Source organism: Mesoplodon bidens, assembly GCF_964165515.1.
Source record: "Mesoplodon bidens genome assembly, chromosome: 10".
In the NCBI taxonomy this organism is placed as follows: Eukaryota; Metazoa; Chordata; class Mammalia; order Artiodactyla; family Ziphiidae; genus Mesoplodon; species Mesoplodon bidens.
In genome coordinates, this window is record NC_138172.1 from 60,843,466 (window position 1) to 61,131,823 (window position 288,358).

The 288,358-nt window shown below is 40.1% G+C and overlaps 6 protein-coding genes across 12 annotated transcripts in view; 1 reads left to right on the forward strand and 5 right to left on the reverse strand.

Moving 5' to 3' along the window:
* Window positions 1-33,398: 33,398 nt before the first annotated feature.
* LOC308624277 (uncharacterized protein) lies at window positions 33,399-76,316 on the reverse strand (the record flags this gene model as incomplete). Its single annotated transcript, XM_081247365.1, has 5 exons — window positions 33,399-34,304; window positions 71,139-71,238; window positions 71,671-72,072; window positions 72,150-72,545; window positions 76,296-76,316. 5 exons carry the CDS (start codon window positions 76,314-76,316, stop codon window positions 34,099-34,101), a joined length of 1,125 nt encoding a protein of 374 aa, XP_081103491.1. The 3' UTR covers window positions 33,399-34,098.
* On the forward strand, window positions 71,992-93,449 carry RAB23 (RAB23, member RAS oncogene family). Of its 3 annotated transcripts, XM_081245457.1 has the most exons (8): window positions 71,992-72,242; window positions 72,794-72,821; window positions 78,118-78,337; window positions 80,854-80,939; window positions 87,111-87,267; window positions 89,042-89,124; window positions 89,954-90,046; window positions 91,972-93,449. In XM_081245457.1, exons 3-8 carry the CDS (start codon window positions 78,183-78,185, stop codon window positions 92,109-92,111), a joined length of 714 nt encoding a protein of 237 aa, XP_081101583.1. In that variant the 5' UTR covers window positions 71,992-72,242; window positions 72,794-72,821; window positions 78,118-78,182; the 3' UTR covers window positions 92,112-93,449. The 3 variants fall into 3 exon arrangements, with proteins under 3 accessions (XP_081101583.1, XP_081101582.1, XP_081101584.1); XM_081245456.1 differs by lacking the exon at window positions 72,794-72,821; XM_081245458.1 differs by lacking the exons at window positions 71,992-72,242; window positions 72,794-72,821 and adding an exon at window positions 73,885-73,903.
* A 2,411-nt stretch (window positions 93,450-95,860) lies between these two features.
* On the reverse strand, window positions 95,861-107,992 carry BAG2 (BAG cochaperone 2). Its single transcript, XM_081245462.1, has 3 exons — window positions 107,726-107,992; window positions 98,740-98,849; window positions 95,861-97,294 (listed from the first exon to the last, which is right to left on the reverse strand). The coding sequence occupies exons 1-3, from the start codon at window positions 107,836-107,838 to the stop codon at window positions 96,882-96,884; spliced, it is 636 nt and encodes a 211-aa protein (XP_081101588.1). The 5' UTR covers window positions 107,839-107,992; the 3' UTR covers window positions 95,861-96,881.
* Window positions 107,993-108,551: 559 nt separating this feature from the next.
* On the reverse strand, window positions 108,552-199,501 carry ZNF451 (zinc finger protein 451). Of its 4 annotated transcripts, XM_081245460.1 has the most exons (16): window positions 199,132-199,501; window positions 198,687-198,770; window positions 191,917-191,997; window positions 171,485-171,610; window positions 160,953-161,064; window positions 157,025-157,175; window positions 155,735-155,861; window positions 148,958-149,111; window positions 148,319-148,466; window positions 143,592-145,198; window positions 141,625-141,768; window positions 137,043-137,173; window positions 135,960-136,146; window positions 126,897-126,965; window positions 112,227-112,294; window positions 108,552-108,991 (listed from the first exon to the last, which is right to left on the reverse strand). In XM_081245460.1, the coding sequence occupies exons 1-15, from the start codon at window positions 199,150-199,152 to the stop codon at window positions 112,248-112,250; spliced, it is 3,189 nt and encodes a 1,062-aa protein (XP_081101586.1). In that variant the 5' UTR covers window positions 199,153-199,501; the 3' UTR covers window positions 108,552-108,991; window positions 112,227-112,247. The 4 variants fall into 4 exon arrangements, 3 of the variants coding, with proteins under 3 accessions (XP_081101586.1, XP_081101585.1, XP_081101587.1); XM_081245459.1 differs by lacking the exon at window positions 108,552-108,991 and having other exon boundaries at window positions 110,183-112,294; XR_014016797.1 differs by lacking the exons at window positions 108,552-108,991; window positions 112,227-112,294; window positions 126,897-126,965; ... (7 more) ...; window positions 157,025-157,175; window positions 160,953-161,064 and adding an exon at window positions 188,887-190,461 and having other exon boundaries at window positions 171,484-171,610.
* A 28,187-nt stretch (window positions 199,502-227,688) lies between these two features.
* Window positions 227,689-236,722, reverse strand: LOC308623367 (E3 SUMO-protein ligase KIAA1586-like). The gene is made up of 4 exons (XM_081245647.1): window positions 236,618-236,722; window positions 236,006-236,089; window positions 232,085-232,165; window positions 227,689-230,755 (listed from the first exon to the last, which is right to left on the reverse strand). The coding sequence occupies exons 1-4, from the start codon at window positions 236,636-236,638 to the stop codon at window positions 228,686-228,688; spliced, it is 2,256 nt and encodes a 751-aa protein (XP_081101773.1). The 5' UTR covers window positions 236,639-236,722; the 3' UTR covers window positions 227,689-228,685.
* A 6,828-nt stretch (window positions 236,723-243,550) lies between these two features.
* Window positions 243,551-288,358, reverse strand: part of LOC308623370 (BEN domain-containing protein 6-like) — a 146,876-nt gene continuing 102,068 nt past the window's right edge. For both annotated transcript variants that reach the window (XM_081245651.1, XM_081245652.1), the window contains 6 exons: window positions 275,816-275,961; window positions 269,686-269,863; window positions 256,337-256,557; window positions 254,625-254,817; window positions 253,077-253,213; window positions 243,551-244,245 (listed from right to left, as the gene is read on the reverse strand). In XM_081245651.1, coding sequence (XP_081101777.1) covers window positions 253,086-253,213; window positions 254,625-254,817; window positions 256,337-256,557; window positions 269,686-269,863; window positions 275,816-275,935 — 840 coding nt within the window. In that variant the 5' untranslated portion in view covers window positions 275,936-275,961 and the 3' untranslated portion in view covers window positions 243,551-244,245; window positions 253,077-253,085. The remainder of the gene's footprint in view (window positions 244,246-253,076; window positions 253,214-254,624; window positions 254,818-256,336; window positions 256,558-269,685; window positions 269,864-275,815; window positions 275,962-288,358) is intronic.

A 288,358-nucleotide genomic window follows, 5' to 3' on the forward strand; every position in this document is an offset into this window, starting at 1 on the left:
GAAAGGACTCCCTTCCTCCACCTTTCAGGTCTCCACACCATAACATGTTGACTTTGGTGAGGCCCTACCTGATTGCACTATCGACCCTCATGGTTCCCTACCCCCACACCTTCACAAATGGTCTCTGCAAAAAATCATCTTTGAATCAGCCTATTTTGAGTGTGCTATCTGTCTCTTCTTGGAACCTGATGGATACATATCAGCATTCATGTGAAAGCTTAAAAAAGTGAAATAATATATTGTTCAGGGATCCATACTGCAGGTGGAAATTGTCAAAAACGCAAGAGAGAAATTAACACCAAATTCAAGATAGTAGTTGACTCTGCGGGGAGGAAGAGGATGCACCGTTGGGGGCACATGGGCCTTCAAAGGTTCTGGTATGGTTCTGGAGCTTATGCTCAATACTGGGCACACGAACATTCCTTTTAATATTCTTCTTCAAGCAGTATATATATGTAGAGTGGACATCTAAAAAGGAAAAGGGACAGCCCAGGAAATAGGAGAGCACAGTCAGTCATCCTCCTCATGGGATCCCATTGGGAACACAGTAGTTTTCACTCTTATTTCCTGCTCCCTCCACCCCACACCTCATCCCCACTTCCTATCCCTCCAAACCGGTATGTTCTCTCCCTTCTCTCTTATTAGCCCCAAGACAGGGCTGACGTGGCAGGAGGGACTGAGGTTTCAGAGCAGCGACCATTGAAGGCCTGGTGTGGGCTTCCTGCAGACAACCATTCACACCTGATGTCCCTTGTCTTCTGTCCAGGGTCCTGGCACCAGGTGCTCACCCTGGCAACACAGGTCCTCCTCCTGCCTATCTGTCTCTGAACCGCTCAGGTGCATACATCCAGAGTCCTTTTCACTGAGAGTCACCAGCCTTGCCTAAATTCTCACCCCCACTTGCTAGGGTAATTCACCCCTTCCTGTAATGACCTGGGAGGAGGATTGCCTGAGCCCCCCAAACAGCTCGTCCTGCCAGGAGCTTCTCAGCATCTGGACACAACTGCAGGGGGCAGGAGAGGTAGATTACTAGTCTGACCCTCTCACTTGGGGTAGCATCATGTGGACCAGAGCACAGAATCCTGAATCTGGGCCTGGGATGGAAGGAAGAGAGATGGGATGGGAACTATATGGGGTCTAATCCAAAACCTCTGCTTCGAGTTTATCTGTCTGGTAAGTGTGGCGGCTAGCGGGACATGGGCATGAAATGAACTCACAATGAACATAGTATCCAGTAAAGCTGTTCAATCTTGGTGCTGTTTATACAACCAGGAGACTAATAAAGAGCACAGAAAAAGATGTGACCTCGGTTTAGCCACATGGAAGTGTTTTCAATACTGGTATTTATAAGCTCCACTTACCAGTTATGGATAATTACTTATGGACCATAACTGTAGGCATTCGATTACTCTGTGTCAGATTAATTTTTTGGCAGAATTTCTTTTATCACAGTACTTATTATTCATGCCAGCTCAGAGCATCCAAAGACAAGAAATACTTATTTGAGGTTAGCACACAACCCAATTTGGAGCCTAACAATTTAGTATTATTTTTCTTCCCCTATTTAAATTTAAGCTGATTGGAATCCCTGTGCTAGACTCATCTACTTAGAATCATCTTTTGGTATTAAAAGGAATGTAGTTGAAGGAAGGGGGGATAAGAAAAGAATCTAAATAATCAAGCAACTCACCTCAGACACAATTTTGTCTTATGCTTTATAACTGATGTCATTTTCAATGTACTGTCTATTCAACCTGCTAAATGTGAACTTCTGAAGTGAATTGGTTATTTTACATGAATTCAACTAGGTCTGGGCAACATCCATTGTTCTTTGGGCCCAAGCTCTTCTGAATATATGAATTTTTAATAAGAGACTGATGATTAGACCATGAGCTCCTCGAGGCCAAGCTGACCAGCTCCCAGCACACAGCAGAGATTCCAGAGTGTCTGCTGAACTGAATTGAACTCTTCTGTATTTATTCCTGATTCCAGATGGGCTCTCATATGCCTTATGATGTAATCGTTCACAGGAGATGTGTTTTCACTCTAGACTTTGGCTATCCCATTGAAATTCCTGAACAAAATATTTTCTCTCCATTGGCTGGTTTTTGGAAACTGAAGTAGTTGTAAATATGATCCTGCTGTGATGCCAAGATTTAATTCCAGCTTGACAGGCTCACTGATAATCATGTCCAAAAGTTAGCCTCCTCAGCTAGAAAATGATTCTAACATTTCAGAAAATGGAAATGTAAAAATAAAAATAAATCTGCCTTTACTCTGACTAATCTAGACACTTGAGGAGAAATGCTCAGGGTTATCCTCAGTGAGGAAAGAGAAGGGGCCTACCTGACACACGTGTGGTCACCTCATCTGCATTTTCTTCTCTTTGAGCAACAAAACAATCTGTTAGCCAAGGGCCCATGGGGTAAAAACTTCATCCATCTACAGGGAAAATGGTTATTTCTTATGAGGTTAATATTTCAGCGTCAGTGCCCCAGAAGCAGTGTGGTGTGTACTTGGGACCCAGAATTGTCTTCTCACCTACTGCTCTCTTTCCAGCCTCTCTACCCCACAAGGTGCCAGACAACGGCCCCAAATCAAAGGCTTCAGCCTCTTCCTCAGGGACACTCACCACCACTTCCTCCTCACCCGACCCCCACACACACTCAGGCCACACAGGCTATGCTCAGAACCAAGGTCAGTGTTTCCCAGAGTACATTTATGAAGGAATTAGGTTATTTTTTCCTTTTTCCAGGGGAGTGATAGGAGCAGCTGTTTTCCTGGAAACTCAGTTTAATGACCTTCACCGTGGGAATTTTCTGTCTGCTATGTAGACTTAATCCTATCTTTTTTATGTTATATTAACTCCAGACTTTTCCAATATGTTTGTTTCCTAACAATCACAGTATGGGCATTTGTGGAACACATTATCGTTTTCACAGCAATTTCATTTACATGATCTAACCCAGGATTTCTCAAACCAATTGAATTTCTGGAGTCCTTTCATTCAAATATAATTTCAATTTTTTTCTTTCCATTTTCTCCTTACAATTTTTATGATAGGTGTTAGGTGAGCTGACGCAGGTTGTGAAAGAATTCATAGAAATATTAGCAAGGGAAGAAAAGAAAGTTTTTATTCACTTTCCAAGGGAGGAAAGGGGCCAGACACAAAGAATGGCGTTGGCACTTGAAGGGTGGGGGTTTGAGTCTTTTATTGGGCTTCAAAGAGCAAGGTGCAGGAAAAGGGGTGGGTTTATGTCTATTCTGGTCCACAGCAGTACTCGGGGCTGGCTGTGTCTCTATAGGATGTGCTTTTTGGAGAATAGACCTGCAGTCTTCAGTAGTTTTCCAGTTCTTGGGTGTCTGAAAGAGACTTAATAGGGGTCCTTGGCAGGTGTTACTCCATTTTGAATCATGTTAGATAGGTTTACAATAAGCTTTAAAGAACTTTTTTTAAAGCATATTCGGAGTCATCTGGAAGCCTGTGTTATTTCCAAATATGCCCTCAGTCCAGCCATTGCTTGTGACATCAATCCCGTTAGTGCCGTGTGATCATCTGAAATGACACAGTTTGACTTGCCATGTACAGTCAGCCCTCCATATCCATGGTTCTGCATCCTTGGATTCAACCAACTGAGGATGGAAAATATTTTGGGGGAATGTTTTCCAGAAAGTTCCAAAATGCAAAACTTGAATTTGTCACATGCTGGCAATTATTTACATAGCATTTCCATTGTATTAGGTATTATAAGTAATCTAGAGATGATTTAAAGTATATGGGAGGATGTGCACAGGTTATATGCAAATATCACACCATTTTATACAAGGAACTTGAGCATGCTCAGACTTTGGTATCCACTGGGGGTCCTGGAACAAGCCCTCCACGGATACAGAGGGATGACTATATTGGTAAGCGTGTCCAGCTGTTCTTAGATTATTAGCAGTTTCTAAAGTCAAAATACCAGTCATCACCCTGCATTATCATTGTTCTTAATTTAGATTTTTACCAACAGTTATACAGACAAAACTAGCTTCTGTCTTGCAGTCATTATTTGCAATTGCAAGACATTCTCATGAAAAAGCCTTTAGTTTCTTAAGATATTCAACAAGTCAAGGTTTGTTTGATATTGTGAAAACAAACCAGTGTAGAAAAGTCAAGTACTATTAAAAGCATAATAGAGGTGAACTTAAACATGAAGAGGATTCATTGGTGCCAAATAAGGTAAATGATACTTTATTTCACTGAACAAAGGAAGATTTCACAGCATTTGGAATAGTGATTTGTGGTGAGACACTTGGGTTTTCACAGGGTTTATAATTCAAAAGACATTTAGTGATTTCAAAGAACACACCCTGCTCCTCCAGCCAGTGCTCCATCAGTATTGCAAGTAGAAGTATTGCTCTGATTCGGCCTATGTACAGATCAGCTACAGAAAAGTCAATCTACAATGACATAGCAAACTTATGCTTACCAAAGGGGAAAGGGGGGCGGGGGAGGGATAAATTAGAAGCTTGGGATTAACATAATTACAAAATAGATAACCAACAAGGACCTACTGCATAGCGCAGGGAACTCTACTCAATATTTTGTAATAACCTATAAGGGAAAAGAATCTGAAAAAATATGTACTCATATGTGTAACTGAATTACTTTGCTGTATACCTGAAAGTAACACAACATTGTAAATCAACTATACTTCAATAAAAAAAAAAGAAAGAAAGAAAAAGAAAAGTCAATCTACAATGAAGGATGTTCAGTTTGTTGTACTTCTAAATTTTTCCCTCCTGCATTTTGTGGTGAACAATTAACTTGATCAGTCCTCCAATCAATTGTAGTGACTAAAAGCAAACTCATTTTTTAAAAATAAATAAATAACCAACTATGGTAATGACAATGATTCAGATGATGATCCACTGTGCTCAAAATAAAAATCATCTAGTAAAAAAGTGACAAACTCTTTCTATCATTAACCTTATCATATGCTCTTTAATTTTCACAAAACCTCATCCAGCAAATTAAATTAATATTGTTCATTGGAATTCTATCAGCTTTACAATTTTGTTTGTGTCTAACATGTAAATGTATTTAGGTTTTTTTGGGGTATCTTAGCTATGCACATATAAAAACTATCATAACAAGAACAAGGACATCAAAATGGTATAACATCAACTCTGGGTAACCTCAAAAATTTTCTTCCTCTTAAGGGCTTCTTTACATTACTTAAGTTTGAGAAATCTAGCCTAATCATAAATTAGATTAACAGTAAAGCTTTTGATTTATGCTACTTAGGATAACTTTCCCACAGTGATTTAAAACAATTTTCAACAAATTTAGAAATGTAAAATCAATTTAAATTTAAAATTTTTTAAATTTTAAAAGTCAGTTATTCCTTTCTGCTCCAAAGATTATTTTATTTGAATGAGGGATAATAGAATTTTATGACTGAGTTATTTCCAGAATGTATTGGCTTAGGGATAGACGTACTAGACCTTTGGAGTGTTTATTTTGTGGGAGATAAACAACGTTGTTTAAAAACACTCTTCCAAAAGGCTCAAGGTTGTTTAGAACATCCATTAACCTTAATGGATTTACAAAATATTAAGGAAGAGAAATGTGTTTTAGTAGCTGTGTCTTTGAGAGATAAAGATAATACTTTCATTGCTAAGAGATTTTATATCTTTATCTCTTAGCCATATATGAATAACCAAGCAACAATTTTCATATCTCTTATGGACACATAATTTTTAACCTACTGCTTAAAATTCAACAGCTACCTTGAAATCAATGAAACTCTGAGAAAACACTCAAAAACCAAAAATGTTTGCTAATGATTCAAGGATGTACTTAAATGGAATACTTAAAAATTCAGGAGTTAAATGGCTTGGAAAGAATATATATATATATAAATAAATTCTACTTTTATATATATAAAAATGTAATCTGCTAAAAAAAGAACTAAATACTAACTAAATTATTTAACAGATATTCATATTTAAAGGTTTTTTTCCCTAAAAAATTTTTATATTGTCATCAAAAAGGCCCAGGTGAGGCAATGTTTCATATTTGGTGTCTCAAATTTGGAAGTGAAGTCATTTCAAATTTGGAAGCAAGAATCTTGTGTCCCTCTGAGGGTGGAGGCTGAAGGTACTATTGTAGTGCTAGAAGGTTCTATCCCAGCCAGTAACTGGGAGTGTCTTCTGAAGTGTCTGTCTTGAGTGGTTGCCACGGAGATTGTAAAGGAAAATAGAACCAGAATTGCATCAGGATGCAGTCTTAACTCAGCCTGATTCAACACTCGTAAAACAAATAATCCGCAGGAGTCTTTTTAGGTAAACTCCTCCCTGATAGCACCCACCTGTAGGAGATCAGACTCTGGCTGGCAGCTTTCTACACTTCATTCTTTTTTTTTTTAAGGTTTATTTATTATTTTATTATTTTATTTATTTATTTTTTGGCTGCGTCAGGTCTTAGTTGCGGCACACGGGATCTTCATTGAGGCATGTGGGATCTTTCTTTGTGGCCACGCAGGCTTTTCCTTGCGGTGTGCGGGCTTCTCTCTACTGGTGGCATGTAGGTTTTCTCTTCTCTGGTTGTGGCGGGCAGGCTCCAGGCATGTGGGCTCTGTAGTTGTGGTGTCCGGGTTGCAGAGAGCATGGGCTCTGTAGCTTGTCGCACGCAGGCTCTCTCGTTGAGGTGAGTGAGCTCAGTAGTTGTGGCACACAGGCTTAGTTGCCCCGTGGCACGTGGGATCTTAGTTCCCTGACCAGGGCTTGAACCCCCATCCCCTGCATTGTAAGGCGCATTTCTTACCACTGGACCACCAGGGAAGTCCCTCTACACATCTTTTTTTTTTAATTTACTTTTGGCTGCATTGGGTCTTCGCTGCTGCGTGTGGGCTTTCTCTAGTTGTGGCGAGCGGCGTCTACTCTTTGTTGCGGTGTGCGGGCTTCTCATTGTGGTGGATTCTCTTGTTCGGAGCACAGGCTCTAGGCACACGGGTTTCACTAGTTGTGGTACGCAGGCTCAGTAGTTGTGGTTCACGGGCTCTAGAGCACAGGCTCAGTAGTTGTGGCACACAGGATTAGTTGCTCCGCGGCATGTGGGATCTTCCCAGACCACGGCTCGAACCCGTGTCCCCTGCATTGGCAGGTGGATTCTTAACCACTGTGCCACCAGGGAAGCCCCTACACTTCATTCTTAATACTGATTTTTCAAATCATCAGGTATGATGTTTCCAGGACTGTTTCTCCCATTCTTAGGACTACCATACCAGTCGATGATTTGAGCTCAGGACCAACATGAGTTTCAGCACTGGCAGCAGTCTTTAAAAGGAGAGGGTGGGCTTCCCTGGTGGCGCAGTGGTTGAGAGTCCGCCTGCCGATGCAGGGGACACGGGTTCGTGCCCCGGTCCGGGAAGATCTCACATGCCGCGGAGCGGCTAGGCCCGTGAGCCATGGCCGCTGAGCCTGCGCGTCCGGAGCCTGTGCTCCGCAACGGGGGAGGCCACAACAGTGAGAGGCCCGCGTACCGCAAAAAAAAAAAAAAAAAAAAAAGGAGAGGGTAATGAAACCCAGAAGAAAAGGGGTCTTACCCAGACCAGGTACCAAAAGAATGGCTATCCTGTGCTTGGTGTAGACAGACATCGCTTCCGTCTCTTGCAACGAATACCTTTATGCACAAAAATAACAAACTAAAACAAACAAAAAAAAACCACCTAAAACATCACGTGTTTGAAACCACCTACCTACTTCTCCAAAATCAGCTAGTCTCACCAACATTAATAGTAGGATGGCAAAGATAACTGGCAACCCTCCCTATCCCCTTTTGATAAGAGGGAAATCCTTTTAATTGAGGTACTTTAATACAGATCAGTACCTTGTACAAGTTGAGGCAGAGAGCAACCATTAAGGGTCCCTGTTTCTGCTGCTGCCTTACCTGGGGTGAAGTTGGAAGATGTCCAACTTTGCATCTAAGCTTGAAGATGAGGACTGTTGTTTCTAAAGGTAGGACCAGAACTCTGCCAGGAGGGAAAATAGCAAGACAAGTTTAAACCAAGATTTATCCAGAAAAACTAACGTCTCTGTTTGAAAAATGTGCTCACTTATTGTCAACTCATCAAAAAACCAACAGCCTCCTTACTCTTACTGGAAGGAAGGTTGAACTCAAACAAGTAGATACATGTTACCCCACACACAGGGACTGGACCCCATCTATGGCCCAGTCCCCAAACCCAGCACATGGGGACACTCAGCCATGGAATTGTCAGGACGAGAACCCAAGCTTTCTGATTCCAATCCCAGTGCAAGAACTAGTGTGAAGGCAGACTTGGCAGCTCCTAGTGACAGATGGGATGAGGGAGACCAGGACAGGGAGGCAGGGAAGAGAGTGCAGAGTCCAGATGATTCAGATTTATTTATTTGGTTTTGTCTTTCACTATTCCTATGCTTTATTATAAAATGCACTTTCTGAACATTATTTTTACATTTTCTGTATGTTATCTTTAACTTCCATAGCAATGTGTGAGTTTGGGCTTGACAATCATCTTACACAAATGAAAGTAACTTAATAAAATGACAATTTTTACTGTTTAAAAGAAGAAAATGGAAGACTTCTCTGGTGGTGCAGAGGTTAAGAATCCGTCTGCCAATGCAGGGGACACAGTTTCGAGCCCTGGTCCGGGAGGATCCCACATGCCATGGAGCAACTAAGCCCGTGCGCCACAAGTACTGAGCCCATGTGCCACAACTACTGAAGCCTGTGTGCCTACAGCCCCTGCTCTACAACAAGAGAAGACACCACAATGAGAAGCCTGTGGACCCCAACAAAGAGTAGCCCCCACTCACCACGACTAGAGAAAGTCCACAAGCAGCAACAAAGACCCAACGTAGCCAAAAATAAAATAAATTTATTTTAAATAAAAAATAAAAGAAAATGCTTCTCATAATTTGGAGGGAAAGGAGAATGAAGAGAAGTCCACTGCTTCACAGGAAGGCCCAGTTCTGTTGCTGTTAAAACTCTGCCCCACAGTGTGATATTTCACCCCTCTCGCATCTGGTCCAGGCCTGCTTCCAGGGCCACCTCCTTCAGGCACCCAGCATACCCACAGCCACTCCACACTTCCACTCAGCTCTTCGGTCTTGTCATTCTGTCAGCACTGAGTGCCAGTCTGCAAAATGATATATAGTTTAACTGATACTTCAATTTAAACTTTTCAGTTTGAAATAATTCAGACTTATTAAAAAGTACAAAAAAAGCACCGAAAATTACCTATCGACCTTCATCAGCTGACCCCAAAGATACTTTCCCGCTGCTGTCTGCCTTTCCCATCCAGGATCCCACATTGCATTCAGTTGTCCTGCTTCCTCAGTCTTCTTTACACGGGACAGCTCCAGAGCCATTTCTTGTCCTTCATGTCCTTGGTACTTCTGAAGAGGACTAGCCAGTGATTCTGTTCCTCGCCCATGTTTCCTCATGATTGAATTCAAGTTGTACAATTTGGGCAGGATTATGTCCTTCCACAAAAGATGTTGTGCCCACTCCTGTATTCTATCCATCCAGATTTAGAGGTTACTTATCTGGGTGTTGGAGAGGATGGTTTTCTCTTAGATATGTTGAGGAATCAAATAATAGATGGCAGATTTGTGGGAAGAAAGTGATGCATTTGATTTTTAAATGAGGAGTCAAGGTGCCTGTGGACCCGTTCATGTGAGGATGAGCACCAGGATTTTGGCAAATAAGAGTTGCCAACCAAGTGGAAAGCCAGGAGAGAAACAGTCCTTCTGCTAGTGTCTGGAAATTTTGTATCTTCTTTTATCCCCTCCATGCACTTTCTTTTTATTTCCCTAAAATCAGTCAGTTCATTAAGAACAAAGCTAAGGATCGTAATTCTAACCACAGTATGCCATGAACTAAATATATAACTGGCCTTTCCTCATGCCAGTTATTTCCTTTGGCACAAGAGAGATTTAGGGCTCACACTGCGATATTGAATAAAGGTGACAAGAGTGGGCACCCTTGTCTTGATCTTAGCTGAAATGCTTTCAGCTTTTCACCATTGAGTGTAATACTGGCTGTAAGTTTGTAATATACGGCCTCTATTATGTTGAAGTATGTTCCCTCTCTACCCTCTTTTTTGAGAGTTTTTATCATGAGTGGATGTTGAATTTTGTAAACAGCTTTTATTCCATGTATTGAGATGATCATATGATTTTTTTATTTTTTATTTTTTAGAAATTTATTTATTTATTATTTATTTATTTTTGGCTGTGTTGGGTCTTCGTTGCTGCATGCGGGCTTTCTCTAGTTGCGGCGAGTGGGGGCTACTCTTCGTTGTGGTATGCAGGCTTCTCATTGCAGTGGCTTCTCTTGTTGTGGAGCACGGGCTCTAGGCACGCGGGCTTCAGTAGTTGTGGCACGTGGGCTCAGTAGTTGTGGCTCGTGGGCTCAAGAGCGCAGGCTCAGTAGTTGTGGTGCACGGGCTTAGCTGGTCCACGGCATGTGGGATCTTCCTGGACCAGGGATCGAACCTGTGTCCCCTGCATTGGCAGGCAGATTCTTAACCAATGCACCACCAGGGAAGTCCGATCATATGATTTTTATTATTCAGTGTGGTGTATCATGTTGGTTGAATTACACATGTTGAACCATCCTTGCATCCCTAGACTAAATCTCACTTGATCATGGTGTATGATCCTTTTAATGTATTGTTGAATTCATTTGCTAATATTTTGTTGAGGATTTTTTGCATCTATGTTCATCAGTGATATTGGCCTGTAATTTTGTTTTTCTGTGGTGGCTGTATCCAGTTAGGGTTCAAGGTAATGTCCTCCTAGAATGAGTTTGGAAGCATTCCCTCCTCTTCAATTTTTGGAATGGTCTGAGAAATATATGTGTTAACTCTTTAAATGTTTCTATAATTCACTCATGAAGCCATCTAGTCCTGGGCTTTTGTTTGCTGGGTGTTTTTTTTTATTACTGATTCAATTTCATTACTGGTAATCAGTCTGTCGTATTTTCTATTTCTTCCTGATTCAGTCTTAGGAGATGGTACTTTTCTAGGAATTTGTCTGTTTCTTCCAGGTTGTCCATTTTATTGGCATATTATTGTTTGTAGTAGTCCCTTATGATCCTTTGTGTTTCTGTGGTGTCAGTTGTAACTTTCTCTTCATTTCTGATTTTATTTGGGCCCTCTCTCTTTTTTTCTTGTTAAGTCTGGCTAAAGGTTTGTCAATTTTTTTTTTTTTTTTTTTTGCCGTACGCGGGCCTCTCACTGTTGTGGCCTCTCCCGTTGTGGTGCACAGTCTCCGGACACGCAGGCTCAGCGGCCATGGCTCACGGGCCCAGCCGCTCCATGGCACATGGGATCTTCCGGACCGGGGCACGAACCCGTGTCCCCCGCATTGGCAGGTGGACTCTCAACCACTGCGCCACCTGGGAAGCCCTTGTTTATCTTTTTAAAGAACCAGCTCATAGTTCATTGATCTATTCTGCTATTTTTTTAGTCTGTATTTTATTTGTTTCTACTCTGATCTTTATTATTTCTTTCCTTCTACTAACCTTGGGTTTTGTTTGTTCTTCTTTTTTTTTTTTTTTCAGGCTTTGGCTTTAAGTTTTTAATTGAATTTTTAAGGTAATTGTAGAAACACATGCAATTATAGAAATAATACATAGAGATACTTTGTATACTTTTCCCAGTTTCCCCCATGAGTAAAAAAACATTTTGTTGGGTTTCCCTGGTGACGCAGTGGTTGAGAGTCCACCTGCCGATGCAGGGGACGCGGGCTCGTGCCCCGGTTCGGGAGGATCCCACACGCCGCGGAGCGCCCGGGCCCGCGAGCCATGGCCGCTGAGCCTGCGCGTCCGGGTCCAGAGCCTGTGCTCCACAACGGGAGAGGCCACAACGGTGAGAGGCCCGCGTACGGCAAAAAAAAAAAACATTTTGTTTAGTTTTGCAAAATTATAGCATAATATCGCAACTAGCATATGATATTGATACAATTTACCCATCTTATTCCAATTTCCTCAGTTTTACTTGTACTCATTTGTGTGTATACGTAAGTTCCATACAATCTTGTCACCTGTGTAGGACCATGCATCCGCCACCTCAGTCAAGTCATTGAGCAGTTCCAACAACACAAGGATCCTTCATTTGCCCTTTTATAATCACACCCACCTCCCTCCCATGTCTCTTCCCTTCCCCCAGTCCTAACCTCTACAAACCAGAAATCTGTCCCCTCATTTCTAATTTTTTTTCATTTCGGGAATATTATACAAATGCAATCATACAATATGTAATATTTTGGGATTGGCTTTTTTTGCTCAGGAGAATTCCTTTGCAGATTTATCCAAGTTGTTGCATATATCAATGGTCTGTTCCTTTTACTGCTGAGCAGTATTCCATGATATGTATGAACCACAGTTTGCTTAACCATTCACCTGCTGAAAGACACTTGGGCTGATTCTAGTTTTTGGCTTTTACAAATAAAGCTCCTATAAATATTTGTGCACTATTGTGTGAACATAAGTCTTCATTTCTCTGGGATAAATCCCAAAAGTGCAATTGCTGGTGTGTATACTAGGTTTTATTCAAAAAAAAAAAACTGTCAAACTGTTTTCCAGAGTGGTTGTACCATTATTTTGGCATTATATATATTGTAGCCATTTTCTAATTGGACTGTTTGGTTTTCTACTGTTGAGTTTTTTTTTTTTTTGCTTTATAACAAATTTAATAAGTTATACATATACATATGTTCCCATATCCCCTCCCTTTAGCGTCTCCCTCCCACCCTCCCTATCCCACCCCTCCAGGCGGTCACAAAGCACCGAGCTGATCTCCCTGTGCTATGCGGCTGCTTCCCACTAGCTATCTACCTTACGTTTGGTAGTGTATATATGTCCATGCTGCTCTTTCACTTTGTCACAGCTTACCCTTCCCCCTCCCCATATCCTCAAGTCCATTCTCTAGTAGGTCTGTGTCTTTATTCCTGTCTTACCCCTCTGTTCTTCATGACATTTTTTTTTCTTAAATTCCATAATATGTGTCAGCACACAGTATTTGTCTTTCTCTTTCTGACTTACTTCACTCTGTATGACAGACTCTAGGTCCATCCACCTCATTACAAATAGCTCAATTTCATTTCTTTTTATGGCTGAGTAATATTCCATTGTATATATGTGCCACATCTTCTTTACCCATTCATCTGATGATGGACACTTAGGTTATTTCCATCTCTGGGCTATTGTAAATAGGGCTGCTATGAACATTTTGGTACATGTCTCTTTTTGAATTATGGTTTTCTCAGGGTATATGCCCAGTAGTGGGATTGCTGGGTCATATGGTAGTTCTATTTTTAGTTTTTTAAGGAACCTCCATACCGTTCTCCATAGTGGCTGTACCAATTCACATTCCCACCAGCAGTGCAAGAGTGTTCCTTTTTTTCCACACCCTCTCCAGCATTTATTGTTGCTAGATTTTTTGATGATGGCCATTCTGACTAGTGTGAGATGATATCTCATTGTAGTTTTGATTTGCATTTCTCTAATGAGCAAAGATGTTGAGCATCCTTTCATGTGTTTGTTGGCAGTCTGTATATCTTCTGTGGAGAAATGTCTATTTAGGTCTTCTGCCCATTTTTGGATTGGGTTGTTTGTTTTTTTGTTATTGAGCTGCATGAACTGCTTATAAATTTTGGAGATTAATCCTTTGTCAGTTGCTTCAATTACAAATATTTTCTCCCATTCTGAGGGTTGTCTTTTGGTCTTGTTTATGGTTTCCTTTGCTGTGCAAAAGCTTTTAAGTTTCATTAGGTCCCATGTGTTTATTTTTGTCTTTATTTCCATTTCTCTAGGAGGTGGGTCCAAAAGGATCTTGCTGTGATTTATGTCATAGACTGTTCTGCCTATGTTTTCCTCTAAGAGTTTGATAGTGTCTGGCCTTACATTTAGGTCTTTAATCCATTTTGAGCTTATTTTTGTGTATGGTGTTAGGGAGTGATCTAATCTCATACTTTTACATGTCCCTATCCAGTTTTCCCAGCACCACTTATTGAAGAGACTGTCCTTTCTCCACTGTACATTCCTGCCTCCTTTATCAAAGATAAGGTGACCATATGTCCGTGGGTTTATCTCTGGGCTTTCTATCCTGTTCCATTGATCTATCTATCTGTTTTTGTGCCAGTACCATACTGTCTTGATTACTGTAGCTTTGTAGTATAGTCTGAAGTCAGGGAGCCTGATTCCTCCAGCTCCATTTTTCGTTCTCAAGATTGCTTTGGCTATTCGGGGTCTTTTGTGTTTCCATACAAATTGTGAAATTTTTTGCTCTAGTTCTGTGAAAAATGCCAGTGGTAGTTTGATAGGGATTGCATTGAATCTGTAGATTGCTTTGGGTAGTAGAGTCATTTTCACAATGTTGATTCTTCCAATCCAAGAACATGGTACACCTCTCCATCTATTTGTATCATCTTTAATTTCTTTCATCAGTGTCTTATAATTTTCTGCATACAGGTCTTTTGTCTCCTTAGGTAGGTTTATTCCTAGATATTTTATTCTTTTTGTTGCAATGGTAAATGGGAGTGTTTTCTTGATTTCACTTTCAGATTTTTCATCATTAGTATATAGGAATGCCAGAGATTTCTGTGCATTAATTTTGTATCCGGCAACTTTACCAAATTCATTGATTAGCTCTAGTAGTTTTCTGGTAGCATCTTTAGGATTCTCTATGTATAGTATCATGTCATCTGCAAACAGTGACAGCTTTACTTCTTCTTTTCCAATTTGGATTACTTTTATTTCCTTTTCTTCTCTCATTGCTGTGGCTAAAACTTCCAAAACTGTTGAATAAGAGTGGTGAGAGTGGGCAACCTTGTCTTGTTCCTGATCTTAGTGGAAATGGTTTCAGTTTTTCACCATTGAGGACGATGTTGGCTGTGGGTTTGTCATATATGGCCTTTATTATGTTGAGGAAAGTTCCCTCTATGCCTACTTTCTGCAGGGTTTTTATCATAAATGGGTGTTGAATTTTGTCGAAAGCTTTCTCTGCATCTATTGAGATGATCATATGGTTTTTCTCCTTCAATTTGTTAATATGGTGTATCACGTTGATTGATTTGCGTATATTGAAGAATCCTTGCATTCCTGGAATAAACCCCACTTGATCATGGTGTATGATCCTTTTAATGTGCTGTTGGATTCTGTTTGCTAGTATTTTGTTAAGGATTTTTGCATCTATGTTCATCAGTGATATTGGCCTGTAGTTTTCTTTCTTTGTGACATCCTTCTCTGGTTTTGGTATCAAGGTGATGGTGGCCTCGTAGAATGAGTTTGGGAGTGTTCCTCCCTCTGCTATATTTTGGAAGAGTTTCAGAAGGATAGGTGTTAGCTCTTCTCTAAATGCTTGATAGAATTCACCTGTGAAGCCATCTGGTCCTGGACTTTTGTTTGTTGGAAGATTTTTAATCACAGTTTCAATTTCAGTGCTTTTGATTGGTCTGTTCATATTTTCTATTTCTTCCTGAGTCAGTCTTGGCAGGTTGTGCATTTCTAAGAATTTGTCCATTTCTTCCAGGTTGTCCATTTTATTGGCATAGAGTTGCTTGTAGTAATCTCTCATGATCTTTTGTATTTCTGCAGTGTCAGTTGTTACTTCTCCTTTTTCATTTCTAATTCTATTGATTTGAGTCTTCTCCCTTCTTTTCTTGATGAGTCTGGCTAATGGTTTATCAATTTTGTTTATCTTCTCAAAGAACCAGCTTTTAGTTTTATTGATCTTTGCTATCGTTTCCTTCATTTCTTTTTCATTTATTTCTGATCTGATTTTTATGATTTCTTTCCTTCTGCTAACTTTGGGATGTTTTTGTTCTTCTTTCTCTAATTGCTTTAGGTGCAAGGTTAGGTTGTTTATTCGAGATGTTTCCTGTTTCTTAAGGTGGGATTGTATTGCTATAAACTTCCCTCTTAGAACTGCTTTTGCTGCATCCCATAGGTTTTGGGTCGTCGTGTCTCCATTGTCATTTGTTTCTAGGTATTTTTAAATTTCCCCTTTGATTTCTTCAGTGATCACTTTGTTATTAAGTAGTGTATTGTTTAGCCTCCATGTGTTTGTATTTTTTACAGCTCTTTTCCTGTAATTGATATCTAGTCTCATAGCATTGTGGTCGGAAAAGATACTTGATACAATTTCAATTTTCTTAAATTTACCAAGGCTTGATTTGTGACCCAAGATATGATCTATCCTGGAGAATGTTCCATGAGCACTTGAGAAAAATGTGTATTCTGTTGTTTTTGGATGGAATGTCCTATAAATATCAATTAAGTCCATCTTGTTTAATGTATCATTTAAAGCTTGTGTTTCCTTATTTATTTTCATTTTGGATGATCTGTCCATTGGTGAAAGTGGGGTGTTAAAGTCCCCTACTATGATTGTGTTACTGTCGATTTCTCCTTTTATGGCTGTTAGTATTTGCCTTATGTATTGAGGTGCTCCTATGTTTGGTGCATAAATATTTATAATTGTTATATCTTCTTCTTGGATCGATCCCTTGATCATTAGGTAGTGTCCTTCTTTGTCTCTTCTAGTAGTCTTTATTTTAAAGTCTATTTTGTCTGATATGAGAATTGCTACTCCAGCTTTCTTTTGGTTTCCATTTGCATGGAATATCTTTTTCCATCCCCTTACTTTCAGTCTGTATGTGTCTCTAGGTCTGAAGTGGGTCTCTTGTAGACAGCATATATATGGGTCTTGTTTTTGTATCCATTCAGCCAATCTGTATCTTTTGGTGGGAGCATTTAGTCCATTTACATTTAAGGTAATTATCGATATGTATGTTCCTGTTCCCATTTTCTTAATTGTTTTGGGTTCGTTATTGTAGGTCTTTTACTTCTGTTGTGTTTCTTGCCTAGAGAAGTTCCTTTAGCATTTGTTGTAAAGCTGGTTTGGTGGTGCTGAACTCTCTCAGCTTTTGCTTGTCTGTAAACGTTTTAATTTCTCCATCAAATCTGACTGAGATCCTTGCTGGGTAGAGTAATCTTGGTTGCAGGTTTTTCTCCTTCATCACTTTAATTATGTCCTGCCACTCCCTTCTGGCTTGTAGAGTTTCTGCTGAGAGATCAGCTGTTATCCTGATGGGGATTCCCTTGTGTGTTATTTGTTGTTTTTGCCTTGCTGCTTTTAATATGATTTCTTTGTGTTTAATTTTTGACAGTTTGATTAATATGTGTCTTGGCGTATTTCTCCTTGGATTTATTCTGTATGGGACTCTCTGTGGCTCCTGGACTTGATTAACTATTTCCTTTCCCATATTAGGGAAGTTTTCAACTAGAATCTCTTCAAATATTTTCTCAGTCCCTTTCTTTTTCTCTTCTTCTTCTGGAACCCCTATAATTCGAATGTTGGTGCGTTTAATGTTGTCCCAGAGGTCTCTGAGACTGTCCTCTGTTCTTTTCATTCTTTTTTCTTTATTTTGCTCTGCAGCAGTTATTTCCACTATTTTATCTTCCACCTCACTTATCCGTTCTTCTGCCTCAGTTATTCTGCTATTGATCCCATCTAGAGTATTTTTTATTTCATGTATTGTGTTTTTAATCAATGCTTGATTCATCTTTAGTTCTTCTAGGTCCTTGTTAACTGTTTCTTGCATTTTGTCTATTCTATTTCCAAGATTTTGGATCTGGGAAATAGAATCTTGGATCATCTTTACCATCATTATTCTGAATTCTTTTTCAGGTAGACTGCCTATTACCTCTTCATTTGTTAGATCTGGTGGGTTTTTATCTTGCTCCTTCTCCTGCTGTGTGTTTTTCTGTCTTCTCATTTTGCTTATGTTACTGTGTTTGGGGTCTCCTTTTTGCAGGCTGCAGGTTCGTAGTTCCCGTTGTTTTTGGTGTCTGTCCCCAGTGGCTAAGGTTGGTTTAGTGGGTTGTGTAAGCTTCCTGGTGGAGGGGACTAGTGCCTGTGTTCTGGTGGATGAGGCTGGATCTTGTCTTTCTGGTGGGCAGGTCCACGTCTGGTGGTGTGTTTTGGGGTGTCTGCAGACTTTTTATGATTTTAGGCCACCTCTCTGCTAATGGGTGGCGTTGTGTTCCTGTCTTGCTAGTTGTTTGGCTTAGGGTGTCCAGCACTGTAGCTTGCTGGTCGTTGAGTGAAGCTGGGTGCTGGTGTTGAGATGGAAATCTCTGGAAGATTTTTGCCGTTTGATATTATGTGGAGCTGGGAGGTCTCTTGTGGACCAGTGTCCTGAAGTTGGCTCTCCCACCTCAGAGGCACAGCACTGACTCGGGGCTCCTCAATTTGGGATGATGTGTTGTCTATTCATGTATTCCACAGATGCAGGGTACATCAAGTTGATTGTGGAGCTTTAATCCGCTGCTTCTGAGGCTGCTGGGAGAGGTTTCCCTTTCTCTTCTTTGTTCTCACAGCTCCTGGGTCTCAGCTTTGGATTTGGCCCCGCCTCTGCGTGTATGTCGCCGGAGGGCGTCTTTTCTTCGCTCAGACAGGACAGGGTTAAAGGAGCAGCCTCTTCGGGGACTCTGGCTCACTCAGTCCGGGCGGGAGGAAGGGGCACGGAGTGCGGGGCGAGCCTGCAGCGGCAGAGGTCGGCGTGACGTTGCACCAGCCTGAGGCGCGCCGTGCGTTCTCCCACGGAAGCCGCCCCTGGATCCCGGGACCCCGGCAGTGGCGGGCTGCACAGGCTCCCGGAAGGGCGGTGTGGGCAGTGACCTGCGCTCGCACACAGGCTTCTTGGCGGCGGCAGCAGCGGCCCCAGCGTCCCACGCCCGTCACTGGGCTCCGCGCTTTCAGTCGCGACTCGCGCCCGTCTGTGAAGCCCCTTTAAGCAGCGCTCTTAATCCCCTCTCCTCGCGCACCAGGAAACCAAGAGGGAAGAAAAAGTCTCTTGCCTCTTCGGCAGCTCCAGAGTTTTCCCGGACTCCCTCCCGGCTAGCTGTGGCACATTAGCCCCCTTCAGGCTGAGTTCTCGCCACCAGCCCCAGTCCTCTCCCTGCACTCTGACCGAAGCCCGAGCCTCAGCTTCCAGCGCTGCGCGCCCCGGCAGGCGAGCAGACAAGCCTCTCGGGCTGGTGAGTGCCGCTCGGCACCGATCCTCTGTGTGGGGATCTCTCCGCTTTGCCCTACCCAGGTATGTGGGGGGTTTCTTGCCTTTTGGGAGGTCTGGGGTCTTCTGCCAGCGTTCAGTAGGTGTTCTGTAGGAGTTGTTCCACGTGTAGCTGTATTTCTGGTGTATCCGTGGGGAGGAAGGTGATCTCCGCGTCTTACTCTTGCGCCATCTTACCCGGAAGTCCTCTATTTCTTAAGTGTTATATCTATATAAGATGATGGATGTTCACTAACCCTATTGTAATCATTTCATGATGTATGTAAGTCAAATCATTATCTGTACACCTTAAACTTATACAGTCCTGTATGTCAATTATATCTCAATAAAACTGGAAGAGAGAGAGAGAAATATCTTGAGGCAATGGAGTGAAGTTCTGGTGTTAGGAGAGCAGACATGAGGGTAAGGGAACAGGTTTTGGGTAACAGATTCTCCCAGTGCCCTGGTGCGTACAGCTAACCTTACCTATATACTCCACAGGCAGAATCTTTAATCCACGCTAATGAACTGACTCAACTCCCATCATGATTCCACAAGATCATCAACTCTATTTCGAAGCAGAACCTGACTCCCAACACCCACCCCCCAATCTTTGAGTTCCCAGGGTACTTCGTGTATTCCTCCAGCACCCAGAACTTCAACGTGTAAGTACATACCTGGCTCTCCCCAGTGCACTGTGAGCTCCTTGAAGACAAGGACTCATCCCATCTCCCCAGTACCCAGCAATGTTTGCCATCTCTGAAGTGTTCAGTACATATTTGTAGAATTAATAAATCTCCTTCTTTTCCTGGGTGCCTAGCTGGAAAGTTCACAACAGGTTGGACACAGAATGAATTTGTCTGCAACATCTCAGCCCCATCAGGGTACATTCTTGGCTGTTTTGTCCACTGCTGTATCCTGAAACAGGGCGGACCACACAGAGTTAACAAATACATGTTGAATGAATGAATCTGCTCCATTTGAAAGACTGACTTCTTACCCACACTCTGACTGCAGACTCATCCTCTCAGTAGTCCCTCTTTCTGTGCTGAGTCTCTGTGATGGTGACTTCTTGACTAAACCAAAAACTTCCTGGAACTCACTGGCCTGCTAGTTCCTATTCCTGGTCCTTCTGAGTTGGTTTTCTTCCTCTTCCTTTCCTCTCCTCTTCTCCCCTCTTAATGTCCTCCTCATCTTCCCTCATCCTCCTCTCCTCTTTCTTCTTCTCCCCTTTCTCCTTTTAATTATTTGAGACATGCAAAAAATCATAAACTGTGTCTTAATGGTCCTGTCTCCACCCACCACTCAGCTCACAAATCGAGGTTTACAGTTATAATTGAAGCCCCTGTATGTATCTCCCCCAAAATGCTTTTCCCTTCCTAAAAGTAGCTGCTATCCTTTATTTTTTACTACATATATATGTATATAGTATTATTTCACAGTTATTAACTTATTGCATAAGTAATACTTGCTTGTTTTCATGGGAAACATGGAAGTCTAGTTCCTTCTTTGTCACTGCTGTATAATATAACATTCCATTGTACAAATATATCACAGCTGATCAATTCACTTTGTTCCTAACTGACGTGTAGGTGGTTTTCAATTTTGCTGTTAGGAACACTATTGCTATGCACATTTTTGTTACCCTTAGGTGGGAGCAAAGAGGGGGTTCCAGTTGGCCCCTGGGGTGAAAGTCCAGTTGGCTTTTTCATGAGGACTCAGAAAGAGCTGGCACCCTCCAGCCACCTCAGACTCAGGAACTCAGTGGCTCAGAGGGAGCTGTGCTGGAGTGGCAGTGACAGTAAGGAAGAATGCATTCAAGTTGTCATGTTTCCAACCCTCTATACAAAACTTTGACTTTGTCATGGCACCAAGCTACCCTGCTATGAGATGCTTTTCTAGCAGCCTGGCAGTTCAAGTGTAGGACTGGAGAAAGCAAATATTTGGATTGGCCCAGGATTGGGTTTCGGAGAAAAAATTTATTTTAAGGTTGTGCCTCAAGTAGTCTGAAACCATCCAGTAGTAATATAACAGAGAAGAACAAACCTGACTCCACATTGGATCTATTCCCTTAGCTCTAACCCTTGTGCTCTGTTACCTGTGCTTAGTCATGCTGGCTCTGCAGGTTTTGTAAAAGAATGTTGCCTATAGCCTGAAATATACAGGATAGCCTATTCTCAGTGCTCTAACCTTTAAAGGTCTAACACTTTTCATTCATATATAGATAAAAATTTGCAGAACAGATAATAACTGTTGTCTTGTTGGAGGTTTACAGGAACATGGTGACCAGACCTACACGGACAGCTGCAAGAACAAAGAATTATCACATATCCTCTGGGGTCTGGTTGGCACCAAGAAGTCTGCAACAACCAGCCACACCTCCTCCCCTTTTAGTATAAAAGAAGCCTGAATTCTAACTCAGGTAAAATGCTTCTCTGGGACACTAGTCCACCATCTTGGTCTGCAGGCTTTCCAAATAGAGTCACTATTCCTTGCCCCAACAGCTCATCTCTCCATTTACTGGCCTGTCAAGCAGCAAGCAGTACAAGCTTGGACTCAGTAACACTGTCTACTTTTAACTCTAGGCTTGTCTTCTTAGTTCTGCAACTGGAATTTCATTCTGCTTGCCTTTTTCTCTTTTTCCTCCAAATCATTGCATTTGACAGAATTACTGATCCACGACTTACCCATTTTGGAGATGACATTGAAAGACTATGTATAAACATGGAAAAATGACTCCGTAGCAGTGTTGGTAGCCAAAAGATATACTAATGTAAGTTAAAATCCTCTTAAATGCTCCAGAACCTGGTGTATTAGAATTCTTCTTAAAGCTCAGTAGAAAAAAATATTGAATGAAATCCACTTTTCTACCCACAATGTTAACCTTGACTCTGAGGTAGCATTTTTTTTCACCTTTTATGCATAGACATTTTAATGTCACATGGTATTTTAAAAGCCTTGATAGTCCTCTCAATAGATGAAATCCTCACATGAGCTCAAAAGAATACATCCTGCCTTTGGTTCTAACATGTAACATCCTTAGATCCCACTAGATGGCACAGAATTCTCTGCAGTAATTGGAGCACCACCCAGCGGGCACTGAGGGAACAGTAATAAAATATCTTTGGACCAAGGAGGAAGATGCCCCCCCTCCCAGCCGCTGGAGACAGAGTAACAGCTTACTTGATTCACAGAACTTTCCACCCACTCCAACACTTTTATAACCTTTGTTGGGCTCTTCTAAACCCATCTCGTTTAAACTGCAAAGCCAGAAACAAGAGCTGTCATTCTTTTCAAGCCTAAACAGCGCAGAGTCCACTAACAGGATGGTGTTTCTGCCCCCACACGCCCACCTCCTACAGCTCAGCTGTCTCTGTTCACATCGGGCTTGTTTTGTGTGACTCTCACATCTTTCCTGAGACACAGTTCAATGTAATTCGTCCTTCTGCGTTTTCTGTCTGGACTTCTCTTGTGTTTCCATTTCTAGCCTTTATTAATTTACAACCTTTTCTTGCTTGATTATTTGTAATCACCTCTGATTCCCTAAACTGATTCAAACAGCATATTTCAGTCTAATTAAAAAGAGATGTTATTTTGCACAGCAAAGGAAACCATAAAGAAGACCAAAAGACAACCGTCAGAATGGGAGAAAATATTTGCAAATGAAGCAACTGACAAAGGATTAATCTCCAAAATTTATAAACAGCTCATGCAGCTCAATAGCAAAAAAACAGACAACCCAATCCAAAAATGGGCAGAAGACTTAAATAGGCATTTCTCCAAAGAAGATATACAGACTGCCAACAAACACATGAAAGAATGCTCCACATCATTAATCATTAGAGAAATGCAAATCAAAACTACAATGAGATATCATCTCACACCAGTCAGAATGGCCATCATCAAGAAATCTAGAAACAATAAATGCTGGAGAGGGTGTGGAGAAAAGGGAACACTCTTGCACTGCTGGTGGGAATGTGAATTGGTACAGCCACTATGGAGAACGGTATGGAGGTTCCTTAAAAAACTACAAATAGAACTACCATATGACCCAGCAATCCCACTACTGGGCATATACCCTGAGAAAACCATAATTCAAAAAGAGACATGTACCAAAATGTTCATTGCAGCTCTATTCACAATAGCCCGGAGCTGGAAACAACCTAAGTGTCCATCATCGGATGAATGGATAAAGAAGATGTGGCACATATATACAATGGAATGTTACTCAGCCATAAAAAGAAATGAAACTGAGCTATTTGTAATGAGGTGGATAGACCTAGAGTCTGTCATACAGAGTGAAGTTAGTCAGAAAGAGAAAGACAAATACCGTATGCTAACACATATATACGGAATTTAAAAAAAAAAATGTCATGAAGAACCTAGGGGCAAAACGGGAATGAAGACGCAGACCTACTTGAGAATGGACTTGAGGATATGGGGAGGGGGAAGGGTGGGCTGTGACAAGGCGAAAGAGAGGCATGGACGTGTATACACTACCAAACGTAAGGTAGATAGATAGTGGGAAGCAGCCGCAGAGCACAGGGAGATCAGCTCGGTGCTTTGTGACCGCCTGGAGGGGTGGGATGGGGAGGGTGGGAGGGAGGGAGATGCATGAGGGAAGGGATGTGGGAACAGATGTATATGTATGACTGATTCACTTTGTTATAAAGCAGAAACTAATTAAAAAAATAAATAAATAAACTTTAAAAAAAAAAAAAAAAAGAGATGTTAATAATGGATGCTGTAAACAATTAACAAAACAGGTGTCATTAGTATCAAATCAAAGATAATTCAAGGGGCTTCCCTGGTGGCGCAGTGGTTGAGAGTCCGCCTGCCGATGCAGGGGACATGGGTTCGTGCCCCGGTCCGGGAAGATCCCACATGCCGTGGAGCAGCTGGGCCCGTGAGCCATGACCGCTGGGCCTGCGCGTCCGGAGCCTGTGCTCTGCAACGGGAGAGGCCACAACAGTGAGAGGCCCGCGTACCGCAAAAAAATAAAAAAGATAATTCAAAAATCCTTAATATCCACTAAAATAAACAAGCACTTAAATTCTTAACTTAAGAAATAATTCTTAAAGGAAGGAATTTTGAGGGCTTAACATAGGACAGCTATTTCACCAATTTACGGAATCGTTAATGGAAGAAAGCTTGGAAGTCATCTGGTTCTCTACCATGGTAGCAACCCCTCCTAATTTCCAGGTAGTCAACCAGTCTCTGCCTGAACACTTCCTGGGAGAGAGAACAAGTTTAGTCTCAAATAAAGAAAAGGGAATGGGCTCCAACACAGACAAACTCAAGTCCTAATCTGTGCACTTGCTGTTTCTAGCTTTGTGACCTTGGGTGAACAACAAAACCTCTGAAACGTCCTTTTTCTCATCTACAGTATAGTTTGGTTGGGGGTTGCGGGAAAAAGTAAAGATCCCAATCGCCATGATTGTTATAGAATCAAATGAGCTAACACACTGCCCTTCCCAAGCAGTCCGTTTCACTTTGAGATGGCTCTGATAGGAACTTGTATTTGCCTCCCTGTGTTTTCCACCAGTTGACACTGTTTTTACCCTAATTCCTCTTTCCCAGACAGTTTTCCAAGTAGACAAAGACCATAAGCCTCCACCTCTGACCTCACACCTTCTGACCCCCCACTTAACACAGATTTTCCCCTCTTCCAGTTAGGGCTCTACATCTCTCTCAGCCATTCTTTATATCAACGCTTCCCAAACTTCTTCATGTGGTAGCACTCGCGGGAAGGGATGAGATTTGCACAGCGCTGGGCTAGATGGACGAGACTGCTCAAAGCCCACAGGTTCACGTATTGCACTGTCTCAGAGGGACCCCAGTGGGGTTGGGCCCACCTGCCCACTGCAGTGACTGCTCACCAAGGTGCCCTTGATGGCCTTCCTCTCCTGCCAGTCTCACTTCCCACTCCGTGATCACGTTAGCTGGGATTACCTCCCAAATGAGCTATTTGCAGCCAAATTCTTATCACATCCTAGTAAATAATGAATACCAAAATAACTGGCAAAATGGTAATAAAAATAATATCAAAGTAAACCTTTGTGCATTAAGCTCTTCTCCAAAGCATGTAACAACCACTAAGGTAAACAGTGTCTTGATTAATTAATGAAGGCAATTGCTTAAATTCTACACTTCACTTTGCATGTGGAGGTACTATATTCATTTTAAGGGCATTTCCTGACATATCAAGACATTATCTTTCATAGCTAAAGAACAAGTTTGCAAAAGATTTAATGACTTCCAAGTTCCCATCTTTAACAGTAAAGGTACAAATAGTTAAGATTTATTGACCATTTACTATATGTCAGGCCCTGTGTTAAGTGCTTTGCATCATCCCGCTACCACTGCAACAACCTTATATTATTTTAGAGGTGTTATTATACCCACTTCAAAGTTCTGAACTGGCAAATGGAGAGAAGCTTTGGCAGGATAAACTATTTTTACCCTACAAAATATTATTCTAATAAAGGCTACAATACACACTTGAAGTGAAGAGGAAGATGGGGGCAGGTAACCTGATAATTCAACAGCAACAAATTATCCCTTTCCTCCACAACTTAAGAACATTTTAAGGGCATTTCCTGACATATAGGAAATGTATGAATTATACATACATTTTGGGGGTGAATTATCCACATGGTTGAATCAAATCTTCACTATATATTTTATATTTAGCTAACTTTGAACTTCATCTTAAACAAATGGTAACTGTGATCAGTCCCATAAGCAACTGTGGCTGCAAAAACTGTCAAGGTGATTATTTGATTAGGTAGAACAGAAAATTCAGGTATTTTTAGAGCTGACATTATTGGAATTTTAATAAAATGAGTTGTTTATTCTTGACTTTGTACGACTTCTGGGTTTGTTTTCTAGATACAGAGATGGAATTTGCACCAAAATTCTAAATATAGAGAAATAGTCCTGAGTGTACGGCCAAGTTTTCATGTCAAGATGCTTAAACACTTGTCTGCCCTCATGAAATTGCTGTTGTCTTCCATGAAGCCTTGGCTCCTTGGTTTATTTATATCGACTCACATTACAGCTACTTGATATTTAAAATAAAATGGAAAGTTTGCTGCATTCTACTCAAAACCATGCAAATGGCAGATTTTCCTTTTGCTTCTGGGTGTCTCATTTGTTCAATCTTCTTAGAATAGTAGTCCCGAGCCTGGAAATTACTCAGGTTTCTGGCTGTTCTTTTTCTTTTTTTTTTTTCTTATAATTTAAAAATCAAATGATCTGACTTCATCCTACTTTTGTAAAAGTAGGCAGAAAGCCTGTTCCCTGTTAATGATGAGTTGACCATATTCTGACAGTACTTTAAAAAGAGTTGGATGACATACTGGCAGGAGAAAGTCAATTGGAAAAAAAAAAAGTGTACTCATATTTGGAAAATGAGTCAGTGTCTAGGAACCAACTGCATTCAACACACAAGATTTGCTCCAAAGGAGAAAATTGAAAATGCGTCAAGAGAAGCTGCATAATAAATATGTCTAGAGTTGTCAGGCAGGAAATTCTTTATAAAGAATTTATAAAGAGATGCTCAATTTCTGGAGCATCTCTAGACTAAATTGATAGATTTTTTTAAAACTAAAATATATCACTAAATGCATTCAGAACTTTTCCCTAGAAATGTCAGAGTCTGCATGCCTAAATGTGTTCTGGTAAGTTGATGAGTGTCTCTGCTAAAACAAAATACATGAAAAAAAAAAACCTACCTTTTTAGAGGAGCAAAATTATAATGGCCTATGCCAACATGCCAAATAAGCAGCAGATGCATCACAGAGACTGTATATTAAACAACTAACTTGAAAAAAGATATCCAAAATATCACAATTTTTTCTCCTTTTCCACCTAATAATTAAAGTCACATTATCCCTTCCCTCCCCAAAATAAAAAATGAGGAAAGAATAGACAAGGTTAACACACAAAATGACCTTGAAATGCTGCAAAATGGCCTGTTTGCCTGGATGGTTTAGGAAAGAGGCAAACTCAGGTCTTCACGGGAGATTAAGTTGCTTCCCATGGTCACCCAGTTCAAAGACAGAGCCAAGACTGTTAAGATTCTACTTGTTGTGACACACAATGACATTTGTGAGCATTTATAGCACTGTATAGCTTACAAATCGCTTTCACAGACATTAATCATGTGACCCTTATAACAATCCTGTCAAGCAGGTGGACATGTATCACTATTACTGTTCGCATTTTACAGAAGAGACTAGAGTCCAAGTCTCCAGATAGCTCAGTTTTCTCTCCTCTAACCATTCTTCAAGTTCAACTCTTAAACTGTACGTCCCTAAAAGATTTCAAGTGCTTTCACTTAGATTGCCTCTCATCACACTGATATCAGAGGGATTGTATCTGTTTACAGATTTATTCTATGTCAAGAACATGAGGCTGTTCCCGTCATTACATTCTATGAAATGATGGGTTGATTATTCAAGAAGATGATGAGCGCTCTAGAGCCAATGAAGAAGAAAAAAATCAATGTGATAAATTAGGGGACCAAAATAAACATGCATCACTTCCCTCATGACAACCAGTTACTAGGCCAGAAAACTAGCAAATGAAGCCCCCGGCTTGGGCGTCGTCAGGAACCCTCACTAAAGAGGCACCAGGCACTGCCCCACCCAGCACTGCAGGAAACATCAAAATACTTCTATAGCAACTGTAACTAAGGACATCATTAGGAAATTGAAAATGCAAAAGAAGAAAAAAGAGTCATAAACTGGGGACAAACAAGATTGTTTCCTGGTAGCATGAAGTCCACTGTTCACTCCCAGAAAACATAAATATTTAACCACCCGAGGCAGGCTGTAACCAGCTATTTCAGCTGGCCAAAGCCATCCTCCTGATTTATATTCCTTTTTCTTTTTTTTTTTTTTGGCTGAACTGTGCAGCTTGCGGGATCTCAATTCCCCAACCAGGGATTAAACCCAGGCCACAGCAGTGAAAGTGCCATATCCTAATCACTAGTCGACCAGAGAACTCCCTGACCTATGTGCTTTTAAGAAAAGAAATCAACCAAAGAGTTGAAAACACAAGGAACTCAGAAATGCATGTCCCAAGCATGTGGTAACAGGCTCTAGTCTGATGGATTGGTCATGAGTCAGGAGAGCAGCCCAGTCACTTATTAACTATCAAAACTATTATAGTCAGGCAGGTATTGTCAGGGACAGAGAAGTGAATCAGAAATAGATTCTGTCTTCAGAGTGTTCAGTGTTGTAAGGAGAAATAAAAGATAAATACTATAAAATAAGCTAGAATGTGACAGATATCAAAAGAGAAATAAGATTATTGCTATTAGATTTTAGATTATTGGAAGGTCTTACGGGCTAAATTTTGTCACCCAAAAAGATATGTTAAAATATCCTAACCCTTAGTACCTCAGAATGCGACCTTATTTACAAATAGGGTCTTTGCAAATACAGTGAAGTTAAAATGAGGTCATCAGTGTGGCCCTAATCCACTATGACTGGTGTCCTTATAGGAGAGGAGAATTCCATGGGAGATGGAGACTCAGGGAGAGGACGGCCGCGAGGCGGCAGAGACTGGAGGGGTGCGGCTACAAGCCAAGGAGTGCCGAGGATTGAGAGAAGTAGCAGAAGCCAGGGAGAGGCAAGGATGCATCTGTCCCTGGAGCAGACCAGGAAGAAGACACGTTGATTTCAGACTTCTAGACTCCAGAACTGTGAGAATAAATTTCTGTTGTTTTAAGCCCCCCAGTTATTAATACTTTGTAACTGCAGCCCTAGAAAACTAATACGGAGGGACAGAACACTTTCTACTAAACAGATTCTTGTAAGAAGTACATCTAAATTGAACCTTGAAGAACTTGTAGCATCTGGATGGTAGGAAATGGGATTTCCTATTTATACAATCATAGCATCTACCATTTCTTGAGGACCCACCATGTGCCAAGTATTGTACCAGGAATCATTCATATGTAACTGGCGTGGACATGTAGACCTCACCTCCCTAACTGACCCTCCGCTCCACCCCACAATGGTTGATACACATAGAAGCTTCAGTTTGGTAAATGGAAGAGGAAGGAGGGGTGGGGGTTGGGGAGGGCTGTGGAGGGAGGGGGTCGGAAATGGAGCAGATGGCAAAGTATCTGTTCCCATCCTAGCCCTGGCCGTGAGCCCCCTGTAGAAGAGAGGATGGAAACAAGTTCCAGAACCTCTGTGAGATGTTTTGTTTTGATGTGAAACCCGGTGAGGAAGCAGTCAGAGGCTCCGGAGGCTCTGCATTTGGGGCTGAGACAGCTTCGAGCCAGGGAAGCCACTGTGCTTTCCTCCCAAAGCACCGGGCCACGAGGAGGCACCCAAGGACCAAGCTCTCTGGGAGCAGCAGGGGTCAGCATTCTGGGTGTGGGCTGTGTTCTCACGGTGGACAGTGACCCTGGAGACACTCCAGCCTTGGCAAAGCCACAGCTGGTGGCCTTGCAAGCAGATGGTGGACGTATGGAAGCCGGGGCAGGAGGACAGAGGAGGGCAGAGGCCCGTGGCAACTGCGACAGAGGCAGGTTGGCAAGTGAGCGTCTTTGGGAACTTCTAGAGCTAGCCGGAAATACTTTGAAGGGAGTTAACTGCCTGCAGCCAAGTATGATAGGAATTCATGCCATAAAAATTAGAATATGAAGAGAATGTGAGACCTTGTTTGGAGATAGCAAGCTGATGAGGCTCGGAACACACTGCTTAGGACAGATTTTCCCACTTAATTCAACCGAAACCCATCATTATCCCCACTTTACAGGCCAGAAAACTGAGGCTAAGGAAGTTAAATAACCTTCCCATCCTGTGACCCAATCACTAAGTGACTGAATCAGAAATAAAACCGGGACTTCCCTGGTGGCGGGGTGGATAAGACTCTGTGCTCCCAATGCAGGGGGCCCAGGTTCGATCCCTGGTCAGGGAACTAGATCCCACATGCATGCCTCAACTAAGGAGCCCACGTGTGGCAACTAAGACCAGGTGCCACTAAATAAATAGTATTAATAAATAAATAAATAAAACGTTAAAACAAAAACAAAAAAACATATCTGTCTGCCACTAAGGTCTGTGCTATTGCTGCTATTCCACAGTTGCTGATCTAGGCAGGGGGAAAGCATGACACTTGCAAGGAGTCTGGAAAAGGCTGCAGTAGGTCAGGACACCAGCCAGGGTCCTGGCAAGAAACAGAATGCAACCCAAGTTGTTTGAATGAAGAGACGAATAAAGATACTACTGACACAGCTGTGGGCAGGATTAAGAGAACCGACAGGGGATGGTCAGTCAGCCAGAGGCCTGCAGTAGATGGAAGCCATTACAGTCCTAGTGGGTCCTAGCAGGACGTGGAGCCACGGAGGAAAGGCCACCAGCCACATCCATAATCCTGGAAGGACGTGGCCCTGCCAGAGACGCAGCAGCAAAGCAGGGAGAGTGGGGAAGGATAATCTGATCTCTCCTCTCACTCCCCATCTGCCCCTGCCACGTACCAGCTATGCCCCCTGGAAACCTGCTGTCGGGGAGCCTGGGAGAGGCAGGCAGCGGCGGGGATGGGAGACTCACAGAGACGGAGGAGAAGGAAGACATTTCCATGGAGAGAAGGGACATTGAGGCCACATGCTGGGCTGGGCCATTTCCTGCCCTACTCTGGCCTGTCCTATGTCACAGAGGATCACTGCTCCCAGCCTCCTTTGCCCTCTGTTTTCTGCATCAGTTCAGCCAGAGGGAGGCCCTGACGGAGACTCTGGGGCAGGAGAGGAGAAGCCAGGGCATTTTCTCCTCTCTTGGTGCCTTGGGTGTTGTCTATAGCAGTAGCTGCCTCTCCCATGGACCCAACTCTTGCTGCAAGACCTGTTGTGGTTCCAGCTTCTTCCTGGCCACCCAGGAAGAAGGTCCTTTTGTCCCTTAAGCTCTAGGCAGTGGCAGCAGCGTCTTGCTCTGAATGACCTCAGGGATGCCTCTCTGTCCCACTTCAGGCCTCTCTGCTCTGTCAACTCCCGTGTAACGAATCCCTTATGCTAAATTCTGTCTATTTAAAATATCAAGACTATTTGCTGGACCCTGACTGACATAGGAAACTCACATCAGAAACCTCAACCTTCCCAGAAAGTGGGGGGGAAATGAATGTAAGCATGACCTGCATATCATGAAAGCACTGAGTAAATCACTATTGTGAGCCGGTCCTTTCCTCTCACTGGAGGTCACGCCAGTGAGACTTTCTTACCCCTGGGGGTCGCACACAGCCTTGTAAGAACTATCCTATCAGAATTCTTGGTCTTCTTGCTGACTTGTCCTCCTGCTGCAGCTATCTTATCAACACCATCCCTGAAGCGAGCAAATTCTCTACTTTCTCTGTTCCTGCTTGTTTACCAGAGAAATAACTACTTGGCCAAAAATCTCTTCTCCTGGAATGTTTATCTGCTCTGTTCACTATATCCATAGCCCGCATTTCCAACAATCCTACACCCATGTCTTTCCGCAGAGTCCCTTGAATCCATTAAGGTCCCTCTCAGTTGATACAAAGGAAATCTACTAAGAATCAAAGCCCCCAAATTTATTGACAACATGCTATAATTTCATACATGGAATTATAAAAAAACTGGAATGGGTTTTTAAAAATGAAATAAATGCTGATCTAGAAAACCTGACATAGAAAAATCAATACGTTATTAAAGTGATTATCCACAAAACAGTTTAGTACCTTTTTCACTTTAGAATACCACACTCCCACCATGCACTTGGAATTTGATTCAATTTACAAAGTTTCCATTTGCCCACAACTCTTCAGGACCACCTGCCTTTGCAAACTGAGTTCCAGCTCCAATCAAGGGTCCAAACACTTATCAGGACATTTCAGACAGAGGTTCAGTGTTTCTCGAACACATACTTTTTGTTCTAAGCTGGGATGCACTTTAGTTGTTGAATGCTGAGGTGTGGTTTGCAGGAAACCACATTCTTGGTGTGATTCTTTCCTACGCTCCACCCACGCCCTCTGCCACTGTCTTCGGAATTCCTCCCATGCCTAAGCCTAGACGTGCATGTGGTCATTATTATTTTTTTAAATTTATTTTTGGGCTGCGTTGGGTCTTTGTTGCTGTGCGTGGGCTTGCTCTAGTTGCAGCAAGTGGGGGCTACTCTTTGTTGTGGTGCGCGGGCTTCTCATTGCAGTGACTTCTCTTGTCTTGGAGCACAGGCTCTAGGCTTGTGGGCTTCAGTAATTGCAGCATATGGCCTCAGTAGTTATGGCACTCCGGCTCTAGGGCACGCGGGCTTCAGTAGTTGTGGCTCGCGGGTTCTAGAGTGCGGGCTCAGTAGTTGTGCACGGGCTTAGCTGCTCCACGGCATGTGGGATCTTCCTGGACCAGCGTTCAAACCCATGTCCCCTGCATTGGCAGGCAGATTCTTAACCACTGTGGCACCAGGGAAGTCCCACATGTGGTCATTACTGAGGAGTGCTCTTAGGAACAGCCCTTACAGAGTGAGGAAGCAAGATCGGGCAGAAAGAAATGCGGAGCTAACTTAGATGCAACTGAGGTTTGGCCAATCCCATGGGAAGCTCTGGAGCCAGGGTGGCCCTTCAGATATGTTCTGAATTGAGGCAAGGGTCGGGTCTTTATCTTCCCACATCTGACCACTCAGCCCAGAGTGTGGGCTGCCATGGGGGGCACCCTTGGGCCAGGCCATGTGCTTCAGCCAAGGGCCATGCCTGGTAGGCAGTGGGGATGGGGTGCCAAGGGTGAGGATGGAAGTAAGAGGGTGGGAGTCAGGGTGGGGCTGTCTGGGGGCCATCATCAGCAAGCACTGTTCCCAGCTGCCGAGGGAATCAAAGCCTTGGTTCTGACCAGGGATCAGCAGGAACAGCACAGTGTCCACTCCACCCTAGAGAGGCAGAGGATGTGTCTTTGCTTCTTGACATCGGGCTCTGCCTGTGTGACTTGCCTTGCCCAGTGGAATGAGACAGAAGTGAGTGTGCAGTTCCAAGAGACCTTGCATATTTCCAACCTCTTTCTTATACATGTGCAGGCTGACCTGCTAGGCACAGGCAGAAGGTGAGAGGCACTTAGAGCACAACCACCGGAGCAGACCAGCCACCAGGCCAAGCCCAGTGTAGACCCACAAACCCCCAGGGTGGCCCATAGTCACCATAGAAATAAGTGCTTGTTTGTATGATGTGGTTTGTTATGCGTTGATAGCAAGTCCCTAGGACAGGCTCTGGCTCAGCAGATCTGGTCCAGTGTCCAGTACCTGTGACAGTTAAATCTATGTGTAACCGTGACTGGCTGTGGGTGCCCAGATTCAACATGATCCCTTGGTGTGTCTGTGAGGGTGTTTCCAGGTGAGATTAACATTTGAATCAGGGGACTAACTTGTTCCCCTCAGTGTGAGTGGACAGCATCTACTTTTGAGGCCCTTAAATAGCACAAAAGGCAGAGGAAGGAGGAGTTCATCATTTTTCCCCCCACCTCGCTACTTGAGCTGGACATCTCACCTTATCTTCTCCTGCCCTTGGACTGGGATTTACACCATCAGCTCCCCTGGCTTGTAGGCCTTTGGACTTGGACTGAATCACACCACTGGCTTTCCTGGGCTCCAGCGTGCAGACAGCAGATACCACCTTCTTAGGGGACTTCTCAGTCTCCACAATTCCTCATAATAAATTTCCACAAGGCGAGTCAGAAGCACTTGATCACTATGAGTTATGGTCCATATACACACTTTTATTTCTAGGTGCACAAATAATGCCCCTGGAAGATACTGTGGATGAAGCGGTGTAGCAGAGAATGGGCCAGTTCCCACTGCCCTCCAGCCCCCTAGGCTGCCTCTGTCCTGCCCTCCGCCCTCCGCATGTGTAGGTTCTGGCCATGTAGGAGGAGCTGGAGTTGGGTTCAGCAGAGCCAATGGTAAACTGGAATGTCTCCCTGTGGGTTCCTGGACCCTTGAGCCAAAGACAATATCAGATGGAAGAGGCAAGAAAGAACAGGGGCAGGTGTCTCTGGTCCTATGCTGGTCTTGCCCCATGGCTTCCGGGCTCTGGGGTTTTCTTCACTTTGCAGCACGTCATGTTCTGAGGCATCAAGAATGGTCTGTGGGGCCCTCCTTGTGCAGCCACTTCAAATGCTGCTATAGCCGGAGAGATTTTGTTCCCTGAAATTCTACTGCCAGGTTTTGGCAGTGTGCTTTGCTTTTTTCCTCTTCCTTTTAAAGCTGACAAGGAGAAACAAAGTGCAGAAATAATGTTGACCAAATAAAGAGACACTATGCTTTTTTTTAAAACCTCATTTGCGTCAGAAAAGCCATTCCCAAATGAGCCATAACCAGATGAGACTATACATACCCCAAGTCTTACAAGAGAAAGTTCTAATTGCAGACTTCATATTTTATGAGCAGGGCGTCCAAAGGGAGTTGAGACTTTGAAATTGTTCACGTCTCTCGCTCTGAAATCTTCACTATGGCACACTGTTCCTAATTATTAGGTTATTTAATTTTAAACATGAGAGAAACTGAGAGTCCTCCCCCTTCACTTCCCAAATTCCTAAAACAGCTACTTGTTGTTTTTAATGGTGCTGAAAAAAAAAAAAAAAGAAAGAAAAGAAAAGAGAAAAGAAAACAGTGCATTCCTGAAACATTACAAAAGACCAACAGAAGACAAGCAAGGGCAGCACACTGAAGAGAATCCTGGGGAAGGGCTTCTCAGACATTTACACCAACACCCTAGCGAAAGAGGAGAGGAGAATGGCCCCTGGGACATGCGGAGTATAAATAAAAGTGAAAATTCCTCACATCAGTAAGAGCTCACTATGCCAGCCGCTCTCCCCACATTTAACATGTGCTTGTCCTTTATTCTCATGATAACCTCATGAGGCAGGTGACACTATTACTCCCATTTTATAGATGAGAAGATTGAGAAACTGATACACAAACAGGTTAAGCAAGTTCCCAAGGCCCACAGCTAGAAAGTGGTAGAGCTGAGATTCAAAGTCCTGCTCCAAAGCCTGTGGTTTCAACCCTGAGTCGCCATGAATAGTCTGTCACCAGCTTAAAAAAGCGCATGGAGGATAGGAGACAAAGATGCAGGGTAGGAGGACTTGAGCTCACCTCCTCTCATGAGCACACCAAAATCACAACTAATGGCTGAACAACCATCAATAAAAAAGACTGGAACCTACCAACAAAGGTATTCTACATCCAAAGACAGAGAAGAAACCACAATGAGACAGTAAGAGGGGTACACTTGTGATATAATCAAAAATGCATATGGATATTTCATTCTAGTCCATGATATTTACATGTTTGCTTTAAGCTAAAAATATTTCTTTCAAAGATTTTTATCTACATTTTCTGATGCCCTACTTCCCTTCTAAGTAAAATATGCCCCAAGAAGGTACACCAAGCATTTGAGGTGGTGTGCTCAGTTTGAGGAACACTGGCCCAGGGTAGGTAACTTGCCCCCCCAAAATAAAAATACCTTTATTGTATCAGTCATGATTAATGTGTTCAATTAACCAAATATATAAGAAAGATTAGTTTCTTCCCCAAAGTCAAAGCAACTAATTCTAAAGGGTTGTGGGTAAAATGGAATTGAACAAAATAGATTAACAGTAATTTAGCAGGAGAAAGGAGGCTGACACATGAGTTAGATGAGGCTCACCATGGCTAAACTCAAAATAAACATAAGACTTGACATAAGGCAGAGCATCTTATGAGCAGGATATTTTTAGTTTGGACTGAGATATAAGGACATGTGAAAGAGAGAGAGAGGAAGAATGTGTGTGTGCATGCATGTGTGTGTGTGTGTGTGTGTGTGTAAGAGGGAGAGAGAAAATTTGGAGAAGGAGCTCAAAGTCTGCTTTTGTTATAAAAGATATTGCAATTTTTTTTTTTTTTTTTGCGGTACACGGGCCTCTCACTGTTGTGGCCTCTCCCATTGCGGAGCACAGGCTCCGGATGCGCAGGCTCAGCGGCCATGGCTCACGGGCCCAGCCACTCTACGGCATGTGGGATTTTCCCGGACTGGGGCACAAACCCGTGTCCCCTGCATCGGCAGGCGGACTCTCAACCACTGTGCCACCAGTGAAGCCCAAGATATTGCAATTTAATGGGGGAAAAAGTAGAAGATTTAGAGCAAATTCAGCCATGAATGAGAACTTTGTATGTAATACTTAATGAGTGCAACTTATTTTATCAAATCTAAAACATCATCAGTTACAAAATTCATTCAAATTTCAAAGATCAAAAACGTTTTTTAAAAATTTCATCCTGGAATTAATGAAATACAATCATTTATCTGAACCCCATTTGCAAAATGAAGATAATATATATTACAGCCTTGCAGGGTGATGGTGGAGGATAAATGAGGTAACATATGCCTAACAAACACATAGTGGGTCCTCAGGAAACATAAGGTGATTATTATTTCTACCCCTTTTTGCCAAAAGCAAGTTGATTTCCTTCTTCAGAATAATATTTTAATTTTTACTACAAAAGCTTAAGTTACAAAAGGGGGCATTCACCTTATCACAAATGAAAACAATATGCTGATGGATAAAGCAAGACAGTATTTATCTTCCTCCCCAGTTTGTTCAATGTTTATAGAACAAATATATGTATGTGAGTATCTACACACACAAAGACAGGGATAAATCACTTTTTAAAATTTATTCACTTGAGCACTGCACTGCATAACAGATAAAGAATGACATTAGAGGAGACACAATTCATTAATTCTCTTTTTATTCTTTTTTAATTTTTTTTTTTTTTTTTTGTGGTACGCGGGCCTCTCACTGTTGTGGCCTCTCCCGTTGCGGAGCACAGGCTCCAGACGCGCAGGCTCAGTGGCCATGGCTCACAGGCCTAGCCGCTCCGCGACATGTGGGATCTTCCCGGACCGGGGCACGAACCCGTGTCCCCTGCATTGGCAGGCAGACTCTCAACCACTGCACCACCAGGGAAGCCCATTAATTCTCTTTTTAAAAGTGTTAGGTACTATCGGTGAAATGAATATAAATTACACCATGCTTATACTTAAGGAGCTTTAGAGACTAGTAATGTCTTTCTTATATTTGTGTCTTGAAGCTTTTTCCAATCATCCTAATTAGATAGTCTTTCCCACCTTCACAAGTCTGTGGATTTCTGTATTATGCTTATCATTTTTATGCAACACGGCATACGGTGGTTATTTATGTTTATATCTTATCACCTCTCCCAGCACATTGAAAAAATAGACATGACAGGCTGTGGCCATGACCCAGCACTGGTCGCTGGAAAGAGCAGTGGAAAGATAAGATTGCAAATAAATGGAGAGTAATTCTAACGACCAGCCATGGGTTCTAGGCCATATAGAGAAGGGCTAGAAGCCAAGGCACTGAAAGATGAATTAAATAAAGGGATCGAGGTGATCAAGCTTTCCTTGTGCTCAACAGTAGGTGCAGCTTCAGTGAGATGTGAGAATTGGAAGGAATGGGGTTGAGAACTACAGAGAAGGAAAGGGACATTTATATTGTCACATGGGAGAGAAGTTCAGAGTGATGAAAACGTTCCTGTTATGACTCTCCCAGTGGGTAATGGAAATAAGATTCAAGAGTTGAGGTGAAAATCTATTGAACTGAGGTGGTAAATACATTCTACAAGCAAGGATGCTAGAAGGTCCATGGTTGTTGAAACACCCAGGACAAATTCAGAAGTTAAAGTAGCAGGGACAACAGTGAGCTTGATGCCATTAGATCTTCTGAGAGTGTGTGTATGTCCGTGAACCACAGCCACAGGTTGGAGAGTGCGTGGCATAGCTCAATGTAGCAAAGGAAGAGGAGCATTTTCACCAGGATGAAAGTGTAATGATGTCTTACAGTGGTTCTCAAAGGGTGGTTCCTGAGCCTCAGTATCAGCATCACCTAGAAACTTGTTAAAAACGCACATTCTAGTCTCCACTCCAGATTGACAGAATCAGAAACTGAGGGTAGGGCTCAGAAATTGGTGTTTGGACAAGCCCTTGTGATAGCCGCTTGTCTTGAAGTGGCTGTGGGGAGGACTGAAGGATGAGTCAGCACCACCCACTGACCATCACAGCCATCTCTTGAGTCACCTGTGAAGTTCAGATTCCAATGAAAGCCAAGAAATGGAGGAGGGAGCATCGTGGAGAAAGTGTGGGGGGAGAGAAGAGACAGTTACAGTGGAACAGGTTTCCAGAGACAGCCTGAATGTGGACCCTACTCCTTGCTATCCTCAGCCCTTGCATGAGCTCAGCCGTCCACGACGGAAACTAGGGACAAGCTGGACGAATAACTATAATGTCAATGCTTTATAGTGACCATAGTTATACTGCTAATAACTATATATAATTAGTAACTATTAACCCAGGTGCAATCATAAAACCAGCAGGGGGTTAGGCTCCTGATCCCCCAGTGCTGAAGGGTGGGACATTGCTTTGTCAGATGGAACAGGTACAGCCACATGGACTAATGATTTCTCAGCTTAGCCTCACAGCCTGTGGTACCTAAGAAGCACTCAAGTTCATGGAGTGATTTATATGCCAAGTCTTGTACTCACAGCCTCCCGCTTTGCTGTGATACAAACCCCTCCTGAACCACCACCGGGATCATTCCCCAAACGGAACTAAGTACACTTCGGGTTGCTTCAGCCCTAATTACACAGGTTCCTTCACTGTTGTTTATGTCATTTGAATGTTGTTTTCTTAGGAAGTTGAGGAGGGGTCCTGAAACCCAGATCACGAGGCAGCACCTGCAGAGTTCATTATAGTTGGACCCTCCCCCGTCCTGGTGCACCACAGCTTTGCTCTTGGCTCTCTGCACTTCTGAATCCCAGGAGTGTAAACACTGGGAAACCTCACCCTCTATCTTGTCTGAAACTTCCAATGGCCCCCTGAATTTACTGATCTATTTCAAATAACTACTAACCCAACACATTTCTTTCCTTCAATAAAATAGATCTCCTTTCTAATCAATACAACCCCCAATGGACAAGGCAGGAAGGTAGGATTAAGCATCCATAGTGAGGAGTGTGGGGTCTGAGGAAGTACAGAACCGCAGTGGGAACGTGCTTAAGGCGAGAGCTTGGAAACTTAGACAGACTCAGGTTCCAGAATGAGATAAGCCAGTTATTAGCTGTGTGATCCTGGAAATCACGATAGTGTTAAAGGTTAAGTGATAATGCATATAAAAGTGCAGAATTCCCAGTAGATGGGGAAACTCAATAAATGGTAACTTGATTTTGCATTTCTTATAAATAAACAACACCATCCTGCAGGCCAATTTTAAAAAATGCATAATGCAGAATCAAGTGATAATCGTGTATTTACTGCTTTCTATAAACGTAAAAATATTCCTAAGGAGGGAGATACTATTAAGTCTTTTAAATAAGATTCAGGAAGAAATATAGTCAGCACTATGCTGTGATGTATCCAAAGTGAGAAGAAGACATGTCTTCATCCTCAGTGGGGAAGACATGGAATTTTTTAAAACAATTTTTTTAGAGGAGTTTTGGGTTTACAACAAAATTGAGAGGTATGGAAATTTCCCATATACTCTCTGCCCCCACACATGCATAGCCTCTCCCATTATCAATAAAACTCACCAGAGGGATGTTTTTTTACTAAGGATGAACCTACATTGATAAAACGTAATTACCCACAGTTCATCATTTACAGTTAACTCTTGGTGCTGTATATTCTACAAATTTGGACACAAGTATAATGGCATATATCCATCATTAACATATCATACAGAGAATTTTCACTGTCCTAAAAATTCTCTATGCTCTGCCTATTACTCCCTCCCCACTTGTACCCTGGCAACTGCTGATCTTTTAATCTTCTTCATAGTTTTGCCCTTTCCAAAATTCCTTTTAGTTGGAATCATACAGTATACAACATTTGCTGATTGCTTCTTTCACTTAGTAATGTGCATTTAAAGTTCCTCCATGTTTTTTCATGGCTTGATAGCTCATTTCTTTTTAGTGCTGAACAATATTTCCACTGTCTGGATGTATCACAGTTTATTTATCCATTCACCTACTGAAGGATATCTTGGTTGCCTCCAAGTTAGCCAGTTATAAATAAAGCTTCTATAAACAACTATGTGCAGGTTTTTGTGTGGACAAAAGTTTTCAACTCCTTTGGGCAAATATAAAGTGTAAATACCAAGCAATAGCTGAACTGTATGGTAAGAGTAGGTTTAGTTTTGTAAGAAACTGCCGAATTGTCTTCCAAAGTGGCTGGACCAATTTGCATTCCCATCACCAATACATCAGAGTTATTTCTTTGCATCCTCACCAGCATTTGGTGTTGTCATGGTCAGCATTTTGGCCCTTCTAATAGGTATGTAGTGGTATCTCATTGTTGCTTTAATTTGCATTTCAGTGGTGACATACAATGTGGAGGTTTTCATATGCCTATTTGCCATCTGTATATCTTCCTTGGTGAGATGTCTGTTTAGGTCACTGGCCCATATTTTAATTGGGTGGTTTGTTTTCTTATTGTTGAGTTTTGAGTCCTTTTACATTTTGGATAACAATCTTTTATCAGATATGTCTTTTGCAAATATTTTCTCCCAGTCTGTGGCTTACCTTCTAATTGTCTTGACATTCTTTTTCACAGAGCAGACATTTTTTTATTTTAATGAAGTCCAATTTCACAATTTTTTCTTTCATGGATTGTGCCTTTGCTGTCGTATCTAAAAAAGCATCACCTCACCTAAGGTCATGTAGGTTTTCTCCTATGTTTTCTTCTAGGAGTTTGACAGTTTTGCATTTTACATTTATTTCTATGACTCATTTTGGGCTAATTTTTGTGAAGTTTGTAAGGCAACATATGGAATTTTAAAAGCTAAAGATTAATGCTAAGTAACTGTACCAGCAAGGTTACGGGTTGCTTGATTGGGTGGATTGAGTCATGTAGGAATTGAGAACCACAGACTAATTAGTAAGGAAAGGATTTAATTAAGGACCTCTTCTTAGAGGAGGTGAAGGTTGAAGGAAATATTTAACTGGAATTTGGGGAAGGATGTTGATGAGCTGGTCTAAATAACCTAGATTGTGCAGGCTCTAGAAAGCAGACAATGTTTCCTCTGATGAGAAAATAATGAAGCTGGTGGGAAAGCAGAAGCTTAGATGATTTTCTTCAACTATATGAAGATCTATTATATGAAGTAAAAGTGGCTGCCTGAGGAACACCTAGTTTGATGGTATCTTCCCAGATCCTTCCCCCTTCTGTGTAAATAGTCCCAATCCACAAAAATGACCACTACACCCATGTGTGAAGGACTTAACCACCCCCCTCCACAGCCTCAGTTGACTGGACCAAAGAAAGCCTCTAATCCAAGCAAGGCATTCAGATTGTCTCTTCTGGAAATTTGAGATTGGTCCAGCAGAGGAGTCAAAGACCTAGGGGTGACTGACCCACCGAGAGGAAGTGACCTGAGCCACAGAATGACTCTGCCTGGAGAAGAGCAGCCCCTGCCAACCTACGCTGGACGTGACCGAGCAGAAAACAACCTGTATTGTGTTAGGCCACCAAGACTCGGGGGCTGTTTGTAGCAGTGTTTCACTTATCTTGACTAATACAGTGAGTTAGACTGTCTCACTCCTGAATAATTCCTTTGAATGCTTGGGCTTGTTAATGAAAGTAAGGTTTTTTTAAAAATCTAATCTATAGATTACCTGAAAGATGGATCAAAGGGAAAGAGAAGTTGGAAACAGAGAGATCAATTACAAACCCAACACAGAAATTTAGAATCCACATAATAGGGCCTGAATTGGGGAATAGGGAAGAAAATAAGATGTGGCTGAGAGGAAGATTACAAGAGATAAATCAAAATAACTAATTGTATTAATCATGCCTGGGCATAGCCTGTATTTCTGCTGCTTTGGCATCCAGGGTCATTCTGACCCTGGGGATGTTGGCCCTCCAAAGGCTAACCAATCCCTAGAGCTGGTGAAGGCTGGCCTGTCAGCGTACCTTTCCTATGGAAACCAAGTTGTCCAGACCCCGCACTCTAACTACCTGCTACCCACCCACCCTAATCACCCAAGGGCCAGGTACAGACAACTATAGATGACTCCGATGCCCCAGAGCCCACTGAAATCACCCAAACGAGCCAGCCCTAAGCCTGCTCCCTCTGCCTCACTCCTTCCTCTCCATGAGCCATGACGAAGGCTCCGGCCCAATCCTCCCCTCGCTCCCTCTGCCTCCGACCACCCTGTTGCTTCCCCACATGGCCCTGGGTGGCCTCATGTGCCCCTCCTCTTGTAACTGTGAGTAACAACCTACTTTTTCAATGGCAGTGGTCTCCCAAACTGTTGGCCTCACCATGTCTAAATAATAATAAAATTTACATCCAAAAACACTAATTGGGCGTGATGGGTGAGAAAGAGTCAAGTGCTACCTGATCTTGCAGCCCTCTCCACCTGCCCACTGATGTTAGTGGCCTTTCAGCATCTTGATCACATGAGCTGTTTCCAGCCTCAGCCCTTCCTTCTGCTCCGAATTTTCTTTTTTTTAATTTTTATCTTATATTGGAGCATAGTTCATTGACAATGTTGTGTTAGTTTCAGGTGTACAGCAAAGTGATTCAGTTATACATGTATCTATTCTTCTTCAAGTTCTTTTCCCATATAGGTTATTACAGAATATTGAATAGAGTTCCCTGTGCTATACAGTGGGTCCTTGTTGATTATCTGCTTGGAATTTTCTTATCCTCTCTCTTCATGTGGCTAACTCTCTCCTGACTGTCCTCAGGTCTCTGTTCAAATGTCACTTTCATGTGAGGCTTTCCGAGTCTCCTCAATCCACTTTATCGTCTTTCATTGTTCCCTGAATTTTTTTCTTTCACAGTATTTACCACAAATCACTGTTTAATTTGTGATTACAAATATCTGTAGGCGTTTATTTACTTACAGTCAGTCTGTCCCCCTGGATGGTTAACGTCATGAAGACAGCAGCTGTGTCTCTTTCATTTCACTCCTTTATACCCAATGCCCAACATCATACCTGACACTAGTAAATACCCAACAAATATTTGCTGAGTGAATGAACAAATTCTCAGATTTCTAACCTGAAATACTGGAGAAATGATACAGACTGTCTGAGTCAGTATTCACATATTGAAAAAATAGCAATATTTGTAGAATCAAATAATTAAAAACTTAGGGAATAAAAATGAGTGAGTCAGGAAAGGTCAACAGTCTGACGCAGTGTACAGTGCACCAGAGTGGTCAGTCAACAAATATCAGTTCCTTCCTTCATCTCTTAGGGCTTATGTCCCAAACCACCAGATGAACCACCTGCCTCAGTGGGACTTGCATGGAACAAGAAAGATGGGCTTTTCGATACTGGTTTTCCTAAATCCAGGAAGGCCAAAATCTAGTCCAGGTGGATGTAGGAGCTTTAGGAGCTTCAGGCCCATAACAGAGCAACACTCCACCTTGGCACTGACCAAGACTCCACTTAAAGCCTCCCCAGGTCCAGGCTGTCAAGGTCAGTGTGCCAGCTCGCCTGTCTGCACAACCTTTTGGCTCCGAGGCTTCAGCCAGCACTTTAACCTGGGTATCCCTTATCCCTCAATAGAGAACCTATGTCCCGTCTTAGGAAGGCTCACCTCACTCTGACCAGGCAGACTGGCGCTAGTCTTACTCCCAGTATCCAATTAGAAAAAGACTTCTTTCTTCCACAGCTGGCCTATTTTTCATAATAGGGAAAAATTGCTCAGCAAATTCATGGGGAAAATATGCTCTTTGCAGAAGCAAAGGAGGGGATAAAAAGCTAGTTTAGATTTTCCTAGAATATTTCTCTCCTTATGAAACATTCACTGAAACAGGCATGTCACATTCAAGAAGAAAATGTTTTTGGAGGACAATTTTTTAAATTTGTGGCATCATATTCTAGCCTTTCAGATTCACATGTTTCATAATTGTCCTCTGACCATTGTTCAAAGGGAACATGGCTTCAAAAAAGTGGGGGAGGGGAGAGGTGGCCATCAGTTCTCCAGAAATAACATGCTGAGAAAATTGACACAGTGCCAGCCAATGAATATTGGTGTTTTGAAGTAATAACTTAAGGGTACTGAGGAGTATCACTAACCCCACTGTAAGGCACTTTTTGAAATATTGTATTCCCTCTCAAATGGCTGTGAAATGAAAGTTAAAGGGTTACAAGGCTGAATCTAATATTGCTAGCTAAGGACAATTAGGTAAGTTAATAGGTGTAATTTACCTCTCTCCATGGATAGCAAGATGAATTTGAAAATCGCTTTGTAACCCAAAGAGCTTGCCTCAAGTTCAGACTGCTCCCACCATCTGTTCCCCGTGTTAATTTGCCAAGTGCCTGGGTGCTGTGCTTTCCTGACCAGCTCTGCAGTCACACTTCAAAACCAGGTGCAGATACATATGGTTATGCCCTGTGACATACACGATATATGATCTGGATATGCCACTCGATGTGATCTATATATGCCAAGATTTTATGTACATTCCTTAATTTCACACTTTGTCTCATTCTAGTCATTGACACCTGTAATAGATCCAACTCTTTTTTGGTTAAATTCAAAATTCCCGAGCACAGATTGAATGACATGCTGACTAGTGTTATTGTACCCAGTGTCTTAATTTTTCCTTAATCTCACTATTCTCTAAGGATTTCAGAAATAATCTCATTCTCACTCACTAGCTAGGGCTACAAATACATCCAAAGTGAGAGTTTATTTTTTAAAAGCTCAAATAGCAGCTTCCCCTGCTAGGGGATATCCTTTGAGTCATACAGAAATTACTCGCCAGAGGTTTCTAGGCTATGTCAAAAGAAAACCCCAAGATTCTTCAAATCACTACTTGAAAATGTTAGGATCCTAAACTATATATCCTTTTTAATTGAAGTATAGTTGATTTACTATGTTGTGTTAATTCCTGCTGTACAGCAAAATGATCCAGTTATACATGTGTAGACATTCTTTTTCACATTGTTTTCCATTATGGTTCATCACAGAGTATTGAATATAGTTCCCTGTGCTATAAGGTAGGACCTTGTTGTTTATCTATTCTATATATAATAACATCTGCTAACCCCAACCTCCCACTCTATCCCTCCCTCACCCCTTAGCAACCGCAAGTCCGTTCTCTATGTCTGTGAGTCTGTTTCTGTTTGGTAGATAAGTTCATTTGTGTCATGTTTTAGATTCCACATCTAAACTACATTTTAAGACATAATTTTGATAGCCCCATGAAACACTTTCTCACACAGATCATGTAGAGAGCATTGCTGTTTCATCTGCAGCAGCTACAAATGTGAACTTATGCTATTTCAGCAGGTTTTGCTATTTCTCATTGGTTTCCTTGACATTTGTCTGGTGCTCAAAATATACCAGAAATAATTTTGCCCTGAATAAGCCTCAATTATAACTTTGCTCTTTATTTCACAACACTTTTTATCTTCCTTCAAAGCTTACTCATTGATGGGTAATTATTAAGCACTTTTCAAATTCCTAACACTATGTGTGGTATGAAACAGAGCCTTGAAATTTGACAGATCCTAAACTCATTACAATGTATTCAGGCCAAAGAATTGATGAATAATCTTCCACCCTCAACCAAAGTCAACCCTGGATGTGATGGCAGTGAAGGAAGGCTGGCCTGAAAGCCTAGGGCTAACTTTTCCAGCACAGTGGGAGAGATGTTGGATACCCTGGCCCCAGGTGATCAAGAAATCGTGTCCAGAGATGTCAGCTGGAGAGGAAGGAGCACATGAAGACAATAAGGGCAGAAGCAGAAACTAGCAGGTGAGGGAATCCGCAGGAATGTTACCTTGTCATGCGTCTCCCTAGTGTCACCGAGCAGGACCACCGAGCAGGAGCCTTCCCAGAACAGACCCCCCTCCCCCCAACCATGTCCTCTGCCTGCCTCTTATCTGCAGAAAAATGTTAGCCTCCTAGGCCTTCCCTGAATTCCAAAGAGGAACTTTAGTCAGAGAAGTGAGAAAACGCAGAAAGAAAGGAAAACAGTCAAACGAGACAAAATAATAATAGTTTAGCCATTAAACAAACCCAAGGACCTTTAGTTCCTCCTCAAGGGTTGTAGAGAATATTCTGAGCCATGTCCTTTCAGCTGTTTTGCAGAGACTGAAACCCCCACCAGGTGGGAGAAGTTACTGAGTGCTGACCACAAGCACATAGACCCCAGACCATCTGGAACCAGAAGGTTGATGTTGTTGACTCCCGATTACCTCACCACCAACCAGTCAGAAGAATGTCCAGGAGCTGATCACACACCCCACAACGCCCCTCCTCACCCCATCTTTAAAAACCTTTCCCTGAAAGCCTTCAGGGAGTTCAGGCATTTGAGCACTAGATGCCTGGACTCCTTGCTTGGCTCCTGCAATAAACACTGCACTTTTCTTCACCACAACCTGGGTTCAGTGGATTGGCTTTACTGCATGCAGATGAGCAGACCCGAGTTTGGTTCGGTGACCCTAGCACTCCCTGCAGTGGTGAGCGACCCCTCCCCGCTCCAGCCTGGTGGTTGGGCAGGGGCTGTCTCTCTCCCCCTCTACTTACCATCCTCCTGGGCACACGCATGATCTATGGAACAGGCTGAGTAAATGAGCACCACTGCATCAGGGTTAATTGTGCTTCTGGTTTCTGAGCTGGTGTAACACTGCCCTGCCTTCAGCTCTTGCTCCTGCCCTTTTGCCAAAACAAGTATCACATAGGTGGGCAGAGACTGGCGGGGGTAAGTTGTTGGTAGCAGCTGGGTAAGAAGAGGAATGTGCGGTTCCTTTTTCTTCACTGGTGAAGCATCTCTTCAGCTGTATCCCATGAACATCCGAGGCCACCCAGGCACTAACGAAGGTAGAATGGCATTATCTCTAGTTTCACAGCCACTTTCTATAGGCCTCTGGGAGAAAGAAAATCAAATAATTTCCTACTGTTTGTCACTTGAAGAGGGAAGAAGTTATACAGGAATAAAAAGAATTGATGCCTTTGAAATACAGACCAAGAAAACTTGGGTTGAAATACATTTCTAGGCCCAAGACAGAGCCACTCCTGCCAAAGGCAAGGTCAGCAAATCAAACTTCAATAATTTTCCCGCATCCCTGCAAATGCACCATGTGAGCAGAAACGCAGTGCATCCGGTCAGCCAATCCCCAAAGGCCAAGCCAACCTGGACCTTCCCACCCCGGACAACCAGATATTTTCTAGTCATCTCTTCCTTGTTCTCTATTCTTTATCCCGTAAAAGCTTCCAGCCTTCACCCCCACCCACCCATTTTGCAGTTCTTTGAATGGAGACTGTTCTCTTCATGGAGTATTAAAGTTTGTATCACCTAAATTGTCTACTTTGATCATTTTTTAACACTTGTCGTACCTTTTCGTGCATAAGTGGCCTATCGAACAAACAACGCAGGTTTCTGCAACACAGTTTAACATTTAAATGAGTTACTGGAAAAACATCTTAGAATAAAAGAAAAGGAGAAAATAAAAATTTATGAGCAATTTTTCAATTTTAGAGTTCAGTGATATCATATAAGGATGAATAGCCATAGATGTGATACAGTAAGTGAGCAACCGCTGACATAATAGGACTCCTTTGATACAAAACCAGAACTAGATTTGTATGTTTTCTGTGGTTACCTTAACACTCTAAATAATCACCTAGTCTTTCTCAATAATTTGAAAGTTGTAATTAAGGATTAAAGATTGAGTGCTCTGTTCCATCTCATTCTGTAAACAGGAATATTCATGTCCTACCGTTTATCATCAAGCACTGCAGGTGCCTCCTCTTTCCCCCACCCCCACCCCCTCCATACACATGCAAGGGCACGGGACCTGATCATTATGTTCTTGCTGAGTAATTGTTTGAGCCCTCGGAGCTCTGAGATCCCAGCACTTGTGCTAAACCAGGAACCTAGACTGGCCAATCTCTCGGAGCTAGAGAAGGAAAATCTAGGAAAAAACTGAAACCAGGGAGAGCAGGACTAAGAGGGTGGAAAATGGAGCTTTATTGCAGCTTCTTGAGATTACTTAGTTAATTGGTTACCACATCCCAGGCAAAGTCAACCCCATGAGTTATCGGGCGCACTTCCAGAGAGGACAGCTAGAATAGTCTATAGAGCATAACAGGAGGTCGGCCGGCTGGGCTTCATGGCTGTGGGACCTGGCCTACCCTCTCAGAAGGACTCACACTGTCTTGAAATTATTAATAATTTATTTTTGAACTCGTGCTTTGTAAACGAGGTGTGATGTATGGAATCTAAAATATGACACAAATGAATTTATCTACAAAACAGAAATAGACTCAGACATAGAGAACAGACTGGTGGTTGCCAAGGGGGAGGGGTGTGGGACAGGGAAGGACTGGGAGTTTGGGGTTAGTAGATGCAAACTATTATATATAGGATGGATAAACAACAAGGTCCTACTGTATAGCACAGGGAACTATATTCAATGTCCTGTGATAAGCCATAATAGAAGAGAATATGAAAAAGAATATATATGTATAACTGAATCACTTGCTGTGCAGCAGAAACTAGCACCTTTTATTTTTTTATTATTTTTTTAATAAATTTTATTTTATTTTATTTTATTTATTATTTTTGGTTGCATTGTGTCTGCGTTGCTGCACATGGGCTTTCTCTATTTGAGGTGAGCAGGGGCTACTCTTTGTTGCGGTGTGTGGGCTTCTCATTGCAGTGGCTTCTCTTGTTGCAGAGCATGGGCTCTAGGAGCATGGGCTTCAGTAGTTGTGGCATGCAGGCTCAGTAGTTGTGGCTCACAGGCTCTAGAGTGCAGGCTCAGTAGTTGTGGCACACGGGCTTAATTGCTCCACAGCATGGTGGATCTTCCCAGACCAGGGATTGAACCTGTGTCCCCTACATTGGCAGGCAGATTCTTAACCACTGCACCACCAGGGAAGTCCCTAACACAACATTTTAAAACAACTATACTTCAATAAAAAAAAATTTTTTTAATGCCATTGTATAAATTCTCATTGAAAACTAAATTCCCACTCAGGCTTACACAAAATGTATTTGTATGAATACAAATACATGTTTCTTTCTAGAAAAAATTTTCCATGAGAAGGATGAGATCTATATGTGTTGAAATTTGTATTTCAAAATAATTCATCAGAAATGTATCCCAACATTGTCACAGCTTATAAAATTCTCTTAAGAGCTCCAGTAACTGTTGCATCAGCAGATCTCAAAAATTTTAATTATAACAAAATCATGTGTGATCTTGCATTTGCCAAGTGTGACTGACATTACTTTCAGTTATACCAGTTGAAAATGAAGTTGCTAAAAGTGTACTTTTTTTTTTTTTTTTTTTTTTTGCCGTACGCGGGCCTCTCACTGTTGTGGCCTCTCCCTTTGCGGAGCACAGGCTCCGGATGTGCAGGCTCAGTGGCCATGGCTCACGGACCCAGCCACTCTGCGGCATGTGGGATCTTCCCGGACCAGGGCACGAACCCATGTCCCCTGCATCGGCAGGCGGACTCTCAACCACTGCGCCACCAGAGAAGCCCTAAAAGTGTAAATTTTGATGACCTAATAAATTAATTTGCAGAAAACCAAGCCAGAAGTCTTATAATCATTCAAGATATTATTCTATCAAGTGTTATTATTTATTGTATTAAAAAATTGACATCAAAAACATTATTTTTCAGTTTGTAAGTTATGTTGTTACTCAGGTATCACAATTTCCCTGCTCATCTTTAGTAATAAAAGCATTTTTAAAGGAAAAAGCATTATATTTTAGTTCCTTTAGTGGCACTTTTCCCCTGCTTTTTGAACAAGGGGCTCCACAGTCTTATTTTGCACTCGGCCCTGCTGATTGTGTAGCCAGCCTGGAGGTAGCATTAAACCAAAGAACTGGATGTCTAACAGTTTAATTTTCTACATCATCCCAGAACTGTGGGAGTAATTTTTTATTCTTTTGAAAAGAGGTGGAACAGGAAAGCTTTCACAGTGTCTGTAAAGTTACATAATAAAATAACTAAACACCTGCTCTGCTTATTCATGATTCGATCCTGGTGGCCTTATTCATATGTATGGTTAAAAAGAGAACAAAAATTAATATTCAAAATATGGAAGAATAATTCATCGACAATTATGCTTAGGTTTTAGCAGATGTTGTCACATTTAATTATTTAATTCAACAAAGTATTTACTCAATGTTACCATGTCAAAAGTGTGTGGAATATAAAGTACGTTTTAAAAAATATTTAAAAGGATGTAGAGGTCAGGCTTCAGGATGTGGCCTGAGGTGGATATGAGGACCCACAGGAGCTTCTGCTTAAGCTTTCCTCACTTTCAGGTACCAGGAAGCAGCCCAGGTGATAGGATGCCCTAAGGGACAATTATTCAGTGTCAATTCTTTCCTTGCTACTACAAAGTTGAAGCTAATTATCTACCATACATCCTTTCTTATGTTGGATCCTAGAAATCCCAGTGCTTAACTTAAAGCTCCTTCCCAGTAACCGTATTAGTTTCTTACATTTACTGCTCTCTTTCTGATATTAATATTTCCATTTTCATTTTAATTGTATTGATCTGTATGTGACATGAAACTTTGATGTATGTAGAGGAACTAACTTCCTCTTCATCTCCTGATCACAGTGATGGGACAAGGTGAGCCAAACTAGGTCCATCAGATGCTCTCTACCATGAATATGAGTCTTGAGAGGTTTTAAAGACAAATCAGAACTAGAACAAGGTATTGTTCCATGTGGTTGTTCAAAAAACAAGGATGGGGGCTTCCCTGGTGGCACAGTGGCTGAGAGTCTGCCTGCCAATGTTGGGGACACGGGTTCGTGCCCCGGTCCAGGAAGATCCCACATGCTGCAGAGCGGATAGGCCCGTGAGCCATGGCCACTGAGCCTGCGCTGGAGCCTGTGCGTCTGGAGCCTGTGCTCCGCAACGGGAGAGGCCACAACAGTGAGAGGCCCGCGTACCGCAAAAAAAAAAAAAAAAAAAAAAAACAAAAAAAAAACCAAGGAGGGAGATGCCATGTTAAACAAGGATCGATTTTCTTTGCAAAAGAACCTTTTTTTTTTAAAGTCACAAAAAGCTAGCAATAAGATGCAATAATCTATGATATTATCTGTCTTTCCCTTTAGGGAAGATCATAGTGTTGTCTAATCACCGGATGGGCAGCTGTAAACTGATTGCTCAGATTTGGCAGTCCCAACAATGAACTGTAAAAAATATCCTAAAAATATTCAATAACTTGTTGTTAACAGTAGACAACCAGCCCCCAAATGCTGTTATTACAGCCACAACAATATGGGAGTCTCAGGGGAGATCTCTTTCAGATGCCTGAGCACACTTCCATTTGGAAAAGAACAGTTTATTGCTTGTTGCTCACATTTTCTCCCTAAAATCAAAAGGAGATTCATAGCAGTAAGAGACACTGTATTTACCCAAATGCAACGCAAAAGAGAATTAATTTCCTGAAAAATTCCTTGCATCAACCATGTATTGCTTTGAAATCAGTGCCGACACTGGAGGAGCTGCCCCCCTGGGCTGGCCTGTTCCTAGAGATGATAATCAACTTGCCCATCCACACTCAGGGCTACTGTCCACCTGCCCCAATCACCCCAGAGACAGCTACCCATGGTTTTCCCCTACTCCCTCTGCCTCCTAATGGACCCTGATACTTTACCATGTGGCCTCTGTGGTGGGACGTGCCCCTTCCTCTTGGGATCTGTGAGTATAACAAACTATCTCTTCACTGGCAGTCACCTCCTGATCTAATGGCCTTGCCATATCTAAGTAATAATAAACCTATATTTTAAAACATTCCTGAAAATGTCCACTATTATTTTTCTTTACCTAATAAGACATTAGAGTTGAAAGATACTATGTAAATAATCTAATTCATCCCATTCGTTATACTCCGAGGTAAATGAAGCCACTGATAAGGTTAATAACATGCTCCTGGCGGCCCTGGCAGACAGTGTTCATCAGTCATGGCCTGGATTCCTGCTGAATCCACATGGGGCCCAGGACCTCTGACCAGGGCTCCCAAAAATGGCTGCTGCCAGGGTCTGTGTCCCCGGGTGAGCTGCAGTTGCCTCCTGCCTCTCTGGGAGGCTCTCCATGATCAGTAGGTGGGTCTGATGCAGGCTCCTTTCAAATTACTGCTTCTGCCCCGGATCCTGGATTGTGTGAGATTCTGAATGCACAGGCCTCTGGCTCTCCTGTGTGCATGTCCCACTGCCCTGCAAAGCCAGACATTCTTGGGGCTTGTCTTCCCAGTGAAGGACCCCAGGCTGGGGAACTCGATGTGGGACTGGGACCCCTCACTCCCTGGGGAGAACCTCTGCAATCATGATTATCCTGGGGCTGTGGGTCTTGACTATACTGTGTATCTGCCACTCCTACCCATCTTGTTGTGGTTCCTTCTTTGTGTCTTTTGTTGTAGATCTTTTCTGCTAGTCTTCAGGTCTTTCCCATCAATAGTTGCTATTTTTGTGTAAGTAGTTGTGATTTGGTTGTGCCCGGGGGAGGAGGTGAGCTCGAGACATCTTGGCTACTCTCTTGATATATATAATGTTGGAAGTATTAACCAACACCAAGACTTTGAGAAACCCTCCTGATCAGCTAAATGTTTACCCAGTTAGGGGGCCATCTTGTTAGTGACAAGAAAGCTAAAAATACAGATTTTGATGCTTTGTTAATTATATCAATTCTTAATTATTAATATTAATTGAGTTAATTAATATTGGGTGAGTTATTTCTATCTTCACTCATTCTCTTCTTATTATAAATGTGTCCCCTTAGACAAATTTATCAGTGGTTGTGGTGTATAAAATAAAACAAAACAAAAAACTTCATTACCTTTTCTAACTAAACAAGAAAAAAATCCATTTAAATAGTGTCATTTTTCCTCAGACTCCTGCCATGCTCTTCAAAGATCATCCCCTCGGTACGGCCCTCCTAGCTAGAAAAGCACACTTTTTTTTTTTTTTTTTCTGCAGTACACAGGCCTCTTACTGTTGTAGCCTCTCCTGTTGTGGAGCACAGGCTCCTGACACGCAGGCTCAGCGGCCATGGCTCACTGGCCCAGCCACTCCGCAGCATGTGGGATCCTCCCGGACCGGGGCACAAACCTGTGTCCCCTGCATCGGCAGGCAGACTCCCAACCACTGCGCCACCAGGGAAGCCCCCGAAAAGCACACTCTTAATTGAATGTTTTGTGTCATTGGCCAATCGAATTTGTGTTGCCAGATAAAGGGGGAAATGTCACACAAAGCAGCATCATTCCCCAGGTTGCGGAAAACTGCTCCAATCAATAGGAGTGTTTCCCAACACCCTGCAGATGTGGCTGTGTGGGCTGTCAGCATCTGCAGGGGTAGGGATGAGGCAGGGCACTGATGGCTCTGTTCTTCTGAGACCCTAGTCTAGGGAGTAACCCTGTTTTAAGTTCTCTTTTCACCAACATTTGATGGTTGATCATTTCCTCCTCGTGAAACATTGAAGTGGCTTCCAGGGCTCTTGAGATGTGAGTCTAGTATGATAGGCTCCTTTGCAGGTTCTTTCTCTCATCCCCAAGAACTGAACCCCATTTCCACTGTCTTCTCTAGCCAGACACACTCCTTAGGTCATCTTGCCCCATCCCATGACTTTAAATAGCATCTACACCACGATGACTCTCATATTTCTCACCCCCTATCTCTCCCCTGAACTCTGGACACAACTGCCTATTCAATAACTCCACCTGAATTTCCAATACACATCTCAAGCCCAATACGTGCACCATACATATTCTGCCGGTTCTCCTTCTATGGGTTGGGAGTCCCCCGCCCCTTACAGGGTAGAGCCACTCCCACTATAGAAGCTAAAAGTGCTGCGTTCCACTTTCCCAGCCTCTCTTGCTGCTAGACCACAACTATGTGAGCTAGGCTCTGCCAACCAGATCTACTTCCCCCAGACTTTGAATCCACAGCTAAGGACAGCTAGAGGCAGTGTCCACATCGGGTCCATTCCAGTGACAGATGTGGCGACAGCAGTGGCCACAGTTGGTCAGGACACTAACGTGAGCAACAGCAGCAGTGCTGGAAACTGCGTCTAGCTCTGCGTCCTGATAAAATCAGCAGTGGAAGTTGCAATGTCTGCCCAGAAGGGAGAGTATACCTTCAGGATGCCCATTTCTTACATGATCTACAGGGTTTGTTTTCTGGCTTTGTAGACTCCAAACCTTGCTTCCACAACCTCTCAGAGATTCTAAGAACTACTTAATGTTCATTTAATGAATTATTTTTTTTTAATCAGATCTTAAAGTACCTGTTGCTTGAAGCTAAGAATCCTGACTTATAGAAGGCAATTTATCCTCAAGTTAACAACCTCTTTTCCACTAAGAAATTTAAAACAGTTGCAAGAAACAGGTCCAGTGATCAGTTGTAAAGTAATGCAGCAGGAATCTCATGCTGGTTATCACACTAATCCTAAAATATAAGAAAATCCAGGCTCTGGTTATAAATTAGTGTGATTATGATAAACCTTAAACAATGAATTCATTACAGGTTTCTAGTAAAGAAAAAAACTCCTTTGTTATACTGAAATTATGATATGATTTAATAAATTTTACTTAGCAGCAGTTATTCATGAGTACTACTATAGCCAAGAGCAAGGCACACCTGTACAGCTGCTGCACCAGAATGGGTGAGGACGGAACTGTGGCTGGTCAGCGTGGTGAATTCAATTTGCCTTCCAGTAAATTCCTCAACAGAACTGCTAAAAAGTAGGTCGGAGTGTCCCGGGCAGGTCGTATTTACAAGAAGCTTATTCCACAATTGCTTTTCTGTTTGTACAGCCTTACTTCTCAGGATTTACAAGATCTGAACTGAATATGACATTGGGAGCCTGGATTTTTACTAACTTTTTTCTCAAACTAGAGCTGACTCCTTGTGTCCTCAGTGTGAATTATTGGTAGCGCTCCAGGAGACCTCTGGCTACAGGATTCCCAAAAGATGTGTGAGGTGTGAGGCCTGGCTCCGGTTTATCATCCCTGCCTGTACCCCCGCACCCCTCTCCTGATATTAACTGGCTGCTACAGCCCCCTTACCAACAAGCTGCCCTCTGGTGTTGGGGTGGTGGCTGGGGCAGGGGGCAGGGTACCAGCAAGATGGCTCCAGCTCAGCCCCCTTCAGCATTGTTCACTTCACCTGTTGTAAACCCATGAATCCTTGCAACACCAGATGATAGGCATGCAGGCTGCACCTCTGCCCTTCCATCTCTTCTCCTGCAAACTCACCCCCACTTCCCTTTCCTCATTCAGCTGGGCGCAGGGCACATCAACAGTACCCTCCCTTCTTTGCAGGCACCCTCGATCTTTCTGAACTATTTTGTTAGCACTCCAACTGCCTTGTTTGGGAGGGAGGGTGAGCAGCATCTCCCCAGTCACAGAAAGGGTGTCCTCTCACCAGGGTGCCACCCCTGAACCCACGGCCCCTCTCCCTCCTCCCCAGCCTTCTGCTCAGATGGGCTGGAAGGAAGTGGGGTTATGTGCTGTCTTTGAGCCAATGCCTAGTAAGCCCTGGAGGTGCATATATCACAGTCCAGGTGTGGAAGCTGTCTTCAGGGTATAGGGTGCTTGGCAATGGTCCTGGAGCAACCTTCTTAGTCCTATTCATCAGCCCCTATGCAATTATTCCACCAAAGTGTACCAGTCACAAGTTGACCCCACTATGCTCGGGGGCAAACATGCCTCTTGGCAACAAAGTCCAAAGTCATCGTGGGAGAATTTTAGTGGTAGAATCTGTTTGTTTGTTTGTTTCCATAACAGTGATTTCTGTTGGGGTGAAGTGACTTTTCCAATTACAATGTACCTTATTGATTCATTCAATAAACATTCGTGGAAAATCTACCATATGCCAGGCACATTGCCAAACACTGGGTTACAATTCTGAACCAAAAAAAAAGATGAGGTGCTTCTCTTTAGGGAACTTATAGTCTAGTGGGTGAGAATAATGAAACAAAAGAATCACATAAATATGTGTAACATTCAACCTTAATAAACACGTGGAAGAAAAGAATATAACTGGGAGGATTGGGGAGGCTGGGAAAGCCTTCTTAAGCAATCGAGGTAACAGTGTTTCCACATTATATTAGCTAGATTCAAATGATCTAGAAAGAAATAGATGATGAGTCTAAAAACTGAATCAAGGCCTAATCTGCCATCATTATTTGCATTTTTCACTATCTGTATTTTAAGAGGCTGTGTAATATTGACATTCAGAAAGTGTGAAAATGTGAAATGATGAATTGTAGATTGCAGATGAGAGTGGGCTGACATTACGAACCACCTAAGACTCTCTTGTATATATATTACAGGTGCCTAGCCTTGATAAGTGGTATTGATAGTTGATACCAAATTGGGGAACAAGTAATACCATATTGTTTGAGGATGTCTATGAAATTCCCCGAAACCATTTAAAACAGAATTTCTAGAAAGGTCTTCTTTTCCATGAGAATTCATTCCTGAAACACAAAACTCTACCTGTAAGATGGCTTGTGATTACTTCATATACAAATCCAGGTCAGATCACATCATCGCTTAATTGCAATGTGAGGAGCCTGGACTTTTCACGGCTCTAAACAAAGTCTGGGTAGCAACTTGGTTAAAAAAAAAAAAAAAATAGGCACATGATATGTTACTAATCTTCCTCTGAGAGTTGAGAAAATACACACCCTAAGATGTCATACAGTAAGAACTTTAAAATTGTTTATACCATATTAGGAAAAAACTTATGCTATGATTAACTGGCATGTTTTTCCTTTTGATTTGATGTTTTTCCTTTTGATTTTGTAACCATCATATTGGTTTGGGAAAACATGAAACAACTTAAGTCAATTGTAAGTTATTTGATTTCCATTTTGTATCTACAGAACTATAATTTTTCAGTATTAAATTATTGCTTTTAAAAATAACTTAATTTATATTATGATAATTCTCTCAAGGAATATTTGTTGGTAGATCAAAAAAAATTAAAACATCTCAATTTTTTCTCTTTTCTTTTAAAAATTTTGTATTTGTTAACACAACTATATTTTACAGGCAGGAAATTACTGCTGCTTTAATAAAGGCTTTTAATACATTTTGATATAAGGCAAGTTTTTAGGTGTTTTGATTTAGAGGTAAAGAAGAAAGAAATCTTTATTTATTGATCTTGTATTATGTGCCAAGTAGTGTTCTAGACATTAATGTATATGATTTCATTTAATCAGCATAATTATTGTCTCAAACCAACTGAAGAAAGTTTACTGTTAATATTATGATTAATAATAATGATAGTCTTTATCTGTTGCTTTACAGTTTACAAAGAAATTTTAATGTAATTTTATCTTTATGAGCTTATATAGTCATAGTTGTTCTGTTGGTTTTTTTTTTTGCGGTACGCGGGCCTCTCACTTTTGTGGCCTCTCCCGTTGCAGAGCACAGGCTCGGGACGCGCAGGCTCAGCAGCCATGGCTCACGGGCCCAGCTGCTCCGCGGCATGTGGGATCTCCCCGGACCGGGGCACGAACCCGTGTCCCCTGCATCGGCAGGTGGACTCTCAACCACTGCACCACCAGGGAAGCCCCATAGTCATAGTTTTAAAAATTAAATAGTTCCACAAAGTTTACTGTGAAAAATAGTAATGCAAAAGCTTCATGTGCTATACAAATAGAAGGAAGGAGCTTCAAGATGGCGGAAGAGTAACGGAGATCATTTTCCTCTCCACAAATACATCAGAAATACATCTGCACGTGGAACTGCTCCTATAGAACACCTACTGAACGCTGGCAGAAGACCTCAGACCCCCCAAAAGGCAAGAAACTCCCCACGTACCTGGGTAGGGCAAAAGAAAAAAGAATAAACAGAGACAAAAGGATAGGAACGGGACCTGCACCAGTGGGAGGGAGCCGTGAAGGAGGAAAGGTTTCCACACACTAGAAGCCCCTTCGCGGGCGGAGACTGCGGGTGGCGGAGCAGGGGAGCTTCGAGCGGCGGAGGAGAGCACAGCAACAGGGGTGCGGAGGGCAAAGAGGAGAGATTGCCGCAGAGAGGATCGGTGCCGACCAGCACTAACCAGCCCGAGAGGCTTGTCTGCTCACCCGCTGGGACGGGCGGGGCTGGGAGCTGAGGCTCGGGCTCGGGCTTCGGAGGTCAGATCCCAGGGAGAGGACTGGGTTTGGCTGTGTGAACACAGCCTGAAGGGGCTAGTGCACCACGGCTAGCCGGGAGGGAGTCCGGAAAAAAGTCTGGAGCTGCTGAAGGAGGCAAGAGACATTTTCTTGCCTCTTCGTTTCCTGGTGCATGAGGAGAGGAGATTAACAGTGCCGCTTAAAGGAGCTCCTGAGACGGGCGTGAGCCACGGTTGTCAGCGCGGACCCCAGAGACGAGCATGGGACGCTAAGGCTGCTGCTGCTGCCACCAAGAAGCCTGTGTGTGAGCACAGGTCACTCTCCACACCTCCCCTCCCGGAGCCTGTGCAGCCCGCCACTGCCAGGGTCCCGTGATCCAGGGACAACTTCCCCGGGAGAACGCACGGCGTGCCTCTGGCTGGTGCAAAGTCACACTGGCCTCTGCCGCCGAAGGCTTGCCCTGCGCTCCGTACCCCTCCCTCCCCCCGGCCTGAGTGAGCCAGAGCCCCCGAATAAGCTGCTCCTTTAACCCCCTCCTGTCTGAGCAGGGAACAAACGCCTTCAGGTGACCTACACGCAGAGGCGGGCCAAATCCCAACCTGAACCCCGGGAGCTGTGCGAACAAAGAAGAGAAAGGGAAATCTCTCCAGCCTCAGGAGCAGTGGATTAAATCTCCACAATCAACTACATGTACCCTGCATCTGTGGAATAACTGAATAGACAACGAGTCTGTATAGCTTTGCTTTAACCATTTGGCCTAGGGTTCTGTCTGTTCATTTGCTTGTTGCTTTCTGTTTATTACTTAAAATTTTTTTTCCTTAATAATTATTTTTTATTTTAATAACTTTATTTTATTTTAATTTACTTTATTTTATCTTCTTTCTTTCTTTCTTTCTTTCTATCTATCTTTTTTTCTTTCTTTGTTTTTTTTCTCCCTTTTATTCTGAGCCATGTGGATGAAAGGCTCTTCATGCTCCAGCCAGGCATCAGGGCTGTACCTCTGAGGTGGGAGAGCCAAGTTCAGGACACTGGTCCACGAGAGACCTCCCAGCACTATGTATATCAAATGGCGAAAACCTCCCAGAGATCTCCATCTCAACACCAAGACCCAGCTTCACTCAATGACCAGCAAGGTACAGTGCTGGACACCAAACAACTAGCAAGACAGGAACAAAACCCCATCCATTAGTGGAGAGGTTGCCTATAATCATAATAAGGCCACAGCCACCCCAAAACACACCACCAGATGTGGACCTGCCCACCAGAAAGACAAGATCCAGCCTCATCCACCAGAACACAGGCACTAGTCCCCTCCACCAGGGAGCCTACACAGCCCACTGAACCAACCTTAGCCACTGGGGACAGACACCAAAAACAATGGGAACTACAAACCTGCAGCCTGCAAAAAGGAGACCCCAAACACAGTAAGGTAAGCAAAATGAGAAGACAGAAAAACACACAGCAGGTGAAGGAGCAAGATAAAAACCCACCAGACCTAACAAATGAAGAAAAATAGACAGTCTACCTGAAAAAGAATTCAGAATAATGATAGTAAAGATGATGCAAAATCCTGGAAATACAATAGAGAAAATACAAGAAACATTTAACAAGGACCTCGAAGAATTAAAAAGTAAATAAACAGTGATGAACAACACAGTAAATGAAATTTAAAATTCTCTAGAAGGTATCAATAGCAGAATAACTGAGGCAGAAGAATGGATAAGTGACCTGGAAGATAAAATAGTGGCAATAACTACTGCAGAGCAGAATAAAGAAAAAAGAAGGAAAAGAATTGAGGACAGTCTCAGAGACCTCTGGGACAACATTAAATGCACCAACATTCGAATTGTAGGAGTTGAGAAGAAGAAGAGAAAAACAAAGGGACTGAGAAAATATTTGAAAAGATTATAGTTGAAAACTTCCCTAATATGGCAAAGGAAAAATCAAGTCCAGGAAGCACAGAGAGTCCCATACAGGATAAATCCAAGGAGAAACACACCAAGACACATATTAATCAAACTATCCAATTAAACACAAAGAAAAAATATTAAAAGCAGCCAGGGAAAAAAAACAAATAACATACAAGGGAATCCCCATAAGGTTAACAGCTGATCTTTCAGCAGAAACTCTGCAAGCCAGAAGGGAGTGGCAGGACATATTTAAAGTGATGAAGGAGAAAAACCTACAACCAAGATTACTCTACCCAGCAAGGATCTCAGTCAGATTTGATGGAGAAATTAAAACCTTTACAGACAAGCAAAAGCTAGGAGAATTCAGCACCACCAAACCAGCTCTACAACAAATGCTAAAGGAACTTCTCTAGTCAGGAAACACAAGAGAAGGAAAAGACCTACAGTAACAAACCCAAAACAATTAAGAGAATGGTAATAGGAACATACATATCAATGATTACCTTAAATGTAAATGGATTAAATGCTCCAACCAGAAGACATAGAATGGCTGAATGGATACAAAAACAAGACCCGTATATATGCTGTCTACAAGAGACCCACTTCAGACCTAGAGACACATACAGACTGAAAGTGAGGGGATGGAAAAAGATATTCCATGCAAATAGAAGTCAGAAGAAACCTGGAGTAGCAGTACTCATATCAGACAAAATAGACTTTAAAATAAAGACTATTACAAGAGACAAGGAAGAACACTACATAATGATCAAGGGACCAATCTAAGAAGAAGATATAACAATTGTAAATATCTATGCAGCCAACATAGGCACACCTCAATACATAAGGCAAAATGCTAACAGCCATAAAAAGAGAAATCGACAGTAACACAATAATAGTAGGGGACTTTAACAACCCACGTACACCAATGGACAGATCATCCAAAGAGAAAATAAATAAGGAAACACAGCTTTAAATGACACATTAGAACAGATGGCCCCAATTGATATTTATAGGACATTACATCCCAAAACAATAGAATACACTTTCTTCTCAAGTACACAGAACATTCTCCAGGATAGATCACATCTCAGGTCACAAATCAAGCCTCAGTAAATTAAAGAAAACTGAAATCACATCACCCATCTTTTCCGACCACAATTTCATGAGACTAGTATCAATTACAGGAAACAAACTGTAAAAAATATAGACACATGGAGGCTAAACAATACTCTGCTAAACAACCAACAGATCACTGAAGAAATCAAAGAGGAAATCAAAGAATACCTAGAAACAAATGACAATGAAAACCTGGCGACCCAAAACCTATGGGATGCAGCCAAAGGAGTTCTAAGAGGGAAGTTTATAGCAATATAATCCTACCTCAAGAAACAAGAAAAATCTCAAATAAACAACTTAACCTTACACGTAAAGCAATTAGAGAAAGAAGAACAAAAAACCCCCAAAGTTAGCAGAAGGAAAGAAATCATAAAGATCAGCTCAGAAATAAATGAAAAAGACACAAAGGAAACAATAGCAAAGATCAGTAAAACTAACAGCTGGTTCTTTAAGAGGATAAACAAAACTGATAAACCATTAGCCAGAGTCACCAGGCAAAAAAGGGAAGATTCAAATCAACAGAATTAGAAATGAAAAAGGAGAGGTAACAATTGACACCGCAGAAATACAAAGGATAAAGAGAGATTACTACAAGCAATTATATACTAATAAAATGGACAACCTGGATGAAATGGACAAGTTCTTAGAAAAGTACAACCTTCCAAGACTGAACCTGGAAGAAATAGAAAATGTGAACAGACCAATCACAAGCACTGATATTGAAACTGTGATTAAAAATCTTTCAACAAACAAAAGCCCAGGGCCAGATGGCTTCACAGGCGAATTCTAGCAGACATTTAGAGAAGAGCTAACACCTATCCTTCTCAAACCCTTTCAAAATATAGCAGAGGGAGGAATACTCCCAAACTCATTCTCTGAGGCCACCATCACCCTGATACCAAAACCAGACAAAGATGTCACACAAAAAAGAAAATAACAGGCCCAAATCACTGATGAACATAGATGCAAAAATCCTCAACAAAATATTAGCATACAGAATTCAACAGCAAATTAAATGGATCGTACATCATGATCAAGTGGGGCTTATCCCAGGAATGCAAGGATTCTTTAATATATGCAAATCAATCAATGTGATACACCATATTAACAAACTGAAGGATAAAATCCATATGATCATCTCAATAGATGAAGAAAAACTTTTGACAAAATTCAACACCAATTTATGATTAAAAACTCTCCCGAAAGTGGGCATGGAGGGAACCTACCTCAACATAATAAAAGCCATATATGAAAAACCCACAGTCAACATCATTCTCAATGGTGAAAAACTGAAAACGTTTCCTCTAAGATAGGAACAAGACAAGGGTACCCACTCTCACCACTATTATTTAACATAGATTTGGAAGTTTTAGTCATGGCAATCAGAAATGAAAAAGAAATTAAGGGAATACAAATTGGAAAAGAAGAAGTAAAACTGTCACTGTTTGCAGATGACATGATACTATACATAGAAAATCCTAAAGATGCCACCAGAAAGCTACTGGAGTTAATCAATGAATTTGGTAAATTAGCAGGATAGAAAATTAATGCACAGAAATCTCTTGCATTCTTATATGCTAACAATGAAAAATCAGAAAGAGAAATTAAGAAAACACTCCCATTTACCACTGCAACAAAAAGAATAAAATACCTAGGAATAAACCTACCTAAGGAGGCAAAGACATGTATGCAGAAAAGTATAAGAAACTGATAAAAGAAATCAAAGATGACACAAACAGATGGAGAGATATGCCATGTTCTTGGATTGGAAGAATAAACATTGTGAAAATGACTGTATTTCCCAAAGCAATCGACAGATTCAATGCAATCCCTATCAAATTACCAATGGCATTTTTCACAGAACTAGAACAAAAAATTTTACAATTTGTATGGAAACACAAAAGGCCCTGAATAGCCAAAGCAATCTTGAGAAAGAAAAACAGAGCTGGAGGAATCAGGCTCCCTGACTTCAAACTATACTACAAAGCTACAGTAATCAAGACAATATGGTACTGGCACAAAAACAGAAATATAGATCAATGGAACAGGATAGAAAGCCCAGAGATAAAGTTCAGAGATGAACATATGGTCACCTTATCTTTGACAAAGAAGGCAAGAATATACAATGGAGAAAAGACAGCCTTTTCAATAAGTGGTGCTGGGAAAACTGGACAGCTACATGTAAAGGAATGAAATTAGAACACTTCCTGACACCATATACAAAAATAAACTCAAAATGGATGAAAGACCTAAATGTAAGGCCAGACACTATAAAACTCTTAGAGGAAAACATAGGCAGAACACTATATGACATAAATCACAGCAAAATCCTTTTTGACCCACCTCCTAGAGTGATGGAAATAAAAAAATAATAATAAACAAATAGGACCTAATGAAACTTAAATGCTTTTGAACAGCAAAGGAAACCGTAAACAAGACAAAAAGACAACCCTCAGAATGGGAGAAAATATTTTCAAATGAAGCAACTGACAAAGGATTAATCTCCAAAATATACAAGCAGTTCATGCAGCTTAATATAAAAAAAAAACCAATCCAAAAATAGGCAGAAGACCTAAATAGACATTTCTCCAAAGAAGACATACAGATTGCCAACAAACACATGAAAAGATGCTCAACATCACTAATCATTAGAGAAATGCAAATCAAAACCACAATGTGGTATCACCTCACACCAGTCAGGATGGCCATCATCAAAAAATCTACAAACAATAAATGCTGGAGAGGGTGTGGAAAAAAGGGAACCTCCTGCACTGTTGGTGGGAATGTAAACTGATACAGCCACTATGGAGAACAGTATGGAGGTTCCTTAAAAAACTAAAAATAGGGACTTCCCTGGTGGCGCAGTAGTTAGGAATCTGCTTGCCAATGCAGGGGACACGGGTTCGAGCCTGGTCCAGGAAGATCCCACATGCCTCAGAGCAACTAAGCCCATGTGCCACAACTACTTAGCCTGCCCTCTAGAGCCTGAGAGCCACAGTTACTGAGCCTGCGTGCTGCAACTACTGAAGCCCACACGTCTAGAGCCTGTGCTCCACAACAAGAGAAGCCACCACAATGAGAAATCTGCACACCACAACAAAGAGTAACCCCTGCTCACCACAACTAGAGAAAGCCCACGCGCAGCAACAAAGACCCAACACAACCAAAACTAACTAACTAACTAAATAAATTTATATTTTAAAGAAAACACTAAAAATAGAACTACCATATGACCCAGCAATCCCACTACTGGGCATATATATACCCTGAGAAAACCATAATTAAAAAAGATACATGTACCACAATGTTCATTGCAGTAGTATTTACAATAGCCAGGATATGGAAACAACCTAAATGTCCACTGACAGATGAATGGATAAATACGGCATGGCACATATATACAATGGAATATTACTCAGTCATAAAAAGGAATGGAATTGAGTTATTTGTAATGAGGTGGATGGACCTAGGGTCTGTCATACAGGGTGAAGTAAGTCAGAAAGAGAAAAACAAATACTATATGCTAACACACATATATGGAATCTAAAAGAACGGTACTGATGAACATAGTGGCAAGGCAGGAATAAAGATACAGACGTAGAGAACGGCCTTGAGGACACAGGGGTGGAAGGGGAAGCTGGGAAGAAGTGAGAGAGTAGCACTGACATATATACACTACCAAATGCAAAATGGATGGCTAGTGGGAAGCTGCTGCATAGCACAGGGAGATCAGCTTGATGCTTTGTGACGACCTAGAGGGGTGGGATAGGGAGGGTGGGAGGGAGGCTCAAGAGGGAGGGGATATGGGGATATATGTATACATATAGCCAATTCACTTTGTTATACAGCAGAAATTAACACAACATTATAACGCAATTATACTCCAATAAAGATATTTTTAAAAAAGAAAAATGACGATCACGTAGGCCAGACTAGGATGAGACGTTATATTACTTGTCTATCAGGAGAAACGAAAAGGCGTATGGTGAAGCCTGTAAATTATGATAAGGTCTGAGAGGTTACACAGGAAAAAGATGAAAACCCGGCAGTCTTCCTGAGCCAGGTGACAGAGGCATTCAGGAAGTACACCAATACAGACCCTGAGTCTGCAGAAGGGAGGACACTATTAGCCATGCATTTTATCACCCAGGCTACTCCAGATATCCGAAGAAAATTACAAAAGCTTGAGGCTGGGCCCCAAACCCCATTATACTTGGTAGAGGAGGCCCTCAAGGTCTATAACAACAGAGACTTAATGGAGGAGTCCAATAAGAATAAGAGGCTAATAAAGAAAATGCAGCTTTTTGGCTGCTCTGATTCACCCACCACCTCACATGGACCCTGGAGGGCCGAGGAGGCTGGACAGACCACCAAGAAGCTGCCTGGGCCGGAACCAGTGTGCCTTTTGTCCGTAAGAGGGGAACTGGAAGGGGGAATATCCTGAGTGCCCTCCTGTGGGATGCCCAAAGGGCAAACCTGACCCACCCGAGTTCCTTGAGAATCTCTTGGATGAGAGATTCCCACACACCGACTGATGGGCCTGAGCACCTGCCCAGCTCCAGATCCCACTTGATCCATCCTTATTACTCCAGCAGAGCCTCGGGTCACCCTCAGTGTGGCAGGTAGGAGAACTGAATTTCTTGTAGACACTGGAGCCGCCTGCTCTGTTCTGACTTGGGCAGCCATCCCCCTCTCCAACCATGACTGTGCTGTGACAGGAGTTGATAGACATCCAAAGGTAAGGCGATTTACATCTCCCCTTGCCTGCAGAATCAGATCCATTATTATTACTCACTCCTTTTTGTATATGCCAGAATGCCCTGTCCCCCTCCTAAGAGATTTGCTAAATAAGTCAGGAGCTAGTATATTCTTAGGACAGGGTGAAGTCCAAGGAGGTAAAGAATCTGAACGGAGAATGCATCTATTAGTAGCCCCAGATGACCCACCTGTTGGGCATCAAAATATTCCCCAAGACATCCCCCAAGAACTTAGAGAACAGGTAGATCCTGCAGTTTGGGATACCTTGGTACCAGGAAGGGCAAAATGTGTTCTCCCAATAAAAAGAAGGTTAAGGCCTGGGGTTGAATACCCCTGGAAGAGACAATATCCTTTAAAGCCTGAAGGTGAATCCAACCACTGCTGAGGCTAATCCAACCGCTGCTCAGCAAATTCCTAAAACACGGACTCATCAGGCCCTGCCAATCCCCTTGCAACACCCCGATCCTCCCTGTTCAGAAGCCTAACAGGGAGTATTGGTCTGTGTAAGACTTACGAGCAGTGAATGAGGCCATCATGCCTATTCACCCACTAGTGCCAAACCCATCTACACTCCTCACCCACGTGCCAGGAAGCACTCAGTATTTCTGTGTTTTGGACCTCAAAGATGCATTTTTCTGTATTCTTCTACAGCTAGACTCTCAATACCTTTTTGCCTTTGAATGGAGGGACGCTGACACCCAGGAAGCTACCCAATATGCATGGACAGTGCTTCCCCAGGGTTTTGGGACAGCCCCCATCTTTTTGGAAATGCATTAGCAAGGGAACTGAGGGAACTGAGCCTTGAGAAGGGAACTTTGCTACAATATGTTGATGATTTATTGACAAGTAGTGAGACCATACAAGATTCAGATCAAAATACCGTTAGGGTCCTAAGTTTTCTGGCAAAAAGGGGGTATAAAGTCTCTCCAACCAAGGCTCAGATCTCACAGCAATGGGTTCAATATTTAGGATTTGTTTTGACTCCAGGGGCACGAGCCCTGGCCATAGATCAAAAAATAGCAACTAGTGCATTACCATCTCCAACCACAAAGAGACAACTTTCTTTCCAAATGGCAGCATGAGCATGCAGCACGAGGCTTGAGCATGAGGCTTTCTAGGTATGGCTGGGTTCTGTCGTATCTGGATTCCAAATTATGGCCTTATTGCCAAACCCCTGTATGAGGCTCCAGAGGGAGAAAAAAGGGAATCCCTTTAATGGAATACGGACCACAGTGGGCCTTTGAGACTCTAAAGACAGAGTTGAGCAGAACACCAGCACTGGGGCTTCCAGATGTGGACAAGCCCTTTACCCTATACATTCACGAGAGGTCAGGGATAGTTCTAGGGGTCCTGACCCAAAAGCTGCGACCAGATCAGAGACCAGTGGCTTACTTTTCAAAACAACTGGACTCAGTGGCCCTGTGATGGCCAAGCTACCTTTGGGCAGTAGCAGCCACAGCCCTGCTGGTTAATGAGACTTCCAAGCTCACCCTGGAACAACTCCTAGATGTGCTAACCCCTCATCAGGTACAATCTGTGCTGGAAGTCAAAGGACATCATTGGTTGACTGGAGGAAGGTTAACAAGTTATCAGGCCCTTCTAATGGACACCCCAGACATTACCTTAAAGGTGTGCCAAACCCTGAACCCAGCAACTCTGCTTCCAAGTGGTTGAGGGTGGAGATCTACTGCATCAGTGTATAGAGACCATAGAACAAACTTACTCCAGCAGGCCTGATCTTCTAGATGAGCCTCTTGACAGCCCTGAGGTCGAATGGTTTACTGATGGGAGCAGTTCTGTAGAAATGGGAACCCAAAAGGCTGGGTATGCCATAGTTAGTCTAGATCAATGGTGCCCAACCCCCGGGCCACAGACAAGTACCGGTCTGCGGCCTGCTAGGTACCGGGTTGCACAGCAGGAGGTGAGCAGTGGGCGAGCAAGCAAAGCTTCATCTGTATTTACAGCCGCTCCCCATCGTCACATTACCACCTGAGCTTCGCCTCCTATCAGATCAGCGGTGGCATTAGATTCTCAGAGGGGCGCGAACCCTGCTGTGAACTGCCTATGTGAGGGATCTAGGTTGTGGGCTCCTTATGAGAATCTAATGCCTGATGATCTGAGGTGGAGCTGAGGCGGTGATGCTAGCGCTGGGGAGCGGCTGCAAATACAGATTATCATTAGCAGAGAGGTTGGACTGCACAGAGACCATAATAAATCAATTGCTTTCAGACTCATATCAAAACCCTATCAGTGAGTGGCAAGTGAAAACGAGCTCAGGGCTCCCATTGATTCTGCATTATGGTGAGTTGTATAAATATTTCATTATATATTACAATGTAATAATAATAGAAATAAAGTGCACAGTAAATGTAATGCACTTGAATCATCCCAATCCCACCCTCCTCTCCTGCCCCAGTCTATGGAAAAATTGTGTTCCACGAAACTGGTCCCTGGTGCCAGAAAGGTTGGGGGCTGCTGGTCTAGATGAAGTCATAGAAGCCAAGGCTCTGCCACCCCAGACATCAGCCCAGAAGTCTGAACTAACTGCATTAATGAGTGCTTTGCAATTAGGGAAGGATAAGAAATTAAATATTTTTACTATTTCTGAATATGGGTTCCACGTGCTACATGCTCATGCTGCCATTTGGAAAGAAAGAGGAATGTTAACTGCTAAAAATTCCCCCATAAAACATAAAGATTTGATTCTGGCTCTTTTAGAAGCAGTGCAGCTTCCAACACAGGTAGCAGTAATCCACTGCAAGGGCCATCAGAGGGATGGCTCTTTTGTGAGCTAAGGAAACAGCAAAGCTGATCAAATTGCAAAACAGGCAGCTTGGCTGCAGGAACCCAAACAAGTTATGGCTCTAGTGATTGGCCCCCCTGAACTCTCTAGCCCTCCCCAGTATTTCCCACAGGAACATGAAAATGCTGAGAAGTAGAGCTATGAGAAGGGAAGCACAGGCTGGTATAAAAAGGAGGATAAGGTTCTAAGCCCTGAGGCCCAACAATGGAAACTCACTATGAGCTTACATGATGCCACCCACTATGGGAGGGATGCACTATGGGACTTGGTGCAAAAGGCTTTTTCAGGGAAGGGGTTTAAAAGAACAGTAAAACAAGTAACACTTGCCTGTGATTTATGAGCCCATAATAACCCACAGACCCATCCAATCCCCCCTTCGTTACTCAGGCCAATCCAACGCCAAGGGACATATCCAGGGGAAGACTGGCAGTTAGATTTCACCCAAATGCCCCCATGATCAGGATATAAATATCTTCTGGTGTTTGTTGATATTTTCACAGGATGGGTTGAAGACTTCCCCACCTGATCTGAAAAGGCGATGGACGTCTGTAAGTCCCTTTTAAAGGAAGTAGTTCCTCAGTTTGAACTTTCAAAGTCCCTCCAGAGTGATAACGGGCCCTCTTTCATAGCCAAAATCACACAGAGACTCACAACGGCCCTAGGGATAAACTACAAGCTACACACCTCTTGGCACCCCCAGTCCTCAGGGAAGGTAGAGAAAATAAACCATACTTTAAAGAAAACCTAGCAAAGCTCTGCCAAGAAACTCATGTACCCTGGACCAACTTGCTTCCTATTGTACTCCTCAGGGTCCATGTAGCCCCCAGGAGTGGTCTGAGGCTTAGCCCATTTGAAATGACCTATGGGAGGCCTCTTCTTACTACTGACATTCTACTAGATGAGGAAGTGAACCAGGCCCTGAGATACATTATTAATGTAGGACAAGTTCAGAAGGCAATCCAGGACTATGCCCACAAGGCACTGCTGACTCCCACTAAAATTACAGAGGAAGGAGCAGTTCCTTTACAAATAAACCCTGGGGATCAAGTTCTTCTTAAAACCTGGAAACAGGGGTCCCCCCAACACCAACTAATGCCAAAATGGAAGGGCCTCTATAAAGTAATTTTAGCCACCCCTACTGCTGTCAAACTTCAAGGGACATCTAGTTAGGTACATTTGTCCAGACTAAAGCTTTTACCTCCAGAAACCCCGCAGGTCACAACAGAAGAACAATACACCTGTGAGCCAGTGGACAACCTGAGATACCCATTCAAAAGACAGGCACCATCAACAGATAAGTAAAATGATGTAGTGGGTTGGCTCCTATTTGAACCCTTAACACGACTTGGGACCTCTCTTCTTTCCTTGGCTGATGTGGTTCTTGACAATTTTCTGGCCCTTGATTACCTTCTGGCCGAACAAGGCAAGAGTGGCTTCATAATTTTGGCAGGGACGATATTGCCTCCCTTGTCTGGTCAACAGTTAAGGAAGCCCAAAGTTAACCCTGGTTCCTTCCCTTATTAAGCCCTTTAATGGCTATCATTGATCTTCTCCTTTTTAGCCCTTGTTTGTTTAACCTTTTGGTTACGTTTGTGTCTTTCAGGCTCCAACGGTTTGAAGTAAGGCTCATGATGGCTCAAGGAATTCAGCCCATTCCAGCGGAAAGTGGCCCAGGTCCCTACAGGTCCTTGAAACAGTCAGCTAGGGACATCTAGGGCAGGCTAGGGTCTGTGGCCCCTGTCCAGCAGGAAGAAGTTTCAGAAGAAGAGACCTTTGGCCCCTTACCCTGAAGAATAAGGGTGTAGAGTCTCTCGGGGGGAATGAGACAGGCTGGGACCAGGGCCCCTTTGCTGAAGTGCTCGCACATGGACACACCTCTCCTCGAGCAACAAAATACAAATAAACTGTATGGGACTAAAAATAACTGCGTGCATGCGACGTTGGGGCAAATTCTGGACCCCCAAAATACAAAGAGACCAAAAAAGCTAACTGCCACTCCTGGAGAGCCTGGAGCAAAAGCAGGGTCCTGCGCATGCCCCCTGCACTGAACACCACCTAAAGGGGTGGGCAGACCACCTAAGCCACACCTCTGGCCCAACCCTTGGATACACCCCTACCCTCAGCTTATACAAGGAACAAGCTTGCTCCCCGTCCCCCGCCCCCCCAGCCAGCAAGCCAGCAAGCAAGGGAACGTGTTGCCTGTTCTCTCTCCCCCATGCTACAGCAGGGGTCCCAATAAAGCCTTGCCTGAATTTCTTATCTGGCCTCTAGTCAATTTCTATTGATTAGGGAAGGCCAAGAACCCTGGTCAGTAACACTTTCGTGTCTCACTTTTTTGGCTCAACTTTACGTTTCTGCAGTTCATCCATGTCGTCGCCTGTAGTTGCAGGTCACTTTTCTCATTGCTGAGTAGTATTCCAGTATATGAACCCTGTGAATGTATTAAGTTATACTATTGTTGATGGTCTTTTGCGATATTTCCATTTGGGATTATTAAAACAAATGCGTCTGTGAACATTCTGATAATTGTTGGTGCCCCCGTAAGCACACGCTTCTCTTGGCTGAACACATAGACATGGAACTACTAGGTCATAGGGTATGCTTCTTTACTAGCACGCCAAATTGTTTTTAAAGTTATTCTAGTTTATATTCCAGCAGCAGGACAGAAGGATTCAGCTACTCCACAACCTCGCCAACACTTGGTATTTTCCTTTTCTTTTTTTTTTTCTATTCTATTTTACAGTATTAAAACAACTGAAGCAAAGTTTAGGTTGCTTTGGGGGCCAACTTTTGGATTTCTGTTTGGTTCTCTGAATTATTATGCATCGCAGACTTGCACTTGGTCCAGTCACAGAGTACGTACCGAGTGCATTTTCGACTTTGCTCCAGTTTTGCTCACTCCGCCACTTGGATGTCCTCCGGTCAAGAGTATGAGGTGTGCATCCAGGGCGGGCACGTCCTGTGAGGACTCTGAAAGCTGACCACTGGGTAAGCGAAGCGTTTGCGGCCCTTCCTCGGCAGCGTCCTCTCCCGCCGCCTCCTGGAACCCCACCAGCCCCAGCTGCCTCACAGGGAACGCGGCGCCCCTCAGCCTCAGCCAACTCGGGGGCGGAGCAGCGGGGCGAGGCCGGCGGCGCGCGCGTGCGCACTGAAAGTCCGGCGCATGCTCCGAGTGCGGGGCGTCCGCCGCAGAGGGTAGGCGAGTCTCCCGCGCCCTACCCTCCGTGGCGGGGCCGCAGCGATCTGCTGGTTCCAAGTCCTTCTGCTAGTAAAGTTCCTGAAAAAAGTCACAGTCATTCTTAAAAGAGCAAAAGAGGGCGCGAGCTGGTCGGAGGCCCTGACGGGGGCTGGGCACCGGGCGGCGGAGACGGCGGTTACACCGCGACCAGGAGGAGCGGTCGCGCCGGGCGGCGGGCGGCGGGCGGCGCGGGGACGGTGAGTAGCGGCTCGCGCCCGGGGCGGCTGGCCGCACTCATCGCCCTCGACCGGGGCTGGCTGCGGAGGACCCGCCCGTCCCCGCGGCCCGGGATGTGCCCACCGGGGGCCGGACAGGGGCTCGGCGGGAGCCTCCAGGCCGGGCGCCCCTCCCCGGCCCGGCCGCCGCGCGCGCACTTCGAGTGCGGGGCCCGGGTCCCCGCGGCAGGCGGTTGGCGCAACCCCCGGCGCCCCCTCCCCTCCCCGCGCCCCCGCCTCCCTGGGGTGGCCCTCGGGCGGGGAGGTGCAGCGGGGCGGTGGGGACTGGGCGTTAGGTGTGGGTTGGGGTTGGCGGGGAAAGGGCCTAAGCCCCACCCTGGCTTCCAGACCCCGTCCTGGGCGGCGGGCCCCTTCCCTGCCTGCGGCCCCACCCAGCCCGGGTATTGCTCGGGTTCCGCTCGAATATGAATGAGCCTGACTACGCGGTCTCCTTGACACTGGCTACCGCAGTGTCACTTCACTCGGGGATCCCAGTGGCAGTACAGTCTGAAAAAGGCTGTCTACTTCTCCAGGTTTTATGTAACTCCTGACATCTTCTAGGTAACTTCATTGAACTTGAGAAGTTTTTCAGTGTTTTTATAAATATAATCATACCTGTGCTGAAGTACAGGCTGTGATGAAAAAGCCACCCTTTCGATCAGTGAGTTAACTCATCCTTTACTTTTCTAATGTATTGGACGGCTGTTGGTTGGCAAAAATCTTTAAAATTAAACTTGGAAAAAGAACACATGTGAAGTGTTACTGTCAAGCTTTTAAAGTATTGTACTCAGAATTATGCTAATTTTCTAAGAATTTAATTGTTTTGGTATGGTTCTTAAAGTCTGCAGAGTAGTGGCTGATAATCACAGGAGTCAGACTGCCTGTGTTAAAATCTGATTCCACTTACTTTTCTTTACAATTTATTATTTTAAAAATTATTATATAGTAAAATTGACTTTGTTGGGGGGTGTGCAGTTCTGTGAATTTTAGATATATGTAACCACCATAACAGTCAGAATTTAGAACAGTTCGATCACCTCCAAAACACTCATGCTATCCTTTTATATCCTCCCCCTTACCCCAACCCCTGGCAATTACTGATCTTTTCCAGAATGTCATAGAAATGGAGTCATGCAACATGTAACCTTTCACTCAGCATAATGCCTTTGAGATTCCTTCGAGTTGTTGGATGTATCAACAATTTATTCTTCTTTTATTGCTGAGTAGTATTCTGTTAGATGGATGTGCTCCCAATGAAGGACATTTGGATCGTTTCCAGTTTTTTGTGATTATGACTATAGCTACTATAAACATTGCTATACAGGTTTTTGTGTGAACATAAGTTTTCATTTCTCTAGGGTACTGCTAAGATTGGGATTACATGATCATATAAAGTATGTTTAACTTTGTAATACACTGTCACACTGATTTCCAGAGTGGCTCTATCATTTTGCATTCTCACCAGCAACATGTGAGAGTTCCAGTTGCTTCACCTCCTCTCTAGCACTTTGTATTGTCGGATTTTTTTGTTTAGCCTTTCTAATAGGCATGTAGTGGTATCTCGTGGTCTTAATGTGTCTTTAACTAATGGCTAAAGATGTTGAATATCTTTTCATGTACTTAATTGGCATATATAATCTTGGGTGAGTATCTGGCCAAGACTTTTTCCTATTTTTAAATTCAGTAGTTTCTTTCTTATGTTGAGTTTTGAGGGTTCTTTATATGTTCTGGATACAAGTTGTTAGATATGTTTTGCAAAAGTTTCTTGCAGTCTATAGCTTCTTTTCATTGTTTTAACAGTGTCTTTCACGGAGCTAATGTTTTTAATTTTGATGAAATCTAACTTATCCATATTTCCTTTTGTACATCTTTTGGTAGCATGTCTAAGAACTTTGCTTAATCCCAGGTCAAGAAGATTTTCATCTTCTAGATATTATAGTTTTATATTTAGATCTATAATCTATTTTAAATTATTTATATAAGGTATGAGATTTAGGGGAAGATTTACTTTTTTGCATATGAATGTCCAGTTGTTCCATCACCATTTGTTGAAAAGACTGTCTTTTCTCCATTTAATAGTTTTGCACCTTTGTCAAAAATCAATTGGCTGTATTTGTGTGGGTCTATTTTGGCCCTCTGTTGTGTTCCATTGATTTCTGTATCTTTCTCTTTGCCAGTATCAAACTTTCTTGATGGATGTAGTTTTATAGTGTCTTAAAATTGGGTAGCATAATCTTCTCCAACTTTATTCTTTTTCAAAATTGTTTTAGGTATGCTAGTTCATTTGCCTTTCCATATAAAGTTTAGAATCAGCTTGTCTCTAACTACAAAATATTCTGCTGGTACTTTGGAATTATATCAAACCGTAGATCAATTTGGGGAGAATTGCTATTTTTACTTTGTTGAATCTTTCAATCTGTGAACATGATGTATCTTTCCATTTATTTCTTTGTTTCATTAGTGTTTTGTAGTTTTCAGTATACAGATCCTGTACATGTTTTGTTAGATTTATGCCAAAGTATTTCAATTTGGGAGGAAACTATTGTAAATATCATTTAAAAAAATTTTGGCTTCAAATTGTACATTGTTAAGATATCAGAGGTACAGTTGAGTGTTGTGTGTTGCTCTTGTATCCTGTGTCCTTGCTAAACTCACTTATTAGTTCCAGGGTTGTTTGCTTGAATCCTTGGAGTTTTCTAGATAGACAATCATGTCATCTGTGAATAGAGATAGTTTTTTCCCTAATCTATAAGCTTTTTAAGTATTTTAGTTGCCTGTTGCTCTGGCTAGGCCTAATGATAAACAGGAGTAGTGACAGTGGACATCCTACCTTGTTCTCAATCTAAGGGGGAATCAAATCTGTCTTTCAGAATTAAGTGTGATGTTAGCTGTAGATTTTTTTTTTAATAGATGCCCTTTATCAGGTTGAAGAAGTCGTCTTCTGTTTCTAGTTTGCTGAGAGTTTTTTTCACAAATGGATGTTGATGTGGTTTTACTTCTTTACTCTGTTAATACGGTGGATTACATTGATTGATTTTTGAGTATTGAACCAGCCTTGCATTCCCAAATAAAGCCCATTTGGTCCTGGTTATTCTTTTTATATATTGCTGGATGCGATTTACTAATATTTTGTTGAGGATTTTTGCATTTGTGTTCATGAGGGGTTATTTGTTTAGTTTTCTTTTTTATACTGTCTTTGTGTGGTGCTGGTATCAAGATAATGCTGGCTTTATAAAATAAGTTAGGGAGTGTTTTCTCCTCTTCTGTATTCCGGGGCAGAGTATGTATCATTCTTGAAAAGTTTGGTAGAATTCTCCAGTGAAATCACCTGAGCCTGGAGATTTCTTTTTGAGTTTTTAAAGTTATAAATTCAATTTTCCTAATGGTTATATCAATTTCACTGATTTCTGCTCTTTATTATTCCCATCCTTTTGCTTGCTTTGGGTTTATTTTGTGATTCTTTTTCTAGTTTTTTGAGGTGGGGGCTTAGATTACTGATTGAGACTTTTCTTCTTTTCTAAGGTAAGCATTTCGTGCTGTAAATTTTCCCTCTCAGCAGTATGTTAGCTGTGTCCCATAAATTTTGACATATTTTCATTTTAATTCAATTCAGTTATTTTTTGAATTTCTCTTGAGCAGCTTCTTTGGCCCATGGGTTGTTGAGAAATCTGTGTTTTTAATTTCCAAATGTTTGGAGATTTTCCTGTTATCTTTCCATTACTGATTTCTAGTTTGATTTCATTGTGGTCCCTTTATTTGGCTTTTGTTGAGGGTTATTTGATGGCCTAGAATATGTTCTATTTTGGTATATGTTCAGTGGGTGCTTGAAGTATTTCTGCTGTTGTTGCGTGGACAGCTCTATAAATGTTGATTGGATTCTGACAGTTTTCTGTTTTTAGAATTTCATTTTGTTTTATTGTGTTTTATAGTGTTTTTGAGTATCTCTTTGTGTAACTTGTTTAGCTGCATAGGTAATTTATCAGAGTCTGTTGGAGTCAACATTTTACCAGTTCTAGTGAAGTAAAGAAACCTTACCTCCCTTTTGTCCTCTTCCATGTACAATTTTTTTTTTTTAATTTGGCTGCGTAAGGTCTTAGTTGCAGCATGTGGGATCTTTGTTGCAGCATGTGGGATCTTTGTTGCAGCACGCGGCATCTTTTTTTTTAGTTGCAGCACGTAAGCTCTTTTAGTTGCGGCATGCGAGATCTTTAGTTGCGGCATGCAGGATCTTTAGTTGCAGCATGCAGGATCGTTTTTATGTTTTTATTATTTCTTTTTTTTTTTTTTTTTTTTGTGGTACATGGGCCTCTCACTGTTGTGGCCTCTCCCGTAGCAGAGCACAGGCTCCGGACGTGCAGGCTCAGCGGCCATGGCTCATGGGCCTGGCCGCTCCACGGCATGTAGGATCTTCCTAGACCGGGGCATGAACCTGTGTCCCCTGCATCGGCAGGTGGACTCTCAACCACTGTGCCACCAGGGAAGCCCAGGATGTTTTTTCAGTTGCAGCATGTGAGCTCGCGGCATGCAGGATCTAGTTCCGTGACCAGGGATTGAACCTGGGCCCCCTGCCTTGGGAGCACGGAGTCTTAACCACTGGACCACCAGGGAAGTCCCCTCTTCCATGTATAATTACTTGTCTTAAATGTTTTCTCTACATATATTGAAAGCCATATTGAACAGTATTATAATTTTTCTTTCAACTGTCAAATGTAACATAGAACATTTAAGAGAAGTCTGCTATATTTACCCATATTTTTGCTTCTGTCATCTTCTTTCTCTTGTTCCAGTACTTTAAGTTGTTGTTTTAATCATTTAATTATGTCTGAAGTGGAGACCTAGAACCTGTACTTTAACAAGTGCTCCTAGATGCTTCTTACAATCGTGCAAGTTTGTGAAGCATTAGGGACAATTACTGTGACTCCATTAGGGGCAAAGAAAGGAATGTTCTTCACATTTCAGACATGTTTTATGTAGTGGTTGTATAAATGGATTTTTGGTTAAGGTAGCTGGAATATAATAGCTAAGTAGGCAGGAACTTAACTAATAATTTTAAGAAGAAATATGAACAAATTGGCTTTCTGTTCTTTTCAGTCTAAAATGCGAACAGTACACATTCTATTACTTTCATTATATGAGTAACTGTAACTAGTCTGAAACTAATGAAAAAAATGCATGGTATAAGATGATGTGTAGAGGATCCATTGTAATCTAAACACTAAAGCACTGTAACTAAGAGCCCGATGCTATCACGTGGTTGCATAGCATTATACAAAACCCTTCCTTAGGGTGCTGTTCTAGGGACATTGATTATTACCTGTGAGGATGAAGAGCAGTTTCCTTAGATTTTGTATTTGTTGCCCATTTGGTGGTAACTATCCATGGAGGATTTATTATGGTATATGAAACTACCATTTTTTTGAATGCCTAACTTTCACTGTGCTAAGGGCTTTGTATCTATCATTGATCAACAGTCCTGTGAGGTAAATATCCTCAGGAAACTGAAGCTTCAAGAGGTTAAGCAATAACTTCACTAAGAGCACAGAACCAGTAAATAGCAACTAGTAAGTCAGGCCTCGACTCTTAACGCTCATACTCTAGTCTCAGTGAAAGGCAGAACTATGTAATCTAGGCATTTATTGGTACCTGGAAGTCATACATTCTGCTGTTGTTAAGGATGCAAAAGTGAATGTCTCTTTTCAAGGAATTTACATTATCTGAACAGGGTGGGAAGGGGGCCTTCATCACAGAAAAAAATTCTTACAGTTCATTATGATTATTTCTTGATAAAACAATTATAGCTTATTTTATTTTATATAGTTTTTATGTCATGAAAAAATAACTTCATTTTAAACCACAGATTTGAGAGAGAAGATCGGATCACCTGGAATTAAATTTGGCACAGAAACCTTTTCAACTCCAAAAATGTTGGAGGAAGATATGGAAGTGGCCATCAAGATGGTGGTGGTAGGGAATGGCGCAGTTGGAAAATCAAGTATGATTCAGCGGTATTGCAAAGGCATTTTTACAAAAGACTACAAGAAAACCATTGGAGTTGATTTTTTGGAGCGACAGATACAGTATGTACTTGGCCGTTTTATCCTCTTGGTTTTGATATGTGAGCTGTGTCCAAGAGTTTGCTCAGAATAATAGTAACTGAGTACAATACAATCCAAGGCTAGGCATCTAGTGGCAGCGGGTTTTCAGTTATTCACTCCTTTGTGTGTCTTCGTCTTCTTTTTTCCCCTTCCCCCATCTCTTCCCTTCCTCTCTCATTTTTTCTTCTTTTTTTCCCCTACACTTCTCCCTTCTCTCTTTTTCTGTCTTACATCTGTTTTATATTTATTGGTGGCACCCTGGGCACTTCTTAAAGACAAACTGACGCTTGATTCTACTGAGATTTCTGTCCACTATTTTATTTGGAAGTAAAGTTACCTGTCTCACAGAATAATTTTCATCTCTTATATTATGGGATCTGTTTGTGTAAAATGTCTCTTCTCTTTTTAAAACTGGGCATATAGAAGTTAGGAATTAATAATTTGTTTTTACTTTAAAGAAATAAGAGAAAGATTTGAGAGGATTAAATACTCCTGTGAAAAGGAAATCCAATTGGATTCTAGAACACATCAAAGTAACACTTTTTGTCATTAGTCCTGAGAACTTTTAAGGATATTTTAAATTGTAGGAGAAACATTAAACAAATCTGATTTAACTATCCCAGACACTGGCATCAAAGATAATTGTGTTCATTGTTTTAAAGATTGTTGAATTTATAATCTGTATTCTGTTACCCTCTTTTTAAAAATACTTCTCTATTTGCTTCCTTTCTTAGATATTTTAAGGGGATTCATTTTAAATCTTGATGATGTTTATTTTTTGCACTTGCTATCTGGACCAAATTAATATTTTAAGTATACAGTTGACCCTTATTATTCATAGATTCCATATTTATATTTTAAGTATGCAGTTACTTCTCATTATTTGTGGATTTCATATTTGCAAATTCACTGCTTGCTAAAATTTATTTGTAACCCCAGACTTAGTACTCCCAGTACTCTGGTGGTCATTTGTGGACATGCACAGAGCAGCAAAAAATTTGAGTCACTTATACACACACGTCTGGCTGAGGTTGAACAAGGCGACCCACTGCGTTTTTGTTTCATCTCTCATACCGTACATGAGTGGCCTTTTCATGTTCTGTTTTTGTGCCACATTTTTGTGCTTTTTATTGGTAGTTTTGCTGTTTAAAATGGCCCCAAGCCGAGAGCTGAAGTGCCGTCTGGTAAGCTGTGACGTGCCTTATGGAGAAAACACATGTATTAGATAAGCTTCGTTCAGGCACCAGTTATAGTACTGTTGGCCATGGGTTCAATGTTAATGAATCAACAGTGTATGTTAAATAAGGTGTGTTTAAACAGAACAGTGCAAAAAACAAGGTTATATATTGATCAGTTGATGAAATTGTAACCAGGGGCTCACAGGCACCTCACCCGCCTGGTATTTTCCCTCAGAGGAATGGTTCAGGATTTGCTAATTCATTGTTGGCAGTGACTCTGTAGAACAGAACTACTGCCTACGAATAAGACAACAGGTGTGACAGAACAGAGTTAATTTGGGGGTTAAAGGGCAACCAAGCAGTAAGCTGCTTCTTTCCTTTCTTACTATTCTCCCCCATTAGAATAGGGTAGCAGGAGGAGGGCAAGCACTGACCTAAGGGAACCCTTTCCCAGGACAGCTGACCCTGGGTGTCCAGGATCCCACGGACACCAGCGTCCACGGGCACTCAGTCCCTTGTATAAAATGGCATAGTATTTGCATTTAACCTACACAGTGCTCCCATAGACTTTCAATCATCTCCAGATTACTTATAATATCTAATATAATGTAAATGCTGTGTAAATAGTTGCCAGGCACACAGTAAATTCAAGTTCTGCTTTTTGGAACTTTCTAGAATTTTTTTTCCAAATATTTTCTATCCGCAGTTGGTTGAATCCTCAGGCGTGGACCCCTCGGATACTAGTCTTAGAGTCACCACTATCTGTGACTGTGGTTGAAGGAAAAAACATGACAGATAAATCCAAATCGTGTAAAATTACAGCTTTAGGGGAGTGTCTTTCACCCTTTACTCGCACTGTTGGTAATGGTATCAGCATTTAAAAGCACTCAGACTTTTTCAGAGTGAAACCAGCAATGTAGTTGTTTTTTTAAAATAAGTAAGTAAATCAATTTATTTATTTGTTTATTTATTTTTGGCTGCGTTGGGTCTTCGTTGCTGTACGTGGATTTTCTCTAGTTGTGGTGAGCAGGGGCTACTCTTTGTTGCGATGCGCGGGCTTCTCATTATGGTCGCTTCTCTTGTTGTGGAGCACGGATTCTAGGCGCACGGGCTTCAGTAGTTGTGGCACACGGGCTTAGTTGCTCTGCGGCATGTGGGATCTTCCCGGATCAGGACTCGAACCCGTGTCCCCTGCATCGGCAGGTGGATTCTTAATCACTGCACCACCAGGGAAGCCCAACAATGTAGTTTTAATACTTCCAGATTTGAAAAATAAAGACATTTCCTTTGCATATGAAATACATTCATCTCTTGTTTCAGAGTTAATGATGAAGACGTCAGGCTCATGTTATGGGATACCGCAGGTCAAGAGGAGTTTGATGCAATAACAAAGGCGTACTATCGAGGTAAATCATGGGTGTCTTTAGTTTGTTCTGACATGTCCTTTTAGCTGAACAAAGAACTTTGCTTTTCTTGTTTCCCATAGAAGGATTTCTCTTTAAGAATATTTAAATTAATTCCAAAGTATTTTTTAAAACCCCAGGCTATTATTCTTCTAAAGATCTTGTTGGGTGGTAAATAATACTCTGTGCTATAGACTGTTTATTTCTGCCTTAGAATTACATGACTCATATAGGCATTCCCAGACCTAATAAGTCAGAAGTTGTGAAAAGTCTTCTCTGACTCCAGGGAAATGACTACATAGTCAGAGTGGAAACTAACATAAGAAAAAGTAAAGCCCTGGCAGACAAGATGGCATTTTGTTATGATATTTAATGTGGGTAAAGCCTTCTCTAGGCTATACGAGTTCAGGGAAGTATGAGATACCTGTGAAAAGGAAGAGCTACAATGATAGGATCTAAGACTAAATAAACTGTGGGGGAAATTCCTCTTTTTACCTACCTAGCTTTCTTCTCTAAATTCTCAGCCTAAAACATATGTTCTTTTTGTGTGGAAAAAAATAGGTTGGGTTATTTCTTTTTAAGCTTTTGACAATGTGACGTGGCAGTATTACTTTTTAACTAGTATGGTTATTTTTGGAGAAGTATTATCATTATGTCTCTCTAATTTAAAAGGACAAAACTGTGTGAGTCTACAATTATCTCAAAATAAAGTTTAACTTAAAAAAAGACAAAACTGGTCAAATGTCAAAATGATTTGATTCGTATATGAATAAAAAGGAGAAAACGTTGGAACTGTACAGTTAAGTAGCTCATTTGGGTTCCTAGTTTAAAGAAAAAGACCAGGTAGCTAAACATATTTTAATATCCACTGCCATAAGACTTTGTTCAACATTATTATCTTCTAATTTTTTTAACTTGACTCCTCCAGTTTGTTGCAGACTTCTTGTTTTAACTTGTTAGATGTCCATGAATCATACCGTTTCTCTTTCATATGTTTACAAAAAACATTCTTTGCCAGAAACTAAAAAGAGAGCCCATAATTGTTAGTATTTACATCTTAATTTATATGGGTGATGTTCAAATTTTTTTTCACTTTGGTTCATTTGGACTAAAAGGCTTTAAACAGCATTGATTTCCCTGTGTTTAACATTTTAACTTAAAGCAATCTTAAGTGTATAAATAGATCTGTTAAAAGTTTTTTTTAAAATGTAACGTTTTTTAGCCAACTATGTTAAAATGGCAAAGAGGGTGGATACTGAGACAGGTCTTAAGCTTGAGCTTTTTCCCTCACATCCCTATTTGAATTAAGGAACAAACAGTGGCAATGTTACATGAATTTGAGAAATGGCATATTGGACTTATATGCTTTTTTTTTTTTTTTTTTTGAGGTTCTATCAGAGTGCTTTTGGTTGCTGACAGCAGAAAAGCAATTTCAAACCGACTTATTTAGCGTCTGTTGACTTGTTACTGGGAGTAGCTTTCATTTGTGGTTTGTTGGGACTGTAACCTTGCTGATTCTCCTGGCTGGCCGCCTCCCTGTGTGGGGTTCCTCTTCATGCTGATTTTCCTCTTGTCTGCAAGTTTGCTACCATCGACAGTGCTTTTTGTTCACATTCTTGGGGACCGAGGGTTACTTCCCACAACAGTGGACCAAAAGTCCAGAGCTTTTACCTGATTAGACCACCTTTGACCAGATTACAGTGAGTAGTCAGAGGAAGGTGATTGCCCTAATGGGCTTGGCGCACTTGGGGTTCCCCCAAGGCAGAGGGAAGTTTAGCTGCCTAAACCATAGGCTATTGTACAGAGGGGGAGAGGTGTTCTTGGGGACAGGACACTGGATGGCAGCTAGGCACCAGGTAATATCTGCTACTAATATAGATTCAGATGATATAATTAAATAAAGAGTAGGAAGAAAAGGTAAGGTGGGCAGAATGAGTTAAGATAGAGATTTAGTGATAGAAACACTATGCCTTATAAAATTACGACCGACTTATGTCCTAAAAATGTGTTATTCAAGATGCATAAAAATTATATTTAAAAAAGAAAAAAATTTTTATAATTCATTTAAAAGACCTGTTATAGCAAGACCATTGCTCCAAGGCATCGTTATGTTCTTAGAATGCTGGCTTAATTGTACAGTGAGACATGTGGAAACATGATCTCCTTATCGGTAGGTTAGAACAGAGCACAGGTCATATTAGGAAGCCTTTGGGAGCCCAGATGACTCCTGTTAAACCCTTAAGAAAGTCCACCCTAGGCAGTAGAAACCGTGCTTAGTACAGAAAGTTACATACAACATGAAGTAGATTTTTATTACAGTTTTTTACTGAGACTTGGTTCTCAGAAAAAAAATGCTTCTAAGTATATGTAAATTAGGTTATAGCCTTGAGACCTATTATTTGATATCATGCACATAAGTAGAAGGAAACCCTTCTTTTCTTTTTTTTTTTTTTGCTGTACATGGGCCTCTCACTGCTGCGGCCTCTCCCGTTGTGGAGCACAGGCTCCGGACGCACAGGTTCAGCGGCCATGGCCCACGGGCCCAGCTGCTCTGCGCACACGGGATCCTCCCGGACCGGGGCACGAACCCGTGTCCCCTGCATCGGCAGGCGGACTCCCAACCACTGCGCCACCAGGGAAGCCCTGTTTTCTTAAAAAATAATTTTTTTCACAAATATAAATGAATATAAATTGTTGGAAATGAAACAGCTCTGGACAAGAAGCTATTATAAGTTATAATTATAAATGCAAGAATTAAGGAACAACAGAATTAGACTATGCAAGTCTGAGGTTTGTTTTGAAATTATGTGAGCATGGAATCTGTGACAGATTGGTTCATTGAATAATTTATGTGCTTTAGATTGTATAGAATGTCAAAAAGAATAAGGGACAGCATTTTAAATCCTGAGTAGTATCTATAATAGTATTTTTAAAGCCTTTGCCAGTGTTCGCTAGAGCAGTGTTTCTTAAACTTGACTGTGCACAGCAATCCCCTGGGGAGCTCATTAAAATGCAGACTGAATTTGTAGATCTGTGGGTGGCTCCGAGAGTCTGCATTTCTACAGCCTCCCAGGTGGCACTGATGCTGCTGTCGGCCACACTCAGGACCAGCCTACAGACCATCTTGTAGGATCTGTCAGTGATTTGAGGATAGAATTACTCTCTGCACATTATGTGTCTTGGAGAGTATTTTCTGAATTGCATTAAAATATAGTGACTTTTTTGGAATGATCTTATTAAGGAGGAATAAATACTTGCTATTGGTGATCTTATCATTGACACCAAAAATTTATTCAGAGCTCTGTATTTCTGATGCATGGACAAGTGAGGTAGTTTATTAACTGTTAGAAGTGATCCATTTATGGGTGACTTACTGTTATCTATGATAATGAAGAAACTTTTCCAATGGTGCAATTTTTAGGGTAGGTAGTATTGAAGGAAGACTGAATAGTAGGAAAATAAAGGTCTTTGTAAAATATATGGGTAGAAAACACTAGCTGCCTTTCACTATTAACAACAGAGAAATTAAAACAACTTTCCCAAAAATGGCTGGTACAAACACAGAGCTAGGGGTCCAAGGAAGAAAAAGAAGGGAGAGCAGTGTGGGGTGATTTTAATTTACTTTATTATTTTTTTAGGGTCATTTTACACCTCCCCCCCCACACGCACACACACACAGCTGGGTGGGTGTGGGATGTAGAAGTGAGAGGCCAGGGAAAGAAGGGAGAACTGTGCATAAAGGGTGCAGTAATGAGCCAGTTACTACTGCAGGCGGGGAGATGCGCCTCCGGGTGACCCCACCCCAGGGAAGCTGAGGTTTTTATCTCCCCTCACCCCTCCCCAGGCATCCAGTCTCCTTAGCGGGTGTGCTAGACCACCCCTGGCAGAAGAGCAGAGCGCCCCCTGCAGCCTGTGCTGGAGGGTCGGGGCGGGGAACACACAGGGCACCTGTTGGGGGAGGGTGTACCGTGCTCACCTCCCTGGTGGCTTAACTGAATCCAGGTCCCTCCTCCTCCTCCTCAGAGGGCACTGTGGCCCACCCCGCCCAGTGTGGTCTCTACCCAGTCCTCCACTAAATAATTTTGGGTTTTATGGACAGACTTTTTCTTTTATCCTTTGCTCCTTGATTTTTCAAACAAAATTGTGCTTTTCTTAGTTAATCATTCTTACTGCCCATATCTCTGGCACCATCTGCTTAGTTTTTTTTTTGTTAGTTGTTTTTGTTTTGTTTTGTTTTGTGGTACGCGGGCCTCTCACTGCTGTGGCCTGTCCCACCGCGGAGCACAGGCTCTGGACACACAGGCTTAGCGGCCATGGCTCACAGGCCTAGATGCTCCGCGGCATGTGGGATCCTCCCGGACCGGGGCACGAACCCATGTTCCCTGCATCGGCAGGCGGACTCTCAACCACTGCGCCACCAGGGAAGCCCAATGTGGACCGTTTTTTAAAGGCTTTACTGAATTTGTTACAATAGTGCTTCTGTTTTATGTTTTTGGTTTTTTGGCCCCGAGGTATGTGGGATCTTAGCTCCCCAACCAGGGATCGAACCCGCACCCCCTGCATTGGAAGGCAGAGTCTTAACCACTGGACCGCCAGGGAGGTCCCCAAAAAAGTTTCTTAAAGTATGATTAAATAATGTTTTATTTGTAGTTTAAGTAAATGTTAGAGTTCAAGTAAATATAAATTTGTTGTCCAATATGCTAGTGTGATCTCTTCAGTTTTACTTCTCCTTCAATTCTGAGCAAGTCTCAGGCTGTGTCTGTCAATCTGCCTGTCCCCCACCCCTCAGTTTTGCATAATTAATTTATTCTTTGGTCCAAAGCCTGTTCTAGAGGAGAGAAGCCTCTGCTTTTACAGTCATAGTGAACTGCTGGTTTTTTCCTTCATTAATTGTTCTTTGGGTTTCTACCATATTCCCTCAGGTGATAAACAAACCTTTTTTGGCCCTAGAGTGTCTTAGGTAGCCCAGGTATGTGTGTCTTGAGTCTTAGTAGGAAACTCTTACACCTGGGGTATCTGGAAGGAAGAAGTAGCAGTGAGGAACCCTCTTGACTCCAGGACGATTTTCTCTTCTCACCTGTTTTTGTCACTGTGCTGCCTGATTCAACAGCAAATCATTGGTAAAAACCCTCTTCCAGAAGGTTGATGCTTATTTTTAAAATGGGATATTATCACCCTAATGTGATAGTTGATAGTTAAAATATTGTCAACCTAATGTGATAGTTGATAGTTAAAATATTGCGAGTATGGTATGGGAATTATGCAGTTAAAGAGGGTGAAAAACTAAATTAAACTCTTTTCCTCTCTACTATATATAAATATTTTACTCTTGGCACTGGTTCCTAAATTACATTCTTTAGCATTGATGGTATTCTGCTACTAAAATAAAATAATATAGATTTTTTAAAATAAGTAAATAGAATGAGAAAATTATGATTTTTTCTCTCATAGACTTTCCTTAAATCTGTGCCAAAAGAAATTAAGAAGCAGGTGACAGATATTAAAGAGAAGAACTCAGCAACTCTGTCATTCATGCCTAGTTTACTGTTCTCTCTGGCTTTTACAGTGTTATTAAATATATCAGTATTTTGTGGTGTTCCACAAGGAATGTGAATAATTTTGAGGGTACTTTGGCACTTGCACAAATTTGAGAACCACTATTCTTTGTAAAAATTGGTTCTTTGAATTAGAAAATAGAGTTTATATGTTAAAAAAATAGGGCTGCCCTGGTGGCACAGTGGTTAAGAATCCACCTGCCAATGAAGGAGACACGGGTTCGAGTCTTGGTCAGGGAAGATCCCACATGCCACGGAGCAACCAAGCCCGTGTGTCACAACTACTGAGCCTGCGCTCTAGAGCCCGTGAGCCACAACTACTGAAGCCCGCGCGCCTAGAGCCTGTGCTCCACAACAGGAGAAGCCACTGCAATGAGAAGCCTGCACACCACAATGAAGAGTAGTCCCCACACACTGCAACTAGAGAACAGCCCGCGCAGCAACGAAGACCCAACACATCCAAAAATAAAATAAATTAAATAAAAAAAAAAGCAGTGCTACAAAGATGAGTTCAACATTTATTTACATAAAAATTGTTTTGAATATGTAAGAGTTTCCCTCACCCTGCATAGGATTGTTTCATTAATGTAAATAACGTTTTTATTTTGTGAATTTACAGGAGCCCAGGCTTGTGTGCTTGTATTTTCCACCACAGACAGGGAATCTTTTGAAGCTATTTCCAGTTGGAGAGAGAAGGTGGTGGCTGAAGTTGGAGATATACCAACTGTACTTGTACAAAACAAGATCGATCTCCTTGATGACTCTTGTATAAAGAAGTAAGGTGGCTACTGTTGAGGGGGTGGCTGTAATTCTGTAAAGCTAAAACCTATTTTAGTTTTTGCATACACTTACAAAATTTAGGAAAGCTTTTAAAAAGACTGCCTTATACTTAAAAATTTCTGTGAGCTATTGTGTGATTGGTTTGGGTTAAAAAAAGTTCACACTGAATCAGTAGTAAAGAAAATTAAAGGAGTACGTTTTGAAAGCCCTTTTAGAATTCCAGGTCCTTGCAGCTCAAATCCAACTCCTCATGTGAAGTCAAATCTAGACAGAGTAAGAATGTTAAGAGAAACATCCCAGAACTTCCCTGGTGGCGCAGTGGTTAAGAATCTGCCCGTCAGTGCAGGGGACACGGGTTCGATCCCTGGTCCGGGAAGATCCCACATGCCGCGGAGCAACTAAGCCCGTGCGCCACAACTACTGAGCCTGCGCTCTAGGGCTCGCGAGCCACAACTACTGAAGCCTGCATGTCTAGAGCCCATGCTCTACAACAAAGAGAAGCCACCGCAATGAGAAGCCCGCGCACCGCAACAAAGCGTAGCCCCCGCTCACCGCAACTAGAGAAAGCCTGCGTGCAGCAACAAAGACCCAACGCAGCCAAAAATAAACAAATAAGTAAATTTAAAAAGGAAAACATCCCTAGATGTTTTAATATCTAGCATAAGTATGTTGATGAGTTTAAATAGGTAAGCAGTTCAGATTCATATTGTTTTGTATACCCAGAACCATTATGCTCACGTTTGTGAACAGTTTGGCATCCAGATAATTTCTCTGTATAAGTATTTGTTTACTGCATTATTAACGTTTTGCTGGCTTTGAGAATACTTGGTGTTTACCTTATTTTTTTTTATAAGTTCTTGTATTAGTTGTCTCATGCTGTATAACAGATTAGCCCAAAACTTAGTAGTTTAAAACAACAAGCATTTATTATGTCACAGTTTTTGTGGGTCAGGAATTTAGGAGTGGCTTAGCTGGGTGGCTTGGTTCTGGGTTTTCATGAGGTTGCTGTCAATATGTTGCCGGGGCCTGTGGTCACAGGAAGGCTTTTGACTGGGGCTGGGGGGGGTCTGCTTCCGGGATGGCACCCTCGCTTGGCCATGGGCAGGTGGCCTCTCCTTCGGGCTGCAAGTGTCCTCAGTGTGTGGCAGCCGCTTCCCCAGGCACGTGATCCCAGAGGAGGCAAGGTGGAAACCACAGTGCCTCTTATGAGGAGTCTCAAAGTCACACGCCATCACTTATGTATGTCATTGATGACACAGACCAACTTGATTACAGTGGGGGAGGGGAGGCGTATGGTAGAATCATTGGGAAATATTTTAGAGAATTGGGAGTCACAATGAAACTAAAATTAGGAGTCCACTGTTCTAGACACATCAATATACTGACTTCGGCTTTGGCAGCAAAGTAGTTTTGTAGCCAATAAGAGTAAAATAGGTAATGCAGTATAAGACTTTCAGAGTGTAATTAAATTCAGGTGTTTTTAATAACCGAAGAGAGAAAATTAAAGTAGTATATAAAGAAAAGTGACATTTAGTCATTTTAAGGCTAGAGCAAGTGACTTTATAGAAAAGTGTCTTGCAGTTACAGTGAGATGGCTGGTGTTTGCCCCCCCAAGAGCAGTGACAGTTGAAAATCCTGCTCAAGCACTGAGTGTAGCTCTCACCTGTTCTGGAAGGGCTGACCGCCGTCCTCAGGCTGTATGCAGTAAATGTAATAAAACAAGTTCTCAGAAAGTACCTTTACATGCATCTTTTTCAAATTGATGTGTAGTGAGGAAGCTGAGGCACTGGCAAAAAAGTTGAAGCTGAGATTCTACAGGACTTCAGTGAAGGAGGATCTGAACGTGACGGAAGGTAAAGTGCCTTCTTAACAGTTAACAGCAGGAAGTTTGTTTATTCTTCTTATGCCTTTTATTTTTGTTGGTTAGAAATCGTATTTGTAACGAGAATAGAATTTTCTCTTTGTCATGTATCATTAAGTAAAGTTTAAAGGCTGATGCTGCTCTGAGTTTGAGTCCTTGATTATTTACTAATGTCTTTGAATAGTTGTTACTCGACAGCAAAACTCCGGTGGGCTTTTGTTTTGTTTTTTATCTTTAAAAATACAACTGGCTATGTGTGTGTGTTTTTCAAGCGTACCTTCTAAAATTGCCGCGTTAGAACCCCGCAGCGGTGGACACCCCACTAGGTAGTTACAGTGACCTAAACTTGTTTAATAGTGTCCTAGTTTAAGAAAGTGAGATTAGAGAGAGATGGTGGTTATTTTTCTCATTCCGGAATTGCTGCTCATTTTATTAGATTGCAGCTCAGCTGTTGCTTCAGTGTCCCCTGAATAGTGGTTTTCAGCTAAAGAAAGAGTCTTTTTAAGACTGAGTCAGTTTAGTGTTGCTGAATATTAGTCACTATTCAGGTACTTAAAACTAAAGAGCCAATGACTACAAGTAATATTTTATTTCTTTACTAATAAAATGCCAGTATATATTTATTAGTATTACCATTGTAATTAGGTATTACTCAGATAATTTCTAGAAGTTGAATTTTTTCAACTAGATTGTATACTTCTGACCATAATTTTAAGTTTGTTTTGTAAGTATAAATATTACAGTGGGTGATGTGAGAGAACAGGTTTTACTTGCATAATTATACTGACCTGCCAAGGGTTTTGGTTTTGTTTTCATTCCAGTTTTTAAATATTTGGCTGAAAAATATCTTCAGAAGCTTAAACAACAAATAGCTGAGGATCCTGAATCAATGCATTCAAGTAGTAACAAAATTGGTAAGTACCCAGGAAGTTTTAGCCCCATGTTTACCTGGTAAATTTATTTTCCATTCATTATTATCATATTTACTGGGTTTTTTTTAAAGTACAGTGTGACTGGAAAGCGAGAGATGAGTGATTATTAACTTTAGTAGTATCAGCTCTCCCTAAAAGGTATACTGAGTTAAAAGATTTTTTAACTGATGAATTTTCTAAAGGTCTGTTCTTTTTGAACACTTGTTTCTCCGACTTGACACTTGCACCATCTCCACACCTCTTCCCTTTCCTGCCACCTTGCTGAGCACCCATCCTGATTTTTAACATGAGATGCCAGCAGAGTTTAGTATTTCCTGGAGAGCAGGAAGCACCTGTCCGCGTCTTACTTTTGGCCATGGCTTCTGGGAGGATGGGCGCCGGTCCTCTGTCCTAAGGACCTCCTGCCTGCACCCCACTCCTCACTACACACACACACACACACACACACACACACACAGCATTTTCTTGGCCTGTTTTAACGTTTCTTACTTGGCCCTTTTTATTGCATATGTTCCTACTGTCAGACACCTCACATGCTCTGAGAAGCGACAGGGCAGTTGTGATAAGCCGTTGTCTGGTCTGGTCTCCTGGGCCCACCCTGTCTCCCTCCAGTCTGCTGATTAAGGCCCTTCGATAGATTCTGGTTGTGGAACACATTCAATGCAGGCTTTCTTCATCCCAGCATTTAAAGACAGTTTGGTCCATCCTTCCTGTGCGGCCTCGTGCCCCACTTTTGTAATGTACCCTGTTTATGGTTCCACCACAGGGCCCGCTGTTTCTTGAGCCTGCAGGGCTGTCTTACTCATCCCTTTGCTCATTTTGGCTCTTCTGTTAAGAATAGCCTCCCCTTCCCACCTTCTGTGGAGAACTGTGCATCCCTCAAGGTCTATGGAGAAAGCTCTCGGCTATCTGTCTGGCTGAAGCACAGCCTTCACTTCTCTTAAATGAACAGACACCTGAGTGCAGGGCATTGCCAGGGGTCCAGTCCCTCCATGTAGTTTGTCCTTTCTTATGAATTAGGTGTGGTTGACCCTTCCTTTGAACCATCTGTGGGATCTTGTCTCTTTTATGACACTTAACATAGAGTGTCCTGTAGCATCACTGCCTGTTTGTAGTGTCTCACCTCACTCATCAGATTGTAAGCTTCTTGGGGGCAGGAATCAGTCTTAGTAGTCTTTGTGTCGCTCATAGTATCTCTGGCCCAGAGTCTTGTGTATCGTGGACGATAAATAGCCCATAAACTGGAGATTACGTCTTAGAACCAACATTGTTCAAAATTAAAACTCTAACAGTTGAAAGTTTTTCTTTAGTTCATCCCTTTTGTCTGCTCATCACTTTGAGTATCTGCAGACCATTTTGCTGTTGTTTTAGCCTGGATAGGAACATCTGACATCACTACCGGCTCTTATATACGCAGTATCTTTATCAACATATCACAAATTCTGTTGTTAACTACAGGCAGGTACTGTTGAGGAAGTTCTATGATGTAAAATTAGTAAGTGAAGTTATTAAAATTATCATACTTACAGATTTAAAATTTCAAAACTAGATTGTTAGTGAAAAGAGTGTGTAGAGCAGCACACAAAGGGAGGAAAGAAGACCATATGTGCACTTCAGCCTACACGTGTGTACCACATCACTGCAGGGATGCGTGAGAACTCTAAACACGTGTGCCTTAGGCGAGGGGCTGGGGTGGGTGAGAGACTTCACTGTGACCCCTTTGGTTCCCTTTGAACTTTGAACCCTGTGTACTGGCTATTAAAAGTAAATGAAATGAAAACAAAAGCTTAAAACTGTAAATACTTGCATATGTTGCTGATTTACTAAGAAGCTGGGTGCACAGTCTGCAGTAGGTGACCCTGAGGTCCGTTAGTGTTAACCTCTGTGTTTTCCCTCAACTTATCCAGGTGTCTTCAGCACGTCTGCTGGGGGTCACTTGGGTCAGAATTCAAGTACCCTTAATGGTGGAGATGTCATCAACCTCAGGCCCAACAGACAGAGGACCAAGAAAAACCGAAATCCTTTTAGCAGCTGTAGCATACCCTAAAACGCTTCAGGGAGGAAGAAATTAATTGTATTGTGCAGTAAGATACATCCAGCTGTCACGGTATGTTACACAATTTTTTCGCAGACTTTGCACCTAATGGTCCTCTGAAAGCTGACAGACGTAAACAGATAGCACTGCTCTGCAGTGCTTTTCAGAATGGAGCAAGATCTCTGGTGGAAAAATTACTGCCCTCTGGACTTATTTTAATTTTTTTACATTAGACGAAGCTTCTCCTGTTTTTGAAGGAATGCTATAAGAAACATCAAAAACAGGTTTTGCTGAATTTGAAATGCTGGAAAACGTAAATAAAATGCCTAAATATACTGGTACAGATTTTAATATTATGGGTCGAGGAAAGATAGCAACCGTTCTTTCCCTGAAATTGGTCATCTAGCTTTTCTAGGAAGTAGTATTGAATCTGAATACTGAAAAGAATAATATTGAAAGGCGAACCCTAATCTTGCCAGACTGCATTAGTATGTACTTTGGCAATGTTACTCGTGCAATATCTGTAGATGTGGAATGTGGAGGTACGTGCGCACGCAGTTCCCTGGTTCTGGAGTAAACAGAAGGTGTGTGCAGTGTTTAAGGAAACATAGACTCTAACTCATTCATTCATGAAACCATTTACACATTTATGTGTATGTTACAAGTTTCTATTTTCAAATGAGAAATTCTAGACAGATATTTTGCAAAATGAGCTCAGATTTAAAAAATGCTTTTGTGCCAAAAATACCATACCTAATTTTCAGTGCTTTACCAGAATTTATACTGTTGATAATCTCTTTTAAAAGCAGTTTTCCTCTCTGACAGAGTAGATGAAAGAGTGTCTTAGTGCTAGAGCCCCTCCCAGGTGGCACTGGTTGCGTGCGGAATCTTTTCATGTCCCTGCACATGCATGGCGGGCTCGAGCTGGCGGCTGCAGGACCCCCGCCCTGTGCAGCGTGGCCGCCCTGTACCTAGTGCCTTTTGCTGTTGACAACGCAATTCTGAACTTTTAGGATTATGCGAACAATTTTTTTAAATACACAAGCGGTGATCTTTTGTCTTAAACCACATTACAGATTTTATAATGCCCTGCAACTCTAAAGCATCTTTTTGTTTACACATTTTTTGTATGGTATTTTGAGATTATCATTTAAAAATTTCTATAAGGGCCTCCCTGGTGGCGCAGTGGTTGAGAGTCCGCCTGCCGATGCAGGGGATACGGGTTCGTGCCCCGGTCTGGGAGGATCCCATGTGCCGCGGAGCGGCTGGGCCCGTGAGCCATGGCCGCTGGGCCTGCGCATCCGGAGCCTGTGCTCCGCAACGGGAGAGGCCACAAGAGTGAGAGGCCCGCATACCGCAAAAAGAAAAAAAAAAAAAAAAAAAAAAATTTCTATAAACTTCAGTTTGTATAGCACTTTCTCAAGAGCTCTGTCAGCACCAAATGCAAAATAATTTCTTTTAATAAGTGATTTTAACATGTAATCATGTGGCAGAGCATACATTTTGTGACTTGGGACAGTAGCTTTCCAACTCAGATCATTAATTGCATGAACTCTGGTAAAACTGATTATCATTCATCAATGACTTGTTTTTAACCCCTTGCAATCAATATACCTGGTTTTTACAGGATTTAAGTATATGTAAATATAACTTTTCTTGGAAAATGTGTCAAAGTCATTTTTCATTATTTCTACTAAATGCATAATGTTTTATATATTCTATTCCTTTTGTATGTTTTTTCTCTCTCGTTCTTTTTTTTTTTAAAAGTCTTCCATCTGCACCACCCTCATCCCCTGTCCAGATTAATGTTGAAAACATAATAGAATTTTGTAGGGCATGTCTTTAAGTGGTCAGGAGTGAAGGTTTGCTTTTCATAATATTGAAATAATCTGGCATTATCTATTTCAAAGTAATATGTTTATTTTTATGTCACCAGTTGTCACCACTCCCATTGCTGGCAGTGGGATAGGTGTTGGGGAAAAACTCTGTTCCTAACAATGGGTACCCGCTAGTGATTCCCTTTTCTACTCTCTGGAAATACAGTCCCTTTAATTTTTGCACAAAATATATTTTGCGTCAAATAGTCTTTAGTAGCAGAAAAATCACGTTACATAAAATGCTGTAGTTCTATTTCACATTAATTAAATGTGTGTGGGTAAAAGTTTGTTATTTTTCTATATTAAAAAAATCCGATGATGGTTGCAGTTCCCCTGATATTTGTAATATAATTTTATGTATTTAGTTTTGTCCTTTTTTTTAAAACAAGAACTGAAGAGAGATCTTTGTTACACATTTGTATTTTTAATTTGCAATTCTGTATTCTACCTGACCATAATTAGTCATTTTAAATAATTAAGTAGGCCTAAAAATCAGCCACAAGTAATATGTTAAATACTTTCTCAATTCTAAAAACCTTCAAAATTGACATTATATTCTTTCACCTTGAGGCCTTTAATTCTTTTAAATAACGACTAATTTCTAATGAGTCATGGATGCTGAAGAAATACTAAGACCCCGGGACGCTGTGCATTTGTGCAGTAATAGCTTTCCTATGTCGTGGCTCATTTTTGGCTGTGGCGTGGCTGCCGTGTCTCAGAGTCCTCAGGATTCCTTTTCCTCTTTCAGTCTGCCTCTCAAATTAATAGTGTACAGATTAGGCCACATAAGGCGATATAATTAAATAAAACCAGGCTAAATGGTTTCCTTTTTATCCGCCCAGAGTTGACAGCACTCATGTACTTCTTCAAAATAAAGTAAAACTAACACTGTCAGGAGAGCCCCTCCCCATCGTGGCCGCAGTCCTGTGCTTTCTGGGTGCCTCAGACGCTGGCAGCGCAGTGCTTGGGAAGAACTCACTGATGGGCTCCACTGTGCCCAGGGCTCCAGGGCTTGGGTCTCCTCTGGGATCCTGGGATGGGGAAGTGGCCTCAGGACCTGACATTCCAACTTAAAGGGAACTACTTTAATGTAAAATACTGTTAAATTTTTCCCTCCTTTTTAAAACCTTTGAAATAGTTACTGGTAACTTGCTAAAGTGCTCTCGTTACTGTTACGGTATCTGTTTCTCTGAAAACAAAATGAACTGACAGGTGAAAATCTGTCCCACACTGCAGTCATCTAATGAACAGAGAAAGTCTGGGCTGATGTGGAGTGAACAGGAAGGGGAGGATTTCCAGATGGTGACGGTCTTCGGGAACGTGAGAAAAACTTGGTTGTCTGCTGAATTTTCAGAAAAGCTGATAAAGAAAAAATGGCACAAAAAGAAAATTTCCTATCTCACAGTGAACCTAATGATAGCAAATTAGTCTGACAAATCAAGAGGATTTTACTAGTTATCAGTGAGAGTTAATGTTTCCCATGAAAGAATAGATTTAAATAAGGTGAACTTGGGCTGGCATCAAAACTATCATGAATGTCCTCAGATTGTAATTGCTTTTTATGAAGAGACATATAAATATATAAAACCAATCTGCAGCTTGACTGGTTTTTTTTCTTGAATTGTGAAAGAATACCTATCTATCTTTTAATGAAAATTGAATCTGATATATTCATTCTGAAGTAGTATTTGGGGAAGCTAAAGTTTTTGTGTATCAGTAGCACTAGTTATTTTGAACAAATAAAAGTGTTCTATAGTTGCTGCATTTATCACAGATAAAAGAATAATCAATACACTGGTCAACCTTGTTAGTGAACAAAATGCAATCTAAATTAAGGTATTTCATATTTAATATTAGAAAAAAATGCTCAATGCTGAAAAGCTCTCAGTGAAACAGCTACTTTTTAATTATTGAAGACAGTATAAATTGATATAACTCTTATACAAAAAAACTTTGGAAACATATCAGGCCATGAAAATGTATATACCCTTTGACCCAGTAAAACCCATTGCTGGGAATTTATACAAAGAAAATCAAAAACAAACGAAAGAAGGAAAAAGCTCTATGTACACAAATATGTTGCAGTAATAAGCAACAAACTGGAAACAACCTAAATGTCCAGTAAGGGGAATGGGTAAATTGTACAACTACATGGAATAGAGGTTCTTAAGTTGAGAATTAAAAGCAGACTTTAAAACGGTATTTAATTTTTCCTTTTAAAGGCAAGTTACAACATTGTATTTCTGTAATGATTAAAAATTTAAAGAAATGATGCATTTGGAAAAAGATGAAGTGGATATACCGTATACAGTTCAGAGTGGTAAAATTAGAGGTGAAGTTTCTACATTTTATGTCATGTTTTCACGTATTATCAAGAAGTACATTCATATTATGAGATGCATAAGTGTTTAAGTTCAAAATAATTTGATATAGATGTCTAAAAAACCTGTTGAATGAAAGAGAAGACACAGGGAAGGTTCCCTCCCATAATTCCAAGCTCACTGCTTGGCTCACAGCAGATGCTTGGTCAGTGTGTGCCCGTGTGTCTTTGCAGACAAAGCCCAGGAGAGAACCATAATGCTTTTACCCCTAGCTGAGCACTTATTTCCCCCACATATTAAGTGTTCATCCACAGAATAGTAAAATATAGATATAGATATATATATGAGGTGCTAGATCCTAGTACAAGACAAGAATTCAATCTAAAAACTTCTAGAAAGGTAATCAAAATATTTCTAGTTTTAATTGTTATTCACAAACTAACAACACTGAGATATTTTCCTCATCGGAAACAACTATCAGTATCAAATGAGTTGTTAGGTCTAACAAACAGAACTAGTTATCACTTAAGATAGTACGTTATCATTTTTATGTGATTATTTATAAGGGCTCTTAGGTTGGAACACTAGTTGAATCTGCTTTCAGTGTTTTGTAGCAGGGTTTTGGAAGCAGCCCCTTTAGAATGCTCCAGCAGCTTGATGGCCTTGTCAGAGTTTTCAATGTTCCTAAGCAGGGTCTCTAGTCTTCTCTTAATTTTCTTCTGATCCTCGAGAGCACAGCCGATCACGATGGACTGGAACTTCTGATCCACCGGCCCCGCAGGCACCTCAGAGGAACACGCGCTGTACAGCGACATCAGGTGACTCTTGGCATTTCCCAGATCATCCAGAAACTTACTGACCACCTCATCAATGACCCTGGTGGCGTGCTTGAGGGACTCCTGCTGCTGGGCGTTCCTAATTGTTTCTACTGAAACTTCCACAGTCAGGGTTCGTCCCATCAGACGGTTTGCAGTCAGATTTAATTCTTCTCTTTCTCCTAATCATGAAAAGTTTGAAATATCAATCAATATGAGACATACACGCATCTATGTCAAGAACACTAAGGCATTTTTGTGTGGCTGAATCTATCCTGTGAGCACCTATGAATTTCTTAAAGATACAAGTTAAAACTACAGCAATAAGATTAATTTATAAAGAGTATCAGATTGGACGCCAGATGACTCTGCGGTTGTCACGTCTGCAGAAGCTGGGGCAGGTGTGCGTCTGTACCTGGGGCTTTGTGCTGGTTAGAGCAGGAGACTGGATGCCCTGGAGCTACATGAGGATGTGCATTAGAGGAGGGAGATAACTTTCCCTTTACCTTTCTGAGCTTTTGGCTGAGACCCTCCTGTAATAAGACAGATTAACAAGAAAAAAACCCAGAAGCTTATTGACATGTGTACCCCATGTATATACATGGGAGATCCCCAGGGAAACTGAGTAACTCCCTGAGATGGCCCAGCCTCCACCCAAAATACCCTCAGCTAGAGAAGGTGAGGAGGGAGGGAGGCAAGTTCTGGAGGTTCCCAGAAAAGGCACGATAGACAAAGGTAGGGTTCTTATGTAGATTCAGTAGGTGCCTTCTCCACTGGTGAAAGCTTCTTGTAATTTAGTCATCCTCCTCTTCCTGGTAGAAAGGGAGACACCCTTACAAATGATTTCCTTTACAAAATGTAAATTTCCCTTACAAAACAGTGACTTCTACTGTTTTCAGAGCTCCTCCTCCTGTGTCTGCAGTTTCTCAAAAATAGTTCGGAATAATCCTTAGGCCAGAGAGGCATATTTTGGGGCCTCACATTCTGTGTGCGTATCAGAATACAATGCCCCGATTCTGGCTGAAAAAAGCCATGACACGGGAGGAAAAGCTGGCCTCAAAATGAGGCACTGACTTCATCCCCTCCAGACTAATTTCGGCCAGTAGTCTGAGCCTTGGCCAGCATGAAGAGGGTGCTGGGTTATCATTTCACTATTTATATGGAAATCAGCAACGTGTCCTGCTCTGTAACCTCCTTCCCAATTCACTGCCCTATGGCCAGGGCAGTGAAGAGACAGACTAGATCTTGACCCCTCTGAGGATGTGTGACAGTGTGGGTCTGGCCGGGATGCACACTTAACCACACCAGCTGCTAGGCCCACAGGCCGGTCCTGTGCAGCCCCGGGGGAGCCCGGTTAGGAGGAGCACTGCCCACTGGTGCAGAGCATCACAGGCCACCCGGCCCTCCTGTGGAACGGGGTTCAGTGGGTCCGTAAGCTGTCTTCTCTGCCTTTCTCCCCTCGCCCTCTGTACGTTACACCTCCATTCATCTCCTTTTGTCTTCTCTGCTGCCGACCTTGTGCCCGTCTCCTCTGCTGTCACATCCTGCCCGGCCCGGCTCTGCTGGGCTGGAGGAGCGGCTCTGCGGCACCCCTGCCGCCCCCCCTGGCCCCTGGAGGGGCCCTCACCGTCGCTGATCTGCCGCATGTCCTGGCTGTTCTGGATGCTGTGGATCATCTCCAGGAGGACCTCCTTCTCCTGCTCCACAGCCGTGGCCGCTTCCCGAAGAGCCTCCACCCTGCAGAGTGCGGGGGACAGGACAGTTACTGGAGGGAAGCCGCGTCTTCCTCATCTCTCCACTGCTCAGTCCAGCTCAGGTGTGACGACGATTAGGAACACTTCCCCAAAACTCCTTACTCCTTTTTATTTTTTATTCTGTAATTGTTTTCTTTTTAATCCACTTGCCCTGTGGTTCCCAGTTTCCTCCCCGCTCTCAGGGCACTCATTCTATTCAGTGTTTATCGATTTGTATTCGTTTTTACAAAAAAAATCTGTACTCGTGTACTTGTCTATTTTCAATTTACTTATATCTCACCGTTTCTTTCTTCACTCAGCAGCATACTTTATTAAGAATCACCAGGTTCCCGTGTCCGTCGCCTGATCTGCCCTCCCTGGCCCAGCAGAGACACGCCCTGTCCCCCAGCTTCTGCTCACAACCCATCCACGAGTACCCATCCCAGTGTGGAACTGCTGAGACACAGGGTGTGTGGACTGTCATCTGACTCCACCCTGCATTGTTCTCCAGAATGGCCAGACCAGGAGTTCCTGTGTCCTGACAGCCCTACCAGCATGCGGCATCTCCCAACTTTCTAACCATCTGTTGCCAGGCTAACAAGTGATAGATATGTCAGTACTTAATCTGCATTTCTTTCATTGCTAATAATTTTGGACATCTCTTTGTATCCTTGTGACCTTGTTCACAACCTTTTCCTATTTTTTAAACTGGGGTTACTGTCCTCTTGGTGATTTGGTGACAGACACTGTGACCATCTTCTCCCATCCTACCCTATATGATCTGTGTCTGGGAGGTCCTTCACTGAACAGAGCGCCTTATTCTGAAGTGAAAAGTAAAAAGATCCATCTTTTCTTGGTTTTGTTTTGCCTTGGCTCATGCTGTGAAGTTTTGTTTCAGGTCCTCCCATCCCTAGGTCAGGACATACTTTCCTACATCTTCTATTAACTTGATTGTTTCACTTTTCTCATACTTATGTCTTAATTCATCTAGAATCCACCTCTGTATATGGTTAGGTAAGGATTTAACCATTTTCCCCAACACTGTGCACCCCCAATCCATCTTTCCCTCAATGATTTGTAGATTGTCTGCCTCTGAAATCTCTATTCCATCCAGTAGTATTTTGACTGTTCTTACACCAACACCCATTTCTTAAAAATAGCACCAGCTTTGTTTGTGATATGCCTTAGTATCTGGTAGACCAGTCCTCTAATCTTTTTTAAATTTATTTTTGGCTGCATTGGGTCTTCATTGCTGAGCATGGGCTTTCTCTAGTTGTGGTGAGCGGGGGCTACTCTTCCTTGCGGTGCGCAGGCTTCTCATTGCGGTGGCTTCTCTTGTTGCGGAGCACAGGCTGCAGGTGCGCGGGCTTCAGTAGTTGTGGCACACGGGCTCAGTAGTTGTGGTGCACGGGCTTAGTTGCTGCGCGGCACATGGGATCTTCCCGGGCTAGGGCTCAAACCCGTGTCCTCTGCATTGGCAGGCAGATTCTTAACCACTGTACCACCAGGGAAGTCCCCAGCCCTCTAATCTTTAAAAGTAACATAGCTATTTCGACTTTTATTCCTCCATAAACTCTAAAGTAAGTTTATTGGGTTTCTCAAAAAACTGGAATAAATTAGACACCTTTAGAACATTGTCAGTTCCTCTAAGGGTGTCTTCTTCATCCAGACCCTCCTCTACGTTCTTTATTAGAGTTTTAAAGTATTCTTGATGGTAGTCTTACAGACTCTTCTAAGTGTTTTGAGTATTTTGGATATTGTTACTATTGTGAATAATATATTTACATATATACTACATTTTATAGTTGGCTATTGTTGATTAGAGAAATGCTGTTTTTGGTAGGTTCACGTCATAACTGGCAACCTTCATTTACACTTATTCATTTTTAATGGTTTTTTAATTTCTATTAGTTCTTCTGGATTGATGATCATTTCATCTACAAAAAATGAAAATTCTCATCTCTTCCTTTTCAATTCTATCAGCTCCTATTTTTCTTTCTTATATAGCACTGACTAAAGTCCTCCTGTGCGATATTCAACAGTGGCACTAAGAGAGGGCATCTTTGTCTTTTCCCGAATTTAAAGAGAACGCTTCTGTAGGTTTTTGGTGTAAAGCCCTGATAACCCTGCAACTATACACACATGCACTTACTACACAGACACACAAACACAACCAGTGACTAAAGAACAAGGCTGTGAAATTACGAGAGCGAAAGAAAAGAAAATCCTGTGTGTTTAAAGTGCTGTTTCCAGGGCACTTTCTAAACTAAATAAGTTGCCAAGTGTTGCAAAATAAATAGTGACAGACCTACCTCCAGTACTCAGATGCTCTTGGAAACACAGATCACAAGGAGATCTAATCCCGTGTCTTCCTGGGCACGTGTTCTAGCATGTGTTCCTGCCACATGAGGAGGCCCTCACCCCAACCACACACGCGCCTTTTCCCCTACAGGCACCCACCTGTTATCCCCCAAAATAGCACCGACACACTGTACAGTCACAGGGTCTCGATTCTCAAGATACTAAATACATTGTTGGATTCTGTGTTTATAAGAGCCAGTAGAAGCAAAGAGCTCGTAAGAATCTTATGTGACAAATTTGGCTGGAAAACACAATCAAAACCAACATTCTATAAAACAGTAAACACACAGCATCAGGCTGCCTTCCAGCCCTATTCACTATGTGCTAACACATTTCACACGAGCGGACTCTCAGGGCCCGGGACACATGAAAAGGGGTCAGGTTGTCACTAACGTGAAACATTTGTGCAAAAACACAAACATGACTCTAGTATTTAAATGGCACAGATGAGTCATTTGATTGGTAAATGAGATGATGCTGAAAGAAGAGATTAATTTTCCAGCACTCCTGAGTTTATATTCAAATGTAAGATGATAGAGAATTGTTACTCTAAAGAAGAACGCTCCACTTACGATAATAACTTATACTAGTAAGTTCATGAAGTTAACAAGAAAATCGTTTGAAAGGAGACACTCTAGAAAAAATATAATAAATCTGTCATATAAAGAAGATATTTTGGGGCTTCCCTGGTGGCGCAGTGGTTGAGAGTCCGCCTGCCAATGCATGGGACACGGGTTCGTGCCCCAGTCCGGGAAGATCCCACGTGCCGCGGAGTGGCTAGGCCCGTGAGCCACGGCCACTGAGCCTGCGCGTCCGGAGCCTGTGCTCCACAATGGGAGAGGCCCGCATACCGCAAAAAAAAAAAAAAGATATTTTGTCATTAAATGAGACCAAATATAGAGGCAATTAGATGTAACTTTTATTTTTTTTCCCACAAGGCTAGAAATTGCCAGGGCATTTTCCCTGCGAAAAACAGATTTCATCTTTTATAGAACTTCTTATATATGATTTTATGTAAACCTTTTTCATTTCATAGCAAAGGTAAAATTTCATTCTTCAGGACGTAAAGATTCCCAGGGGTTTTTTGGCATCTTGGCCCTTTCATCTTCTGTCCCCTGCTTCCTGAACATTCTTTATCCCTGGCCCACGTCTACTGAGTGATCCTTTTTCAAAACCCAATCCTTCTGGCAGGAACTGTTTCCTTAGCAGCTTCCTCCTTGCCCTCCCTTGAGGCGGTCAATACTACATCTGCCTAGTGTGTGGACATCACATGCTTACTTTTTTCTTTTAAAAAGCTGAACCTACATCTCTACTTAGTTTGCTTAAGTCATATTTATCAGCTATTGGTCTCCTTAAATTCAATTCATATACACATCTTTTTGTCTACATTAGTTCTAGAAAACTGTTAGCCATTAAACCTTCAAATATTTCCCACCTGCCCTTCTATGATTTCTCCTGGAACTCTGTTCAGAGGCGTGTTGGACCATCTCACTTTATCCTTCACGTTCTTAACACATCACTTGACAACACTCCTTGGCAGAGGCGGGCAGCTCTGTTTTTACCAGCAGATCCTGCAAGAGCTACATGTCCAAATTGGGAAAGAACTGATCCTCACGGCAAGGCTGGCCCGGGCTGTGCTCCTGGAAAACTCTCTGCATGAAATCACAACTAAGCTTTAACAGAGAGAACCTGTGCTCAGAATGTTCCCGCGAGGACAAATGTGGAGCGCACGCATCCTCAGCTGGTCCCCGGGGCCCAGAGATCGCAGCCTGGGGACCAAGGGACAAGGTGCTGGGAGGTGGTCTCCCAGGCCAGCCACCCCGGCACGTGCTCCGTGCCACGTGCGGGGACTGCAAGGGCCTCAGTCCTGCCGCGCAAGCCAGCGCTGCTGCCACTTACCAGCTGAGTGACTTCGAGTAGTTACTTAACATTCTCTTTGCCTCAATTTCCTCATTTACAAAACGGGGATCATGAGATGCTGGGTGTGACTGAATGAAGTAAAGCAGGTCAAGAGTTTAACACAGTGACTGACAGCATTGACTAAACAAGCTATGAGTTAATAGAGACGCAGTACCCATGGATACGGATGGCCAACTCCTACACCATTTTATAGAAAAGATTTGAGCATCTGTGGCTTCTGGTACCCCACGGGCCCTGGAACCAATCCCTGCAGACACGGAGGGACCACTGCATGCAGTCCATGCCCAGAACTGGTGCCTTGAACGCTAGCTTCCTGGTCGTTATTACATGCTTACCATTATGAACTCAGGCTTGTAAATAACAAGAAATCGTGCTTTCATCAAAAGGGGAAATGGCAAATGGACTTATTTCAAAGAAATTACTTCTAAAACAGGTTCTTAAAATCATAGTCCTGTTTCTTATTCAAAATTCTTGTATCAAAAGAATACTACAGGGACTTCCCTGGTGGTGCAGTGGTCTCCAGTGCAGGAGACACGGGTTCGAGCCCTGGTCCAGGAAGATCCCACATGCCACGGAACAATTAAGCCCGGGCGCCACAACTACTGAGCCTGCACTCCAGAGCCCACGAGCCACAACTATTGAGCCCGCGCGCCTAGAGCCTGTGCTCCGCAACTAGAGAAGCCACCGCAACAAGAAGCCCGCGCACAGCAACAAAGAGTAGCCCCCACTCGCCGCAACCAGAGAAAACCCGCGCACAGCAACGAAGACCCAACATGGAGAGGAGAGGGGAGGGGACGGGAGGGGAGGAGAGGGGAATAAGAAAGAATACTACAAAGATCACTTATATTTTAGGCAAGGTTAAGATTTTGAAGGGTTCCCTAATCATCACCAAAATGATAAATTACATTCACTACTGAGACACTCTGGTGTAAAAAAGGGTCTAGGCTTTAGTGTCAGGAGCTACTCGTGAGCAGGATGGCCTCAGACCGGCCACTCAGTCCCTCTGGACTGGATTTGCTCGCTTCTAAAGGAGGGAACATATGTCCTCCTCCTGCCTCAGAGGGTTTTGGAAGGTTCACATGACAATGTCTACAAGAAGTAATCTTTTAAATTACAGGCTCTTATACAATATTAACTATGGTGCCATCTTGTCTTGTGGCTCCTGGGACGTTGGTGCAGTGAAACTGTCAGCTAAATGACCACATCCGCCCTTGCCCCATCCTTCATTCCTTGGCTGCCATGGAAGCCATGGTGACTGGCTGATGGCGGGGGAGGAAGCCACAATAGGACGAATTTGGGGACATGTGAACAGCTGGTCTCCCAGTCCTGTCGTTCCCCTCGGCTGTTCTCCACACCCCACGTCCCAAGCATCTTCACCACCATCGAGAGCCTTCAGGGGCCACTCTACACCCTGCACAGAACAGGTGTTCAATAGTCCCTGAGATCACGGACTCAGGGACACCAATCTAAGTGGAATTTTCACCTCTTTCAGTAAAATCATATACTATCCCTACATTTTTGAAATATGACATACTTTACTCTAAGAAAATTCAGGCATAAAGTATTAAGCTCTATAGCCAGTCTTCCTGGGTTCCAGCTGTGTGACCTTGGATGGGTCATTTAACTTCTCAAGCCTCAATTTCCTGCCTGAAGAACAGAGGTGACGGTAATTTCCACAAAGGCACGGGGCCTGCAGAGTCAGTGCTCATTAACTAAATAACTGTTAGTGGGTATCATTTATGAATTATGATTACTGTTAAATTAGTAACAATCTAAGCAAAGTGTTTAGAGCCACTGACAAGTGGAAAAATCAGACACCATTTGAACTGGTCATGAAAACCGGGAGAGAAAGGCATCACCTTTTTAGGAGGAAGGAAAAAAGGAGGTGAGCCGGCGTCAAAAAAGAAAGGCTAGTGTCGTGCTAACATATTAGAAACAAATGGAGTTTCTTTAATGATTTCTCAGATGCTGCCAAACACCTGAAAGCACTTTAAACACCATGGACATCAGTTTACAAGGCAGGTCATAAAGCATTGAGCATAATTCTATTTTCAGTTTCATATAGAAAAAGGTCTGCCACAATTGACAAAACTAGTACAGTGGGGGAACAGTAAACACCAGCTTCCAGGTACAGCCTGTAATTTTCACCCTACTTAGTACCCTGCCATCCTCAATATGAAATTAAACTATTAGATAAGATGACACATGAATGTCACGTTTTCTTTTTAAACTTGATCTTATAGGCATGATTCTATCAATAGTTTCTTTTTTAAAAATTTTTATTTATTTATTTATTTATTTATTTATTTGGCTGCCTTGGGTCTTTGTTGCTGTGCACAGGCTTTCTCTAGTTGTGGCAAGCGGGGGCTACTCTTCTTTGCGGTGCACGGGCTTCTCATTGCAGTGGCTTCTCCTGTTGCAGAGCATGGGCTGTAGGTGCACGGGCTTCAGTAGTTGTGGCACACAGGCTTAGCTGCTCCACGGTATGTGGGATCTTCCTGAACCAGGGCTCGAACCCGTGTCCCCTGCATTGGCAGGCGGATTCTTAACCACTGCGCCACCAGGGAAGCCCGGCATCACTTTTTTTTTTAAAGGAAGAAACAAAGCTCACAAAAGTCTAAAATTACTAGAAAAGGCCCTAAAATGAACAATTAGACACATATTAATCTTTCTTAGCTCAAGGGTTAATTCAGCAAGTTATTATTTAATCACTTGCACATGGTAATCAGAATTCACTTTACATTAATGAAGCATTAGAATAATATTCAAAACTAGAGGCTTCCTTTTAAAGATGAGTACTTGACTGCTTCTGTACCTACCCTATGTGAGGCACCAAGTTTGAGGAAAGTGAATCAGCGTGAAGAAAGGAGGGGGCAGCATCCCACCTGTTCCTTTAAGAAAACACCCCTTCTTTCTAACTAGGGGAGAGAGACCCCTGAAATGGTTGAGAACATGCCCTCAAAGTTCTAAAGACCGGAGGAGATGCTGAGGCACTTGTTTCGCTGCTACATAAAAAGAAATCATAATCTTCCCAGGCACACTCGGGAGCTCTAGTTTTGCTCCATCTGGTCCAGCTTGTTTCATCATGCCTCATTCCAAGCAGGACCCCTCTATTACTCTCTGTGAAATCATGGTGGTGGAGAACTTATTTTCTGAGAAGACGTCGTTTCTTCCCATGATGATGATAATAATAAACACGTATATAATAATAAATGACAATTTAAACATATATATTAATAAATGATAATAAATTATTCACTTGGTTATTAATGTACTTTATTGGCAAACAGACCCCTTGTTTTGGTATATTAATCCAGGGAGATAAAGACATATATGCAATGCTTCTTAAAATTTTTGTCTTACGTACTCCCTTGCCCACCCAGGACCAGGTGAAAACTATGCGAAAAAAATTCCTTGTGGTTTCAGGGAGTTGTGGGCGCCTCAATATGATTTTCCTGTAACTACACGTGCACACAACTTACACAGTAACTTCAGTGACATAAACAGTTATAGGAAGTACATACAAGTTTTCATTCACTGTTAAAGGAAAAAAAGTATTTCCCAAATTTCTTAGAAATTATTTAGGAATTCCATACAAGCCAGCCACTAAGGAGTGCCCGTGGTGCCTGGTTCTACAGGAATTGACAGCACAGCCTGGAAAGAACTCAGGAGAAGAGCAGGAATGAGGTACTCAGAGCTCTCTCGGGGAGAACCGGCAGAACAGGCACTCAGAGAGACTCTCAGGAAGAATCTTAGGAACACATTCTTGCATCTTCCCAAACTCAGAAAAACACTCAAACCATTAAGGGAGACATCTGCTCCTGGTCAGCAGTAACCTGTCACCCAAATGCGCGCCTGAGTGCACGGGCCCTTCTCTAAAGTCACATTCCCGGGACCTCAGCGCCGGGACCGCCCCCCCAACTTCCCCCAGTGGAACAACTCACGCTCTCACCTTGCACGTGTTTATCGCAATGGGCACACTGATTACTTAATAACACCGTCATTAGTTAAGAAGGGAAAACTGACTCGTGTTCTTGGGCCAGTGACCAGCCTTTGGAAGGTGTGAGCGGCGACCTGGAGAAGGGCCCCCCCACACACACACACCCGGGCTGAAAGTGGCAGGTGGAGAGGACACGGGTCCTGCTCCTCTCCCGTCCTGGGATCAGATGGATTTTTATATTTTGCAAAGAAATCGATCATTCACAACGGGGACCACTAAACTGCCGCCTGTCTTAAAAATACACTATGGGAAAAGACTGGGCCGGAAACACCTGGCCCCCACACGGAACGTTCCAGAAGCTCTGCGGACGGCCAGTGTCACAGCCCCCATGTCGAGTAACGTACCCGTAACTTTCCCTTCTCGGTTCTCACGCTCCCGGTGCTCGGGTCTGGAGCCGCGGAGGAGCGTGGCCGCCGGAGCGTGCGGGGCCGCTGACCCAGAACACGGCCGCTCCTGTGAGGGGACCCACCGACCCAGCGCGGCCCTCCGCCGGGCCCGGGGCTGCCCAGCTCCCCTGCCAGCCGCTCCCCGCTGCCCGCGCGCTCCCTGCTCTCGGTCCCCGCGCGCCCTCCGCAGGCTCGGAGGGCCGGCCCGCGCACCTGAGCTCCAGCTGGTCCAGGCTCTCCAGCAGGCGGCTGGAGCGGTCGGCCATGGACGAGGAGCGGCAGAAGCGGCCCTCGTTGGCCTTGGCGCTGATCTTCGCCTGAGCCATCGGCGTCCGGCGGACGGCCCGAGATCACTGCCTTCCCCGCGCTCCACCCGCCTCCTCTGACGCGCCGCCCGCGAACCGGGAAACTGGGAACCGGGCGCGGGGGCACGAGAGCCGGCCGCTGCTCTGTCCGGCGCGGGCGGCCTCGAGGGCGGCGCAGCGGGGAGGCCTTGCTGGGCGTGGGGACGCGTCTCCGCCCCGAACACCGCCCGAGGCGGAGCCCGCGCCCCCGGCCCCGCCCCGCAGGGGCTCCAAGGGGAGCGGGCTTGGGCTGTGCTGGGGTGGAAAGGGCCCTTCATGCAACCGCGGCTCCTGGGCACTTTCCCGAGATGAGAACAAGGAGCCTGGAGGCCACAACTGAAGCTGATAGATGTACGGAGCAAGCTGAACCTCTTTTTTTTACACGCGCTCTCATGAAGGCATTTTTAGTGACTTTCTTTTCTATTAAAAAGTTACCACGGGGCTTCCCTGGTGGCGCAGTGGTTGAGAGTCTGCCTGCCGATGCAGAGGACACGGGTTCGTGCCCCGGTCTGGGAAGATCCCACATGCCGTGGAGCGGCTGTGCCTGTGAGCCATGGCCGCTGAGCCTTCGTGTCCGGAGCCTGTGCTCCGCAATGGGAGAGGCCACAGCAGTGAGAGGCCCACGTACCACAAAAAAAAAAAAAAAAAAAAAAAAAAAAAAGTTACCAGTTGGGACTTCCCTGGTGGTCCAGTGGGTAAGACTGTGATCCCAGTGCAGGGGGCCGGGGTTTGACGCCTGGTGGGGTAATTAGATCCCCATGCAGGCCGCAACTAAGAGTCCGCATGCTGCAAGAAAGATCCCGCCTGCCGCAACTAAGACCGGGGGCAGCCAAAATAAATAAAGTACCAAAAGAAAAGATGATTAAGAAAGGAATTTTGGTAAAGCACTCACACGTTTAAAAAAAAGTTATTGGTTGGAATTTGAGTGAAATAATAATTATTTAAGGCCGTTTCACACCCCACTTATTTAAATCTCCAGTTATGAGAAGACGCAGTAGACCACTTGGTCAGACACTATAAAGGTCGGTGAGTGGAATGGGGCCGGGAGTACAAAGATGTATCGACTTAAATACTTGCGCTTTGCTCCCATCTCATTATAGCTCTCTGCCTCCAAGGATGAGAATGTACAGGACACCTGAAATGGAGATAATAACAGTTTAAAGCTGCATCACAACCTTTAATCTGAGATCAAAGCCATTGAAATACTTGAACAGAGGTGAGGCCTTTAAGGCTGGATCCCAATTCCTCTGAACTCAATACTAATAAACTGTTGCTGTAGGAGATTATCTGACCTCATTAAATGTTTTGTCCTATCGTGACACCTGGAATCTTTAGACATTTTGTGAATGGTCTGAAAGTCTATCACGTAGCTTTGGAAACGTGCTGGACGCTCTTTCTCTCACACCCTAGACCCAGTGGGGTCCACCTTCAGAGAACACCCAGGCCCACTCCCACTTGCCTGTCCCCACTCCCCTACTCAGGTCTTGGCCAGCATCACTTCTCTCCTGCATCACCGCGATACCCTCCCACCTGGTCTTCCTGCTTCTGTTCTCATGTCTAGGCTCAGCACAGCAGCTACAGTCATCCTTCTAAATAAGGCGCATCACACCAGTTCTCAGAAACCTTCAGCGGCCCCTCGTTTGTGAAATGGGTAAAAGCCAAGGTCTTCGGAAGAGGCCTCAGAGGACTCCATCTCCTGCTGCTCTCCGAGCTCATCCCGCTCACTCGCCTATTTTAGCCTTCTTGCTTTTCCATGGATGTTTCAAGCTCACTTCCAGACTTTTCACCTCCACCTACAGCTCCTCCCCATACACAATTGCTTGGCTCACTCCCTAGCCTTCAGGTCTTTGCTCAAGTTCACCAGAAGGACTCTGACCTCCCTATTACAAATAGCAAGCGCTCCCGCCCCACCCCACCCCCATACTATCTTCCTCTTCCCTGTTTTCCTTCCCCATCTTGTCACCTCTCCCCCAGCTGTGCTCCAGAGAGGAGTGTAGGCGTTGTTTCGCTCACTGGTGTATCGCAAGTGCTTAGAACAGCCACTGACACACGGTAAGTACTCAATAAATACTTTGTGAGTGAATGAATAAATGAATTGTTTCAAAGAAATCTAAAAGAAAAAAATGATGGAAAAAAAAGCTCTTTAAATTGAGGCCCAGCCGATTGAGTCTCCCAGCTGCACTTGCCCAAGGGTGTCCAGAACAGTCCCTGTGCCTTGTTCTTGGGAGAGGCCAGAGTGGAGGGCCAGGTCGTCAGGGGGACAAGGAGTAGGAGAAAGGGCTGGTCTGGTAGGATACCAAGCATCCAGAAAGAAAAAAAAAAAAGCTTCTTAACCGAGATATTTTTATTTAAGACAGACAATGATACCACCAACCAGATACTATCAGTACATTATCTACATATCCTTTTTAAAATAAACATTATGTTATCCATCATTGCTTCGACAAAAGTTGTTATTCAGGTATAAAAATAAGGAATCACAATAAAAACTTTTTAAAAGAAAAACTCACAATAAAATAAAAAAATGAATAAAAACAAACAGGTAAGCATCACTGTCAATGTTAGAAACATTTACTCTTGATAATATTCCCCGTAACTTTCTGTAACATCCAGACTACCTCTCCTCCTTGTGTCTAAATTAACTTCAAATTATGAAGTAATTTAAAAGTGATTTTTAATTGCTTAATAAGTAGAAATAGAATCAGTGACAATTATTAATTAAAACATTAAACAACCCAGTTACCTTATTTAAAGGATCATGATGAATTATCCCTTTGCTGTCATATGAAAAGCCTCGGTTACTCTTGACCACAGACACCACACAAGCGTCCTAATAGAACACAGGCTGCATCCCACCTGTGTGTGGCACCTTCCCTACATCTGCTGGACCGCTCTTCTTTCTGGAACACTCTTTCTGCTCCTCACTACTGAGCAAGCTCCTGCAGATGTCTTTAAGGTCCGGCTCCATGACTACCACCCAAAGCCTTAACTACTCTAACAAACAAATTAAAAATACAATGTGGTCACTTTGGAAAAATGACGAGTACATTCTCAAGCTATGATGTGTACTTAAAAAAAAATGCAAGCAGGTAGGACAGAACTGGCAGCTTAAGAAATAAAAACACAAATTGGTTTCCAATGTGGATTGAAAAGACTATATAATAATAATAAAAAAATAGTAATACTATTTCACGCTAAACTATCTAGTTACAGAGAAAGACCAAAGTTCTAGCCATGATATATTTTTTTTCTGTCTTAAAGAAAAATTTATATTTACAGAAAATTTTAAGTTTGGTAAGTAATTACTACTCGAAATTTTTAGGGATGACATTTCTGGGTCAAATAACATGAAGCATATACACAAAGATTGTATGACAAGCTGCTTCTTAGTCTCCTAATTAGGTAACATTTTTTATTATTCACAATGTGGCCTCAACATTTAAAAATTAAATATTTAATACCAACTATAGGAAACTGACATTTTAATGAATAACTAAAATGAAGATACCTCCATATGAAATAAAAATTTTTAAGGGTTAAGGAAGATTACTCCTGAGTAGACTTTCAACATTATTTTCTGAAGAATACTATGTTTACACAAATATATATATATAAAAGGACTAATATTATTAAAAATATGCCTAATTCTATGCAAATATTTTTTACATCATTCCCTTTAAACAGTAGATAATACAAGTCACATAAAAGTCTAAGCAGGTAAAAGGAATGGCAAAAGTTTCTTTTCACTATTTTCAAAGAAAAAAATTTTTTTATTCCAGCAATATGCAGCTCTAATTAAAGCAGGGATATACATATGAGTGAAACCCACAAAGAACATTGCTGATAAAATTTTTCATCCCTTTCCATGATCAGTTTCCATTACTCTCTCCCAATAATCATAAACAAAGATCTCAAAGGTATTATATATTAGTGCCACATGAGAAGTAGAATTTACAGAAAAAGTGAGCTATGACAGCTTTATTTATATTCATTTTCACTCCTAAAAAAATAAACTAGAATCATCTGTATAGTACAAATAAAATTAAAGAACCAATTCTATTTGGGAAACATATGAACAATAGTTAAGGGCTTTTCTAATTTTTAATTCTTGTAACCTAAATATATGAATTCAAAGTTAACTGGGAAACATGATACCTATATCAGAATACATGATTTGTATTTGCATTAACATGTATTCTATTCCTCTATACATTTTTGCAAAATAGCACAAAAATACAAAGCAATATCAGATTTTGAACATATGAAAGCAAAAATAAGTTTTCAAGTACATTTGTACTGGTAGATTTCTGATCTCCTTTAGAAAACAAACTCAAGAATTCATTATCCAGAGTCTCTTCAAGGCCACTTACGCTGTGTGGTAATATCTTTAATTACATTTCCTCAAGACTTCTTCTAATCGCTTCTTCTAATTCCACATCTGCATTAAAAAAACATAGAATTTTGATATTTAGGGCAGAAAACTAATAAAGATGTGTTTTATGTAAGTCTCATCAACTACATCTATATTTTCAGGAAGGAAAGGAAATACAAATTGGAGAAACTGAGGGTAACTTGGCAGTTTCTTCATCATAAAATATGACTATTTTGACATATGAGAATCTGAATATAATCTCAAACTGAATTATAATATATCTGAGCTGAATTATGCTAAGAAACTTGTAAGTAATTTCCATTGAGGGACGTAGAAAGTCAACAAACTTCTAGAATCACTAACAGGTAATCACCAGACTCAACGTGGAAAATGAGTATGTATTTCCAAAAAGGTTTGAAGTAATGCATATAAGACTTAAAGCAGAAATAGAAAGCCAAAACCATGAAATGGCAAAATCTCAAAGGCTATTAAAATTTTAGTTTTAAGCTTTCTAGTATCTAAGGCAAAGAGTCAAACTCATGGCTATATAATGTCCTCTGAGAAGCATATACACATATACACTCACTGAACAAATATTTATTGAATGCCCACTGTATACCAGGCACAGAATACAACAATGAACAAGACTGACATTCTTGTGTTCACAGGTCTTTTTCTCCATTTCCCAAGAATGATACTAAGGTCCAAGAGGGTGGAACTAGGTGTCAGTTTCTTGGCCTTCAGTAGTTTCTCACACCAGATTTATCTCATCCTGTCCAGTCCACGGTCTCCCAGAGCCTACTTGGTTCACAGACACTCGTAATTCTTCTAAGATATAGCTGCATCTTCCTCTGAGCTGGGGCACTAGTGTTATGTAGTTGGCAATTTAAAACACTACAAGCTACTCTACACTGTATTAAGTTAAGCTAGATTCTGGGTCAGTGAGTTGCCCTAAGATGAATTCAAAGGGATGAAGAAATGCACAGAAAAGCCAAGATGCTCTTAGCAAAGAAGAAAAAGGTGACAAGATTTATTTTATGAAAACTTATTACAAAGTTACAGTAATTAAGAGTGTGGGGGGCTTCCCTGGTGGCGCAGTGGTTGAGAGTCCACCTGCCGATGCAGGCGACAGGGGTTCGTGCCCCGGTCCAGGAAGATCCCACATGCCGCGGAGCGGCTAGGCCCGTGAGCCATGACCACTGAGCCTGCGCGTCCGGAGCCCATTGCTCCACAACGGGAGAGGCCACAACAGTGAGAGGCCCGCGTACCAAAAAAAAAAAAAAAGAGTGTGGTACCAGTGTAAGAACAGATGAACACACCAAAGGAACAGCATAGACAGCTCAGAAACAGACTCATGCATATATGGAAACTTGACTGATGACAAAGGTGGTGCTGCAGAAAGGTGGGGAAAGATGATATTCTTAACAAATGGCCAACTGGTAGGCCATATGGAAAAAAATTAACATTTACCTCTACCTTATGGAATATACAAAAATACATTTCAGATTTACTGTATATTTACTATATAATTGTGAAAGGCAAAACAACAAAGTTTCTAGAAGATAATACATGGGAATATCTTCATGACCTTAGTGTAGGGAAAGATTTATTAAATAGGATTCAAAAAACATGAAAAAGAATCGTACTTTGGAATGTATTAAAAGTACTTTTATCCATCAAAAGCACCATTAAGTGAGTAAAAAGACAAGACAGAGTGAGAGAAAATATTTGCAATACATGGATCTTGTTTGTACCCAGAGAGAACTAAAAGATTTTCAACCCAGGAAAATCAATAAAAAGATCATCCAGTGCTTCCCTGGTGGCGTAGTGGTTAAGAATCTGCCTGCCGGGCTTCCCTGGTGGCGCAGTGGTTGAGAGTCCGCCTGCCGATGCAGGGGACACGGGTTCGTGCCCCAGTCTGGGAAGATCCCACATGCCGCGGAGCGACTGGGCCTGTGAGCCATGGCTGCTGAGCCTGCGCGTCCGGAGCCTGTGCTTCGCAACGGGAGAGACCACAACAATGAGAGGCCCACATACTGCAAAAAAAAAAAAAAAAAAAAAAGAATCTGCCTGCCAATGCAGGGGACACGAATTCGAGCCCTGATCTGGGAAGATCCCACATGCCACGGAGCAACTAAGCCCATGCACCACAACTACTGAGCTTGCGCTCTAGAGCCTGTGCTCAGCAACAAGAGAAGCCACCGGAATGAGAAGCCCGTGTACTGCAACAAAGAGTAGCCCCCGCTCGCCACAACTAGAGAAAGCCTGCACACAGCAACGAAGACACAACACAGCCAAAAAATTAATTAATTTAAAAAAAAAAAAGATCATCCAAAAGAAAACTGTCAAGAAATCTGGAAAGGCACTGGCAAAAGATGTGAAAATGGTCAATAAACATTACTCATCAGAAAAATGTAAACTCAAACCACAAAGAAATGACCATCATTAGCTAAAATTAAAAAGACCAATAATTCAATGATTAGTGAAGATGTATCAGTAGATCAACGGGGACTCACATTCAGTACTGGAAAGAAATTGGAACAACCACTTTGGAAAAAAACTTGGCATAACCTACTAAAGCTGAATGTTAGCAAGTCCCCGCCTCAGTATATATTCCCAGAAGTGTTGGAATTACTTGTAACAGCCAACCAAATGTCTATAAATAACACGAGTTGTGATATATGTGTAAAATTATTATAGAGGTATTGGAAATGAACAAACCAAAGCTATATGCTAACAATCAGATGAATCTGTAAAACAATGCTGACTGAAGGCATCCAGACCCAAAAGAATATAGACTATGCCTGTGCTGTCCAGTATGATGGCCACTAACTATATGTGGCTATTTGTATTTTAATTAATTAAAATTAAATGAGGGGAATGCTTCTAGGGTACTAGTTGTTATGGGTTGAATTCTGCCCCCCCAAAAACAGATATGTACTTACCCCTGGTACCTATGAATGTGACCTAATTTGGAAATAGGGTCTTTGTGGGTGTAAACAAGTTAAGATGAGATCGCTAGGGTGAGCCCTAATTCAATATGACTGGTGTCCTTATTGGAAGAAAATGCTATGTGAAGATAGACTCATAGGTAGAAGATGGCTCCATGATGATGGAGGCAGAGATTAGAGGGATGGATGCATCTAAAAGCCAAGGAATGCCTATAATTGCCATTAACAACCAGAGGCTGTGTGTGGAACAATGACCCTACCAACAGCTTGACCTTAGATGCCTAAACTTTAGAACTGTCAGACAATTTCTGTTGTTTTAAGCCACCTAGTTTGTAGTACTTAGTTGAGGAGCCCTAGGAAATCAATACACTGGCAATATTCTGTTTTTCTTAACCTGAAAGATGGTCACCTGCTTTGTGAGATGTTTGTACAATTTTTGTGTGCATTACGTACACATATACACACACAGAGAACCAAAATTCTGGAGAATACCAGCATATAAGTTGGGGGAAAGGATCAGAGTTGAAGTGTTCCAGAGTCCTTGTACATTGCATAGAGGTAGACAACATGTACCTGTACTTTAGTCTTTAAGTTATATATAAAAAATGTGGTAAAATGTCAAGGTGACCACAAAAAGAATAGAAACATGAATTTTGGGGCCAACCCATACATAGCTTATAAAACAATTTGAAAAAACAAAAAGAGGAAGCTAAGAATGAAATAGCAAGAGTAAATACAAAAATATTAATATCTGCAATGAACTTATATGAATTAAACTTGCCAGTTAAAAGACTGGATAAAAACAAAACCAATTCTAAATGGTTCCATTTCTAATAATAGTGGAGTAGCTTATATTGGATTAACTCTTCCATAGATAACAATTATAAAGTATTTTAAGGCACTGAAGAGCAACAAAAATCAGGTACAAACAGGACAAAAGTTGATCACTGAAAGAAGTGAATTGCATGGGGTTTTACATTTGCAGCTTTATGGTTTTGTTTTGGTTTATTTTTTGCCTTACGGCATGCCTCAATCCTTGTGAAACAAAATGGCAGAACTTCACCCAGAAAGCCAACTTCTTTGTGGCTTGAGGAGTCAAAGACAGAGTCTGAGTCTGACAGAGAAGCTGGAAAGTGGAGTTGGCGGCAGGAGGGGGGCAGGGACGGGGGAAGGGTGGGTAAGACGAGAGAAAGAAGAGCTCCCAGCAGAAGTGAGAAAGTAACAGAAGAGGATCCTACAAATCCTTGGTTGCCTTCTGTGTGCTTATACGGGAGAGGAGCCAAGATTCTCAGTGAAAAGCAACAGTTGGAAAGCTAAAAGAAGCAAGCAATTGTAGCGTTGCCTGCTGTGGAGGAGGCAGAGTTTGGAGTTTGAGTCTAGAAAGTTAACTACCTACAAGGGGAAAAAAACAACTAACTTTCCTCAAGTAAAGTTAACAGAATTCAGAGAATCTATAACTTACATCCACAAACATCCAGTATACATCAAAAATCACGGGACTTGTGGCACTTCCCTGGTGGTGCAGTGGTTAAGACTCCATGTTCCCAATGCAGGGGGCCCCGGTTCGAGCCCTGGTCCGGGAATTAGATCCCACATGCATGCCGCAACTAAGGAGCCCGCCTGTGCAACTAAGACCTGACACAACCAATAAATAAATATTTTTTAAGAAAGAGCTTTCCCATGTATTAGCTTATTCAAAAAAAAAAATCACTTGACTTGTAAAGAAACAAGAAATGTGACCCACAGTTCATGAGGAAGAGCAGTCAAAAGAAACTAACCCCCAAGATAATCAAGCCATTGGAATTAGCAGAAAAGAGATTTTAGAAAAGTTATAAATATTTTCAAGGATTTAAGGTTGAGTGGATAGGAAATCTCAACAGAGAAATGAAAACTATTACAAAAAAAAACTAAGTGGAAATTCTGGAACTGAGAAATACAATATTTGAAATGGAAAATTTACTAGGTCAGCTTAACACTGGAGGTGTTAGAAGGTTGAACAATAAACTTGAAGTCTGAACAATAGAAATTATCAAGTATGAAGAACAGAGAGAAAAAAAACTGGAACAAAATGATAAATTTTAAATTTATCATTTAAATAAATTGGATAAATTTATTTGGATAAATTGGATAAATTTAAGCTAACATATGTAAACTGGAGTTCCAAAAGAAAAGAAGAGAGACAGAGAGTGGGGCAAAAACTATGAAGAAATAATTGGGAGAACCTATAAACTTACAGATACAAGAAGCTAAGAAAACTCCAAGTAGGCTACAAAGACAACCACATCTAGGGGCATTATCAAAAACTGCTAAAATCCAAGGACAAAGAGGAAATATTAAGAGCAACCAGAGGGAAAAAAAATGACACTTTACATATTAGGGAACAATAATACAAATTATAGTCACTTGTCATGACAAACAATGGAGGCCACACGATAAGACAATGGAATAACATCTTTAAAGTGCTGAAGGGAAAAAATACTAGTCAACTAGAATTCTAAAGCCAGAGAAAATATCCTTCAAAATTAAAGGGAAAATAAAGATATTTTTATATAGATGAAAACAGAATATTCAACACTAGCAAAACTTCAGTGTATAAAACAGAAAGGAAGTTATTTAGGCTGAAGAAAAATGATATCAGATGGAAACTGTAATCTACTGGAAAGAATGAAGGTCATTTGAAATGGTGACTATGTGGGTAAATATAAAAGAATATATATTTCTTCTTCTCTTTCCTTAAAACTTTCTTTAAAACTCACTGTTTAAAGCAAAAAATAACATTTTCTTGTAGAATTTATAACAAAAGCAAAAAAATATATATTGCAACCTTTAGAGCAACCATAAAAATGAAAGAAAAGAGCTAAAACATCAATAGGTATATTAAAATAGTAAACATTAAATAAATATAATGGAGTAAAATATAGATATTATAATAATCCAAAAGAAGGCAAGAAAGGGGGAACTAAGAGGTAAAAGAGGGAACAAAAAGAAAATAAAATGGCAGAGAGGAATCCAACCATGTGAGAAATTACATTAAATGTTAATGGACTAAACAACTATTAAAAAATAGAGGTTGTTAGAGTAAATCAAAAAGTAAGATTGAACTTTATGGTGTCTATAAGAGATGTAGTTTCAAAGTAAAGACATCAATAGATTGAAAGTAAAAGGATGGAAAAATATATACCGTGAAAACATTAAGCATAAGAAAGCTTGAGTAGCTATATTAGTATCAGAAAAAAAGATTTCATGATAAAAGGTATTACCAGAGATAAAGAACATTTTATAATATCATAATGATAAACAGGTCATTTCATTAGGAAGACACATCAGAAATTTATATGCAACTAAAAACAGAACTCAAAAATATAAAAATATAAAATGATGGAACTAAAGAGAAAAAATAAATCTACAACCATTGATGAAGAAGTTCACTGTTCCTACTGTAGTAACTGAGAGATCAACTAGATAAAAAAAAAATCAAAGTAGATCTGATATTATCAACCACCTTGACCTAATTGACATGCATAAAATACTTTACTTAGTAAACACAGAAAATACATTCTTTTCAAGTGCGTATGGAATGTTCATCAAGACAGCCCACATGTTGGGCCATAAAAGTCCCAATAAATTTCAAAAGATTTAAATTTCACAGAGTATACTCTCTTACCACAACAAAATTAAATTAGGAATGAATAATAAGACATTCAAATATTTGGAAATTAAACAATATACTTCTAAAGAGCCAAGAGATCAAAGGAGAAAATATAAGGAAAATCAGAAAATATTTTAAACTGATAGCAAAAATACAATATGAAAAGATGTGGAACACGGCAATAAGTAGAGAATTGACAAACTACAGTCTGTGGGCCAAATCCAGTCCACCAGCAATTTTTGTAAATAAAGTTTTACTGGATACATCCACACTCATTTATGTATTGTTTAGGGCTGTTTTCATGCTATAATAGCAGAGTTGAGTAATTGTAACAGACACCACAAAGCCTAAAATGTTTACTATCTGGTATTTTACAGGAAAAGCTTGTTCACCCTGGCTTAGAGGGAAATAAACACCTTTAAATGTTTACATTAGAAAACAAGAAAAGATTTAGGTCAACAATCTAAGTGTCACATTAAGAAGCTATAAAAGATGAGAAAATTAAACCCAAAGTAGAAGAAAGGAATAATAAAGAGCAGAAATCAGTGAAGTGGAAAGCAGACCAAAAAGAGAGAAATTACCAACTAAAAAAATTTCATTCCTGGAAAAGACCAAATAAACTGATAAACTTCTAGTTAGTGATCAAGAAAGCGAGAAAACAAAAATTACCAATATCAGGAAAAAATGAGAAGATATCACCAGAGATCCTATAGAAATAAAAAAATATATAATAAAGGAATATTATTATGAACAACTTTACATTGATACACTTGACAATCTAGGTAAAATGGACAAATTTCTTAAAAAACACTATTCTCGAACACTAACACAAGATGAAACAAAATCTACCTATAAATATATTAATTATTTTTTAAATTATTTATTTATTTATTTAATATCTTTATTTGGAGTATAATTGCTTTACAATGTTGTGTTAGTTTCTGCTGTACAACAAAGTGAATCAGCTATATGTATACATATACCCCCATATCCCCTCCCTCTTGAGCCTCCCTCCCACCCTCCCTATCCCACCTCTCTAGGTCATCACAAAGCATCGAGCTGATCTCCCTGTGCTATGCAGCAGCTTCCCACTAGCCATCCATTTTACATTTGGTACTGTATATATGTAAATGCTACTCTCTCACTTCGTCCCAGCTTTCCCTTCCCACCCTGTGTCCTCAAGTCTGTTCTTTATGTCTGTGTCTTTATTTCTGCCCTGCCACTAGGTTCATCGGTACTGTTTTTTTAGATTCCATATATGTGTGTTAGCATATGGTATTTGTTTTTCTCTTTCTGACTTACTTCACTCTGTATGACAGACTCTAGGTCCATCCACCTCATTACAAATAACTCAACTTCATTCCTTTTAAGCACTGAGTAATATTCCATTGTGTATATGTGCCACATCTTCTTTATCCATTCATCTGTCGATGGACACTTAGGTTGCTTCCATGTCCTGGCTACTGTAAATAGTACTGCAATGAACACTGTGGTACATGTATTTTTTGAATTATGGTTTTCTCAGGGTATATGCCCAGTAGTGGGATTGCTGGGTCATATGGTAGTTCTATTTTTAGTTTTTTTTTTTTTTTTTTTTTTTGCGGTACGTGGGCCTCTCACTGTTGTGGCCTCTCCCGTTGCGGAGCACAGGCTCCGGATGCACAGGCTCAGCGGCCATGGCTCACGGGCCCAGCTGCTCCGCGGCATATGGGATCCTCCCGGACCGGGGCACGAACCCGTATCCCCTGCATCGGCAGGCGGACTCTCAACCACTGCGCCACCAGGGAGGCCCTATTTTTAGTTTTTTAAGGAAACTCCATACTGTTCTCCATAGTGGCTGTATCCATTCACATTCCCACCAACAGTGCAGGAGGGTTCCCTTTTCTCCACACCTTCTCCAGCATTTGATGTTTTTAGATTTTTTGATGATGGCCATTCTGACCGGTGTGAGGTGATACCTCAATGCATTTTTTAAACATAAATTTATTTATTTTATTTTGGCTGCATTGGGTCTTTGTTGCTGCATGCAGGCTTTCTCTAGTTGCAGCGAGCGGGGGCTACTCTTCGTTGCAGTGCACGGGCTTCTCATTGCGGTGGCTTCTCTTTTGTGGAGCACAGGCTCTAGGCGCACGGGCTTCAGTAGTTGTGGCCCGCGGGCTCTTGAGCGCAGGCTCAGTAGTCGTGGCGCACAGGCTTAGTTGCTCTGCAGCATGTGGGATCTTCCCGGACCAGGGCTCAAACCCATGTCCCCTGCATTGGGAGGCAGATTCTTAACCATTGCACCACCAGGGAAGTCCCTCATTGTGGTTTTAATTAGCATTTCTCTAATGATTAATGATGTTGAGCATTCTTTAATGTGTTTGTTGGCAATCTGTATATCTTCTTTGGAGAAATGTCTGTTTAGGTCTTCTGCCCATTTTTGGATTGGGTTGTTTGTTTTTTTGTTATTGAGCTGCTAGTAAATTTTGGAGATTAATCCTTTGTCAGTTGCTTCATGTGCAAATATTTTCTCCCATTCTGAGGGTTGTCTTTTGGTCTTGTTTATGGTTTCCTTCGCTGTGCAAAAGCTTTTAAGTTTCATTAGGTCCCATTTGTTTATCTTTGTTTTTATTTCCCTTTCTCTAGGAGGTGGGTCAAAAAAGATCTTGCTGTGATTTATGTCATAGAGTGTTCTGCCTATGTCTTCCTCTAAGAGTTTTAAAAATATGGAATGCTTCATGAATTTGCATGTTACCCTTGCACAGGGGCCATGCTAATCTTCTCTGTATTGTTCCAATTTTAGTATATGTGCTGCCGAAGTAGGCACAGTAAATTTATTAAAAGACTCCCCAGAAAGAAAACTCCAGGCCCAAATGGTTTTACCAGTGAATTCTCTGAAACATTTAAAGAAGAAATAAAATTGGTCTTAGAGTGAATATACAACAAAATGGCAGAGTAGGCAGCTCCAAACACCCATCCTTCCACAGAAACACTGAAACACAAGCAGAAACTGTCAGAAACAACTTTGTCAGAAGTCTGGAAAATATTCACAGCAACCAAGCAAACACTGAATCAAGAAAAAGACAAATAAAAGCAGTAGGAAAGCCTCATGGTATTTTCACTTGCCCTTTCCTCACCACCTCCCTGTGCCTCCGCAGCAGTCTCAAAGATGGCAGCCCATACTCCTAGTGTGGGACCCTGGTCCCTGGTTCCAGACAGAGCAGAGCAGAACTCACAAATTATTGTGTTTGTTCTAATCTGTCTGGGGGCTACCTGAAGGACTGAAACAAGACATTCATCTCTATTTTACAAAGCTCAGAACCCACTCAGGGGAGAAAAGCAGCCTGCATTGCTCAGAAACACTGTAAGACAAACTAAAAGCCCACAGCCTAGGGTAAAAGATTATGGTTGAGACATACAATAGAACACTTAATATCTGAGAGGAAAAGCCATGAAGAGAATTTCCTTGGGAAATCAGGTCATTCAAAAGCACCTATGAGTACTGGGGAATTTAGGACCCAGGACATGATGCATGCTCAGAAAATACCTCAGAAGACACCAAGCCTTCACCACTGGCTGATCTGTAGGCTCAGTGCAAGCCTGGCTAAATGCTGAAGGACCCTAGCACACAGCCAATCTGCAAAACCAGAGAGAGCTTGTTTTTTGTTTTGTTTTGTTTTGTTTAGCTCCTGGTATTCAAGGAAATCTCTGTTAAAACACTAATTGAACAAAAGCTTAAAGGAACAGAGACTTCAATGACCAGATGTGACAAGAAATACAGTTATTGCAAAAATGGTTTGGAAAAGTAACTAAACAAATGGACAACTGCAGCCTTTGACAATCACAAACAGCAAACTCTGGGGAAAAGGTAGAATCTGATTTCCAGAGGTACTACATTATAATATTTGCACATCCAATTTTCAACAACAACAAAAACACAGATAATACAAAGAAACAGGAAAGTATAGCCCATTCAAAGTGAAAAAAATTGAGTTAAATTGTCCCCGAGGACACTAAGACATTGAATTTACTAAACAAAGACTTTAAACCAACTGTCTTACATATGTTCTAGGAGCTACAGTAAACCATGGACAAGGAAGTAAAGGAAACCAGTAAAACAATGTATGAATAAAATGAGAATATCATAAAGAGATTGGAATTATGAAAGGCCACCAAATAGAAATTCCGGAGCTGAAAAGTACAACTAAAATGAAAGATTCATTAAAGGAGTTTAACAAAATTAAGCAGACAGAAAAAAGAATCAGCAAATTTTAAATGTCCCAAATTTGATGAAAGATATGAATCTACACACCCAAGAAACCCAACAAACTCCAAACAGGAGAAACTCAAAGAGATCCACACTGAGACAAATTATAGTCAAATTGTCAAAAGCCAAAATCAACAGAAACAGCAAGAGAGAAGCAACTCATCACATGTAAAATTTTTAATAACACTAACAGCTTATTTCTCATCAGAAATCACAGAGACCAGAAGGCACTGAGATATATTTAAACTGCTGAAAGGGAAAACAAAAACAAAACTGTCAAGCAAGAATTCTATATCCAGAAAGAATGGAGAAGAAATCAAGACAAAGCTAGAGGAGTTTGTTACTAGCGGATCTGCCCTGCAAGAAATGCTACGGGAATCCTTCAGGTTGAACTGAAAGGACATTAGACAGTGACTCAAATCTATATGAAGAAATAAAGAACATTTATGGCAAATATGTCCTTGTTTTTCTTTTATATGTCTAAGTCTATGTTTCTCTTATTCTCTTTTCTCTCTGCCTTAATTTCACTCTTTGAAAAAGAGGTAATATGACAAAATAAGAAAGAACCCAGTAATAGGAGTTAGAAGACCTATATCGAACCATACTCCATTTTGAGACTGTGAATCTGAAGACAAATTAATGTTTGGAAGACTAAGTTTTTATGTAAAATAAGGAGAATATTCTGACTCTCATAAGTTGTTAGGATTAAGAGCAGTTTTCAAAGTATTAGATTTTTCATAAGCATTAATTGAAGTAAAAACTGAACACACTAGTCTCTTATCCTTTCTTTGTTCTTTAAACTGGCCACAGTATAGAGTTTTACTGTTTATGTTGTATTATAATATTAATAATTATATTGATGACTGCTATTAATTGAAGGAACTCTAAGGCAAATTGCTGACATTTACAGAAAGATTGTTTTGCATTGGCAATCATCCACATAATGCTGTCTTCTTTCTTTTCCAAGGATTTGAGTCAGAATACCTCTGTTAAGTGTGCATACTTCCAGAGCACACCTTAGATGCAGGTAACAGTGACTAATGATAATGATCAAAATCATAGGAAATTCTCTTGTTGGTGGTTAGGACTCTGCACTTTCACTGCCAAAAGCACAGGTTCAATCCCTGGTCAGGGAACTAAGATCCTGCAAGCTGTGTGGCCAAAAATAAATAAATAAATAAATCACAATAACAGCAGCAGCAACCAATACATACACTGCTTACCATGTGCCAGGCTACTCTAGTAAGGTAGGTATACTAGTATTCCTGAGGAAACTGACACACAGTGAAGTTAAGGGACTTGCACAATATTATATAACTTGTAAGCAGCAGAGCTGAGATAAAATAGGACCTTTATGATTGACTTGGGTAGTTACAATCTGATACTGGTCTACAGAGAACAACAAAGAATGAGACAGAAGACTGGAGATAAATCATGGTGGGGGGAGACGGGGCAACAAGAGAAACTGCCTTTCCTCAAGGCAAAAAAATCACAAGCAAATTGATCCTGCTTTTTGCCACCCATTTGTCAGGCTTTTAAAGTGTTGTGTTGGGAAGGGAAGGAATGAGAAGAGATTTGAGAAGTTATTTATACTTTTTTGAGTTTTGCTATTAGGTCTAGACTAGAACATCACTTTGCTCCCATGGTGCAGGGTCAACAAAATCACCCAATATTCTCCCAGCCAAATGGCCTCTGTCTTAATTTCCTTTATTCAGTTATAGGGAGATGGGTCCTGGTAGCTCTAATATGTTATAAGTTTATTCATTCAACAATCATTTAGTGCTAAACACTGTGCTAGGTGTTGTTGAAATAAAGATAAATGAAACATGATCCTACTCCTTGAGAAGCTCATAGTCTGGTGGGGATGAGACATGCAAACCAAAAAAAATGTTTAAATTGGAGGGATTCTAGGAGTGGTAGTGGGTAGCTCTCTCTAAAAATGGAAGATCTAAGAGGCACTGATCAAACAAAATTGTCTACAAAATTGGTAATTCTATATGGTTCAACCTAAGAGATGGTATTTGAGCTAGTTCTTGTTGGGGGAAAAGAAGGGGGAAAGGAAGGTATTAGAGGCAAGTACAGAGGAGGCCACACTCCCTAACTTACAAGTGGAACACTATGTGCTTCTCACACTCATTTTACATAAAGCATCAGGAAATGAAAGAAAACACACATGTAACACCACTTTGATTTTTCTTGAAATTAGAGCATTATGTCCTTACTTCATAGAACAACTAGTTAAAAGTTTGAAGTATCTTTTCTTGAATCCATTAATGGTAATCCTTTTTCCAAACTAAGACATGATAAAGATGTAAAAACTCTCAAAATCTCCCAACCATAAAATGTATTACATAGATAACAAAACACTAGAAATTCTGGTACATATTCATTTATACACATCTCAGATTTCCTGGGTTAGCTAGGAGCCCACAGAACTGTGGAGGTTTCTCAAGTGTGGTTATTTAAAAGTTATAATTTTGTTTGGCATTTTCCACGGGATTAGTCACGGGTAGTAAATGAAGGTTGCAAAGTCTGAACTACTTAGATGCTCAATGGTGTTCATCTTTTCATGGCCTTGATAAACAACTTAGCTGGCAGTTTTTGTTTAAAACTCACAAAATGTTCTTTCACCTGTTTAACTCACCATTATGTGGCTGCTAAGCATTGAGCCAGACCTTGCAAGATCATGTTGGGAAAACAAGTTGGTCAGAAAACTTGCTTCCAATTAGGCTGTAGATTTACTGCCAACTTTGTTTAACCAGTGAAATTTGACTATAAGAGAGAAAGATCAGTCTTCTACTTCACTGAATGGATGAATCAGTTCCACTGCCACACTGAAATTTCCAACCCCAGATAGCACGAAGATCCAGTGTGCTCCTAGTCAGACTAATTGCCCTCTAGGAGAGTGCAAGGAGACGCGCAGAAACAAACCAGGTGGCCATTCTGTGTGTGCTTGTTTTGCCACGTTTCCCTCCTTAATTACACATTTCCACTCTCAAATCTCCACCAACAAATACTACACTGGAACTATACTATGACTCCTACTGTCATCCTTGAATGTCAAAGATGCCAATATAAAAGTTTCAACTACTTTAGTGAAGGTTCAAGTATTTTCCAAAATCTGTTGTTTCATTTCCCCCCAGGGTTATTAAAAAGCACAGTCTGTTATGGAAAAACCATAGTAAAAACTGGACTTATGTCACAACCAAATAGTGGTACAGCAAGTAAATGATTTGATGTGAAGTAATATAAAAAGTTCTCTTTAACCTATGGAAGGAAATACCTTTTCCTTTAAGAGGAGGGAAACATAATTAATTTATTTTAAAAGTCCATTAATATTCAGATGTACGTGCTTGCTTTCACAGTTCTACTGCATAACTTTAATATTCTTAATTTAATACTACTCAAAATAAATAAAAATTAGGACACCAAAATCTTCTCCTATCCCTGGGACAGCAACTTTTTCTGCAAAGGGTCAGAAAATATTTATTTTAGGCTTGGTTGTGGGGTGGGGGAGGATCTATACCATTTGTATCACAACTACTCACCCTTGTTCTTGCAATGTCAAAGCGACAGCAAAGACAATACTTACACAACAGAGTGTGGCTGAGCTCCAATAAAACCTTATTTACAAAACCAGGCAGTCGACTGGCTGATTCCTGTTTTAGCCCCTAAATCATCTTACACGAGGAAACGCAAACTATCCTTTAAATGAGAGAACAAATTTTTTTTTTTTTTATACTCAGTGGTAGGAGGGATGAAGTGAAAGAGGGAGAAATTTTAAAAAAACATACAGATACAGTCAGGAAGGGATTAGGTTACCTTCTGTGGATCTGAATTCTTCTCCCATTGAAGTACTCTTCATACCCAGGTTATCATCACTGTCACATTCTGTAAGGAAGAATCAATAAATGCAAATGTACTTCTGAAAAAGTTATTGTGCCATAATTTATATATTCTAAGACAATATGACTTTCAATGACTTCTCCAATACCCAAGCTTACTAATTACAATCCATTAGTATTACACAACTTTCCTTAGAGGTTTGTGTGTTTTTAATGCTTACCAAATAATATTACTTAAATTGAGAAAAAAATAAAAATGAATGAAATAGGCAATTTGATTTTGGCTCCATATTCAAAAAATTATTTGAAAAAGTTCTTTTTGCATGTTGAGGAAATATAAAATCCTAGTATATTTTAAAAAACTGTAAATTTTAAAAAGCTAGTATGTTTATTTGGATCTAGCAAATAAACTCCAAAGTTTCATTTGCATGAAATCATCTTTAAAAGATTTTTAATGATGACAGATAAAATTCTCCTGTATTTTGAAAATCATACGCATTCATCTCTATAGAGACCATAGATTTATATTAACAGTGTCTCTGCATGGCACAAACTCACTTGATGGCTTATATGCTTACTGAGAGACCTAAGGCTTTAAAATAATGACATGACTGACCGGGTATTACAAAAGTCACTTAAAATATGAACGCGGTACCATCAGGGACACAGTATTTGGCTTTTCACCTTAACTACATTTAAATCAATTTCTATCAGAGTGACTGAATCAGGGTTTAAATAACCCTGATTGTGTATTCAATACAAATCACATGGACATATTTACTTCTGTGAAAATATATAAAAACTTAAAATATACGTTTAAAATTTTATCAATATATCATTGTTTATAAATAAAACCCACCATATTTCTCTTATATTCCTTTGCTGCAAAAATTTATCACGAGTCACCTTTTGCTATTCCAGCAATAAAACTATTGCTTTTTCTACAATATGTTATATACACCTACTACTTCAAATATTTCAAGCTGTGTTTTAGTGAAATAAAACATTACATTTACAATTTGAAGAACAAAAACTTTAGTCTTTTTTTTTTTTTTTTTTGCGGTACGCGGGCCTCTCACTGTTGTGGCCTCTCCCATTGCGGAGCACAGGCTCCGGACGCGCAGGCTCAGCGGCCATGGCTCACGGGCCCAGCTGCTCCGCGGCATGTGGGATCTTCGCGGACTGGGGCACGAACCCGTGTCCCCTGCATCGGCAGGCGGACTCTCTACCACTGTGCCACCAGAGAAGCCCAAAAACTTTAGTCTTAAAACATTAGGAACAAAGAGAAAATACCCAAGGTTTCTTTTATTACAATTCAAAGTCAAGGCCAGTCAAAAGCAGCATGTGGTAACTGGCCTAAACAATTCATTATGGCAACCAAGACCTAAGGCAAAACTGCAGGTTTGACTCATAAGGTTTAGCTTGACACTAGGTTGTAAAAAGTTTTTAAAGGTTTTGTTTGCCTCAATCAGCCCCACCTGTAGAACAGAGAAAATCATGAATTTTTCTCCCTATTTTTCAGTACCTTGCACAGAATTAACTGTATCATATAGATTTTTAGGATGATGCCCAAAGCAACAACCTATATAGTCTCATCAACAGGCTGAGCAAGCAGGTAGATAGATGCTTAGAATTAGGTTCAACTACTATTTCATATAGGGCATGCCACTGCTTCAATTACCTACACTTTCACAGCATGGGTGAACTAGTATGTTCAATTTTTAAGATGGCTTTAAAAACCTGTATAATTGGGGCTTCCCTGGTGGCGCAGTGGTTGGGAGTCCGCCTGCCGATGCAGGGGACGCGGGTTCGTGCCCCGGTCTGGGAGGATCCCACATGCCGCGGAGCGGCTGGGCCCGTGAGCCATGGCCGCTGGGCCTGCGTGTCCGGAGCCTGTGCTCCGAGATGGGAGGGGCCACGGCAGTGAGAGGCCCGCGTACCGCAAAAAAAAAAAAAAAAACCTGTATAATTGGTACCAACCATACTTAATGCCTCCATCCCATTCATTCCAAAATGAAGACACAAACAGACATAACAAAGTCCCAGGGCCATAAACCAGACAGCCCAAGGACAGTGTGCAGATTCAACAAAAATCATGTCAAAGCACAGTAAAGTCTGTTTTCAATTTAAATTCACTAATTCATAACAGCCTATGCTCAAGTGCCTCCTTGCATTACCTAAGAAAAAGTATTATAGGAAAGTTCAAACTTTACATAAAACTGGAAGGAAGATGTTTAATTACTGAAGAACTATAAACAACTGAATACACAAAACTGTGTTTTTAAAAACTGCGTTTACATATAGCAAACAATATTCTTGAACTAACCTACAAGATAAAGGCAAGTTCTATTACATAAACAGATCTTTAAGAGCCCAGAGAACTTTTTTATATAAGCAATGGCGGTGACCAATGAAATAGTAGAAAATGGCAACTCAGAAATTCAGTCATCAAGCATGTGGTTGAAGTAGGTGCAATAACACAACACTCTGGAAAGTAAAAGCAAACAAATAAACAAAACCTTAAAATGTATGGTCAAGACAGTAAAAACACGTAGCATAGTTATTTTATTTTACAAAGAGCATACTACAAGCCAGGAGCAACGTCACAGGGTAAATAAAAATGGTGCTAGCGTGGTCCCTTTAACTCAGCCTGCCCTCACACTGAGACTGCATTTCTAGTCTGAAGAAAAGAAAATGGCACTTCTTGGTTTACTTACAAGACAAAAGATCCCAGGGAACTTACAATGATAAGTTGGCTATGCTTGACACATATCAGCTTACTTTTTAAAGTACCAGAACCCACAATCAAATCTTTTTACCTTCTACAAAAAAAAAAAAAAAAGCATCTTCCTAAATGTTATTTTTATCTACACACACTCTGCAATGTCGTTAGACTGCAACAGAGCTTCTCATCTTCATTCCTCAAGGACATGGTAAGAGCGAACAATTCACAATGGATTCTCTACATAATAAAATCAGAGCTTTGTGTCAGTGAAAGCCTCAGCCTTCACAGGTGATGGCTGTGTGGCCTCAGGCAGCTATTTGAACCTTGCTGGGCCTCTGCTCCCTCATCTATGAAAGGCGGCGATCTAATATATCCTAACTCACAATGCTGAAAAGAGGATTAAACAACACACAAAAGTTCTTTGAACATGTTTAAACATCTTCAAACACTACAAATACAAAAAGCAGCTAGCATGGTGGCTGGCACACAGTAGGTCCTCAATAAAGGTTAGTTCCTTTTACTTCTTTAAAACAACATTGAAATGACAAGTGATATCTGCATCTTTGAAACATAAGGCTTGAGTTAGAATGAACACATATTTGTGAATAAAGTGTGAAAAGTATAAAAGAAGAAAAAGTCTACCTGACTCCTCTGACTAGGATCACTAAAAAGGATCCATGTATCTTGGCAAATTTTTAAAAAGTGAAAATGAGTACAATATAAAATAGAACTGATGAAGGATAAGGGGCCGAAGGGTGTCAATTCAGGACAGATTAATATTTTTACACATTTCTACAGGGATTTACACATATATCATAGCTGTAATCAAAACGTTGGTGCTGGAACCCTGATGCATAGAAGGAGAGTGAGTTTAAAGGGCAAAAACCATGACACATTCAAATCTCAAACTTAGTATAAAGGCTCACCTTGCTAGAGAGGGTAACTGATTTAACCCAACCAAGTCAGAGATCTAACAAAGTAGCAGCAGTAGCACTACTTACCTGTCCTCTCCCTACCAAGCAAAGATATAAGACCTTATGACCAAATGACTGACATTCATACATGGAGCCAGCAACTTCCCAATACCTCTATTTCTACTGAAATTAGTATCTCCTGAAAAAACTTTCAATTAACTGAAAAACTGGCAAAAAAGAAAGATACCATATGATCATCGATTCTGACAACACTATTCAACAGATTCTTCCTGTTTACTACACAGGAGTAATAAAACCACTTTATGGTCCTAATAATGGAAAATTTCTGAAAAGCTAGAAAGAAATAAGAGGTTCAAGCTTGTATCATTTGTCTATGCTATGGCAGAGATTTTAAAAACGTGAAAAATCATCACACTGCTTATAAAACATGAGAGAACTTCTGTGTGTTACTTGTAAGAGAGTTTGTGGGGTGGCTGGTTGGTAACCAGGAGCCTTGAAATGACAGATCCCCGAAGCTGTACGTGATATTGTACGTACAGTAAGTCCCCTACATACAAACAAGTTCCGTTCCAAGAGCGTGTTCGTTAAGAACAAAATTAGCCTAGGTACCCAACTAACACAATCAGCTATATAATACTGTACTGTAATAGGTTTATAATACTTTTCACAAAAATAATACATAAACAACAAACACAAAAAATAAAGTTTTTTTTGTGTGTTTTTTTTTGTTTTCTTTTTTTTGCAGTACGCGGGCCTTTCACTGTTGTGGTCTCTCCCATTGGGGAGCACAGGCTCCGGACGCGCAGGTTTAGTGGCCATGGCTCACGGGCCTAGCTGCTCCGCGGCACGTGGGATCCTCCCGGACCGGGGCACGAACCTGTGTCCCCTGCATGGGCAGGTGGACTCCCAACCACTGCACCACCAGGGAAGCCCAAGAAAGCATTTTTAATCTTACAATATAGTACCTTGAAAAGTACAGTAGTACCAGCTACATCACCGCTGCTTTTACGCTTGCTTCTGGACATCCTGGGCTTGAAATAAAGATACTGTACTACTGTAGTCTATACAGTAATGTACAGTAAAGTACACAAAAACACAACCACTTGTAGAGGATGCACACGTGACAAGGTACGCCAGACACGCGAACTAACTTACGCGATTGGACATGCGAACACACGTTTATATCTTTGAAAGTTTGCAACTTGAACGTTCATATGTAGAGGACTTACTGTACATGTCCATTTGGGGGAAAGAGGTTTGGAAAGCTTTTTTCAGATTCCCAAAAAGGTCCATCGACGCCTACCCCCAAACCACACTGCCTTAAAATAACTGGTTGTCAGATCTGAAGATAGGACACTGGGTTAAGCTAGATGAAAGGAGTTACCCTGGCATTCTCGTGGTAACCAAAACTACACTACAGACCCTACATGAACTGCAGTATTTGTGGACACTGAGAGATGTTTCTCAGTCCCAATACATATTAAATATCATTTCTTAACAAAGACTATTATTCTACTATTCACAAAGCCATTTATTAGGAAAAGTGAAGGAATAAAGTTACCCAAGAAAGTCACTGTTCTTTGATTTTTCTTATTATAAAGTTTATTAGCAGGCAGTTTAATGCCTTTCAGTCTTCCATGAAGAAAAAAACTTGTCTTAAACTGAATCTGAACATATTGTGATTCAGAATAATATTTTTTTAAATTTTAGAGTTATAAAAGCATCTTTAAATCCAGACCTAAATAAAATATGTGACTTAAAGACTACACTTCTTTGGCCACTTAATTTTAATAATTTTCATTACTTTTAAAATGTAGTGGCTATAGCACATGAAAAGATGCTCAATGTCACTAACCATCAGGGAAATGGAAATCAAAAACAAAATGAGATACCACTTCACACCCATTAGGATGGCTACTATAAAAACAAACAAAAATCAGAAAATAACAGTTGTTAGCAAGGATGCAGAGAAAATGGAACCCTTACGCACTACTGGTGAGAATGTAAAATGGTACAGTCCATGTGGAAAATTAGTATGGAGATTTCTCAAAAAATTAGAAATAGGACTTCCCTGGTGGTGCAGTGGTTAAGATTCCACCTGCCCATGCAGGGGACATGGGGTCGAGCCCTGGTCTGGGAAGATCCCACATGCTGCGGAGCAACTAAGCCCGTGCACCACAACTACTGAGCCTGCGTGCCACAACTACTGAAGGCTGCGCACCTAGAGCCCGTGCACCGCAGCAAGAAAAGCCACCACAATGAGAAGCCCGCGCGCCGTAACAAAGAGTAGCCCCCACTCACCGCAATTAGAGAAAGCCCTTGTGCAGCAACGAAGACCCACACAGCCATAAATGAATGAATGAATGAATAAATAAATTAGAAATAGAATTACCATATGATCCAGCAATTCCACTTCTGGGTATATACTCATAAGAACTGAAAGGAGGATCTTGAAGAGATGTCTGTACCCCCATGTTCACAACAGCATGATTCACAATAGATGAAGCATGGACGCAACCCAAGTGTCCATCAACGGATAAATGGATAAGCAAAAGGGGGTATATACATACAATGGAGTATTATTCAGCCTTAAAAAGGACACTATGACATAGCCTACAACATGGGTGAAACCTGAGGACATTTTGCTCAGTGAAATAAGCCAGTCACAAAAATACAAAGGCTGCATGATTTCACTTACACGACATACTCAGGGTAGTCAAATTCATAGACAGGAAACAGAATGGTGGCTGCCAGGAGCTGGGGAAAGGGGAGTGTGGAGTTGTTGTTTAATGGGTATGGAGTTTCAGTTTTGCAAGACGAAAAGAGTTCTGGAGATGGATGGTGGTGATGGCTGCACAACAATGTAAATGCAGTTAATACCACTCAACTGGAGACTTCAAAATGGTTAAGATGGTAAATCTTATGTATATTTTACTACAATGAAAAGAATGGAAAGAAAAACTAAAAAAATATATAGTGGCTAGAAGCCATATTTCCTTTTTACAGTAATAATAATTAATAATAGCCGCTATTTACTGAGCACCTATGATCTTTCCTATGCTATGCTAGACACTATACGTATCACTAATTCTTACAACCTTATAGATATGAAAAGTGAGACTCAGAAAAAGTTGAGTAACTTGCCTGAAATCGCACAGCTAAGAAGCAGCAAAGTCAGTATTCGAATCAAAGACCATGCCCTTCTTTATGTACTGCACGGTCTCTGTATTTCACAAAAATTCAGAATAAAGTATACATGTGCCCCCAAAGAGCAGTAAGTTCAAATGAGCACTGATTACAAATGAATGATTTAAAAAAAAAATACCTAGAGAATTCTATATTCTGACATAGAGTGGTTTATGACACTGATGAGTGAAAAAGGAAATTAAAGTATATGTCAAAAAAAAAAAAAGGCTACAGCGTAAGAGACATTCAGAAAAGAACATTGGTATGTAACAATAACCTATACTTTACCTCCAACACTAATATACCCATGCAGACCTACTCATACGCAGCTCTCATTCCAAATAAAGTTGAAAGAAAGGCAAATCCATTACAAGTCTCATGTTCTAAATTACAGAAGAAATGCTCCCTAGAGCAGCAGCATAGGAGGAAGAAAATGGGGTTGGCCTAGGTAGCAAAGGTAAAAATTTAAATATTTTTCAAGATATTAAGTAGATGTTGTTAAGGATCGGGGAAGGAATGGTGAAAGAATGGGAGAAAAAGAGGTTTAAAAAAGCCACAGACACACAGGGCACTCCATTCAATACTCTGTAATGACCTATATGGGAATAGAATTTTAAAAAGAGTGAATAGGGACTTTCCTGGTGGTCCAATGGTAAAGAATATGCCTTCCAATGTGGGGGATGCAGGTTCAATCCCTGGTCAGGGAACTAAGATCCCACATGTCGCGGGGCAACTAAGCCCACCCATTACAACTACTAAGCTTGTGCACCTCAACGAGAGAGCCCACGTACCACAAACTACAGAGCCCACGCGCCCTGGAGCCCGTGGGCCACAACTAGAGAGAGAAAATCCACACACCACAACTAGAGAGAAGCCCACACACCACAACTAAAGAACTAGAGAGAAGCCTGTATGCTGCAATGACGATCCCACATGTCGCAACTAAGACCCCACACAGCCAAATAAATAAATATTTTTAAAATAAATAAATAAATAAAAGAGTGGATATATGTATATGTATAACTGACTTACTTTGTTGTACAGCAGAAACTAACACAACATTGTAAATCAGCTATACTCCAATAAAAAAAATTAATTAAAAATTTTAAGAAAAGGAAGAAAAGAAAAAAACCCGCACAGACAGAAAAAGCAAGTGAATGAAAACAGAATAGGAAGACAAAATTCAGTACTAAATCATGACATAAATATGCAAAACAGAGCTGATTTTTCTTTAAAGAGCGCCAACTGTGCCAGTAGCTTAATGGTTCCTAACTTTGCAGAAGTGAATTGATCCAACGCAATGAATGGTTAGAGTAAAGTTCTTCAGAATAGATCTTCAATCAAAATGTGGCTCTATATATGTAGAAAGAAGAAAATAGCTAGGAGGAGAGCACACTTGGACAATTTAAAGGCATATAATAAAAATTCCAAAAAGTAGTCAGTTTTTCATTGAGGTCATTCATCAATACCTTCAAACCATATACATGGCTGCAAATTATTAGGATATTTAAAAATTACTCTTTTATTCTCTCCTACCCACATTTCAGAAATTACAAAAACAAAAACAAAAACAAAAACAAAAACCCATCTGGATCCCTAGAATTACATCCTTTCTTAAATACTGGTTAGTGAAATTGGACATCAGCATGCCCTTTCATTGAACAATCTCAGAAAGGCAGAGAAGAGTGTAGGACAGGGGGTGCCTAGCCCTTCAAGGCAATAAAGATCTCTCAGGGCATCATTTTGTCACTGTCAACCTCTTAAATTTTTATTTTTTTATTTTTTGGTATTGCCATATTAGCATTTATTGCTTTCTGGTTTCTCCTATAAGCACTTTGCTTTCTGAAAAACTGAAGATAAATTTAGAATTTTATAAATGAAATGAAGATCTGGATTCTGAGCTTTACAAAACTATACTAGCATATTTCAAACCATAAGTATATATTTTAAATATATGAATATAAATTTTATCCATTAGATTAAAAATGGGCTCTAAAATATTATGAATTCATTCTCCTTCTAATACACTCAAAGTGAAAGATAAGAGAAAAAACATGATAGAAGCATGAGCGCATGGCAGTTTAGTGAGCAGGCAGCAGGGCACTAGTGCAGAGCAGTTTAATGGTTTCTCATCAATAAGTGAAGTGAAGTCTCTTCCTCTTGGGCAGTTTGTACTGTGGCTGCAGCTGCATACCTTTGGTGGTATCAGATATGCTATTTAACAAGGCACACATCATATCTCCCTCTAAGTGGTGAGGGTTGAGTATATGTGCTGGCCTCTGAGTCTTCTTAAATTGATTCTCTAGCTCCAGAAAACCTTGATCTCCTGAGAGGATGGTGAAAGGAATCTGCTTGGGCAGCTGTTCATCCAGACGGCCAGCCTAAGTTGGAAAAAATGGCACAAGTTCATAAAAATCAGCATCTGAGCTTCCAGTCAAGTTACAGCTATTTCAGAATGAACACATACCTAGAAACGCGTATTTAGCTTGTTCCCTTGCTCCCACCAAAGCATGATATAAAGATCTCGTTCATAAATGAAATATATCATATTTAATCAAATATAAAATGCTGTCAATTATAAGATAAGCTCTTTTATGTCACTAAGAAAGAAAGAAAAAAAAAGCCAAAAAGAGTATAGCAGGAGGCCCCCACATAAAGGTGGAACACTAACAGGGCTACGCGCTCAACCTAAGGGTAAATAAAAAATGAATCTGCCATAGAGAAAAGGTAAGCAAAGTAATTTGCATAACTCAATCTTAGAACTGGCTAGATGGAAAAAGAAACTATCTTGTGGTTTAAAACATAAGCAGCAGTCAACAAGTTTGCAGAGAATCAGTGTGACAGAAACCCTTAAGCAGAGAATTTAATTTAAACTGGGTCTCAGGTGGGTTGTTTCTCCAGGTGACTAGCAGAGACAGAAGCAAATGCAAATTCCATCTGGGTCAACAGTGACTGCTATGATGCCCCCCCATTTCAGAGATGTTAAAATGTGAAAGTGCCTCATGCGTCAAGGAGTGTCATCTCCTGATAATTTATTCTAGAAATAGCTGAGGGTCTACTATGAGTAGCTGAGAGTCTGCTGGAACTGGGGATGAAGCAGTAAACACATGCTATGGGTTCCTGCCCTCAACAGTCATAAGTAGAACCTGATGCAAAAGGTTTTATACAAAAAGCACAACACTGAAAAGGAATCTACAGTGTCATTATGATTCAAGAGGGGAAAAAATCCAAATGGGTCCTAGCTTCACATCTGATTTTGAATAAAACAATGACTCACATGCATACATATGGCAAAATCAGCAGCATCTTTTCTTTTACTACAGCGAGGATGAAGGAAGAAGCAACCAATCCTGTTCAGGTAATTATAGATCTTACAGTTGACGGGAGGCTTCCAGTTGGTGTTTCCTCCTATTATGTTTAGAAAAGGCATAAATGATGAGTCAAACAAGAGAAAAAGAACAGAACACTAGATACAACTGAAAACTCTATAAGGAAAAATAAATACTAGAAAAAAATGTTTCTAGAGGAAAAGTACCAGATTAGAAGGCAGAACAAGGCAGTTCTCGTGCAGGTAACACCAGGTTGTTGCTTAAATCTTGGGGAAGTAGACCGACTTCCCCAATCTGCCTATTAATCTGAAAACTCACAGGGATGTTAAGCAGAATCAAAAGTAATGTGCATGAAAATTCTTTGCCTGCTGTTGTTCTATATGAATGTACGCATTAGTGGTTTTTTTACAAATATGTCAAGGCTGCTCAGTGAATAAAAATGATGGGCAATCAGGAAAGCTGGACTTACTAAGAGGTTGTACTGACTACCTTACAGGTCAGCATGTTTCTATCTTAAATCCTAATCCTCTTCTTTATATGCTGCTTCCTGTCAAACATGGCATGCATACCTTGTTTCACTGCACTTTGCTTTACTGTGCTTTGCAGATACTGTGTTTTTTACAAACTGAAGGTTGGTGGCAACCTTGCATTGAGGGAGCTCATCAACGTCATTTTTCCAACAGCATTTGTTAACTTTGTGTCACATTTTGTTAATATTCGCAATATTTCAAACTTTTCCATCATTATTTTATTTGTTATGGTGATCTTTGATGTTACTATTGTAATTGTTTGGGGGTGCCATGAACCATGCCCATACAAGATGGCAAACTTAACTGATAAATATGTTGTGTGTGTTCTGACTGCCACACCGACTGGCCCTTCCTCCGTCTTTCTCCCCTCCCTTCCCGCCTCCCTTTTCCCCGAGACACAATATTGAAATTAGGCCAATTAATAACCCTACAATGGCCTCTAAGTGTCCAAGTGAAAGGAAGAGTCTCACGTTTTTTAAAATCAAAAGCTAGCAATGATTAAGCTTAGTGAGGAAGGCATGTCAAAAGCCAAGACAGGCTGAAAGCTAGGCCTCTTGCACCACAAAGTTACCCAAGCTGTGAATGCAAAGGAAAAGTTCTTGAAGGAAATTAAAAGTGCTACTGCAGTGAACAAATGAATGACAAGAAAGTGAAACCACCTTATTGCTGATATGGAGAAAGTCTGAGTCTCTGGATAGAAAATCAAACGACCACAATATTCCCTTAAGCCAAAGCCCAATCCAGAGCCAGAACCTAACTGCCTTCAATTCTATGAAGACTGAGAGCGGTGAGGAAGCTGCAGAAGCAAAGTCTGAAGCTAGCAGAGGTTGGTTCATGAGGTTTAAGGAAAGAAGCCGTCCCCGTAACATTAAAGTGTAAGGTGAGCCAGCAAGTGCTGATGTAGAAGCTGCAGCAAGTTGTCCAGAAGATAATTCCTAAGATAATTCATGAAGGTGGCTGCACTAAACAACAGATTTTCAGTGTAGACAAAACAGCCTTCTATTGGAAGAAGATGCCATCTAGTAGTTTCACAGATAGAGAGAAGTCAATGCCTGGCTTCAATGTTTCAAAGGACAGGCTGACTCTCTTGTTAGGGGCTAATGCAGCTGGTGACTTTAACTTGAAGCCAACGGTCGTTTACCATTCTGAAAATCCTAGGGCCCTTAAGAATTAAGCTAGGACTTCCCTGGTGGTGCAGTGGTTAAGAATCCGCCTACCAATGCAGGGGACACGGGTTCAATCCCTGGTCCGGAAGATCCCACATGCTGCGGAGCAACTAAGCCCATGACCCACAACTACTGAGCCTGTGCTCTAGAGCCCGCGAGCAACAACTACTGAGCCCGCATGCCACAACTACTGAAGCCCGTGCGCCTAGAGCCCGTGCTCTGCAACAAGAGAAGCCACTGTAATGAGAAGCCCATGCACTGCAATGAAGAGTAGCCCCTGCTTACCACAACTAGAGAAAGCCCGCATGCAGCAACAAAGACCCAATGCAGCCAAAAATAAATAAGCAAATAAATAAATAAATTTATTTTTTAAAAAAAGAAAGAAAAAGAATTAAGCTAAATTGACCCTGCTTATGTTCTATAACTGGAACAACAAAGCCTGGATGACAGCGCACCTGTTTATAATATGGTTTCTTGAATATTTTAAGCCCACATTTGAGACCTACTGCTCAGAAGAATCCTTTCAAAATATTACTGCTCATTGACAATGCACCTGGTCACCCAAAAGCTCTGATGCAGATGTACAATGAGATTCATTTTGTTTTTATGTCTTCTAATGCAATATTCATTCTGTAGCCCATGGATCAAGGAGCAATTTTGACTTTCAAGTCTTATTATTTAAGAAATAAATTTTGTAAGGCTATAGCTGCCATCAATAGTGATTCCTCTGATGGATCTGGGCAAAGTAAATTGAAAACCTTCTAGAAAGGATTCACCATTCTAAATGCCATGAAGGACATTCATGATTGGGAAGATGGGAAGAAGGCAAAATATCAACATCCACGGGAGTTTGGAAGAAGTTGATTCCAACCCTCATGGATGACTCTGAGAGGTTCAAGAATTCAGTAGACAAAGGAACGGCAAATGTGGTGGAAACAGCAAGAGAATTAGAATTAGAACTGGAGCCTGAAGATGTGACTGAATTCCTGCAATCTCAGGATAAAACTTGAATGGATGAGGAGTTGCTTCTTATGGATGAGCCAAAAGAAAGTAGTTTCTTGAGAAGGAACGCACTCCTGGTGAAAATGCTGTGAAGATTGTTGAAATGACAACAAAGGATTTAGAATATTACATAAGCTTAGCTGATAACACAGGAGCAGGGTTTGAGAAGACTGACTCCAATTCTGAAAGTTCTACTGTGGGTAAAATGCTATCAAACACCATTGCATGCTACAGAGAAATCATTCATGAAAGGAAGAGTCAACCGATGCAACAAACTTCATTGTTGTCTTATTTTAAGAAACTGCCGCAGCCACCCCAGCCTTCAACAACCCCCAGCCTGATCAGTCAGCAGCCATCAGCATGGATGCAAGACCCTCACCTAGCAGAAAGATTACGACTCACTGAAGGCTCAGGTGATGGTTAGCATTTTTTAACAATAAGGTTTTTTTTTTTTTGGCTGTGCTGGGTCTTCGTTGCTGTCTGTGGGCTTTCTCTGGCTGCGGTGAGCAGGGGCTACTCTTTGTTGCAGTGCGCAGGCTTCTCATTGCAGTGGCTTCTCTTGTTGTGGAGCATGAGCTCTAGGCGCAGGCTTCAGTAGTTGTGGCACTTGGGCTCAAAAGTTGTGGCTCGCGGGCTCTAGAGTGCAGGCTCAGTAGTTGTGGCACATGGGCTTAATTGCTCCGCGGCATATGGGATCTTCCTGGACCAGGGCTCGAACCCATGTTCCCTACATTGGCAGGTGGATTCTTAACCACTGTGCCACCAGGCAAGTCCCAAGGTATATTTTAATTAAGACTTCTTTTAGACATAATGCTGTTGCTCACTTAATAGACCACAGTATAGTATAAACATAACTTTTTTTTTTTTTTTTTTTTTTGCGGTATGCAGGCCTCTCACTGCTGTGGCCTCTCCCGTTGCGGAGCACAGGCTCCGGAAGCGCAGGCTCAGCGGCCATGGCTCACGGGTCCAGCCGCTCCGCGGCATTTGGGATCCTCTCAGACCGGGGCACGAACCCGTGTCCCCTGCATCGGCAGGCGGACTCTCAACCACTGCGCCACCAGGGAAGCCCTAAACATAACTTTTATATGCACTGGGAAACCAAAAAATTCATGTGACTTGCAGTGGTCTAGAACTGAACCCGCAGTATCTCCTAGGGATGCCTGTACATCAGAGGCTCACTGTACTAAGCCTCAGTTGATCAAAGAGGAGTCTCTCTCCCAGGTTTGGTCAATGGTTTTTAAAGAGATTTAGACTACGGCCATACCCTGAATGCACCCGATCTCATCTGATCTTGGAAGCTAAGCAGGGTTGGGCCTGGTTAGTACTTGGAAGGGAGAGTTATGTGAAGATGCACATTTATGAACAGTAAGGATGAACTGAAGAGGCATTTATGTTGAAAACACACTAGTCCTGTAGTCATGAGGCCCAAGTTTGAAAGCTAACTCTACTATTTATTATTTTTGTACTTTGTAAAAAATAAACTTCTCAGCCTACTTCCTTGTATTTTAAAGGGAGAAAATTATAACAATCAGTAAGCATGCATTAGTACCAAGTACAGTATCTGGTGCATTGTAGGTACTGAATAAAGGCTCTTTCAATCTGTATCTAAAGATCCACAAACTGTGGGTCACCAGATAGAGCGAATATTTACCACAGAGAAATGTAAAGAGAAAAATATTCTAGCAGAGTAATTATAATGCAAAGTGACAAAATTCCAATTATGTTCCTATCTTCTATTCAGGAAAGTTCAAAAGGAGCCCTTTTAAAGCAAATCATATTCTAAGGGGGAAAAAAAGGGAGGTTGTCTCAAATGTGTTCCTTATTAACCATACCTTGAAAGCCCCAAATAAATGTTCCTTGGTTAAGATTCCCTGGTAGATGACCAAAAAAGTTGGACCAGTTATCAAAGTCTACAAAGACTATGTGAGTCATGGTTCGCAGGTAATCCAAGTCTGGGAGCTCAACAACCTCTTCATCTGAAGAAGAGAGAAACATCGACATGAATTTGATAAGAATTAGCTAAAAACTTTTTAATTTGTCAACTTAATATTAATCTTGCATGTTATTTACTTCTATCTAAACCATGTCGTGAAATCCAAACCTATATATGACACAATATATTTATATCAGATAAGAAATATTTTGAATATTTCAGAAATGATTATCCTTTCTACAAATGTGTACCATTGATCCTGGCTTTCTTTAAAAGTCACTTATAAAAGGAAGTTTTTTAAAAAATTAGTGTACTGGAAGATATGTAAGACCAAGTTTTAAGGCTAAATAACTAAAAATTTGCACCATCCATCAAAATAAACTTTCAGGGTTACTTGCTAAGAACTTTCTTGCCACCAGGAGTTTGTTCTTTTCCTAATGTAGACTGATTCATCAGCAGCCCTCTGGCTCTGCGCTCACACACCCGAAAGCAGACACGAGACAGCCCACAAGAGGCTCCTGTGACTCGTGCAAAACAGGGCCCGGTGCTCCTCCCACCAAGGACACCTCTTCCTCAGTCAAGTCAGGGCCTCTCACCTCCCACCATCTGCAACTCTTGTTCTCCCTCCTCTTCCCTTCTTTCATACCTTCCACCTTGACAGGGCCTTACAGTTTCGAGTGGTAGCAATGCAAGCCTTAAATGTTTATACTATTTTTAAAATGGATAGCTTCTACTCCACCTACTACAGACTCCCTCAGAAAGAGACTGCCATCTTCCCATTTCCAAACCACCCATCTTCTTATCTGTCTTCTTAAAATACTAAGTAATAGATACAACAATGACCTCCTATTAGACACAGACCAACACAAATCCCCCAAAAGCAATCACAAGAGCAAAAGGAAAACAACAGAACATAAAATAGTGTGACCACGGTTTCACTGTTTGACATCGAGTTGAATGGATCAACAGTATGTCATTTAATCATTTCTCACATAAAACATGCCGTGACTAAAGGCAATGCTGAGATCTACATGTGCTACAGAGCAAGCCTATAAAAACTCAGTAGTTTATAAACATATTTTATGAACCAAAATACTCACATATTTCATTTTTTCCACTCGACATTGTATAACTTATGAAGAGTTAATCTTTAAAAGAATATACACTTAAAATTATACTCTAAAGAAAACAATTTACTTCTAAACAAAATGAAAACACTGCACTCTTCTAACTTCCTTAATCTTATCATAGAAGAAGGGAAGCCTAGAGTAAGCACAGACAAGGGGATCCATACCTCAGTTGTCAGCCTGGTTTCTTGCTACTACTTAACAACTCGACTTCTAATTGCTATTTTAACTCTAAGTAAAAGCTTTGCTTCCGAAGACGGTAACAAAAATTTACAAATTCTCAAGTGACCTTTAAAACTTCTCATACTTATAGAATAAGGTCAAAATAGAAATAAAAAGAATTCACCTGATTTATCTTTTTATTGAACTTAAATCTAAATGACAGTAACGTGCAGGATAACTTTCAAATCTGACTTTCAGAAGGACCATCTATTCCCTCATCTTCCAAAATTCCCATGTCTTTTGGGAAAGAAAAGAAAAGGTTATCTAAAGTACCTATTATTTAGCGTAACAGATATTCCTTGTGCCCTTAGGTTGAGAGAGTGGCTGCCTGAAGCAGCGGGAATGCAGATCCCTCCCAGTAAAGTGCACACCGCGGTAACTCACTGGCCAACGTATCAGCCCATCAAGTCCCGGCTTCAACACTGGCTCCCTAGGAGCAAAGAGGGTGGCTACACATGCACGTGTTTCTAAACGGAAACAGGAAACGTGTACAGACGTCAGGGTTGTAGCGCCGTACCTGTACTCTGACAGCCCACGTCAGTCTCGGCTCCTCTCTCCGGGTCTGACGTCTGTGGACAGCTTGCTGCCTGTCTCAGCTTTCTCTCTGCACGGGAGGAACTGGCAGCAAACGTGTACGGGCTCGTCTGCTCAGGCCCGAAGCAGGCCACGCTGGGCTCCCGCAGGAAGCAGTGTTTCCTGTGGAAGTGCTGCTGCGCGCTCTCGAGGTCCTGGAAGGCTCTGGTGCAGGTGCCGCACTTGATCAGGCACCGCCGCGCGCCCTCCGCGCCCTCCGGCTCCGCGTGCGCCTGGCGCACGTGTGCCAGCATGTCATCCGTGGCCTGCGCTGTGGCCGAGCACGCGCCGCAGCGGAACCACAGGCGGCCCTGGCCCAGAAGAGTCTGCAGACAGCGAGCTTGATCCTCCCTTCTGTTGACTTTGCAGAGGTAGCTCTCCCGGCAGCCGCACGTCAGCAGGTTACCGGTCTCTATAACTGGAAAATCACTCTCGGTTTTAATGGAAGTTTCCGTTTTTTCTGACACAAATACATAGTCTATGCTGTGGTGCTCCTTATAATGACTCAGAAACGCTTCTTCCACATTAAAGATCAGATCACAAAGCCCACAGAAATACTTCATCTTTATTTCATTGTCATGCTCATCTTGGCAATGTCGATACAGTGTTTCTATCTTGTGAAAAGTCTTTTTGCAATGGGTGCAGCTATACCTATGAAACTGGTGACTTGCTAAAGACATGCAGTGTTGTTTCACACATTCTTGGGAGTCAAACATATCTTCACAAATTCGGCATTGCCATTTACCGCTTGGAGGACTGGTTGCTGGGGAATGATCAAGAATAGTAATAGTTGAAGAAGGATTATCAGCAGTCAGATCATTCACCAACGTTGTAGAGGAGGACGGCAAAGTGTCACCTTCTACCTCATCTGTCTCATAAAAATACCTGTGTCCATTATGAAACTCAGTCACATGGGCCATTATAGCCTCTTTCCTTGCCAACTTCTTTTTGCATGTCCGACACCAGAAAAAAAAGTTATTTAAATGTGCCCCTCCATGAATGCGGCTCATATGTAAACGGATGACTCCTGAATCTTCACACACCTTCCCACAGACCACACACTTATAACACATCGTGTTTGCTGAGAAAACGTGCTTTTCTACTGCATCTTCACTTGGGAAGCGTTGCTGGCATTCACAAAACCAGGTTTTAACAAGTGACTTTTCCTTCTGAACACAAACCATACCCCCATGGCTTTTATCTCCTAAATTAATCTTCTTTTTTGGGACAGTGCTGCAATCTTGTGAGCTAGATTCTCGAACAGACATATTTCTTTTAAGTGATGAAAATTTTGACTTATCTTGCAACAGGTGCAAGTCAGAAGGGGGTTTGTTCCCTTCAGTGCTGTGGCAATAAAGTAAGACTGATTCTTCCATTGAGTTAATAACTCGGACTTTGTGTCCTGAATTCTGCTTGTGATTCCAGGTACTGGTTTCATCCACAAAGACACGGTTGCAATGTGGACAATAACCTCTCAGTAGGAATTTCTCTGCCACCTGAGCAATGCTCTTCTCAGCTAGAGCTACAGGACCAGCGTTTCGACAACGAACTCTAAATTGGACAAAAAAATAAACTCATAAGTATTTTCTAAATATAGTATCTCTGCTTTTTATTGTAGGAATTATAAAGTAAACAATGTATACATAAGCACTAAAAATTGTTTTTCAATAAAGTTGCAGGGCTTCCCTGGTGGCACAGTGGTTAAGAATCCACCTGCCAATGCAGGGGACACGGGTTCAAGCCCTGGTCCAGGAAGATCCCACATGCCGCGGAGCAACTAAGCCCTTGCACCACAACTACTGAGCCTGCGCTCTAGAGCCCGCGTGCCACAACTACTGAAGCCCGCGCGCTTAGAGCCCGTGCTCTGCAACAAGAGAAGCCACTGCAATGAGAAGCCTGTGCACCTCAACGAAGAGCATCCCCCGCTCGCGGCAACTAGAGAAAGCCTGCGTGCAGCAACAAAGACCCAACAGAGCCAAAAATAAATAAAATAAATTAAAAAAAATAAAGTTGCAAATGATATAATAATATTCTATCTACCTGACCATTACCTACACTTCATCTGTTTCTAATCCATATACCAAAGGGTAAAACTAGAATTAAAAAAATTTTTTTTAATTCAGACAAATTTTAGACAAGTAAAAACTGTATCAAGTGCACTGATAGGAACGTCATGAGACAAGCAAGTAATTAACTTCTTGCGGTAATTAAACAGTACAGAGGAGCACTACAGTGAGACTCTCAACAACCCTGTACCTATTCTTTAAGAATGAACTGATTTTACGTCAGGAAAATGCCACGCCCATGGTTGCTTTTATACTAAAGAAAGTGTCCAACATCATTGTTCATTAGGGAAATCCAGATTAAAACCAGTGAGACCCTCAAAAGAACAACTAAAATGAAACAGACTGGCAACAACAAACCTTGGCAAGGATGTGAAGGAATTGGAAGTCTCACACCTGGCTGGTAGGAATGTGCACCAGTGCAAACACTTTGGGAAAATGTCTAGTAGTGTCTTATAAAATTAAATACACACCTACTCTTCGATCCTGCAATTCCACTCCTAGATATTCATCCAAGAGAAATGAAACCTATGTCTATAAAAAGGCTTGTATAAAAGGTACATAGCAGCTTTATTCACACTAGCTAAAAGCTGTCCATCAACATAAGAATGAATAAACAAATTGTGCTATATTCATACAATAGAATACTACTCACAAATAAAAAGGAACAATGCACTAAACAATATGGATGAATCTTACAGATATTATGACAAACACAAAAGAGTGCATACTATGTATGATTCCATTTACATAAAGTCCTAGAGGAGGTAAAACCAACGTTAAGGTGGAAAAAGTATCAGAATAGACTGCCTGGGGGTGAGAGGGTGGGAAGTGACCAGGAAGGGAACAATGGAACTTTTCCATGGAGAGGTAACACAGGATGGTAAAAGTGTGGGTTAACAGATGTATCAGTAGTCAAAATCATAAAGGTTAAGATCTGTATACTTCAATAAATCGAAATTGTATCTCAGAAACAAGGAACTATAAAAAATAGTTAAGGGCGGGGCTTCCCTGGTGGCGCAGTGGTTGAGAGTCCGCCTGCCGATGCAGGGGACACGGGTTCATGCCCCGGTCCGGGAAGATCCCATGTGCCGCGGAGCAGCTAGGCCTGTGAGCCATGGCCGCTGAGCCTGCGCGTCCAGAGCCTGTGCTCCGCAATGGGAGAGGCCACAACAGTGAGAGGCCCGCATACCGCAAAAAAAAAAAAAAAAAAAATTAAGGGCGGTAAGGAGACTACAGATATATAAATAAAAGAAGAATGGCAGTGTTGATTATTGTTAAAACTGGGTGACGGGTAAATGGAGGTTCATTATACTATTCAGCTGACTTTCATACAGTTGAAATTTTCCATAAAAATTTAGGAATAAAAATAAAAGGCAGAACCAGGATTTGAACTCATGAAATATAAGTCAGAACCAGGACTGTTAACATCAATAATTATACTGAGTATATACAGAGTGATTATACTCCACTGCCTCTGTTTTTTGAGAACATATTTTACTTGAAGGTTTGTGAAAACAACTGTTCTACTTAAACAAATGCAATTGTATCACTTAGTAGTGTGATACAATTTTAATGCATTTTAAAGAAATAATGGGGAAAAAAGACCTAAGAGACAGAGCATCTAAATGCAAAGTACAGACTTTGAATTATGATTCCAACAAACCAAATGTAAAAAACTTCATGAAGTAATCAGGGAAATTTGACAACTGACTAGGTGTTTGATATTTAAAAAACTAGTTTTTTAAAGTGTGATAATGGTATTAGTTATTTTTCTTTAAAAAAAAGAGTGCTAGGGCCTCCCTGGTGGCGCAGTGGTTGAGAGTCCGCCTGCCAATGCAGGGGATACAGGTTCGTGCCCCGGTCTGGGAGGATCCCATATGCCGCGGAGCGGCTGGGCCCGGCTGGGCCCGTGAGCCATGGCCTCTGGGCCTGCGCATCCGGAGCCTGTGCTCCGCAACGGGAGAGGCCACAACAGTGAGAGGCCCGCATACCGCAAAAAGAAAAAAAAAAAAAGAGTGCTTATCATTCAGAGGTATATATTGAAGTATTTACAGATAAAATGACAAGATTTGCTTCAAAATAAAAACTTGTGGGGATGAGAGTATAAATAAAACACGACTGTCATGTGTTGATAACTATCGAAGCCTGGTGAAAGGTACACTGGGGTTCATTATACGATTCTCCTTACTTTTGTATAGTGCCTGATAATTTCCATTGTAAAGACAAAAAAAGCATACTTGATTGTTTGACAAATCCGGCCTTTCACTGACATGTAATTTTTCACTTGTGGTACTTTCCATGCTGGTTGACTCAAAGCCAAGGTTCTATCTTAACCCTCTCCTCCTCCAGGCACAACCGTCAAAAGCACACCCAGAACTTAGAACTGTTAGCTTGTTTTATGTTCACAGCAACATCAATATATATCCACTTTTCTCACACCTCTCACTTCTTTCATTATGCTAAGTTTGGGTAATGTCCAGGCAAATATACACTCTCATTTTAGAAGGAGAGAAACACGGAATAGAAAAGTATTTGTTGAGTCCTCTGGCTGGTGAGGAGCTTATTGGGCGGGAACCTTACAGCCCAAGACTAGCCCCTTACAAACCTGAAATGGGCAGTGAGCTCCATGTGGGAACGCAGTGTCTGGTGGCAGGCCACACACTTAACTTGAAATGAAACATCTTTGCACAGAGAGATCAAAAGTTTCTTTGCAAAAGATGGAAATGATATTGGTTGTGCCATTCCCTTGTCATCTGAAAGACAAAATGAACTATGACTTGCAAAGATCTGAGTAGAGTGACCCGGCCTTCCTCCCCTTTGCCTTTCTCAACATCACGTGAGATAAGTAAAAGAAGATGGTTATTTATGAGATAAAAATCTAAGAGAAGTCGTTTTCTAGCTCCAATTAAGTGCAATGGATGCTGAACTCATGCTCAAGTTAAAATTTGAGTCTTAAATGCAGAGAAATACCCAACTTCCCAATGGATATACAAAAACATTATCCTGCATAAATGTTTTCTTCCCAAGTTTCTCTTCATTCCTCCAAGTAAACCTTACTCTTAGGTGCAAATAAACAATGAGACTCTTTTTTGAAAAATAAAAAATAACATAAAAATCTTTTGCTTTCATGGTTCTCAAAACGAATGTGAAGATAAGTTACCTCAAGAATTATCTGAGAAGTATGGTAAATCAGCAAAGGTTAAAGTAGTTTAATAATTTTCAGCAGAAGAGAGTATTAACATACCACGCAGTTTAAAACGCTGATGGAAATGATTCTTTCCAGACATATGCTTCAAACACTCATCCTTGCTGCTAAAAAGAAGGAAGCAATTTGGACACGCAAAACACTGAATAATCTGAGGAAGAAGGTTGTTTTTATGTCCATCATCTGCAGCTTCCTAAAATATAAGGGAAAGCTTTATTATAGACAACTAAAATCAATATTCAATTTCTTAAATCAACTTTCAAATTTTCCTATTTATTTGGAATATTTTGTATCAGTTTTTAACATGAAAACTTTTCTTCCCTGAGGGTGAACTGTGAATTTTTTTGTCATAAATGAGGTCCCATATATGAAATTTTAAATTATTTCTTAAAAACAAATTATTACCATCTTTCTGTGACAATAAACATACAAGTACATTTGCTTTCTATACATTTTTCTTTTTATATGTACATCTATATGCATTATATAAATGCATAAATGTTTTCATATCACATATCCTTTTTCTTATGTTTTGCTTTGTTCACTCTACTCTGCAATATAACCTATGTTTACAAATATGTATTCTTCCATAAGTTTCTCCAAAAATAAATACACAAGGGGAATTGTCATTGTTTTATCAAATATTGTCATCTTACAGATTCTTCTGCCTCATAGTTTTCTTATTCCACAATAACTAATGGAAATCCCTAAAAATCAACTGGTGTCGCTCTGATTTATTCTTCTTAATGGCTACAAACTACTCCATGGTGTGGATCTACTGAGATTTAGTCAACCATTCATTTCCAGCCGTTTTTTTTTTTTTGCCACTGTAAACAATGGTTTTGTAAATATTGCTGACTATATATCCTCATTAAATAGTGCTTTTCTCTCATTATCAGGATTGGCCGCATTGGGTTAAAAGGTTCATTATTTGAATATTAAAAGATATTGTGTAACTGCTTCTCAAAAAGGCTCTACAAATTCCGATTCCCTAGCACTGAGTGAGCCTGGCACAATAGCTATTACACATCTTATTTTCATGTTTGCAGTCTTACAGATGTGTGTTATGTTAATTTGCCTTTCCTGTCTACTAGTGAGTGTGAGCATTTATTTATACAATTCTGTGCATTGCTTATTCCATTCCAGCCTCGTGTTTTGATTGTTTTTGTTTTTTCCCCTCTGGTCAACTTGTATCCATTCTCTGTTATCAAAACTAACTCTGTCTCATCCTCCATTTCTCAAATATTCTTCATCAAACGTCTATTAATTTAGTATATGGTCACCTTAAAATTCTGATACAAACACGTATGTCTTTTCTAGAGTCCAGGTTTCCAAACTTGGCTAAGAGTCTCCTCTATCCCCAAATTGGAAATATTTTTAAGTGTATATTTATATGTGTATGTATAACTGTATGTGTGTTGTGTATAAATATAATGTAACTTCTTGTTAATGGTCTTTAGAGTAATAGCCTTAAAAGTTGTAATGTGTCTTCTTAAATTTACTATCATTAACATTAGGGATATCAAAATAGTTTGTGTAATTGCTTATAAAATGCAACAGGAGGAGTGATAGGAAATTTACATTTATACTGAGCATATGTCAAGCACCACCTTATGGTTCAAATGTGCTTTTCCACTTAATCCTTACAATAACCCCGTGCAGTACTATTTTCATTATTTACAAATGAGAAAACTGAAGTTTACATTAAGTCAACAAAATTATCACTCCCCTCCAAGTTGTACCCTCAGAAGAGACAAAGCTACCATTCACACCCAGCTTTATAGCTGTGGTGGTAAATCCTGTGCTCTTTCCACTACTCCTCACCCTATTTTATTTTGGTGAGAGCCATGCAGAAGATAACACCCAGTATGACACTCTGCATTCCAATTGCAAGGTTCCAAATAAGAGCACTAAAAGCATTTACTACCAACCAATTTATACAAATGACCTCTACCTGAAGAACTCTAATAAGCTTTAGTTCAACTGTGAGTTATAAGTGGTTTCAAAATAAGCTTGTTTAAACTGTTTGCTAAATAGAACAAAAACTGTGATTCTAGATAAAACTTTATTGGAATATACCTATTGCAAAAGTATAGCATATTTGCAAATAACTTCTACAAACCAGGGGAAGTAATGGGAAATAGGATGTCTGGGAAGTACTCAATTCCTTTTTACCATTATATTTCCAGTTATATTAAATCAAAACACACCACACAAATATGTATACATAAAAAAACTAGAACCACAATAAGATACCACTTCATAGGTACCCACTAGGATGGCTATTTTAAAAGACAGATAATAAGTGTTGGCAAGGATGTGAAGAAACTGGAACATTGCTGGTGGGAAAGTAAGCTGGTACACTGTGATGGATAACAATTTGGCAGTTCTTCAAAAACTTAAAGATGATAACCATATGGCCCAACAATTAACTCATTAGAGAAGTGAAAAAGTATGACCACACAAAGACTTGTACATTTGTTTATATCAGCATTATTCACAACAGTCAAAAAGTGAAAACAACCCAAGTGTCCATCAACTGAACTGATACACAGAAAGTGGCATATGTCCATACAATGGAATATTACTTGGCAATAAAAAGGATGAAGTACTGACATATGTCACAACATAGATAAGCCTTGAATACATCATAGTAAGTGAAAGAATCTTGTCACAGAAGGCCACATATTGTAGGATTCCATTTAATGAAATGTCTGGAAAAGGAAAAAAACCACAGAGACAGAAAGTAGTGTACTGGTTGCCTCGGGCTGGGGAGGGGGAAGAGTCACCTTCGATGACAGAATGGCCCTAGGAACAGAATGAGAGAGAGTTGTAATGCCCACCAACCCACAAGTGACACTGAGGCACCCTGGGGCTTACGATACATCCACCACCATCCCCACCAGCACCAAAAGGGAGAAAAGCAGGAAGTTACACAGTGACAGACCCACTGGATAGTCTTTTTTTTTTTTGGCCATCCTGCGAGGTATGTGCGATCCGACTAGGGATCGAACCCACGCCCCCTGCAGTGGAAGCACGGAGTCTTAACCGCTGGACCACGAGGGAAGTCCCTGGATAGCCTGAATGTCAAAAAACACTAGACACTTGCTACCCAAAGTATGACTCAAAGACCAGCAGCACTGCCATCACCTAGAAGCTTGTTAGAAATCTTGAATCTAAGGCCCCACATCAGATCTACTGAGTCAGAACCTGCATTTTAACAAGATTCCCAAGTGATCTGTGTGCACTTTAAAGTTTGAGAGGCATGAGTCTAGACAGAAGAAACTGGAGATAAAAAGAAAAGGGAAGGGCAGCAAGGCAAAAAATGCAAATTGTGGACAGTTTCACAATTTCATTGAAGAACATCATCTTCATGAAACAGAATTCACAGGTATGCAATCTTCTAGCGACCTCTTCTGGCTCATTTAAGATACGTAATGACTGGTTCCTTCCGAGTCCTTGTGACACTCCAAAGAATAAGCAATAGGGGCTTTTATTAAAAAATATATGTCAGGCCATAAGTGCTTTATATTGTATTATGTTTTCTCTCAACAATCTTGTATGTAAGTATAATCATTCCACTTTAGAGATGAAGAACCAAGCTCACAGATGTGCTGTAACTTGGTGAGAACACATAGCTAATAAAATAACAGTGGAATCCAGGTCTGTCTGACACCAAAGCCTTTGCTCTGTTTTACCGTATTGCTTCCCAGAAGGCTGAATATCATAAATTTACTTCCCGGAGAGATGGCAAAAGGGAGGGCAAAACAGCATAGGATGAGTGATTCCCAGAAAAAAAAAGGAAACAAATTAATGAAATTTGGGAAAACACAAATGAGAGTATTAATTAAGGTTAAAATATCTATTCAGATTTATTGAAGAAAAAAGATAAATATGCTTACAGCATGGAATAGAAAAACATGCCCTGAAAGAACTCCAGTTCTGAAAAAGGTGGAATACTAGTGACCCACTGCAAACACTATAAAACTATGGAATGTAGTTGCACCCTTTTCCCTTCTCTCCCCAAACCTGTGTCAGGGCACTAGGCAGCCCTATCATTTCTTTCTTTAATGTGTCTTTTGGGTCCACTTTAAGGTCTTTATTTTAAATGTCATTACCTAAGTAAACGTTTTTCTCATCTCAAAGCTAAATTACTGCTGAAGTCACCTAAACTGGTCTCCTTGTCCACATCCTTGAATCCACCCTGAACACTGGTGCCGTTCTAATACCACTCAATCTCTTTGGTGTCCCTAAAAAAGGAGAAGGAATTTGGTTCTAGAATTTCAAGTCCCTCTAGCTCTGAAGATATAAGAATTATTTTCATCATGTCACGTCCTGTGATAGTGCCAGTATCTTGCCAATATCAAGTTTAAATTTTGTGCCTTTATAGTCAAGTTACTGTTGTACTTGTGTTGGGAGTCCCCAGGACCATCCCCAGGCTTGGTGGTTGGCTAGGACTCACAGGACTTGGTGTACAGTTGTACTCATGACTATGATTTATTACAGCAAAAGGATACAAAGGGGGGAAAGCACACTGGGCAAGGTCCAGAGGAAACCAGGTGTAAGATTCCAAGGGTCCCCTCCCAGCGGAGACACACAGGACACACTTAACAATGAATTGCAGCAATGCACGTGAACAATACCTTACAGACTCACTGCTCAGGGGGCCGGATCACACCTTCCTAGTACAGACCAAAATTCCAGACCCCCACAAGGAAATTAGGTGTTCAGCATAAACCACACTGTCTGCACCAACAGTTCATGCACAAAGGGCCACTCATCAGAGACTCATAGGGACCCGCCAAATCTAAGTTCCCAGACAACAGCCCAGTGCCAACCTTGCAAGCAAGTCCGTCTAAGGATAGAAGTCTCAGGCCTGCTAATGTTACCTGCTCTCTGCATGCTACCTATTCCCATATTTGCTACTCTGTGTAGGCTCTTGTTCAAACCATCCTGTGATTACACCACTTGTCCTTTCCATCTATCCAAATCTAAGCCTGGAGGACCACTTCTCCTCTGCAGTGCTCTGTCAGCTTCTCCTGCTACTCCTCTCTCCTTCCTCTGAACTCCTGTTTCACCTGATGATGTACCATCACGGCTTATTCATTCCAGAGCACGTGGATTCCTCTCGTACTACGGTGACTCATCAGGGTTGAACAAGACACAGGCTCCCCAAAACTAATGACTAAGTATACAACGAACTCAGCGTCAAGAGGCACATCTATCCTGGGAACACTCTCCAGCACCAGAACAGGGGTCAGTCAACCACAGAACTCAACCAGAGACACCTGGGAGTGCAAGTCTTCATTTTCTGTGTGAACCTCTACAGAATCCAAGTTACTACCCACATGACTTTTCAAGTATAGGGCTAGAGATTAGCAAATTCTGAAAACATGGTTTAAAGAAAAACCCTAGTTCTCTCTGGACATTAGCATTTTACTACTTCAAAACCTAATATTTACTCAGCAAATACATCAAGTATGGATCTTCTCATAGGTTTTTAGCTACAAGGATATTTAATGTGTTATTGTTTTTAATAACAGAAAAATGTAAACAATTAATACATCTACTAGGAAATTAAATGAACTATAATACATTCATACAGAATGCCATTCATTGATTTTAAATGTACATACTGATTCAACATATATTTAAACATTTATGTTTACAACACACTGCTTTTCTTAATTATGAAAAAATTTACATACTTTATCCTATGTAAAAATATTTATATATGGAGAAAAAGCAGAAATATATACATAAAAATGTTAACAATGTTAACAATCTCTATAAGTGAAATCAAGAGTGATTTCTTAAAAGAAAGAAAAATACCATATGATATCACTTATATGTGGAATCTAAAATACAACACAAATGAACACATCTACAAAACAGAAACAGAATCACAGACACAGACAGTAAACTTGTGGTTGCCAAGGGGGAAGGGAAATGGAGGAGGGAAGGACTGGGAGTTTGGGGTTAGCAGAGGCAAACTATTATATGTAGGATGGATAAACAACAAGGTCCTATTGTATAGCACAGGGAACTATATTCAGTATCCTATGATAAACCACAATGGAAAAGAATATAAAAAAGAATGTATATATATGTATAACTAAATCACTTTGCTGTACAGCAGAAATTAACACAACATTGTAAATCAACTATACTTCAATAAATTTTTTTAAAAAGTGATTTCTTATTTTCTTTTTGTTAGTATTTAAAAATTTTTCCACAGTGAACATATTGCACAATTAACATTCTGTAATGTTAACTAGTGAGATATCTAATATCAAGTGTGGGAAACACTTATTACACAGTTCTTCATTACATTGAATTTGCTAATATCATGAATCAATCTTATATCCCTTGAGATTTAACACTTAATGCGAGTGTTAAATACCAGTCTTTTAAATACCAGATCTATTTCTTAATACCAGCATTAATAAAGGAATCATTATTTACTACGTGGCTCCAACAATTCAACCAGCAGTGAACGGCAGCACACTTAAAGAATAATGTTCTGGTTATCATGTGACTAACTCACAGAACATCTTGAACAAAGTAAGTTATTTTCATAGAGCAACTCCATAAAAATGATATTCTTTAAGACTGCTGGCTTTCAGCTATCAGGGTTACCTGCCCACGATAATTTAATGTTCCAAGTAATTTTATTCCCCATAGACAATCATAATTTTGATCTTTATGTGCATCACTGTTGAATGCAACCTTAAGAGCAGCAAGAAAACACCTATATCCCATTCCACGGTTCTCTAGAAAAAGAATACCTACTCTTAGCTTAGGATATGCTCTTACCTTAGCAAAAAGGTGATCCCTATATTGTTGTTGAGTAACAAAATGTTTATAACATACTACACAAGCAAAAGAACTGATGAAAGGTCCATGCAGTGTAATTGTTGGATCACATGGAGAGTGATCAAACCTACTCAGCAAAAGAGAGGTAACATTAGAAAATCTGACATTCTAGGGGCAGAACTATGTTGCTTCATTTGTTAAGCTAGACACACACACACACACACACACATTCAGGATTTTACACTTTTTCTACTGAATATTAATGTTCTTTATATTCAAGAAATATCAAGTGGTTCCCATATGCCATGCAATCTCTTCAAACAGTGACCAACAGCTTTACATTTCATAAAAGTGCCCAAGATCCAATAAAATGGATTTAAGCATGTCTTGCCAAACTGGTAAACTTCCAGCTTGAAAACTGTACAGCCATCATCTGTTCCTTCTTGCTTTATTTACCATAAAACTCACAAATAATTGTAAATGAACCACTGGAATAATAATCTCATGGCAAGATTTCTGGCACACACCTATTTCCTAAAAATGGCTTTTAATCCTTTTAATGTCGTTTTAACCATTTAACAAATTTGTGTCATTTAAAACTGCCTCAGAGACTTTTTTAAAATACTTAAAATATAGTTATCTGTAGAATGCTGAAGTCCCTCCAGAAGGCTCTAAGAGTAAGGTAAGGCGTAAGTAGGGTGAGACATCTGGAAAAGAGAGGGCTTAGAGCTCCAAACTCTCAATTCCCTTATTTAAACTATGAGAAGGGGAGACTGAAGATAAGACTATTTAATGCCTTTAATATTGCCTTCCCTTGATATTTACTTTCTCAAGCTCTACTATTCAAAAATTCAGTAAATTAATAAGATGGATTTCATAAATAGAACATTTATTGTTAACTTTGGTACATTTGGTTTGCCTTTAGCATTTATTTTGTAATGCCAAACTAGCTTTCTTTAGGCTAGCCCAAATATCTGCAAGTGCTTTGTGTCTCTTCAAATTTGCTAAATGCTGGATTTTCTAATGGACTGCATTTCTCTAAAACTGATCCAAATGCATATCAATGCAAAAAGGCTGGTCAGAATTTTATGAGACATATTAGGATTGAATATCACTAAAATAATCTGATTTCAAGCCTTCTAGGAAGCCTAAGAAATGTAAATTAGAAAAAATTATATCATAATAGCACAGAACAATGAGTTTGGAATATAAAGCTATAATCACAATGGCAGAGGTGCATCACGCTTTCATTTCATCTTCAGCATCCACTATTCTGAATATCACACTTACCTTTTCAAATGTCCTAAGAGAAGGTGCCCATTATCGAACTGCTTGTTACAGTGCATTATGGGACATGAAATTGGCTTCCCAGACACTTGTATTTGGCCTCCTCTTCGGAACGAACCTTTTGTTCCAGAATTAATTGTGCCTGTTTTGAGTCCTGCATCATTGGAATATAAATTCTTAAGTTTCTATTTCAGATACTTGTCCTTTGGACTGGTAATCAGAATTATGAAAAAACAATGAAAAACATGTGCAGCATCAACTGGGTGATCCTACTTGTAATTAGGTGTTTACAAACTTTCTTATAAAAGGTACAACAACCTACAAGTAAATAGCTATTTGGGACAAGGGAAGCCGTTAACATCCCCAAGTAACATTACCTGAGGAAAAAAACTGTTCCCTTAAGTTCAACAGCCAGGAAACATCAAAGATGGAATATATTAGAAAACCAGTTGCTCTACAGAACCCCTATTCCTGCCTCCCTTCTTTTCATTTATGCAAGTTGGCAAAGTTTTTTTCTTCTAATTCTTATTTTCTCTTTTAACTATCTTAAACACATCGTAAGGTTTAGTTATATTATAGAGGATCTGGGTTCTATGAATATTATGTCAAACAATGTAACTGGGAGGGCGGGAAGGAGTGAAGAGGACAGAGAGACAAGGAGAATGCCTGAATTATCCCTTTACCCTGGTCCATTCTTCATCCCTTTTCTTTCTTTATAATCTTGGTCTTAACAGTCACATAACTTTCTAGACTTAGCCAAATTTTCTTCCCAGGCAAACTCCCAATACATGTTACACAATGAAAAATTTAGAGTTATGTTGTATAAACAAAGAATTGTAAAAACTGCCAGGAGGATTCTAATATATACTCTAGATAGTTTATTATCTTTTATTATTATTTCTTGTAAATTGTTTCACTCAAATACCTTGAATATTTCATACAACAAAAAGCTGTGTATTTATCTTTATGGCAATTTCTACGAAGTCCCTAAGCATTTAACTAGAATAAATGTTATTCCTTTAATATCATCTAGTTAAGATCCCCAAATGGTTATATATGTTGAAGGTTCCCATGCTTTTCTGCTGTTTATGGGGGAAATGCCTCTATTAAATGCTGCCAAAATGCTTATAAATGTGTTCTACCAATAAACAACGACTAACATAGCATTAATCATATTAAAAGAGGCATTAACAACAATATACTTTTTTATCTTTAATTTTTAAATGCAGTCAGAATTATAATAATTTTTATTTACTGTCCATCCACATTCCAGGTGTTGCCTATTAAAACCTTTATTTAGCCAAACAGAGGTTCTGGATAAAAATCAAAGTGGAGAAAACAAGCCAGAAAGAAAATAAGCTTTATCTATGGAAAGGCAAAATACAGAGAGATTTAAACAGCTCTTTTCCTTAAATAGTACAGTGTTGTTTTTAAATTACTAAGTATTCAAATGTGTGGAAACTGGCCTAACTATAAAAGTCTATAAAAAATAAAAGATGGATTTCAAGTTTGAGTAATTATAAAGTACTCAAAGTATTTCTAATCAAAGAACTGAATTATAATGGTTGGATACTTTGGAACAGATTGAAGAAGTCCCTTAATGCTACTGAGAAGTAGAATCTCACTTTTTATAATTGACGAGAACAATGCCATCTCTATTCTCCCCAGCTCTCCTCTCCTCAAAGATCTCAGCATTCTCTGAAGCCCATGTGTGGAACGGCACCACACCAAGTATAGCCCAATGCTAAGGCAGCTGTGCTAGCAGAAGACCCCAGACTTCAGTGTTACGGAGTGGCAGGGACCAAGTACAAAGATAAAACAATCACATAAAAAGAGCATAACTAAAGACCTTAACTCAAGGCACAAGATTATCAGCCACCACTGAACCAGATGTCACCTGAAGTGACTGATACAATACCACATCTTGCAAAGAATCCTAAAGACACAGCTAAGTGACTCATTTGTTCCCCGAAATATATAAACAGATGCTCATGAATTCAATTTACAATGAACTAAAATATTCTGACAATCTGGAGGCCAGGGATTAGGCCTAAAGGGACATATTACTGGCCCAGCAATCATTCTAGACAAGACTTGAAAGTGTTAGATTCATGAGATGAACGATTTTTACAAAAGATCTTGTAGGGCTTCCCTGGTGGCGCAGTGGTTGAGAATCTGCCTGCTAATGCAGGGGACACGGGTTCGAGCCCTGGTCTGGGAAGATCCCACATGCCGCGGAGCAACTGGGCCCGTGAGCCACAATTACTGAGCCTGTGCGTCTGGAGCCTGTGCTCCGCCACAAGAGAGGCCCGCGCACCGCGATGAAGAGTGACCCCCACTTGCCACGACTACAGGAAGCCCTAGCACAGAAACAAAGACCCAACACAGCAAAAATAAATAAATTAATTAATTAAAAAAAAAAAAAAAAAGGAGCACAACCTTTGAAAAAAAAAAAAAAAAGATCTTGTAGATTGAGCCTGTAGTTCTAGCCCATTTTCCTATCAAAATCACGTAGGAATCTTCCCAAATCTACAGATGCCCTAGAATTATCTCTAGCGGTGAGGCCCAGACATGGGTATTTAAGACTCCCAGGTGATTCTGATGCAGCTAAGGACCATAATTTCTAAGTATTTTTCCTAAAGTAGGTCTGGAATGCCAAACAATTCTTTTCTTTAGTTGAATGACAGTCACATTTGGTACCCGAGTTCTAGGCTTCTTTTCTGTGTTCATATGCAAATCCTACAGCCCACTCTTGTATAATATTCAACCAATACTTATTGGACATCTTTATGCTGAGGCTTCTTCTTAGGCACTGACACTGAAAAGGATTAATAAGCCTTAGTCTCTGTCCCCACGGAGCATATAAATCTGGTAAAAGACACAGACACGTAAACTTATCAATGCAACTTAACAGGGAAGAAACTATTTGAGAGAAATGACTACAGCACTGTGGGATCAAAGACAGCTGAACAACCAAACTTATGTAGACTAAATAAACCTAGCAACTTCTAGTATTGAATGTTATCCGTAGGGCTAACCCAATAGGCAACTAAGAAGAATAAAAGAGGAAAGGGTATTTAAAAAGGAGGATGGGGCACGGTGGGAGTTTGCCAGGCACAAACACATTGGGAGATAAGAACAAAATACAGTTTCAGGGAGTGGCCAAGTGTTAAAATATCTACAAATTATTGGAATTATTTTAAAAGTGGCAATTTGATTCTATTCAAAGAAAAGCCCTCTGAAAACTACAGAATAAGACACCTAGGTTCAAAGTTGAGCACTGCATACATAGATATTTTTAAGACTTTTTGTAATTAAACTTTCTGCTGGATTAAATCCACAGCTAAGGTTTCTGTGGATATCCCAAGCCTTTAAGGGCTCAGTGGGTCTTCTACAAGACAAGCTAGAAAAGCTGCCATGGTGGCTCTTAAAAATTCTACCAAATTATCTGGTAGGAGGAAAACACTGCACAGTGACTCTTCCAGGAATTTCAGGTCTGCAAAGAGTTAGCAATGAAGAAGCTACCCACTGCTTTCCATGAGCCTCACACATGGACATTTCCTTAACAAAGTATCTACACAGGCTGCACTGACAAATAAGTAAATGCTAATCCTTTCCATCTCAGCTTAAATTCCACTTCCTTAGAGAAACCTGACCTCAAGTAACCTGTTACACGCCCTCCCATAGAGGGTAATAACTAGGAGACATAGGAATGAATAAATGATCAGCTCAAGGATTACTTATACTCAAAATACACTTTTGCCAAAGTAGGAAGACAACTGGTAAAGTAGGCCTTCTGTTAAGTATTACTGAACTAAATTTCAATACTTTATATACTTATTAGCAACTGAGTAAAACAGACACAATGCTTTAAGGCTTTAGGGAAGCTTGGTAATCTTATGTTCCACTCTGATCTCTAAAGAATACCTACCTGGCATTTTTAACCATTGGTCCACACACAGTCTCGCTGCTTCTGTATCAGAATGTCCTCGAATAAATTCCAATTCTTGTAACCCATGAGCATGTTGAAAATCTATTTTTTCCTAAAGATATTAAGAAAAAACTCAATTAACCTATGGTTACTAATCCGGTTTCCTTAAGAAAATGATTTTGTCACAACAGCGATCAGAAAATATTGATTATCCTTTATCCCTGTAACTCCACACCTAGAACTCTATCTTAAAGAGGTAAGTCAAACCAAAGGTTCATGCTCTAAGATGTTGATCCCAGTGTCATCTACATTTGCACAAAGTTTGCAACAAATTAATCTCCAACAATAGGGTACCATTTAAGTAAATTATGGTGTGTACATTTCATGAAAGTCATTAGAAACACTAACAAAACTTTTTCATTGAAGCAGAAATATACTTTTGATATCAAGTGGGTCACCAAATAGTATTAAACAAATAAGGCCAAATATAAACAAAGATTATTTCAAGCTATATGTAACTCTATCTGCAGAGAGGGAAAAGGCAGAAAATAAATATGATAAATGTCAATGGCTATCTCTGGAATGGAAATATGAATTATTATTTTCATCTTTAACCTTTTTTACATTTTCCTTCAAATTTTCCATATATAGTCTGAAGTATACAGAAGCCTATTAAATATTTGTTCAGTGAATAGTATAAGAGCAGACACACATTAGTACTTAAAATGTGCCAGTATAAAGCATCTATTGCGTCTAAATCAAAGGCTGGCAAACTTTTTCCATAAAAGGCCACAGTGTAAATATTTTAGGCTTTGCAGCCCATATAGTCTCTTTTGCAACTACTCAACTCTGCTGCTGCGGCATGAAAACAGCCATAGATAATATGTAAACAAATGGGCATGGCTATGTTCCAATAAAATTTTATTTATAAAAACAGGCAGTGGGCTAGTGCCAACCACTAAACTAGATGTTTTAGACTGTTATAGTCTCTAAATCTTTCTAGTTATGTTACTGATAAAGCTATTTGCATACTCTAATCATGCTGTATTTAACAAGTAACACTAATTAACCACTTACCACGTGCCAGGCACTATTCTAAAAGCATCTTAGATCTAATTCTCACAATAACTCTATGAGTTTGGTATATTATTGTTCCCATTTTATGATGGGAAAACTGAGGCACATGAAGGTCAAATAAATTGCACAAGGATAAATAACAATGCCAGGATTTAAGCTCTCATTCTCCAATCTGATTCTAGAATCCATTCACTTAACCAGTACAGTAAGTCCCCTACACACGAACCTTCAAGATGCGAGCTTTCAAAGATACGAATGTATGTTTGCATGTCCAGTCAAGTAAGTTAGTTCATGAGTCTGGCGTACATTGTCACATGTGTGCATACTCTACAACTGGTTGTGATTTTGTGTACTTTACTGTACAGTATTGTATAGAGTACGGTAGTACAGTATCTGTATTTCAAGTCCAGGATCTCCTCCAGTCAGTAACTCTTCTTGCCTGTTCACTCGATGCCAGCCCCTGTATGCCATCTGTTGTACTGTACTACTGTACTTTTCAAGGTGCTGTACTGTAAGATTTTAAATGTTTTCTTTATATTTTGTGTTTGCTTGTTTCTTACATATTATTTGTGTGAAAAGTATTATAAACCTATTACAGTACAGTACTATATAGCCGATTGTGTTAGTTGGGTACGTAGGCTAACTTTGTTGGACTTACGAACAAACTGGACTTATGAACGCGCTCTCAGAACGGAACTCGTTCATAAGTAGGGGACTTACTGTACAACATACTGTGTCTCAAAAAGGTTGTTAAAAAGAAATCACAAATCCACAAATGCTGGATTTGCAAGAAATAGACCAGAATATTGAATGACCTACTTATCACTATAATAGGATCTTCTATCAGCAAGGGTAAGTAGGGGGACAGGGAGATTCAAGATTTTACTCTGAAAAAAATCTTCTACACAACTTTGTTCTAAGTATGGCCATAGAATACTAATTTTCCAAAGATGTTAATATGCATTATATACATTTAAAAAAATTCTCTTAATCAAATTAAGTATAGAACCACTGGTTTCAATACAGAGTTCAAAAGGTCCCTTCTGTGCAGGACTTCCAAAACCTTGAAGTGCTAACACACATGTGATTTTCCTTACAGTGAATACACAGTATCCCAACTTGATGAGTCACCAAATTACTTTTTTTTTCTCAAAGTGTATCCTATAGGATCAGTGCTCTGGATAATATGCCATGGGAAACAAAATTAGTTTATCCAAAGAAAGTAATATGGCAAGGCTCTGGTAGACTATAAAGACATTTTCTTATGTACAAAATTAAACCATCTATCAGAGTTCCTTACAAAAATCTTTTAAAAAACACCTTAAAATAAATATAATTGAGATTAAATATTACTATATGCCAGCCAATAGCCTACTTATTTTAAACTACTGTCAGTAATTAAAAATAAGCAGGCTTTTTAAAAAGAAAGTTCTCTGGCATTTCTTACAATAGAATTTGAACTCTGTAGCCATACGTAGTCAATGATCAAAAAACATTGGCTGGCTAAAATCACCCCCAAATTAGTCATCCTTTTCCTGTCACCCAGCTATTTCCACACACATTAGGGGTACATCCCTTCATGCAAGTCATCTTAACTCCTGGAATATCAACAAGCAAAGCTGGTAACTGATCAACTAGTCAAGCACAACACATTATCTCTGAAAGTGATTTATCCAGTGAAGATTTTAACAAATTTTCTTTAAAACCTTTCCATCACAAAAGATGGGACAATCCACTCTAACAGTGAGACACCAACAATTCACAAAGGCCTAGAAGAGCTGGAAGACATTTTCTACTATATTTTTAGTCACAGTTAACACCTACTAAAATTCTGCAAGAATTAGTTTTACTTTAGTTTCATTATCTTCCTTTCAGGTAGTTTTGTTTTCTTTTTGTTTTCTGTCACCTAGTTTTAAAAAACAAGTTATATATAAGGAGAATCAAACAAGAAAAAAGTCATGAATGGATAGCAAAAAACGAGCTAAAGTATCTGTGTGAGTCAGTTTCTTTCGTAGAAAAGAATGAAATCTAGATAAATTTATTCTTTACAATTGGATAAACAAGAATTTCAAAGTTTAAAAAAACTTTCTCAAATGCTAAGGTGAAGTCTTTAATACAATGAATGAACATTTACATGGGTAAAAGCTGAAACTACCCTTGAGAAAAACCCTACCTGTCACAGTGACTAACAGATTCTGAACTCATCTCAAATGCTTTATTACCTATGTGGTGTTAACATATCTGTAACATCTGATCTGGGAAAAGAAGTGAGCATACTGAAAAAATGGGCAGAAAAGGGGGAAAACTTGCAAACCGCTCCTCTCTCAAAGAGACTTTGCCCACAACCCATAAATAACACACTTAACATAGTCTGGGGAAAGGATCTTCCTTAAAATTGAATAGTGTTTTTGTTGTCATTTGTTTCTCTGTATTTTTTTATTTCTTCTTTGATTTCTTCAGTTATCTCTTGGTTATTTAGTAGCGCACTGTTTGGCCTCTATGTATTTGTGTTTTTTACAGTTTATTTTTCTGTAATTAATTTCCAATCTCATAGCGTTGTGGTCAGAAAAGATGCTTGATACAATTTCAACTTCCTTAAATTTTCCAAGGCTTGATTTGTGACCTAAGATGTGATCTATCCTGGAGAATGTTCTGTGTGCACTTGAGAAGAAAGTGTATTCCACCACTTTCAGGTGGAATGTCCTATAAATAACAATTGAATCTATCTTGTCTACTGTGTCATTTAAAGCTTGTGTTTCCTATTTATTTATTTTTATTTTTTTTTCTTTTTGCGGTATGCGGGCCTCTCACTGTTGTGGCCTCTCCCGTTGCGGAGCACAGGCTCCGGATGTGCAGGCCCAGCGGCCATGGCTCACGGGCCCAGCCGCTCCGCGGCATATGGGATCCTCCCAGACCGGGGCACGAACCCGTATCCCCTGCATCGGCAGGCGGACTCTCAACCACTGCGCCACCAGGGAGGCCCCCTATTTATTTTCTGTTTGGATGATCTGTCCATTGGTCTAAGTGGGGTGCTAAAGTCCCCTACTATGAATGTGTTACTGTTGATTTCCCCTTTTATGGTTGTTAGCATTTGCCTTATGTATTGAGGTGCTCCTATGTTGGGTGCATAAATATTGATAATTGTTATATCTTCTTCTTAGACTGATCCCCTGATCATTATGTAGTGTCCTTCCTTATATCTTGTAACAGCCTTTATCTTAAAGTCTACTTTATCTGATACAAGTATTGCTACTCCAGCTTTCTTTTGATTTCCATTTGCATGGAATATCTTTTTCCACTCCTTCACTTTCAGTCTGTATAGTCCCTAGGTCTGAAGTGGGTCTCTTGTAGACAGCATATACATGGGTCTTGTTTTTGTATACATTCAGCCAGTCTGTGTCTTTTGGTTGGGGCCCTTAATCCATTTACATTCAAGGTTATTATCGATATGTAGGTTCCTATTACCATTTTCTTAATTGTTTTGGGTTTGTTTCTGTGGGTCTTTTTCTTCTCTTGTGCTTCCTGCCTAGAGAAGTTCCTTTAGCACTTGTTGTACAGCTGGTTCAGTGGTGCTGAATTCTCTTCCTTTTGCTTGTCTGTAAAACTTTTGATTTCTCTATTAGATCTGAACGATATCGTTGCTGGGTAAACGTAATCTTGGTTGTAGGGCTTTTTCTTTCATCACTTTAAGTATATCCTGCCACTCCCTTCTGGCCTGCAGAGTTTCTGCTGAAAAATCAGCTGATATCCTTATGGGGATTCCTTTGTATGTTATTCTTTGCTTTTCCCTTGCTGCCTTTAATATTTTTTCTTTGACTTTAATTTTTGTTAGTTTGATTAATATGTGTCTTGGTGTATTTCTCCTAGGGTTTACCCTCTATGGGACTCCGCACTTCCTGGACTTGGAGGACTATTTCCTTTCCCATGTTAGGGAAGTTTTTCACTATAATCTCTTTGAATATTTTCTCAGACCCTTTCTTTTTCTCTTCTTCTTCTGGGACCACTATAATGCGAATGTTGGTGTGTTTAGTGTTGTCCCAGAGGTCTCTGAGATTGTCTTCAATTCTTTTCATTCTTTTTGTTTTCTTCTGCTCCTTGGCAGTTACTTCCACCAATCTACCTTCCAGCTCACTTATTCATTCTTCTGCCTCAGTTATTCTGTTACTGATTCCTTCTAGTGTATTTTTCATTTCAGTTATTGTGTTGTTCATCTATGTTTGTTTTTTCTTTAGTTCTTCTAGATATTTGTTAAACATTTCTTGCATTTTCTCAATCCGTGCCTCCATTCTATTTCCAAGATTCCGGATAATCTTTACTATCATTACACTGAGGTCTTTTTCAGGTAGGATGCCTATTTCCTCTTCAGTTATTTGGTCTTGTAGGTTTTTACTTGCTCTTTAATGTGTGACACGTTTTTTGTCATCTCTTTTATTTATTTATTTTTTTGATGGGTGGGACTGTGTTCCTGTCTTAGAAGTTGTTTGGCCTAAGGCTTCTAGCACTGGAATTTTCAGGCTGTTAGGCAGAGCTCGGTCTTCATGCTGAGATGAGGACCGCTGGGAGACCTCACTCTGATGAATATTCCCTGGGGTCTGAGGTCCTCTGTTAGCCCAGTAGTTCAGATTCAGAGGCCCAAAACCTATGGGACACAGCAAAAGCAGTTCTACGAGGGAAATTTATAGCAATTCAAGCTCACCTCAAGAAAGAAGAAAAATCTCAAACGATCTAACCCTACACCTAAAGCAACTAGAGAAAGAAGAATGAAGAAAACTCAAAGTCAGTAGAAGGGAAGAAATCATAAAGATCAGAGAAGAAATAAATGAAATAGAAATGAAGAAAACAGTAGCAAAGAATAATCAAACTAAAAGCTGGTTCTTTGAGAAGATAAACAAAATTGATAAACCTTTAGCCAGACTCATCCAAAAAAAGGGGGGGGGGACACAAATCAATAAAATTAGAAACAAAAAAGGAGAAAACACAACTGACACCGCAGAAATACAAAGGATTATAAGAGACTAGTACAAACAACTATATGCCAATAAAATGGACAACCATGAAAAATGGACAAATTCTTGGAAAGGTACAATATTCCAAGACTGAACGAGGAAGAATTAGAAAATATAAGCAGACCTATCACAAGGAATGAAATTGAAACTGTAATTAAAAATCTTCCAACAAACAAAGGTCCAGGACCAGATGGCTTCACAGGCAAATTCTATCAAATATTTAAAGAAGAGCTAACACCGATCCTTCTCAAACTCTTCCAAAAAACCGCAGAGGGACAAACACTCCCAAATTCGTTCTACAAGGCCACCATCACCCTGATACCAAAACCTGACAAAGATGTCACAAAAAAAGAAAATTACAGACCAATATCACTGATGAACATAGATGCAAAAATCCCCAACAAAATACTACAAACAGAATCCAACAGCACATTAAAAGGATCATACACCATGATCAAGTGGGATTTATCCCAGGAATGCAAGGATTCATCAATATATGCACATCAATCAATGTGATACACCATATTAACAAATTAAGGAATAAAAACCATATGGTCATCTCAATAGATGCAGAGAAAGCTTTTGACAAAATTCAATACCCATTTATGATAAAAACTCTCCAGAAAATGGGCATAGAGGGAACCTACCCCAACATAATTAAGGCCATGTATGACAAACCCACAGCAAACATCATTCTCAATGGTGAAAAACTGAAAGCATTTCCACTAAGATCAGGAACAAGACAAGGATGTCCACTCTTGCCACTCTATTCAACATAGTTTTGGAAGTCCTAGCCATGGCAATAAGAGAAGGAAAAGAAATAAAAGGAATACAAATTGGAAAAAAAGAAGTAAAACTGTCACTGTTTACAAATGACATGATACTATATATAGAAAATCCTAAAGATGCCACCAGAAAACTACTAGAACTAATCAATGAATTTGGTAAGGTTGCAGGATACAAAATTAATGCACAGAAATCTCTTGCATTACTATACGCTAACAAAAAATCAGAAAGAGAAATTAAGGAAACAATCCCATTTACCATAGCAACAAAAAGAATAAAATACCTAAGAATAAACTTACCTACGGAGGCAAAAGACCTATACTCAGAAAACTATAAAACACTGATTAAAGAAATCAAAGATGACATAAACAGATGGAGAAATATACCATGTTCTTGGATTGGAAGAATCAGTATTGTGAAAATGACTATACTACCCAAAGCAATCTACAGATTCAGTGCAATCCCTATCAAACTACCAATGGCATTCTTCACAGAATTAGAACAAAATATTTCACAATTTGTATGGAAACACAAAAGACCCCAAATAGCCAAAGCAATCTTGAGAAAGAAAAACAGAGCTAGAGGAATCAGGCTCCCCGACTTCAAACTATACTACAAAGCTACAGTAGTCAAAACATTATGGTACTGGCAAAAAAATAGAAATACAGATCAATGGAACAGGACAGAAGCCCAGAGATAAACCCATGCACAATATGGTCACCTAATTTATGACAAAGGAGGCAAGAACAATACAATGGTGAAAAGACAGCCTCTTCAATAAGTGGGGCTGGGAAAACTGGACAGCTACATGTAAAAGAATGAAATTAGAACAATACTGAACACCACATACAAAAATAAACTCAAAACGGATTAAAGACCTAATGTAAGAGCAGACACTATAAAGCTCTTAGAGAAAAACATAGGAAAAACACTCTGAAATAAACCACAGCAAGATCTTGTTTGACCCACCTCCTACAGTAATGAAAATAAAAACAAAAATAAACAAATGGGACCGAATTAAACTTAAAAGCTTTTGCACAGCAAAGGAAACCAAAAACAAGACGAAAAGACAACCCTCAGAATGGGAGAAAATATTTGCAAATGAAGCAACGGACAAAGGATTAATCTCCAAAATATATAAACAGCTCATGCAGCTCAATATTAAAAAAGCAAACAACCCAATCAAAAAATGGGCAGAAGACCTAAATAGACATTTCACCAAAGAAGACATACAGATGGCAAAGAGGCACATGAATAGATGCTCAACATCACTAATTATTAGAGAAATGCAGATCAAAACTACAATGAGGTATCACCTCATATGAGTCAGAACGGCCATCATCAAAAAATCTACAAACAATAAATGTTGGAGAGGGTGTGGAGAAAAGCGAACCCTTTTGCACTGTTGGTGGGAATGTAAATTGATACAGCCACTATGGAGAAGAGCATGGAGGGTCTGTAAAAAAAAACTAAAAATAGAATTACCATATGACCCAGCAATCCCTCTACTGGGCATACACCCTGAGAAAACCATAATTCAAAAAGACACATGTACTCCAATGTGCATTGCAGCACTATTTACAATCGTCAGAACATGGAGACAACCTAAATGTCCAATGATAGATGAATGGATAAAGAAGTTGTGGTATGCATATACAATGGAATATTACTCAGCCATAAAAAGGAACAAAAATGGGTCATTTTTAGAGATGTGGATGGACCTAGAGTCTGTTATACGGAGTGAAGTAAGCCAGAAAGAGAAAAACAAATACTGTATATTAACGCATATTACGTGGAATCTAAAAATGGTACAGAGGAACCTATTTGTAGGGCAGGAATAGAGATTGTGAGAATGGACTTGTGGACACAGTGGGGGGAACAGGAGGGTGGGACGAATTGAGAGATTAGGTTTGACATAAATATACTACCATGTGTAAAATACATAGCTAGTGGGAACCTACTGTATAGCACAGGGAGCTCCTCTTGGTGCTCTGTGATGACCTAAATGGGTGGGTGGGAGGGAGGTCCGAGAGGGAGGGGAAACAGGTATACACATAGCTGATTCACTTCATCGTACAGCAGAAATTAACACAACATTGTAAAGCAATTTTGCTCCAAAAAAAAAAGATTTGATCATAATGAAACTAACACAACACTGTAAATCAACTACACTCCAGTAAAAATTAAAAAAAAAAAATTGAATAGTGTCTCTACTAGGAAAGAAAGAATCTTTTAAAAAGTATCACTAATTTGGGCTTCCCTGGTGGCGCAGTGGTTAAGAATCCACCTGCCAATGCAGGGGACACGGGTTCAAGCCCTAGTCCAGGAGGATCCCACATGCCGCGGAACAACTAAGCCCGTGCTCTACAACTACTGAGCCTGCACTCTAGAGCCCGCAAGCCACAACTACTGAGCCCGTGTGCCACAACTACTGAAGCCTGTGCGCCTAGAACCTGTGCTCCGCAACAAGAGAAGCCACTGCAATGAGAAGCTCGCGCACCGCAACAAAGAGTAGACACCACTCGCCACAACTAGAGAAAGCCCACGTGCAGCAACGAAGACCCAACACAACCAAAAATAAAAAAAAGTATCACTGATGTATTAAGCATTTTAAACATACAATTAGAATACTATGCTCTAATTTAACTGGTATTACATTATAAAGTTTAAAGTCCCCAAACAAAGCTACTTCTAAATTTAAAGAAGACTAATGTATTCTACATTAGATTAGGAGATACTAAAACAGAGGCAACAGAAATATATAAATTCCTTTATAATAAGCAATGGAACAAGGAATCAAAAACATACAACGTAAAATTATGCCATGATTTCTATTTCCATTTTTAAACTCCCAGTAGGATTTTTTTTTTACCCAACTTGCCAACATTCTACTCCTAACAGACATTTGGCAATATTGGGGGAGTTCTTTAAGGTAATTTCATTTGGTGCCTTCTAAAGCAAGTCAAGGGACTTCCCTGGCGGTCCAGTGGTTAAGACTTCGCCTTCCAATGCAGGGGGTGCGGGTTCGATCCCTGATTGAGGAGCTAAGATCCTACATGCCTCATGGCCAAAAAACCAAAACATAAAACAGAAGGAATATTATAACAAATTCAGTAAAGACTTTAAAAATGGTCCACATCAAAAAAAAATCTTAAAAAAATAAATAAAGCAAGTCAAGGTTTTAAAAGGTTTATATCATGCAAGAGTCTAAATTAGGCTTCATTTTCCACGTAGTAGCTCTTCTACCACACTAATTCAATAATCTGAAGGGAGAGGCTGAAGTGAAAGTGGTCTGGCTCTACTTAGTAGAAAATAACCTTTCAACAGCTTATATCTACAGAAGCCCTAATAAACTGTGATAAAGTAACTAGAAACCCTTAACTGCTCACCAGCTTAAGGAATCCCATGATTTTTAATTCCCAAAAGTAAAGTCCACTTAATTCTATTTTTTCTTTTTTTGTCTGTATACATATATGAGTAGAATCCAACAAACAAAAACAGATGTAAAAGGCCGTCATGAATTACTACTAACTCAGTGAGCTATGTAGACTTCATGCTGAACTTGGATCCAATTATACATTTTTTGATTACACAAGCACCTCTTTAACTTTCTTATAAACAACTCTATAATCTGGTAAAATATCAATTAAAACAGCCACATACCCTGAATGCTCTATTCTTCTCTTCTTTCTGCTGTTTCTCCACTTCGACATGGCGGGCTAGACGAGCCAGAGTCAAGGCGACTTTATCCTTCTGATGGTCAATATGGTCTTTATGCTTAATGTTATCCTATAATTGAAAAAACAAGTTTCATTCCTTCTAGTTAACAAAATTAGCTTTGGAATAACATATATCCACTTACCAAAGAGTTACTGTACTAAAGAAGTATGGATACCAATGGGGGAAAGAGGCTGGGGGTGTGTGATGAATTGGGAGATTTATACACTAATATGTATAAAATGGATAACTAATAAGAACCTGCTGTATAAAAAAATAAATAAAATAAAATTCAAAAATTCAAAAAAAAGAACTATTTACTTCTTCTTAATTTAATTTTTATTTTATATTGGAGTATAGTTGATCTACAATGTTGTGTTAGTTTCAGGTGTACAATAAAGTGGTTCATTTATATTGATACATATAGTCATTCTTTTTCAGATTATTTTCCCCCACAGGTTATTACAGAATATTGAGTACAGTTCCCTGTGCTATACAGTGGGTCCTTGTTGATTAAGGAACTAATTACTTTTATCATTATCAAATTTCTAAGAACCTGTCTTGTTTGTTTTATATTTTTAAATTGTGGTATTTTGTAGGACAGCCAGTCACCCACCAGCATCTTTGTTTTTTGAAAAGTTACATAACCTATTAATCATCCTTATCTACTTTATAATCATCTGGATATTGAAAAGTTTGGCACTGCTTTGCTCTGAGCCTATAAGGTAATGCCAAGCCATTGGTCCACCCCCTAAAAGTCTAATAGCACCAACCCCCTTGGTTCCGGCTTTTCAGCAATTCCTGGACAGTATTTACATAAGAAAAATTATTGATTAAAAAGAATAGCTCTTACTTCTGTTTTCTGGCTCAACATTTAAGGAATGAGCTTAGAAGTCACCACTCCATCCTAACAAGTAAAAAGCTTGAAACAAACTGTAAAATTAACAGCCTCTCTTAGACCCACCATAGAAGTGAGGTCACAGTGTAAGTGACTGATGCAAAAATGGGAGAGACAGAGGGGCAGATACAGAGAATCACAACTGAGTGGAGGAGGAACCCACAGGTGGAAACCTCAGCGGGACCACTGCTGGGGAGGAAAACCTGAACTGTAACTGACCAAGTGCTGGAAGCTCAGTGTGGACAAGTATTAACAAGACTTAAACTCCAGGGGGACCCAGTCAAGGAGGGGGACCTTACTCTTTTTGCGAGTTTACCTTCAGAAGCTCTACCAGGTTCTCACAGTGACGACTGGAGAAAAATCCCACCATGTTTCCAGCAGGGGGAGAAGAAAAGTAAGCATTTCGAAATATGTCAGAGCGTTGTCCTTAAGGATGCCTGGCCTCAAGTGAAACTACTTCAAGAGAGCCTGACCGACCTGGGAGACGGGAAATAGGCCATTTCAGGCCACTGCAGCTACCCTCCCAGGTGAGGGGAAGGCCTGAGAAGCACCGCCGGGGTTCCCAGTCCAGGCGCACAGGCTCTCCAAGGCTGAGACCAGTCACACAGAGCACCAGCCTTACCACACATCACTAAAGGCCTGTTTACCAAACTTCCCTTGACCCACGACGGCACGTCCAACTTTCAAAGAGAAAATTACAAGGATACCAAAGGGCAAAAAACACAGTTTGAAGAGTCAGAGCGAGCAAAGAATGGTAGACCTGGCAAAGATGCTGGAATTATCAGACCAGGAATTTAAAACCACCATGATCACTATGCTGAGGGCTCTGATGGAAAAAATAGACAACTTGTAAGAACAGATGTGTAATCTAAGAGAGATGGAAATCCTAAGAGACAACCAGAAAGAAATCAGAGATCAAAAACACCACAACAGAAATGAACAATGCCTTTCATGACTCACCAGCAGACTGTACACCACCAAGGAAAGAATCTGCATGCCTGAGAATATGTCAACAGAAACTTCCAAAACTGGAAGACAAAGAGAAAAAAGACCGAAAAAAAAAAAAAAAAACAGAATATCCAAAAACTGTTACAAAAGATGTATGCATAATGGGAATACCAGGGGAAGAAAGAGAGAAAGGAACAGATGAACTATTTGACGCAATAACGACCAATAATTTCCCCAAATTAATGTCACACACCAAACCACAAATCAAGGAAGAAATAAAACCCTCTTTCTTTGCAGATGAAATGTTCTTCCTAAGAAAAACAACATGCAAATAAACCAAACAGTAGTTAGGAGTGAAGTAACCTGTGTTATGAGATATTTATAACAGCTTTATTCATAAACTTTATTTGTAACAGCTTTATTCATAAGCAACAAAGCACCTTTAGTAGGTTAATGGATAAATAAACTGTATACATCCAGATGATGGAATATTATTCAGTGCTAAAAAGAAATGAGCCACCAAGCCATGAAAAAACATGGAGGAAAACCTAAATACATATTACTAAATGAAAAGTAGCCAATCTGAAAAGGCTATTTACTGTATGGTTCCAACTATATGGCATCCTAGAAAAGGCAAAACTATGGTGACAGTAAAAAAAGATCAGTGGTTGCCAGGGGTTAGGGGAGAGGGAGGGATGAACTGGCAGGGCACAGAGGATTTTTAGGCTAGGAAATCTATTCTATATGACACTATAAACGTAGATACCTTATTACATTTGTCCAAATGCATAGAACGTACAGCACCAAGAGTGAACCCTAATGCAAACTACAGACTTTGGGTGATAACGTGTCACCACAGGCTCACTGATTATTCCCAATGTACTACTATGTTGGGGGCAGTTGATAATGGGGGAAGCTTAATTGAGGGGTGGGGAGGTATATGGGAGACCTCTTCCTTTTTTTTTTTTTTTGCTGTGAACCTAAAACTTTTCTAAAACATAAACTCTATTAAAAATGTTTTTCTAGGGCTTCCCTGGTGGCACAGTGGTTGAGAATCTGCCTGCCAATGCAGGGGACATGGGTTCGAGCCCTGGTCTGGGAAGATCCCACATGCCGCGGAGCAACTGGGCCCGTGAGCCACAATTACTGAGCCTGCGCGTCTGGAGCCTGTGCTCCGCAACAAGAGAGGCCGCGACAGTGAGAGGCCCGCGCACTGCGATGAAGAGTGGCCCCCACTTGCCACAACTAGAGAAAGCCCTCGCACAGAAACGAAGACCCAACACAGCCATAAATAAATAATAAATAAATTTAAATCATATGGGCTTCTATTAAAAAAAAAATCTTTTTCTAGGGACTTCCCTCGTGGTCTAGTGGGTAAGACTCCACGCTTCCAATGCAGGGGGCCAGGGTTCGACCCCTGGTCGGGGAACTAGATCTCGCGTGCGGCAACTAAGAGTCCGCATGCCATAACGAAGATCCCGCAAGTCACAACTAAGACCTGGCGCAGCATGCATGCATAAATAAATAAATAAATAAATAAATTTTAAAATGTTTTTCTACCAGAAAGATTGTGTTACTAACTAAAATATATCCCTTTTTAGGCAAATCAATCATATATGTACAACCCAAATTTTATCTAAATTGGGATAGAGTTGCATCAACCAAATCAAACAGCAGGTGTGATTTTCCAAGTACACAGAAGTTCCACTGAAGTGAGCATATATAACAAGGCAGAGGTGGTATTTTTAGTACAAGGTTACATCACTGCAGTAAAGAATGTTCACAGGATCACTTTGGGTAAAAGTAGTCCCAAACTAAATTTCTGACCACTTGGCCAGCCTATACCACTGCACCAGGTAGTAGGTGGCATCTTACCAACTTCAAAATGTCCTTTTACAAGTCATAGGACAATGCAGCTTATTAAAAATGATAGTCATAAAAATTCATTTATCTGAGCTCTGATCCTGAGATAAGTTTATCTCTTTGTCTTAAAAGCAAATGAAATTTACTCTTTGGGAAGATAAAAAATTAATCTCTTTAAAATGTGGGTACTACCTTGAGAAGGAAATGTAGAGTAGATTCTAAAAGAATTTTTAATTTAAACAAGTTAACAGTATTTAAACATGGACCTAGAGTGTGTTAGTTTTCCGGACAGAGATGACATTTTATTTAAGTTTTAAACGCTAGCAAAAGTCATGCTTGGAAGGCCAGGTAAACCAAGGTCATGTTAACACATGAGGTAGACGAGGTGCAAACTAGGATTTACTGACAAAATATGTTGTTGTGTCACAACTATGTGAATATTCTGGAGACAGGAAGAAGGCCATGTTTTGGGTTAATTAAGGTTAATTAAGGTAATTAAGGTAATCCTAACCCAGGAAGAGTTACCTTGAATTGATGGTTCCACTATCATTTTACTTTTTCCCAAACCACGACAAAATAACCATTCTGAATTACTTCTCAAGTTACACTCATTCAGGAAAACTTTACATAATATTTATTCTTCTTAAAGTTTACATTAAAGCACAAGTAATGATCCTCTGATTTACACTGTAAATATAAACTCTGGATGCAAAGCTAAATGAAAACAAATGCCAGAAATACAGCAATTATATATCCTATAGGAAAAAGTTTTAGTAATCCACTAGTCAAAATATAAGTATGCTCCTAAAACTTTACTCCCTTCAAGCTATACACATATGCTAGGAAGATAAATTATTTAGCCCTTTAATCAACATTTAAACTTTTGTTTGGATCTCTTCAACTTCATTCTAAAATTAATCTCTAGCCCTAGAACTTTACCTTTTAAAGATCAAGTAAGGGGCTTCCCTGGTGGCGCAGTGGTTGAGACTCCGCCTGCCGATGCAGCGGACACGGGTTCGTGCCCCGGTCCGGGAAGATCCCACATGCCACGGAGCGACTGGGCCCGTGAGCCATGGCCGCTGAGCCTGTGTGTCCGGAGCCTGTGCTCCGCAACGGGAGAGGCCACAGCAGTGAGAGGCCCACGTACCGCAAAAAAAAAAAAAAAAAGATCAAGTAAGTATAACCTGTTGGTATTATTAAGTTGTTAAAATTATTTTTCTTATATTTAGCTATCAGTAGCCTGTTGTCTTTTATTTAACTATATGGTTATGTCAATAACAGGATTACTTATGTTATTTCCAATTAATTCTGCTGATCTGTTTATTAACTTTCATGACTTTGAAGGGCTCAAAAGACCTTATGGTCCTGATGCTGAAAACAAAAGGCATTCAGAATTGTGTTTGGTCTCCTTCTCCTTCCCCTTCCCCTCTAAGGTGGGTTCGTTTCCAGAAAAAAAAAAGAAAAAAAGAACTCTGGCTACCTACATTGAAAGCAGAAAAGCAGATCTGAAAGACAATCAGTTGGGAGTAGATGAAAAGAAACGGTAGCTAGAGAAAGGAAGAACTTCAACTTTGAAATCTTTGCCATTTAAAAATGACAAAATGGAAGTACTTTAAACAAGAATGTGTTAAAGAGGAAAGAAATTAAGCATGTGCAGCAGGGTGATATTCATTTGATATTTTTCCATCACAAACTTGGGTTTGGGGATCAAGGTTGCTGGTTAAAGCCAGGCATGAGTAATAGGTTATCTATGAACACTCACTCTCTCCAGAAAGCCAAGTCCCTGGGATTTCCATTGTTAGTGATCCAGAAAGAGGGCTGGCCTCAGATCTCACTGAATTACATTCTTCTGTGGTTCTGGAAGAACATATCGGCATTGGAAAAACAGAGGGATCATTGATATTAAAATGCATGTTAGCGATTTAACCCATTAGGTCACAGAAGGCCTTATTTTGCACAGAAGTTTAACTGTTAATTCAAAGAATCAACATGTTCAGAAATAAATTTTAACTGATCAGAACACGGGGGGAAAACTTACTGCAGGCCACCTTGTTACTGACCCAACTGCAGAACCAAAGCTACAGTACTGTCAGAATATGGGCAGAAAGTGAACTGATTTCAGGCTACATGAAAATGTCTTAAATGTTTCCTGTAGAACTAAGATGAAAAGGGGCCAATATATCTTTCAGTTTGCGAATTTCCACCATTCTGTTAGTGCCACAATGCTGAATTGTAATTTAATGTGAAATCACAAAATTCCAGGACTCTTCTTAGGCTAGATTTGCCTATCTCCCCCAAAGCCTATAGTCTAAAGAAGCTTTTAGGCCCTTGGAGTTTTTCTAAGGAAGGTCAGGCTTTCAGATATGTAACTTCTCAAACTAGAAATGGAATTGGCTCCCAATGGTAAGAATAATGGGCTCTCAGTTTCATTTCGAATGTTAGCAGCTACAGATCTTCAGTCATCCTTCTTGAAGCACTTGTTGTGATTACCCTGGATTAACTTCTATATTAAATACTACTAAAGAGTAATATTAAAGAGTCCACAATGATAGCAAATGACCAGCAAGAAAGTGTAACCGCTCAGTTATCTGGGGGGAGAAGCATAGGAAAGGGAAGTCCTAAGAAATATATTGGGGAGGGGAGAGTCTCTATTTCCCTCTCTCCCTCTCTCCCTCTCTCTCTCTCTCTCTATATATATATATTATTTTGGCTGTGCCACATGGCATGCAGGGTCTTAGTTCCCTGGCCAGGGATCAAACCCGCACCCCCTGAAGTGGTAGCATGGAGTCTTAACCACTGGACTACCAGGGAAGTCCCTATTTGCCAATATTTTAGATCACTTCTCTGAGTCAGTTTTTCTTCCATACCCACCCCCTCCCATTGGGGAAGTTTGTGGGGTCCTAACAATTAAGGAGAAAGCTGTAAAGCCAGAAAACGTTAAAAAGCAGATTCTAGTTCAGTCCCTATGAAATTTTTTTTAACTAAAATGATGGTTTTAAAAAATGGGAAGCAGAGGTATGATTCCAATGACATAGTCCAACATACCAAAATCCATGGGTGATCAGGAGTTGGAAGGTTACAAAATGAGGGCCACACTGGGTACAGGAAGGAAAGCTGTTCCAGAACCTCAGAAGCCAGGTTAATATGGCCTTTCCCTGCAACCCTGTCTATGCTCACCCCTTGACACTATGAAGTTCTTACGTACAAAGCAAGTTTGGGTTGTGTCCTAGAAATGACAGCAGATTAAGGATACTAGTTATATCTGAGTGCACATATCCATGAAAGCTAAGCATATTTAGGAGAAAATAAGCACGAATTCTTCTGTTTTAGAGGACAAAGTTTATCTTTTAATGGAGCTTGGCAGTCACAGCAAAAATTCCAAGTCCAGAAATAGATAACTTGGGCGGGAAGGGAAGAGGGCTTTCTTCCGATATCTAATCTGTAATAGTGGGATTCAGTGGGTCTCTATAATTGGGGAGGGGGCAGGGGAGGAAGGAAAGCCTGATATAGGATTCCCTTCTTTTGTCAAGTAAGGGTATTTTTTAAAAAGGAACTAATATCAATGGTCAGCATTGTGACTTTTCATTTCATGAGAATGAAGACACAAACTTGAGCTAACACTTCAAAATTTCCCTCAGTAGTCTCATTATTGAATAAACTTAACCTTGTGAAAACTAGTTGCACTGTCCTGATTTTTCTCTTTTTGCTACAGACGAATAACCACTTCAAACTTGAAATCAGTTCAAGTGAACGTGAAACCGGTTCTGACCATGAACTCACAATCTTGCTCATAAAAGATCATCAGGAATAATGTCCAATGAGAATTCCACTATTTAGGCAAAAATTTTACCAAAGCAATTAATACTTTCATATACTAATCAAGTTTAATGAGCTAACAAAGATTTCCTGGAAACTATTAAAATTTCTAACATTGCTATGAAACTGTGACCTGCTATGTGAACCATAAAATAAATGCATACCAAATCTTTAAATAAGCAAATTAATGACACAGCACAAAATCCCACGTCAATGAAGCTATAACGTATATATTTCAATGTCTTTTTTCCATATCATTTGTATTTGTTTTTAAGTGAAAATGATCCCATTTTTTGTAAAAATAATTTAGAAGAGACCAAATCTAGAAGGCTATAAATCAAAATGTTAACAGTAGTTATTTCTGTCTAGAGGGTTTCTTTTTCCTTTTTAAATCTATTTTCTAATATTTCTGCATTAGAATATGCCATAAAATTAAGAAAATTTTAATTACTAATGAACAAGACTGTATAAAGACAAAAAGTCTCGAGGATCTCAATCTTTTGTTTGGAAATGTAATGAATTTGGCTTAAATCACTACTTTTTGCCTTTTAAAAATATAAGTTTAGGGCTTCCCTGGTGGCGCAGTGGTTGAGAGTCTGCCTGCCGATGCAGGGGACACGGGTTCATGCCCGGGTCCGGGGGGATCCCACGTGCCGCGGAGCGGCTGGGCCCGTGGGCCATGGCCGCTGAGCCTGCGTGTCCGGAGCCTGTGCTCCACAGGGGGAGAGACCATAGCAGTGAGAGGCCCGCGTACCACAAAAAAAATATATATATATAAGTTTAACATCTATCCTTCATAAACGCAAATGGAAACTTTGTCTCTAAAAGGAACATAATCTTGTATTTAACTTTTTCCCTCCAAGTTTCTTTTTGTATCTAGAAGTGCAGTGACTGGATTACATTATTGCCCAAACATAACAGAAACATATTAATCAAGAATTAGGGCAAGCCATTTTCAGTTCAACAGGCTGAACAGAATTCCTGAAACAACTGCTTTACTTCATACAAGCTCCAGTTTCAAAGCCTGCTTCTCATTGCCCATCCCTTCAAAGCTTGGGTCTCTAGTTTGGTCTTATGAGGTTTACACTCCCAGAATAAGTTCTGTTTACCAGAATCTCCTTGTACCCACCTTAGAACTGAAACCACACCCCAAATAACATTTTGAAAAGCAACAATTTTTCTCAAGAATTTTATATTCAAATACAGATAGAACAGAAGAGATAAACACAGCAAAGCTGTACAATATTTATTTACCATCTCCAGCAGCAAAGTTTTAAAACCAGGAAACAACCCTTTTGTACAAAGCAATCTCCTTCCCACCCCCAAACTGGTTATTGTTTACAAATACAAAGTACATGGAACATATGCCTTATAGGAACAAACTTTAAAACATACATATAGATATACACCATTCTGTAAAGTACTATTCAGTGAAGAAGGCTCGTACCACCAAACCTCTTCAATAAGATTCTTCCTACAATGTCTTTTGGGTTAATTACCAATATCTGTATTTGTAAAACTCCCCTCCTAGGCAGAATGATTTTGATTCTCTTTAGACACAGGACCCCCCCAACCCCCCAAAAAACAACCCTGGAACTTAGAAGAATTTTTTAGTATCTCCTACTATGAAGCTGTGACAAAACAAAAGGGAGTTACAATGTTTCAACCCTGAGTGCCACTGCTCTACCTCTGGCACAGTAAGAAAAGAAAGAATTGTGGAGAGAGATAAGAAAAGGTGAAAGTGGCAACCAGAGCAAGGAAAAAAACTCAAAGCAGAGAAAAAACAAAAAGGAAGTTGACAAAATGTGCTCTAGGTGCTGCCACTGGCACAAGGTCCACAGGCCCTGTGCAACACATCTCCAATCTCCAAAGAAGCAACATTTTAAAGAAGTACCTTCATTTTCTCCAAGTCCACGCTCAAATTATCTGTAAGCCAATGCACAGGGAAACAAGCCTCACTGAGCTGCAGTGAGGAACATGGCCCACAGGTGGTCCTGCAGTGTGCACCTGCCCACCATGATGGAATGCCCCTCCCTCTTCAGCAGCAGCATCCTGTTCATCATCAAAGCTGTTCTCCCACAGGGCCCCCGTTTGTTGTCACTGCTGGAGCCGTCCCTGGGGCTAGAGGTGCAATGATGGAGAGCCTTCCTTTGGCTCAGTTCAAGGAAAAAAAGGAACTGCCTAGATGTCCATAGTGGACAAAGAAACTTCTAGACAAACTACTTCTACGACCTTACAAGTAACGGCTACATATCTTAGTATGCTTGGAATAGGTAGGAACCAATACATTCTCATGTACCTTTATCCTTTCTTCAACCTGATCTCCTACAATTGCACCCATAGCGGTTGTTCCTTATAATTCTGAAAAACCAGATGCACGATGTTCCCCACACTCGTGCACACACTGATTCCTTCATCTGAATGTCTGGCTCCTGTTTCTCCACTAGCCCAGGTAAATCTTCTCCAATCACGTTCCAAACCACAGCTCAAGCATCTGGTAAGAAAAGTTTTCCTGGACCACTTCAGATGGCCGTCTCTTTTGTTCCAACCTCATCACAGGCGTTCCTCTAAATAGGACAATTACACTGTGTTGGTATTTCTTTCTCAAGAGAATATACCATCTCTTATTAACTCCCAGTATCCACAGACCTTCCTCAGGGCCTGCTTGCACATAGCAGGTACTGATTGTTTCCATCAGAGACACAAAATGACAAAATACCATCCATCAAAAATTGTATACACATACCTATACATTCTAGCTCTTCATTCTATATTTTTTAATTTTTTTCTTATTATTAGGAGCATTTCTTAGCTTGCACTTAGGAGACTATTTTAAATACATCTTTCAATGACTTATCCATTGTTGGGCTTGTATTATATGTAGCTTAATGGTTCAGCCTTAAAAAAAACTGTAAACAAGGGGAACATGACGTGATGACATGAACTATTATATACTATTAAATACATCTTAAGGTATATCTGTATTTATATCCAATACCATCCCAGTTATGAGAAATCTACAAATGTGGGTAGAAACAGCATAACCACTATAGAAAGGAAATTTGTAACAGGCTTTGAAGTTCCAGGCATTATTACCTCATTTGAGAGTAGGAAAACTTAGTCTCAGAGAATAATTGACTTGCTAATACTCAGGTCAAGTTCTTTGGAATTCAAATACCATGTGCTTAGCATTCCACCTTCCTTTCATTAAGCCAGTATCCTCAAGACACCAGTTAAAAAAAAAATTTAAGTGTATATCTGAAACAAAAAGCATGTAACAAACAAAAGAGGTACAACAAAGAAAAACACAAGCATCAAGAACCATGACTGAAACGATCAGTGCTGAAAATGAATGGGACACAAATAAGGAATCCATGAAACAGAAGCCAACGACAACGTAGCCAGAAATCATCTCAGTCCAGCACAGTGAACTCAATGTGAGAATGAAGGTTAGGGTTTCTGATTGGACAAGTGAAATAACCAGGAATTAGTTAATAAAGACATCAAGTAATAAGGGATAAGAGTACAGCCATAAACACAAAATCCAGGGAAGAAGGGTAGTTATTTGACAAATTACCTTCTCAGAGAGGTTAAGATTTGAGTGGCGCTTGAAAGACAAAAGAAGGCCACTGAGTACAACATTGAATTGAAACTTGGAGGAACAGAGTGTATATTCAAAGCTCACCACTTGAGCAAATCGTTTAATGTAAGTTCCATTTTCTTATCTGCAAAATAAGAGTGCATTTCTGCCTCAAGAGTCCCTTGCAACCAACAGACAGCCTGGTACATATACGCTCTATCAATGGAGGTTCTCTCCTCTAATCCTTCCCAGGTAGGAAGATGCCAATTAGACCCAATACTATCAAAGAGCTTCCAACATCTGTCAAAATATATTTCTGTCAAAAGCAAAAGAAAACAGGAGCTGTTATAAACCATTAGGCAAAGACCAACACGCATTCAACTCCGTGTTAAGAATCTAAATGAAAGTAATTACAATTATTCTCCCTAAGGCAGAAAGGAATGGGCTGCACACCTAAAAGCAGAAAGCTTAATGTAATTAAATGTTTTTTAAAATAGAACTGAAAATTTTAAACTATGTTTAGTGACTTGGAAAATGTCTTTTTCCCCTATCATCCACATCACTGTTGCCTCACTAAATAAAAGCAGTATAGATAGAAGGACCACAAACATAATTATTTTAGCACATCACTACACTGTAAGTCAAGGCAGTGTGAAACACAGCCATAACATAAAACCAGGAGTTAACAAGAGGTCTAACTGTAGCCCTTAAAATTGAATGCTGTGATAGAGCCACTTTTATGGGTAATGAAAGAAAACAGAAAGCACAGGATAGCTCATGGGGAAAAAAAAAGCATATGAAAGTTAGTCTTACAAAGGGACTACTAACAGAACCACAAGATAACACTTGAACCATTTAAGGTCAAAGAATTTCTTTGAATATTACCAGATATAAAGGATCTGCTTTCACTTCTACCAAGGAATACACTACTCAGGAATATTAGAAAACGCAATACAACTTGAGAGATCTCCAAAGTCCTAAAAGAAACTACAGACAACCTGAGAACTCTTACTGAATTGACAAGGCATCAGAAAATCCAATAGACCACTTGAAATAGACAGTTACCTCAACAAAATCAGTAAAGTTTTTACGACCTAGAAAAAAACTTGATTGTTAAAGATACAGTGTATGTCAGGGCTGTACTATAAATTCATGATGATGAACTTAAAATTTTTATTAAAGAGAAAAAATGCAATTGACCACAAACTACATGTAATAATATGTTTGCCCAAAGACTCTACAGAAATGAGAAAATACTACCACCAGTAAACAAGAAGGCATTAAAAACTGATGAAAGTTCAATAGCCAAATAGTGTGAGACTGGACTATTTTTTTTTAAAAAGGACATTTTTAAGAGAAAACTAGAAAATCTCTTACAATAATGCTGAAGGCATTGTATTTAAACATAAAAAGCCACATCAAAATCCTGGCTAGTATAGACTGGTAGAATAAAAAATATAATCTCCATCAAAGAGATTAAGGAAGATCAGACATCCTTTTAGAAAGAGGTTTTACATAAAGGGGAAGAAAAGATCCAATACAAAGAACGAAATAACTGAAATGCTAACATCAAATGGACGTGGTTGGCCTGTGATCACTTCCAGATATATCCACGGGAAGCAAACCTAATTTTGAGGAGTATCTCAATGGTACCAAACACTACTATAAAAAAGATTTCATTCTTATAAAGTCAAGCAAACGAAAAGACAAAGTAGTACAAAGATATCGTCCCACTAATCAATACAAGAAAAAAAGATTTAATAAAACAATATTCTCATCATTCACCCAGGAAGAGATATTCCATAACATATTTTAATGGCTTACAAAACTTGTTATATCTGGATAAATAACTGAAAGATTTGCATTCAATACAGTGATCGTCATCAGCTTACTGACGACTTCCACCTGTTTATTTTCTTAAGTGAAAAATGAAGACCTGATTGGTGTAAACACTAATGAAGAACTATATAGAATAGGTCCAGCCAACTAAATGACAGGAAGGAGATGCATACAGATCTGACAGTCAATTACTGGACTAGCCACTAACAGTAAGTAAGAATGGTAAATTTCAAAAGACAGTGGAACCTAAACAGTGCAAGTCTGGGCAAAACATGCCTCACATTAAAAAAAAAAAAAAAGTTTTCAGTTATTGCAGTCTTTAAACTATTTCTACAAATATCTAATCCATAATTTCTAACCTTTACCAGAATCCCAATTAAGTATGTCCTCAAGAATACTGAATGTGGCATTTAACTCTGTTCATCCATGTCATTTAACTCTGTATCCAAGTTTACAGCTAGAAGGGATTCTAGATTGCGTCGATTCCAACCTCCTTGTTCACGGTACCTGAGAGGTTATCCTGGATGGAGCAGGCCCTTAAGGACATTATCAATCAGGTCACTTAGGTATCATTCAGTAAATTATTAGTATAATAGTAATGTAATATACTAAACAGTACCCAAGTAGCCTGAGTTTATGCTCCCCTCAAAACGTATTTTTGAGGGCTAGGTAAATAAATGTAATTATACTGATAAAGAAGCTGCCACACAGTAAATAATAATAATAATAATAATCATGTTTAAATGCAATTACACTGATAAGCTGTCACACAGTCTTAAAAAAAAAAGATAAAGTGTCAACAAATGTACTCATTTTCCTAATGTCCTTGTTACTTATTACCGAGTAAACACACCCACTTATCAAATTGAAGTTGTGTTACCATGGCTAAGAACAAGGTTAGACATGAGACAAATGGTTCAATCAGAAACCTAGAACCTAGATATAGAAAACAAAGCTGCCTCAATGCCCAGAAAACTGAGCCAATCACTAAAAACTAAAATAACTACTGTGAAGTTATTTAAATAAAGGGGGAGGGACATACTCTACAACCTTCTGAAATGGATCAGTAGTGCTGTAATGAAAACAAAGTAACATTCAGAAGGAGAGTACATTTAGATAGTGCAATTGTACAGAAGACGAATAAACTACAAGATAAAAAAATCACTGTACAGAATTTACATAAATATCACCAGCAACATATGCAGCACATTAAAATGTTAAGTTTTAAACAATAGTGTGAAATTTAAAAAGGCACTTCATATAACAATGAATAGAAACAGCATTTCTGTGTACACACAGTAACCATGAGGAATCATATCATTTCCACATACATTTTACGTCTAGTCAAACAATAACATTTTAAAGAAAAAGCATCATTAGACGCATCCCTTTCAAGATCACCAAATCACTCAACTTGCGATGATTGCTAGGCCTCCTAGAAGACCTAGAGCTGTTCAAACATCAGAGGCTGGCCTGATGGAGAATCTTGTTGAAGGCTCTGCAAATGGCAGACATGATGTGAAAACTTATCTAATTATGAATTCCATACACTACTATGGTTGTCTATTAGGGCTGTTTCCCTACACCAAATCCCCGTTTTTAGTTTTATAACACCATCATCATTCAAGTATGCCAGAGAAAGACTTTAAAATAATCTTAAAAAAACAGGTTGAGAATAGTTTCTTCTGCAGTCAAGCACCCAATCTGCAGCTAAACCTGCTCCCACACTTCGGTGCTCTGCCCCATCCCCACGCAACTGCCAAACCCCTTCAGAAGCTAGCCACCTGACCACCAATTCCATATCTCAATACCTTTTTATTTTTAGGAAAGATCTCTGGAGATGCTTGGGCATATCAATCAGAGAGTGGCAAAGCTATGCTACTTGTTGCTTCGGAGCAACATAACACAAAATGAAGACAGCAGCAATGCTGCTCTACAAACATTTAGGAAAGGAGGAGGTATACAACAACGTGAGTACAGTTAACACTACTCCACTATACACTTAAAAATGGTTGTGATGGTAAACTTTATGTTGTCTTTTTTTTAAGCACAATTAAAAATAAAAAAATTAAAAAGAGCAGGTTAGGTGGAAATGCCAGAGCAGTTTCAGAGAACCAGGTCTTCAAGCAACGTAATTTTGCTTTGAATTTTGGAAAATAGGAGTATCTCAAAAATCATCAAGTTGGTGACCCAGTATGCAATTCAGGGAAGGGACAGGGAGAAATGGAAAAGTGGGACAACTGCGAAGTAGCCTCAGACAACTGGGAACATCTATGTGCAGCCGTACAGAAAAGTGTCAAGGTCTCTCTCTCTCCAGCAAGTTCCCTATGGCTAGTCCTTTCACAGAAGAAAACTACGGTGCTACAGCAAGGGCACATGAGACTGCTGAACTGGTAGAGTACACATCGTGAACTATAAAAATCTTCGTATGATTTCTTAGGCCCTTGTTTCTTTTTAGACAGTTACCAGTGCTCTTCTAGGGTTCAATTTGAATGAATCTTTAGAGCACTGGCACAGACCTAAAACAGAAGTAAAACTTTGTGAAAAGTATAGAAAAATTAAAGGTAAATGTTAACTCTAGATATGACTTGACCAAATGTGCCAAGAGGAGACTCTATTAAGACTGCAGCTTAAGCTTCATCTACAAATAGGACAAACAGAATCAATACAGTACCCTGAAACTATCTGACAAAATAAAATAACTTCTTCCAAGTAGAGATATTTGCATCTTCGACCTCTACAGTACAAACAGGGAGAGGAAGAAAAGTAAACAAAAAGGGTGCTGAATATGGTTATGATGAGGAGGGGGAATGGGCTTCCAATAAACTATTAAAAAGTGGGGCACCAGGGAAAACATCAGTCACCACTGTGCAGGAACCATGGCAAGAAACAGAAACCATATAAACCTGAAAACAGTGTCATGGTCCACTAACAGTAGACCCAAAATACTACGGTCAAGCAGATGAAAAAAAAAAAATGCAGATGTTCGACAAACCAAGAAATTACAAAATTATGAGTCTATTGATAAAATCTTTTTCTATTTGGCCAAGCAAGTAATTCTAGATGATGTATTCAGACCCCTCCAATTTGGCAGTTTCTCCAACACTGAAGTCATGATGTGAAGACAAGGGTCTAAGGGCTGGGCACTGCACAGCCACTGCCTCGAGACAGATACTGTAGGACATGTAACTGAGGTATCTGCTGCCAGTTCCAGTCTGATGGAGAAATCATAATGCGAAGAACTGAGAACGGAAAGATAAGTCGTCTCTCATGGTAAGAGTCTGACTAGATTAAAGGACCAATAAACCAAGAACACGCCACTGAAGTCTTGAGAAATCATTAATGGACATCCAGAAAGAGAAGTGCATGAGATGTTCTCTCTACTACATCCACAGTTACGCTCTGAATCTGAAGGATTTCTCAGTAAAATCTAGACTGATGGCATCCCTCTTTATTACAATCAGAGGACCAGATTGTCAGGCATGTTTGGAATTCTTGCTCTTTCAAGAGTTCAGATTTGCATGCCTGGATGGTATAACATCCTTGATTTCCAGGGCACTAATGTGCGTTATCTTTTTTGTATTTAGAGCGTGATGAATTACGGAGCTCAAGAGTTTAGAAGGGAGTCAAGGTCATCTTGGTGAAAGGCCCAGATTATTCTGTGAGAACACCATGACCAGGTCTCACAGCTTGTGATACATGAGAGCTTGAGAGACTTAGGAGTGACAACTGCAGAGAATTCTCTCTGTGTAGCTTTGGGTGGTGAAGACAGTTACTGTGAAAGTTTCTACAGAGATGTCACAGGTAGGAAAGTCTTCTTCCAGCTGGTGTCCACAGTAGACCTGGGACATCTAGCCACCCCAACTGGATTTTGCAAATTTTGATTTGAATTTTAGTTCTTGATATACAGCTTCAAGGCTGATTCTGAAGTCTCACAGAGCTTGACAGTAGTATGGACACTGGTGAGCTGATCACCCTGACATAAAGAGATTATAACAGATTTGTCGTTTCATGAAGATCTGACAAACGGAAGCCTAAACAAGGAAGCACTGATGACCTAAAAACGAAGGATCTGCCTCTGGTGTTAGAGATCTAGTAGTAGGTTATTTCCAGATCCAGAATCTCCTAGTCCTCAGTTTACCAGTGAGGTTTTCCTGAGGGGGAAGAAATATTTATATTTTTCCTTAATCATAAGAGGATTCAGATTCCTGAGTACCCTCCTCTAGACTTATTTTGGACTAGAAATAACGGGTAAACCTTTGTCCACCCCTACTGAACGTCTCTACCACTCACTTGGCCTAGAAAGCATGAGTCTCTTTATTTACTTCATTCTAAAAGTCTAGAATTCAAATGTCAGCTGTGATCATTCCAGCCATGCGTTCAGATTCTGAGGTGCCCTCCTACCTGTAGATCCTGTGTGGATGGGAGGAGCAAGTAGCACAGTCAGCATCTTGGACAGGTGCACTGCTGAACGTGAATGGGTTACTAATTCTTGTACCCATGGCGTTCTGGAGATTCTCCCTTTTTCCTGTATCTATAGGGGTGGTTTCGGGGTTTGTACCAATCCCCTCTGGAGTATCCTCTACTGTGATAATGTGCTTTCTGGTCATGACTATAGAAGTATCGATGTTGGTTATAGTATTTGCTGTGGTCTTTATAGTCATTTTCCTTTATACTGTTTTCTTCTGCAACTACAGCGTTCACATCTTGTCCAAAGAGGGAAGTACCGTCAAAGGGCAAGTGTGAGATCTTCTCTTGGGTTTTCTTAGTGAGGGATGTGAGTCGAAGCCAAGCCTGCCTTCTGTAGTCTATTGCCATTGCCATAACTCTGACCACAGAGTCCATTATATCCCTAGTAGTACAAAGCTGCCAAAGGCCCGCATCCATACCATCAGATATTATACATCTTGCTTTTCCACGATCAAACTCTGGGTCATGGACCAGATCCTCCATGTCTTCCCAGAGTTTACGCTGATACTGAGTCATATAGGCCATGTAGCTAGCAGCTCGGGCTGCAATGGAAGCAGCATGGTAGAATCTACAACCCATGACCTCCATCTCCTTCGAGGTAGAATCCAGAGGTGATGTTGTGCTTCCTCTCCTGCTGTGCTCTAATGCTTCTACGATGGGGCCCCCGGCCGGTGGATTTGGTTGGAAAGGAGAGGTATCCTTGGCCACAGGATATACCCTGTGTCCCATGAAGGAAGAAGGATGGCAATCAGCTGGGTCTTTAAAAACCTCAGTGGTGGCAATTCTCAGAAGAGGATGCAGTGGAGGGACCAAACGTTTCTTAGAAGTCACACAATCAGGTTTCTCTTCACATGGTTCTGCTTCGGACTGTAACGTAACTCTCTTGATAATACCTCTTTGTTCCATTCTTTTCAAAAGCCCTGTGAAACTAGACTGACTAGGGTCAGTTGGCTGCCCTTTGTCATCAGCTGAGGGGGATTTGCAGTCAGCTTCTTCTTCCACTGTGGATAAATGTTCTTCCTTGGAGGTAGAGATGTCCCAAGGAACCGAGGAATTCTTACTTGGCCTAGAATGATGAAATCGAAAACAGCTCCTGGACTGCAGATCACGTATCACTCGGGACATCTCAGCCACTTGTGTCTGGAGATAGAGGATGGCATCCTGTCCGTGCTGTGAAGCAGAAGACTCTACAGGTAAATCCTCCTTGACCTCTGAAGAGGCCAAAGATTCTTGGGGGACCAGAAGTGGAGATGAAGGCAGAATCTGGCAATTTTGTGATGGCTTAAGTGTCTCTGTCTCAGAGATCTTAATAACTGAATTACTTTGATCACTTTTCTGGTTCTCCAATGGGTTCTCAACAGAAGAAGGTTGAGAAACTATCCTGTGTGGACTGCTGGTACAGCTCCCAGAGGAGGAGCTGCTGTCTCCACTGGGAAGAGGAACACTGCAGCTAGAGCACATTTCTGGGCGATGACTCTCAGAGGATGGCACCTTAGACTCAGGCATTCTCTGGGTTATCCACATGAACAAGAAAACCAAGGAAGAAAAAAAATATGCTTTTAATATGTTAATTTTCAAGGGCAGAGATGCATGTCCAGTAAGTAGAACTCAATTTTTAAAATTATTATAATTAACAATGAAACATACAATCCACTTCAGGTCAGCAAGGGGACCACAGAAGTCAAATCCACAAATTTCACTACCCCAAAGGCCCAAAACCAACTACTGGCATTAACCTGGTACTGTGTCTATGAAAGAGTAAAAACAAGCCCAGGTCAAGGGGTGCCATCCTAGCCTGATGCTTGTTCCCATGCTAGAGTAAGAAGAGGCAGCAAGACTATTGGTGAAAATAATTTTTTTAAAAAATCCCATTCAACATATGTAAGGCAACAAGTAGAAGTTAATAATGGCAAAGAGAACTTGGGAAAAGTTCCACTGAGAAGAAAAAACGTTTCTAGAAGTCCTGCACTGCAGAGTCACTTTTAAATCCCTTTAAAAATTCTCTCTCATTCACTCTCCATGAACAACAAAATTTTCCAGTTGCACAGTTCTACTCTATGGTTTGTAGTTTTCAAGGAGCTTTGTTACCTCATTTCATCCTCACAACAACCCTGTGAGGTAGGTATTATTCTTATGTGGTAAAGAAACTAAGGTTAAAAGGCTACTTAACCAAATTCACAGACTTAAGAAGTAAAGCTGAGACTAAAACCTAGGTATTTTGATTGCAAGTTCAAGTCCCAATACTTTGTATCATACAGCAAGTAGCTTTCTGGCCGCCTTGAACACACAGCCAGTTCTCTAATGAATCAAGAAAACAGACCATTAACATAAATCCGGGCTAAAACAAATGAAAGACAAGATTGCTACAAAGTGCTCAGCTACTTTGGTTCTGAGAGTAAGGGAAGCATAAGTTTAAAGGTCAAACCCACAACCAGTAAATCACAGGTCAGAGAGAAAACCCCAAATACGAGGGGGAAAGAGGAGGTTAAAAGGATGACGCCTGAATAATCCACAACCCTTCCCCATATTCCATTTCTAAAGGATCTTCACATATCCTTTCTTCCAAGATACAACAAATTTTCTGTGGCCACATGGTTCTGGAAGAAAAGGATCCAGTTCTACAGGGCACCTGAGGAGAGACAGGAAAGGAGAAGGGAGCCAAAAATCTTGCAGTTTTATTCCATTTCCCTTTTATCAGATATGGCCTCCAAGGCTTAGAACTTTCCTGTGTCACATAATCCTTTCACATCCTCGCTGAAAGTAGAGGAACAAAGCTGGAAGCAGGAGATCTTCTGGGCAGAGGATTCCCTGGACTACCTCTCAGGGCCATTCTAACAGAAACAGGCCATTCTCTAAAGCACAATAGCACCTAAACACAGCCATCGCTGATTTGATGACTCTCTTTAGAGAATGCTTCTTAAATGCCAGAAGTGAAGAAATGCAAGTCAAATGTAATATACTTACCTCACTCTGAGAGGTGCTAGGCTCTTCATCATCACTGCTGACCAGATCAATGTATTCCAGAACAGGTCTTAATGGTCCTTCCTAGGAAAAAATGAACAAATTAACAAGTCATGGAGAATTATTCAAACTAAATTAGCATTTAAAACAATCCTTTTTGTCGATGTTGGGATTAATTGGCAAGAACTCTTCTGAAGAGGAAGCCTTATGGGTGGTAGAAAATAATCAGAACAAATGCAGATGGAAATATTCATAGCACAAGACTAAGAAATGATGACAAGACCTAAAAGAGACTAAGCCAAGGTAGGGTATTCGGCCTGTGTTGATTCCTTGGGGAGAGGATTATTAACACAGGAATAGTGCTACAATGTCAGATACTGTAAGCCAATGCTTTTCAGATGGGATGGGTATCTCTGACTAGGAGCTAGGCTGTACTTCCGACTCCTACAGAGTCACACATCAAACCTGGTTCTCCTTCATCTTTTCTTTCCATCCATACTGACTCCACTGCATACCAAGCCTTGAATGCTAAGCTTAAAAGCCTAGATTTTATTCTATAGGCAAAAGGGAATCAATAAATACTAAGATGGGAATAAGATCTTGAGAGCTTACCTTCAGAAGATTAATCACATAGAGAAGTATGGAAAGCAGGATAATTAATCAGTCTACACACATAATAATGCAAAACTAAAATACTGTTGATGGCAAAAATAACAGTGATGCTGTGGTGCATATACAAAAGGATATACAGGTAAGATGAAAACAAAAAACAAAAAATGATTGACTATAAAAACAAAACCCTAACAACCACAAGGAGTCAAAGTGGTCTCTAAGGTTTCAAGCTTAGGAGACTAAAGGATAGACATAAATTTGGAATACAAAGACAGAAAGCTGGCATTCCTTTGGCCATAAATGGGATGATGTATGAAGACTACACAGAGGCACCTGGCAGACAGCTGGAAATGCAAGTCTGTAATCTGGGTATAGGAACGTAACTGGAAATGGAGACTGGAAAGATGCTCCCCTACAAGACTAGTAACTCTAGAACTAAACTGAAACTATGATATTGCCAAGGAAGAAAGCAAAGAAGAGAAAGAAGGGATTCAAGGAGGCTCTTGAGGAAATGATGGAATTTTAGGATTTAGTAAGAAGAGCTAAATAGGTAATCAGAGGTCTGAGAAGAATCAGAAATGCACAAATTCAAAGAACCTAAAGATAGAGAAAACCTCAATGAAAAGGTGTCAATGCTAAATGTGGCCAAAAACACTGAGCACCGGAAAAAAAAAACAAACCCCAAAAATGCCACTGAATTTAGCAACAAAGGAGATTTCAAAATGTCTTTGACAGAGCAACTTTCAAGATAGTAGTGAGCATACAAGTCAGGCTCTAAAAAAATTAAGCTGAAAATGAGGCAGTAAAGGCCAAGAGTAAAGATTATTCTTTGAAAAATTCTACTATGTTTAAAACAAGAGAAAGGAACATAGGGGGAGAACATGGCTGAGGGAATGATTTCTCAGGATTGGGAAAGACGGCTGTTGGGAAGCCAAAGTGATATATTCAGTGGAAAAATTAAGAGAAAAAGACCCCAGGTCAAGAGACAGAAGCTAAGATCTAGTTAAAGATCCTCTTCCTGAGATGAGGCATCCAGTCTCAAAGACAGTGTATTTCTCCCCTAGGCTGCAACTTCTCTCCCAGCAGGAAACTGTTTTCCCTACAGGTGGTGATTTAGCCACTAAGATAAAACCAGAGAGCAAAACTTCTAGGCAGGGCTCATGTAATAAAGTAATTAGGATTTCTGCCTGAGCTGTAAAAATGGACATTTAAAAAAGAGGATTAGAGGGACAGATATTCTGCAATGTGTGGTCAACAGAGATGAATCACCTGCTTTAAGGCCCAAACCTACCATTTGTAATAAGGTTGTCAAAATCATACACTCAATCCAAGAAGGTAGTAGAGGAGATAAAAATATAATAGCTTGCTCTCCTCAAGAAATGTACGTTAGGAACTTTTATTACACGCCCACTGAAGCAGCACACCAAGAAAGTCCCCAAGGTACCAGAAACACACAGAGGCTGGGGCAGAGCTTCCATGAAGGGTTGGCAGGTAGAGAAAAAAGGGAGATGAAAGGATAACTGGGCACAAAGCACAAAGTAGAATGGGCAGGAAAATGGTCACAAACAAGATGAAAAAGTAGCTGCAGAAACAGGAGAAAGGGCAGGAGTAAGGACTAAGTAGCATAAATATCCTGCTAGGGTCAACCACTAAACTGATACCCAGCCACCTCTGAACTACTGAACAATGACAACTTATGATTCACACTAATTAAGAGAGCAGAATAAAAAGAATCAGATAGGAAGTCCATACAAGAGAAAAAGCAGGGGTCATTAAGAGTATTCATTCACTCAACAAATATTATGGAGTTACAAGTGACAGAACGGTAGGAGAAGACAGCATGTGTTTGAGACCTAAAAAGGCAAAGAGGCTGAGTGGAAAAACAATGGAAGATAAGTATTCCAAAGGAAAATATTACTTACAAACAAACACTCTATACTTTAGCTAATTTTCACAGTGGATATGGCCAAACTTCCACCATAACGAACCTGGAATCAAAACCCTTTGGCACTCCATTGATTTTACTCTAATCGGGAACATGTGTCACTGAGCCCTGTACAGGCAAAGGTACTAAACTTTTCATGTATGTTATTTCATTCAATCTCCACATTACTTCACTATTGTGCCATTTAACAAAGGAGAAAACTAAGTGAGGTCCATCTGGTTCTCTAATCACATCATTGGCCATGTGCTCTCTAATCACATAATTCTGAGGCAGTTCCAAGTATACACACTATGTTTAAATCAATGCTTATTTCCTAAGTTTCGGAGATAAGATACTTTCTCTTCCTTCAATTTGAGGAAAAAGTCTACCTGCTACTGTCCCCAACTCTGAATAACTCACAACACTAGCCAAAAAATAAGTTATTAATTCTCCTCAAACAGTAATAATTATAATACAAATATCAAGAAAAGGCAATTTCTTACCATGTTTATAATGGCTGCTTCTATTCTTAAAAAGTATAAATGCAAGTGGTCCTCCAATTACAAGGTATTTTATTTAAATTTGCTTCATCCATCAACCAGTGAACCATCATTCTCATCCCCTCTGTACCAGTAACAAAATCAAAGGATTCTACTCCAAAGCCACACAATTTAGGGGCAGGAGCCCAGGCAGAAGCAAAACAGTTTAGAAACACAGTTTAATTAATATTCTAAGTTTTAAAAAATATTTTTAATGAAATAAAAAGCTTTCATTCTTGTTATAAGAAAACTGATTTCTCATACAAAGCCAAAACACCAAATACCTACTGATTGGAAAGTGATGTCAATACACTAAAATACAGTCTACAGAAAAACTAGTTTATTACCCTAGTCTAAAACAAAGAAGATGGATTTGAGCACAGATGCAAAAATCTAATCTAAAACCCTAAATAATTCACAGATTTTTTTCCCACATAGAGAAGTTAGGGACATAGTTTACTTCTGCAGTCCCGCCCGATTCAAACATTTCAAATGATTCCCAAATGCCTGCTCTAAGTTCAAATTTAGTCCACAATTCAAAATCTATACTATCCGGCCCATCCTTCCTTCTCCCACTTAAAAAAAAGTACCCTCCAGAACTAAGCATAATCCTCTCTGCTCTCCCATTTTGATGACTTTCCTTGTTTCTTCTCAAAATACTCTTTTAAACACATACAAACACTAAATGCTACCTATGGAAAATAAACTGAAAATCGTATTTTTTTTTTTTACAGCACCTTGTCCTTTTTATAAAAGAACTTTCTACTTTCTGCTAGAACTATTTACAAAGTTCTCATCCCTATCTCATCTCTCACACTGAACTACTGACACTTATGGGTAGGATGTACTTCCAAGTAATCTCTGTAGCTCTAAGGTACTTAATTCAGGACTTTGCTCCAACATCATTTTTACTTATTGAGCTAATACAACCCCAAGACACCCAGACAAAAGACACCCTCATTATTTGTCCATGACCCCCCTGAAGTAATTTATGAAAATATACAAATATTCCACATGTTCAATGATTCCACATTATACCAATCATCTTGATTGAAGCCTAAATCTCATGTGCTGTTATCAAGATTATGACAGGCTGTCTCAGCAGTTTTTATACCTTTATATCTAGAGTAGCACTGTGAAAGATCATGTCATTAGCCCTGAGTTAAAACAGTTTTCTGGGAGTAAATTAACTAACATATCTGCAGTTTCAAAGAGTGCAAAGAATAAAGATGGTGGCTGAATAAGGGATCGTATTACTAAATTAAACAGAAAATTAGAGCAAAAGACCTAAATGAAAAGTTTGTATAGTAATATTCTGTCTCTTGAGTTAAGCACTGTTTACACATGTGTACTGGCTTTGCAAAAATCAGAGGGTACACTTATGAACTGGGCAATTCTCTGTATGTGTATTTCAATAAAATTTAAATGAAAGGGCTCATTTTTGCACTTCCACATCTATATCCTTCCTTTCCTTCAACATGCTTAGTTTCAAACTCTGTATTTTCTAAACCACACAAAAACTACTGTGCCACCATGCGGATTAAAGATGGGAAAGTTAGGGCTTCCCTGGTGGCGCAGTGGTTGAGAGTCCGCCTGCCGATGCAGGGGACACGGGTTCGTGCCCCGGTCCGGGAAGATCCCACATGCCCTGGAGCGGCTGGGCCCGTGAGCCATGGCCGCTGAGCCTGCGCGTCCGGAGCCTGTGCTCTGCAACGGGAGAGGCCACAACAGTGAGAGGCCCGCATACCGCAAAAAAAAAAAAAAATGGGAAAGTTAGACTAAGAATGAACTAAGAAATCCAAACCAGTGTAAACCAAGAAGTAATATCACAATGTTCTTTTTGTACCTGAAGAAACCTTAAGCACAGACTATTTATTATTTTTATTGAACAAGCACTACCTGAGGAGTCAAGTATAAGACTGGGTTAGAGAGAGAAGATACTGTCTCCAATGTATTTTAAAACAGAATTAAGGTATCATTAATTCATTGAAGTGTTATCACCATAAAGGCATAAGGAATATTTTTAATAGGTTTCTTCTAGTACTGTAATTGCATTCAATACATATAATTCACTTCTCCATTTGGAACTATCAAATGTTTGAACCTATATTTGGAAACAGAGATAAATATAAGATGTATCAAGATGGACACAAATTCACTGATTGGATATTTTTTACTCTGGATGCAAAGATATAACAGATTCTCTACATTTAAAACAATATTTAAATTAAAAGAATATTCTTAAACTTCAGTCTAATACATGCTTATATTAAGTACTGACAAGCTACACCACAATTCTTCACTCCACAGAGTACCTATATATACATATTTTTTAATCTTATCTTTGTAGATTCCATCTGTGATTCTCAAAGTAAGCCCAATAGTTCATAAAGAAGTGTGTCCCTCTTAGTTTAATTTCCACAAAATACCAAGGTAAATATTCTCCATTCGCAAATATACCCATATTCAGGGAGAACCTGAAATATTTGTCCTGAAGAGTCAAACATACTTCAATTCACAGTGAAGGAACAGGCAGGATACAATTTCTTCTACTACCACCCCCAAACCTTTAAAGTTTAAAATGAAAAGGATACAGCACCATATGCATGGGCAAAGGCAAAAAAACCCAAGAAATGATCTTGTGAAAGACTCCTAAACAAACCCACTGAAACACAATACAGCATCACCACAATAGCCTAATGTTGGGGTACGTAGAAGACACTTTAATAACCAGTTTTTCAAAACTGTCCAAGAACCAACAAATACAAATACACATCAGACAGGGAATTAAAGAAAGATTATACACCTTTAATAGCAAACCTCAACTACAGTATTCAAAAAGAATCATTTACAGTAGAAGGATTCTCTAGCTAAGTGAGATTACTACTTTAAGCAGAGCCTTTATAAAACTTTAACAGTGTGGGGTGGAAATTATCCTCAAATGTATCACAGCACCCCCTTCAGTTTTTGCAACCAGTGTTTTACAAAGTGTGTTCATAGCTTCATTCACCCCTGCATTTGCACCAACATGAAGATTCCTGGGCCCCACCTCCCATTTCTGATTCCATAGGTCTGGAGTGAGGTCCAGGAATCCACACACTTCTACTTACTCATGCTTGAAAACTACTGTCCGAAGGGAATAAAAACAGAAAGATACAGGATGCTCCTGGTGATACGGGCCCTTCACTGTGAACCTCGCCTGCTGGACTGTGCTGTAACAGGATGAGCTCGGAGCTTAGTGAAGTCTTCAAGCCACCCACCTTCACGTTATGGAGACACACAGGCTCAGAAGGTGAGTTCCTGCAGCGCTTCTGGTTTTCTACCTCATTCCTCATCACTAGCCGCCCCTTCTCCCTAACCTGTGTGCTATCTTTTAGAAGTTACTCTTGTCTCATTTCAAAACAGTCTTAGGAGACCACAACCCTGCGTACATGAACGGCTCTAAGTGCAGGGGAAGAGGCGAGATTCAGGGTACAACACGCACCGCAGGCCACAGGCTTTGTGATGCCTAGTGGGGCTGCTCAGACACCTCTTCGGGCAAATTCCCTACTCCTATGCCCTGCTCCACAGTGTACAGTCCCTATCAGACATTCACACACGTTTGCTGCATGATGAACGAACAGGTGAGGGGTAATCACATCACGGCTTATCACGCATAGTCTCTGATTCAGAAAAACCCGAATATCGTCGCTACTTACACTAACAAACTGAATGTCATCTTCATTTTCCTCGGGTGTTGACTCGGACGCCTCAGGCCCAGCTGGAGGGACACATTCTATTATCTATAAAAATAAGCCAAAACACGGTTATCTAGACAACCCCGCACTTACAGAAGATTTTTCCAAAGGGAACCGAAAAACGAAAGCTCTCTAGGAGACCTAAAGGAGCCCCAGCCTCCGAGAGCCCGAGCTCGCGTCCGTGGACCGCAAGGGCCCCTCCGCATCCCTTCTCCCCGAGGAGCAGGGAGCACGCTCCCCCAAGAGGCAGTCGGCCTCGGAACCCACGCCGCGCCCGCGCCGAGCAGTGGTTCCCGATACGGGCCGGGCGGCCATTGTTGCTGAGGGGCCCTCGTCCCCCAGGCCCCCAGGCCCGGCCCAGCAGCCCTCGGACCCCGCACCACGCCATGCCCAGCCCGCTACTCACCTCCGACCCTGGGTCTCCCATCTCCCCGACGGCCCGCCTGCCGGCACCCGCGCTGCCGCCGTCCCCGCCGCCGCTTCACCTCCCCGCCGGCCCCGCCGGCCGGCCGGCCAGCCAGCCCCGCGCCGCCGTGACCCGCCCCCGCGTGCGCGCCGAGCCGAGGACGCCGCCGAGCCGCCGACACCACGGGCGGAAAGGGCTCCAAAATCGCTTCCCGGGGAGGACCGGCCCGCTAGGCCCGCGGTGCCTGGCCTCCCTGGCACAGTCCCGGCCTCCCTCCTCCGCCGCGCCGGCCGCTGGGAACTATAGTTCCAAAGGCACCGAGACCACCCTAACACTTAGTGGAAAAGAACGGAAGAGGACCCCGAGGCAAGGCGCATGCGCTCCTCGAGGCTGACGTCACTGCCGCTCGCCAGGCGGTGGGCCGGCTGGGCTCTGTTTTACAGTAAAGGGCGGGGACGAGGATGGGGAGGAGGGCGTAGGCATGGGTTTCGTGTGGTTGTGGAAGTGACAGGCGGGTGATGGAGACTAATTTATCAGTTCTCCTTTTTCCCTCGAAGGATCGGAGATGTGGATGCTTAGCTGAATTCTAAGATCACAGCAGAAATCTGAGGCAGCCTTACACTGCTCACCTGTTCTCCATCCTCAGTCTCCACTCAGAGCCTGTATTAATACACCTGAGGAGGAAAACTGAGGCCCTGAGCGCCCATCTCCAGGTTGACCTGAAGAAAGCTGGTGAGGCTAGAGAATCCTGGGCCCAGTAGGATAGGGAGCCGAGGCTCAGACAACTTTATCACTGGGCCTTAGGCCAGTGATGTTACAACGTACTTTTTAAAGACGTTCTCAGATAGTATCTTAGTAAAATAGAATAGTTGACTGTTTTCCAGTGTTCACGCTCAAAAGCCCTGTAAAATAGTTCACTCATGTTCAAATATGTGTTCTAATTTTTTTCACTTAAATGCCTTACCAAAAAGCCCCATTTTTTTTTTTACACATCCACAATTGTTAGTAAAGGTTTTGAAAAGACTTTAAGTTGGAAAATTCTTGTAAATCTTAGATGCCTTTTTTGCCTGTCTGCATACATGCCCAACATATGATTACCTATATTGGTAGTAATTATTGCTTAATAGTCCATACTTCCTTTCAGTTGCTTTTCTACTTCGCAAGTTTGAGAATTGTAGAGGCAAATTGAGAATGAGAGACCTGTCTGTTGTATTCCTTAAAAGCTGTATGTAAAGTAAATATTTCTAAAATTTTTAAATGTCTAGGCAAAACTTGTATTTAGGATTCTCCTAACGTGCTGGTGAGAGTTCAGTGGAACATTTACTTTAACCATTTGCAGGTAGGAGTTAATGTGTAAAACTTGGAAAACAAGAGCCCAAATATGCTCATAACTCTTCATTCCTTGTGCGCTCCCAAAACAGGGGGCCAGGGTTCAATCCCGGCCAGGGAATTAGATTCTGTGTGCATGCCACAACTAAGAAGTCCTGCATGCCACAACGAAGACCTGATGCAGCCAAGGTAGATAGATAGATAGATAGATAGATAGATAGATAGATAGATAGATACTGGTGTTAAGATTGAACCAGTACAATGATTCTCTGAGGAAGGTATAAAAAAAATTTCTAAAAGCTTATTTTTTAAAAATGCAAGGTATATATAATATGATCAGAACCACATCAAACCACCAAGCAAACCATGCCTGAAATAGGAACCCGACTTAAGTACTAATAGTAATTTTCTCTGGGGAGCTGGACTATGTGTTAATAAGAAAATCTTTTGAAACCCATTAATATTTAAGTGACATGCCTGTAGTTCCCGTAAGGCCAGTTTTATTTAGCTTGGTGTAGCAGAGGAGAACAAACTATAGGCAAAGCTTGGGAGTTCCTTAGTCTTAGGAAATTAAGAAGAGATTGGGTGGGGTGCTTTTAAGGCCAGTCGGTGTGGTAGGGAACTGGTTAGAATTGGAAAAAGCAGAGTTCTTTGCTGATTGGTTCAGGGTTCAAAATGGAAACTTTTAACCATGGGAAAATGTTTTTTATGTTTCACTGTGGATCCATTATGTTGCTTTATGAGTTAAGATCTTGAAGGGAACCCATCAATGGGTTTGTTAACCCCTCAAATTCAGTTCTCTTAGACTTTGTCAGACACATTATAATAATTTCCAAATCTACATGTTGATATTCTTCCTTCAACTCACTGAAACAAATAGGTACAGGCTTCAAGTTTAGTTTTGATTTCATCAGTTTTCTATTGACTTTCTAGCTGGTTTTGTTGAGTGATTATTTATAGAATCATCTGCTTGAACATTGGCTGCATCCAGGATTTAAGATTCCAAGTCCTGGTTCTTGACTAAGGGAATGATACCAAGAGGAAATTAAATGCATCGTAAGTCTCAAACCCTCTTTAAGAATCATTGTTCAGGGAATTCCCTGACAGTCCAGTGGTTAGGACTCAGCACTTTCAATGCCGGGGTCCCGGGTTCAATCCCTGGTCAGAGAACTAAGATCCCACAAGCCACCTGGCCAAAACAAACAAAAAAGAATCATTGTCCAATATTCATAAATCTCAAAAAAGGGAAAGTATAGCTACCATGAGCCTGTCATTTATTTAAGGAGCATTCAACTTGGGGAAAGGAGTTAATGTATACACAGCACCAAATATTATGCTTTAGAAAAGGAACAAATACTTCCAACGCATTTGTATTATTAAGAACCATATTTGGTTTGGAGTAAATGCTCTAAGACCTGGCAACTGGAATGGTCTCTTTAATAAGTTCTGATAAAGAAGTAGATTTATAGGCATTTATTCCAAAATAGAATATTCTTTAGGGAGGAAAAATGGCTCTTAATATACTTTGGAACCAGTCGTCAGTCATTTTCTGGGAGTTATGAGGGCAACACAAAGAGCATTTAGGTCTGAAAGAGTACAAAAGACTATCCACTAGGTCTGTAGTGCAATTTCTTTGTTCCTCTCAGATCTGGAATTCTGTACAAGTGTTGCACACAAGGAAAAGAAGCGCAGGAAAAAAGGGGTGGTTCATATCTATGGTTGGGTCATATGTACAAGCCACTTTTCTCATCAGAGGAAGCTGTGATAATTACTTCTTTTGAAAAGGAATTCTCCCCTTCAAGCAATCATGTATTTGCCCTTATGAGTAAACTGGGAACAGTAGTTTGGGGTAACATTACTACATATTGTGAGTAGTATTTGCAAAACTTCCCACCCTCTTTCTAGAACTATTTGGAGGATCATCTTTCAGTATTTGCTTCATGGCAGTACTACCCCTCCATATAAGGCCACTGAACAAAACTTCTGATGGTTCAACTTGTAGTGGGTCACAAGGGTTTTGAAAACACCATGGACAACCAAAATATTAGAAATGGTTTGTATCTGATAAAGGAATTGGTCTGTGGCACAGTTTAACTGTAGGTATATTTGTAACAATCTTGCTGGCTGGTATTAAGATGTCATAAGTATTAAGATCTATTTAACCTCTTTTATGATAACCTACATGTTAGAATAGTTGTTAAAATCTATTTACTAAAGAGTGACTATGGAGGAATTTAAGGCAAGTATAATATTCTTTCTTCCCGCAAACTGAAGGGTGAAAAATCCTAAGCACGAGCAAAACTTCTCTGTATGATTTCACACTTACAGAAAAATTGCAAGAATAGTATGTTTTATCGTGTTCTGTATTTCTATCTACATAGAGATATACACATACTTTTTTTTCTGAATCACTGGAGAGTAGGTTGCATATATCATGCCTCCTTATCCCTTAATAGTTCATTGTGTACTTCTTAAGAATCAGGATTTTCTTTGACATATGTACTTGTTTTAGTCCTCTTGGGCTGCTTTACTAATTTAGCATAGAGTGGATGGCTTAAACAATTTATTTCTCATAGCCTGGAGGCTGGGAAGTCCCTGATCAAGGTGCCAGCACAATCAGTTCTTGGTTAGGGCCCTCTTCCTGGTTTGCAGACAGTCTTCTTTTACTTTCACAGGGTGGAAAGCAGAGAGAGAAGCAAGCTCTCTTGTGTCTTTCTTGTAAGGACACTAATCCCATTGTGAGGACTCCATCCTCATGACCTCATTATCTCCCCCAAACTCCATCTCCAAATACCATCCTAATGGGATGAATTTTGAGGGGTCATAAACATGTAGGCCATGACAGTATTATTATCAAAATTTGGAAATTTAACATGGAATGATCTTTTTTTTCCTAATCTGCAGTCCTTTATCACATTTTATCAATTGTCCACTCCAGGATCACATAGTGCATTGAGTTATGTCTCTTTATTCTTCTTTAATTTGGAGCAGTTTTTCAACTTTGTCTTTCATGATATTGATGTTTTTGAATTCCCAAGGCCAAATATTTTATAAAATGTTCCCCAATTTTGGTTTGTCAGATGTTTCCTCATGATTTGATTCATGTTATGCATTACCAGACAAAATTATCTAAGTGATGTTGAAGTGTTTTAGGTGATCACATCCAGAGACCCATGATGGCTATTTGACCCTCATTGAGGATATTAATTTTAATCACCTGGTCAAGGTATCATCCCATATCACCAATATGTAATTTCCCCTTTATAAATAATAGGCCATCTGGGGGGATATACTTTTACACCATTCAAACACTATGCCTCATGAAATGTATTGCCTATATATAGCATATTCTGATGATTTTTGCCTTTCCCAAACTTTACTATGATGTCCACAAAATAATATTCCAACTCTACTGTTCCCTCAACTTTTTATTAAGAAAAAGATTTTAATTTTTTAAGAACATTTTATTGTATAGTTGATTTACAATGTTGTGTTAGTTTCTGCTATACAGCAAAGTGAATCAGTTTTACATATACATATATCCACTCTTTTTTAGATTCTTTTCTCATATAGGTCATTAGAGTATTGAGAAGAGTTCCCTGTGCTATACATAGGTCCTTATTATCTATTTTCTATATAGTAGTGTGTATATGTTAATCCTAAACTCCTAACTTATCCCCCCCCCGCCCTGCTTTCCTCCCAGTAACCATTAGTTTTCTGTATCTGTTTTGACTCTTTGACTCTGTTTTGTAAGTTCATTTGTACCATTTTTTTAGATTCCACATATATTTGTCCTTCTCTTTCCAACTTCTGTCCTTTTCTTACTTCACTTAGTATGAAGTAAGGTCATCTCTAGGTCCATCCATGTTACTGCAAACGGCATTGTTTTTTATGGAATATTACTCAGCCATAAAAAAAGAATGAAATAATGCACCTCTCAACTTTTTTCAGCTGGCGTTCTTCTGTAAGTCTTGCCTTCTCTTTTAAAATAATGTTTTATAAATTTATTTTTGGCTGTGTTGGGTCTTCATTGCTGTGCACAGGCTTCTCATTGTTGTGGCTTCTCGTTGCGGAGCATGGGCTCTAGGCGCGCAGGCTTCAGTAGTTGTGGCTTGCGGGCTCTAGAGCTCAGGCTCAGTAGTTGTGGTGCACAGGCTTAGATGCTCCGCGTGGCATGTGGGATCTTCCTGGGCCAGGGCTCAAACTCGTGTCCCTCGCATTGGCAGGTGGATTCTTAACCACTGTGCCACCAGGGAAGCCCTAAAATAATTTTTAATGTATGAATTCATTTCTAACCTTTCATTGAATGATTTTTTGATGTTTGTACAGAGTGCAGATACAGTCACATCAAGAGCCTTCCTAGCATGTTACCTGGTAATCACTGTGGATATTAGGGGTTCAGAATATCAGAGGTCATTGATTCACAACTTCCTGTGCATCTACTTTTTCTACCTTGTGACCTATAACACTTGTTTTAGATATAGCTTGGCCATGCCATGTATCTATGCTCTGATTATTGTTTTTTTCTTTAGAGACAATTTTACATTCACATGCAGTTGTAAGAAGTAATAGAGTACTTGTGACATGACAATGTACAGAGCTATGCTGATGTGGACAAATGATGTCACCTGTTGTTCCAGTAAACACATGTTGCTGGATTCAAGCAGTGCACGCTGAGAGGAATTCAAGGTGGAGAAACAAAGGGTACTGGCCCTAGATCGGTAAGATGTATATTAAAGGAATAATTTCAATGAGCCAAGATTCTTACATCTTCCCATACATAAAAGAGCACTGAAATCATTGAGATGTCTTTTTTTGTGTGTGATTAGCAGTTATCTTGTGATGTTTGCTACATTTTTTTTTTTTTCAGCAAAAACTCCTACATATCCTGGCTCTCCTCTCGCCTCTTTGGAACAGTTCCTCAGAGCTGTCTGAGAGGCTGTTTCCCCAGGCTACGGTCCTCAGTAAGGTCCCCAAATAAAACATGTAACTTGAAACTTTTAGGTTGTGTTTTATGTTTTTTCTGTCAATAATTTTGGCAACCACTGAAGAGACCCAGAGCAGACTTCTCTCTTTTGCCTAAACTCTATGAGGATCCAGAGCCTGGGTACCAGCAGAGGCCTCTTGTGCCCATCCGCCTCCTCTGAGGGTCCAGATGAATTTGAGTGAGTCTCTCCTGTGTCTCTGACCTCCCATTGTTGGCCGATGATCCTAAGTTTTGTTTGGTGATGTTAAACTCCTCACTGGAGTAGCAGGTTTCCTTGAACTTAGGTACCTGGGTTATCCTCAGTTGAAAGACACTGGGAAGATTTATTATGTTCATACAGAATTTATACTTACAAGTACTTGCTTAACTGGGAATTAAATGAAATCTTGCCCTAATAATGGCCAAAACCAAAAATAAATGAATGAATTAATTTTTAAAAAAGTAGGAGTGGTTTTATTTATTTGTTTGTTTGTTTATTTATTTCACTGCGTTGGGTCTTTGTTGCTCATGCAGGCTTTCTCTAGTTGTGGCGAGCAGGGGCTACTCTTCGCTGTGGTGTGCGGGCTTCTCATTGTGGGGGCTTCTCTTGTTGCAGAGCACAGGCTCTAGGCACACGGGCTTCAGTAGTTGTGGCACACGGGCTTAGTTGCTCCGCCACATGTGGGATCTTTCCAGACCAGGGTTCAAACCTGTATCTCCTGCATTGGCAGGCGGATTCTTAACCACTGAGCCACAAGGGAAGTCTGGGAGTGGTTATCATTAAAAAACAACAACAACAAAAAAAAACAGTCAACAGAAACTGCCTGTGAGAACAGATTTGTAAGAAAAAGCTGCCAAATCAGCCATTATGTACACATTCACAGAACTACAGGAAACATGATTAAGAAGTAAATAAAGGTATGATGACAATGTTACATCAAATAGAAAATATCAATAAAAGATAAAAATTATACAAAAAGATGGAACTTGTAAAGTACAACAAATGAAAATTTTTAAAAATCACTTCATAAACTGGACTTCACCAAAACTAAAAACTTTTGTGCTTCAAAGGACACCATCAAGAAAGTGACAAGATAACCCAAGAAATGGGAGAAAATATTTGTAAATCATATATGCAATAAAAGACTTGTATCCAGAATGTAAAGCTATACAAAGATATATAAAGACATACAATGATCAATAAGTACATGAAAATATGCTCAAATCATTAGTCATCAGGTAAGTGCAAATCAAAACCAGAATGAGATACTACTTCACACCCACTTGGATAACTAAGATTAAAAAGTCAGATAACAATGGGCTTCCCTGGTGGCGCAGTGGTTGAGAGTCCGCCTGCCGATGCAGGGGACACGGGTTCGTGCCCCGGTTCGGGAGGATCCCACATGCTGTGGAGCGGCTGGGCCCGTGAGCCATGGCTGCTGAGCCTGGCGTCCGGAGCCTGTGCTCCACAAGGGGAGAAGCCACAACAGTGAGAGGCCCACATACAGCCAAAAAAAAAAAAAAAAAAAGTCAGATAACAAGAGTTGACAAGGATGTGGAGAAACAGTAACCCTCATGGTACTGCTAGGGGAATGTAAAATTTTGCAGCCACTTTGGAAAGTAGTGTAGCAATTCCTCAAATGATTAAACATAAGAGTTAACATATGATCCAGCAATTCCCCTCTTAGATATATACCCAGGAGAAGTGAAAACATGTTCATACAAAAACACTTCCAAGAATGTTTATAGCAGCATTATTCGTAATAGCTAATAGGTGAAAGCAACCCAAACATTCATCACTTGATGAATGAATAAATAAAATGTAGTATATGGGGGCTTCCCTGGTGGCGCAATGGTTGAGAGTCCGCCTGCCGATGTAGGGGACACGGGTTCGTGCCCCGGTCTGGGAAGATCCCACATGCTGCAGAGCAGCTGGGCCCGTGAGCCATGGCCGCTGAGCCTGCGCGTCCGGAGCCTGTGCTTTGCAATGGGAGAGGCCACAACAGTGAGAGGCCCGCATACCACGCAAAAAAAAAAAAAAAAAAAAAAAAAAAAATGTAGTATATGCACATGCAATGGGATATTATTCACCCACAAAAAGAATGAAGTGCCAATACATACTACAAGATGGATGAACCCTTAAAATGTTATGGTAAGTGAAAGACGGCAGTCACAAAATACCACCTCACTGCACTTCCCAGCCCATGATGCATGCCTGCTGGTGTGTGTGGCAACTGGGGGCTGAAACTCAGGCTTCAGTGGACAGACCCAGGGAGAGGACTCAGTTTGGCTGTGCGAAGACAGTCTGAAGGGCCTAGAGTGTGGTCTAGGCTGCAACTGGGCATGTGTGCAGGACAGAGCCCAGGTCCATCATGCGAAGAGAGGGGCAGGCCCCACTATAGCAGTGTGTTCACAGGGGAATTCAGGCAATCAGCTCAGACTTCAGCCCTGTCTCCATGTGTGGGCAACCTTCCAGAGCTTGTGCATTCCCAGAGCTCGGAGGGGTGGAGCTCATGAAGAAGAGGGAACATTCCCCAAGTCATTCTATGTAACCACCATCACCTTAGTACCCAAACCAGACAAAGACACTACCAAAAAACAAAAAATTACAGGCCAGTATCTTTGACAAATATAGTTAGAAAAATCCTCAAAAAAATATTAGCAAACCGAATCCAACAACACATAAAAATGATCATATACCATGATCAGGTTGGATTCATTCCAGAATCACAAGGATGGTTCAACATTATGCAAATCAATCAGCGTGATACGCCAAATCAAAAAAAGAAACGACAAAAACCACACGATCATCTCAATAGATGAGAAAAAGTATTGATAAAATTCAGCATCTGTTCACGATAAGAACTCTCACCAAAGTGGCTATATAGGGAACATACCTCAACATAATAAAAGCTATCTATGACAAACCAAGAGCCAACATAATACTCAACAGTGAAAAGCTGAAAACCTTCCTGCTAATATCTGGAACAAGACAAGGATACCCACTTTCACCACTTTTATTCAACAAAGAATTGGAAGTCCTGGCCACAGCAATCAGACAAGAAAAAGAGACAAAAGGTATCCAAATTGGAAGCAAAGAGGTAAAACTGCCAATATATGCAGATGACATGACACTCTCTATAGAAAACTATAAAGACTCCACACTAAAACCTATTAGAACTGATAAACAAATTCACCAAGGTATTACAAGATTAACATACAAAAAGCTGTTGTACTTCTTTATACTAACAATGAAACAACAGAAAGAAAAAGTAAAAAAAAAAAAAAAAACCCTTTTAAAAATCACATCAAAAAGAAATAAAACACCTAGGAATAAAACTGACCAAAGAGGTGAAAGACAGATGCTGAGAACAATGAAACACTGATAAAGGGAACTGAAGATGATTCAAAGAAATGGAAAGAAAACTCATGAGCTTGGATTGGAAGAATTAATATTGTTAAAATGGCCATACTACTAACCAAAGCAACCCACAGATTTAATGTGATCCCCATCAAATTTTTCACAGAACTAGAACAAATAATCCAAAAATTGATATGGAACCACAAAAGACCCAGAATTGCCAAACCAATCCTGAGGAGAGAGAACAAAGCTGGAGGCATAACCCTTCTAGACTTCAGACAATACTACAAAGCTAGAGCAATCAAGACAGCATGGTACAGGCACAAAAATAAACATAAGGATCAATGGAACCGAACAGAGAGCCCAGAAATCAACCCACACACCTATGGTCAATTAATCTTCAACAAAGGAGGCAAGAATATGCAACAGAGAAAAGACAGTGTCTTCATCAATCAGCACTGGGAAAGCTGGACAGCTGCACATAAATCAATGAAGTTAGAACACTCCTTCACACATACACAAAAGTAAGTTCAAAATAGTTTAAAGACTTGGGACTTCCCTGGTGGTCTGGTGGCTAAGACTCCGTGCTCTCAATGCAGGGGGCCTGGGTTCGATCCCTGCTCAGGAAACTAGATCCCATATGCTGCAACTGAGAGTTCACATGCCATAATTAAAGATCCCACATGCCACAATTAAATCCTGCATACTGCAACAAAGATCCCGCACGTGACAACAAAGATCCTGCGTGCCACAACTAAGACCCGACACAGCCAAATAAATACATAGATGTTAAAAAAAATAGTTTATAAGCTTGGGGCGGAGTCAAGATGGTGGACTAGGAGGATGTGGAATTCACGTCTCTGCACAACTAGTGCACCTACCAGGCACTGGTGGGGGACCATGGACACCTAAGGGAACGGGAGGACACCTAAGGGAACGGGAAAACACCCAAGCGACTAGGCAGGATGTTGGGGGGAGGGAAGGGGGAGGAGAAGTAGAGGTGGGATGGGACCAGTGGCCCTGAGGAGCAGCTGGGGGAGGGGAGGGGTTCCCACGCCCAGAGGGGGAACAGGGGAGACCCTGGAGAGGGCAGAGAATCAGAAGGGAATGCGGCCAGCATTTACCCTGCCCACTTGAGCCCTGGGGAGCCTGCTGAGGTCCTGGGCCTGATCCTCTGCCCACCAAGACCTCCTCCAGCCACGTGGGTCCTGCGGGAGTGGGAGGGAGAAAGGGGGGAGGAAAAGTAAAGGCTGGCCGAATTGGACCAGCACCCATGAGGGGCAGCTGGGGGAGGGGAAGGGTACCATGCCTGGAGTGGCCCACCCACAATTAGGGATCAACGGGGACAGGGGAGACCCTCAGGAAAGCGGAGGATCGGAAGGGAGTGCAGCTAGAGTTTTCCCTGGCCACTTGGGCCCTGGGGAGCCTGTTGAAGTCCCGAGCCTAATCTGGGACCAATTACAAGTATTGAAATTGAATCTGTGATTTAAAAACTCCCAACAAACAACACTCCAGGACCTGATGGCTTCACAGCAGAATTCTACCAAACATTTAGAGAAGAGTTAACACCGATCCTTCTCAAACTCTTCCAAAAAATTGCAGAGGGAGAAACACTCCCAAACTCATTCTACAAGGCCACCATCACCAAGATACCAAAACCAGATAAAGATATCACAAAAAAAGAAAATTACAGACCAATATCACTGATGAACATAGATGCAAAAATCCTCAAAAAAATACTAGCAAACAGAATCCAGTCCAGGACCATAAACCATGATCAAGTGAGATTTATTCCAGGAATGCAAGGATTCTTCAATATATGCAAATCAATCAATGTGATACACCATATTAACAAATTAAAGAATAAAAACCATATGATCATCTCAATAGATGCAGAAAAAGCTTTTGACAAAATTCAACACCCATTTATGATGAAAACTCTCCAGAAAGTGGGCAAAGAGGGAACTGACTTCAACATAATAAAGGCCATATACAACAAACCCACAACAAACATCATCTCAATGGTGAAAAACTGCAAGTATTTCCTCTAAGATAAGGAACAAGACAAGGATTAAAGACCTAAATGTAAGACCAGACACTATAAAACTCTTAGAGAAAAACATAGGAAAAACACTCTTTGACATAAACCACAGCAAGATCTTTTTTGACCCACCTCCTACAGTAATGAAAATAAAAACAAAAATAAACAAATGGGACCTATTTAAACTTAAAATCTTTTGCACAGCAAAGGAAATCAAAAACAAGACGAAAAGACAACCCTGAGAATGGGAGAAAATATTTGCAAATGAAGCAACGGACAAAGGATTAATCTCCAAAATATATAAACAGCTTATGTACCTCAATATTAAAAAAGCAAACAACCCAATCAAAAAATGGGCAGAACACCTAAATAGACATTTCACCAAAGAAGACATACAGATGGCAAAGAGGCACATGAAAAGATGCTCAACATCACTAATTATTAGAGAAATGCAAATCAAAACTACAATGAGGTTATCACCTCATACCAGTCAGAATGGCCATCATCAAAAAATATACAAACAATAAATGCTGGAGAGGGTGTGAAGAAAAGAGAACCCTTTTGCACTGTTGGTGGGAATGTAAATTGATACAGCCACTGGGGAAAGCAGCATGGAGGTTCCTTAAAAAACGAAAAATAGAACAACCGTATGACCCAGCAATCCCTCTACTGGGCATATACCCTGAGAAAACCATAATTCAAAAAGAGACAGGTACCCCAATGTTCACTGCAGCACTATTTACAACAGCCAGGACATGGAAACAACCTAAATGTCCAACGATAGATGAATGGATAGAGATGATGTGGTACATATATATAATGGAATATTACTCAGAGACAAAAAGTAACGAAATTGGGTCATTTTTAGAGATGTGGATGGACCTAGAGTCTATCATACAGAATGAAGTAAGTCAAAAAGAAAAAAACAAATATCATATATTAACACATATATATATGTGGAATCTAGAAAAATGGTACAGGTGAACCTATTTTCAGGGTAGGAACAGAAGCGCAGAGGTTGAGAACGGACGTGTGGATGCAGCAGGGGAAGGGGAGGGTGGGAAGAATTGGGAGATTAGGTTTGACATAAACACACTACCATGTGTAAAACAGATAGCTAGTGGGAACCTGCTGTATGGCACAGGGAGCTCAGCTCGGTGTTCTGTGATGACCTAGATGGGTGGGATGGGGCAGGGGGAGGGAGGTCAAAGATGGAGGGAATATATTTATACATACAGCTGATTCACTTGACTGTACACCAGAAACTAACAAAACACTGTAAAGCAATTATACTCCAATAAAAAAATTATTTGATAAAAAAGATAAATAAATGTTAATCCCATCCCCCCCCCAAAATAGTTTAAAGACATAAATATAAAACATGATACCATAAAAATCCTAGATGAGAACCCAGGCAAAACATTGTCTGACATGAAATGCAGCAATGTTTTCTTAGGTCAATCTTCCAAGGCAGAAGAAATAAAAGCAAAAATAAACAAATGGCACCTAATCAAACTTATAAGCTTTTGCACAGCAAAGGAAACCATAAGCAAAACGAAAAGACAACCTATATACTGGGAGAAAATATTCACAAACAATGCAACTGACAAGGGCTTAATTTCCAAAATACACCAACAGCTCATACAACTCAATATCAAAAAGCCAAACAACCCAATCGAAAACTGAGAAGACCTAAATAGTCATTTCTCCAAAGAAGACATAAACGTGGCACACAGGCACATGAAAAGAAGCTCAACATCACTAATTATTAGAGAAACGCAAGTCAAAACTACAATGAGGTACCACCTCACACCAGTCGGGATGGCCATCATCATTTACAAATAATAAATGCCGGAGACTTCAATAAAAAAAAAAAAAAGAACTCCAATAAATGCTGGAGATGTGTGTGGAAAAAAGGGAACACTCCTACACTATTGCTGGGAATATAAATTGGTGCAGCCACTATGGAGAACAGCATGGAAGTTCCTTAAAAAACTAAAAGTAGACATAGCATATAATTCAGCATCCCACTCCTGGGCATATATCCAGGGAAAATTCTAATTTGGAAAGATGCATGCACCCCTATGTTCAAAGCAGCACTATTCACAACAGCCAAGACGTGGAAGCAACCTAAACGTCCATCAACAGAGGAATGGATAAAGAAGATGTGGTATATATATATACAATGGACTATTACTCAGTCATAAAAGAGAATGAGATAATGCCATCTGCAGAAACATGGATGGACCTAGAGATTATCATACTAAGTGAAGTAAGTCAGAGAAGGACAAATATATATCACTCATTTGTGGAATCTAAAAAAAAAAAAAAAGATACAAATGAACTTACTTACAAAACAGAAACACATTCACTAACATAGAAAACAAACTTATGGTTACCAAAGGGGAAGGGGTGAAGGGATAAATTAGGAGTTTGTGATTAACAGATACACATACATTATATATATATAATAATATACATTATTATATAGTAATATATAAAATAAACAACAAGGTCCTTCTGTATAGCACAGGGAGCTATATTCAATATCTTGTAATAACCTATAATGGAAAAAATCTAAAAAACTATATATATGTATAACTGAATCACTTTGCTGTATATCTGAAACATGACATTATAGATCAACTATACTTCAATAAAAAAAAACAAATAACAGAAAAAAATGTTTAGAGCAACAACCTACAAAATATAAAAATATAAAAAACGTAGGATTTAAATTCGTGTAGACCTATATGAAAAAAATGCAAATATTTACTAAAAAAAAGAAAAGCTATAATTTAAGCTGAACTTGTTCCTGAATTGGAAGAATCAGTTTTGCAGAGATATAACTTCTTTCTCAATTTGAAAACTGCTTAAGTGTAATTCCAATCAAAATGATCATGAAACTAATCTGGGGGCTTCCCTGGTGGCACAGTGGTTAAGAATCCCCCTGCCAATGCAGGGGACACGGGTTCGAGCCCCTGTCCGGGAAGATACCATGTGCCGTGGAGCGACTAAGCCCTTGCACCAGAACTACTGAGCCTGCGTGCCACAACTACTGAAGCCCATGTGCCTAGAGCCCGTGCTCTGCAACAAGAGGAGCCACTGCAATGAGAAGCCCACACCACAACAAGAGTAGCCCCCACTCATCGCAACTAGACAAAGCCCGCACACAGCAACAAAGACTGAATGCAGACAAAAATAAATAAATTAAAAAACAAAAAAAACCCTCATCTGGACTAATAAATTATAAAAATAGTTAAAATATTCTTAAAAAACAAAGAATTTCGAGTTATAATTATCAGGTGTTATAATCTCTAGTAATTAAGACATTAAAATGGCAAATTAAAGCATGAATTTATTTCATTTCTCTCCCAATTTTTTTTCAAGATGAATATAAAAAAATAAATAAGTCCACAAAGACAGCAACAGAGGAGATTTTTCTTTTGTCTTCATCATCTAGGGAAGTAATCTGGGATTTTGAGAGGTCATTTTACATGTATAACTACCACTTATAGAATGATTACTCCATGCCAGGTGCTGTCTTATGCATCTTAACACATGTAACTTCATTTGATCCATACAACCTTACAGTGTATTATCTGGTATTATGTGCATCAGCCATTTGAAAAAATTTTGTGAGAAATTAAATAGAGTAGTAACTGATTTCACAGGGCAGAGGAAGCAAACCAGTTTGCCCCAGAAAGCCCAGGAGGGGCTCAGAACTGACCTGGTATAATGGATGATTGTAGATAAGGTTCCATGTAACAAAGAGAGGTTGAAAGACTGCATACAGGAGCCATAAATCCCTCCTCCTACACATCTCCACACCTCTACTCACAAGACATTCTCTGCATTAAGTTAAAAGGAGACATCCAGGGCCCAGGACACCAGGTGCAGTTGTGGGCATGAGTGAGAGCTGAAAAGAGAATTCACTGAAAGTCTGTTTTGGGAACACTGTCACTTCTAGCCCCTTTTTGCTGTCACATGTGCAAAGTATTAACAGCTGGAAAAACCACAGGATCTTCTGGAGAGCAATGCAGCACCAAAGGACTCAGTCTCAAGACTGATACGTAGGATAACTGCCCAAACAGATGGCTTTCTACCCAGTGATTCAAGAGTGAAGTTCCCCATAACATTTAAATATGAAAGACATCCAAGGATGAAATGGAAAGTCCCTGGAGAGAAAAAGTAAATCTAAGGTAATGAGAAAAACAGATCTTGGTTCAGTGAAACAGATACTGCCCAGAAAATAATATTTAAAAAGAATTTTTTTTCTAGAGGGATAAATAAAGGGCATCCAGAAATAAACATAGTATTTTAATGAAAAAGAAATAATCAGGGAACAAGAAACAGGTCTTGGAAATTAGTTTTGACAGTTGAAATCAAAAATTCAATAGATGGCTGGAATTTACATAGGCAAGGAAATGTCCCAGAAACAGAAAAAGCAGCCTGGGAGACTCACAAAAAATTGCAGAAAAAGATATAAGACAAAGAGATTCAGTTCATGGTAACTGGATTTCCAGGATAATTGGACTTCCAGAAAGAGATAAACTGAAGGGTGGGAGAACATTATAATTTGTATAAAAAGTAATAAAATAAATTTTCCCAGATCTGAGAGAACCATCATGTACCCAGTACAATAAATTTTAAAAGCTAAACAACAGGCACGTGTTCTTCCAATTCCAGTATATCAGAGACAAAGATTACAAGAGCCCCAAGGAGTATGAGGACACAGGTTCTGAGTAAAAGAAGGAGAATCAGAGTTGCACTGGGCATCCAAATAGCAACAGGAGATGTAACTCTGGTATAAACGCTGGTAAACTTGCTACCTCTCTACTCCTCCTCTGAGAAAGCAAACAAAACAATGAGGAAAAATAACAAATAAGTAACCAAATAAAGATTCTTTTTAAATGTCCCACTTTCTCAGCAAATAGGTGACAGAAAAATCTGCAGAACTCTAAAGAAACATGGACTTGCCTGGTGGCAACAGTGGTTAAGAATCCGCCTGCCAATGTAGGGGACACAGGTTCAAGTCCTAGTCCGGGAAGATCCCACATGCCACGGAGCAACTAAGCCCATGCACCACAACTACTAAGCCTGCGCTCTAGAGCCCGTGAGACACAACTGCTGAGCCGCGTGCCTAGAGCCCGTGCTCTGCAACAAGAGAAGCCACTGCAATTAAGAAGCCCATGCACCGCAACAAAGAGTAGGCCCCCGCTCGCTGCAACTAGAGGAAGCCTGCGTGCAGCAACGAGGACCCAACACAGCCAAAAATAAATATAAATAAATTAAATTAAATTAAAACTCTAAAGAAATGCAATTAAAATTAAACAGAAAATGCAAAGGAAATGTCAAGGGGCCTCACGAGTGGCAGATCTCAGAAAGTACCAGGCAAGTATACTTCCTGAAAGGCAGAAACTCCTCCAGAAATGCAAAATCTAGAATCTGTAAATCTAACAACTGAGGGGGGAGGTGAGCTGAGCTTCAGCAGAAGTCAGAGGCAGAGAGAACAGGCACAGAGAGTATCTGGAGGGCTCCCAGCAGCAGATCTCAGAAAGGTCCAGCAAAAACATACCCCCTGAGGGGCAGGGCTCATCTGGAAGGGCAGGGGCTCTGTCCTCTGTCTGCTGTGCTGGTGAAGGACCTGGGGATGCAGGGCCAGTGACAAGTCCTCTCCGACTGAGCCTGGGTCAGACGACAGAGGAAGCAGGGCTACACAAAACATTCCTTAGAAGAGTCACAGCAGCCAGAGTCAGTGGTCTCTGTGAAGCAAAGAGGGCCCCTCCTACCATCCACAAACCCAGATGCAAATAGCCGAGCTGGGAAAAACCAAGTCATTAAGAAACAAGTGTTCATGAAAGGCTATGGCACAGCATCGGTAAGTGATTTTATAAGAACAAATGTGGGAAAGAGCTGCAAAATTGTCAAACGCAAGAAAGCCATTCACAGAAAAACACTGCCATAGAAAAGATGAAGACACTGAGCGCACCTTCCAGCACAGGGGAGAACTCTCTGTGACACTGTCGTCTCCACGGAGGACGCAGAACACAGGGCAGGAACTCAGATGTTAATAAATTTTTCTTTGGCACTTTTGTTGCACTAACTATAGGCTTAGGAAGTTCTTTTCCTTTAGAGAACATAAAAATATTCACCACTGTTTACTTTTCTGTTATGGCTTCACTTTTAGCTCTTTACTCCATCTTTAATTTTTTTCTGGAATTTGGTTTGAGGCAGGAATATACTTAAATTTTCTCAGTATACCTATTTTATTTGGGGATGGGGAAATGCGTATTTCCAAGAAACGATATTGCATGCTCATGGGCCTGCTAGAAATTCTCTGGTTTGATGCGTCACTTGTACTGAGGGTGGAATCTACTTGCAGCTTCTTCACGAGCTTGTGCTCCGATCAGCACAGCACAGCGATGTCATGGGTGTCTCCCAGCCTGTCACTGCACCTGTCCTTGTGCTCACTGCCAGGTAGGCTGCAGAGTCTCCAACAAGATCCAACGTTAAGACTTACAACTCAAGGTGCTTTTGTTTCAGGTACCTGTAAAACCTATAAAAAGCAAATTTAAAAAAACAGGGCAAATTTATGGCAGTTTTATAATACTTTTAATAGTTACATGTTATTTTTATATCTACTACATTTTTTTTGCTCAAAAATGCAAATTATTAATAAATATTATTCATGAGGAGAATTGGGAACTGTATAATTTATTCAGAAGAATTCCAGCATAGAAGCTAAAGTATTTTAGATATATTTTATCTCAAGTGACATAAAAAAAAAGTATTACAGAAGTTTTAAAACACAAAGTAAAATGAACCCCCAGTACACCCATACATAACCATCATCTTTAAAAAGTTATCAACTATTCTTTCATTCTTCAAGTCACATTTATTGATTGCTTGTTAAGTTTCTGGAAAATGTCCAAGCCTCCCTTACCTCATTTAAAGCTAACAAACCCAACAAACGAGGTTGTGGCAGAATTAGTGTGAAGCTAACAGTTTACTTGCATTGGATACCTTCCAATAAAGGGGCCCTAGAAATATGTTCACATGGTTATGTTTTTGTAAAATTTGCAAAAATCACACATTTTAACCATTGAGACCGCTGTCTCTTTCCACTTCAACTGCTCCTTTGTGCCTTCTCCTGCTCCTCCACAAAGTGGCAGTGAGCACTTCTAAGATTTTATTAAGGGTTGACTGGGATATACTTTTGTGTTTTGTAATCTCTTCCATGTGTAATTAATTACATTATTGCTGGCCATCTCAGTTTGGGATGTCTTCTAGAAATACTTTGAATGTGGTCAACTTAAAGAATATTTACGAGCACTCACTCCATAGAAAATTTAAAATGCACCAAAGTCTTACAGCTCAGATTTCAAAGAAACTCAATAGAAGTTTCCTCAAATTTGACATCAAAAAAAATTACACCGTATTACTAACAAACGGTTGAGAATTTGAAAGAAACCTCTGTAAACTGTCAAAAATAGAAAGCGAATTTCCATCAACTATGTTAAAAGATACTCAAAATGAGCTTCCTATTACTCCTATTACTATAGAAAAGTATATTACAAAGTTGTTAAATGAAAAGACAATATGTATGCTTTTCTTGGTCTAAATGGTATTTCAAATTGCATCTAACACTGTATTCATAGTTTTGTGGGGGTTTTCTTAAACAGAGCTTGCCAAATTCAATAAGCAATAAGCCCCACAAAACCTGGAACCATTTATGAGGTTATTATATTAGCCTTGTTGAAAGATCAGTTCTTCAAGGTCATATAGATATTAAAAGGCAGAACATGATTTAAAATCACAGTTTCAAAATACTGGATAGTAAATACAAAAAACGATATGGTTAAGTGTTGGTTATCTGTTCATGACAAACTCTGTGATTATGGCAATTCATTTAACCTCCTGAAACTTCAGTTTCACTGTGTACAAAAGAGATCCTACTAGATCATCTTTAAGTTGTCCCTTCAAAACTAGACCAATGGCAGCTACCTTGAACTCAGTACTGGGTGGAGGACATAGTCTATCACAGGGCATGGGGCATGGGTTGCTAGGCTCTTGGACACGTTAAAATTTGGAGAAATTTGGTGATTTTCTTGGTTTATATTGCTTTCCTAATAATGACTGTAGGAAAACAGCCTGCCCCCCCCCCCACCAAAAAGAATATCTAGGGGTAAAGAAGTGTAATTACATTTAGGGTTCTGTTGAGTTAACCAGCCTAGAAGAGAAAAAAATGCAGCCGTATACTACTGGGCAGTGCTGTATTTGACTAACTCATGAAGCATGTCTAGATGAGGGGTTTTTTCTTAATTCAATTTATTTTTGAGATAATTTAGATTCACATGCAGTTATAAGGATTTCAATACCCAGAGACACCATGTATCTTCTTCTCAGTGTTCCCTTGGTGAATCTTGCAAAACTATAGTACAATATCACAACCAGGATACTGAGTGACACAGTCAAGACACAGAATATTTCCATCACCACAGATCCCTACCACCGTCCTTTTATAGTCACACTCACTTCCCTGACCTCCTCGCCACCTCCTTAACCTCCTTAACTCCTTAATCTTAAGAATTTTGTCATTTCAAGAATGCTATACAAATGGAATCATACTACGTAATCCTCTGAGATTGACTTCTGTCACTCAGGATAATTAAGTTGTTTTAAATGACAGAAGTCTGTTCCTCCTTACTGCTGAGTAGTACTCTATGCTCTGGAAGCACCACAGCACTCTTGTGCATGTGGATGTTTGGTGGTTTCAGCACCATTTATTGAAAAGACTACCCTTTCTTCGTTGAATTGCTTTTGCTCCTGTCAAAGGTCAGCTGATTGTATGTTTTATGGATCCATTTCTGGGTCCTGTGTTCTGTTCCATTATCTATTTGTCCACTCTGTCACTACCAAACTGTCATTTTTTGGTGAGTCATGAAGCTGGGTAGCCACTCCTCCAACTTTGCTTTTTTTCTTCAATACGGTGTTGGCTATTCTGGGTCTTTGCTTTGCCATATAAACTTTAGAATCAGTTTGTTGATATCCACAAAGTAACTTGCTAATATTCTCATCTGGATTACACTGAATCTACAAATCAAATTGGAAGAACTGATATCTTAACAATATTGAGTCTTGCTATCCATGAACCCAGAATCTCTCTCTACTTACTTAGATCTTCTTGGATTTCTTTCTTCAGAATTTTAGTTGTCCTCATATATTTCTGTACACAGTTTTTCCTTACGTATATATTTCCTAACACATATATTCCCTTACACATATTTTGTTAGATTTATACCTAAATATTTCTTGTAGAAAACACACAGTTGGTTCTTACTTTTTTTTAGTCTACACGACAATCTCTTTTAATTAGTATATTTTGACCATTCACGTTTAAAGTGACAATTGGGGGAATTCACTGGTGGTCCAGTGGTTAGGACCCTGTACTCCCACTGCAGGGGGCCCAGGTTCAATCCCTGGTGGGGGAACTAGGATCCCACAAGCCGTGTGGTGTGGCCAAAAATAAAAATAAAAAAATAAAGTGACTATTGGTATAGACAGATTAACATATACTACGTTTGTAACTTTTCTACGTGTTACCTTGTTCTTTTTTCTTTCTTCTTTTTTTGTTTGTTTGGTTTTTTAAAAAAATATTTATTTCATTTATTTTTTTGTCTGCATTGGGTCTTCATTGCAGCACACGGGCTTCTCTCTAGTTGAAGTGTGCAGGCTTTCTCTCTCTAGTTGTGGTGCGGGCTCCAAAGCACGTGGGCTCTGTAGTCTGCGGCTCATGGGCTCTCTCGTTGAGGCGGGCAAGCTCAGTAGTTGTGACATGTGGGCTTAGTTGCCCCACAGCACGAGGGATCTTAGTTCCCCAACCAGATATCAAAACCACGTCCCTGTCACTGGAAGGCGGATTCTTTATCACTGGACCACCAGGAAGTCCCCTTTTTTTGTTTTTGCTTTTGTTTTCCAATCTTTTCTCCCTTCTCTGGTTTTAAATGAGCATTTTATATGATCCTATTTTATCTTCTTTCTTAGCATACCAATTATACTTAAAAAAATTTTTTTTTAATTTTAGTGGTTTCTCTAGTGTTTGCAACATATATTTACAACAAATCTAAGTCCACTTTCAAACAACACAATACTGCTTCATGCTTACCCTTATTTTTTACTTACTATATTTTCTTCCTTCCTGATGTTCCAAGATTCCTCCTTTAATGGTTTGTTTACAGAACTTCCCTTAAATGTTCATTTTAGCATTGGTCTGTTGATGGCAAATTTCCTTAGTTTTCCTTCATCTGAGAATGTTTTGATTTCTCCTTCATTCCTGCAAGATATTTTCACCAGATAATCTATGTTGACAGTTCTGTCAGTATTTGAAAAATCTTGTGCCTCTTTCTGGCCTCTTCTGTCATTCAAATTATTTTTCTCTATATGTAAGGTGCCTTTCTTCCTCAGTGCTGTCAAGACTTCTGTCTTTAGTCTTCCAAAGTCTGACTCTGATATATACTGGTGTGGATTTCTTAAATTCACTCAGCTTCTTGAATTGAGATTTGTCTTTGCTTAATGGGGGAAGTTTTCAGACAATATATCTTCAAATACTTTTCTAGCCCTGCCCTCCTCCTTTCCTTCTGGTTCTCTGACGACATGAATATTAGCTTCTTTGTTACAGTCCCACAGGTACCTGTGGCTGGATTCTTGTTTTCCCCAGTCTATATCCTCTCTTGTTCAGATTGTGTAATTTCTATTGTTTACCTTCAACTTCACTGATTCCTTCCTCTGTCCCATCCATTCCTCTCGAGTCAATCCACTAAGTTTTTTATTTTGGTTATTGTATTTTTCATTACTAAAATTTCCATTTGGTTCTTTATATCTTCTACTTCTTTGCTGAGACTTCCTCTTTTTTGTGCAGAGATATTCTATGTTTTCATTTGTTTCAAAAACATGTTTTAATTGCTTGTTGAAGCTTTACAATCTGTGTCAGGTAATTCTACCATCTATGGCAACTCAGTGTTGGTATCTATTGTCTTTTTCACTCAAGATATTCCTGGTCCTAGGAATGACATGTGACTTTTTATTGAAACAGACATAGACATATTGGTTATTATATTATGAGACTCTAGATCATAAACTTACTGCTTCAGTTGGTTTCCGCTGACACCACTTGAGGAGCAGAAAGAGGGATGTTGTTTGTTGCCTGGTTACTACCAGGTAGTAAAGAAGTCCAAGCTCCCTAGTTAGCTTCTGTTAATACCTGAAGTTGGGGAAAAGGGCTCCTTAATGCTGAGCAAAGGTAAACGTCATGCCTCTCCATTAGGCCTCCTCTGACATCAAGCCAGTGGGATAGGATTCAGGTCAGCAGTACTTCATTATAAGCTGGCAAAGATGGAAGCCCAGGCTCCCCACTTGGCCTTTGGTGGTTTAGGTGAAGCTGCAGTGTTCTCTGTGGTATTTGGCTGAAGCAGAGAGGTTATTGTGTAAAATAATATGTTTTCTGTCTTGCTAACCTGCCCCTCCCTGATCTTTTGAAGAGAAGACAGGCTTTTTGCAGGGCTTTCTTGTCTGCATCCATTGGCATTTCCAGGTTGCTAGCTTCTTCAGCTCCAAGCCTGGGATATGAGGCAAACAGAAAACTCAAGGAACTCACCATTCTATCATTCTGTGAGTTCTAACATTCATAGCTGGTCTGCCTTCTCTCCATCTTTTCAGTCTTCTTATGTTTATAAACAATGTTCAAGGTTTCTAGTACATAGCAGGAGGAATCCCAAAGTACATTCCCCATCCATTTACCCTCAACTTTTGATTTTATATCTACCTCCTTCTAGACAGACATTATTGGGTCTTGCTATTTATTCATTTTGGTTCATCTCTGCCTTATTAACTGGTGTGTTTAGACCATTATTATTATCTTTTTTAATAAATTTATTTTATTTATTTATTTTTGGCTGTGTTGGGTCTTCGTTGCCACACGTGGGCCTTCTCTAGTTGTGGCGACCGGGGGCTACTCTTCGTTGTGGTGTGAGGGCTTTCCATTGCAGTGGCTTCTCGTGTTTCGGAGCACAGGCTCTAGGCATGCGGGCCTCAGTAGCTGTGGCACGTGGGCTCAGCAGCTGTGGCTCACAGGCTCTAGAACGCAAGCTCAGCAGTTGTGGCACACAGGCTTAGTTGCTCTGCGGCATGTGGGATCCTCCCAGACCAGGGCTCAAACCCGTGTCCCGTGCATTGGCAGGCAGATTCCTAACCACTGCACCACCAGGGAAGCCCAGACCATTATTATTTAATGTAATTATTGCTATGGCTATATTTAAACATAATTGTAAGTTTTGTTTGTACTCACTGTTTTGTTCTTCTGTACCTTTTCCTGCCTTTTAAAAAATATTTAAACATTTTTTAAACTTCCATTTTATTTATATTTTTTAGTTATACAATCTTTTCTTTCTATGTAGTTAATACTGTGCCACTTCATGTAATATATAGAAACTTTGCAACCATATACTTCACTATACCTAACCCCTACTATTTTATGCTCTAGTTCAGCAGTCCCCAACCTTTCCGGCACCAGGAACCGGTTTTGTGGAAAACAATTTTTCCACGGCAGGGGGCGGGGGGGGTGTTGTGTGTGTGGGGGCGGGTGGTTCAGGCGGTAATGCAAGCGATGGGGAGTGGCAAATGAAGCTTTGCTCGCTCACCCGCCGCTCATGTCCTGCTCTGCGGCCCAGTTCCTAACAGGCTATGGACCAGTATCAGTCCATGGCCCAGGGGTTGGGGACCCCTGCTCTAATTGCCATGTGTCTAGTACAAATGACAAAATAATGTTACAACTTTTGCTTTCTTTTAAAGAAATTAACAAGAAAAAATGGTATTTTATATTTGCCTATTTAACCATTTCTCATGCTTTTTGGTCAAATCTGCACCACTTCTCAAAACCTGAGGATTACCAAAGTGCACCATTTTCCTCTAATGTGGATGAATATAAATTTTATATTACGACTGTTCCTCACCTTCCTCATTAACTCATGACAAGTAAAGAAATATCACTTGGCACCAACATGCTTGTAAATTAAAACACAAACTTAAGCAGTAAAACCAGGTAGCAGTACTGATTATAAGGTAAGTTGGTTATAAGATGTTTTTGTTTTTCACACTATCAACTACAATTTTAAAAAAATGCTAAATATAAAAATCTTGTTGAAAATTCTGTCCAAACCCTGAACATCTCTATAATATTAAAAAACCAGTAAATATTTTCAACTCATTTTTAAGAGTACCTCAATTTCTCTTCAAAGTAAACATGAAAGGTTATATAAGGCATAACTATATACCTGAAATTTAAAACAGAAGAGTATCTTATTTCCCTTAGAAGTTCACTGGGAAATAGGAATATTTGGAGATGTAAACGATTCATAAAAATGAACTGATATGTAGGAAATGTCCAATACTATGCAAGCATTCACTGAGCTTCTACTATGTGCTAGACATTGCTAATAACCAGGGTTATAGACTCTTTTCAAGAAACTCACTACCTAGTAGGGGAAAAAGACAAAAAAATTGAACTCTTATTATAAGGAAACCAGAAAGGTTGAACTTTACTATCTTGAAGAAAGTGTGGAACTAGTGAAGGATTTTCAGCAGGGGAGAAAAATGGTAAACCTCACAGACTGGCTAAACTACCATCCACTCCCCTTGCCCCCCTTGCTTACCTTTATTACAGAAGCTAGGAAAGGTAAAAATTCACATTCCAAGCCTCTACTGCAATGAGGGATGGCCACATTGACACAGTTCTTGCCAGTGAAATGCAAATCTACTAGAAAAGGCTTCTGGCAAACCTTTTGATTTTTTGATACCCAGGGCTTGTTCCACCTCTTGCCTTCTTGCCTTAAATCCAGCATGTGTAAAACTGTGCCAGTCATGCTATAACCCTAAGGGAAAGGCCAAAAGCATCCCAGGTAACACAGCAATGATACCACTGAGCTACTCAAGCAAAGCCTGCAGCCATCTCCAGATTTCTTGTTATTCAAAATGATAAGTCCATTCAAGTGATTTAAGTTGGGTTTTCTGTTATGAGTCTGAATGTCTTCTTGACCAATAAAAGTTATAAGAATAAATGTGTATTTCAGAATGGCCATTTCTGAGTTACTGTGGAGGATGTATTAGGAAGGGACAAGAATGAAGGTAGTGAGAGTTGTGACGCAGTTATTATTGTACTCTAAGCAAGAGAAACAAGGGCAGTGATGATAACGAGGAAAATATAGATTCAGAGATATTTAAAAGGTGAGAGAGAAAAGGCAAGATAAAGAAAAGGTTTCAAATATCTTCTAAGTTTCGAGTTTGAGAAACTAGGTGGATAGTCATGCCATTCTCCAAAACACATATGGTGAGGCATAAGTTCAGCTTTGGACATATTCAGCTTGGATACCTATGGGACAACACGTGAAAATGATAAGGCAAGCTGACTATGGATCTTGAAGTCAAGAGTGAGGTCTGGATTAGAGAAACCCAGATTTGAGAGTACCGTCAGATACAGAGTACTGTCCAGAAGAATTATAATGTACTTCTAATTACATATGTAATTCTAAAGTTAAAATAAATAGATGGATTTAATTTTAATATTTTATTTAACTCAGTTTTTCCAAAATATTATTTCAACATGTTATCAATATAAAGTTATTAATGGGGATGATTTACATACTAAGTCTTTAAAATCTGATGTGTATTTTATACTTAAAGCTCATCTCAATTTATCTGAATGCCTTTTTCCTCACAAATACTTGATCTATACATAAATTTCATAAAACTTACAGTTGAAAAAAGTAGATTCACATACCCATACTGTTCCAAACACATTTAAGTTTGCCAGTACCTGAAAGAAAATTTTTCCTTTACTTTTTAAATCCACACCAGAAAAATCCTGCTCATCCATTTTAAAAAAATTGATTTGCCTTCAGAGCAAAAGCACATCAGTTTGAAAACTACATTTGTCCAAGTTAAGTAAATTCAATAAATCTTGTGTCAGCTCAGTATTGCTAACACTGAACTCAGAGTTACTGGGTAAATTGAAAAGCAACTCTAAACTTATCAGTAAGTAACATTTTTCAAATTTTTCTTGTAGTTTTTGTAGTAAATTTACCTGTCAAAAACAGTTAAAATCTTATGCATACCAATTCATATTAGAAAAATGTGTAAAGTTATTCTTTTATTTTTTAAAGTTTCATTTTCAAAATAAATTCTAGAGGCTTCCCTAGTGGCGCAGTTGTTAAGAATCCGTCTGCCAATGCAGGGAATACGGGTTGGAGCCCTGGTCCGGGAAGATCCCACGTGCCGCAGAGCAACAAAGCCCACATGCCTCGAGCCCGTGCTCCCCAATAAGAGAAGCCACTGCACTGAGAAGCCCGCGCACCGCAACAAAGAGTAGTTGCCGCTCACCGCAACTAGAGAAAGCCCGCGCGCAGCAATGTAGATCCAATGTAGCCAAAGATAAATAAATAAATAAATAAATATTTAAATTTTTTTTCTTTAATAAATAAATAAATTCTAGTACTTGTCTAGGTAGCACAAGTAGGCTTTTTCCCTTACTTGGAGCTTCAAATTTAGATCATTCATATTCTGTGTAATACTGAGCAGAAAACAAATGGCCCAATTTTCTCTTTGATTATTAATTAAATATTTGACTAGCATTTCTGTTGTTGCAAGAACATCTTGAACTGGTGTTAACAGTACAGTAAGTTTTGTAAAACTTTTCCACAATTCAACCAAGTGGCAGAGTACACAAATCACTAAATTCATTGTCTTTTAATTCGTTCAGCAATCCTGGAAGCTGATGTTGACTCATAGCACTTAACACCTAACAACTGTACCCATGACACTATCATAGAGACCATTTCGGAAAACTGAGCACAGGTACTCTCAAACTGTATCATACAGTGGAATGAAGAAATAGGGGAAACACCAAGCTCATTTAAAAAGTCCAATGAAATCTGACTTTTGACCTAACCTAGCTGGAATGCCATTTATTGTGACAAGAAGTAATTTTTTCTCATCTAGATGAAACTCTTGATAATTTAAAGATTAAAATATAGCTATATAGGCCATGAATTGAAATTATTTCTTTGTAAATTTTTAAGTCCTATGAGACAAAATGCACTCCAAGTATTACTTGGACAGCACATTTGCTATTACATAACTCATCTAAAGCTAAAGAAAAGTACCTGTAATTTTTCAGATTTTGAATCCATTAATCTTTAATATTGTTAAAAATTCCTGTATTCTACAGGCAACATTTGGTGACTACTGAAGACTCTGTACTTTTTTATAAGACATTTTTAGGCTTTAACTCATAAATTTCTAACAATTTCTATAACTAAAATAATGAACTTTACTATCCATCTATCTAAAACTAGTTCTTTTTCATGCAAGAATCCAAGCTGTTTTATATCTGGCCAAACTTAACAAACTCAATCCTTTTAAAAATTGTTCAAAAAAATTCTGTTGGACATTTCATTGTGATTTCAGGCGACTAAATTTCAATTCTTTTTTGACTTTTGAAAGGTAACTTCATTCACTCATTCATTATGCATTTGCTGGAACTGTCTCAATATTGTTACCTTACTGTCTTATTTTTTGTTAAATTATAGCTTGTTTTTCTCTGCCACAACAAACTGCAATCGTCATTCACTGTGAAATCTGCAACATACCTTCTTCCAGTCTTTCTGTTTACTGTCCCAGTTGTAGGACTAGCTTCTGCAGTTCTACTTGTTGCTTTTTCAGTATGCCTTCATTTTAAAATTTAAAGTTCGTTCATATTCATGTCTAAACTAGAAAAATAATAAGTAAAACAAGTATATCAATTACCAATTATGATTTACAGAAGTAATCACTGTAATTCCTGTTGTCAGCGTAAAATATTCAGATAAATACACTACGTTACATTGATTCATAGGAAAAAATAATTTACACTGAATCCAACACCAACTCAATCAGTGATGTTTATATGTAATACCAGACATAGCACATGGAGTCTGACAAGCACATTCCAACAATCACACCTTAAGCAAGATAACAAAGTTAAATGTATTTTGAAAAAAACAAATAAGTTGAGTTCAACAAAAATATTTCACACTGCTTTAGTTTTTATGTTTAATTAAAATTAATTTTAAAATCTACTTTCTTAGTCCTACTGAACTCATTTCAAATGCTTAATAGCCACATGTTGCTAGTGGTTACCATATTAGATAGTGCAGATATAGAAATGAGAAAGATAAAAGTCACAAGGCTTGTAGTTTTTATTCCATTTCTCTTTTATTTGATATAACTTCCAGGGCTTAGAAGTCATCTGGGTTATATTACTCTTTCATATCCTCACAAAAAAATAAAACAAAGCAAAAATGGAATTGTTGGATGTTCTGTATAGGATCCCCTGAAATATGTATTTGGCCCACTCTAGCAGACATGGACCAACCTCTAAAAACCCATTGCTCCTAAAAACAATCAACTTTATCTCTTTGGAGAATGCCTTTTAAACAGCAACGTGCTGAATAAAGTTTAACAACTGGCTTTTGAAATAAAAATGTATGTATATAAAAGATGTGAAGCATACAATTTACAAATGATAAAATCATATACATACTTTTTTCTCTTTGTCCACGCCATGCGGCTTGCAGGATCTTAGTTCCTTGACCAGGGATTGAACCCAGGCCACGGCAGTGAAAGTACCAAGACCTAACCAGGGAATTCCCACACAATACTCTTTACTGTACGGTCCATATAGCCAACTGATTCTCACAGGCTTTTGTTGACTTTTGCCGAACTCTTGTATCTGTAGCTAACCTGTGATTGCAATTTGACCAGGATTTTACAAAGGGAGTTGCATCCCAATCAGCTCTTTTCCCAACAAACTTATAGTCATTAAATCTGATATATGACCTACTGTTAAACTATTTCTCACCCTTGTACAAATTATGTGCATTAAATTGAAACCTCTTTCAGCTTCAGCACTATTGACGGCAATGGTGCTAACTATCTTTTTAGCTTTTTGTACGGTTGTAGGAATTGAAACATTGTTTGACTTTACATTATTATTTACAAATTCCCGAAAATCATTCAAATCAATTTCGAATTTTAAAATTTCACACAAATGAAATAATTTTTTTTCACCAGTTATCCATGGTGAAGTTATTTCTTCATAAGGCCATGTAAAAGGTTCTAGCAAATCAAAATAATTAAAAATACTTTCATCATGGTTCCTGTCAGATAAAAGACGTAAGTTCATGTGTTGAATTAGATTTTCTAGTAACATGTTCCTAGGAAGGGCATTAAATTTATTATTTTTATTAAATGGAATATCTTTAAACTTATCTGACTTAATCAAACCTTCAATTTGAGATTCATGCTTTCCAGCACCAATTTTTAAATTTTCCAAGGCTTTTAGGGTGTGTTTGATCAATTTTTGTGCTTTCTGAATGTTAGTTGAGCTTGACTGTAACGCAGTTGAAAGTAGTGAAAATTCTTCAAGAATGTCAATCATTAAAGCAAGGTCTTGCAAGAAATTAATGTTAGCTAATCTCTTGGCCAAACCAGAATGAGAATGAGAAAAATGCATATATAATACAGGATATGCACGCCATACAGCAGTAGCAGCTTGAAAACTACATGCTGCCCATTTTGGTCCCAGTATCCGGCCAATTTTAACAATTTCAATTTCAAGATCTTTAGCTACATTTTCTAAAAGCTTGTTTTGATTTTTATTAGATTGATCATAAGTAGAATAAATTTTATCGAGAAATATTTTTAAATGATTCACCTGTTTTATTTCAGATATTGAATCATCAAGGGACAAGTGCAATCGACGGTTTAAACAGTTCCAAATATTGATTTCAGGAAAATTTTCTAACAACTTTGTAGCTACTCCAGACTTTCTTCCCAGCACTGTATTAGCACCATCAGAACAAAATGCAATTAAATTTGCTTTCAAATATTCATTAGTGACACCACAATCATTTAAAGTACTCAATAATGTATTGAAAATACACTCTGCTGTGGTTGACACCAGTTCTTTTAAAGCAACAAATAACATAATGGGTGCAAGAACCGACTGAACTGTGCACTGGAGATAAATCACGAGGGTCCTTTTCTTTGAAACTGTGGATGCCTCATCAACTACAACACAGATTTTGGCATTTTCTTCTATAATATTCTTAAATATTGTCATCTTCATTTTTTTTGCAATATGCTCTGCTAGTCTTGTTGCACTGTATCGTGTATTTAAACAACTGACCTCTCCATTTTTCTCTTGTAATTCTATTGCCCCTTCAATATCAGATAAAGGTCTATTATGTTTTATTAAACTATAAACAGTATTGAAAACTTTCACAGTAGCATCAATATTTTTATTACTTTGTTTATGCACTAAATTAGAAACTGAGTCATTAACTGATTCCTTTAACAAATCCTGAATTTTACCATGGGCTTTAGAAACATCATGTTCCCTAATTTTTTTTCGCAGAGAAGCTTGTCTAGTACTTTTATTACTGCCATTAGGGGTTACTAAATATGCAATCCACTCCTTGGACACATGGACATGCTTTTCTGCTTTCAACCCCAAACGCCGAACTGTTGAGCAATCCTTACATCCTAATTTACCTTCTTTTATTTCAAGCCATTTGTACTGTTCTATAAACATAAATGCTTGTTTTTCATTCCAACAATCTGGAAGCACAAGATTATCCATTTCTTCCTTTGGTGAACATGATGGCTTTTCTTCAATGATTGGTTGTTCAACAGATTTGAAATTTGATTCCTTAGACTTAGACAATCCACAATAGTTTTTGTTCCTATTATTACTTTCTGTGCCTATTTTCACTTTCTTCGCATTTAAAAAATGCAAAAAATCACCCTGTCGTTTTGGAATTTTAGGGAACAAAATCTGAAAAATAATTTTACATATGTAAGTAAAAGTCATGATAACACTTTTAGAGTTAATGTAAAAACTTCTGTTAATGATTTCTTTATATAATTTTAGAAATAAATTTTTTAAACTAGAATACTTACCTTGATTTTCAGTTTATACCTATAACTTCAATATGACTTGCTATTTCTTGAAAAATGCACTATCAGTTTTTTGAATTCTATAGCCAATAATAATGTCACAAAATCTGACTGAACTTTTGATGATCACCCAATTCAACAGAAAAGTTGCTCATATGATTTACAAGTATGGTTCTAGTGTGAAGAGTGGTTGATACTTTCATTTACATTATTAAGAATGTAAAAAAAGATGTATATCAGAACTCCACTCATTCATCAATGATAACATCAACATCTTTGTTGAATCAATGAAGAGTTTTCAAATACTGCAAGATTTCCTCAATTTTTTGTATAGCATAGAGTCTAGTAGATAGAGACCTATGTTTTTAGGCTTAATCTATGTTAACATTTCATCCATCACTTCCTTCAGTTTAGACAATGAACAAATAATAAATCACGACCTGCTCTGTACAATAGTTTGCCAATTACCTCGCTGTAAACACTTCCATCTTCCTTCAGGAGCACATTGTTATACCATATTTCTACCACACAGTACAACAGATGTAAATAACCTCAAGTGTGTAGACATTAGGGTATGAAGAGTTTTGAGCATCTATTACCTTAAACATGATAATCTATTTACTTTTAAATTTTTATATACTTAAATTTTTAAACTGATGTATAGTTGATTTACAACGTTATGTTAGTTTCTGGAGTACAGCAAAGTGATTCAGTTATATATATTCTTTTTTCACTTTCTTTTTCCATTATAGGTTATTACAAAATACAGTAGGACCCTGTTGTCTATCCACTTTATATACAGTAGTTTGTATCTGCAAATTCCTAACTCCTAATTTATCCCTCCCCTATCTTTCCCCTTCGGTAACCATAAATTTGTTTTCTATGTCTGTGAGTCTGTTTCTGTTTTGTAAATAAGTTAATTTGTATCATACTTTAGATTCCATATATAAGTAGTATCATATGGTGTTTGTCTTTCTCCTTCTGACTTACTTCACTTAGTATGATAATCTCTAGGTCTATCCATGTTGCTGCAAATGGATTATTTCATTCTTTCTTATGGCTGAGTTATACTTGAATTTTTAATAATGCCTATGTTTAACAATCAGCTCAAATTTAACAAACAATTCTTGCAAGCCAGTTCAAGCCACCTCCAGCACATACTGCACTTAATGACACAACTGAAGGAACACAAATATAATATACTTACATCACTATGATAGGTACTACGCTCTTTATCATCACCACAGACCAGATCAATGTATTCAAGAACAGGTCTTGATGGTCCCTCCTAAAAAGGAAGTCAGCAAATTTACAAGTCATTAACAATCATTCAAACCAAATGTGCCTTTACAATCACTAGGGGTTTTTTGGTTGGAATTAGCAAGAATTCCTGTGAAGAGGTGGCCTGACCAGTGGTGCAAAATAATCAGAAACAGAACCAGCAGAGGTAAAGATTCAGAGAACACCAATATGCAATGATGACAAAACCCAAAAAGAGCCTAAATCTATATAGAGGAAAAAAGCCATGTACTCCTTTAGAAACGGGAAGTAGACCAGGGATAATGTTAAAAAGACACAGATATCATGGTACAGTATTTTTTAACTGGGATGGTTATCAATAATCTTTTACACATCTAAGCTCAAAAGCATGGAGTTCTTTGATATCTCTGCTTCATCCTCCATATCCTTATGCAACCAAATATCAAATCTCTTCAATCTTTTCTTTACATACATACTACCTTCAACATACACCAGGCCTTAAATACCCCAGTTGAAAACCCAGATTTTATTTTACAGGCAAAGGAATCAACTAGTAGTGTTGAGACGGGAACCACATTAAAGCTGTGCTTCAAGAAGATTAGGAGACAGGACTTCCCTAAGACTCCATGCTCCCAATGCAGGGGGCCCAGGTTCAATCCCTGGTCAGGGAACTAGATCCCACATGCCATAACTAAAGATCCCATGTGCCTCAACTGAAGATCCTGTGTGCCACAACTAAAAAAAGATCCTGCAGGCCACAACGAAGATCCCACATGTTGCAAAGAAGATCCCGCATGCCGCAACTAAGAGCCAGCACAGCCAAATAAATAAATATTTTAAAAAATAAAAAATAAACTTGAACTGCTAATTATTTAAAAAAAAAAAAAGAAGAAAATTAGGAGAGTATGAAATGTGGGATGATCAGTTAAGAAGAAAACCAGGGCTTCCCTGGTGGCGCAGTGGTTGAGAGTCCACCTGCCGATGCAGGGGACGTGGGTTCGTGCCCTGGTCCAGGAAGATCCCACATGCCGCGGAGCGGCTGGGTCCGTGAGCCATGGCCACTGAGCCTACGCGTCCGGAGCCTGTGCTCCGCAACGGGAGAGGCCACAACAGTGAGAGGTCCGCGTACCACAAAATAAAAAAAAAAAAAAAAAAAAAAAGGAAGAAAACCAATGCAGACAAATGGTAATTTAATACTAAAGTAGAGTGAGGGCAAGGATAATAATGAGCAAGTGCCCTCTTCTGTATGTACACTGCACTTCAGGAAAATTTACACCAAAGATAAGAGCTCTTTCTGTACTCCCCAATTTTCATCATTCCTTTTTTTTAGCATATTGTGTTTAGTTTGGGGCTTATGTATAGGGCAGCATACAAAGAGGATGCTGTGCCACAATGCAGACTGAGGCTGGAAAATAAGATTTATACAAAAAAACTAAGAAATCCAAACCAGAATACGTCAAGTAGTAACATACTTCTTTTTTTTTTTTTTCCCCCCGCCGGTATGCGGGCCTCTCACTGTTGTGGCCTCCCCCACCGCGGAGCACAGGCTCCGGACACGCAGGCTCAGCGGCCATGGCTCACGGGCCCAGCCACTCCGCGGCACGTGGGATCCTCCCAGACCGGGGCACGAACCCGTCTCCCCTGCATCGGCAGGCGGAAGCCCAACCACTGCGCCACCAGGGAAGCCCAGTAACATACTTCTTGATAAAAAATATAAAAAGAACACAAAAATTGTTTTGTATCTGAGAACCCTCAAGCAGAGCATTGTACCCAGTAGCATTTCATCTTCTTTGGATGATACTATAAAAACATAGTAATAAACACATCCTGATGGAACCCAGCATAGGATGGGGTGAGAGGAAAGTAAATTCTGATCTGAATGTAGTTTAAAGTAGAATTAAATGATCCTTTTTATGTGGCACCATTTAAATGCAACAGGAATATTTTTACTAGATTCTTCTCGTACTGCAATTCCACTCAGTGCATATAATTCATTTCTTATTGAGCTGTCAAATCTTCAATCCTCTAATTGTAAACAAGGCTATTTCTAAGAGGTTCTATCAAGCTGGATGTACACTACTCTGGATGCGAAGATACAAAAAAAATCTCTATATTTAAAATAAAATTTAAATTAAGATTTCTAAACCTCACCTGAACACAAGCTGATATATTACTATTAACTCAGTCAGAATTTACAACATGATTATGCATTTAATCCTGAGAGTATGACACAAAATTACACCTATTTATTTCTCCAACCTTAATTTTGTAGAATCCTACTGTGTTTCTCAAAATAAGGCACACAAATCATAAACACTTGTGTCACGCCTAGCTAGAGCTGCACAAAACACCATCAAGGTCATCATATCCTATTCATTGTCTTTATACCACGGTCAGGAAGAACCTAAATTATTTTTCCTAATGACACCTGCAATCCTCTTTCCAAATGTTTTTCAGTACAAAAACAGACATCATGGCTCTTCAATTTCCACAGCTACATCGCTTACTCCTCACCACATTGGGAGGCAAAGTGAGCATACAATCCTTCTTGGTATCCCCAAATTTATAAAAGTTCCAAGTGTCAAGAAAAAAGTACCACATGCACTATTGTGGGGAAGAATGTCAAGGAAATGATCTTGATCTTTTAAAGAATTTCTATATAACCCTACTAGAACATAAAAACAATGTTACCACAACCTTTAGGGAGGGAATTTTGTTTCATTTAAAAACAAGTCATTTGCAAGAGGGAGGAGATATGGGGATACATGTGTATGTATAGCTGATTCACTTTGTAATAAAGCAGAAACTAACACACCATTGTAAAGCAATTATACTCCAATAAAGATGTCAAAAAAAACTGAAAAAAATTAATATAAAAATAAAAACAAGTCAATTACATGGTTGCCTTAAACCTACAGCAACTAAGAAACACACAAACATTAAACAGGCAAACCTTTAAAAAAGATTATACACCTTTAACAGCAAACCTCAACTAACTACAATATTCAAAAAGAGTCGTTCACAGTAGAAATATTCTCTAGCTAACTAAGATACTACTTTAAGCAGAGCCTTTATAAAACTTTAACAGTGTGGGGTGGAAATTATCCTCAAGTGTATCATAGCACCCCCTTCAGTTTTTGCAACCAGTGTTTTACAAAGTGTGTTCACAGCTTCATTCACCCCTGCATTTGCACCAACATGAAGATTCCTGGGCCCCACCTCCCATTTCTGATTCCATAGGTCTGGAGTGAGGTCCAGGAATCCACACACTTCTACTTACTCATGCTTGAAAACTACTGTCCGAAGGGAATAAAAACAGAAAGATACAGGATGCTCCTGGTGATACGGGCCCTTCACTGTGAACCTCGCCTGCTGGACTGTGCTGTAACGGGATGAGCTCGGAGCTTAGTGAAGTCTTCAAGCCACCCACCTTCACGTTATGGAGACACACAGGCTCAGAAGGTGAGTTCCTGCAGCCCTTCTGGTTTTCTACCTCATTCCTCATCACTAGCCGCCCCTTCTCCCTAACCTGTGTGCTATCTTTTAGAAGTTACTCTTGTCTCATTTCAAAACAGTCTTAGGAGACCACAACCCTGCGTACATGAACGGCTCTAAGTGCAGGGGAAGAGGCGAGATTCAGGGTACAACACGCACCGCAGGCCACAGGCTTTGTGATGCCTAGTGGGGCTGCTCAGACACCTCTTCGGGCAAACTCCCTACTCCTATGCCCTGCTCCACAGTGTACAGTCCCTATCAGACATTCACACACGTTTGCTGCATGATGAACGAACAGGTGAGGGGTACTCACATCACGGCTTATCACGCATAGTCTCTGACTCGGAAAAACCCGAATATCGCCACTACTTACCCTAACGAACTGAATGTCATCTTCATCTTCCTCGGGTGTTGACTCGGACGCCTCAGGCCCAGCTGGAGGGACACATTCTATTATCTATAAAAATAAGCCAAAACACGGTTATCTAGACAACCCCGCACTTACAGAAGGAGATTTTTCCGAAGGGAACGAAGAAGGAAAGCTCTCGCGGAGACCTAACGGAGCCCCAGCCTCCGCGAGCCCGAGCTCGCGCCCGTGGACCGCAGGGGCCCCTCCGCACCCCTTCTCCCAGGAGCAGGGAGCACGCTCCCCCAAGAGGCAGTCGGCCTCGGAACCCACGCCGCGCCCGCGCCGAGCATTGGTCCCCGAGCCGGGCGGCCCTTGTTGCTGCGGGGCCCTCTCCCCCAGGCCCACTAGGTTCCCAGGCCCCAGACGCTAGGCCCCAAACTCTAGGCCTCCAGACCCCCAGGCCCCTAGTCCGCCAGGCCCCAGATCCCAAACCCCCCAGGCCCAGGCCCCCAGACCCCCAGGCCTCCTAGGCCCCCCAGGCCTCCTAGGCCCCAGGGCCCCTAAGCCCCCCGGACCCCAAGTCCGGCCCAGCACCCCCCGGGCTCTGCACAAGGCCGGGCCCAGCCCGCTACTCACCTCCGACCCTGGGTCTTCCATCTCCCCGCCGCCGCCGCCACTGGCGGCAGAAAGGGCTGCAAACCGCTTCCCGTGAGCAGCAGCCCAGTAGGCCCGTACGGCCTGGCTTCACTCTTAGAGTCCCGGACACACTCGCCCGCCGCGCGGGCTGCTGGGAACTGTAGTTCCGGCCGCGCCGAGATCGCTCCGCGCGCGGAGGGGCGCGGGAAGACTGAGCTACTGCGCATGCGCTCCTCGAGAACCTTCTGCTGCTCAAGTGGAATCAGTAGGTGACCTTTCTCTCCCAACTTCTCTCTCTGTTTTCTGTTTTAGAACAAAATTGTGGTTTAGATACTAGATCAATGGTGTTAAAATGCTTTCTAGTGAAATAGTGACTAACCGTTTTCTTTAAAAAACACGCAAACAGGGGCTTCCCTGGTGGCGCAGTGGTGGAGAGTCCGCCTGCCGATGCAGGGGACACGGGTTCGTGCCCCGGTCCGGGAAGATCCCACATGCCACGGAGCGGCTGGGCCCGTGAGCCATGGCTGCTGAGCCTGCGCGTCCGGAGCCTGTGCTCCGCAATGGGAGAGGCCACAACAGTGAGAGGCCCGCGTACCAAAAAAAAAAAAAAAAAAAAACACGCAAACAATTGTGAATAGATAAAATGTGTGAAAACAGGTATTATCTGAGGACATGTAAAGCTTTTCCTCCTTTCCCCATCAGCCTAAGATCACCTGTTGTCCGACGAACCTGTATTCCCACAGAATCACCTTTATGATTCTGACCCTGGCCTGCAGTGAGCGAGGCCATACAGCGGAATAACCTCAGGAGACAAAGGAATGGAGTTATGAGATTTTAAGGAAGGGTTTAGGTAGGTGAAATGTCAGTGAAACTGTTCTGATAGGGTCAAAAGCAATTATAGGGCCGCGTGTAAAGAGTTCAACATTAGGTCTGGACTGCAAAGGTCTTGGTAACTTGGGAACTACAAATTAAGATAGATACTAAATGATGTATCCAGAAACCCCTGTTCCAGGTGTGAGATGTGAGGCTGGTTCTCTATATCAAAGAGACCAGCCAAGAGAGGGGCATTTCATTCTTACTGATACATTTTCAAAGAACAAAGTGTCTCATAGTCTGATTTTAGAGAACAAAGTTTCTCATTGAGCAAATAAGAAAGCAGTAGTTATCAAAGTCACTTTGACTTTGTGCCGTATATCTTTGGTAGAGATATTGTCCCTTGTTAATGTTTAAGCTGACTTTGTGTGTGATATTTAAGCCCAGCAGACATTTAATTTAATTTCTCGTCGGAGGTCCGTTTTTGCCGGTCTAAATGAGCACATGACATTATGTTCATAGGTGGTATTAGATACAACTGTTATATTTTTTGCATTTTCACAAAGTGCACTTGTTCCAACTAAATTTGGGGCTTGTAAAAGAAAGTTGAGAACAGGAGGGACTGACCATGATGATCTCCCCAAAAGCCACAGGTAAATTAACCATTTCTAAATCCCATAAATGTCTAGGAGAGGTTTGCATTTAAAAGATTTTCCTCGTCTGCTGGTAAGAGTTCAATAGAAACGCACTGTGATAGGTTGCCGTTGGGAGTTTTTCAGTTAAGCTCTTGGTAAACAGCAGCCTAGAGCCCAAATGTGCTCATGCCCTTCATTTCGGTAATTGTTGAGGGGATGGTCTTTTCCATTTAAGATATTCTAATAGGTATGTAGTGATATTGCATTGCGATATTTTTTTAAAATATGTATTTATTTATTTGGTGGCAGCAGGTCTTAGTTGCAGCAGGTGGGCTCCTTAGTTGCAGCTCCAGGGCTCCTTAGTTGTGGCATGCATGTGGGATCTAGTTCTCTGACCAAGGATCGAACCCAGGCCCCCTGCATTTGGAGCACAGAGTCTTATTCACTGCGCTGCCAGGGAAGTCCCCTGCATTGTGATCTTAATTTGCATTAACCTAATGACTAATAACGTAATAATGTTGAGCATCTTTTTATGTGTTCCTTTGCCATTGGTATGTCTTCACTGGTAGTGTCTGTTAAGACCTCCTGTCTGTTATTTAAATGAGTTATTTATTTTCTTATCGAATTTTGAAAATTGTTTATTTATTCTGGGTACGAGTCCTTAACAGATATGTGATTTGCAAATATTTTCTCCTAGTCTGTGGCTTTTCTTTCCATTTTCTTAAAATTGTCTTTCAAAGGGAAGTTCTTACATTTGATGAAGTCTAATTTATCAATTTTTTTTTTTTGGTGGTGTATCTAAGCAAGATTACAAATATTCTTCTTTGTTTTCTTCTGAAATTTTTAGAATTAGGTTTTAATTTTAGGTCTGTGGTCCATTTAGAATTCATTTTTGTATATGGTGTGAGGTATGCATATGTATATACCATTGTTCCAGGACGAGCTGTTGAAAACAATAGTTTTCATTTGAATTGCCTTTGCACCTTTGTCAAATACCAGTTGTCCATATTCATGTGGGTCTGTTTCTGAACTTTCAGTTATATTCTACTGATGAATTTATCTATCTTGACCCCAGTACCACACCATCTTGATTACTGTAGTTTTTCAATAAGTCTTGAAATCAAATAGTTAGTCTTTCAGCTTTATCTTCTTGTTTATCTAATTGTTGTAGATGTTTAACTTATCTCAGCAACGTTTTGTAGTTTTCACTGTCAGATGTTATCTTGTATCTTGTATTTTGTATCTTGTTATCTTATATATCTTGTCAGATTAATTGCTAAGTATTTCATATTTTTTGATGGTATTGTAATTGGTATGATTTCTCAAATTTCAATTTCTGATTGTTCATTGTTATTACAGAAATAAAACAGATTTTTCTCTAGCTTTATTGAAATATAATTGACAAATAAAAATTGTATACATTTAGGTGTGCCACATGATGTTTCGATATTATTACGCATTGTGAAAAGATTACCACAGTCAAACTAATTAAGATATCTGTCACCTCACATAGTTACCATTTTGTGTGTGTGTGTGGTGAGAACACTTAAGATCTACTCTCTTTGCAAATTTCAAGTATACAATACATTATTAACTATAGTCACCATGCTATCTGTTAGGTCTCCAGAACTTACTCATCGTATAACTGGAAGTTTGTACCCTTGGACCAACCTCTTCTCATTTCCCCCAGCCCCACAGTCCTTGGTAGCCACCATTCTGCTCTATGTTTCAATGAGTTCATCTTTTTTAGATTCCACACATGAGATCATGTAATATTTATCCTTACGTGTTTGGCTTATTTCAGTTAGCATAATGTCCTCCAGGTTCATCCACATTGCTGTAAATGGTAGGATTTCCTTCTTTTCTAAGGTGGAAGAGTATTCCACTGTGTACGTGTACCATATTGTCTTTATCCAGTCATATGTCAACAGACATTTAGGTTGTTTCCATGTCTTGGTTATCATAATAATGGTGCAATGAACACTGGAGTGCATATATCTCTTTGAGATACAGATTTTATTTCCTTCGCATATATACCCAGAAGATATATGCTAGATCGTATGGTAGTTCTATTTTTAATTTTTTGAGGAATCTCCATTCTATTTTCCATAGTGACTGTACCAATTTACATTCCCACCAACAGTGCACAAGGGTTCCCTTTTCTCCACATACTTGCCAGCCCCTATTATTTCCTGTCTTTTTTATAATAGCCATCTTAACAGGGGTGAGGTGATATCTCACTGTGGTTTTGCTTTGTATTTCCCTGATGATTAATGACATTAATCACCTTTTCATGTAACAGTTGGCCATTTGTATGTCTTCTTTGGAAAAATAAGGTCAGGTCCTTTGCTCATTTTTAGATTATTTGGTTTTTTGCTATTGAGGTGTATGAGTTCCTTATATATTTGGATATTAATCTCTCTTTAAAGAGATTTGGTTTATGGTTTACAAATATTTTCTTCCATTCTGTAGGTTGCCTTTTTGTTTTGTTGATAGTTTCCTTTGCTGTGGCAGAAACTTTTTACTTTGATGCGATTCACTTGTTGATTTTTGCTTTTGTTGCCTGTGCTTTTGGTGTCATATCCAAAAATATCATTGCCAAGACCAATGTCAATGAGCTTTTCCCCTACATTTTCTTCTATTAGTTTTTCAGTTTCAGGATTTACATTTAAGTCTTTAATTTAGTTTGAATTAATTTTTGTGTATACAGTAAGATAAGGGTCCAATTTTATTTTTTTGCATGTGAATATCCAGTTTTCCCAGCACCATATATTGAAGAGACTATTCTTTCCCCATTGTGTGTTCTTGATGCCCATGTCAAAGATTAGTTGTTGACATATGGGTGGTTTTATTTCTAGGCTTTCAATACTGTTCTGTTGGTCTTTGTGTCTGTTTTTATGCCAGTACTATATTGTTTTGATTACTATAGCTTTGTAATATAACTTTAAATCAAGAATTGTGATGTCTTCAGCTTTTGTTCTTCTTTCTCAAGATTTCTTTGGCTATTCAGTGGCTTTTGCGGTTCCATAGGAATTTTAGGATTGTTTATTCTATTTCATGAAAATGCCATTGGGATTTTGATAGAGATTATAATTGAATCTGTAGATCATTTAAGGACACTTTAACAATATCATTCTTACAATCTATGAACAGACCAGTGGGGGTGTCCCATTTGTGGGGGTCTGCATGTGAGGTGTCCCAAGGGGCTGGTGGGCAGGCCTCCTGGTGGAGTCTGTCCGTCAGTAGGATCCTCAGCCCTTTGTTGAGTCTGAGTCCTGGTTGCTGTAATTCCCATCTCTCTTCCCTGCACCCAGCCTCTCCCCTATCTAGCCATTTCAAATACCTCGGGATTCTGGATAGGCAAGAAAGAAGTGGGCCTCTTAGGCAGCATTCAGCATGGCTTGGGTGGACCAGTTCATTCACTACCTCTCACTTACCCCCATGGGAGAAATTATGGGCCAAGGGGGTTTCTCTTGGTACTAAGCTGTGCCACCTTGGGGGAGTGGTGATGTGGGTAAAGTGAAACTGTTCTTACCATCTTCAGTCCATCTGTTCTTGGATTTTTTTGTTCAATGGTGTGCTGGAACCTCTCTGCTGGACCCCTGGGCTCCCACAGAGATAGTCTCATCCATGGGTGAAGATGATGGTAGAAAACTCCTATTCTGCCACCTTGCTGACCCGACAGCTGAAATACAATGATTTCTGTAAATTGATCTTGTATCTTGCAACTTTGCTGAACTCATTTTTTAGTTCTTTTTTTTTTTTTACACTTTTTTTACTTTTTAGTTCTAATACTTTTTTGGAGATTCCCTTAGATCATCTGCATAGATAAACTTGTTGTCTATGAATAAAGACAGTTTTTCTGCTTCTTTTCCAATCTGAACACCTTTTACTTATTTATTTTTAAAGACTTTGCACATTCCACTGACTCTTTTTTTGGTTGCACCAAGCCTTAGTTCTGGCAGGCAGTCTCCTTAGTTGTGGCTTGCAGGCTCCTTCGTTGTGGCTCATGAGCTCCTTAATTGCGGCTCCTGGGCTCCTTAGTTGTGGCAGCATGTGGGATCTAGTTCCCTGACCGGGGATCAAACCCAGGCCCCCTGCATTGGGAGTGTGGAGTCATCCACTGCACCACCAAGGAAGTCCCCTGAATACCTTTTATTTCTTTCCTTGGTTTATTGAACTAGTTAGAAGCTCCAAAATAATCTTGACTATATGTGGTGAGAATGAACATTCTTGACGTGTTTCTGACTTTAGAGGGAAAGTATTCAGTCTTCCATCATGAAGAATAATGTTAGCTGTAGGTTTTAACTGCTTTGTTAATTTTCAAATTTGGGACTTACTGAGACACGTTGACTTTTTGACCCTGTATTTGACTATGACCAGGGAACAGGAGCACTGATATTTGTTATTGACCCCCAAGATGATTAGCCCTGGCCAGGCTCCACCTCACAGTGACCAGAGCCCACAGAATGAACATGGACATATACTTCCAGTGGATGGTCTATCAGGTGACCACAAAATTGAAACCCAGAGAGCAGACAATGATGTTGCAGATACTGAATTAGAAAAAATTCACCTCAGCTCTTATTTAACAAGCATATATGATCGTTCAACATATGAAGCTTTTTATTTTTATATTTTTAGGTTTTTAAAAATCTTTTTAAAAAGTCTACAAATAATAAATGCTGGAGACGGTGTGGAGAAAAGGGAACCCTCCTACACTGTTGGTGGGGATGTAAATGGGTGCAGCCACTATGGAGAACAGTATGGAGGTTCCTTAAAAAACTAAAAATACAGTTACCATAGGATCCAGCAATTCCACTCCTGGGCATATACCCAGACAAAATTCTAATTTGAAAAGATACAGGCACCCCTGTATTATGTAAAGAAGCCATCAGCCTAGAAAGTGATTTTCTCCCTGGATTTTATACATTAATAAGAAAAAAGCAAATGCTTTTTTTGTTTTCAATGGGATTTATTTATATTTAAGTAAAAGTAGCAAATGTTAACCTAAGTTACTTCCTTAAGAATATTTATTTTGTAGAACCACATTGTTATCAAGCAACATTTATGGAATGTTCCTGGGTCCACAGTACTGGACTTTTTCAACCATCATATTCACCCTCCTTTCCAAGTTTGAACATGGCCTTGTGCACTGAAAAAGCATGGCTTGACGTTGTACAGTTGTCACGTGTGACAACCTGATATCAAACAAGAAGCCTGTTGATAAAGAATGTTTTATCTTTTATTCATTTACAAAATGGTATTTGTATATGTGTATGATTACTAAACCCATATGATTTTGTTTTCAATTATTTTCTCTTCTGATACTATGAAAACAAATCAGTTAAAACTAAGCAATGTAGCAGTTTGATGTTTTGTATTACACATGCATATTTAATATACTTTGGGCAATAAAATCTTAGAAGCATGTAAACAAACAAACATGAAAAAAGATTTTTTTAAAAGTTGATGCATTGTTTTAACAATCACGAAAACTTGGGTTTACTTCTTTTTCAGGAGCACAGTGGAATAGTTTAATATGCAAATAAGAAGGTCTTGCTGTTCTCATTTTTTCAGATTCTTATCTTATACAATTTTATGTAACAGAATAATCCTGTAATCTTATTGCCAAAGCTCTATTACTTCATTAGATATGAGTATCAGATTTTAGGCTGATTTTGCTGCTGTCATGTTTGTGAACATTGATTATTTCACTGTATACTTTTCCAAACATGTGCTTATACTAAAGATCCAAAAGCTAAAATGGAGAGTCATTGGTAATAATAAACATACAGGGATTGATTAGGACAATGATGAATCTTAGGGGTTAAAGTTTTTGTTGCTAGGATAAGAGCTCTGATTGTCCTGTTAGGTTAGCTGTACAAAGGACCACTTTGGGGCGGGAAAGTGCATATTTCCAAGAAACCATATTGCATGCTCATGGGCCTGCTAGAAATTCTCTGGTTTGATGCGTCACTGGTACTGAGGGTGAAATCTACATGCAGCTTCTTCACAAGCTTGTGCTCCATCAGGGCGGCCCAGCAATGTCACAGGTTTCTCCCAGCCTGTCACTGCACCTGTCCCTGTGCTCACTGCCCGGGAGGCTGCAGAGTCTCCAGCAAAATCCAATGTTAGATTTACTACTGAAGGTGCTTTTATTTCAGGTAACTATAATACCTATAAAAAGCAAGTAAAAAAAAAACAAAAACAGCAAATTTATGTTAGAGTTCTTATAGTATTTTTAACAGTTTTTAGGTTATAATAATATGTTATAATAACAGTATGAGTTATTTATCTTTGTGTCAACTACAAATTTTTGCTTAAAAATACAAAATTGTTAATAAGAACAGTTATTATTGAGGTGACTTAGGAATTATTTTATGATCTATTCAGAAGAATTCCAGCATAGCTAACAACTAAAATATTTAACATATATTTTTATCTCACAAGACTTTTAAAAAACTCAAACACACAAAGGAAACTTAATGATCCCCACATACCCATCTTAAAATATTATCAACAATTCTGTTTGTCACTCTTTGGTAACACTTATTTATTGTTTAAGTATCAGGAAATTTCCCAAATCTGCCTTGCTTCTGTCATATATATATCTTCTTTATCCATTCATCTATCAATGGACACTTGGGTTGCTTCCATGTATTGGCTATTGTAAATAATGCTGCAATTAACACAAGGGGTGCATATATCCTTTCAAATTAGTGTTTTTGTTCTCTTTGGAAAAATATCCAGAAGTTGAATTGCTGGATTGTATGGTAGTCCTATTTTTAATTATTTGAGGACTCTCCTTAATGTTTTGCATAGTGGTTGCACAAATTTACATTCCTATTGACAGTGTACGATGGTTCCCTTTTCTCCACAATTTGTTATTTGTTGTCTTTTTGATAACAGCTATTCTGGTAGGTGTGAGGTGATTGCTCATTGTGGTTTTGATTTGCGTTTCCCTGATGATCAGTGATGTTGAGCATCTTTTCATGTGCCTGTTGGCCATATGTATGTCTTCTTTGGAAAAATGTATGTTCAGGTCCTCTACCCATTTTTTTTTAACATCTTTATTGGAGTATAATTGCTTTACAATGGTGTGTTAGTTTCTGCTTTATAACAAAGTGAATCAGCTATACATATACATATATCCCCATATCTCCTCCCTCTTGCATCTTCCTCCCACCCTCCCTATGCCATCCCCTCTAGGTGGTCACAAAACACCGAGCTGATCTCCCTGTGCTATGCGGCTGCTTCCCACTAGCTACCTGTTTTACATTTGGTAGTGTGTATATGTCCATGCCACTCTCTCACTTCATCCCAGCTTCCCCTTCCCCTTCCCGTGTTCTCAGGTCCATTCTCTACATCTGCATCTTTATTCCTGTCCTGCCCCTAGGTTCATCAGAACATTTTTTTTTTTAGATTCCATATATATGTGTTAGCATATGGTATTTGTTTTTCTCTTTCTGACTTACTTTACTCTGTATGACAGACTCTGGGTCCATCCACCTCACTACAAATAACTCAATTTCGTTTCTTTTCATGGCTGAGTAATATTCCATTGTATATATGTGCCACATCTTCTTTATCCATTCATCTGTCAGTGGACACAGGTTGCTTCCATGTCCTGGCTATTGTAAGTAGAGCTGCAATGAACATTGTGGTACATGACTCTTTTTGAATTATGGTTTTCTCAGGGTATAGGCCCAGTAGCTAGATTGCTGGGTCATATGGTAGCTCTATTTTTAGTTTTTTAAGGAACCTCCATACTGTTCTCCATAGTGGCTGTATCAATTTACGTTCCCACCAACAGTGGAAGAGGGTTCCCTTTTCCCCACACCCTCTCCAGCATTTATTGTTTGTAGATTTTTTGATGATGGCCATTCTGACTGGTGTGAGGTGATACCTCATCATAGTTTTGATTTGCATTTCTCTAATGATTAGTGATGTTGAGCATTCTTTCATTTGTTTGTTGGCAATCTGTATGTCTTCTTTTGAGAAATGTCTGTTTAGGTCTTCTGCCCATTTTTAGATTGGGTTGTTTGTTTTTTTGACATTGAGCTGCATGAGCTGCTCATAAATTTTAGAGATTAATCCTTTGTCAGTTGCTTCATTTGCAAATATTTTCTCCCATTCTGAGGGTTGTCTTTTCATCTTGTTGATGGTTTCCTTTGCTGTGCAAAAGCTTTTAAGTTTCACTAGGTCCCATTTATTTAGTTTTGGTTTTTATTTCCATTTCTCTAGGAGGTGGGTCAAAAAGGATCTTGCTGTGATGTATGTCATAGAGTGTTCTGCCTATGTTTTCCTCTAAGAGTTTGATAGTGTCTGGCCTTACATTTAGGTCTTTAATCCATTTTGAGTTTATTTTTGTGTATGGTGTTAGGGAGTGTTCTAATTTCATTTTTTTACATGTAACTGTCCAGTTTTCCCAGCACCACTTATTGAACAGGCTGTCTTTTCTCCATTGTATATTCTTGCCTCCTTTATCAAAGATAAGGTGACCATATGTGCGTGGGCTGATCTCTTGGCTTGCTATCCTGTTCCGTTGATCTATATTTCTGTTTTTGTGCCAGTACCATTACTGTCTTGACTACTGTAGCTTTGCAGTATAGTCTGAAGTCCAGGAGCCTGATTCCTCCAGCTCCGTTTTTCTTTTTCAAGATTGCTTTGGCTGTTTGGGGTCTTTTGTGTTTCCATACAAATTGTGAAATTTTTTGCTCTAGTTCTGTGAAAAATGCCATTGGTAGTTTGATAGGGATTGCATTGAATCTGTAGGTTGCTTTGGGTAGTATGGTCATTTTCACAGTTTTGATTCTTCCAATACAAGAACATGGTATATCTTTCCATCTGTTTGTATCATCTTTAATTTCTTTCATCAGTGTCTTATAGTTTTCTGCATATAGGTCTTTTGTCTCCTTAGGTAGGTTTATTCCTTGGTATTTTATTCTTTTTGTTGCAGTGGTAAATGGGAGTGTTTCCTTGATTTCTCTTTCAGATTTTTCATCATTAATTTATAGGAATGGAAGAGATTTCTGTGCGTTAATTTTGTATCCGGCTACTTTACCAAATTCATTGATTAGCTCTAGTAGTTTTCTGGTAGCATCTTTAGGATTCTTTATGTATAGTATCATGCTCTACCCAGTTTTTAATTTGTTGTGTGCTTTTTTACTGTTTGATTGTATGAGTTCTCTGTATATTTTGGATATTAACTCCTTATTGAGTATGTCATTTACAAATATTCTTCTCCCATTCATTAGGCTGCCTTTTTGTTGGTAGTTTCCTTCATTCTTCCTTTTTTTTCTTTTTCTGTTCTTTTCTTTGCTCTTCTTTTGCCTCTCTTCCCATGTGATTTGCTCACTCTCTTTAGAGTTACATTTGGATTCCTTTCTCTTCTTTGTGTGTGTATCTATTATAGATTTTTGCTTTTAGTTACCATGAGGTTTATATATTTTATATATACATGTGATTATTTTAAGTTTATAGTCTCTGAAGTTCAAACACATTCTAACAACCCTGCATTTTTACTTCCTCCGCAGCATGTGTCATGTTTCTGACATCATATTTACATCTTTTTGTTTTGTGTACCCCTTAACTACTTATTGTGGATATAGATGATTTTGTCCTTTAACTTTCCTACTAGCTTTGTAAATGGTGGATATACTACCTTTACTGTATGTTTGCCCTTACCAGTGAGATTTTTTCCTTTTGTAATTTTATATTTCTAGTTGTGGTCTTACTTTTCCACTTAGAGAAGTCCCTTTAACATTTCTTGTAAATGTTAGTGCAGTTTAGTGGCGCTAAACTCTTTTAGATTTTGCTTGTCTGGGAAACTCTTTATCTCTCCTTCAAATCTCAGTGAAAGCCTTGCTGAGTGGAGTATTCTTGATTCAGGTTTCTCTTTTCATCACTTTGACTGTATCATGCCACTCCCTTTTGGCCTGCAAAGTTTCTGCTGAAAAGTTGGCTGACAATGTTATGGAAGTTCCCTTGTGTACACCTAGTTGGTTTTCCCTAGCTGCTTTTAAGATTCTCTCCTCATCTTTAACTTTTGTCATTTCAGTTATAATGTGTCCTGGTGTGGACCTGTTTGGGGTCATCTTGTTTGGGACTTTCTATGCTACCTGGACATGGAAGTCTGTTTCCTTTCCTAGGTTAGGGAAATTTTCAGTTATTATTGCTTCAAAAAAGTTCTCTCCCTCTTTCTCTCTCTCTTCTGCTTCTGGGACCCCAACAATGTGAATGTTAGTATGTTTACTGTTGTCTAAGAAGTCTTTTAAACTGTCCTCATGCCTTTTTATTCCTTTTTTTTTTCTCTTCAGCTTGGGTGATTTCCACCTCTCTGTCTTTCAGTTTGCTGATCTGTTCCCTGTATCATCTAATCTACTGTTGATTCCTTCTAGTGTATTTTTCATTTAAGTTATTTTATTCTTCAGCTCTGTTTGGTTCTTCTTTATATTTTCTAAGTCTTTGTTAAACTTCTCACTTTGTTCATCCATTCTTCTCCCAAGTTTGTTGAGCATCTCTTATGATGATTACCTTGAACTCTTTATCAGGTAAATTGCTTATCTCCACTTCACTGAGTTCTTCCTTGGGGGTTTTATCTTGTTTCTTCCTTTGTCACCTCATTTTGCCTAATTCTCTTTGTTATTTGTATGGTATGTAACCTAATGGTAGGTTGGCTACATTTGATGATCTTGGAGAAGTGGCCCTTTGTAGGAGTCTTGCTGTGGGGCCCAGCAGCACACTCCACTCTGGTCACCAGAACTATATGCTATAGGGATGCCCCCATGTGGGCTGAGTGGGCCCTCTGTTGTGTTGGGGCTGACTACTGTGGGTGCCGTGATACACAGGACTGGCCTCTGGTCCAGTTGACTGCCAATCCCTACCTGCTACAGAAGCTACCAGCTGTTGGTTGGTGGGGCCACATCCTGGCACAGCTGGCTGCATGGCCTGGGGAGTCCTGGGGATGGTGCTGGCCCACTCTTGGGTGAGGCAGGGTCCTGGCAATTCTGGCTGCAGGCCCAGGGTGTCCCAGGTCAGCTGGCTGCAAGGCCCAGTGGGTCCTGGGGCTTGTGCCGGCCCACTGGTGTGTGGTGCAGGGACCTGGCACGCTGGCTGTGGGGCTTCGGGCTCCCAGTGCTGGTTCTGGCCTGCTAGTGGGTGGGGCCAAGTCCCTGTTCAGCCTGAGGGCGTCCCAGGACTAGGGGTGACTGGCTGGTGGGCAGGTAAGCCCCAGCGCTAATAGGCTAGAGGGAGGACTCCAAAATGGTGCTTACCGGTACCAGTATCCTCATGGTAGAATGAGCTCCCAAAAGTGGCTGCTGCCAGTGTCTATATCTCCAGGGGAGTTCCAGTTGCCTCCTGCCTACCCTGGAGGCTGTCCAAGGTCAGCAAGTGAGTCTGACCCAGGCTTCTTTCAGATTGTTGCCTCTGAGCTCGGACTCGGAGCATCCGCGATTCTGTACATGCCCTTCAAGAACGGAGTCTCTAAGTCCTACAGCCCTCTGGCTCTCCTGAACGCAAGCCCTGCCTTCAGAGCTAGATGTTCTGGGAGCTTACCTTCCTGGTGCAGGACGCTAGGGTTGGGAAGCTTGAAATGGGTCTTGGACCCCTCACTCCTTGGGAAGAACCTCTGCAATTGTGATTATCCTCCTCTTTGTGGGTCACCTACCCGGGGATGTGGGTCTTGACTGTACCACAACTCCGCCACTCTTACCCTTCTTGTTCTGGTTCCTTCATTATATCCTTAGTTGTAGAAGGTCTTTTCTGCTAGTCTTCAGGTTGTTCTCATAGACGGTTGCTCTGTAAACAGTTGTAGTTTTGGTGTGCCCCATAGGACGAGGTGACCTCAGGGTCTTCCTACCCTGCCATCTTGGTGACCAGGAAATCATTTAGATCAGGATTTCTCAACTTTGGCAGAAATGACATTTGAACTGGGTAATTATTTTGTTGTGGGGGCTGTCCTATATATTGTAGGATGCATAGCAGCATTCCAGGCTCCTGTCCACTAGATGCCAGTAGTATCGCCCAGTTGTGACAACCCAAAATATCTGTGTTTTCAAACCCCCTCTTTCAGGGGCAGGGGACAAAATCCCTCCCACTTTGTTTGAGCACTGCTGTATTAGATCACCTTTAAGTTATGCATATGTAATATTATGGTAGAGATTATGTAAACTGTGGCAGCTTTGGACATTTCAGGAGAAGGCTGTTAGACCACTTAGTGGGATGTTATAGAGGTGATCTTCTAATATTCTGTAATTCTCATAAATAAAATTTTCTTTAGCTCTCGTAAGAAAACAAAAAAATGGAGAAAGTTCAGAAAGATTGGGAACATCAAGCTCTAGGCAGAGTGTGAGCTGCTAGCAAGTTGAGGGCAGTCACAGGAGTGAGAACAAATAGATCACAAAGGAGGCAGGATGGGATTTAGCTCTTGCTTTCACAGAAATGAATCTTAGCAGGGAAATGGTTGTCCTTTCAAATGCAAGCAAGTGGCAACTTCAAGCTCAGTCCTGAGTGGAGGGCACAGTCTACCAGGGCCCCTGGTGGGGTTGCTGGGCTTCCTGGATGTATTGGAATTTGTAGAAATCTACATGGTTTCACAGTACCTATTGCCTTGCTTATAGTAATGGGAGGACAGTTTTTTTTCCAAAGAATACTTTTGAGGGCAGGGGGCGGAAGGGTACGGTTTGCCTGAATAAATGTGTTCACTTTAGACTCCTATTAGTTAAATGAGCAAGAAGAGAAAAGTATAGCAGCATTCCACCAGGTGGTGCTATATCTGACTCATTCACCAAGCACGGCTGAATTAGGTTTTCTGTGACCCTGTCTCTCCCAGTGTATTTTCTCAGTCCTTTTGAAATAATGTAGATTGAGCTATACTTCAAATGAAAGATATCTGCTGGTTGAAAAAAAATTTCCATTCTAGTGTAAATCTCTACTTCTGACTCAAAATATATGCATTTATATTCCAAGGATCTATCTTGACAACCAAGCTCGGGCGCAGGAGGCGCTAGAACATATTGTGTTCATAACAAAAGATTTCTCCCTCTTTTTTTTTTTTTTGCAGTACGCGGGCCTCTCACTGCTGTGGCCTCTCCTGTTGCAGAGCACAGGCTCTGGACGCGCAGGCTCAGTGGCCATGGCTCACGGGCCCATCCGCTCTGCAGCATGTGGGATCTTCCCAGACCGGGGCACGAACCCTTGTCCCCTGCACCGGCAGGTGGACTCTCAACCACTGCGCCACCAGGGAAGACCTCCCTTTTTCCAATTTTAATTAATGCTATCGCCAGGTGATTTGATAACACTGCGACTGGCCAGTACAAGCAAAACTGATATAAATATTTTTAACTTCAATTTCTTCAATACTTTGCTGACTGTTATCAGAGATGAGTTTCATGCCTACCCTCATCAGCCCGGGATATAAAAAAGGCAGAGGTTAGGATATTAAAATGCGTTGCAGAGCTCTGAAATACAATGTGCTCCAGAAGACAGCCCTGTGACCTGGAGGTCTGGTTACATGGCATTTAAACAGGGAACTTGGCCGTGATACACCAGGACAACTGGATAGCCTAACATCAAAACGAGAAGTTCTATATATTCAATATACTGTGATAAGCCATAATGGAAAAGAATATGAAAAAGAATTTTTATATATGTATAATTAAATCACTTTGCTGTATAGTAGAAATTAACACAACATTGTCAATCAACTATACTTCAATTAAAAAAACAAAACAAAACGAGAAGTTCTAAGGGCTCACTTAAGCAATTATCTCTTAACTGGGAAGTTGTGCAATTCACCATGCACTGACATTTTTAATCCCTTGGGGAGAAAAAGGATACAAATATGTTTATCTTTTATAAATCTTCAGGTCAGTCTACCAGTATGTATGAACCAAGAGAAAGAATTTCGCTGCAGCTGTTATAAGTAGGTTTTTGGTTATTTTGTTTTGTTCTTTTAAGGAAGAGAGACTGTTATTGACCATCAGCAGAGGTAGCCTTAATTGAATAGTAACATACTAAGGGACCCTCCAGGAGGATGGGGCAGTAGTTAAAACAGTGGGTGGGGGGTGGGGTGCGTCCACATCCCATTTAAAACATGGTCAGAAGAAAAAGACAAGTGACATGGTCTCAGGCGAAGAGCAGGCAAAATGGAAATCAAAGATAGAAGTAAAGAAAATGGAAGGAAAACCTGCCCTCATGTGTTTATCATATATGTCTGTTTATCAATTAAAATATTAAGAGCACAACAATGCATATTTGTCATATATTTTCCATCAAAATAATGAAGAGGAAGGGTGAGGACAGGTGGAATGGCCAGGACTTTGAGTTGCTAAAGCAAACACAAAGTTCCTCATCACAGGCTTGCCTAGGGCAGGGCCTGACCATAAAGTGTATTTCCTTTAGAACTCGCTGAAAACAAATATTTCTTCCTTTTAGTATTTTAATACAAACATATTGGTAAAAATCCTTATCAAACAAATACAAACTATAACAACTGACTTAAAGATTTAAAGACATTGAGAAGCAGGATGGGGATGGTAGAGTGCACTGATGTACCTCAGAGACCTTCCTAAAGGTCTGTATCTCCCTTATTCTAGAGAAGCACTTCCTAAATTGCCACGTGTCCCTCCTTTGGCTGCTTTCTACCCTTACCCACAAGATAACATGTGTTGTGTGAAGAAAAAGAAAAGTTACATAGTGAAACACATTTGGAAAACACTATACACTATATGCCCTTCTTAGAGATTTCTGGTGCACTTGGGCATATTTAAAGGGCATCCAAATATTTGAGAGGCTCTAGGAAAGGAGAATCCGTGTAACTGACTCAGCATTTCCCAAGTTTAAATCCCCATCCCCGTCCCTACCTTCACCCCCAGGAATACTCATTATCATCTCACAGGCCTCTAGTCTCCTCTAGTAGAGTGTTTGGGAAATGCTATTCCATAGATACAAGTATTGTGTCTTCTTGCTACATTGAAAGGATTGTGAAGATTTACAAGACTTACCAAAAGGATCTACTTAATATCCTGAGAGTTCAGATTTTTGCTCAAATTTGGCTTCTTGGTACAATTGTTTAGCTTTTGCCCTATCATTCTCCTAATTGAAACATCATCTGTGTTGGGAAATAATTGTTTTGTGATTCCTGTAAAAACAACAACAAAACACAGAAAAACACTTTGTCAGAAGGATGTAGACTCACAGATGCAGAGAACAAACCAGTGGCTGCCAGTGGGGAGAGGGATGGGGGAGGGGCGATATTGGGTAGTGGGGGTAAGAGGTACAAACTACTATGTATAAAATAAGTTATAAGGATATATTGTACAACTGGCAATATAGCCAATATTTTATAAGTATAAATGGAACATAAACATTAAACATTGTGAAATACTATATTGTACACCTGTAACTTATGTAATACTATACATCAACTATACTTGAATAAAAATAAATTAATTAATTTTAAAAAACCACTTTATCAGGCCTTTGCATCTTAAGGTATGAACTGAAATAAAACACCAAGCAATTCACATTATAATTTTGTCTCTATTTTGAAAAAGCAGCCCAACACCCATGAGATATTTAAATAGATGAATCTGTAGGCAGAGTTTTCAAAGCAAAGCAAGAGATAACAAAAGTCTATATCATAAACTGAGAGCATACATATACGTCTTCCTATGGTACCATTCAGCTTTAACCTTGCTGCTTGCTCTGAATGCTAAGTGCCCTTGATCCAAAATGCTGGGAATTTATTTTTACCCATTCCCAACATCAGTTGAAACAAGCAGATTCTGACTCTTTTCCAACTAAGAAATGATGCACTATTAACATATAGAGAGCTGTGATTCAGTGAGTCCTTAAATTTGTTGGATATTTGCAAAAAAATTCCTTGCTAACCTTGCTAACCTAAATTATCATATTTAAGGAGATTAACTTAAAAACCATAAGTAGGATGGTCAAATTAACCTCTGTTTTTTTCTGAATAAAAGATAAGGGATATTTCTAACCAAGAGAAGAAAAAGAAAATAAAACATAAACTGTTACTAAAATTTTGTTGGAAAGGATTTTGAAAATTTACTTTTCTAAAGCTATGAATTTTATGAATCCAAACTTTTCAGTAATATAAAATTCATTTTTATTTTAATAACCATTTTTTTTTTTTTTTTTTTTGCGGTACACGGGCCTCTCACTGCTGTGGCCTCTCCCATTGCGGAGCACAGGCTCCAGACGCACAGGCTCAGTGGCCATGGCTCACGGGCCCAGCCGCTCCACGGCATGTGGGATCTTCCCGGACCGGGACACGAACCCATGTCCCCTGCATCAGCAGGCGGACTCTCAACCACTGCGCCACCAGGGAAGCCCTTAATAACCCTTTTTAATGTAAAGTTTTTCTACAAAATTCCCCATATATCATAAGAGGTTTAGGCTATCCTCAGATTTTTCTCTCATAGAAAAATAAACTTGAAGAAAAAAAAAGATAATGAAAGAACAACTTAAAGTTGAATGGTAAAATAATTTCAGATTCATGTGCCAATATAATACAAACACATTATCACCTATGATTTCTTGAACTTCATTCTGATTCATAGCTGGTTTCACTGCCTTGTCCCTTGAAGTAGAGGATTTTGCCCCCGTCAGGCTGTGTGTGGCCATGTATTCATTTGTGTAGAGCACTTGCATTAAATCATTAATAAACTTCTGAGGCTTGCTCTTGTTGCAACGGGCAACCTGCCATTTTTCAATCTTGAACTAAAAAATTAAAAATAATAATTGAAATAACTGAAAAAGGAAAGGAAAGGAATATCTGAAGAAATATATTACTCAATGAATACAGACCAGAAAACAAAACCAAGTCTTTAGGTGATGTATGATACTTTTAATATATATTGTACATTTCAGGGGTTAGAGTTAGATGTTAACTTTGAGATAATTCCCAACATTTATGAGGTATTTGTTCTAGAGTGTATACAAATTCTTGTCGTGTAATCTGGATTTGGTGCTTTAAGGATTAATCCATACTTAACATTTCCTACTAAGTGTGGTAGCATAATAATGGACCACTGACAATATTCACATTGTTATCCCTGTAACCTTTGAATATGTTACCTTATATGGGAAAATCAACTTTATACGTGTCATTAAAGTACCTTGAGATGGGGAGAGTATGCTGAGTTATCCAGGTGGGTCCAGTCCAATCATGTGAGCCTTTTTTTTTTTTTTAACACTTAAAATTTGTGTACTTTATTGCAGGTACGAATATGTATATTTACATACACATATAACTTTATAAATATATACACACAGTATCTGGTACATAGTAAGCACACCATAAATGTTAATAATAATAATGAAAATGGCTAACATTTATTGAGCACTCACATGAGCCCTTAACTGCAGAAGAGGGAAGCAGAAAGAAGACACAGAGGAAGGAGGAGAGAATAGAAGAGTGAGAGGGCTTTGCCTGCCCCGACTGGCTTTGAAGATGATGGAAGTGGACTATGAACCAGGGAAGGGGGCTGCCTCTAGAAGTGGGAATGGCCTTCAGTTTATAGTCGACAAGAAAACAGAAAACAGGGAACTCGGCTCTAGAACCATAAGAAACTGAGTTCTACAACAACCCCCATGGACAGGAAACAGATTCTTCTCCAGAGCCTCCAAAAAAGGAGAGTACCTGCCAACACCTTGATTTTACCGCATTTCTGACCTACAGAACTCTGAGGTGGTAAGTTTGTATTATTATAAATCACTAAGTTTGTGGGAATCTGTTACACAGCAAAGGAAACCGGTACACTAAGATTCAAATATTCTGAATGTTAGATGGTGAGCATTTAATTATTGCTCTTGAAAGCATAATTTCCCAGGCCAATTCTAACAAAACTTGTATTTTTAGCTTCTATTTCTTGATTAAGAGAAGTCGGGAAAGTAGAAGAATTGTGTTCTGCCAGCATGTACAGCCTAAAATTCACCTTGTCTCAATGATACAGTTTTATAACCTTTAATGCATAGTTGTCCTTCTGTCACTGGTTTAAGAATTTCCTAGTTTAATAACTTCATCACTGTCCACCATTTGAATTTAATTTTCTGAACTGGATATTCATTTCACAAATATTAGATTTATTGCAAAAACACTGTTTTATGTAGTCAGAATATTATGATTGACCTAAAGTTACATAAAGTGATCTGATAAGGCAGTGATTATGTTGTACAGTAATTTTAATTTTGTATGTAACTGTATCCCAGAGAAAGATGGGATGGTCTTCCAGCTGACCTGTTTCTCATCCGCGTGATGCTCTTCCTCAGCTTTCAAGGAAATTGGTGAACTGGAATTAGAATTAGAATTACTACATGTGGAGGCAAATGAATCTGGTGAGGAGTTATTTGTTGCTCTCCAGAGGGTGGACGCAGACGTGGACAGGGTTCCTCCACCCTTGAGCAGGGCCTCCGCCATACCAACCAATTCTTCAAACTGGGTGACGGCCTGTGGTAAAACTAAAATGGCAAGAAAAAGTAGTTCTTTACAAATACTTGTCATAGCAGCATAGATACATATTTTCTATGATGTGTATATGCATAGAAGTATGTAGAACAAACTGTTAACACTTGCTATCTTTGGAAAATAAACATGGTAAGAAGAATGGTTGGAACATATTTACTTTTTTTTTTGCTGTACGCGGGCCTCTCACTGTTGCGGCCTCTCCCGTTGTGGAGCACAGGCTCCAGATGCTTAGGCTCAGCAGCCATGGCTCACGGGCCCAGCCACTCTGCAGCATGTGGGATCTTCCCGGACCGGGGCACGAACCCATGTCCCCTGCATCGGCAGGCGGACTCCCAACCACTGCGCCACCAGGGAAGCCCTAACATAATGTTTTTAAGACTTGATTCTTTTTCTAATTGCTAATGATATTATTTGAAGGTGTTTAAGGAGACATTACTGATTTTATCACCTTCCATCAGGCCAGTTTAAGTGACAAGATAAAATAAACTGTTTCTCACAGATTGAAATAAATTTTCTATGGCCTTAGTGCGTGATTTCCCAGGGAGTCAAAGGCCATCAAATTAGTAAAAATTCATGGCCACAGTTCAAATCTATGTGTTCACATATTAAAGATGGATTTTGGTAATCAACTGAATGTTCTCTTTGTTCCTTTTTTTAAATGGAAACTTACACATTCAAAGCTTTCATGCCTCCATGTTAAATGGTCTTCTCTTGTTATATCTAGTTTGTTTCCTAAGGACAAATAACATTTTGTTGGAGTTGGAAGACACCTTGAACCCTGTCTAATTCAACTCCTCACTCTATGGTTGGGAGTAATGCCTGCTGGAGAGGCGAAAAGAGTCTGAAACTTTTTTGTACTTTTCTAAGCATATTATTGAGCTATATAATCTTTGGAATAATTGCTGATTGGAGACCTGAAAATCAGACATATTGATGACATGTCCAAATCAATACATTTAGTACTATGTTAATAGAAAAATGTAAACATCTGCTAAAGAAGAAAACCTTATTTTATATTTTTTTCAATTAATATTTGCTAAGCACCTCTCATGTGCCAGACAGTTGTTCAATCAGCAATTATTTATTGAGCACTTAATAATATTAGACATTTATCTAGCTTCTACTCTGTGCCAGGCACTATTCTGGGAACTTTACTGATGTTCACTTGTTTACTCCTCATTGCAACTCTCTGAGATAGGTATTATCATTACCCGCAATTTACAGATGAGGACAGTTAGGCAACAAGAGGTTAAATAACCCATCAGGGTCAACTCAGTGAAAAGAAGAGCCAACATTCAAATTCGGACTCTGCCAATTCCATGCTATAAACTTCTATGTCATGCCAACTCTCAACATTTGCCCACCACTCTGTTAGGTGCCAGGGATGAGACTGGGAGCAAAACCAGATGTGATCCTAGACTCTTGGAACTGGGAGGGGGTAGAGAGTATTGTTTACCTACCCATGCTGTGTGTAAGAATTTGGCCCGCTCAAAGAAGGTCTGGCCACCTGCCCTAACCGCCACCCACCCCCCCCCAGTTCCTGGGAAGTAACCTCTCAACCCTTGAATTTCCCGAGCGATAGCAGGAGTGTCTTTGTTATTCATGGTGAGCCCCTTAGAACACACCTGATTTATGTTTATGCTAAGGAGTTTCTCAGGGTGGGGACAGTCACACCCAATAATCTTAGGGTAGAAGCTGGCCATAGCCAGAAAGCCAGAAAGACCATGTGGGCAATCAATCAGTGAATCAATCATGCTCATGTAATGAACCCTCAGTAAAAACTTTGGACACCCCAGCTCAGAGAGCTTCCTGGGTGGACAATCCTCTGTGCATTTTGTTGTAACATATAAAGACTAGTAGGTAATGTATCCTGAGGACAGAAGTTCCTCACTTGGAAACTAACCAGACTCTGCCCTATGTGTCTCTTCCAACTTTGCCTGGTTCTAATTTGTATTCTTTCCCTGTGATAAATGTAAACATGAATAAAATAGGTTTTGGTGAATTAAATTTCTCTGGCAAATTACTGGACCTGAGGGTGGTTTTGGAAAGCCCCTAAACTTGCAGTCAGTATCAGAAGTCTTAGAAGACTTGGCAGTCTAGAGGACTGTGCCCTTAACCTTGTGGTTTGGCTAACTCAAGGTGCATGCAAAGAAATGAAAAATCACAGTTGTTAAGGTCACAGAGAAGAGGCAAACAGCCTAGAGAGGGAAGGGCCACAGAGGGCTTCTCTTAGGAGCTCAAGATTGATCTGAAACCTGAAGGCTGAGCAGGAATTAAATAGCCAGAGGGAATGAGGAGGTCATCAGAAGCATAGGAAACACAAGTTCTGTATTTGAGGAACTGAAGCTGGAATGTAAAGAGAAAAAGGGAATTCTGCATTAAAGTGGGGTTTAGAGAATATTCACTGTTTTTTCTAATAATGAAAGTTATACATGTTCATTGGAATATATCCTTCTTGCCATTTCTATCTTTGTATATCTCTATCTATATTTTCTTTTACATAATTAGGACAATGCTATATGCATAGCATTGTATCATGGTTCTTTTTTCCAATTAAGGCCATAAACTGAATATTTTACCTATTTTATTAAATCTTGGAAAATATGATCTTTTGAGGTCGAATTTGCTTAGAATCAAAGTCAAGATCTTATGTGAAGTCTGAGCAGAATTTAAGTAGGTAGAGGGGGATGAGTTTGACAAAAGGATATACCCAATTAGCTCACACTAATATGTTCGAGATATAGAACATTTCTGCCCACCCAGAAATTTGCCTCATGTTCCTTCCAAATCAATCCCTGGACTCACCTCAGGGGCAACCATTAATGTGACTTCTTTAGTCAGAGACACGTTTTAACTGTTCTAGAATTCCATGTAAATGGATACAAACAGTATATTCTCCGTGTTTTGGTCTGACTTTTTTTTTGTTGTTTTTCTGCATAATGTTTTGAGATTCATTCATGTTGTTGTGTCAGTTAGTCATTCTTTTTTCAGGAGGATGAATATTATTTTTATTTTTTATTGAAGTATAGTTGATTTACAATGTTTCAGGTGTATAGCAAAGTGATTCAGATATATATATATATATATATATATATATATATTCTTTTTTGTTGCTGACTGATATTTAATTACATGGATGCTCCACAATTAAAGTATCCATTCACCTGCTGATCGGTTATTTTCCACTTGAACACACGACTTTAAGGATTCCCTAATATCTCAAGGTATTGATGTCCTCTAATTTATTCAAATGCTTCTTTTTTTCTTTTTGGAATTTAGGTTGCTTCCAATTTTTCTTGATTACGGACAAAACTCTTATGAACCACCTACCACACACATCTTTATATTTATCTCTTATCGTGTCAATGCTATAAATTCCTGAAAGCGAAACAATAGGCTCAGAGGTATAAATGTTTCCAAGACTCAGTTAATGTCACTGAATGGCTCTCCAAAAAGGGTCTTCCAACTTGAATGCCCACTAGCAAGGTAAGAAGTCAGCCACATCACTGCACCATCAACAAGAGGTGTTCATAATTAACAAAAATATTCACTATTTTGATAGGTTAAAATTTTAGTACAATTATTTAAATTATTGCAATTATTTGATTATTGTGAAGTTGAATACATATTTATTTGTTTATTGATTATTTGAACTTATTCTATGAGATACCTATTAGACCAAAGAATGTTAGTACTTTTTTTATTTTATGATAGCTTAGATGGTTTTGGTAAAGTGCTTATAGGAATGCCTAGTGCATTATAAACACAATGTATTAGCTATTATTATTAATTCCCTTATATCTTAAGCACTTTAACCTCTAATTTGTCATAAGTTGCAATTATTTTTCTTAGAGTATTTTAATTTTAGTATGTTTTAAATGTACACGTGTACAAAATAGATAACTAATAACAACCTGCTGTATAAAATAAATAAATAAAATAAAATTTTTTAAAAAGCACACACATATTTTTAGTTTTTACTTAATTAAAAGTAGCAGTCTTATGGAAGCAACCTAAGTGTCCATCGACAGATGAATGGATAAAGAAGATGTGGCACATATATACAATGGAATATTACTCAGCCATAAAAAGAAACAAAATTGAGTTATTTGTAGTGAGATGGATGGACCTAAAGTCTGTCATACAGAGTGAAGTTAGTCAGAAAGAGAAAAACAAATACCGTATGCTAACACATATATATGAAATCTAAAAAAAAAAACTGATCATGAAGAACCTAGGGGCAGGATGGGAAAAAAGACACAGACCTACTAGAGAATGGACTTGAGGACACGGGGAGGGGGAAGGGTAAGCTGGGACAAAGTGAGAGAGTGGCATGAACATATACACACTACCAAATGTAAAACCGATAACTAGTGGGAAGCAGCTGCATAGCACAGGGACATCAGCTCGGTGCCTTGTGACTACCTAGAGGGTTGGGATAGGGAGGGTGGGAGGGAGGGAGATGCAAGAGGGGAGAGATACGGGGATATATGTATATGTATAGCTGATTCACTTTGATATAAAGCGGAAACTAACACACCATTGTAAAGCAATTATACTCCAATAAAGATGTTAAAAAAAAAGTAGCAGTCTTTTCCTTAGTTCATTTCCTTAGTTCATTCATTTACTTTATGCTTAGCAAGTCATTCAGATCAGTTAAATATTCACTCATATATTTCATACAGTTTAAACATCTTTTCACAAGTTTTTTTCCTCCCTGGATATAATTTTTTCTAACTTTTAATGTAAAAATTTAAACACACACACAAAATAGTAAACTCCCATGTACCCCATGCCCTAGTTTCCAACTCATGGCCAATCTTGTTCCACCTGTATCCCCACCCACTTTCTCCCCACCTCCAAAATTACTTCAAGCAAATCACAGGCATCATTTCATTTTATCTGTAAATATTTCCATGTATATCTCCAAAGGTAAGAAATTTAAATATATATATATAATATATGGTTATATGTATATATATATATATATATAACCATAACACCACTGTCACAGCCAGAAATACTTAGCAATAGTTCTTGAATATCATTTTTAAAAAAAACAAATTAGCAAGTGTTCAAATTTCTGATTGTCTCGTTTTTGTTCTTGTTTTTAGCTTGTTTGAATCAGAATCCAAATAAAGTCCATACATTACAATTAGTTGCTGTCTCTTTTACAAACTGTAGGTTTCCTTTTCATCTCCTTGTTTTTTCCTTGCAATTTATTAGTTGAAGAAACTGGGTCCTTTGTCCTGCAGGGTTTCCCACAGTCTGGATTTTGCTGATTGCACCCCTAAGGGGGTGTTTAACATATTCTTCCCTGTAGTTAGATCTAAAGGCTTGATCAGTGTTTTAACTTCCAGCAGGTGGCATTGAATGCATGGTTACCTTTTGTTGCGATATTAGCGGTCACTGATGATCACTGCCTAGATTCATCAGGGGTTGCAAAATGGTGATATCCTAATTCTTCATTTAGCTAGAATTCTACCAAGGGAAACTTTCTCTCATCAACTATTTGGCTACCCTGAGGTTCATTTCATATAATAATGGCAGAATAAATGCTTGATTTTTCAGTCTGTATTTGCCAGTTTTCAAAATAATGAGTTGGTTCTTTCAGATGACCATTAAGTTTTTTCTCTTTTGAATGAAGTCATGCATGTAAATATACATGATAACCAGTTGCCCTGATCATTATTATTGATGCTCCAATAATAATGATCTTTAGCCAGTGGGAACCTCTTCCAGTTGACACGTCCACATGGTCTTTGCTGACCTCCTTGCTTTCTGGTAGGACAAGATTTTCATCTATATTTCCTGTTTGAGGCTCCTGACAAATCTTGTCCATTTCCTGTGCAAGTTCTGGAATCAGCCGTTTCTCCAGGGAACCCCAGCTCCCTTTAGTGGGGAACGGTATTTCAAGGCCACACCCAAGTGCTGGGAGTGCTCTTTGCTATTGGGTTCTTGTTTCTAGGCCTCTTTGGTGAACAGTATTAGAATATACATACTATTAATTTTTAAAGATAAAAATTCATCCTGTGTCGAAACCAGTACTCATGCAAATTCAGAACATGGAGTTTTAATTTAAACTGTACAGTTATGTTTTTAGTACGCCACATGGTGTGAAATGAGAACCTAACTTAAACCTGCCCCTCCCCGCCACATTGGAATATCAGTTTTCCCAGCACCATTTGTTGAATAATTCATCCTTGTCCTAAATGGCTTGCAGGACTTGCTATGTAAATTGTCAGGCCCATTGCAAATGGAAAATGCAGGACTCCTTGTTCAAAGCTTCTTCAGAATTTTAATACGGTGACAGTATTTTTAACCAGTATGTGGGGCCTTCCTAGGAGCAGGGCCCAGTGTGACTGCACTGGTCATCCTACAGTGATAAGCAGACACTGTATGGCAGTCACCTTACCAGGTTCTGCTCTGAAGACTTTACATGTCACCCAGGGAAGTACTTTTATCATTTCCATTCATCTCACACTCAGTTACACAGCTAGTAGGTGGCAGAGGCAGGATTTGAACCCAAGTGGCTTGGCCCCTGTAAACCCTCTGTGCCACAGTGGCTCCGGGACATTTCTTCCCTGTACGGGAGGTATTATCCAGGGATGTGTGTTCTGTTCCATCGACCTGCTGGCTCTTATCCTAGTAAGTTGCTTTTAATTATCAGAACTTTATATGATTTCATGTTGACAGTTATGCCCTCAGATTCTTTTTCAGAATGTTCTTAATTGATTTTGCCTATTTATTCTTTCAGGTTAACTTTAATATAATTATTGTCAAATTACCACAAAAATAAAAATCAAAACAAAACAATTATGGGCATTTGATTGGGATTCTAGTCAAACTGTGAGTTATTTTGAGATGAATTGGCAACTTCTCATCTATGAATTTGACGTCTCTCTATTTAGATTTGTCTACTTCTCCACTGACTTTTTAATTTTTCATCATAGATCCTACACATTTCTTGTTAGGGTAACTAGTAGATATTTTATAGTTATTTGTAATTAATGTGTAGATTCTTTTTTATTATTTTTTTAGGAATAAAATCAGCAATTTCTGATCTATAAGGAAATTACTGATTTTTTTAAAAAATGGTAGCTATTAGATTTGGGGCACCTATTATGTACCAGGCATTTATTATTTTTTAAATACAATAAGGCTTATAATGAAAAATAGCAGCCCTCTGCCCTACCGCTCACCACCCTGGATTACCTACTACTCCTAGAGGGAAAACTTCTGATCCACTTACCTGTTTCTCTGGTAGTTACCTTCATAGTCTTAAATAATAATAAGCATATACAACTATTCTTTTATTTTTTCAGATTCATATAATTATTTATTGACTTTCAACTATGTAACATGACAAGGCAGCCCTCTTTCAACTCCTCCCCCAGCCACATAGAAACACACACACGTGGTACCCACATATGCAAACACATACACACTCTTCTTCTCTCCATCATCCCAGGATAGTTGTAACACAGCTGCTAGTTCAATAAATACTGTGCTTACATTATTATAGTGATGTAATTCTCAATTCCTTTCCTTTAAAACATGACTTTTTTCCTAGAGTTAAAATGATCTCATTTTTAAAAGCTTGCTTATTATTATTATTTAACTGTTTCTCTGACTTAAACATCTCAAAACTTCCTACCAGAGGTGTAAAACCTCCTTGCAGTATGTTTGGTAGATGACATCATGTCATCTATCAATTTCATGTTTTTCTCAGTGATCTCTCTCCTGTAACCCCTGTACCTGTCCACCTCTAGACCAGCTGCTTCCAGGCTACTGTGGACCTGTCACCCTGGAGTGTCCCCTCACTATTATTCTGTGGCTACGTCCTGTACTGGACTACCTGTTTTCTGATTGACTTTCTAGATTCACTCTCTCATTTTGAAGGAGCACACCCTCCGTTAGCTTTTGAAAAAGAAAGCACAGGAAGTACATTGAGACTTCATAGGTATGAAAATATTATTATTCTGCCCTCACACTTGGTTGATGGTTTCACTGGGTATAGAAGTCTAGGTTTAAATCATTTCCCTTTAGAATTTTAAATGCATTGCTCAATTATCTTAGAGCTTCCAGTGTTGCTGGTGAAAAGTCCAATGTCATCTGACTCCCACTCCTTAGCGGGTAACATGCTCCTTCTCTCTGAAAGCTTCTAGATTTTCCCTTCCTGGTGTTCTGAAATTTCACACTGTTATGGCTTAGATAAGCCTTTTTGCTTTGGGTGGTATCTTTTTGATGTGCACACAATAAACTTTTACTAATTACTACTTCAGTGATTCACTGGTTTTACTTTGGCTATTTCTGAAACTTTGACAGCATTCTACTATATTTAAATGAACCTGGGCAAAACTTACTTGATTTTTCCTTCCTTACTCATTAGTTAATAGAGTGGAGTTTTCGGCTGAGACATTGTTTTCCCTGGGTATACATTCATTCTTTACAAATAGTGATAATTTAATACCCTTTTGTACAATAGACGTGCCACTTTTTTCCTTTTATATCTTATTGTGCTGGTCAGTTGTGGTCCACAAGATATGTTTCAAATGTTTAACACATGCACGTAGAGCACACACACGTCTGTCATTCTGAATGTCTAGAATGGCATATACATTCTGCTATTTTTCTTAGTTAGCAGGCTTTATAGACAGATAAACAGCTCTGATTCTTAGTTCAAAGAGGACTATTGCTGAGCAAAGGTTAACTAACCACTCTGCACTCTTCTCTCAGACCCCTTTCTTATTTGGATTATACGTTAAATTTCAACTTTCTGACATCTTCCTAGTTCCCAACTGTAGCTTCACAAGGAGACCTACTATGACCATGTTATTTTAAACTGTAAAACACCCCCTCTCCCTCAAATCCCCATCCTCCTTTACCTCTCCTATTTTTTCCATAGCATTTATCACTAGCTAACATATTGTATAATTTACTTAATTTTACTTAATTGTTATTTTTCATGATTTTGACTGCTTGCCTCACTGGAATGTGAGCTCTGTGAGAGTGGCGATCTTTGTTTTGTTCACTGGGTTTTCCTAGGTACTTAGAGCAGTGCCTGACATATAGAGGACCTTGTAAATATTGACTGAAAGAAGAAATGCATACATGAATACTGCAGTGGCAGTTGGCAGTTCCTGACTCTTCCTGTTGCTTGAAGTCTAATCAATAGCCAACTTTACTTTGGTTTCTAAGGGTACATTCTAGTGTGTGTGCATGCAGAGGGGCAGACAATATTAAATACAGAATAGGATATGTAGGCTTTTAAGTGCCAAAGAGGAAACGAAATGGGAAGGGATAAAAAAACGTTGCAGGGGGAGAGAGGTTGAAAGTTTAGATGGAGGGAGGAGGTCAGGGCAAAGATGAATTTACAGTGAAGATTTGAAGTATGTAGGGTGCAAACTATGTGGATATCTGGGGAAAGAATATCCCAGGCCAAAGGAACAGCCAGTACAGAGATGCTGACATCAGGTCACGTCTGATGTCTTTGGAGGGAAAGCAAGTGGTCCGGTGTGGCTGGATCACAGAGAAGGATGGGGAGAGAGTAGAAAACAAGGCCAGAAAGGTATGTGGAGGGGAGGTGGCCGGATCACGTAAGGACTCAAAGATCATAAAACTGACTTCAGTTTTACCCCATGTGAGGTAGACATGCACTGGAATTGTCTGCAGAGAGGAGTGACGTGAGCTGGCCTACAGTTAGCAGGATGTTCTTGCTGCTGTGTTGATAGTGGACTGCACAGCAGCATGAGCAGAAGTGGCAACACCAGTGAGGAAGCCACCATGATCACCTGGGTGAGAGATGCTGGTGGTTTGGACCAGAGTGGCTGTAGTGGGGGTGGTACAAAGAACTGTATTCCAGAGATATTTTGAAGATGAAGCCAGTAGGATTTGCCAATGGACTGAGTGTAGGGTGTAAAAGAAATACAGAAATACAAGACAGCATCGTGGATTTTGAGTTGAGAAACTGGAACAATGAAGTTAGCATTAACCGAGGCGAGGAAGAAAGAGAGGAGCAGGTGGCAGGGGAAGGGTGGGAATGTGGTCGGGGTGGGGGGGGTGTTTGTCTGAGATGCCTGCCAGTCTTGTCAATACACAGTTAGCCCATGAGTCTGGAACTAAAGGGAGAAGTCCAGACTGGAGATAAGTCATAGTTATTGATGGATTTAACACCATAGAATTGGATATGATCCCCTATGGAGTGAAAGCAGATAGAAAAGAAAGAAGCCCAAGGACTGAGCCTGGGGCATCATCAAATATTTAGAGGGTAAGATGATGAAATGAGGCAGCCATATAAACTGAGACGGAAAGCTCAGCAGTGGAGGAGGAATGTGGTGCCCTAGAAGCCAAGGAAGGAGAGGTAGCCAAGGTGTCAGATGTAAGAGGGCACTTAATATGACCCTTGAGAAATTACCTTCGGGGTTAGCAATATGAAATGTTATGGGTTAAATTGTGTCCCCCCAAAAAGAGATGTTGAAGTCTAACCCCCAGGACCTTAGAATGTGACCTTATTTGGAAATAGGGCCTTTATAGATGTAATCAAGTTAAAATGAGGTCATTAGAGTAGGCCTTAATCCAAAATGACTGACATCCTTATAAAAAGAGGGAAGTCTGGACACAGAGACAGACAAGCACACAGTGAGGTCATCACATGAAGACTGGTCTTAATGCTGCCTCAGGCCAAGGATCAACCAGAAGCTAGGAGAGAGGCCTTCCCCAGCGCCATCAGAGGAAGCGTGGCCCTGCTGACACCTTGATTTTAGAATTCTGCTGTTTAAGCCACCCAGTTTGTGATACTTTATCACTGCAGCCCTAGGAAACTAATACATGGAGGTCATTGGCAATCATGAGAAGAGACATTACAATGGAATGACAAGGACCTAATTGAAGTGGGATCCAAAGGGAATAAAAGGGGGAAAATTGAAAACAGTGTATAGAGTCAACATGTAAGGAGTTTTCCTACAAAGGGAAGGAGAGAAACAGGGTGAAAGGCAGAGAAGCAAATGGCCTGAGAAAGGTGGGGATTTTTGGGTTTGTTTGTTTGTTTTAATGGGAGAAATAATTGTATGTCTGATGCTAATGGGATGATTCATTAGCGAGAGCCGGGGAGGCTCTCTGGAGCTCTGTCCTTGATTAGCAGAAAGAGGATGCACAGATGGACATACTGCCTTTGGCTGGACAAGAGGACAGGCCACTCATGGGTGACAGGAGAGGACGTGGAAGTTGATACAAGCACAGGTGCAGGGAGCTGACAGTCTTTTCACATCCTCCAAGTTCTCCGTGAAGCAAAGGCGTCAGCTGAGAGCGAGGATATGGAAAGTGTGGGACGCTGGCAGAGAGAGGAGAAAATGAAACAGCAACTCCAGAGTGAGGGACAGAGAGAAACTGTTCATAGTGATGATTCTTTTCATATACTATTTTTTTAATTTTATTTTTTGTCCGTGCCACACGGCATGTGGGATCTTAGTTCCCGACCAGGGATGGAACCCTCATCCCCTTAACTGAAGGCATGGAGTCTTAACCACTGGACTGTCAGAGAAGTCCCCTTCATATACTATTGAAACTGATTTGCTCCTCTTGCATTTAGAATTTTCTCATCTAAATTTATGAAAAAAATTGATCTAATTTTCTTTTGGTGGGGGTCCATGTGTCAAGTTCTGGTGTTAATAAAAACAGAGACAGAAACAATAACGATGATTACTGAGCACCTATCATGTATGAGGCCCTGGTAAAGCATTTCTTCTAATTATCTAATTTAGTCATCTTGGCAAGAAGGACATGAGAGATTGGCTCCACTGTGTAGATGAGGCAAGTGAAGCTGGGGCTGAGGGCAGGACAGTGACAGGGCCAAGGCTTACAGCTAGTAAGCAGGGTTGGGATTCAAACCAAAGTCGGAGACTTCAAGATCAATACTTGAACCAGCAATGTATGCCAACTTTATCAACTAGCTTTTCATCTTACTCTACGTTCTGGAACAGATGATATAAAAATAAGAACAATCTGTTCTTCGAAAATTGCAAAAACCTCACCAGGAAAAACCATCAGTTATAAAGATGCCATATTTAAAGCATAAAAAATAAGGAGAGAATGGCTTGTTGGTGGAATAAACATCTTATTTCCATTCATGTCTGCCTGTTTCTACTTAAAACTAGGAAGCCTTCAATTTAATCAATATTTGTAGGAACTCGTCTGAGCCATTACTCTGTCAATCTAGCTCACCACAATGTTCTGTCTCCTACCATTTCTGCCTCCCCAAATATTGTGGAATTGTCTTCTTTATTTCCACAGCCATTGCCCTAGGCAAGGCTGCCATCCTGTTAGTCCAATGACTGTAATACCTTTCAAAAGTGGTTCTCCCCCACTCTCCTTTCTGTGCCCCTTGTACTCATTTTGTACACAGAAGCCAGAGGGATTTATTTTTAAAATACTCTGTGTATTTACTGTTTTATAACAGAATGCTGCCCCACATAGGATATATTGCCAAATATTCAGCTATACAAAATAGTGCATGATGCCTAACTACAAATGGAAAACATAATGTAAAAAAAATAAACACTTAAACACAATATAGGATTCTGCAAAAAGGCATTATTCCAGGTTGTTTTTAATTTTCTTGGGCCTGTCTTTCCCCTTTATGTCTTCAGTGGAATGTGATTATTTTCCACACCACTGCTCCCAACCCCAAACCTGAAATTTAATATATGGAATCTTTAATTCCAGTGAGTCTATAAGAGAGCAAAACAGGCCCCATTTTCTAGTGCTTTCCTTAGCAGAGGAGAATGAGATAAGTACGAACACCTTGACATACCTGTTGTCTTACTGATCTTTTCTCTCTAAGCCTATATTAAACACTCCATAAATATTTGTTGGACAGTATTAAATGAATATGACATTTGGTATTTTGTAGGAATAATCTAAAATTTTTTAATCAATAAACTAGAGGCTTCAATAGAGTACATCCATATTAAATTATGCAATCATAGATTTTCTTAAAATGTGGTTTTTGATTTTTTTTCTCTAAGGTACTGAGTTTTTCATTCTTGACAGCTGATTTCAATACCTTCCCTCATCAAGTATTTTTCCATTCATCTAAAAAAGTCAATTTTCTCTAAGTTTACCTTGAAGCATGACCAAAGACTGTCGAAGGCGGCTGTTTTCTTTCCGGATGTTTGTTAGTTTTTGTTTCAGGCCTCTTATTTTTGTGCACAGTTCCTCCTTCGACAATTCTGCTAGAGGCTCTTCATCCTCACTGGAGCTCTCACCGGGCAGAAAGGCATTTCCCGAATATGGGTCTCTCTAAAATACAAGGCAGGCACAACAAAAGCATCAAGGGAGCTCTCGTGGTTTATCCTGTGTTCCGGATGCTGCTGGGACTTAATTAGACCTACAGGCTCCTGCTCTTCCAGGAGGCGAGTGATCTAGCCTCAGCTTGGTCCTCCACTATCCAGGGGAACTCAGAATAAAAGAGGACATCAAAGTTTCATGCACACATCTCTTTCAAAACAGTAATCAGGATTCTGACTTTCGGCCTAACTTCACGAAAAACACAAAGTAGAAAAATAGTATAACAGAGTAGAATCAACCAGGCCACCATTCAGATCTTTGTAACTCATCTACGTCCTCCATTTCTCTCCCGACACCTCATCCACAGCCTCTCTGTTGAGACTATGCCATGAGGCTAATTTGGGGGTTGATTCCATCAGAGAAAGGAGAAAGATTTACCCAGAACAAAGCACTGATGTCTACCTTTTAGTTTAAAAAATATTTTTTAAGGACAGCAGGACAATAGTCCGAAAACATATGCATTTGAGTCGTAAAACCCAGGCTTTGTTGAGGCAGAAAAGAATTTTCTCCAATTACTAAGCTGGCCTTTATATTTATATTAATCCAAATCTGGAAAATTGGAGCACAGAGTGAAATTTATAAAGATCCGAATCTAGAAGCCTGGAGTATGATGTTTATAAAAATAAACTTTAGAGTAGAAGAGATAAAGGCACATGTACACCAGAACACAACATTGTGAATCAACTATACTCCAATAAAAATTTTGAAAATAGAGATCAAGAAAGTTCCTGCTGAATAGGAAGCGAAGAGACCTCCTGGGGCCTGGCTGAGGAGCAGGAGGAATTCGGAACAGGAAGAACAGAAGGTCAGATTCCAGTGTCTGCTCTTCCTGCCCCGACCTTTGTGGGGAAGCGAGGTGGATCCAGGGGTCAGGGTAGATGATAGAAACATCCAGATGAATGAGGGGCAGTCCCAGGGCAGAAGGGCCGGCTCCGTGCTTCTCAGCACATCATGAATGCCCTAAAGGGGCCCCAAGTCCAGCAACATCAGGGCAACACGGCACCTTCTGGGCCACAGATCAGAAATGGACAAAATTGGTGTCTGGACAAATGGACCAGAGACAGTGTCCAGACTCCCCAGAGCTCATGCAAAGCAGCTGGAGAATCCGGAGGATCCCTGTGTCCTGGTCAGGAACTGGGTAAGTGCTGGGGGAACCGGTGAACGGAGAGGCTACAGGGTGCCAGAACCTTACAGAAGTTGGCAGCGGGTCCCAGCACAGCAAACATCAGCAGATGGTGCCAACAGAACCCCCTGGGAGCTGGAAGGAATGCTGTGCCTCAGCAGTAACAGTACGGGACACTAAGGAAACAGGCAGAAAACTTAGAGCCTGGGCAGAAGACCAGCTGTCCCTCCCCAGAGGCTGGATGATATGTAAGACTCCTCAAAACTTGAAACACTTCCCAGGAAAAAAACAGGAAAGGGAGGAGAGTGAGAAGCTAGTCTCCATTGAGACTTAAACCCTGAAGTGACTGAAACTATACCAATACCTCAAAGGGATTTTAAACACCAGAACACTCTAACTGGGCTTCCCTGGTGGTGCAGTGGTTAAGAATCCTCCTGCCAATGCAGGTTCGAGCCCTGGTTTGGGAAGATCCCACATGCCGCAGAGCAACTAAGTCCCTGCGCCACAACTACCGAGCCTGCGCTCTAGAGCCCGCTAGCGACAACTACTGAAGCCCGTGCGCCTAGCCTGTGCTCTGCAACAAGAGAAGCCACCGCCATGAGAAGCCCGCGCGCCACAACGAAGCGTAGCCCCCTCTCCCAGCAACCAGAGATAAGCCCGTGCGCAGCAACGAAGACCCAACACAGCCAAAAATAAAATTAAAATTAAAAAAAAAGAACACTCTGTAATTCACTGTCAATGGACAAGTTCAAGCTTTTTTTTTCTCCCCCTTTTCTTATCTACCAGGGATGGAGAATTGAAAGCCAGATGAGATCAGTTACAGAAAATACAATTATATTTTTGTATGATCAGCAATGTATACATTCAACCTCACTCCTTATTTTATAAGTATACCAATCTATGTATGTATACATATTTCATTATTCCACGTGTGTATGACATATATAATATATATAATGGTAATGAAAATTACTATTGTCCTATGTTGGCAAGTAGCTAAAGTACTCATGCTAGATATATAAATCTTTAATTAAAAAACTGATGCATTTGGTTAAAAGGAAATGAGGCTTCCCTGGTGGCGCAGTGGTTGAGAGCCCGCCTGCCAGTGCAGGGGACACGGGTTCGTGCCCCGGTCCGGGAAGATCCCACATGCCGCAGAGCGGCTGGGCCCGTGAGCCATGGCCGTGGAGCCTGCGCGTCCAGAGCCTGTGCTCCGCAATGGGAGAGGCCACAACAGCGCGAGGCCCACATACCGCAAAAAAAAAAAAAAAAAAAAAAAAGGAAATGAAATATTTATTTAAAAAACTGAAGGATGCCTACTGAGATCATAGTTCTATGCAGAGTATTGAGAAAAAATAGAATATATGGTCTAGTTCTTGCAGGAATTTCCCACAAGAGAGAAATGAAATCAAGCATAAATCCATTTATAAGCATCATTGGAAGACAAAGTTAATAGGCAATAGATTGGGATAAGATATTTGCAAAATCTAAAACCACATGAAACTAATTTCTACAGTAGATATGGTATATGTGCCAATAAATAAGAACAGAACGGGAACCCACCAGAACAGACTAAGAAACCCAACAGAAACTATAAAAACTCAATAGAGAAAAGGACAGTGGCAGAGACCGCTGGCTATCACCAGGTATTTGTTCTCCCATTCTTCTACAGTAATAGGTTTTTAGCTCAGCAGGTAGGTGTCAGCTAGATTACATTTCCCAGACTCCCGGATGGCTCAGTGTGGCTATGTGACTAAGCTTCCGCCAGTCAAATAGGAGTAGAAACAATGTGTACCACTACTGGGTCATGACCTTAGGAGGAATGGGCTGGCCTTCTCCTGCCTGAATTCTATTTTTGTTGGCAGAGAGGAAGGCATGCAGGTGGGAGCTGGAGTAGTCACCTTGACCCAGGGACAGAGGCTGTGTGTTCAGGAAGGTAAATGAACAAGATAAGACGGAGCCTCAACATTTTGGCACTGCTACAGCAACTAGGACTGCTCTTTCTATTATGTGAAAGGGAAATAAACTTCCATCTTTATACGCCACTGTGATATTTGGGTCTTTGTTACAGCCTTTGCAACATGCATCTTAACTAATGCAGATTTTGATACCTAGAAGCTGGATACCCAAAACTTGACATAGGTTTGAATTACTTAGAGCTCAGGTTATGGTCAAAAAGAGCAAAGGTATAACATGCTGGAAGGTTGTTGACTCTTGTTAGACCTTGGTGATGACACATTTGGTAAAACTGTCACCTGCAATGCCTTGGAAGGCACACCATGTGCTTATTGAGACTGGAAAAAGAATGTCTGTGTGTATGAGTGACTTCTTGTCAGTGCTAGCTAGTTTGCAGAAATGGAAGGCTTTCTCCTTCCGTCTGCATTTAGAATGTAGCATGCAAATTTAAACTGAGTCCAGTCATGTTAAATCTCCAAGGTTTGAAAAAAATGAATGACGTCTACATCTAAATTGTAAGAGATAAGAAAAAAAGCCTGTGAACTCAAGGCTTTCTCAAGAGCTTCTCTTTAAGTGTTCTCTGCCAGACACTGAAATCCATCCCAATGGTAAGCCTCAGCTTCAGTGCATTATCTTCAAGCTTTTTGTTTCATATGGCAATTAAGTCACTGCCAAAAGTTGGAGAGAAAAGAGGCTGAGCAGCCGTAATAATAGAGGAGAGGTTTCAGGCTTATTTATGACCAAATAAGATCTCTGGCTGTAGTTACTTGCAATGAAACCAAACAGAAAGAAATAGTTTGGAAAGCTATTAAGTTTTTGAGAAACACAAATTGCAAAAGAAACCATACTACTGGCCTGCTAGAGCAGGTGACTATTTTGCCCTCAAGGAACCACTGGACAACCCCCCACCACCCAAAACCTGCACCAGCAAATTGAAACAAGATATCATTTTCTCCCATCAATTGCCAAATATATGAAATAAGGACATAAATGCTAAGTGTTGGCAGGGAAGCACAACATGGAACCCCTTATGCACTGCTGCTGGGCATGTGGACTGATGTGGACATTCTGGAAAGCAATTTCATTGTCATATCAAAGCCATTACTCACCCTTCTAAGTGTTTATTCCAGAGACATTCTCACGCTGTTTCTTAAATGGACATGTATGCGGACATTTATTTTGTCATTGTTTGTAGTACCAAGATGCTGGAGGAAATCTAGGTTTTCATCATTGGAGGAAAGGACAAGTAAAATGATGCTATGCTTTGTTAGACGCAACGTATCGTATATAATAGCAATATAGATGTTAAAAACGGTGCTGATTGAAAAGCCAAACAGATTGAGCTATATATTATGATACCAATGTACTACTAAATGATGTGTGAAATGATGGAGCCATAAGGTTGTACAGTGCAGCGTGCTTTGTAAACAGACAAAACATGGATATGGAAACAAGCCATATCCATGCTAGGGGACAGTGGGTGATGATGTACAAAAGAGAAAGTTCTTTATATACTAATGGAAAGATTGTCAGAATACATTAAGTAAAAAAGCAAAGTACAAAGCAGCCTATCTAGGAAGTTACTTTTTGTGCAAAAGAGGGGATAAGAATATCTATATTCATATTTGCTTTATTTGAACAAAGAAACACTGGGAGGATAAACAAGAAAGCCATAAAGTGGTTACATGTGGTAGGGGGCCAGGAGGCAGGAACAGGGCGAGTGGGGCAGCTGTGTGGGAGACTTTTCACACACAGATATATAATTTTTAGGCTTTTGATTTTTTTATTACTCAAAAAAGCTTCATTTTAAATTTAGCTTTCTGACTCTGTGCTTGTGCCTTCAACACTTCCACAAGGATTTTCTGCCCCTCCATAGGAAAGCATATGTGACCGGTCACAGACATGCTTAGCAGACATGGACCCACCATAGGCCCGGCTGACATGTTGTTTCGTTTCAGGAAACCTCATAAGAACTTTAGGTCTCACAGCAACAACTTCTCAAAGTCGGCCTGGGCACATTCCACATGCAGATTTTGGTGCTTTCCCAACCTTCTGGGTTTAAGAGTAAACAATTCTATTGCCAGGGGTTCGGGACAGCCTCGTTTTGTCAGAGGCTGTGTTGTGGGGCAGCCTAGGATGTGTGGCATGCCAGATGCTGGACCGTCTCAGTGCCTCCAGACACTATCCCCGGAGAGTAAAATATATTCTAAACCATGAGAATGTACAGTATGTATTTTAAAAATTAAACGAAAATACATGCACATAAGCACTCCATGTATTACAAAGACACACAAATAAAAAATAAAGGATAAACAGGTGGATAGTTTGTCCAAAGTGTAAGAGGAGAATGGGAGTGGGGAATTCAGATCAAAAAGGAATAAATGAATAAATACAAATAAGAAAGGGGCCCGGGCCAAACCTGTGATGAGGATGGGCTGCAAACTGGAGTCAAAAAAAAAAAAAAAAAAAAAGCAATAAATTTTAGAAGAGGTGTTCCAATTTCTCCAGTGGTTTGGGGAGGAAAAAAATATTTTCTGACAGTTTGCTGATCTTTAATGTCCCAGGAGATCAAGTAACGTTTGAACAATGTATAGTTGGCCACACTTTAATAGAAGCTGGTAAAATGGCTTGTGAATACGTTTCTAATTCAACTTGTTTAACATTAAAAAGAGAACACGAAATTTTATTCCTTCAGTTGAATAAAGAATTAAAGGGAAGAATCTATTAATGCAAGAGGGGGAAATGCACTAATAAATTGTGAAAGGAATTATGGAATTATGGCAGAGCAAGGGAAGAAAGTACCACCACAACAGCAGCACACCAACCTGCCCTTTATCCAGGTCACTGTTCGCATTCTCTGAGTCCATCGTCTCCGTCCTTTTCCTCTTTCCTTTTCTAAGAGCTTGGGTATTGGTAATTTCCTCTGTTTGCAAGATCTTCTGCATTTTCTCAGTTAGTTACCAAAGGTTTTCTGAAATTGTAGGAGGAAGGAATGCCCATGAGATGGTTCTACTCTGGATGTAGTCCAAAAGTTAATGTTTTTCCTTAAAATGAAAAACAAACAAAAGGATCCATAATATGTTTACAACTGTATGTTTCATAAAGGGACTAGCCACTCAAGTAAATTATTTTACTTAATACTTTCTGTCATTCCTTCTCCCACTGGCTAATTTAGGACACACTTTCACTTGGTTCAAAATCATGAGGATATCATGTTTCCAGAACGTGGGATACAGGAAGTTGTCATTTATAAAATCAAATGGCATAAATTTTTTCCATCTTTTCAAGTTTTTTCTTGTCAATCAGTTATGAGGAGTCTAAAAAACAAAGTAGAAACCTTGTAAAATTATGCAAATGATTTGAGGACTGAAGTTATATAACTTTAGGAAAAAGACATTAATAATAGCAGATCTAGGGACTTCCCTGGTGGTCCAGTGGTAAAGAATCTGCCTTCCAATGCAGGGGATGCGGGTTCGATCCCTGGTCAGGGAACTCAGATCCCACATGCTGCGGGTCAACTAAGCCCGCACACCACAACTACTGAGCTCACGCACCTCAACTAGAGAGCCTGCGTGCCACAAACTACAGAGCCCACGAGCCCTGGAGCCTGTGCACCACAACTAGAGAAGAGAAAACCTGCTCGCCACAACTAGAGAGAAGCCCACCTGCCTCAATGAAGAGCCCGCGCACCTCAACGGAGATCCCGCAGGCCTCATTGAAGATCCTGCGTACCGCAACTAAGAGCCAACGCAGCCAAAGATAAATAAAATAAATAAGTGAAAATAATAAATAAATCTTTAACAATAATAATAGCCGATCTCATCAGGACCAAAAATATTCCAAGGGAGATCAGTAAGAATGGCCTAGAAATTTGTTCTGTTTTTTTCCTGAAAAGTCTAAAGTTTTGAGATGGAAGATTTTCTTTGGTGTAAACTTAAGAGTAGCACCATAAAGAATGCAAAAAAATCTCAAAGGCAACAATGCATTTCATTAAAATTTTCAGGTAGAATCATTTTTTCAAAACCTGATAAAACAGATGATAGTTTTTAGGTTTAATAGTTTTGAAATGACCAAATCTAGCTTTTGCTGTGTATGGATGATTCAACACTTTTGGTCATAGCATTTTTTTTTTAATATTTATTTATCTGCCTGTGCCGGGTCTTAGTTGCAACACGCAGGATCTTCCTTGCTGCCTGTGGGATCTTCACTGTGGCATGTGGGATCTAGTTCCCTGACCAGGGATTGAACCCAGGCCCGCTGCATTGGGAGCATGGAGTCTTAGCCACTGGACCACGAGGGAAGTCCCTGTAGCATCCTTATTACTTGCATATGTTGGTTTGTTTTCATGAAAAGATATTTAATTATAAACAATAAAACTTTACAGAAGAGACTAGTTTAAAGGGAGTTCGACAAATATGTGGATTGTTGAGTAGAAGGTAACTATACTCTTTACCAAATTACACCAAGTAATCCTTTTAGAAAATATGGTTCTTTTACCTATTTTAAGAGAAATTCTTTATTCTCTACTCCAAGCATAAAATTATATTTAGTCTTTCCAAGATTGCTTGTTGTGACTTTTTGAAAACTTACTTTATGTTTTCAAATACATGAATAGTGCTTCAGCTAACACATGGGACTGGACTGTAATATCTAACTCACAAATATCAGAGATCTTACTTAGTATCAAGCTTTATTAATAATTTCAAAGATACAAGCAATCAAAAGGCACAGGCAGAATGGGGAGGTCTAGGACATCCTGGCTTTATAGGTTCTTCCTTCTAGAACAAGAGGTGAGGCCTCTAACTGAGGTTTGGGGGTCACCTCACACAGTGGGTGTGTTTAAGTCGTGACACTTCTCCATTTTATACCTAAGAGTTGTACTGCTTGCATGACCTTCTCTAGGGAATTATAAGTCCATAGATCCTAGGTATGTTTGCCATAGGCAATTTTAAATCAAGGATACACAGTTAAGAGCATTCCATAGACAAAAACTCCACTTGTAGCAAATATCAATCATCTGTTTACTCAGAGCAAGGTCAACACACATTTTCTGTGAAGCGTCAGATAGTACATATTTTAGGCTTTGCAGGACAAAGGGCAAAATCAAGGATATTATGTAGGTACTTATAAGCAAGAAGAAAATAAATCTTCACAAAAGTTTTATTCGTAAAATTGAAACTATACTACTAATAATTGAGTATAACTTTTTGTCAGACAGGCCTAAAAATGAGACTGGAACTAAAAAAGATATCTTGTTTAATTAGGGTTCAAAGTGTTCCCTACCATCAGAATTAATGGCAAATGCTCACTTGCCAATGCTGACCCATTATGAAATTTTATGAATTTTGTGACCTTGGGTTAGGCAATGATTTCATACATATGACAACAAAAACGTTATTTTCACAAATGATACCATCAAGAAAGTAAAGACAACTTACACAATGGAAGGAAATACATGAAAATAGATCTCACAAGGGACATGAATACAAGATATATAAAGAACTCTTACAACACAATAATAAAAAGACAAATGCCCGAGTTTTTTAAATGGACAAAGGATTTAAACAGACATCACTTCAAAGAAGATATATAAATAGCAAATAAGCACAGGAAAAGAGGCTTAGTATCATTAATCACTACATAAATGCTCATAAAAACTACAGTGAGAGGCCTCTTCATATGCACGAAGATGACTATAATCAAAAAAGACAGAAAACAAAAAATTTTGGTAAAGACGTGGAGAAATTGGAAGCCTTATATCTTGCTGGTGGGATTGTAAAATAGTGCAGGCATTTTGGAAAAGTCTGGCAGCTCTAAAAGTTAACTATTACATCATCATATGACACATCAACTTCATTCTTACGTATATACCCAAGAGAAGCGAAAGCATACATCCATACAAAAACCTGTACACAAACCTTCATAGCAGTATTAGCCATAATAGCTAAAAAGTGGAAAAAAACAAATGTCTATCAACTCATGAATAGATAAATAAAATGTGGTGCATCCGTACAGTGAAATACGATTCGGCAATAAGAAGAAATGAAGTTCTGATACATGCCACAACATAAATGAGCCTTGTACAGTAACACAATAATAGCCACATAGAAAACTAAAAAAAGCATGTGATGTAATTAAAATGAAAACTGCTAAGAAAAATGCATGTAAATGGTGTAAACTATTATTTCAAATTATATACAAGCAGATTATCAAGAATGGATGACAAAGCTGATCTTAAAAGTCCTCTTCTCTATTTTCATATTGTGGACTAGATGGTCCTGGTAAAGAACATTTGAAAATATACAGTAATATATTTAAAACTTATATTTAAAGCATACTTTAACCAGCAGTAGAGAAAACAACAAAGAAGTCAGAGAAAATGAGAAAACACAGTTCCACAGGATAAGAGAGCCCTGGAGCCAAAATTTACTCTGAAAGCATCTACTTCTTTATAGTAGCCTATAGCTTGGATTTCAACCAGCACAGTTTTCAAGGTATAGGAAAGAGCGCTGGGACCTCAAGAGAGGTATGAGGTCAGTTTGAGGAAACTACTCTGAAGTTGAGAAAAGCAACACCCAGATGGTGATACTTTCAGTGTGTGAACTAGGAAAATACCACTCCAAGGAAGGCACTTTGCCTGTCTTACCCCAGGCTGAGTGAAAGAGAAAAAAAAATGTGGTACTGGCACAAACAGACTATAGGAAAAGGACAGAGAGCCTAGTAATAAACATATAATGGTCAACTGATCTTCAATAAGGGTGGCAAGAGCACCCAATCTGGAAAGGACAGTCTTTTCAACAATTGGTGCAGGGAAACAAGATGTCCACATGCAAAAGAATGAAGTTGGACTCTTACCTTGTACCACATATTAAAATAAACTCAAAATAGATCAAAGACCTAAAACTATAAAACTCTTAGAATAAAACAGAAGGGGAGATCTTCATGACCTTGGATTTGGCAAAGGTTTCTTAAGTGTGACACCAAAAGCACAGGCAACAAAAGAAAAAAATAAACTGGACTTCATCAAAATTAAAACCTTTTATAAATCAAAGAACAGTATTGAGAGAGAAAAGATAACCCACATAATGGGAAAAAAATGTTTGAAACTCATATATCAGATAAATAACCAGCATATACAAAGAACGCCCATAACGCAAAAAAAAAAAAACACCCAACTTAAAAATGGGCTATAGACTTGAATAGATATTCCTCCAATGAAAATAAACAAATGGCTAATTTCAAATGAAAAGATGCTCAAAATCATTAGCCATTAAGGAAATGCAAATGAAAAAAACCACGGAGATACCACTTCAAACCCATAAGAATGGCTATTATCAACAAAATGGAAAACAGTAAGTGTTGGCTAGGATATGGAGAAATTGAAAATGCTGTACATTGCTGGTGGGAATGCAAAATGGTGCAGCCACTGTGGAAATGTGCATGATATGTAGACACCACCCGAAACTGAACAGCTGTAGTGCTATAGTCCCCTTCTGGAACATCCCTGAAAGACAGTGGTAAAGGGAAATCTTCCCAGTGCACAGAACTTACAGCAGTGCACTTAGTTGTTTACTTGAAAGGAGAAATAGTTAGATGTGTAATTTTATACTGATTCATGGGCTATGACCAATGAGTGGCTAATGGTAAGGGACATGGAAGGAGTATGTTTGGGAAATTGGGAAATTTGGGGAAGAGGTAGACAGATGTCTCTAAATAGGCAAAACAACAACAACAACAACGTGAAGACGTCAACTATATTTCAATTTAAAAAAACTAAAAAAAAAAGTGAAGATATCTGTGTCTTGTGTGAATGCTCATAGGTGACCTCAGCAAAGGAAGATTTTAACGATCAAGTGGATACCATCAGCTTTTCCCGAATCACCCCATCATTGCCCAATGGGCTTATGAACAAGGTGGCTGTGGTGGGAAGGATGGACTTCCACTCACCAAGGCCGCTGCTGAGTGTCCATCTGTCAGCAGCAGAGATCAACACTGAGTTCCCTATGTGGTACCATTCCCCAGGGTGATCAGTCAGCTACCTGGTAACAGGTTGATGCCATTAGACCACTTCCATCATGGCAGTGGAAGTGTATTATTCCTACTGGAATAGACACTCTGGATATGGAACTGGCATCCCTGCATGCAATGCTTCTGCAAAAATTACCATCTGTGGACTTAGAGAATGCCTATCCACTGTCATAATATTCTATACAGCATTGATTCTGATCAAGAAACTCACTTAACAGCAAGAGAAGGGCTACACTGGGCCCACACTTATGGAATTCACTATTCTTAACATGTTCCCCACCATCATGAAGCAGCTGGTTTGACGGAATGATGAAATGGCCTTTTGAAGACTGAGTTACAGTGCCAGCAAGTTGGTAATACCTTGTAGATCTGGAGCAAGGTTTTCCAGAAGACTATACAGTCTAGAACCAGCATCTAATATGTGGTGCTGCTTCTCCCACACATAGAATTCACAGGTCTAGGAATCAAGGGATAGAATGGGAGAGGCGCCACTCATTATTACTCCTAGACTCACTAGCAAAATTGTTGCTTTCCGTTCCCGTGGCCTTATGATTTGCTGGCTTAGAGGTCTTAGTTCCAGAGGGAGGAATGCTTTCACATTTATGCCACTGACACAATTATTCCATTGAAATGCAACTTAAGACTGTAGCTGAGTCACTGTGGATGCCACATGCTTCTGAATCAACAAGCAAAGAAGGAGTTACTGTGTTGGCTGGGGTGAGTGATACTGACTACCCAGTGGAAAATAGACTGGTACTCCACAGTGGAGGTAAGAAAGAGTATTTCTGGAATATAGGAGATCCCTTAGGATGTCTCATAGTATTACCATGCCCTGTGATTAAGGTCAATGGAAAACTACAACCCAATCCAGGAAGGACTACTAATAGCTCAGATCCTTCAAGAATGAAGGTTTGGGTCACTCCACCAGTTAAAGAACCACAACCAGCTGAGGTGCTTGCTGAAGGCAGGGGAATACAGATTAGGTAGTGGAAGAAGATAGTTATTAATACCAGCTACAACCTTATGACCAGTTATAGAAAGAGGATTGTAACGGTCATAAGTATTCCCTTATTTTGTTATGAATACGTTTGTGTGTGTGTATGAATGTGAGTGTTGGGGAAATATCTGTTTCCTTCCCTCTCTTATTCCCTCCTCATGTAACATAAAATGTATTGGCCTTACTGTATTTGTTATTCATTTTATATTCATTTTATATCATAGTATTTAAGCTAGGAGAAGTATAAACGTCACTCACGGACTTAACCTCATCTTCTGGGGAAGGGGTTAGCACATTTTCAGTTGTGTGCTGGATAACTGTATCACATTAGGCAGAACTATGACCTTGTTATTGTCTTTATTTGGAGATTAAGTATAGTTTCAGGAGATACGGGTGCCCAAGTTGATATGGGTGATGGCTAATTTTATGGCTCAGTTTGACTGGGCCATGGGGTAGTTAACATTAGTTTGATATGTATTTGAAGGTATTTATGCGTGAGATTAACATTTGAATCCATAAACTGGGTAAGGCAGATTACCCTCTCCAATGTGGGTGTGCCTCATCCAATCTATTGAAGGCCTGAACAGAACAAGAGGAGGAGTAAGGGAGAATTCACCCTCTGCCTATCTTCAAGCTGGGACATTGGTCTTTGACTGCCTTTGAACTCATTTTGGGACACCATCAGCTCTACTGCTTCTCAGATTTTCATACTGTAGTTTTACCCTCCCCTCATCACATTTTATGTTGTTGATTTCACAATGTACATCTTTTACCTTGTGTATCATTAACAAATTATTGTAGTTATGATTATTTTTACTACTTTGGTCTTATAACCTTCAAACTAGATGTATAACTGATTTACCCACCATTAAAACATTTGGGTATTCTGAATTTAAGCAGTGGAATTTGTACTTTTATACATTTTACTATTACTGACAAGCATCCTTTCATTTCAGTTCAAAGAAGTTCCTTTAACATTTCTTATAGGCTAATCTAGTGCTTATGAACTCCTTCAACTTTCACTTGTCTGGAAAATTCTTTCTCTCTCTTTCAATTCTGAAGGATAACTTTGCTGGGTATACTTTTTTTTTGGCTGCCAGGAAAGCAAGAGCAAAACATAAATCTATTAGGGCTTCCCTGGTGGCGCAGTGGTTGAGAGTCCACCTGCTGATGCAGGGGACACAGGTTCGTGCCCTGGTCTGGGAAGATCCCACATGCCGCGGAGCGGCTGGGCCCGTGAGCCATGGCCGCTGAGCCTGCGCGTCCGGAGCCTGTGCTCTGCAACGGGAGAGGCCACAATAGTGAGAGGCCCGCGTACCGCAAAAAAAAAAAAAACCAAAAAACCCCCATAAATCTATTAATATAATTAACTACATAAAATATGAAAATAAAAAAACTGTATGATCATATCAAGACGTAGGAAAATCACTAAACAATCATTCACGACAAAAATTTTCGCAAAGTACGACTAAAAAGATTTTCTTTAATCTGATGAAGAGAATCTACCAAAAACCATATAGGGAACAACATACTCAGAAGCATTCAAACCTTTTGAAATTCAGACCAATATAAGGATTCCCACTATCACCACTTTTAGTCAATATAATACTTAAGATTACAGCGACAACATAAGGCAAGAAAAGGTTTAAACTATATAAGTATTGAAAAGAAAAAAACTAAACTGTTCTTATTCACATATAATCTGAGTATCTACACAGAAAACTCAAAATAATGGGGAGACAAAATATTTCAATTAATAAAGGAAGCCAGCAAGTTTTTCAACTATAAGAGCAATCTGAATATCATCAACACAAAGGCAGAACTCATTGAAACAGACAGCAGAGTGGTGGTTACCAGGGGCTGGGAGTGGGGGAAACAGGAAGATGATGCTTCAAGGGTACAAACTTCCAGTTAGAAGATGAGTAAGTTCTGGGAATGTTACATACAGCACAGTGATCATAGTTAACAGTACTATATCATACACTTAAAAGTTGATAAGAGAGTAAGTCATAAATGTTCTCACCGCAAAAATGAAATGGTAACTGTGTGACGTGATAAAGGTGTGAGCTAAAGCTATGGTGGTAATCAGTTTGTAATAAACAAGTATATCAAACCAACATGTGTACTCCTTAAACTTATATAATATCAATCATATCTCAATAAAGTTGGGGAAAACAGCACACAAAGATAGAAAATGCAATTAAAAATATATAAATTGGCTCTAAACTTTATGTGAGAGAGTCAAGAGCCAAGAATAGTCAAGACACTTTTGAAGTACAAAGTAGAAGGAGATTTCCTACAAGACTTATTATAAAGCCATAGTAATTAAGGTAGTGTGCTACTGGTGCAAGGACAAACAAACAAACCAACAGAACAGAAAGAGAATAAAAAGTCCCCATTAGAGAGTAAACTCCACAATGGCAAAAATCTTCTGTTATGTTCACTGACATATTCAATATTTAATTCTTTGGGCTGCTGGAACAAAGTTTCTCTTCCATTATTTTAAGTTAATTTAAATCGCAGGAAAGAAGAAGTACAGAGTTATCAAAGGGAAATAATTGACTCAAAGATAAAACAATGAATACAATTCACATCTCTAGTAAAAAGAATATTTTAAAATACTTCTTATATTAATAAAATATACAAATAATTACCAAGTTTTACCTCAAGCTTTTATATACTTTTCTACTAAAAATAATCATCATTAACATAAACATGTAAAGTACTTAAAACCAGCTAAAGATATAAATAGGGATGGGATTTTGATGAGTATATTATTTTAATTTTCAGGGTTGTTAGTTCTTCAGCTTAAATTTGCATTTTTTCTCATATTACGTCTGCTAAGTTTTTTTTCCCACATGCAGAAAGCTAGATATTGTCTTAATGGTTTCTGGAAAATAGAAATGAAAGCCACAGTACCTAGCCATAGTCACCTCTTTTTGTTCTGCAATGTATATAATATTTTTAAGTCACTTAAAGACAAAATCCAAGTAATTGGTACTTTTATATATCTTTTGATCCCCCCCCAATTAAACACCTATCTTATTACTCACTGATGCCTTCACTGACTTGTCTTGGGTCTATTCCCAACCAAAAAGGTCTGATGCTCAAATCCTTCACATACTGCCTAGATGCCTATAACAACACCAGTACTGCTGGACCAGCTTCCACTAAAGGTCTTTCAGGAAACGTTCCTGAAAAAGTTGTCCCTCCCCTGGTCTTCTGCAGTAGCTTCATTGCTATAACACACAAGACTCTATTTTAGTTATTATGTAACTTTGATAACTATGGTCACAACAAGTAAGTCCAGAGCATACTTGCTGGACTCCACTTAACCAAGACAGTGGCACAGCCACTTATACTCCATCCTCTCACCCAAACCGGATTGGTTTTATTCAATTCCAGAATCAAATGTTTCAGTGATCACTAGAGCAGCTGACTCTGCAATTCCCTTGTCAAGTGCATAATGAAAGTATGAAATAAGCAAGACTATTCATGAGGTGAAGTTATACTTCTGCACACTTAGAAGAGGATGTGTGCTGAACGAAACCATGGGATACTATTCCAAAAATTCTGCAGAACTTACCACTAAGCCTTTCAGTATTTTTGTGTGCTATGTGTAAGCCTAACACAGTCTAAAATTGGGAGATAGCCTTTACATAGACATTTGTTAAAGTAAAAAGAAAAATCTATTAATAGAAAGTATAGAGTACAACAGAGTAAGAACTAGTTACATTCAAAAAGAGACATGTGGGCTTCCCTGGTGGCGCAGTGGTTGAGAGTCCGCCTGCCGATGCAGGGGACACGAGTTCGTGTCCTGGTCCGGGAAGATCCCACATGCCGCGGAGCACCTGGGCTCGTGAGCCATGGCTGCTGAGCCTGCGCGTCCGGAGCCTGTGCTCCGCAACGGGAGAGGCCACAACAGTGAGAGGCCCACGTACAGAAAAAAAAAAAAAAAAAAAAAAAAAAAAAGAGACATGTACCAAAATGTTCATTGCAGCTCTATTCACAATAGCCCGGAGCTGGAAACAACCTAAGTGTCCATCATCGGATGAATGGATAAAGAAGATGTGGCACATATATACAATGGAACATTACTCAGCCATAAAAAGAAACGAAACTGAGCTATTTGTAATGAGGTGGATAGACCTAGAGTCTGTCATACAGAGTGAAGTAAGTCAGAAAGAGAAAGACAAATACCGTATGCTAACACATATATATGGAATTCAAAAAAAAAATGTCATGAAGAACCTAGGGGTAAAACGGGAATAAAGACACAGACCTACTTGAGAATAGACTTGAGGATATGGGGAGGGGGAAGGATAAGCTGTGACAAAGCGAAAGAGAGGCATGGACATATATACACTACCAAACGTAAGGTAGATAGATAGTGGGAAGCAGCCGCAGAGCACAGGGAGATCAGCTCGGTGCTTTGTGACCGCCTGGAGGGGTGGGATGGGGAGGGTGGGAGGGAGGGAGATGCATGAGGGAAGGGATGTGGGAACAGATGTATATGTATGACTGATTCACTTTGTTATAAAGCAGAAACTAATTTAAAAAAATTAAAAAAAAGAACTAGTTACAGAAACATTTCCAAAACACAGAAAACAAATTTTTAAAAATACACACTGAATATTATACAGTCACTATGTGTTTCCAAAAAACAACAAAACTTCATTTCAATAGTTTCTAACCTCAGTTAGAAAAAAATAAAGTTTTTAAAAAAAAGGAAGATGCTAGATATTTGCTATCTTACTCTCTGTTGAACCCCTATTTGACATCTTTAGTTAGTAATTTATGCCTAGATGCTTCCTGAGTATGGTGATACACTTTCAATGTCTCTGGAAATTCTGACACATTATTGTTTATCAGAATCTTTTGCTAACCTCCAGATCCTATGTAAATATATATATCTGATGATGTATCTACCCACAGACCCATTCTTCATACATCCACTTATCACCAACTGTTGAAATCAACCCCAAATTCTATTTTTTTAAATAATTATAATAGACTTCATTTTTTAAAGCAGTTATAGAAAAAGCGAGTGGAAAGTACAGAGGGTTTTCATATATCCCTTCATCTCCCTCCATGCCCGGTTTCCTATTATTAACATTTTGTATTAGCGAGCCAGTACTGATTGATACGTTATTATTAACTAAAGTCCAGAGTTTACATTAAGGGTGACTCTGCATGAGTTTCTCTATTGGTTTTGACAGATGTATAATGATATGTATTCACTCTTAGAGTATCATACAAATGGTTTCACTACAAATCCTCTGTGCTCTGCCTATTCATCCCTTCCTCCTTTGCAGTCCCTGGCAATAGCTGATCTCTTTACTACCTCCATAGTTTTGTCGTTTCCAAAATGTCATAGAGTTGCAAACATATGGTATGTAGCCTCTTCAGCTTGGCTTCTTTCACTTAGCATTATGCATTTAAGATTCCTTCATGTCTTTATGGCCTGATAACTCTTTTTATTATATTTTATATTAAATAATATTTTTATATTAAATTTTATATTATATTTTATATTTTTATATTAAATAATATTTCACTGTATGGATATACCATGGTTTATCCATTTGCCTACTGAAGGACATACTAGTTGCTTCCCAGTTTTAGCAATTCTGAATGAAGTGACTATAAACATTCATGCAAGTTTTGTGTGGACGTAACTTTTCAAGTCATGTGGGTAACTACCAAAGAGTGTGTTTATTGGATCATATAATAAGAGTATGTTTAGTTTTGTAAGAAACTGCCAAGCTGCCTTCCAAAGTGTCTGTACCATTCTGCATTCCCATCAGCAATGGAGAGCTGCTGTTGCTCCACATCCTCTCCAACACTGGGTGTTTCGGATTTTAGTCATTCTAATGGCTGTGTAGTGCTATTTCATTGTTGTTTTAAGTTGCAATTAATTCCTTAATGATGTATGATGCTAAGCATCAACCCCAAATTCTTTTAATGGCTGTAACTGTAAGAAAAACAAACTTTTCCAGTAAGCATATACAGTACGTGTATATTTATCTTTTTTTAAGTCATACAAACATACATGTGATATTAGTACAAAAACACAGTATAAAACAAAAGAGAAATTTCAAAGGAGGTAAAAATGTATCAAACAATATTTTAAAATAAGTATTATTTTCTTTATTGAAATGAGAAAACTTTTTTGATCTGATTAAATACATATATATAAATTATTAGCATTACCAACACTCCCAGTTTGCCTGAGACAGGGATTTTCCAAATTATTTTCTACCAAAGAAATCAGCCTAATTAATACTAAAAGGTCATGACATATTTTTTATCAAAAAAAAAGTCAGAAAATTGTCTTTTTTTA

What these genes read in the sequence shown, in the direction of transcription:
- RAB23 (XM_081245457.1), top strand. Translation starts at nt 78,183, where the DNA reads ATGTTGGAGGAAGATATGGAAGTGGCCATCAAGATGGTGGTGGTAGGG. An exon ending in GATGACTCTTGTATAAAGAA is followed by an intron (nt 87,268 to 89,041) that starts GTAAGGTGGCTA and finishes ATTGATGTGTAG; the next exon opens with TGAGGAAGCTGAGGCACTGG. An exon ending in GGATCTGAACGTGACGGAAG is followed by an intron (nt 89,125 to 89,953) that starts GTAAAGTGCCTT and finishes TTTTCATTCCAG; the next exon opens with TTTTTAAATATTTGGCTGAA.
- BAG2 (XM_081245462.1), bottom strand. Translation starts at nt 107,838, where the DNA reads ATGGCTCAGGCGAAGATCAGCGCCAAGGCCAACGAGGGCCGCTTCTGC. An exon ending in CTGGACCAGCTGGAGCTCAG is followed by an intron (nt 98,850 to 107,725) that starts GTGCGCGGGCCG and finishes CGCACTCTGCAG; the next exon opens with GGTGGAGGCTCTTCGGGAAG. An exon ending in CATGCGGCAGATCAGCGACG is followed by an intron (nt 97,295 to 98,739) that starts GTGAGGGCCCCT and finishes TTTCATGATTAG; the next exon opens with GAGAAAGAGAAGAATTAAAT.
- ZNF451 (XM_081245460.1), bottom strand. Translation starts at nt 199,152, where the DNA reads ATGGGAGACCCAGGGTCGGAG. An exon ending in CTAGCACCTCTCAGAGTGAG is followed by an intron (nt 171,611 to 191,916) that starts GTAAGTATATTA and finishes TTTCAATTATAG; the next exon opens with GATAACATTAAGCATAAAGA. An exon ending in ATTTATTTGGGGCTTTCAAG is followed by an intron (nt 137,174 to 141,624) that starts GTATGGTTAATA and finishes TAAACATAATAG; the next exon opens with GAGGAAACACCAACTGGAAG.
- LOC308623367 (XM_081245647.1), bottom strand. Translation starts at nt 236,638, where the DNA reads ATGGAAGACCCAGGGTCGGAG. An exon ending in ATGACATTCAGTTCGTTAGG is followed by an intron (nt 232,166 to 236,005) that starts GTAAGTAGTGGC and finishes CTTCCTTTTTAG; the next exon opens with GAGGGACCATCAAGACCTGT. An exon ending in GTAGTACCTATCATAGTGAT is followed by an intron (nt 230,756 to 232,084) that starts GTAAGTATATTA and finishes ATTATTTTTCAG; the next exon opens with ATTTTGTTCCCTAAAATTCC.